General features: G+C 40.4%; 1 long non-coding RNA gene across 1 annotated transcript; it reads left to right on the forward strand.

Annotated features, from left to right (window-relative positions):
- The first annotated feature begins 24,655 nt into the window (after positions 1-24,655).
- LOC109552938 (uncharacterized) lies at positions 24,656-220,499 on the forward strand. Its single transcript, XR_002179859.3, has 3 exons — positions 24,656-24,780; positions 85,867-86,028; positions 220,430-220,499. It is a non-coding gene; the product is annotated as an uncharacterized lncRNA (long non-coding RNA).
- Positions 220,500-288,358: the final 67,859 nt, after the last annotated feature.

The raw sequence follows: 288,358 nt of genomic DNA on the forward strand, positions 1-288,358 counted from the left end.
TTTCTTCTCTTGTGTTTCCCACTTAGAGAAGTTCCTTTAGCATTTGTTGTAAAGCTGGTTTGGTGGTGCTGAATTCTCTTAACTTCTGCTTGTCTGTAAAGGTTTTCATTTCTCTGTTGAATCTGAATGAGATCCTTGCTGGGTAGAGTAATCTTTTTTTTTTTTTTTTTTGCGGTACGCGGGCCTCTCACTGTTGTGGCCTCTCCCGTTGCGGAGCACAGGCTCCAGATGCGCAGGCTCAGCGGCCATGGCTCATGGGCCTAGCCGCTCCGTGGCATGTGGGGTCTTCCTGGACCAGAGCACGAACCCATGTCCCCTGCATCAGCAGGCAGACTCTCAACCACTGTGCCACCAGGGAAGCCCTAGGTAGAGTAATCTTGGTTGTAGGTTCTTTTCTTTCATCACTTTAAGTATATCATGCCACTCCCTTCTGGTTTGTAGAGTTTCTGCTGAGAAATCAGCTGTTAACCTTATGGGGTTCCCTTGTATGTTATTTGTTGTTTTTCCCTTTCTGCTTTCAATAATTTTTCTTTGTCTTTAATTTTTGCCAATTTGATTACTATGTGTCTCGGTGTGTTTCTCCTTGGGTTTATCCTGTATGGGACTCTCTATGCTTCCTGGACTTGGGTGGCTATTTCCTTTCCCATGTTAGGGAAGTTTTCGACTATAATCTCTTCAAACATTTTCTCGTGTCCTTTCTCTCTCTCTTCTCCTTCTGGGACCCATATAATGCAAATGTTGTTGTGTTTAATGTTGTCCCAGAGGTCTCTTAGGCTGTCTTCATTTCTTTTCATTCTTTTTTCTTTATTTTGTTTTGCAGCAGTGAATTCCACCATTCTGTCTTCCAGGTCACTTATCCGTTCTTCTGCTTCAGTTATTCTGCTGTTGATTCCTTCTAGTGTATTTTTCATTTCAGTTATTGTATTGTTCATCTCTGTTTGTTTGTTCTTTAATTCTTCTAGGTCTTTGTTAAACATTTCTTGCATCTTCTCGATCTTTGACTCCATTCTTTTTCCGAGGTCCTGGATCATCTTCACTATCATTATCCTGAATTCTTTTTCTGGAAGGTTGCCTATCTCCACTTCACTTAGTTGTTTTTCTGGGGTTTTATCTTGTTCCTTCATCTGGTACATAGCCCTCTGCCTTTTCATCTTGTCTATCTTTCTGTGAATGTGGTTTTGTTCCACAGGCTGCAGGATTGTAGTTCTTCTTGCTTCTGCTGTCTGCCCTTTTGGCCCATATTTTAAGCATGTTGTTTGTTTTCTTATTGAGTTTTAAGAGGTCTTTGTGTATTTTGAATAATACTCCTTTATCAGATGTCTCTTTTGCAAACATTTTCTCCCATTCTGTGGCTTGTATTCTTCTTCTTCTTCTTTTTTGGCTGTGAGTGGCATGCGGGCTCTTAGTTCCCTGACCAGGGATTGAACCTGTGCTCCCTGCAGTGGAAGTGCTGAGTCTTAACCACTGGACGGCCAGGGAAGTCCTGTGGCTTGTCTTCTAGTTCTCTTGATGTCTTTCACAGAGCAGGGCGTTTTAAATTTTAATGAAGTCCAGCTGATCAGTGATTTCTCTCATGGTTCATGTCTTCAGTGTTGTATCTAAAAAGACACCACCATACCCAATGCCATTTAGGTTTTCTCTTGTGCTACCTTCTAAAAGTTTTATACCTTTGCATTTTACATTTAGGAACATGATCCATTTTTGAGTTAACTTTTGTGAAGGGTGTAAGATCTGTGTCTACATTAGTGTTTTGTTTTTGTTTTTACATATTTTGTATTCAGTTGTTTCAGCACCATTTGTTGAAGAGACTATCTCTGCTTTATTGTATTGCCTTCCCTCCTTTGTCAAAGATCAGTTGACTATATTTATGGGTCAGCTTGTTTTTCCAGTCAGTTTTTTTAACGATTCAGACTAATCTATGAGCAAAATATTCTGTAATCAACCTATTTAAAAATGTGTCCATCATCGTAATTATTATTTTAAATATTTGTAGATAGATTTATATAGAGGAGGCAAGGAATCAGGAGTGAGACAGGCTGGGTTCTAGTCCTTCTTTTGCTTTAACTTTGTGTAAATCCTTGTATAAGTCATTACCTTTTAGATTCTCCTTTCTTGTCTATAAAATAATGGATTTGCAATGATGGCAAAGACTTTGACTTCATAGCTTCCTCTCCTCCCCATGAGTCATTACTCAGAGTTGAAGGCATGGGGAGCACAGCATGTCTGGCTCACATCTCCTCAGAGTGAAGGTGTGTTGTAGTGACTTGCGAGAACCTGTCATGCTAGACCAAATTAGTTTTCTCTGTAAGGTAATGATCCCGTAATGTGAGTGTATAAGAAGAGTAGTTATTGAGTGCCAACAGAGTGCTGGACACTCTGCCATCTGCTTGTTATGGGTTGAGTTGTGTCTTCTCCCCAAATGTTGAAGTCCTAACCCTCAGTACTGATCAAAGTAACCTTATGTGGAAACAGGATCTTTGCAGATGATCAAGTTAAGATGAGGTCATTGGAGTAAGCCCTAATCCAGTGGAAATATGGACACAGAGACCAACACACACACGGGGAGAAGGCCACTGAAGGTGAAGGCAGAGACTGGGGGGATGTAGGTACAAGCCAAAGAACCCCAGCGATGGACAGAAAACCACTAGAAGCTGGGAGAGAGGCCTGTCACAGATTCTCCCTCACAGCCCCCAGAGCTGCCAACACCTTGGACTTCTAGGCTCTAGAACTGTGAAACAATACGTTTCAGTTGTTAAAACCTGGTTTGTCGTACTCTGTTATAGTAGCCTAGGAAACGAATATCAATACATCACTATAGACACGAGTCATTCAATCCTCATAATGACCCCATTCTTTTTTCTCAAGGTGCTAGTGCTGATGCAGAGAACAAAGTGAAAAAGTCCTGCTCTTGTGGGGTTTACATTCTAGTGAGAGAGGCCAGTTGCAAAACAAACAAATATATCAGATATCAGATATGAGACATGTAACAGAAGGAAGTTGGGCATGAAAAGGGAGACAGAGAGTGAGTGTGGAGGAGGGCCGCAGAGGTTTACGGTTTTATAATCTGCACATATTGTGTAGAAAGAGTCCTGAGACTACCCAACAACCAACAGGAAGGCAAACTCCTGGCATACTGTGCAAGCAAGTGCCTTTATTAGTTTAAGGTGTGGTGAAGCTTAGACACATGGAGGTGCTTGCTCAAGGTCCTACAGACAGCAAGTGGGGGAGTTGAGATTTGAACCCAGGAACTCTAACTGCAAGAGCTCACCCTCTCAATCACTAAAGGGCCTTTTGGTCACTCTTATCTCTTGATTTCAGTGTGATTTTATGTTCTCTTCAGCCAGATTCTATTTCCAGAGATACTACAATTAGGCAGGTAGGGTATTTACTTGACAATCCTCCCAGAAGCAGTTTCCAGTGATCTGGCATCAATGTGAAGGGCATATGTCAAGTGATCTTACTACCCTTAGAGTCATTGATATCTTTTAAAAAAATATCCACAAAAAATTGTTTTCTTTTTTAAAAGATTTATTTTATTGATGTATAGTTAATTTACAATGTTGTATTTATTTCTACTGTACAGCAAAGTGATTCAGTTATACAGATATGTAACATTCTTTTTCATATTCTTTTCCATTATGTTTTATCACAGGATATTGAGTATAGTTCCCTGTGCTATACAGTAGGACTTGTTGTTTATCCATTCTCTATATAATAGTTTGCATCTACTTATGCCTAACTCCCAGTCGTTGATGTCCTGATGATGGACATTGAGGATATGCTTATTTAGCTGCTAGGTGATGCTCCATCAAATAGACCAATGCAATATTATTCAATAGGAGCACAATCCTAGACAAACAGGATAAAAGACAGTTATACAAGGGTGAGAATAGGCACTTAGGAAACCAAAACTATAAAAATCACTACCAGATTGACTAGCTACAGTCATTATTTTAAAAGACCCGTGGGTCAGAGCTGATCATTATGTGAGTCAGCAACATCACGGTTGGAATAGAGCTGAGACAAACTGAGAATGAATTCTTCCTCTGTGCTCTGAGTACCTCAGACACTTACTAGTGTGTTACGAATAATATTGCCCCCCAAACCTTAAAAAGAAGATTCAAACATTAGTATTGTAGTTTAACCAATAAGATTAGAAAAGTTAAAAAATAAGACTCAGTGTTAACAGTTGTTTGAAAAAAAGGCTCATTTCGGGAATTCCCTGGTGATCCAGTGGTTGGAACTCCACAGTCTCACTGCCAAGGGCCTGGGTTCAATCCCAGGCTGGGGAACTAAGATCCCATAAGCTGTGTGGTGTGGCCAGAAACCTGATGGGATTCTGAAAGATACCACTTCTCTACAGGGAATTTGGCAACATGTATTAAAAGCCTTCAACTGTGAATATTATTGGAGCAATTCTAATTTCAGAATTTTTCCCCTAAAAAATTATTGAAGCTGAATGAAAAGATTTAGTTATAAATGTTTTTTACAGTATAATTTATAATAGCAAGATCGGTTAATATGGTGGAATATTATATGTCCATTAAAAATGCTGTGGCTAAATGAGAATTTTTAACTGTTTTTAGGTCGTACACCCTTTTGGGTGTATGATGAAAGCTGCCAACTCCCTTCGTGGGAAGAAAACACATATGTACCTACATAAAAATTTGTATATAATTTCACAGAATTCATTGACTGTATGAAGACCATGCACAGACTTGGGTTGAATACTACAACTCTATAGTAAAGAGCAATAATTAGTGACATGGGAAAATAGTCAGAAAAGCACATATGTACGTTGGCATATGAGACTGGAAAGATACATATCAAAATAGTTAGCTCTGAGAAATGAGATGTTAGATTTTTAAAAATTTCTTCTTTGGGCTTTTCAGTATTTTTCAAATTTTCCACCAGGAAAATGTATTATGTCAACATGATCTTAAAAAATTATTTTAATATGGAGTAAAAAATACACAGGAGCCTTAGAGAAGTCTCCAAGAAATATAGCAAAAGTGAAAAATGATGAAAAGTGCGAAGGAATAATGTTGCCTACAGTAAATAGGCACTCCTGTGAGGAGGGCACAAAATGGTTCTCTGTCCTCATGGAACATTCAAGGGAAATGGATTTAATTTAAACTAAATGTTATGCTTGGGCAGAAAATAGAATTTCTTTTCTGTGTGTGTAAAATACTTAGATGGGGCACCCAAAGGACAAGGTGGAACCACTGTCCATGGAAATGCAAAAGGTGTAGCAAAAAATTATCAGTCTTGTTGATTTAAGCATCCATTTCCCTGAAGGCATAAAATGGAATCAGGTGATTTATCCAGAGCCCTTCTGTTCAATTTGTTTATATTTTTGAAGCAGGGTGCGCTGGTACACAAGAGGAAGAAGCACTGTTGGTACTCAGCGATCCACTCTATCCCCATATAACCTCATTGATGCCTCTTCTCTCACAGCCATTAAGATGGTGGGGGTGGGTGATGAGTGCTGTTCTCCAATAAGGTGATTTCGGATCTCCTATTAATAAATATTGGCTACCAGGGAAATTGGTGATCTAATTGCAACAAAGCTGAAATTCATTTTTGTGCCTTGGTCTGATGCACGTCATTATGTGAAGTACAGAGCAGGGAAAGTCTGGTCAAGTAAAATAATTCTCCATGCTCATGATTATTAATATTCATGACTTCTTTGGAGGAAAGTATTCTAAGTATCAGGCAGACTGAATCCTCTGGAGACCTGCTGAATCTGTAGGGGAATTTCTCTAATTCACTCTGTAGGCTTGGCAATCCTTTGACCTTGTTATTTCTTTTTTCTTATCATACTTACTGTTCTTTTTATGACCTTGACGTATTGCTGCTAAAAGAATATTCCTTAGGACAATCCAGTTTCTATGACAGAATGCATGATTGAATATCAATGTAGTACACACACACATACACACACATATGTATGCACAAACATGTACACACATATGTACCACATGTAGAGACTGCAATGTAGTGTCATGGTTAAGAGCATGGGCTCTGTGGACAGACTTTCTGAGTTCAGCTCCTGGTACTACCACAGCTTTGTGAACTTGGGCAATTTATTTAACCTTGATAAAATTTAGTTTATCAGAGTGGGGATAATAATGGTTACCTTCCTGATAGGATAGTGATGAAGATTAAGTGCATTAATACAAGTACAATGATTATAATATTGCCTGCGCTATAATGCATGTTTGCTGGTAGTATCAACACTTTCTGAGTATCAGAAGGTTTGAGAGCGACTCTGATTTATTGTCCCTCCCACCCCCAGATCACGAAAGTCTTGCTTGTTCCTAAGGCCACAAGAACCAGAATCTGCGTTGTCCATTATACCCTTTCTGACACTAGCCGCTCTAGGGCAGATATGCCCAATTGCCCCTATTGGTGCTAGGTCATTATGTGGACAGGACTACCCAAAGGAGGTTCATGAAGTAGAAAGAGCTCTCCAAGCTTTGCACACCCATGGGAGTGGAGTCCTGCTAGTTAGCCCTAAGTTAACCTACTAGCCAAAGCTGCCTGTGGAAGAGGATCCAATCTTAGTCCCTTGTATTTTTACTGCTCTTCAAGCTTGAGTACCATAGGCTCAAGTCTATGGGAGTATTGAGTGTTGGGAGTATTGAGTGTCTTTTCTGGCCCATAACTTCATAGTCTAGTTGATTATTGCTTTACAAATTCTCTACCTTCCAACAGGAGACCTGAATAACTCAGAATCATGGATGGGTATGTCTCCTTTAATAGAGAAGTAAAATTTCTAAAGTTGTATGTAAATAAAATTTTTGTAACTCAAATATACTTACCTTGTTGAAACAGTTTGTTCTTTTTTTTTTTTTTTTGGTAAAGATTCTGCCATAGTCTCAGATAATGCATGAAATAAGTACAGGTAATAACATTCTTTATTGTACAAGGCACCGTGTGAAATATTGGGAGGAAGTTTTCAAAGAAGTAGAAATTATATTTGTCTCCACAGAATCTGTGTTTTAATGGAGAGTCACAGAAAAACATGAATTAGGGTTTGTTTGGTTTTTTCCCACTGCATGTGATCTGTTTTGATTGCTCTGTAGTTGTGGGGAGTAGAAATAGTGCCTACTGAAATCCACAGTTAGAACTCCACAGAGGCAACTCTGAAATATCTTTACCATTTTGATTTCCTAAACGTTGCGTATCCTGGATTTACTAGGACAGCATCTACTTGTTATTTCATTCTATTCAGTTAAAATGATTTATTAAATCCACAAATAGTGCAACTTAATTATTTAGGCTTCTAAAACTTTTAGTGCAAATCAAACAATAACAACAACAAACCCTAGATGGACTTCAAGTTCTAATATTGGTTCTGAATATACAGTCTTTTTGGACTCAGAGCCCTTTGGTTTCATGGGCTTCTCAAAAGTGTTACTCAGGAAAAGAGGCCAGCATAGCAGGGGAGTCCGACAGTCTCCTGTGAGGTGAGGACAATATGCTTTACTATTCCTGCAGGGCACCTTGCCTTTGGCACAGTTCCTCCTGGTGCATTGTGACCTCTGTACCATGATTGTTGACCTGGCGGCTTTTCCATCTGTCAGAGGGGACCAGGAACAAAGTCTGAGTGATGCTGCCATTGTTTATCCCTGGCTCCTGCTTCCTCTCTTCTCTGCTTCCCACAGCTGCTGCATTGTTCTCCGCCATTTAGCTTCCTCACCTGGGACACTTCGAACACTGGATGGTCCAGGAATAGAGCGAGTCGTTATTGAGTGTCTAGACAGCCTCTGCTCTTTTTTCTTTTAAAGGAGATTAGAAAGGACATTGCTGGGCCTTGTGTCACAATGTAGGTCTGGCCCAGTTGTCTAATCTGAGAAGCAGTGAGTTCATTGTTCATCTTTGTGTCTCTGGGCTGACAGTTCTTTAGCTGATTTTTTCCTTGAGCTAGAAAAGTAAATGTTACCCGTGAAGCTCAAAGGAGTTTTTCTGCTTAGGATTTAATAGTGCAAATAATAACTTTAATACTGGAAAGAAAGAAAGAGAGAAAGAGAGAAAGAGAAAGAAAAGAAAGAAAGAAAGAAAGAAAGAAAGGAAGGAAGAAACGAAGAAAGGAAGAAACGAAGAAAGAAAGAAAGGAAGGAAGAAAGGAAGGGAGGGAGGGAGGGAGGGAGGGACGGAGGGAGGGAGGGAGGGAGGGAGGAAGGAAGGAAGGAAGGAAGGAAGGAAGGAAGGAAGGAAGGAAGGAAACCTTTAGGGCCAACCTAATCCCTGAAGTTAGAAGAAGTGGGGAGATAGGGCTTAGCACAAAACATTCTCTAATAGGCTTCGGAGTCATCTCGAAATAATTTCCCTCAATTAGATATAATGGATTGTCTGGTGGACTGTATGACTCTGTGGCCTGGCAGAGCTAATTAGCCATGAACAATTGTACTTGGCCGTTTTTTATTATGCAAGTGTGAGAATTATGCTTTTATTTTTTACAGCTGCCATTTGATGAAACTAAAGACTTTATTCCAGTGAATACCAGATTGTTGTTTTTGTTTCTTTCAGAACGCCTATTTAAAGTCAGAACACCTTCATTTGAGGGCTGCCCGCCCAACACCCCACCCCAGCCCTCACTGGCCATAAGATCCTGACAAATCCCTCACACTGTGTGTTTTCTGAGCTATAAAAAGGGGTTAGTGATACTCACAGGATTAACTGAAACTGCATCACGATTGCTTTTAATAAATAATGCCATGTCATGTTGTCTATAAGAAATAATGAGACTTGCTGGACCCTTGAATAAGCAATGTTTTTCAAAGAGTGCGTTGCAATCCATTACCGGGTCCTGAAATCGATTTACTGGGTTGAGATGAATAGTTTAAAAAAAGGGAAATAGAATGGGATAGAAAACATGAGTGTGCTCACAGGTAGTAAGGTAGTAAGTGTTGTTTCACTGAAGTTTGTGAAGTATGTATACGGTTGTGCTGTTTATGATATTTTTTACCGTGGATCAAGGACACCAGTGTTTAAGAGCCGCTGGGGAAGATGTGCCTTATACAATGGAAGCAACGTCAATTTCTGAGCAATTTTATCCATGAGAAAAGTTTCTTGGGACTTCCCTGGTGACACAGTGGTTAAGAAGCCTCCTGCCAATGCAGGGGGCACGAGTTCGAGCCCTGGTCTGGGAAGATCCCACATGCCGTGGAGCAACTAAGCCCGTGCACCACAATTACTGAGCCTGTGCTTTAGAGCCCGCGAGCCACAACTACTGAGCGCATGTGCCACAACTACTGAAGCCTGCGTGCCTAGAGCCTGTGCTCTGCAACAGGAGAAGCCACTGCAATGAGAAGCCCACGCACTGCAATGAAGAGTAGCCCCTGCTCACCGCAACTAGAGAAAGCCTATGTGCAGCAATGAAGACCCAACACAGCCAAAATTAAATCAATAAATTTATTTTTTAAAAAAAGTTTTTTATAACTTTTCTAGCTGCCTTCTCTGAGTTCGTATTGAAGACAGAATAGTTTTTTGAAGTCTTAATCCCATAGAATCTTAATCAGATTCATTCAATAACAATTTTGAAAGCACAGTAAGTTCTGTCTTTAGCAGACACTGTTGCCCACCTCATTGCCAAACCTCTACATCTCTTTTCCCTTGTTGCTACCTCTGGAGCTCTCCCATAAAACTCAGGGAAGACTGGCCCTATCTTCAGTTCCAGGGATAAAAGCCCGACAGGTCTAAGCCAACCATAATGGTTTCATTTCCCTTGATGGTGATTGGTGTAGGAATGGACATGATATAATAATTCCGGCTGGCAAGATACGAAGGCCGCTTCTGAGAATGATTTCCTTGCTGATAAAAACAAGTCACAAGAAAAGGTTTCCCCTTCTCCTTCTTCCACCAGATGTGTCATCTGATAATGCCTGGGTCTGTGATAGGCAACTTTTCACTCTAGAGGAAACAGCTGAGGACATCTCAGGGGATGGCAGAGCTGAAAGAAGGAATTAACTTGGGTCGTTGACAATGGTGTTGAGTCCTAAACTTTACCTGTCATGGGAATTCCCTGGCCGTCCAGTGGTTAGGACTCTGTGCTTCCACTGCAGGGGGCCTGGGTTCGATCCCTGGTCGGGAAACTAAGATCCCACAAGCCCCCCCAAAAAATGTACCCATCCTGAAGCTGTTCTACCTCTACCTCTGGCTTCTTTCTGAGTTAATACATATTCTTTGTGGTTTAAGACATTTTGTGACAGGGTTTTCTGTTGTTTGCCACTGAAAATATAATAGCTAGCATACCCAGAATAACATCTTGATTATGTTCCTAAGAAATGTAACTAAACCCTGTCACTGCGTATCCTTAGACTGTATTGAGCTTTACCACATGACTGTTTAAGACCTGAGAGCCAGGTGTGAGTCAGAAGGTTCATATCATCTGCTTCTAAATCATTATATCTCATACCCTTTGGAGTCATCTCCCTACAGAGGTTGTTGGTATAGATGTGTGAGATTCTTAATGCCTCATGTAGATTTTGTGCTTTTTGAAGCAATTTTACATCTATTTTTATTGACCATTTATTAATTAAAAATTATATATTGAGCACCTACAAATTAGGTATTGGAGATACAGTGATGAGTATGATCAACATAGTTCGTCTTCACTGTGCGCCTCAAATCAAGTTATTCTCATTAACTTTGTGAAGTATGGCAGCTATTATGAAATTTATTAATTTTGTGCATTTATTCATTAATTCATGGTTTTTTTGTTTGGTTTTTTTTTTTTTTTTTTGCGGTACGTGGGCCTCTCACTGCTGTGGCCTCTCCCGTTGCGGAGCACAGGCTCCGGACGCGCAGGCTCAGCGGACATGGCTCACGGGCCCAGCCGCTCCGCGGCATGTGGGATCTTCCCGGACCGGGGCACGAACCTGTGTCACCTGCATCTGCAGGCGGACTCCCAACCACTGTGCCACCAGGGAAGCCCCCATTAATTCATGTTTTGATGAGATTCTGGTATGTACAAGGCACTGTGCCAGGGAATGCAGTGGTAAGCAAAACAGACACGGCTCTACTGGGAGCTTAAAACCGAGCTCTTAGTGATCATCTTACAAGGTAGTTAATATTATTAATTCATTCACTCAACAAATATTTATAAGACACTTTCTATGTGCTAAGTACAGATGAGAAAACTGAAGCCAGAGAGTTGAAATGACTTAATAAACATAATACTAATTAGTGAGAAGGTATGGTCTAGAACAGAGAAATCTTATGTGATTCAAGTGACCTCCTCAGCTTGATCACATTGTCTTTTAAACAATGCAAAGGACAATGAGAATTACTTCCTAAGCTCACCTTGTCAAATGTGTGAAAGAATCAGCATCAACACTGTCCTGTCAAACAAAGCACAGGAAGTGAAGCTGGAAAATTCCTCTGAACTTTAAATGTGACATTTACTTTTGTATCCCAGGGTGCAAAATGATCCCAAATATTTTCAGCTCAAAAGACTGGGGCTCCATCAAAATGTAAGGTTTGCAGATGAATAAATAGGATGATTAGGGTGCTTAGAGAAAAGCGAAAAATCGAGAATTTATGGAGAAAAGAACACAGATCAGTGCCTATGCAGCTGTTCACTTCAAGTAGATCTCTGTCTTATATGGTATTTCCCCAAAGAGTCCATGTACCCCATCTGTCTGTGTTGTTGGAGTTCCTGTGATTGTCTTGTTTGTACCTTTTTTTCTCCTCAAACCTCTCATCAGATTCCTCACTTTTTCTAATGTCATTCTTGACCTGGCTCTCTTCAACATCATTGACTCAGATTCTGATTCAGAAGGACAAGAAAGGATGCTTTAAGGCCATCGAATATAGAACTTTTAATGCTTAAGCGGTTTTAAGTTTCTAAGTACAGGAGTTCCCCCTTATCTGTGGCTCTGCTTTCTGTCATTTCAGTTACCGTGCTCAATCATGGTCTGAAAATATTAAATGGAAAATCCCAGAAATCCTAAGTATTAAATTGCAGCGCCGTTCTGAGTAGTGGGATGGAATCTCGCACCGTTGTGCTTTGTTCCGCCCAGGATCCGCAATCATGGACATCATCTGCTCCTGACGTGCAACCATCAGTGATCCAGGAACACGCAAAGCAGATAATCCTCCTTCTGACATATTGCCCGAAGGTCAATAGTAGCCTAAAGATATGTCAGAGTGCCTTTGTCATTCATCTCATTTCATCTCCACGCCAGGCATTTTATCAGCTCACATCATCAAAGAAGAAGAAGAAAGAGTAAAGTAAAAACTAGTTTGAGAGAGGGAGTCCATAGTCACATAATTTTTATTAAGTATATTGTGATAGTTTTATTTTTAGTTATTGTTAATTTCTTACTGTGCCTAATTTATAAATTAAACTCTATCATAAGTATGTATTTATAGGAAAAAACATAGTATGAATAGGGTTTGTTACCATCATGATTTCAGAATCCCCTGGGGGTCTTGGAACATATCACCCATGGATAAGGGGGAACTACTGTATCATAAATTCTCATGATTTGGAAACAGAGTTGGAAAATAACCACTTTCTGAAACGGTAACAAGCATTAAGACAATATGACATCAGTCACCTAGTGGAAATATTCCTAGGAAGTAGCATACCTTAAGAGAAGAAGGACAGTGATGAAAGAAGAAAGCAAAAAATGTTGAATAAATCAAAGAAAGAAAGAAACCAAGGGAAGGAGGTAGAGGATCAGTGAGAATATGGAATGAGAGGGTCACCTTTGTACCCTGAGATGAGTTGGTCCCAGGAAGTAAAGGTGGTCCCACGAGGTCTGGCCTTTCTGATTTGCACGTGGATTCCAGGTGGCTCTGCGAGTGAGTGAGCCCTTGGGAGAGAGTTGACAGGGAGGCTTCCTGTCAGATGACTGGTTCTACTGGAATCATCTCTCGCGGCTCAGAATACATGTACTATTTTGTCCCTCTATTCTGCCTGGCATGTAGTTAGTTATAAGTTGAATGAATGGACTGCCTGGAATCTTTTAGACTGTACTCTGAAAGGATTGGTTCATTCTAGTTCTATTCACGTATTTATAGCTCTAAAGATAATTCCTGGACATGGCAGAGAGTCAATGAATGTTCTTGAATGTTCAGTCAATGAAATGGGACATGGGTGTGGGTGTGACTAAAACTCAACTACAGAGGTGAAAAGTTGAAATGCATCATTCTGTTTTTATTGCATTTAACGTCCTAGTAGTTGTTGCTTCTGTTGTTGTGGTTATTACGTTTCAAGTTAGCAAACCATCAAATAGTGCAATATTGGAAAACTAGTTTTCTAATGGGGGCAGAGAAGGGTGAAAGCAACAAGATAGTGACAAAATCATCATCAATGGAAACTCACTCTGGTCCATGTGACCTGCTTGGGCAGGAGCATATGTGGGCAGGCCAGGCAGCATGAAGGATTTTTATTATTATTATTTTTGCTCGAATTAATTTATCGTTCTTTTCATGAAACAGTTATCATAGATTTCTTGGTTGTGTCCCTGGTCAAATGTAAGCCAGAGTATATATATACATTTCAGTTTGTACCCAGTTAGAAATATGCCCATTTTCATAGAATATGAAATCAACGTCAAGGTTATACATAATTTTCTGATCAAAAACAGTGGCACCAGTGTATTATTGCATAGCTGAGTTCTCAACTAATTGTGTCGAAATAAAGAGCTTGGCCTCTGGAACCAGAATGCCTGAGCTTGAATCTCAGCTCTGTGTCTTACTAGCTCTGTGATACATCACTTAGCCTCTCTGTGCCTTAGTTTCCTAATATATAAATTGGAAATGATAATAGCTCTGCCTCATAGTGTCATTGTGAGGGTTTAATGAATTAATATGTGTTAAGTTGTTAGAACGGTGTCTGACACATAATAACTGTTGGATACTATTATTAACAATCAAACATTACTAATATTAATGTCAAGATTTGATAAAATATTAATACTATTATATTAAAAATTTAGAATCACTACATATTGTAGCATTAGCAGATGTTGATCAAGAAAGCATACAATGATAAAGGCTTTTACAAATTAAGTCATGCTTTTAAATAAACCTACATTTTATTAATAGTATTTATATCTACATTTGAAACAGCAATACTGGAAATTTATGAATATACGTGGATATATCTGTGTATACATATGCATATATATGTATGTACATATATTGCATTGTTCATTCAGTCTTCACATGAAGCATGGTGAGTATATGAATTTGTAACCCTTGAGGTGTCCACGGAATATGCAGCCCTCAGTTTGGGAACCACTAGCTTTTTACACTTAAGTGCTTACTCTGTACATAAGTCATACAAATTAGTACAGATCCTTTCTGAAAGAAATTTCATTGAATCTGAAAGAAATCAGGCTGCAGTTTGTTAAGAATTGAATACACTTAAATATAGTTAAGAAACAACCAATAGAACTGGTATAGTATCTCCCTTAGGCCAGTGGGGTTCACTCCATGTGACCAGGGGTCTCTTGGATCTGACAGAAGTGAAGGGAGAAACAGGGGCAATTTTGTGAATGGAGGTAGTGTAGAGAGCAGAGTGGTTAAAAGCCCATGGCAACCCTTTGAGGAAGATGGTAATATTGTCCTCCTTTACAGATAAGAAAACAGACTCAGAGGGTTCAACAACTTGCTCAAAGTCTTTCAGTAGAGCTGAGATTCATATCTAAGACCAGCTGATGCCGGAGCACCATACTTTTAGGCTATAGTTCTTCCAATAATGGCTCTTATTTTAAGATAGCCTCAGGGTTGTGCAAGGTTTTTTGTTATATTTTTATTTTGCTCTATCCCCAGAGCACACCAAATCAATGTAATGCAGATGGAGACAACAGAAGAATAAATATAGCTATTCATTATAGCAGCCAGCAGCAAGGAAGGGTCTGGGATCTTCCATGAAATTCCTTACAAGCCAGAGACTAAAATCTAGGTTATTTGAATCAGTTACTTGGGCATCACTGGTCATTAAAGATTAGGCCTGCTTCAGTGCCTGCAGGCGGGGGATAAAACAGGCGAGGTGAACGTCAGTCTCCATTGCAAAGGTGGTGGTGGTGGAGCTGATGAAGTGGTAGGAAAGAGGCCATTCTAAGTGATAGGTTATCTTTCAAAGGAGGGAATAGTAGTAGATAAGGAAAGACCCTATCAAGATCAAGGAATGCTTGTCTAAAGGGGAAGAGAAGCAGGCTCCAGGAGCACAAGGAAAGCAAGGAGACTGAGGCTGAGAGCTGTTATCCATTAATTCCCTGGGGAGGCCTGTGATGTAGGGGAGTATGTGGAGGAAGGGTGGCTCTTAATAATGTGTCTATTCTTTTTTTTAATCTTTTTTTTTTATTAATTGAAGTATGGTTGATTTACAATGTTGTGTTAGTTTCAGGTGTAGAGCAAAGTGATTCAGTTATACATACATACATGTCTATTTTTTTTTCAGATTCTTTTCTCTTATAGGTTATTACAAAATACTGAGTATAGTTCAGTAAGCGTCTATTCTTTAGCTGCTCTATGCTCTAGGACGGCATTTGGGTGTCTGGTCTTAGGTCAGTACTCTCTAAATTTACCTCTTATAATTGGCATGTGGCCTGTGGTTTCCTCTCTCTTCTACTATTTCTCCCTCTCCCCAGCCTGTTTCAGGGTTTTCTTCCTTTGAGGATTCCAGAGGACACTCTCCTGTTGCCTTATTTTATCAAATATTATCCCTGTGAGTGAGGTTTGTTAAGCCCCTTCCCTTTGTCTCAAGTACCTGGTCTGAGCTCCTGATGACTGTAAAGAAGCAACAGTAAGTGAAGATGAACAATTATTCACTGAGCATCTACTATGTGTATGGCCCTGGGAAAGCCGTGATCAATGAAACATAGTCCTTCCCTTAAGGAGGCGACATCCCCTTATGGAGGTGACCTTTTAAGAGGGGAAAACACAATTACAAACAAATGTATCTAATACAGTGTAAGAATATACTGTTAAGAATATGTGCAGGGCTTCCCTGGTGGCACAGTGGTTGAGAGTCCGCCTGCCGATGCAGGGGACATGGGTTCGTGCCCCGGTCCGGGAGGATCCCACATGCCGCGGAGCGGCTGGGCCCGTGAGCAATGGCCGCTGAACCTGCGCGTCCAGAGCCTGTGCTCCGCAATGGGAGAGGCCACAAGAGTGAGAGGCCCGCATACCGCAAAAAAAAAAAAAAAAAAAAAAGAATATGTGCAATGCTGACTATGAACGGGTCTTTCTCAAGGGCTCCTCATTCCGTCTCAGGGGAATTATGCCTGCCTAAGAGGTCAGTGTGGGTCATTACCTGGCAGCTGGGCAGTGGTCAGAACATAGGAGTGGGGAGTGAGGGGATGAGTCAGGGACTGTGAGTTGATGCCACCTCTTCATTTTTTTCTTTTGGCTGCGCTGCGCGGCTCGTGGGATCTTAGTTCCCTGACCAGGGATTGAACCCGGGCCTTCGGCAGTGAAAGCGAGGAGTCCTAATCACTGAATCGCTAGGGAATTCCGTGATGCCACCTCTTCAAACAAAGGACTGTGTTGGCCCAGAGTTGGCCCCTGAGTCTCCCTAATCAGCCCTTTAGCTTTATGGAAGGGCAGAAGAAACAAAAGTTACAACATGTAAGATAATTATGCTTTCTCCTTGTAAAGGGAGCATTTCTTGATATTATCTCCTCTTCTTCCTCTTCTAATTTAGATTAAAAGTGGGTAGGTTAGTCTGTAAAACTTTTTTGAAGACGATTTAAGAAGAAACTGGATGGAAACCTGTCCGGCAGGGGATTATTTTGAAGAGATGATTGTTCCCAGAGCCTGGATCCTGAATGCTCAGGGAAGCATCTGAGAATAAGGAACAATAGGGATGGAAGAGACACTCGCCACAGGGTACATCGACGCGGAAGTTGCTCCAAGAGCCTGGACCCTCCGCACCCAGGAACACTTAAGGAGAAGATGATTTTGCAAACAGGAAGAACCACAACTTGGCACCAACCTTTGGAAATACAGGTTAACTGATGCCAATAGATAGCAGTGAGAATGCTTCAGAATAAGAACTTGGTAAACAATGGGAAGAATCGACCTACCTTTGAGAAATCGTCTGCCTAAACATCATGTATTAAAGTATCTCTGTGCATTGCAAAGTTAAAGGAGGAATATTAAAATACTGTGTAGATAGTCTCCTGTTTAGAGAAGGATGCCAATGTGAAAAATTACCAAAACATCGACAGAAAAGAAATAGTTCTGAAGACGATGTAGGGTCTTTTTTCCTTTAGCTGTATTTTTTATTTTCTGGGAGAGATAACTTCAAACAGAACTGGGATTTCCTGAAATGGGAACTTGCAAAAGTCTCTGAACTCCCCAAGGAAGAGAGCTGATTCAAGATCCAGAAATAGCAGGAAAGGGAAAGTGGCTTAAGAAAGCCCTTGGCACACTTGTGTATGGATGGGAGAGGTGCTTCTGGGCTGTCACAGTTAGAGGAACTATATAAAATAAGAATCAGCAAAGATACGACCAACTAGGCACTGTTTCTTTGCTTGTTCACCTAAAAGGAACTAGAAGAAACTGCGATTTAAAATTTTTGGTTGGTGGAGTTCCCAGAGTTGTGAATGGTGTCATTTGAAGTTAATAGATGTTTTTTGAACGTCTGTGCCCATCACCAGTGCTGTGGAGGTACACCAAGAACTCTATGATAGGACTCATATTCTTTGGCCAGAGCTGGGATATGATTCGTGAGTGGGATGAAAATGTGTTGGGATTTTTGAATAAATAAATAAAAAAAAAAACCTGTCAGATAGCGTGATCATAATGTTATTCACAGATAATTGATAATTGATCTGACGTTTTGAGAATCCAGACCTTGCTTGGTGGCAAACGGAACATATCTAAGGCCCCCAAAGCGGATCTCTGAGATGTTATGTATTTTTCTCCCTGCTGTTTATTAAATAGTGACTGGAATTTGGGGATGGGGTGGGGAAAGGGGGAAGCCGTGTATTAGGGAGAGAAGGCGTTTCCAAACTGAGACTTCTGCTTACTGAGTATCTGGCTTTTAAACGAGAGAGTAATTTAATTTAATCCAAAGTGAAATTGGTGGATTTCACAGATGTATTTATTCCTCTATAATTAAAAGATCAGTCTCATAGAGTTCTTTTCTTTAAAGATTATTCTACAATATGAATAAACCATTCTCAGAAATGGCAGCTTCTCTCTTCTGAACCCTTTCATCTCTTCCACAGCTGATTAAAAGGGCTGCTCGTGGTCTTTCTCAGCTGCTTATAAGGAATAAAAAGCAAAGCAGTGCAGCAGAAATGATGAATAAAGATTCCTTTGTTCCTGATCACATGCCTGAAGAGAGAACACCACTGCCCTTGAGGCGCTCTCTCGAGTGGGTTCAGGATCTTCCCCCTTCCTGTAGCGGTCGGTCCGCACCATTCTCTCACAGCCCTGCATGAAAAAGCAGCACTGTTCCCAGGCAGTGCCCCTGCCATCGGAGCTGCCACTGCCACCTCCAGTCCCCTTTTCCCAGACAACAGAGAGGAACTGCTAACAACACAGTGTATTTATTCCCTCTGCCCAGTGGAAACTGTTTCAAAGAAAGTAACAAGGATTACATGGCGTTAGAAGTTTCAAAAAATGGAAACACATTTAAAAACACAATTTGGCTGCATTATAGAAATGGAAATGGTGGCTATTTGGGGGAAGCAATCAGCATATTCGTCAGAGAGGGAAGGAGGCAGAGGAAAAGAGATCTCCGTATCTTCTCTCTCTGTGAGGCATCACCTGACCTTAGTTTGCGCATCACATCTGAGTTCTCTGCCCAGTCAACTGATGTGTTTGTTTGGATTTCCTAAGTTTTATGAATTTCCTGGAAAAATAGGGCATCTGGTCTTTGGAATCTTAAAATTCTAATTTCTGTGGTTTTTCACTCTTCTTTTAGAAATCTTCATCATCTAGTTTCCTGGGGGACTCTTTATGGTTCTTTGATATGTTGATGATTTATTATCATTTGTAGCCCTGGCCCTGATGCAGAGCCTTACATATACTAGATGCTCAGTAAATGTTTCCTGAAGAAGTCAATGAATAGAAAAATAAAGAGGTCAAATATTGAACTGTTTAGTGAAAATCTGATGAGTAATCCTTTCTCCTTAGGAATATTCTGGTCTTGATATTAGGCTCAGATATTAGGCTCCTCTGAAAAGGGGGCTTATTTCCACTGGACTTTTACTGAGGTGGACCCCTGAAACATAGACTTTGGGAAAACATTCAGCAGAATGGCCATGGGGGATAAGATTAGGGGAAAGATGGCCAGAGTAAATTTGGCCCCATTTTCCTCAGGAAAATCTTTGGCTATTTAACTGCCTACCTGGGATTTACTAGGCTATTAGTGTTTGAGTATAAAGAAAATAAAGGGAAACATTGGAGATCTAGTTTAAGCTACTGAAGAAGGTGCTTCTCTTGTGAAAGACCCAGATCTGTCCTTCTGCATCAGTGGGACTAGGCATGATGGGAAGGTGGTGAATATCATGTCAGCCACCAGTACTGTTCCTGTGTGCTAGAATGGGGCACACTAACCACCTGTCTCCTCCTAACAGTAGCACTGGGTATGGACGGACGAGTAGCAATATCATTTTCTCCTCCAGGTCATAACCGGGAGAGGGGCCTGCACTGGTTTTCCAGGGCTGCTATAGCAAAGTATTGATACTACAGCTTGAGTGGCTTAAACAACAAAAATTTGGTTTCTCACAGTCCTAGAACCTAGAAGTCTGAGATCAAGATATTGGCAGGGTTGGTTTCTTCTGAGGCCTCTCTCCTTGGTGTGTAGATGGCCATCTTCTCTGTGTGTGTCTGTGTCTAGATTTCCTTGTAGGAAGAGGAAATATTGAATAGGGCCCACCCAGTCATATTGAATAGGGCCCACCCTAATGCCCTCATTTAACCTTAATTATCCCTTTAAAGGCCCTATTTCTAAATATAGTTATATTCTGTGGTACTGGGGGCAGGGGGCTAGGGCTTCGACATATGAATTGTGGGGGGACATAATTCAGTTCATAACAAGGCAGTAGCAGCCAGAACCGTGTTTTACCATTGGATATAAGTTATTTTACCTCTGGAGGAAAATGAAGCTATGAAAATAGAGAATAGTTAACTCCTAATTAGAAGCAAAAGTAACCAGAAATAGTTGATGTTGAAATAAAGCTGAGAAAGAGGCAATAATCTAGCTGAGTGTGCTTAATTAAAGCAAGACAAAACAACCACATTTCCCTACATTGGGATGAAAAAGAGGTTCCTAGCATGCAGCAAGAACAAGGGAATTTTCCCCTTAAACAATATAAAGCAGGCTACCATCTTACTGGGCCACTGGAGGCTTTTAAGAAAAGAGTGGTTGAAAAGGTGAAGGAAATTATAAAAGTGTAGGAAAACAAACTATGGAGAAAAGACAAAAAGAATCAAAATTGTTTAGCTCAATGAAAGCTGAGAGGTGAAGACAGAAGCCTCCATGATTTGAAGAATAGTAGGTGTCTCAGCTTGGGCTGCTATAACAAGTTACCTTAGACTGGGTGGCTTGAACAATAGACATTTCTCAACGTTATGGAGGCTGAGAAGACTAAGATCTGGTGGGTAGCTCTGGTGTCTGGTGAGGACTTGCTTCCTGGTTTGCAGATGGCTGTTGTCTCCTTGTTTCGTCACATGGCAGAGAGAAGGGGGAGAGAGAGAGAGAGGAAGCTCTCATGTCTTCTTTTTTCAGGGCACTAATCCCATTTCTGAAGGTTCCACCATCATGACCTAATTACCTGTTAAAGGTCCCACCTCCTAATACCATCACATTAATCGTATGGTATTTGGGGGCAGGGACGCAAATATTCTATCCATAACAGTAGGGTTATATACTATGGGTTATTGGGTAGTGTGAGCAGAGAGAGTGTGCATTTTCACTGATGTCAAAAGGTTCCTCTAAGAAATTGTAAAAGAAATAAGTACTCATATGATTGGAGTTTTTGGTTGATATAAAACTTAAGGGACTTATCCTTAAGATGCCTTTAAAGTGAACTAATGATGCTGAATTTTGAGAGTCTTAAGTTGAAACACAGTAGAGAGATCAAAAGTTCAAGTCTAAAATCAAGAATAGGGAATCATTGCCTGTTAGGGCTAGAAGAGATCTGATCTTCTGGACCAACTCTCTCCTTTTATAGAGACCTGCAGAGGTTTAGACTCCAAGGTCACTCAGCTAGTATGCATAATTGCTGTTGCAGGTCTCATTTTCTCTCTTTTACTACTTAAATGATCTTAGGCAAGTTACTTAAACACATCATATTATGTACAGATAGGGTAGTGTATGAACTGCAGGAGGTGTAATGAGAATTTAATAATTTACAATATTGGGTCCTATGTGAATGAAAATGTACATAAGTCCCACGTGGCACAAAAATCCTAGCGTTTTGGGGCTTCCCTGGTGGCGCAGTGGTTGGGAGTCCGCCTGCCAATTCAGGGGACGCAGGTTCGTGCCCCGGTCCGGGAAGATCCCACATGCCGCGGAGCGGCTGGGCTGGTGAACCATGGTCGCTGAGCCTATGCATCCGGAGCTTGTGCTCTGCAACGGAAGAGGCCACAACGGTGAGAGGCCCGCGCACCGCAAAAAAAAAAAAAAAAAAAAAAAAAATCCTAGCGTTTTAAAGAGGTAATTAAATTGAAAATGTGAACGTGTGATACTTTATTTCATGTCCTTTTTGTAGAGCCAGAACTCAAGGGAAAAATCCGTGATTTGACTGCCCAGAGCACCCCGTGTAAATTGTGCTTTTATTGCAGTTCTCAGATTTTCTAGCATGGAAGCAGGAACCATAGGGTTATTTATTGCAAAAGGACCTCCTATTATTTCCTACTTCTTTTTCTTCCTAGATAGCTTTGTTTTCCCATTTTGAGAAAGTTTTATGATTAGAAAAGAATTCACATTTTTTTTCATGCATAGGGCCAGAATTTAAGATCTAGAAGAGAAACTTTTATGCCACAAAACATTGCCTGTTTTAATAATTCATCCTATCTTCATTCTCTTCTTCCTTAAATCTTGTTGAACAGCGATATTGTGCTCTGTGATCTACTAGATCTGTCTTAAAAATATAGAGTATTTTATCGGTACAGAATTTGAAAATACATAACATGCTTAGTCAATTAAACTTTTGAATCATAATTTTTAAAGTAAGCTTATTAACTTAGATGTAAGAGACGTTTTTGAAAGGCATATACTGAATTCTTTCGGTATTTCCTGAGGTTTGATAATAGTTCAAACTTTCCCACCTTAGAAATGATAGAATAAATCAAGTTAAATCTTTAAGAATGGTACCCCTGATTTTGGCAAAGCATAGTCTATTTAACACACATATTCATGCATTAAAAAAAAAATCCCTCAGCATCTGGGGGAGTTTCCTTTTCATCCATACTCTTTTTTTAAGTGGTTGGATTCTGAAGATTTTACCCCTTTTTTTTCTTCCAACCACTTAGTCACACCTTCTTATCATCTTTAACTACTTAATGAGGAAGACGGGGCTTCATGTTTCTAGCGAGGAAGCTGAGTATTTGAAATTCTGAGCTCAGTGTTCATTGAGGTGTTGCCTCCTGAATTTGGTGATGGCTTAGTGTGAGGTTGAGTGAAAGAATTTACTTTTTAAAAAATTCTATTTTCTCATTTGTGTAATGAGGTTCCCAGGGGAGGCCTAAGGCAGGAGGTATGGGCTCATCAGGAGTCTTATCACCGTGAAGACCTGATGGTTGGCCTGGGAGAGAACAGGAGGAAGATGGTGACTGAAATTTGGGCACCAGAACATTGGGGATGAGTCTCAAAGAATGAGCTACCTTAGCTTCTTGGGAAGTTTCTTTTAAAGGCAAGGAATTCAACTGGAGGGAAGAGATCTGAGGAACCCAGACTACATCCTAGGATGCTGGTTTACTGTCTTTGAGAGCAACTCTCCAAGTTGTGGCAACCTGGGAGACATCGTCCCATTTGTTTTTGTTTTTTTTTGCAAGAGAGGGAGAAAAACAGAGAGCAAGACCAACCTTTTTGAAAGTCTTATAAGAACCGTACTCTTAATGGGAAGAAGAGCCTCTTCCATCCTAGGCATGTCCATTTGTTCATTCATTCATTCTTTCATTCATTCATTCATACCTGAAGCTATATGGCAGTACTGAGATGCTAGAAAGCTTAGCAGAACAAAACTTCAGCCCTCGTAGAGCTTGCATTCTAATATTGGAGGTAGAAAAATCAATGTGTATCATATGGAAGAAAGGCTATAGACAAAAAGAAAGCAGGGTAAGGCGCTAGGAACTGTGGTGGGGGCAGTGGGAAGGAATTGTATTACCTTGGGGCTCAGGGTAGATCTCTTTATACGGTGACCTGAAAGAAGTGCGGGAATGAGCTACATAGACACGTGGGGAAGGGCATCTCAGGGAGTGAGAACAGGTGTGCACTTGGTGTAGGCAAGGAGTAATAAGGAAGCCAGGTTTGCTGAGTGATAATGACTATGGATGGTGGTGGTATAGGAAATGATCAAGGAAAGATGGAGTTGTGGGGCAGATTATGAAGGATCTTGTAGATTCTTGAAAGGAATTCTGCTTTGACTCTGAGATGGGAAGCCACTTGAGGGCTTTGATCAGAAGAGTGACATAATATGACTTTTAAAAGGACCATTCTGATGAAGGAGTGAGAGAATCACTAGAGGGTGAAGGCAGGAAGCCCAGTTGGGAGGCAACTGCAATAATCCAACAAGAGGTGATGGCATCTTGGGCCAGGGTGGAAATGGTGTGGGTGTGAGAAGTGGGGGCGTTTGGATTCCTTTGATGGTAGAGTAAAAAGATTAGCTGATGGGTTGGTTGACTGGTGGGAAGGAAAGAGAGGAGGCAAAGATGACTATGAAGTTTGGGACTTCCCATCATCGAGATAGGGAAATGGTCTGAGGAACAGGATCGGGTTGGTTTTAGGAAACGTAGTCTGACATGACTCTTAGATACCTAAGTGGCGGTGCTGAGATGGAAGTCAGATAGATCAGCGTAGGATTCTGGGGGAGAAGTTAGTGCTGAAAATCTTAATTTGGGAGTTGTCAGCGTATAATTGGTGTTTAAAGGCAAGGGGCAGTGATGAGAGGAACGACAGGGCATTTGGCAATAGCAAGGAAGTAGCAGCTTGGTGCGGGACCATAAACTGCTATGGATTAAGTCTTTTGGCAGCAGGTGGGGGGAGCACAGTCAGTAGCTGCTGAAGAAAAATGTTGATGAGTGTCAAGGAGACTGGGTGACCTTGCAAAGGGAGGGCACGCTAGTTGATTTGGGGGAGTAGGGGGGGGCCAAGGACACAGCTTGGCGAAGGCTCAGGTCCAAGATCCTTTTGGTTGCAATTGTGATTTTTACCCAAAACACATGCCTATGTGCCAGGCAGGTGTGGCTTGGTAAGGTAACAGGTACACCTTCACAGCCCTTGACTTACAAAGCCTCCTGTGTTTTAGATAATTAGCTTCAAGCTTTCTACTTCCTGAACGGTTATAAGTTCCTTAAGAGAAAAATATACCACGTTCTCATTCTTAATATGCATGGACATAAGACGCTTAGAACAGAAGGCTTTGTATATGATACGTGTTCAGCAAATATTTGTTGAATGAATTAATTAGAAAATTACCAAAAGTTTCAGAAATCTCAAGATGCTTGGGTGGAAAGCACTCATCATGACTGGGCTCTCCTGAACAAATGGCCTGCTCTCTTGGGAAATGCCCTGAGCCCGTGCATCTGGAATTGTGAAACTCGCGGAATCAATTACTGTGGAGGGTGGCTTCCTAGGTATGACCTTTATAAGACTAAAATTATTGCTTGTTTGGCTGCTTGTTTAAAAGTATTTGTCGCAAGTAAAAGTTTTGCTGTGTTATTGGCAGAATTACTCAAAAAAATATATGCTTAAGTTGAGATTTCTAAGTAGGCTCTTGTAAAAACAGGCAATTACTTGCTCAAGGCAGTTAATTGCACGCACAGATGGGTGCTTGTGCTACCAATTACTCATTTGCACTGGTGATTACCATTTGCATTAATTCATGAGATCTAGGGGAATTCTTAGGTACTAAGAAAGGTTTTAGGCATTTAAAAAACATATTAGTACCATAGGAGGAGACCGGAGGGGTGCAAAAGCTAAATATAAAACCCTATTCCAGTGGCTGTATTTAAAGAACAGTTTTTGAAGCTCACGGTTGCGGGAGGTTAGAGATTTACTTGACTATCTTTCTTAAGTTGTTTCCATTCACTCTGTCAGCTTAAAAAAAAAGGGAAAAGAAAACTGTTTCAGCATTTCTCATTTTACTTTGCTTTTCCTGTGGCTTTCTGTTAATGGCAGCCTCTGTCAAACTGTTTCTACTTGGATGGCTTCTAGTTTGCCAGAAGAGTTTTTTTTTTTTTTCCCTTTTCCTAAAATAGACACTCAAAGTTCTTTGAAATAACTTGAAATCATAGATCTGGGGGAAAAGTGGGTAAAAATCCCAAATCCTCCAGGGTTGAGGTGAAATGTCAAGGAGACTTGCTGTTTGAGGTCGTTATCCTGACAACCCAGTGCTATGATAAATGGACAGGGACTCCAAACAGAAAATGAAACGAGTTCCTCTCCTCATCAAAATAAGAGCACCAGCTTTAAGAAATATTTTTTCAAAATCATTATTGAATATTCTGCTGTGAACAGCCTGAAATAAATGTTTTGTGAGGAAAAATATCCTACGCTAAGATGTTCTCATGTGTATCAATTTTGAGTACTTGTCAAACTCTCTACCCTGTGGAAGCTACAAAGAAATTTTACTGTGAAGTTTCTCAAGGCGCTTTGCGGGATTTGTTGTTTTATTCTGGTAGTTGAATCTATTGGCTGGAACATTCTGGGGAAAGAAGACAGGGAGTAAAACATTCCAAGGAAGCAGCTTAATTAATGGGACAATGAGTTTAAAGCCTAGAGACCCCTGAATGTCCCTTGGGCTTAAGAGTACTGCTTAGGAGACTCACAGATATACAGAACAAGCTAGTGGTTACCCGTGGGAAGAGGGAAGGGGAAGGGGCAATATAGGGATAGGGCATTAAGAGGTACAAACTATTAGGTATAAAATAAGCTACAAGGATGTATTGTACAACATGGGGAATATAGCCAATATTTTATAATAACTATAAATGGAGTATTGGTTTTTTAAAAAAATATTTATTTATTATTTATTTATTTTGGCCACGCCGGGTCTTAGTTGCGGCATGCAGACTTCTTAGTTGTGGCAGGCATGCGGGATCTAGTTCCCCGACCGGGGGTCAAACCTGGGCCCCCTGCACTGGGAGCACAGAGTCTTACCCACTGTACCACCGGGGAAGTCCCTATAAATGGAGTATCGTTACTGAACACAAGTTCATGTGCCCGATGCACAGTGAGGCCAAACAAACTAAAACGTTGGGGTTTGGAGCAAAGAGAGATTTATTGCAGGGCCATGCAAGGAGAATGGGTAGGTCGTGCCCACCACTAACCCCAAACTCCCCGAAGGGTCTAAGCAAAGCATTTTTAAAGGCCAGGTGAGGGAGCGTCGCCCCAGGGTATGTGATCAGCTCGTGCACAATTCTCTGATTGGTTGATGTTGAAATAATAGGGCGGTTAACGCTATCAATCCTTAGGCACCGGAAGGTTCCAGGGACTGCGTGCTCATGATCATCAAGTAGTTAATTTCTTCCATTTGGTGGTGGCTCGTAGCACTGAAAAACTCAGAAAATATGCATGGGATACTGTTACCTGGGTACTTCAGAGAGGAGCTATAGCAGAGGATATGGGGGAGGAGGTCTGTTCCAGGAAGGCCCCATAGGGTCCTGCCTGGTTACAGTATAACTTTTAAAAAGTGTGAATCACTGTACTGTACACTTGTAACTTATATACTATTGTACATCAACTATACTTCAATAAAGAAAAAAAAAACAGGAAAAAAGAGTACTACTTAGGGATGTGGGGTTGAAGAATGAGGGTAGTCAGCCCAAAACCCTCTGAGAGATCTGGCATAATCCTTGATTTGGAGGATTTCCAGTGATGATTGGGTTGGTTCTTGGAGTCTCTTGTTGTAGTCCATTCTCATGCATACTCCTCCTGAACTGAGGGGATCTAAGTTGGGATAGGTGAAGTAATGCTGCAGCAACAAACAATCCCCAGATCTCAGCAGCCTAAAACAACAAAGGTTTCCTTCTCTCTTGTGCTGTATGTTCATTGTGTCTCCACACCTGGGGTGGAGGGCTTGTTCATCCTTGTCACTCTGGAACCTAGATAGATGAAGCAGTCTCCATCACTGATGCTTCTGACCACTGTGTCAGAGGAACAAGAGAGGTCTTAAAGGTCTTGAATCACCAGTGAAATGCTCTTTCTTGGAAGTGACTTATTTTCCTCTGTTCACAAGTTATTGACCATAACTAGTCACATGGCTTCACACACAATAAGGGAGCCAGAACAGGCAATTTATCTTGTGTCTGGGCAATAGGGTGAACTGGAAATATTTGGCAAACAGTACTAAGGACTATCCAAAGTGACTTTAGATTTAAGTGGACCCCATAGGATGTTCTCTAATTGGTTCCAGGAGCCGCAGAACTGTCATCTGTAGCTAGACTGGTGCCCAGGTACTACCTTCTTTTTAGATAACTTTTCTTTTGCCACATACTCTCCTGGTAGGATAATTGTACTATGGTACTTAATGTTACTTGGTGCACATTCTTTTTTTTTTTTTTAACTCCCATGAGGATGATAGGTTTTACATAGCTAGAGTACCACTTCTTAGGAATTTCTGAGACATTTGAGAAGAAATCCATTGTATTACTGTGGTTGTATATAAGATTATCAGAACTCTAAAGCACTGAATTAAAGCATTCAAAATTATTTGAACTCGAGTACCTGCACTATTTCTTTTTGGCAGGAGGCATCTTTTCCCATTCTATTCTAGTTTTGAGGCATTTGGGCTTTTTGTTTTGGGAAATATCAACAGATCAAAAATAGTGCTGAATCTGAAAACTCAGAGGAGAATTGAATTGTGAATTTGTTAGCCAAACCAGCTCACAAAATAGAAAAATTAAGGGGAAAATAGATGAGAGGAAAAAGGATAAATTAATATTCATCCTTTATAGCTTCTTGATTTTTAAAAAACTGCATTCTAGCCTTGGCAACAATGTTTATTGACCAAGGTAGATGAATAATGGTATAAAAAAGATTTGTGCTAATTCTAATCTTGATCTCTGGTTCCTTCTCAAAGAGGACCTAGTGATAATACCAACAGGTATGTCTAAGTTAATATGGTCCTTTTTATTCTTTGTGGTTGGTCTAAGAGATTCTCTTCTTGCTTTAGGATCTTTGTTGCTAAGTCTTAGTCTTTGCTCAGGTATTTCTCAAAGTGCATTTTGAATACTGGGTTTCCATCAATTAACTTCCACCTTTGCTCTCTTTCAAGGTGAATTGCAAATTCTGTCTGTGGATATGCAACGCTGTAGTTCTCTAGTTTCCCACTCTGAGCTCTGTTTCCCTTTCTAGCTCAGCTGCTGCTTGCTCTTTGGAATTCATATTCTATGTTCTCGGGGATCAGTGTTCTTTCCTATGCCTGTAATAATGGGTGGTAAGTATTTAGATACTTTTTCCTGGGAGGAATAAATGCTGAAATTTATTTCCACCCGGAATAAATGCTGAAATCTGGTTACTTATTTTCGTAAAGCCATGATACTTTCCTGTTTGGTTCTACAGGGAAGGCTTAAATATTCCTCTGGAGACAGTGGTTTTAGATGAGATCGTTTAATTGCTTATTGACTTGTTTGTGTTACAGTAGCGTTATCAAATTCGTTGTCCATTTTCATGTCTGCCTCTGCTACTTCATAGCTGTACCACATTGAAAGAATTATCAAGATTTCCCGTTTTCAAACTCAGTAAAATCACTTAGTCTCTCAAATTGAAAATGGAACTTGTCAACTTTGCTTGTGCTAATCAGTAACCTGTGTGGCATCGTGCATGAATGAATGCTTAGTAAGTTCATGTTTTTGATGGTAGAGGTGCTTATACTGGCGAAAAGCATCATGCATGAACCAGTTTCCCGTTTTGTACAGTGGTCTGCTTTCGTGAACACATGCATTGCAGGAAATCGAGGCTGTATTGTCAGCGAGAAAAGTCACAGAGTCATGGAAAGTGAGAACTGGGAAAGACAGATTTTTTTTTTCAAACTTACAAAGCTGTGAAACCCTTTCTCTAAGGAAAATCTGATGTGGAAATCCAATATATAAACAGATAAGAACTGACTTGTGGCTCAAGTGTGGTGGTGGGAATGGGGTCCTAGAGACGCATGTATTCTCCAATCTCTACACCCCAGACTTTCATGGTGCACAATTTGGAAACCACTGATGCTTAATCCCCTTACTGCAGACAGAAAACCTGAGCCCAGAGAAGGTCTGTGACTTCCCCAGAACTGCAGCAAAGCCAAACCACACCGAGGTCTTCTCACTTGCCTACTTTTGACCTTTTCCATTAAAATGTGGTCTCTTTGCAGTCGGAGAGTGTTTCTATAAACAAGAAGGTAACGGACGCTTTGTGTTATTACTATTGCTACTGGAAGAAAAATGTGTGAAAAAAAAATCTTTTGAGATTGTTAAATTAAGATTTTGTACCGAGAAGTTATCTCCATCATGAAAGAAGAGAAAGTGGGCTTCCTCCAAGTCCCTGGAAAAGCAAAGAGAGAGGGAGCTTTCAGTGCAATCAGCCTCAACCCTCTCGCTCTCCCCTCAGCCACGGGTATGTCTTTCTTCTGACTGTGTGTGACCCAGTGTGAAATTGAATGAGAATTTGTCAGAACAAGTCAGTGGAGCTTTCCTGCTCAGAAAGGGCTTGGCTCAGTTCTTGGGGGGAAAAGGAAAAAAGGAAAATTTAAAAATACAAAGGAAAACCACCCACCCCCAACCGTTGCCACACTTGAAACACGAAACCCTAGTCTGTTAATACATTTTAATAATTCCCAGACTAGAGAAAATTATGTGTATTCCGACTTAAACAGAAATCAGTAGTTGCTACTGTGGTTGAACTATACACTAGAGAACTGTACTCATATTCATGGCAGGCACCAAGGACAAATCCTCTGGGTTTTGAGTAGGTGTGAGACAGGAAGGAATTACCAGCCCAGTCATAGAAGATTAAAAAAAAAAATACAAAGCTTTTCTTTCAGAACAGTGGGTTTAATTACATATTCTTCATCTAACAAATAACAGTTCTCTGACCCTTGCTAAAATCATTGCATTTAAAAAATATGTGTCTGGAGGAAACAAGGCTGTAAGACAGTTTTATCCACATCTCTCTGGGTTTTCAGTTGTTTTACCTGCTCCTGGTTGGGAGTGAATTTTTTTTCTGCTGCTTAAAATTGATAAAATATGGGCACTAGTTTTAAAATTGTCATTGTTTCCTCTTCCTTCTATTAATGATAATTTAAAGAAGAACAATAAAATCTGTGATTCTGACATTGCAAATTAGGCTGTTCCCCTAAAGTGTTAAATTTCACATCACAGTTTGCTGGGGATGTTTTTTTTTTTTTTTTGTGGTACGCGGGCCTCTCACTGTTGTGGCCTCTCCGTTTTGCGGAGCACAGCCTCCGGACGCGCAGGCTCAGTGGCCATGGCTCACGGGCCCAGCCGCTCTGCGGCATGTGGGATCTTTCCGTTTCGGGACACGAACCCGTGTTCCTTGCATCGGTAGGCAGACTTTCAACCACTGCGCCACCAGGGAAGCCCCATCCTGGGGATGTTTTGAGGCCACTAGTTTATGACTGGACTGGGAACCTTTCCCTTTCTCTGTCATATGATAGAAAAATTGATTGCTCTGCTTTCATCCAAAAACCAGCGGAGTCAGGCACACAGTAGGTCGATTCTACGAATACAAAGGTGGATTAGATAGAGCCCCAGCTTTTGAGGGGCTCAGTCTACTGAGTGATTTTGGTAACAATTAACCCCTCACTTCTTAGCTCAGACTGTGTTCCTTACACACAAATAGGCCACCTCACTCCCTTCTCTGGCAGCCACGGAATTCTCTTTTCCTCCCTTGCTGTTGCTGAGAATTTCTCTGCCACTCTTGGTGTTCTCCACTCCTCCCATTACAACGCCAAGGATCCTGCCAGTGGATAGCGAACCTCACGGCCGGGGGTCGGGGTGGGGGAGGCTGGCTTCCCCACTTGCTCTGCCCAGCAAGTCAAGAGATGGAAGAAACATGTTCATATAGGTGTTGAGTTTTAAGATGAGAGTGTCAAGTACATTAGTGCCGAGTTTTCTGACCTGCGCATGAAGACCACAAGGACTGTTTTCTATGGGGAAGGAATTTAACAGAAGATTAACGGAGGCAGAAGTTTTTTCTAATTTGCTCTTTTCAGAGTTGGGTTTAGTTTTTACCAGCCTGTAAGGCAGAGGCTGAAACCCAGCTGAGTGTGGTTAGAAGCTGTTTTGTTTGGCTCACAGCTTATGGTGGTAGTTGTTTTTCTTTTGAGTTAGGGGGCCAGCTTTCTTTTATTTCTTATTTGAGTATAATTGCTTTACAATGTTGTGTTAGTTTCTGGTAACACAGTACAATATTGTGCAGTGAAGTGAATCAGCTATACGTATACATATATCCCCTCCCTCTTGGTCCTCCCTCCCCTGTAAGGGCCAGCTTTTTACACTTGAGGGATTTCTCATGAAATCTGAAGTCTGGCTTTTCTTGAAAATCAGAAGATCCGGTAATCTGGCATGGCAAAAGTCAGCTGATAGCAGCTGCCTGAGGGAAGGACAACATTTTCATTGTGCCGCCAGGGTCCTTTTGATTTGCATTACCTTTATGACACCTGAAGACTTTTCAGGTTCATCCTTTGTGGGTTAGGGGTAGTTTTATTTTAGTCAATAATCAATGGGGAGACTTCCCTGGCAGTCCAGTGGTTAAGACTTCGCGTTCCAATGCAGGGGGTGTGGGTTCCACCCCTGGTCGAGGAGCTAAGATCCCATATGCCTCGCGGGCAAAAAACCAAAACAGAAAACTGAAGCACTATTGTAACAAATGCAATAAAGACTTTAAAAATGGTTCACATTGGGCTTCCCTGGTGTCGCAGTGGTTGGGGGTCCGCCTGCCGATGCAGGGGACACGGGTTCGTGCCCCGGGCTGGGAGGATCCCGCATGCCACGGAGCGGCTGGGCCCGTGGGCCATGGCCGCTGAGCCTGCGCGTCCGGAGCCTGTGCTCCGCAGCGGGAGAGGCCACAGCAGTGAGAGGCCCGCGTACCGCAAAAAAAAAAAAAATGGTTCACATTAAAAAAAAAAATCTTTAGGGCTTCCCTGGTGGCGCAGTGGTGGAGAGTCCGCCTGCCGATACAGGGGACACGGGTTCGTGCCCCGGTCCGGGAAGATCCCACATGCCGCGGGGCGGCTGGGCCCGTGAGCCATGGCCGCTGAGCCTGCGCGTCCGGAACCTGTGCTCCGCAACGGGAGAGGCCACAACAGTGAGAGGCCCGCGTACCGCAAAAAAAAAAAAAAAAAAAAGAAAAAAATTCCTTAATAAAAAATAAATGTCCTAAAAATCTCAGATGTTACCGTTTTTTTTTTTTTTAAAAAAAAATCAGTGGGGAAATTTCATTGCTCCTGGAACCGATATTCTCTGGGAAGGTCTCGCTGGCATGTATGGCTCTCCTTGGGTGCTCATATTCTTTCATAAAGCTGCCGTGGTTTGTTCTACCTAACAGCGATTCAGAGCCATTGAGAAGGACTGCATATAAGCCCAAGTGCCCCCTGTCTTCCCACCCAGCTACCCTTGGCCACAGCTGCTCTTCTATGCTCATGGTCTGAAATGTCCACTAGAAAAAGAATACTATGCCTGGCAAGATGAGAGTTTAAAAGCAGAAGAATCATCCCTGGTGTTATAGTAAAGATAGCTAAAAGTTTTTTCATATTTTTTAGACAACTGATATTTATTGAGCCCCCCCTTACTCTGTGTCTGACCCTGAAGATAGAGTAGTGAGAATAAAAGGGATAAAAATATCTGCCCCCTCCAACCCGCTGAGTTTTACATTCTAGAGAGGGAATCAGATGATGAACAACATTATCTTAGATTACGTAATTATAGCAAGGGATTGTGTATAGTGTTGAAGAGGGTAGGAGAGTAAGGCAGGAAGGGGGAAAGGATGGATTGGGTGTGGGGAGTTGCAATTTTAGTAAAGTTATCATGGAAGGCCACACTCAGAAAGTAATGTTGGGGTAAGACCGGAAGACGGTGCGGGAAGGTGCCAGGCAGGTATCTGGGGGAGGAGCATGCAGGTAGCATTCGAAGGACAAAGTCCTGAAGAAGGAGCAGGTCTGGTGGTTGGAGGACTAGAAAGTTCCAGAAGGTCCTCGTGCTCATTGTCTGCATTGAGCTTTTGCTCTGCGTAGTTGGGCAGCCGTGGTGGGAGGAGGGCTGTAGTTAAGTAGAGGAAAACATCCTCTAACTTGTTTAATGGGGTCACTCTGGCTGCTCTGCTGGACGGAGACTGAAGGGGCAAAGGTGGGGGAAGAGAAACCAGTTAGGAGGCTGCTGTAGTGATTCAGGTGAAGGATGGGAGCCAGGAGGGCCAGGGTAGGGGTGTATTGGGGGATATATTTTGAGAGTCGTGCTGACAAAATTTGTTGGCAGATTGAATGTGAAGTATGAGAAGAAGAAGGAAGCCAAGGATGACCTCAAGATTTTGACCCAAGCAATTAAAAAAATGGAGTTGCCACTTACTGAGTTGGGGAAGCCTGCAGGAAGAGCCGGGTGGGGAGGGGTGAATAGTAGTAGTATTTGGGGGATATGTGAAATTTTTGATGTATATTAGACATCCAAGTGGTTGTGGAGGAGGCAGTAGTAAATCATGGCAATCTCTACTATGCTACAACTTCAAGTCTTTGCCTATACAAATGTGCTATAGAAAGTCTAAATTATAACCAAGTGTAACCTTATTCTCATGCAATTAAGGAAAGATGTGGTAAAAGAAAAAAGATCTTTTCAACATCCAGTTGCCTTGAAAGGAGGCCTATTTTAATAACCTTCAATTTAACATTAGATCCTTCTATTATTAATGCACATTTTAAAAATCATCATAAAAACTAAATAGGCATTAAAAATCACCTTGGGCTGAGAGCTGGGAGAATAGACCTAAAATAAATATTTAATACTGATAATAGAGACACATAGGAAGTCAGTGGGAAATATGCTTGACTCACAAGGAAGGCCTCAAGGGCTTCTTAATCAAGTTGAAACCTTTTATCATAAATTTTCATATGACTTTTTGAAGTCAAAGGGTTTCCTAGAAATAACCTCATTAAGCTCTAGTGAGACTAGCCAGGACACATAATATTATTTCTAATTTATAGATCTGGCTGTGGAAGAGGAGAGGCTGCACAATAGGGTTGCTATGTTCTTGGCAACTCAGTGGCTAAACAATGCTTGGAGCCTGCATTTTTTTCATTTCACATAAGTTATTTTCCAGCGTAACTAAATTGTATCCTTTCTTTTCTGTTCTTTATAAACAAACAAACAAACAAATCCTTCTTTTGCTTTCCTCAATGGCTTCCACCATTTTAACTCTAAGGGGTCACGTGCAAAAAAGGTTTTTCACATTAAAGGAAAGATTTGAGCTCTGGCCAAGTATAGCTTAATTTTCAGTTTCTAGGTTCAAGATGTGGACAGACTCATACATTCTCCCCTCAAGATGTGTGTGAAGGATGGTTGTTTCCTCCAAAATTTCAAATAAACGAAGTGAACACATCCCTGCTGTCAAATTGTAGCAAGATGCGTCATAACATCAAGTGTGGCCAGAGACGGCAGTTGTCTGTACTCAATTTGCAGTATCCCTTTAGAGATGAGGCACACCCAAACATGAGAGAGTCATTCAACAAACATTTGTTGAGCATCCGCTAAATGGGTAACTCCAGGCAGTGAGACAGTGGTCTTTGATAGAGGGAAGCTCAGTGCATTCTGAGAATATACTAGGATTCCGTAGTTAGAATTTAGTGGAGAATGTGATCTTTTTTTAACTTTTTATTTTATATTGGAGTATAGTTGATTAACAATGTTGTGTTAGTTTCAGGTGTACAACAAAGTGATTCAGTTATGCATATACATATATCTATTCTTTTTCAAATTCTTTTCCCAGTTAGGTTGTTACAGAATATTGAGCCGAGTTCCCTGTGCTGTACAGTAGGTCCTTGGAGAATGTGATTATAAATAACCCCTGTGCCACATCCTTCTAATTCCATGACCCCAGACATAGAAACCTTTCCTGCTAGCCCCATTTAGAACAATCCAAGGCAAAGTGTTTTTTTGTTTTGTTTTTTTATCATCTTTATTGGAGTATAATTGCTTTACAGTGGTGTGCAAGGCAAAGATTCTTATTGGCTAAGCTTGCGCCACATCTCCACTCCTTGGACCAACAACGAGGGCCATGGATTATTATTTAAATTTTGGATCTAGGTAATGTGGCTGGAGGACAGCAAACCATGATTACAGATACTGTAGACTCACACAGAATGGGTAGTGGGAGAGGAGCCATTCCCAAAGGAAAGAGGGGTGAGGTGAAGATATTATGAAGGGAAGGGATGCTGAGAGAGCTACAGTAATAGATGTTAGCTAATAAGTGACCGTAGGCAGGACACCGAAGAGGGAGTCAGGATGGTTTCCTGCAGGAGGTAATGCCTGACCTGAGTCATTTAAAAAATGTGAGCTAAGTATTGAAGAAAGAGTAGACATTCTCCAGGTGTTTATGTGTGTATTTTTTTGCAGACATAGGAGAGGTTAGGGTGGTCCAGGTAGAGGGAGTAGGGTGTATAAAGGGACAAAGGTGGGAAAAAAGAAAATGACCTATGGGTAAGTAATGAGGAGACAGGTAGAGGTTAAAGGGGGTAGATGAGATTGTCCAGAAAAAGTATATACAGAGAATAGGCTGGAGGATGGACTTGCAAGACAGGTGAGAGAAGCATTCCCATCAGAGAATGAGAGTGAGGGGCCACGCATAGAGGAGGAGAAACCAGAGAAAGTGTGTTCAGTAAAGTCAAAATTCCTAGGAGCAGCAGTAGGTGTGGTTTTCTGATTTTCTCCAACAGTGCTGAGCAGCCTGGCTCTACATGTGGAAAAGGTACGCAGACAGTGTGATGGATCCAAAACCTGCGGTTTGCCAGGTCAAAGTGGCTGACTGTAGGCAAGGAAGTTGAGGATAGTACAAGAGATGCTGCGTGATGGACCTGAGCCTTGGCAGGTAGGGCTGGAAGCGAGTATAGAGAGGCCTTAATTAAAAGACGTTGGTCAAGGATGGGAGGTCTTAATGAGTCAGAGAGAGGGTGTGGTGGGCATAAAGGACTCAAGGAGCTGAAGGGATAGGGAATTATGGTCAGAATGAGGTGCTGAATTTCAGGTCAAGCCATAAGGTCTAAAGGTGTAATCATGGCTCATGGGTGTGAGAGGCAAAACTGCAAGGGAAGTATACTAGTTAGGGTTCTTCTGCAAAAACAAAATCAATAGAATATATATATATCTTATGGTATTGGATATTATGTGTATTCCATACTCCATATCTATATATCCGTGTCTGTTTGTCTATCTACCTACCTACCTACCTATGTAAAGAGATTTATTCTAAGGAATTGGCTCATATGATTATGGAAGTGGGCAAGTCCCCAGATCCGCAGGGTGAGTCAGCAGCCTGGAGACTCAGGAAAACTGATGGCTTAGCTCCATCCCAGTCCAGAGGCATGAAGACCAGGAGAGCCCATGGAATAGTTCCAGTCCTGAGGCTGGCAAGCTTGAGACCTAGGAAGAGCCAATGTTTCGGTTTAAGTCGGAAGGTGGGAGAATTATGTGACTTCCCCCTCTTAAGTAGGGCAGGGTCCGTAGTTTTGCTCTATTTAGCCCTTCAATTGCTGGACGAGGCCCATCCACGTTAGGGAAGGCAATCTGCTTTACTCAGTCTACCGTTTTAAATGTTCATCTCATCCAAAAACACCTTCACAGAAACACCCAGAATAACGCTTGACTAAATATCTGGGCACCCTGCGGTCCAGTCAAGTTGACACATGAAATGAACCATCATAGAAAGTGATCCACTTATTCCAGATCCTCTGTGCTGGCTCTGGTCTTTCTGGCCTTGACCTTCTGGCTCCAAGTTCCCACTTCAGCTCCTGCCTTTGACCCTTGACCCCCAAAGCTGAGTCTCTCGTTACAACTGTGATGGGAAGTTTCTGTGCAGATGGGGGTTGACACCTGGGAGCTGGGACTGAGTTTTGACAGGGCTGTATGCAAAGATTGCTTGCTGGGAGCGTCCTGCTATGAAGAGAGCTATGTAGTAGTATGGCTGCAACCGTCTAATCTGTTCCCAGTACCCAATTCCTACAGGGAAAATCAAGGCTAAGTTGGTTCCTCAGAGCATTTGAGGGCCAAAGGAATGATTGCAGGCACATTACTATGTGCCACCGCTTAGGTGAGCTTAATGGAACAGGTAACAGATGCTGTCTACATCCAGCTACAAAAGGAACTGCCCTCACTGCAGATGAGGACTGTCGGAACACAAGTTCGCCTGCCAGGGGCTACCAGAGAAGAGATTATGATTAGGTCTCTTGTTTCCTGAGCAGAGCAGTGTTAATGGAAATCATGGAGATCATAATAAGCTGGTGGCTTCAGGGTAGTAGATGGATCATAAGGAAAAGACCTGCCTTTGTTGAGTGATTTTTGTTACCCCCAAAGGTAACAAGACTAGTAAGTAAACTATCTCTTTTAAGGTGCTCTTGTGGTATTAAAAAGTCTACTGCTTCTGAGCCTCCCAGGACTGGGGTTTTAAAGTGACCCGTGACAGAAAGTCTGAAAAATTGGACAACTTCTCTGGAATAGGCCTTGGGAGAGACAGATAATATTATCAATCTGTACTCTTGTTTCTTTCCTCATTGGGATCAGTTATATTCCCACCTATCCCTTCCACATGGGACAGTCTCCTGTTCTGTTTGAATTTCATGGAGTTGAAAGTCTTACATGTATTCCAGACTTCATTAATTCAAAAGGAACCTAATTCAAAAATTACCTTCAAAGCTGTTCACTTATTTCTCTGTTTCTTAACTCAGCTGTTAAATGATTGGATTTTTATCTTTTCATCTGTTTGGGATTGAATCCAGGCCCCATCTTTTACATAATGTGCAATCTTGGGAAAGTTATTGAACTTCTATGGATGTCAGTTTCCTTATCTATAAAATAGTGATAATAATAGAATCTACCTCCTGGGTTACCATGGAGATTCAATAAGCTATTCTATATACAGTTGACCCTTGAACAACACTGGGGTTAGGGGCACTGACCCACCACACAGCTGAAATCTGCCTCTGCCTCAAAAACAGTGGAATTGATAAATGATTCACCCAAGGACAGGAAGCTGAAACAGTTTGGGTAGAATCAGAGTTCAAACCCTACTTTGAGTCCACATACTGTGATCTCTAAACAAACACAAACTTTTCCCCACACTTAGTTCAAGGGTCAACTGTAGTTGCCACAATTTTAGCAAAGAGCAAACGCTCAATAGACATTAGCTCTAATTTTTATTTGTTATCCTGCACCTCAGATTCTTTCAGCTTGTCTTTATAGGTATATAGCTGATATATGTTTATCGAGCGACCAACAATGGGATTTTTACCCAGCTGTGACTCATGCTTTATTTACTATAGGTGACTATATTATATTTGAAAGTGGAAACAAGGAAATCTTGCTTTTCATAGTCTGTGCAAGTACCGAATTTTGCTTGATTGGGTGCATTTAAGGGGAGTGAGGTGAGGGAAGGAATATTTGGGTGGTAAATCTCTATTCCTAAATCTCATTTCTAGCTTTCAGCTGTGCAGGAAGCCAGTGATTACATTTCTGACACTAATAACCTTTTTGCTCATGACTCATCTCAGATGACGGCATAAGGAAACCATGGCTCTGGTCAATGGACATGTAATTTGTTTCTCAGATTTAATAGGGTATGAATTGGGATTCTCTCAGCACTAATCTCCCTAACAAGGACAATTCCTGATTGCAAATTATTTAGTCTATATACAACTTGGAAACTTAGGAATGTTTAGACATTCAGTATTTCACAAGCCAGACTATTCACGTTCAGAGAATGTCTACCAAATCCTCTGATTTGGTTCAGATAACATACAAGCTTACGTAAACCTTGTAGAAGGTATTGAACAACAAAGCAGCGAATCACATGGCTTGGTTAATTCTGCCTTAGGTTATTCAGTTATTCTTCAAACATGTGTACTCTGGACACACAAATGAATGCGATACCATCTCTGTTCTCTGGGGGCTCAATGGCAGGTAGTACTTTAGTCAGAAAAATATGGTGGTTACAGCAGGAAACAACCATTTATCCATCTATCCATCTATCCATCAATTCAATAAATATTAATGAAGCGTTTATAGGAGCCAGACACCAAGCTAGGTATAAGTGATTCAACAATGGTAATATAGATGCTTCCTGCCCTCTTAGACTTGTTAAAACTCATAGTAGAGATAAAAAATTAAACACATTAACAGTACATTGTGATAAATGCAAGATAAGGAAACCATTTATAGCCCATTGGGACACGCACGATCGATACAAGGAAAGGAGCTACAGTAATCAAAGTTAAAATGCTCAATTCGGAACTGATAGTTTTTCTTTTCTTTCTTTTTCCCTCTTTGCTTTTGTTTTCTCTTTTCTTTTCTTTCTTTTCCTCTTCTTTTCTCTTCTTTCTCTTCCGAAAGATCGGAAGTCATGAGCAGAATACAGTTCCATTCAAAAGAAGTTATATGGGAGGGTTGTACCTTTAAAAGTTTCTTTGGTTATATGAGTTTGTACAAAAGCAATTAGGAGTACAGATAGAAAGAGTGATAGTAATATAGGTGATGTCTTGCGTGGAAGAAAACCTGTATATTAGGCAATGGACTTTGAGTAATTACAGACACAAACAGCAAAGAGTTCTTTAAGATGAGCATGGTAGCACTGACAGCAGGAAACAACCGGAAAGGACCTGCCTGGATATAGAGACCATGATGAAAGAAGATGCAGATTTGTTTCATCATAGGGGGTTGTATTTCCTTAAACATTTTCCTCATCAGGTACTGAGTTATAAAATTTTTTTCTTTTACCATTAGGAAGTACCTGAATCAGATAGAAACAACCAACACGAGTGTTCTAGCACCCAAGCAGGTAGCTGAGTAAGAAGTCCTCACTTGTTTTTGGTAAAAAGTCCTAAACATTGAAGGCATCTGCAAAGTCAGAAGTTCCCAAGTCTCCTTGTGTATCAGAAATACCTGAGGAGCTTTGAAAAAATAGAGATAACCTTCCTATCCCGGGAGATTCTGATTTAGTAGGTTTGGGAGAGAGAGCTGGGGATATATTGTTAAAAAGGCTTCTCGGGTGATTCTAACATACCTAGTCTGCCATGGGTGGCTGTTTCTGACCATTGTACCAGGTTAACTGTAGATTTCTCATTTATTTCCCTTTTCAGGTGGATCACTCATTTTAAAACTTAAACATAGGTTTACATCAATGGCAATTTAAAATTCTTATTCCCTTCTTTTGTCCCATCCTCTCTTCTTTCATCTCCTCCACATTTTTCATCGAATCCTAAAATTTGTAGGTACAGTGTGAACACCTTGTCTAAATCCTGCTTTGAGATAAGAGAAGAAAAGTAAATAAACTATTAGGGAAATCCCTTGCCCAGTAAAATTTCCTGGAAGAGTCTCAGAGTCAGGTAGCAATTCACAAGTGGAACTACTTACAATCAACACAACTGGTTGAAAAAGATGTGGGGCGGAGCAGTTGACAATCTGTGGAAGTCAACACATTGTGCAGCTGGCTTTTTCAGACCTGCCTTCTTGCCTCTGGTAAGCTCTTTCCGTGTGTTCCATCCCGTATCATGACTCATGACTCAGCTTCAATGACCTGGCAGGCTTCTCACTGTGGCCCCTTGGTTTGGCAGTTTGGTGAAGGCTTTCCTTCCAGGGCTGGGCTCTACTCTGCCAACTGGGATTTAGCCTGTCTGTCTCCTTGGCCCTTTCCGGCTCCCTTGTACCTAGGCTCCTTCCCTAGGCAAATGGCCTTTTGGGGTCACAGTCCCCCCAGAACTTTTTCTTTCAGTGTTTGATCAACTTCATAACCAAATAATTTCTCCCTTATGTTCAGCTGAGCTCTCTTTTGTCATAATGTAACCATTATCTCCTTATCTAGTCTTTGGAGGACCAATATCCTCATAGGACCCAATTTCTGTTCCTCTACTATTCTCTCTTACCTCTAAGCTCTCGTGCTTTTTTCTTTTATGAATTAATAAGTATAACAGTGCTTGACATAGAGTAGACGTATGTAGGTGTTATTTCTATTATTGTTTTCTTTACATCCTTCTAGTACTGTGAACAGAGGTACACTTATTTCTCTAATAAATAAGTGATTTCTCGAATAAGAATCAGAGGAAGAAGGACAGGGGTACAATTACTGTCACGTTCCTTTCACTTCATTACACACTAACTTCCACTTTCCTCCTTCGTATCTCCCGACCCTCAACCTCACACACCTCAGCTAAACTGCTAACTTTGAATTTGTTTTCAAGGACAATGACCTCCAATTTTTTTTTTTCTCTTTTATTTGTCACTGCTGAGTACTTTTTCCTCATGTTAAATTAGGTATGTTTTGGCAGTAATTTGTGATAAGAGACACAGCAATGTAGTTTCCCTTTTCATTTTCCATAAAAATTGCTTATTGTGCCATATTTGTTTATGGTAGGAAGTTATGGTCACATAAACTCATATACATTTACATTGCCCAGAAGCATTGTTTGTAGAAGAGCAGACGTTTTCAGTTTCATTACCCCTGGTCTTTTTTCAGTTTGAGGTAAAATCTTCCTCCCTAAGATTCATTACATAAATAAAATGGGATCATTTTATTTGCCTTGAAATAATTTTTGAGGTGTGATACAAAGCATCTTCTGTTGACAAGAGACCTCTTACTGTAAGACTTGGTCTACGTAGGAAGACAGAGGACCTGCTGTAATTTTGGCAAGAGTCAAGGTAGGGACCAGATGTTGGTTGGTCAATTGAAAAAGTCTGCTAAAGCTAGGAATTAAAGATACATAGATATAGAGCTATAGATATCTAAATGTCTTAAACTTTTTAGTTTAAACTTAAAATGCATGGATTATTTTTTACTGTGAAGTCCGGCTTTTCCTTGCTATGAGTTCACTGTTCGGAGTTCCATGTCCTCATTCTTATATAAACCTCTCTTGTCATGCATCATTAACCACATCCAGTTGCAATTCCTTTAAAGTGGAGCAAGATCTTAAAAACACTTGCAAAGTAAACTGACTGTCGTCTCTGTCTAGACGGAAGTTTTCATATATTTTTCTTCCTGCCTTTTACAGTTGCCTTACCCGCACCTAGATGGACAGCAGTTTTTAAAGCAACTCACTTTTGAGTTTTTTGAGACATTCAACTAAATTTTTACAGAAACCTTTTCTGTTTACATTTATATTTTATCGGTTTACGTAGTATTTACTATAATTACGTAATTCTGATAACAAATACAATGGGTATAAACATGTCTGGGATTGTAGACAAGTGATTCTTTTTTGCGGTATGCGGGCCTCTCACTGTTGTGGCCTCTCCCGTTGCAGAACACAGGCTCCGGACGCACAGGCTCAGCGGCCATGGCTCACGGGCCCAGCCGCTCTGCGGCATGTGGGGTCCTCCCGGACCGGGGCACGAACCCATGTCCCCTGCATCAGCAGGCGGACTCGCAACCACTGCGCCACCAGGGAAGCCCAAGACAAGTAATTCTTTATAGCTCAGTTGATGGGCACCTGAAGTGCAGAGGCTGCTGGGAAACAGTCTGTGCTTGCCTATACGTCAGTGGGTTTAAAGAGGGACAGAGATGGCCCTGGTTTGTGCCTTTTGTCCTGGCTTAACTATTAAGAGCACTGTTTTCATTCTTCCAGAGGTCCTGGGTAATAAATTACACGGTCACCCCTAGTGTTGGTTAACCCAGTTAGTCTGGTTAAGTGGAGGTAAAAGTTGATTAAGAGAGTTTCTACTGAATTTGGTTAGAGTTTCATTGTAGCTGACTTGACAATGCCTATAAATCCTTGCTAACTGGTGGGAAAAATTGGAGTTGTTGAGAGGATAGGGTTTTTTTTTTTTTTTTTAATTGCAGTATAGTCAATTTACAGTGGTGTGTTAGTTTCAGGTATATAGCAAAGTGATTCAGTTATATGTATATATATATATATATTTTTTTTTTTTTAGATTCTTTTTCCTTGTAAGTTATTACAAAATATTGAGTATAGTTCCCTGTGCTATACAGTAGGTCCTTGTTGGTTATCTATTTTATATGTACTAGTGTGTTTATGTTAATCCCCAGTTCCTAATTTATCTCCCCGCTTTCCTCTTTGGTAACCATAACTTTGTTTTCTATGTCTGTGGGTCTATTTCTGTTTTGTAGATAAGTTCACTTGTATCAATTTTTTTTAGATTCCACATATAAGCAGTATTATATTTGTCTTTGTCTGGCTTACTTAGTATGGTAATCTCTAGGTCCATCCATGTTGCTGCCAATGGCATTATTTCATTCTTTTTTATGGCTGAATAATATTCCATTATATATATATGTATACACACACACACACACACACACCCCACATCTTTATCCATTCATCTGTTGATGGACAATTCGGTTGCTTCTATATCTTAGCTACTGTAAATAGTGCTGCAGTGAACATTGGGGTGCATGTATCTTTTCAAGTTATGGTTTTCTTTGGATATATGCCCAGGAGTGGGATTGCAGGATCATGTGGTAGAGAAAGTAGAATGCTTGTCTCAGGCTGGGAATGGGGCCAGAGGCACTGAGTAGCCCAGATGGCTGCTGAGAGGCTGTGTTGAGAGGCTCCCAGGTAAATGGTGCCGCAGGGGGCGTCTCCTCCGCTGCTGCTGCTACAGCGGCTCATTCAGGTAGGCAGGTATTAGAAACAGGTGATGATTGTGAGCACCAAAGATGACTTTCATTGACATGGGAATCAAAAGTGCACCAGTTTTCTGTGTGCGTGTGTGTGTGCATGTGTGTGTGTGTGTGTGTGTGTGTGTGTGTGTGTTTTAAGCATTGGTAAACGTGATTAACTGAAAATGATATTAAATAAAACCTTTTTGCTTTCTGGGCCTGAGTCTCCCCAACCACATCTATTTTCTCCATTTCTGTGGTTGCCTTCCTGTACTGTTCCTTCCTCAGTCCCTCCTTGTCTTGGTTCGCTCCCAACACTGCCTCTTCCGTATCTGGCTCAGGATCCTAGAGAGGATGCTGACTACCAGTGTGTTATATCTTGTGGAGAGACAACCCCGCTTCGCCCAGCAGGCTGATTCAAGGGGACCGCTGCTCACCACCTCCACCTCTTCTTTCTCCCCTCCTACACGCACCTACCTTTTTTGCCACGTGGACCTCTATGCTGGTTTCTGTGCCTGGAGGACAATTCCAAAGCTACAATCCTTAGAATGGATTAAGCCTGGAGTTGGCTCTAGACCCTGACATCCGGAGATCTGACCCTCCACTATGTAATCTATGTGGTCTGTAACTGAGCACTGAGCTTGAGTTGGGGCAGGAGGGTCATTGAAGAAACATCCATGGGGCCTGAATTCTGCTACTGCGTTAAAGCTTTTTCAGCACTTTGACTCAGTTTCAGATTAGCCAGTAATTGAGTATTTGCTATATACTAGTTCAGTGCTAGTTACTTTTATAAACACCATAACATTTAATCCTCACAACAGTCCTTTGAGCTAATGTTACACACACACACACACCACACCCATACACATGCCTGCATGCACACATTATTTTTAAACAAATGAAGACATAAAGATCAGAAGGAATGAAGAAATACGTTCCTGGTCACACAGATGGCAGGCATGGACCCTGGATTTGAACCTGATGCCTTTGACTCGGCATCTCCTTCCCAGCAGACCTTAGTTTTCCTCTTCTGTAAACAGTTGTTCAGAGAGTGTTGCTATTTACACACTGTAAGTAAAGAGATCAATGCCATGGTTTTCAAAATAAAATCATAAAAGCTGTTATTTAAGTGGAGTCTTGTGAGGGAGATCAATGGCTGAAGTACGAAGCGGGTCTAAGCAGGGGGTCTAAGCAGGTGGAGGGCGTCTGCAGTCGTCGCCGTCGCCATTGCTTCCCTGCCTTCCACCCCTGCAGCCCCTCAAAGCCGGCTGAGGAGCACACCCTAGCAGCACTGGTGAGGGTAATCATACATCTGCATCCGTTGAACTCAGAGGGCTCCGAAAGGGCAGGCAGCGGGGGATCGCCGTCGTCAGCCAGTGCTGGGTTCCCTCTCGGGAAGCAGTGAGACTACGCTTCCCTGTTCACCTTCTGGCCGTTCCTTATCTGTGGATAAGCAAATGCACATCTGTTCTTCTTTTTAAACTCTTTTTGGTGAACAGATTGATGGAATTTGCGTTTATGATCTTATTCACTTTCCCAGTCATCCTTGGAATCCCAAAGACCAAAGCAACATTTTGTTAAGGTACTTTGACAAGTGGTGGCTGTGCAGTAGGATGACCAAACAACCCGGTTTGCCTGGGACTCAGGCATTTCCTGGGACACTAGAGTTTTAGTGCTAAAACTGCAACAGTCCCAGGAAAACTGGGACAGTCGGCCATGAAGCCATGAGGTCACAAGAACTGGCCCTGAGGACCACTCTCCAGGGTACCCCAAACCACTACTCCCGTGACCTGGACAGTTGGTTCCTGGTCCTTTATTCCTGGCCCTGAACTTGATCTGAAAATCAACGACAAAGGAGGCCATTTCAAGGACATGGAAAAGCAATACTTTTTGTTTTTAAAGCTTAGTTAGGATATGGACACTATCTCTTTTTCTTCTATTCTCAAGCTATTTTTAAGGTAAATTAATAGCTACAGCTATTTTTAATGTTACCTAATAGAGAACTGTTTTTTAAATTTTTATTTTCTATGGATTTCAGTTATCCTTTACACTTTTCTTTGTTGGGCATAAATAAATAAGAGTTGGCTAAAACAGACACCCCCCCAAACCTCTCATTAGTTGCAAACTGTAGTAAGCTGTATTATCTGGCAGTGTGATTAAATGGAAGAAAAGGGCTCCCAAGTTGCTTATGGACTGTAAGACATTGGGAGGGTCCCTTAAACTCTCAGAGTCCAAGCTGCTTCTTTGCCCCAATGGAGATAATTACACCTGCCTAACAGGATTAGCATGATATGTCAAAGTGCTTGGCAAATTACATTTGCCTGATAAATGTTAGTTTCTTTTCTCCCTGGCATGGTCACGTATCGCTTAATCAAATATTCTCATTACAAACTGAAAACTTTCTACTAAAGAATAAAGTATGTTTACCATTAAAAATGTACCAAACAAGCATACAGGCATGAGGGAACTTTCTGGGTGATGAAAATATTCTATATTTTGATCTAGATAGTGGTAACATAGTGGTTCTCCAAGCAGTATACTTAAGACTTATGTATTTTACTGCATGTAAATTAATCTTCAGTTTTAAAAAGTACTCCAAACATAGAAGGTGTTTGTATTGATTTATATGCTTCTTCTAAAGCAGGAGAGGGGTCATAATCATAGGAATTTATTGGTACTTTACTCTTAGTAGGGAAAAAAAATACCATTTATTAGCGTGTTTAGTAATTAAAATACTCAGCCTATTACAATTCATACTAATATATATGTGTCTATATGTATATGTGTATATATACACACACTTATATTTAAATTTACAGAGTAATGGACACTGCTGTATTCTATGTGCAATGGGGAGAAATGATGCTTATTCAAGCTCTAAATCAGTTACATTTTGTATTCTCCATGGAATGTATGGTAAAATATTGCTTTTTTTGCATCTTGTTTTTTTGGCTTCCCTGGGAGCCTCAGCTAACCAAACTTTTGCAGTAGTTTAGTTATTATCTAATATTTGGATTTGAGGAAGGTGGTCACATTCTGTAGCCTCTGGAGCAATGGCCTAATAAATGATTTTGGAAAATGGGTTTGGAAAAAGCCTTTGGGCACTGGGCCTACACAGAACTCACTCATAGACCCCTGGTGACAACAGTTAGCACAAAGCAATTGGCTTAAAAAAGAGAAAAACACTGGCGTTTGCAACTCATTTTTACATTGCACCATTTATTATAATCTCTTTGTGGCATCCTGTGTTTAAGGAAATAATGTTATCATCCATTTCCAGAAACGGTTTGGATAACTTCTTCTCGGAAACCCTTCCCACGCGTTTGTATTTTGGTATCTCTCCATTATTTCCCACTTAGGCAGACTGACCACAGGGACACTGGGGGACTCTCTGGCTCTGGAATGCACCAGCCTCCCACTTTTGCATGCCGGAGACACACGTGGGATTGTCTGGAAAGAGAAGGAGGGAGTCATGATTTGGAGGGAAAGCTAAATATAGCATTTGGCTCAACGGAGGGAAAATGTAACCATCACCACCACCACCTGGTATCATGGGGAGGGGGGGAGATTCAAGGGAGCTGCCTGGGATCATCTCATGAGATACGGCGTCCAGTGTCACCCTGGTTGCTGATGACAGGTGATCTCAGAATGGTGGTGGGCAGCAAGCCCAGGGAGCAGTCTTTCTGTATTGGAGCAGAAGAGTGGAAGCGCTGGGGTGGCAAGGGTGTCTCTGAGAACATATAAAACGGAGAGATGTGTTCAGTCTATCAAAAGGAGAGTTTTTTTTGGGGGGGGGTGCGTAGAGAGCTTGCCGCTGAATTAGAGATTACTGAAAAACTAAGCAAGGGGATAAAATGATGACTAATTCTAAGAAAAACAAAGTTTACAAGAAAAGAAATACAGAAAACAACACGGTGCAGCTGTGAATAAATGTTACGTAATTATGATAATGTAATACTGAATACTGATTTAACCCAAAAAATTATATTGGGAAGATGAGTGGAAAAGCAGGAGTTGTGTGTGTGTGTGTGTGTATGTGAGTGCGTGCGCATATGGGTGTTGAATTATATGAAAGCTAATTTCTCATTTTCAATAGTATGGTGTCAATAGATAATATCTATTACTAAATTGAAAAATCAAGAACTAGCAGTATAAGCATACTATTTAGAAATATGGAGGTGAGAATGAGCTATAAGAATGGAAAGTAATTGCTCTCAGGAAACAGGGAATAAGAATGTAACTTTGATCATTGAAATTAAGTTAAAAATTATCCCAAATTTGTCTTTGGTCATTTCAGCTAATTTACCTTTTAAAACTAAAACCTTTCCTGAAGAAATTAAGGTAAGCGGAGAAGTAGGGCAGCCACCAAGCAAGAATTTTCAGTGAGAGTGGAAAACAGAGCCCAGAGTTACCGTACCGTTAACTAAAGCTGGTGGTGCACAGGCCTCTCAAAACGGGCTCTGGTAAGAATAGGAAGGGCTAGGAAGTGACTTTTGCACCATGTTACTTTTCTTCTGGAGGCTGTTCAAGATTTGAATCTGCAAAAAAAAGTATCTCACCAGATCCTGAGAGCTGGAGAATATAGTCCTAGTGTTAAAATAATGGTCAGAACATTTACTCTGTGGATCTGATCCCACCGTTAAACTGGAGCCACTCTGCGCTCTTCCCACCCGCATTGTGGAGTTATCCGTAGTGGATTATGACCTACTCCACGCATTTTCCCGAATTCCAGATTGTTGCAAGGCCCATCCCTGACTATGCCAGAGTTTCTCTGGGCAATGCGGAACCATTCCTGCTCCCTTCTGTGAGAGCCTCCTAGCTGGGAACTACATTTCCAGAATCCCTTGCCATAGGGTCCCAGTTAGATTCTGTCCCTGGCAGGCACTTGTGAGAGATCTGGAGGCAGAAGTGATACATATTGTTCATGCAGCAGTGGGGGTAGATGGAAAGGCTTTACTGGACTTGAGATTTTGCAGCAACCTCTAAGCAACGCCCTGGGAGTCATCTGTTGTGGAGTTGCTGGCAGCTGTAATCATTGGCAGTAGGTACCTTGGGATTCAGGCAACTTCTTGATTTTCTGAAAGCAAGGACAAACTTGAGAGCTAGTGATGTTTCCACTTAAACCTTAGCTTCACAAAGACCTAGATTTGAATCCTGACTCTTCCTTTTTAAAAACTATGTAACCCTGAGTTATGTTTTTTTAAAAATTCTTGATTTATGTTTTTTTCAACTGTAGAAAAAGGGTAACATCATTTGTCTCATAGATGACGAGGAATAAATATAATATATGTAAGAATGCCCAGCAGAAGACTTGTCACCAGAGTAGGTACTCAATAAATGGTAGCTATTGCTATTATTGGTATTATTTTTATCCTCTGTTTGCCACCTGCCGCTTTTGTTGTTTATGCTATAGCTGCTGTGCAGTCACCAGGCAAGAAACCTGTGTGCAGGGTGTCGGGTTGAACAGCTAGGATAGCTTGCCCACTCCTCCTTCCATAAACTGCTCCTTTTACATAAAGCTGGAACGTCCACATTTTCGCTTCTCCCTGCCTCAGAGCACAAGCCTGTGTCTACCAGATACCCAGGCCTGTCTGTGTGCAAGAAACCAGGACTGATCAAGTCGGCTGTGACCTTGGCACATGGGTTTTGCTTTTTCTGTTTTTCCTAGTTTGCTTCTTTCAATAACCCAGGGAGCGCGGTAGCCCCTACCTTTTTCTCCATGTGATGAGCTGACATTTGATTGACGTCTTTGGCTCTGCGGCTTTTGGGGGGCCAATCACTCGCTCCTACTAGGTCTCCATGCTTGACCTGGGCTCATTCTTACACATCTGGGGGCTCTCACAACAAATCTCATTGCAAGGCGGAACCCTTTTGAGGCGAAGTTGTAGAATTCCTGATTTGGAGAATTTCTTTCCCATCCCCCCTTTTATATGTGAAACACCAGATGTTCCAGCTGATGATCCCTATAAGTGATTTCTTCCCCCTCATTGATTTAAAAAATTGTACCCTTTCACTATATGGCACATGATCAAGCACTTTAAAATATATAATTAATTAAAGTGTTTACTGAAACTACAAGCAGGCAAAATACATGCAAATGAAGGAGGAAATCTACACAAATAGCCTAAGAATAGCCAACTCTTCATGGGCTGACTTAATCCTGAGGTCTAAGAAACAGGAGTCCTTGCGGATGGAGGAGGTAGCCAGTTCAGACGTGGAGGCCACCGCCCTTAGCGTGCAGTTTCTACTTCCCTCTTGCTTACAGCTACAGATTCCTAGCAGAAATTTTTAGCCTCTCTCTGTCTTCAAGAAATATGGACAAACAGGGAGAGAGGAAAAAAATAAATGAATCTATAGAGTGAAAGTTATCATATCATGATCTATTCCATTTCCCCCACTATTTCTATTTCTTCTCTCTCTGTTCTACATTTCCAAAAGGCTCACAATGAAACAGGTCCTCAGGGGAAGGCAAGATGCTATGGGAGAATTTTCCCTGTCCTTCATCAGAGACCCTAGCTCTAGGATGATTGCTTGTGATGCTGTGAGAAACAGGGTCTGCTTTCTTGCCTAGTGACCTATGACTAAAAATGAATTGAAACAAAACACCTTCATTAAGCATTGTTTTGTTTTCTTGAACGAAAAATATAAAATGTCCCTTACTTTAAAAGACAGGATTTGTGCATGAAACAAATTAAAATCCCAAATAATCAAACACATGCATCTTTTCCCTATTGTGATAAGAGCCAAAGAAAGGAAGAGACAGAGGGAAAGAGGAAGGAAAGTATAGGGTTTTCTATTCAGTGGTCATTGGGTTGGTCAAATTTGTCTCTGACAATTGACTTTAGCTGTTAATTTTGGATGTGGTTAGCAGCTTTACGGTAATTCACCACTGTTCACAGATTTTCTGCGACTTTAAAAAGCCTTTCATGATCCTCAGTGGGGCATCAGAACAGCAGACTGGGGTGAGTGAGGATGTCATTTTATTTTTTTTCCCCCAGGGATGGGAGTTGGGAGGGAGACAAACTATCGTCTGTGGGCCAAATCCAGCCTGCCACCTGTTGTTGTAGATAAAGTTTTATTGGAACCCAGCCATGTCCATTTGTTTACATGTTGTCTATGGCTTCTCTTCTGCAACAATGGCAATGTTGAGTCGTTGTGACAAACATCATCTGGCCCACAAAGCCAAACACTTTTACTATCTGACCCTTCACCGAAAAAGTTTTCCAAGCTCTGGTCCAGGATGAAGGGCTGTTGTAGCTAGAGTCCCATTAGCTGCTGGTTGAGTGGGACAGACTGGGTGAAATTAAGCCAAGAGCTAAATTTGACTCTTGAAGCGCTTCTGTAGTAACTGAAAACTGAAAACATTTTGTAGTAACTGAAAACTGCAAATTGCTTGTGAACTGTCGTATGGTTGGTTTCACATAGATACCATCATTCAGTTTTTCAGTCACGGTTTAAGCAAATGTTGACATTCACATCACCCTACATGGGTTTGATGAAGAGTGGGCTTCGAGTATTTGTTGAAGTGAATGAATTACCCTTGCTAGCACCTAGATGTCAAGTAAATGATTCTGAAAATTGAACTCCTTTTTCCTTCTGGGATGAGATGGAAATATTTTAAGAAGGCTTGTTGGATGAAGAACCTTTATGATTTGCGAGAAAGATGGACACTAGAATATAAGACTACTTATAATTTGGCAAATTTACATTATAAAATCAAAATACTATTTTTCAAAAGCATCTTCGTGCCCATGTCTCCCCAGTTCTTCCTCTAAGGACAGACATTATAAAGTACTGAGTAAGATAAGTGAAGGATCTAGTGCCATACACATTTGGGTTTGAATTCTGGCTCTGCCATTACTAGCTGTGTGGCCTTGGACAAGTTACTTAACCTCTCTGTGTTTCCTCATTTTTCATGTGGGAATGATAATAGTACCTATGTCATGGGGTTGTTATGAGGATTGATTGAGATGAGGCAGGCAAAGACTTAGTACTGTGATGGTGCCAAGTTAGCTATTATATTTATAGTCTCCTCTCAGAAAATTCAACCAGCTCTACCGGAATCTTAATTTCCTGTACTTGCTTCTCAAAATCTCCCCCTTAATTTGCCTTAGATGTCAAAGACAGGGCTGTTTGGCTGTGTCATATGAAAACCCTCCTCTGATTAGGGGAGGATGTGATCTCTACAGAAACGAGAGCCCCGGTGGCAGTACCCTGCAATGCTTTGAGCTAGCTCCTATTATCCTGGCCATCAGTCTTTCTGGGAGAGAACTATGTGAGTCACAGAGGGAAAGGGACCATCTCTGTGTTACCGAACCATGACCAATGGCTTGCCAATCACAAGAATGCGTCTTTCTCTTTGTTCAGTACAAGTTTTTACCTGTTCCATTGTTCTTCTGACTCGGGCCTTTAGTTCTCGCATCTGGAAAAATCTCTGACAAGAGGAGTTATTAAGCTGCTACCTTGGTTGGCATGAGGTTAATTCCACCAGACTTGTGATGTGTTGCTGTTATTGTTCATGTGTGAACCTGTGCCCACTGGTACATTTGCATCTGTGCTTCAATCATCTTCAGGTTTTCCTTGGGTTACCTTTTATCACCTCCTTTTACTAAAAGCACAGATCTTAGGATTCCGAAGAGTTTAGCCAGGTGTTGGTGAATCTGAATCATTGCTCTTGGTGGAAAAAATTCCTCTGGCAGGCTTGTGGTTGGTAGAGGATTCACCATCCATCCATCCTTCAATCTGTCCACCTGCTGTGATACTGTGAAATAATATTGAATTTGACTTTTGTTTTTACCTAAAATTCTCGTGTTAGCTATTCTCATCTCCTCTTTCAACCTCCTTTTCCTTATGTGTTAAATGAGAATAATAAAGGTTCGTCTAATTATCTTTGTCTGGACTCATTTCTTACCACCAGCTCTCCTCTCCACAGTCCCCTTCACACCCTCACACCATACATACATTTTCGGATAAATGGAAGTACTGTGATCATTGCAGGTTTGCTGTGAAGTTTATGTCAGGTCGCATATGTGAAAACACTTATTACCATGTCTGGTACAGCGCAGGTGTTTCTTGGACCCTCATGTCTGAATTCCACGTCCAGCTATGTGTCACATTCACGGAGTTGTGTTTCAGAAGACTTGTGGTAGAGCCCCAGCTCTGTCACTTAGTAGCTGTGACACCTCGAGCACATGATATCATTTACTTCTGCAAACTGCAGTTTTTCATCAATAACGTGAGGAAACCTGTGCTATGTTGTTAGGGAGATCAAGGGAAAATACACGAAAAGTGTTTTCTAAACTGTAAAGGATGATACAAATGTATAGTGTTACATAGACGGTTGTGGCAGTTGCAGCTGCTTTCAGTTGGGAATGATAAGAAAAAGTTAAGTTTAATGATTTTTTTTTTGCTTTAATTCAGCTTTGCTCAGTGGCCCCAGGACACGCATGTAAGTATTAATAAAACAGGAGAGCGGTTGACCTTGCTTTATAATCAAAGCAAACACACACACAGGTGTATCACATCCATCAAATGTACTCCAGGCTTTCAGACTTCAGCTGGGGAGAAGTGGGTGTGGCAGCCACAACAGGGAAGCGTAGGAGCCAGTTCACCCCATTAATGCCCTGGGGCCAAGTGCTGATGGTGAAAAGCCGAAGGGGAGACAGGACACCCGTTTAACCCAGAGGAGACAAGTTGCTTAAGCACCTGACCTGGCCAGTCTTTCCTTTTTGCCTCAGTTCAAAAGGGGTTAATTGCTCACGTCACCCAGCTGTTTGCCCTGAGTCTCTGATTCGCTCTGCAGTGGGGGAGGGAGGGGTGAGTAGGTAGGGGGTGTGTTGCTGCTTCTCTTGTTCCTCTTCTTCAATCCAGGGAAGTTGGAGGGAGAGAATGGAAGGCTGCGTGAGTCACCTCTAAGAGACAGTTGCTTTCCCCAGGGCTTGCTTTCCCTGAACATAGAGGAGACCCTTCCAATGCCATGAACTCTGGAGAAAACAGATGAATCAACGTCATCCTCATCTCACACATCACACTTACTTGACCTCATTTTCTAGCTGACGGTTTGGAGGCCTGAGGTCAGCACAGGACTCGACAGAGAGAGGAGAGAAGACAGAGAATGTACATGAGAGAATGTAGTATGCTAAGAAGGGTACCTGTCCAGGCGGGCTAGGTGTCTTAGAAGTAAGAAGACTCCCTGGAAGGTAGGTACCTGGTGGTTTTGGCAAAGCCAAGCCTTGTGTGGGACCAGGTAAAACAGCTGAATCATGGATTCGTACAAGAAACTGGGCAAAAAAAAGTCACTCTGGATGTTTCAGAGATGCAGTGGATGCAGGGAAAAGCATCTAGGATTTTTTTTTTTTTTTTTTTTTTTTTTTTTGCGCTACGCGGGCCTCTCACTGTTGTGGCCTCTCCCGTTGCGGAGCACAGGCTCCGGACGCGCAGGCCCAGCGGCCATGACTCACGGGCCCGGCCGCTCCGCGGCATGTGGGATCTTCCCGGACCGGGGCACAAACCCGTGTCCCCTGCATCGGCAGGCGGACCCTCAACCACTGTGCCACCAGGGAAGCCCTCTAGGACATTTTTAGACACTGTTGAGGCTACTTTGCAAATGTAATTTTACTCAATCCCCATAGAAATATTATGAGGAAAGTTACAGATGAAAAAACATAGATTCAGAGGAGCCTAAAGCTATTAGCTTAAATGGAGGGGATTGATCTGATTCGGAAGTCCCTGTTCTTTCTTTAGTTTCGTGTATAGACCGTCAAGCTAAACTATGTCCTTTGTGGATAGGACTTTTGTCCCTATAAATCCACGGGACCACTGTTGCTTCAGTTGTGGTGAGAATTTTGTTATCCTTACCCAAAAGCACTGTGGCAGCAAAGGGTCCTGCTCATTGATATTCTGGTACTTCTCCTGCCACATAGGTTTGTACTGCCCACTTCCTTGAAGATAGCCATGGCCAGGTGACTTATTTTGAGCAACAGAGCATGAGTGAAAGTGACTTGTGTCACTTCTAGGTGGAAGAATGTAAGAGCCAATGAGAAATTCACCATGTTTTCTTCTAATGGCCACTGTTAGCCCTCCAGTTGGTAAAGTGTCTGAGACTAGTGAGGAAACATGGAGTGGAACCCCTGTTTATTTAGCATAAGAAATAATCAAACTTAATTGTTAAAAAACCCCTAAGATTTTAGGATTGTTTGTTACTGCAGCATGACCTAACCTGTCCTGACTGATACCAGCAGGAAATAATTTTCCTATCATTCATGATTTCAAAAGGTGTGTTCTTAGGGAAGAGAAAGAATGGAGAAATGGGCTGACAGGAGTAAGGAAAAAAATGTAAAAACTAAATAAGTCATCTCTTTTGTTTGTATTTATAATCACTGAACATGTTTTAAATTGTGGACACATTTTAGGTGGTGGATAATTTCTGAAGAATCGGAGATAATAACTACTAGTTTGCTTGGGCTGCCATAGCAAACTACGATAGTCTGGGCAGTTTAAGCAACAGAAACTTATTTTCTTGGGGTCCTGGAGGCTAGAAGTCCAAGATCAAGGTGTTAGAAGGGTTGGTTTCTTCCGAGGTCTCTCTTCTTGGTTTGTAGATGGTCATCTTCACAATGTCTTCCCTCTTCCCTCTGTCTGTGTCCTAATGTCTTTTTTTTTTATAAAGACACCAGTTATATAAGATTAGGGCCCATCCTAGTGATCTCATTGAACCTTATGTACTTCCTTAAAGACTCACTCTTCAAGTACAGTCACATTCTGGGGTGCTGGGGGTTAGGACTTAAACGTATGAATTCGGTGCGGGGGAGCATTTCCGCCTATGACAACTATGGAATAGTACCTGCTACATAATATATACTCAAAAAATGACTTGAATATCTTTGGCCTCAGCCACACATTTCCTACATATTTTGCTCTGGCCAGCCACCCCAACAGACTATCTCACAGCAACTGCAGTGTTTCACTGATCTCTTCATTGTTCTTTTAACCCCACACCAAAATCATCTGGATGGGAAAGATTTCTAAAGGAATTGTGAGGAGGGTGCTTCCAGTCCCAGTTTTTATAGCTAACGAAACTGGAGCTCAGAGATGTTAAGTGACTTATCCTAGGTCACACAGCCAATTTATGAATTCTGAGCACCTGGAATCGTCTTTCCACTAGGTCAGAGCTAATGCAGTTTACACTAAGAGAGTTTGGGCTTTAAATGAAGGAGAGTGTATGAGAAGTTCTCAGAGAAGATTTGCAGCCTGGGAGGAGAAGAGCAAAGAGATCATTCCAAGTGATTGGAGTGACATAAGCAAAGGTAGAATCAGGAAGGGTAAAGGGGCTCCTTATTTTTAGCCACTGTCCGTCCACTCTCTAATCTGTAAGATGGTACATATGATGGTACATATGAGGATTCACGATGAGTCCTCACGTTGACGTTGGGCTGACGGTGCCTCTCTAGATAATCCAGGAAAGAATGAGACATCTTGGATGTGTCATCGATTTATTTACTGGTTCATTGGGAAAGCCATAATGATTATTCACCAGCCAGTTTATATTTGCAAAATGGTTTGCCCTAATTTTGATATGATTTCTCTCTAGCAAACTAGTCCAGGGTGGTCACCACAAGTGACTCAGCTCGCCAAGGGAACATTTAAATATATAAAGATATTTAAATAAGTTCACCCAGAGCAGCTCAGAGCAAGAGCTGGGATTAAGAATTGGAAACTTCAGAGACCTCCTCTGTTTTTGCCTCTGGGACCGGCTTTTTCCACAAATAGGCTTCTTGGAATGATGAGGGGATTCCATGAAGAACGTGGCATTTTCTATAACCATTTATTAAAAGTGAAAGTCATCAGGGCTTCTCTGGTGGCGCAGTGCTTGAGAGTCCGCCTGCCGATGCAGGGGACGCGGGTTCGTGCCCGGGTCCGGGAAGATCCCACATGCCGTGGAGCGGCTGGGCCCGTGAGCCATGGCCGCTGAGCCTGCGCGTCCGGAGCCTGTGCTCCGCAACGGGAGAGGCCACAACAGCGAGAGGCCCGCGTACCGCTAAAAAAAAAAAAATGCAAGTCATCAAATTAGAAGAAAGGCATACCAGGGAAGCGGGGAGGCCCACACTCTGGGCCAGGGTTTTAGAGCAAGGGTCCTGGACTGGGCTCCCTGTTACATATTCGTACTGACGGCCGTGAAAGGCTTCAGCGTCTTGAATGAGACAGCTGCTTGTACAGAGGCGTTTTTTTATGAGCTGACAAGTTAGCCAGGAACAAAGCATGTTTGTAGGAAGTAAATCGTTGCCAGTTTTAATCTGAGCTTTTCATTCAGTTGTGGCCGGAGACAATCGAGTTTTTCATGTTCCGCATGAAGTTCCTTGTTTCAGATTTTGGTCAGAATAAGGCCCGGGATTTGGTTTGGCTTAGGTGCTCCATTTTCAAAATGTCACTGAAATCAATGAAAACAAAAGCACTGCTGGATTTTTGCATTTCCTGCCGATCATAACTTTTCCAGGCGACAGGGTCTGGACAAAAAAGCTGCCTCCATGTAGGATGTTTATGTTTCTCGCTCCAAGGCTGAGCTTAAAGAGGGGAGGCAGATAAACAGTTGACATGTTATGATGTGAAAATGATTTAAGGTCCACAATGAGCTGAGAATTAAGCTGAGGTCCCGGGAAGAACCCACTGGGGTCTTGAGGAGTCCTAGGAAGTTGTGCTGAGTCACACTGATGTGAGTGAAGAATTGCCTCTGATCTAGCTTCTCTGGGAGAGATGATTTTCCCAAGAAAAGTTTCCAGGTAACTGAAGAGAATTTCTTAAAAAAAAAAAAAAAACTTTACGGACTTCCCTGGTGGTGCAGTGGTTAAGAATTCTCCTGCCAATGCAGGGGACATGGGTTCGAGCCCTGGTCCAGGAAGATCCCACATGCCGCGGAGCAGCTAAGCCCATGCGCCACAACTACTGAGCCTGCACTCTAGATCCTGTGAGCCACAACTACTGAGCCTGTGTGCCACAACTACTGAAGCCCACTTGCCTAGAACCCATGCTCCACAACAAGAGACGCTACCTCAATGAGAAGCCCGTGCACCGCAACGAAGACCCAACACAGCCAAAAATAAACAAAATATATAAATTTATTTTAAAAAAAGAACTTTTAGAAAGGACTTTTGTCGAAATTCTTTAACAATGTATATTATACGCTTCCTTGCCTTATCAGAAAGGGTGTAGACCATAACAGGCCGTGTTCTTCATGATTGAGGGTAATCATTGTCTGCACCGGCTCTACTGTAGTGATCCCTGAGGGCTCCTGAGCTGTCCGTCACTGAACCAGTTCACTGGGGGAAGCTGCAGATTGGCTGCATGATGGTTGCCTCTGAGGATTTGTAGTTTTATTCTAGACCATGAATGGAATTTTCATTAGAATCTTAAAATAAAGGCAGTATCTGAGAATACTCAAATCCTGCTACAGGGGAATAATAACTATTTACCAAGTCAACTAAGTTAGCATTTCAACAGGTCAACGAGATTGGTTTGACCAGCGATACCTTCTCATTAGAAAGTTGATCCTGGAACTCAGAGTTTCTGTCACCTGACACTTTTCACTGTTTGTCTCTTCATATACATGTAGCAGGGCCTTAAAAATCACCTTTGTGTTTGAATAATGTCTAGTTATTGTAATACAACTCAGTCCAGGACAACTCAACTCTAAAAACTAGAACTTCACTGCTTTTCACCATACTCACTGAATGATCATTTGTCTCTTTTAAACCGTCTTCAAACTATTCAGTCTCCTTCGGAATTCTACCTTCTGATGGATGAAGCTTCCATTTCCCTAGGGATTTTACCCTAGCTTCCTGAACTCACAGTCAGTAACCCCGGTGGTTGAGGTAGTCTCTGCCGATTCTGGGATCCAGTCTGCACTGAACACAGTCAGCCTGTGGTCAGCCTGACCTTAATTGTCTAAACACTTTAATAATAAAGAGAATGGATATTTATTTCCATCTGCAGTTTTGGGTGGGAAAAGACTGGTTTTGTGGCTGAATGCCACTAGGAAAACTTTCTTCCCCAGGAAAAAAATGAACCTGAATTCATGGTGTTTCCAGCAATTCTATTTTGAAATAATCTTTTGATCCTATGGGATCACAAATAATACCAATACTTTTGACTTATTTCAAACTATTTCTTTTCTAGTAGTTAATCCTTTTGGCAATTTTTAACTGTATAATATTTCTTCTACTGGTAGGTTGTGATGATCTGTTTTGCATTGTTTTCTGCTTCTTGTCTATTTGCTGAAGTCCCTGGATGAGAGGGAGAATATTCTTCGTGATTTTAATTGATTTTATTTGTTTGCTACAGCTTTATCAAATCAAAGGGCCTTAATCTAAGGGTGTGGTAGGCTGAATAAGGGCCCTTAAAGACATTGACCCCAGTCCTTGGAATCTGTAAATGTTACCTTACATGGAAAAAGGGTCTTATTAGATGTGACTAAGTTAAGGGGCTTGAGATATGGAGGTTACCCTGGATTATCTGGGAGCACCTTAAATGCAATGATAAGTGTCTTTACAAGAGAGAGGCAGAGGGAGATTTGACACAGGTACAAGAAGGCAATGTGACCACAGCAACTGAGATTGGATGATGTGGCCATAAAGCAAGGATGGAGCCACCAGGAAGGAAGAGGCAAGTAACAGACTCTCCCCTGGAGTCTCCAGAGGGAGCATGGCCCTGTTGACCCCTTGGATTTAGCCCAGTGATATTGATTGCAGACTTCTGGCTTTCACAACTAAGAAAGAAGACATTCTGGTTGTTGTTTTTTTGTGGTACGCGGGCCTCTGACTGTTGTGGCCTCTCCCGTTGCGGAGCACAGGCTCCGGATGCGCAGGCTCAGCGGCCATGGCTCACGGACCCAGCTGCTCCACGGCAAGTGGGATCTTCCCGGACCGGGGCACGAACCCGTGTCGCCTTCATCGGCAGGCGGACTCTCAACCACTGTGCCACCAGGGAAGCCCCATTCTGGTTATTTTAAGTCACCAAGTTTGTGGTAATTTGTTATAGAGGCCATAGGAAACTAATACAAAGAGTAAATGAACTACTCTTAAATTTGGTTTGGAACGATGCTGTCATCTGCAATACATTCTTAAAATGTACTGAGTTCTGTGTTAGACCACATGGAAGGCAGAGGTGAAACAAAAATGTAGTTCTTTCCTTCAAGAGCTTTGTGTCCTAGCTGGGAAGATAAGGTGGCATTCACGAGACAAGAGCAGGTGATACAGGGAGGGCAGTGTATCATTAAATGCTGTGTTACTTTCACAGGTTCATAAGAGCTGATGAGGTTCAGAGGAGAGGTTGATGAATCAACCTCTCATTCGTATAGAGAAAAGTTTTCCCAGAAGATGAGGGACGTGGAGAATTTTCAGGCAGGGAGCAGGAAGGTGGGCGTTCCTATAGAAGTGAGTGTGAGTGAGGTAGAAGTGGAACCACACCTGGTAAGCATTGTGAGGCCAGGGACCACGTTCACGTCATTCACTGTTGATCCCCACTACCTGGTATAGTGCCTGCACGGAAAAGGTACTCTCTAAATACCTGATAAATGAACAGATGGTGTTTTGTGGGGTATCACCAATGTAGGGCAGCTGGCGTGTAGAGCAAAGGACATACTTTGGGAAAAACGGGGAATTAGTTTGGGTTTGTAGGGTGTAGTCAGTCCTGAAGGGCCTTGGGGGCCAGGGAGAAGAAAGTCACAGTATCAGAGTACTGTCATATTAAAGACAAATTATTCTTTCAGAGTGTTTGGAAAGGCATTTAGGAACCATGCCTTCCTGGCACATTTCTTTCCTTTTTTTTGAAAAATAAACAAAAAGTCTCTCCAGATCTCCAGTCTTCCTGTGACACTGGGATGGAAAATACATAAAATTAATTTGATAATCTCTTCACCCTGTTTAAATTGCCTTAGTTTCATCTGGAAGGTGGAGATATTGATGGACTCTTCAGAACCCAGTATCAGCCATCTGCCTGAGAATTGTATCCCACACATCCTGGCTTCTGAAATCTACAGGCTGTCCATGGCTCTCTGTTACGTCCCCTCTCCTTCCCTGAGCCGAGCTGGACAACAAATGCTGGCCGTTTTAGCAGGACAACTGGACAAATGCTGGCATTTTTTGGGGGTGTGGACAGGGGTGTGATGATGCACTGAAGGTGTTAACCAGCTTCCAAATGATAAGAAACTTAGGAAATTTAAATGCCAAACCAAAGTTCCTTTTCCCAGAAGGGGCTTTCCATTCTTGGAAAGGCAGGGTTCTAGCTGTTCAGTGACATGGTCTATGGTGACAGTCCCCATTGCCATATCACAAAGGAACTGTTGTTTCAATAATGAAATTATCCTGGCTGCTAGTGGGGCCTCTTTTACCTGTAGGGTTGTCCATCTCCTATAGAAACTACCTCTTTACAAAATAAGATGACAACAGCATGTATCGTACAGCTGTCACTTCTGGTTAATCGCTTAATTCTGAATTGTACTTAACAAAGATCTTTCTTTCCCTGATGGTTATTTATCAAAATAAAGTATACTAAAATCCAACAACATAAAATGATTGTTTTAGGCTGTACTGCCTTACATGCAACTTCACATCTCCTGCTGTTGATTGTCAGGCTGTCTTCCTGTCAGCCAATAAAAATGCTTAGTTCTTCAAAAATCCTGAAACAAACAAGCAAATAAGCAAACACTACTCAATTCTGCTAACCTGTCATATAACCATTATACTTTCCTCATTCTTTCATTGCCAGACTTAATGAAAGCATAGTGGATTCAGAAGGTCTTACACTCTTAGGCAGTGAGCTGGCTTCTGCCTGTTTTGTTGGCTCATATCATGTTTTTATTCCCCCTGACATTTAAAAATTGTGAAATTTCCATAAAAATTTGTATTTCTCTTTCACTTAACACACTGCAGAATTGGCAACACGGGGTCCATATTTGCACATGACAGTAGTCTCTTAGAGTTGAATTTCTGTTTCTGTTTTTAGACAGGGTATGCATGCTCCAGTAATCCACAGACCCCACCACTCCCTATTGTCTCCAAGTCTGAGATCAAGTGTCAGTTACCTTTTATCATTGCCTTGCAGTCTTGTTTTCCTTAGATACAGAAACCTTTGTACTGATGCCTCTGTCACATATGAGAAGTAGGAGGTAGAGCCAGAGGGCTGCATGATCTTGTACTTAGCTTTTTTTACTCTTGTATGTTCTCTGCCTGGCTCCTTTGGCATCTGGGTTTGCAATCCCTAACTTGTATCACACATTGTCAGCCTCTGTGATTCTTCAGCTCGTTGTTAGCTCTTCTTTGCATCCACTGTCACCCGTCTTAACGATCACTGATGGTCAGATGGCTTTTTGTTGGTTCTGTTTCTCAAAGCCCTGTCTGCTGCCCTTTCCCCTCACTTTCGCTTCATCCTAAACTGCCTTTTGCTCATTGACTTCATTAACACCCCCTGGGATCCCTGATGCATCCTCTTACCTCCAACACTGTTTCTTTTTTCCCATTTATTTATTTGAAGTATAGTTGATTTACATGGTTGTGTTAGTTTCAGGTATATAGCAAAGTGATTCAGTTATACATATATATATATCCTCTTCCAGATTCTTTTCTTATAGGTTATTATAAAATATTGAGTATAGTTCCCTGTGCTATACAGTAGGTCCATTTTGGTTATCTATTTCATATATAGTAATGTGTATATGTAAATCCCAACCTCCTAATTTATCCCCCCAGCCCCTTTCCCCTTTGGTAACCATAAGTTTGTTTTCTATGTCTATGTCTGTGGGTCTATTTCTCTTTTGTATGTAAGTTCATTTGTATCATTTATTTTTTAGATTACACATATAAATGATATTGTATGATATTTGTCTTTGTCTGGCTTACTTCACTTAGTATGATAATCTCTAGGTCATCCATGTTGCTGCAAATGGCACTATTTCATTTTTTTTATGGCCGAGTAGTATTCCATTGTGTATATACACCACATCTTCTTTATCCATTCATCTGTTGATGGACATTTAGGTTGCTTCCATTGTAAATAGTGCTGCTGTGGACATTGGGGTGCCTATATCTTTTTGAATTACAGTTTTCTCTGAATATATGCCAAGGAGTGGGATTGTAGCATCATATGGTAGTTCTATTTTTAGTTTTTTAAGGAACTTTCCATACTGTTCTCTCTAGTGGTTGTTACCAATTTACATTCCCACCAATGGTGTAGGAGGGTTCCCTTTTCTCCACACCTTCTCCAGTATTTATTGTGTGTAGAATTTTTGATGATGGCTGTTCTGACCGGTGTGAGGTGATACTTCATTGTACTTTTAAATTTTTTTTTTGCGGTACGCGGGCCTCTCACTGTTGTGGCCTCTCCCGCTGCGGAGCACAGGCTCCGGACGCGCAGGCTCAGCGGCCATGGCTCACAGGCCCAGCCGCTCCACGGCATGTGGGATCTTCCCGGACCGGGGCATGAACCCGTGTCCCCTGCATCTGCAAGTGGACTCCCAACCACTGCGCCACCAGGGAAGCCTTCATTGTACTTTTGATTTGCATTTCTCTGATCATTAGCAATGTTGAGCATCTTTTCATGTGCCGTTTGGCCATCTGAACACTGTATTTCTTAATGTTACGTTTAAGATCTTTTTATTTTTATATACTTGGTCTGGGCAGTTTCCTTCATGTCATGGTTTTGATGGTTTTCTCTATGTGGATGACTCCCAATTCCATCCTTTCCTCTGACCTCCCTTCTGAGTCCTCATCCTGCAGAACAGCTCCGTTGTGGGGGGGGGGGGGGGCGGTCCTGCTAGCCCCTGAATCTCCTGCCCACACACCTACAGTATTTATTTCATTGCTTCTTTCTCTGAATGACATGATTGTCCTTCCAGTTTCTCAGGTACATGACATTATTCCATGTCTGCTCAGTCTCCATGTTTGCTCTTTCTTTTCTCTCCCATGATCACTGTCTAGTTAAGTCCCTGTTACCTCTTTCTAAACATTATTTATTGGTTTCATTATTTCAGTCTCTCTCTCCTTCAATCTGTTATATATACTACTGCTTGGCTAATCTAACCTACAAAGTTCATTCATTGATTCATTTATTACTACATACAATATCTACTTAAAGCCTGTAAAATGTGTCATATTTTTTATTCTAAGTCATCCGTTGCTCTGTACTGCTAACAGAATCAAGATCACGCTACTTATCGTGGCTTGGGAGTCCTCTGCCATCTGCCCCGCAGCCTCTCTTTCTGGTCTCATCCTTTGGTACTCCCACGTTCAAATCTTTGCTCCTTGAGTTAGTGTCTGGGAGCATATAAGCATAAAGCCCTACAGTCTGCCTTGATTGAATCTCAGCTCTGCCAATTTCTGGTTGTGTGACCTTGGGCAATTCACATAATTTCTAAACCTTGTTTGCTTAACCCATGGAGTTATTTGAAGATTTAGAAAAATAATAAGCCATGTAATATTATCTAATGCCTGGTGTATAGTAAGAGCACAAGAAATGTTAGATGTCATTATCCAGCCAAATCATAGTTTGCTGTACATTCTCATGTTATTTCTTCATCCTGGAATGCCTGCCTCTGTCTCTCTACATGTCTAAATCCTGGTCACCTTTAAGGCCCAGGTCAGAGATGGTATGGCCTCCCATGCAGCCGTTTCTGATCCCTACAGGTAGAAATACTCTCTCTTCTTGCACCCTTAATAGAGACATTAACATTTTATAATTTGCAAGATTGTATTTATATACCAGTCTCATCTAGCATACAGTGCAGTAAGCTCTTTGATTCCTGGGATCTTAATCATGTCTTTGTTTCCCGTGTCAGCCAAGGTGCCTTGTATAAAATAGATGCTCGATAACTATTTGTTGAACGAGTAAACATTCATCTGAGTGGCTGTTTCCTTATAGTTCTCTATTTTGATTCATTCAAGAAAACATGAAGAAGTATCAGTCATTAGATTTGAGAAGTGTGATATATTTTTCCGTAAATTTTCCCCCTTACCCCTATGCTATAGGTATAACCCAGATGTCTTTTGAGAAACTTACATATCTGTTGATTTATTCAAAATGTATACCACACCTTCTTTTAAAAGGATTTGAAACAGCATGGAAATTAAACCTAATGTAAAATAGGACAGTTATGGCTAAAAAGAGAACAGAGACCATCTCAAAGAAACAGGGAGCAGATGTTACCAGGCACCTGGGATGAGTTAATTACTATACTTGGTAACAGGGTTTGGCTTTGAGTTTCTTGGCAGCTAAAGCTGAAAGGAAACACATTGGGTTATTCATTCAGCAAACATTTGTTGAATATCTTTGATAAACGGGGCACTGTGCTAACAGTGGAGATACTAAAGTGAATAAGCCTGGGTCCCTGGCTTTAGCACATCACTTAGACATGAGTTAAGTGATTGGAGGTGGATACAGGGGGCAATAGACTCAGGGAAAGGGCACCAGTGATGTTTGTAAGGGGGAGAGTCGGACAGTTCGCTGAAGCAGAGAGGCTTTCACCAGACCACTCCTTGGGGGAAGTACCTTCTTGGTATAAGGCACAGCATACAGAGAGACTGTGAGGCCTCAAAGGACATGTTTGCCGAGTGAAGCAGAGGGTGCAGGAGTGGCAGAAGGTGAGGTGGGAGAAATTGGTAGAAGGCAGAATATGCTGGATTTCATGCGACATGAAGGAGTTTGGATGTTATTCTCTTGGCCAGTGTTTTCCAATGTGACTGCATGTAAGAATCACTGGGGGGCTTCCCTGGTGGCTCAGTGGTTGAGAGTCCGCCTGCTGATGCAGGGGACGCGGGTTCGTGTCCCGGTCCGGGAAGATCCCACATGCCGCGGAGCGGCTGGGCCCGTGAGCCATGGCCGCTGAGCCTGCGCGTCTGGAGCCTGTGCTCCGCAAGGGGAGGGGCCACAGCAGTGAGAGGCCCGCGTACCGCAAAAAAAAAAAAAAAAAAAAAGACTCACTGGGGAGCTTTGAGAATATATATAGACTTACTGAATCAGATTCTCCAGACGTGAAGCTGGAGCATCTGTATGCAGTGCTCCCTGTCTGAGTTTCATACCACCAGCCTTGACACTGGTCACTGGACCAGGTTGGTGAATCACCATGGTGCAGGGGAGGGAGACACCCCCGAAAGAGTTTAATCAGGGGAGTATCTGAGAGATGTGGATTTTCAAAAACTAACCGGGGTGCAGAAAAGGGAGGGTGAACGAGGGTGGCTGTGAGCTTGGAAGAAAGGAGCAGATGTGAGTTTATTTTCCTCACTAGTATGAGGGCTTAGCACAATGCCTGGCATACAGTGGTGCTCAAAAAGTACTTGTTAAACATGAAAGCTGATTTTATTTACAGTGGTTGTGAGGTTTCTGGGCTACAGGATGTGGCTGAATGTGGACACTTGAGCCGGAATGAGATGTGGCAGAAAGGTCTATGGAGGCAAACAGTCCCAGGTGCAGATTTCCGCTTCATCCCTGGGCAAGTTGTTTTAAATCCCCCAGAGCTTCAGTTTCCTCACCTAAGTGATGGGAATACTAACTCCTAACCCACAGGACTTCTGTGCGGTTTAAATGAGGTCACATCTGAAGCATGGGGCAGTGGAGAACTAATTCTCTTTCTCCTTCTCATTACATTCCTTAAAAATAGTCAGGGATGCTTTCACTATCTTATTAATTCTGTTCTGGTTATCTGCTGCTGTATAATAAATCACACCAAAATTAGAAGTAGAAAACAATAGCCATTTTATTCCACCCAGAGAGTCTGTGGGTCAGGAATTCAAACAGGGCAGAGTAACAATGGCTTTGTCTCTGCCCTACAGTGTCTGGGGCTCGGCTGGAAAGACAGGACTGCCTGGGAGTGGCTGGGAGCTAGAACTCTCTAGAAACTCTTCACTCACATGTCTGGTATCCGGGCAGGGATGACTTGAAGGCTGGGTTCAGACAGGACTGTCACCTGGAGAACCTGTTTATGGCCCCTACCTGTGGCTTGGGCTTCCTCATAGCATCGAGGCTTCGAATCATGGAGACCTCTTACAAGGTGGGATAGGGCTTCAAGAGTAAGGGTACCTACAAATAAGGCAGATGCTACATGGTCTTTTATAATCTAGCCTCCCAAGTCATCTGGCATCACTTTTGTCACACTCTGTTAGTTGAAGCAGCCTGCCCATATTCAAAGTGACAACACGTAGGAATTACCTCACTACCGAAGAAATACCAAAGAATCTGCCACCATATTTTATTTTTTTTAATATTATTTATTTATTTATTTTGACTGCACCAGATCTTAGTTGCGGAACGTGGGATCTTCTTTGCAGCATGTGGGATCTTTAGTTGCGGCCTGCGGGCTTCCTAGTTGCAGCATTTGGACTCTTAGTTGTGGCATGCATGTAGGATCTAGTTCCCTGACCAGGGATCAAACCTGGGCCCCCTGCATTGGGAACGCGGAGTCTTACCCACTGGACCACCAGGGAAGTCCCTGCCACCGTATTTTAAAAGCACTGTCCATGTATCTGAGCTTTTTTGTTTTTAGTGCACCTAATTTTTAGTGCTTAGTAATGGTCCTTGTAAAAAAGAAGATATGATTCTTTCTTGTCTGTGTTCTCTGTTGTTCCAGTGTCATCTGCTCCAAGTAGTTGGCCTAGCTCACCCTTGTTTTTCTACTTTTCTTATGTATATTTAATGCAAACCCAATCTTTATGTTGTATCAGGCACTGTTTACAAACCTTCACTCCTTCTGGGATTCTTTATGAAGAAAATGTAAAACATATTTTAAAAAGAACAGACTGGCCAAAGTACATGAATGGAACCCTTTCTGGGATTGACCAGGAACCATGGCAGGAAGACTCCTGATTTATTTGCCCTCAGTTTCTCCAAGTGCTGGAGAGAGTTAGAGACATTGAGATAAAATGGGAACATCATTGTGCCTGCTTAGAGCTCATCACAGAAAAGTGATGCATAGTTAATGACCTTTTGTGACAACCTTATTCTTACAATCTAGTGGGGCCATATGTGCCCTGCGGTGACAGATGGTCCCAATCTGCTGTTGCCAGATAATGGCTTGTTTAGAGGCTTGGGGTGACAGTGTGACAAGTCTGGGCTGGACCAGCTGTTTCCCCTGCAACTAAAGCATGGTCTGGCTGAATGAGTGCAGACAACAGACTTTAAAAGACGTGCTTCTACTGCATGGAAGTATCCATAATTTCTCTGGCAGGAGAACCGACTAACGTATTTCTTCAAACGCATGTACACCATTCTTCTTCTTTTTCTCCCTAAAAGAACTGGTCTAGGGGTCAAGGAGCCTGGGTTTTAATCTCATCTCATTGCTAACTAGCTGTGTAACCATGGATACATCACATAAATCCTCTGAGCTCCTATTTCCTAAAATGGATCTGAATTAAGTCATCTTTGAGATCTAAAATTTTGCTCTTTGAATCTTTGAATCCAAATTGTGGGCCATAGTGATTAATATTCATCAACTTACCAAGTGTTAGGCCCTCTGCTAAGCCCAAACTAAGATTACTTTTTTTAAACAACAACAATGGCCCTAGGTGGCCATTATCACTATTAGTCATCATTTTAAAGATGGGGAAACTCAGTAACAGACAGACAAGTAACTTGCCTACAGTCAAATGGCTGGGACAAGGTAAAGCTGGACCTGGCCCATGTGCTTTATCCCCATGCTATACAGCACATCTGTGTGAGTTGAAAAATAGGCAAGGCAAGAACCAAGATGGAAACAAATCAACACACTGATTTTGTGGCATCTCTGTTTCCTCTCCTTGCAAGTTATTGTCTGTGTTCCTATATTTGTGATAACTTGGGATAAGTGCCCTAATCCATTCCAGAACCCCACCATGTGGGTACTTGCCTCCCCTCTGGTACCAGACAAGTCCTGAAGAGCCAGGCTGCTGGGGTTCCCATGTTGTGTGTTTGGAAGCGCCCCATTCATGTGCAGCACTGGGGGCGCTTCGGTATGGGGTTGCACTAAGTATGAGAAGATGGCCTTTTCCTGGAAGAAAAGCAAAGATTCCACAGTATGCTGTCAGTATACCTCTGTGTGCTTAAGTCACACGTACAGGTTTGTCATCTCTTAAGCCCACTTTATTTTAGTTCTCATTTCTGAAACGTCTCATTCTATTAGCCTTGTGTTTCCCGGTCATATGAATTTTGAGACAGTGATCCCTTTCTGTGAAGAATGACCTCATTCTCCTCATAGAAAAATTCCTTTGGCCTTTGAGCAAATGAGAATTATATTGAAACCCAAGCCGTTTCTCTGATTATGGTCAGCTTCTCCACTCAGCAGCTCTGCAGTGTTTTGCTGTTGAAGGTTGTTATATTTTTTCTCTAGGCTCAGGTTTATTTTAAGAATATAATATGGGGCTTCCCTGGTGGTGCAGTGGTTGAGAGTCCACCTGCCGATGCAGGGGACACGGGTTCGTGTCCCGGTCCGGGAAGATCCCACATGCTGTGGAGCGGCTGGGCCCGTGAGCCATGGCCGCTGAGCCTGCACGTCTGGAGCCTGTGCTCCGCAACGCGAGAGGCCACAACAGCGAGAGGCCCGCGTACCGCAAAAAAAAAAAAAAAAAAAAAAGAATATAATATGAATATCGTTTAAATACGTCCTTCCCCAACAAGTACAGGATAAAAGGCTTGGTCATACTGTGGAAAGAAGACTAGATATTTAGTTGACCCTGAGGTTAGAGAATACACTCTTTACTAAATTTAGGTCAGTTTGACTTTTGACTGGCATTTGAGTCTCAAGAGGCATTTTTTTGAAGAAAGTTTGTGGGTTTTGCCAAATACAGCCACTGATGGGTCCTGGAAGGAAGTAGGTATTACAGCTCCTGTAAGATATTGCCAGACCTTTTGTGTATTAGTTGATCATTTAACTTTGGTCACTTGTCCTCTCATCTGGCATTGTTAGGGTTAGTCCCTCCTCTGCCTGGCATGGGGAGGATAGAAGACTCATTAGAGGCCTGCTAGAGGGTTGGTGGTATTTAATTGGTGGTGAGATCTTTAATACTAAAGTCAGCCCCGGGGCGTGCAGGTAATAACGGAAGGCCATCTGAATTAGAAAAGAGAAAACTGAGTCCACAGGCAAGGCTGGTAGCTCCATTTCATGAGGTTTGAGGGAAGCTAGACTAGAATGAGATATATTAAGTTGACATTTTAAATTTAGAAAATGATTTTCTGTAGACACCAGCTAACACAGGTAGCTGTGTAAATTAGCGAAGTGTATCATTGCCTGTGTCTCACACCCACAGTTCGTAGCAGACCAGTGATTACATTATAGATCAGTTATATTGACAGATCTGACCAGGTCAGTAAAGTTGCTGTACCATGTGAACTGTCTATGGAATATTCCTTCAGGTTGGTGCTCTCTGCCCTTCCATCATGATGTGAGGGCTCCTCAACCTCAACAGTCCTGACGTTTGGGGTCAGTAAATGCTCTGTTGTGGAGGAGGCTGCCCTATGTGTTATAGAATGTTCGGCAGCGTCCTCAGTCTCCACCCCCTAGGTGCCAGTTGCATCCTCCAATATGACAGCCAAAAATGTCTCCAGATGTTGCCAAATGTCCCCTGGGGGACAAAATTATCCTCTTTCCCAGTTGAGAACCACTGCATCAGATTCACACTGACCTATACAGGATTAAAAGTGTCTGTGAGTTTGTACGTGCGTATGTGCACACAGGCACACTCATAAACATACACTTCTTTCTTTTTCCAAGGCATGAAACTAATAGCAATCCCTTACACATAGCAAACTTTGCATAAATGGAATGTTATCAATAACTCTTACTTAGTAAAATGATGCTACCTCCCCTCCACTTGAAAAGCTGGTTCATCTCCAAGAGTGATATGAAACCAGGAATGAATGGTCTATGGTAGATTATAACTGGAGCTGAAGAGAGCTTGGTAGACCAGACCTCCAACGCCTACTGTTGAGTGAGGTAATTCATGGAGTGAAATCTGAGAAAACAACGTAAACACTTGGTTCCACCAAGGCATTCCTATGGCACTTAGAAGAATTGTTGCTGAATTTTTGGAAAACCTAGGGATAAGTTTCACGGATTGCACCATTTCATTTTGTTTACCTGTCCTTCAGGTAAAATTGCTATTTGTTTTGAATTAGTTGGGAAAGTGAGGACAGCAAAAAGAGTCCCCAAGAGAAGCTTTGGGGGTAAGTGAAGGAGAAGGTATTTATAGCCTGGCGCAGGTCATCAAAATCATAGAACCCAAAGATGGGAAGACTTCAGAAGCCCAATGGCCTGTGTCCCCCAACTCTACTGCAACAGTTCACATCAGGGTCACCAGGACTACGTATGTATTGATAAACCCATGGCCAGTTATCTGCCCTTCTCTTATACTGAAGCACTTGACGCCGTTGACTGTGTCCTCCTCAGAGCACAGTCTTGTCTAGGGCTCCTTATCATCATACTCAAAGAAACCTTTCCATTTGTCTCTTTTGCAGGCTCTTCTCTACAAGCCTGTAAATATTGGATTTTCCCAGAGCTATTTCTTTTCTTTCTTCTCTCTTGAACTGATTTTACCAGGTCCCAGTGACTCACGGCCTATATACTTCCAACCCAGAATTCTTCCTTAAGTCTGCCTCATATGTTCATTGGTCTTCCTGACATCTCCTCTTGGATGTCTGACAGACACCTCAAATTTAATATGGCCAAAAGCCAGGTGATTTCACCCCCACCCCTGGCCCACACCTCTCAAGTCTTCTCCGTGGTGGTCAATAGCCGCATTGTTTATTCAGGCCCCACATCTAGGAGTCATCTCTCCTTTCCCTCTTTTTCTCACACTCGCATCAAATTTGTCAGAATCTCCCATCACTACCACCTCTTAAATATATCCTGAATTGTATCACTTTTCATCAACTCTAAGCTCCAAGCTGTGGTCCAAGCTACCAGTTGATCTTGCTTCTGCTTCTGCCCACCCACAGGTGCTTTTCACAGCATCAAGAGTGATCACATGTACATCATACCAAGCTACTTCCTGGTCGAACCCTTCAGTGTCTTCCCGTTACACCAAGAATAACATCGAAACTCTTTCACATTGTCCACAAGTCTTACAAGATCCAGTTCCTGGCTCCCTCTCCTTATCACCCTGCATTCCCTCTCATTCCTGTCTCTCTAGCCGATTTTGGCCTTTTTTTTCCCCACCTCTTGAAAAGACATCAAGCTCATGCCCGTCTCCAGATCTGCTATATCCTTCTGCCTGACTGTTCTTCTCCTGATCTTCATATTGCTGTCAACCTCTCATCATGCATACAGTAACTAAGGGCCCCTCTTTATCATAATATCCTATTTCTCTTCCTCCTAGTGCTTATCAGTATCATAAAATATCTTGTTTGCTTACATGCTTATTGTCCATCTCTCCTTCACCAGAAGGGAGGCTCCCGGAGAGGCTCTGTCTGTTTTCTTACTGCCTGGCAAATAACAGGTGTTTAATAAATACATATGCATTGCCTGGCCAACATTCCACAACACAGTGAGATACAGCGACATTCTGACTACCGGCTCGGCTGGCTAAAGGGAAGTAGCAAAAGGAATGTTGGCTGGTTCAGAAGAAGTTTATTCATATATGTTGTGGGTGTAGACAGGGAAACAATTTGTCTGAATCTCAGTTGTCCTTTAAGAAAATTTTCCTTTGACACTTGAGGGGAGGAGTCATCCCCTAAATTGGGCTGACATATTGAATAGACTCTTCAAGCAGCTGTGTGTTATGCCCTAAGAGTTCTTTTTTCAATATTTCCGATTAATGTAACTAAAAGAGTAAATCAGTCCTTATTGGCCTAGATTTCCAGAAGAGACCCTCCCACCACATTTTTTTAAAACAGAAAACCCCCAAATCCAAAAATGGTTCTATTCCACACTCATCATATTGCCATAGAGAGACAGGAAATTCCCTCTAGGCTCTAGGAAGGCAGATCTTGGGAGGGATTCTTCCAGGTTCTCTCAGCCTCTTCACTCATGCTCATCAGAGTGGGACTTAGTTGATTGATCAGTTTGAGAGGAAGAACTGAGCATGCTAACCTCCTGCATGTCTCTCTTATTCCATCCATCTGTCCACAAAAAGGTGCAGTCTCATCTGCTGTCTGCCACATGGTGAGCTGTCTGCTCTGGCACGGCCTGTGGCTATCGAATGATGCCCGTGACTGGGGTGGATAAGGCCGTTTAATGGGGCAGCACATAAGGAGTCAAACACACCCTTTGGTCCCACTCTATAGTAAGTGCGTTGTGACCTCTATTGGTCTCTAGTCTGTGTCTGTCTCCCTGTTGGTTCTGAGCTTGTGCAGGGCAGAGTGCTGTCATTTATGGCCCCTCTTAAACTCTAAATAAAAGGACTGATTCAGTCTCAAAAACTCCAGTTTGAAAGGTACCAATAGATTATAAGAAATATTCAAAGTTTTTCTGCATCCTGACAGATGCAGAATAAGTTCCAATTTCTAGATAATTTTGTACAGTGACAGTTGATGTTCCATGAAGGCAGCAGAATGTTGATGAAAATATCATATGTTTCAAAATCAATAAGACATGACACCAGTTCACAGCTTGGCCCTGTACAAATAGCTTTGGATAATTCACTCAACTGCTTAACACTCATTTTCCTCATTTGTAAAGTTAACATGATAGCATCTGCACTTCCCAGGGCTGGTGGGAGACTTAAGTGAGATTGTGTACATAAATTGCTTCCACAGTGCCTGGCACTGAGTGGTCGATCTATAGAACCTAGTTTCCATCTGTCTTCCCATGCTGCATGACTAGAAGTTAGCCAGAGTGTTAAGTCTTGCATAATGTCTGTCCATTATAGTCATTAACATTTGTGTTATTCTTTACACCTATTAAATGTATTCACATATACATTATAATCTTTCTAAATCACTACGTGAACTATGAGATAGATGCATGGGTAGGGGTGATCCTATGTCACAGATGAGAAAAGGTAGCTCAGATGGTCAGTTGATTTGCCCAAGGTCAGTAGAGTCAGGTCTCAAACTCAAGTTGGTCTCTAAATCTGATACTCTTCCCACCATGCCTTGCAGCCCTGTGCTATTCTGTTTGAGAAGCATGTTATTTACTGGCTATTCCAACAGATAGGAGAACTGGGAGAGGGCAGTTTGAGTATCTCAAATCTAAGGTAAGTGTTAGAATAATTCTTGGATATGTTTCCTCACATTATTGATGCCCACAGCTCGACCTCTGTGCACTGGTGCTGAATTGAATCTCAGAGACAGAGTTTTGGGTGAAGTAGAAAAGAATAGCTTTATTGCTTTGCCAGGCAAAGGTGGACACAGTGGGCTTGTGCCCTGAAAACTGTGCATCCCAACCTGGGAGGATTTGGTGAGGAGTTTTATAACAATGGTTCAAGGGTGGGGTTGCTGATAAGGATTAGCGTGTGTGCAGGGCCTGCACTCCTTTAATCTGATCTCAGGCAGTCTCTTGATGAGCTTCTCTGGTTCCTTTAATCTGGCCTCAGGTGGTCTTTTCTGCAATGAAGAATGCTAGCATCTTCCATTTTTGGGGGGGTTTAGTTCTGTAAAGAGCTCGAAGATATTGTTATGTGTATCCCTTGAGGTGGAACCAGGACCCTGCCCCAAGGCTGCACTATTGTTTCTTGACTGCTCCTCCCTTGTCTCTGCATCCCCTCCCTTCCCTGATTAGCAACTGTTTGAAAGGCTTCTGTGCCCAGGAGCCCCACAGGGTCCTGCTCGGCTTCATTATTCCAGTATTCCTTCACTGTTCGGTCCTTTTCCAAGGATGCTTCATTTTTTTAAATGTTGATCTTTTCCATCCATTCGTTCACGCATACATTCATAAGCATTTCTTGAGTCCCTACTGCGCATTATCAAGCAGCATAACACATGCTGTGAATACAAAAGCGCAAGACAGTGTTGTTGCCCTCTAGGAGCTCAGTGTTGCTGGGGATACAGATGTACAGACAAATAATTATTATACGGTGTGTGGTAGGTACCACGGAGGAGGAATATGCTGGGTGTAGTGCAGCTTCAGGGAGGGAGTGATCAAGGAAGCCTGGAGGGGGCAAGGCCATAAGCAGAAAGGCTTCTCAGAGAAGATACTTGAATCAGGCACTGATGGGGAGGAGGAATTGGCTTCTCTCTCTGAGCCCCAGCCTCTCACTTGTGAAATGGTGGTAACATGAGTAACTACCTCATATGTTTGCTGATGTATATAGTGTTTAGCTTTGTGCCTGGCAAGTAGTAAGCACTTGATAGATGGTGGCTGTTATTACTGTTACCATTTCATTCACGAAAAAGCCATTTTGTTTTATGTCGACTTCACACAAGACAGTAGAATAAAATGAATACTCTAATATTCTTTAGATGTTGGTTCCAGAGATGTGCTTAAAAGGGCACACATATATCCAAATTTTAGATAACACTAGGGAGAATCATCTTTACATTTTATTTATAAAGGCTTGAAAGATACATGCTACCTGACCTCTTCCTACCCCGGCCCTTTCTCCTCATTCTTTTGCTCATGGCAGGCAGTATTAAAATGTAGGTTTTCTAATTTCCTGTCCAGAAACTGCTGTTCTGCCCAGAGTGTTTCTGATGTGTCTGCAAGAGTTAATTTCAGTGTGATTTTTTTCCCCTAACCTTGGGGATCTGGCTGACCCTTGTTAAATTCTGTTCATCCACCATGGACGATGACATGTTTAATTGCAACACGTGAAGACTTGGGAGTCATGGAGAATCCTGACTCAAGAGGGTCGTTCTTTAAAGATGCGAGCTTGATCCACAGGCTGAATGCTTTCTCAGGGCAGCTCTCTTCTGAAGGTCCAGAAACTACTCTAACCCTTTACGAAACGAAGCTTCCTATCAACCATACTCACCTATTCATCATATCATTTTTTTCTTTTTTTCTCAAATCGCCTCCACAAAGCAGATGGTTGGGCACTGAAGATGCCTGTATATGCTGTAGAAGAAACTGCAGGGAATTTTACGGATTTTATGTTGCTTAGTAGCCAAGAAGGGATAAAATGACACACTCAAGTAAGAATCCTGAGAACAGTGGAGAGTAGGATTGCCTTGTGCTGCCTTGTCTGGGAATAGGGATTCAGATAAGTCAGTGGCCTAAAGTGAACTTAGCCCAGTGTTTTATCTTACTTCCTACTTGATAACAGTTCACATATCCAAAGCCCAGTCTGGAGAGCATGGCTCAGTTGGAATTTGGAAAATCTACAGAGTGAGTTGGAATGCCAACTATATCACATTTCTCCTCTTGAGAGAGCAAATGCTGGGCTGCCAATAGCAATAGTGTTTAGCATTAGTGGGACCAAAAGATAGAGCAGTTGAGGAAAAACCCCAAAGCTCTGTGACTGAACTGTACCCTGATAGAGGGGTCTGTGTAACCCTCTCTCAGGCCCCTAATTGAAATATATTCTTCTTCTTTGTTATTTCCGAGGCTTATCTGATGATATCTTTGACATGAAATATGAACAATTAGATGTGCATTTATGAATGTGGTTGAGAAATATAAGTTTGCCCTATTAAAGCAGTTACATTTTTAAAATTTATTTTTATTTTTATAAATTTATTTTATTTATTTATTTATTTTTGACTGCTTTGGGTCTTCATTGCTGCATCGTGGGCTTTTTCTAGTTGTGGCCAGTGGAGGCTACTCTCCGTTGCGGTGCGCAGGCTTCTCGTTGCGCTGGCTTCTCTTGTTGCAGAGCAAGGGCTCTAGGGTGCACAGGCTTCAGTAGTTGTGGCGCGTGGGCTCAGTAGCTGTGGCTCGTAGGCTCTAGAGTGCAGGCTCAGTAGTTGTGGCACATGGGCTTAGTTGCTCCGTGGCATGTGGGATCTTCCCAGACCAGGGCTTGAACCCGTGTCCCCAGCATTGGCAGGCAGATTCTTAACCACTGCGCCACCAGGGAAGCCCCAAAAGCAGTTACATTTTTAATAACTACATATTTTACTGGTGATGTTAACCTGATATTTCACATTTTAATATTATATGTTGTTATTTTTACTTACATAATTTTCAATATTGTTAACGAAACTAAAGCTGCACCAGAGGCAATAAAGGTTGATTTGCAAAGGAATTAGGTATTTTCGCAATTACCATGCAATATGTCAGCTACTGGAATAGCAGAAAAATGCCTGTATTATTTTATTGCATGCCATATCACATTATTTACACTTTCCAACAGTGAACCTATAAAATATATGATACTTTTAGGTGTGAAGATTAATGAAATGTTATTTTTATTATGATTACTGTCAATGACGTTTATGAAATTCTTTCAATTCCCAATGAATAACCATTGTTTTTGCTTATTCAGAGATACTTAACTGTGTGCTCCAAATATGCTGAAACTAAGTTATACAAATGGCTAAAGGCAATAGAAATAGAGATCAGCAAAAATATTTTACAAATTGGGAAAGAGTGGTATCTTCTATTGAGTTAAAACACTTGAACTTTATGATTTGACATTTATTTTAGAATTTAGCTCATTATTTGAACATTGAAAAATTATCTTAAGTTCATTGCCTCATGGCAGCAGAAAGAGTATTTTAAACGCCTCCATTTAGAAGGAGGAGCAAGAAGTTGTGGGCAGAAAAACTCTCTTGTATGTAAGATAGGTACATTTGAGGAGGCAAAATATGCATTGTTATTAAAAACTCCAATTTCAGCTCTGAAATTAGACAGGCTTCAGTTCAAGTTCAGCCCTACCAATTAATAACTGTGTGAAATTAGACAAGTATTTGATTTCTCTAAACTCATTTCCTCTTCTATAAAGATGAAAATAAAACCTTCTCATGTGGTTGTTATAAGAATAACTAAGATGCTTAACAGATTACTTAATAATCAGGCAATTAATGACAGCTTTTACTGATCTTTTTTTGGATGAAGAGATTTAAGTGTACCAAGGAACAGCAAAAGCTCATGAATCAATTCAAAGATTACTAAATGTTCTAAAGAAAGATTATGTCTTTTTAATAAAGGAACATTCTACTCTGCATATGATATTTGTGGAATTCGCTAAAGCCAGGAATATAATCAAAAGAATCTACACACAATCCGTGTTTTTCATGTCATAACACAGGATAAACTGTTAGACATTTTTGTATTTTTATTTATGAGAATAATTACAAATTAAGGGGTGAGGATTTAGGGAAGTTAACTCAAGGTTTTTCCTTTTCCTTCTAAGTTTGGTGCTTAACAAAAAGCACCCAGAGCTCGGTTGAGTTGGGTAATAGTAAAACTGTCACAACCTCAGAAATCATAAAATAGTCAATGTATCTGTTTATAGAAAATGTGTGATACCGGTCCAGTTGGCATGAGAGAGTAAAAATGACAGCAGTAAATTAAACATATGGCCAAATTTTTGCTTTTAAAACAGAAACTATCTATGTTCATGAGAAATACTGCACTGCAGTTTTCCATTTCTTGTAATGTCTTTGTCTGGTTTTGGTATTATGGTAATTCTTGCTTCATAGAACAAACTGGGAAGTATTCCTTTCTTTTCAATTTTCTGGAAGAGTTTGCATAAAATTGGTATTATTTCTTCCTTACATGTTTGGAAGAATTCACCAGTGAAGCCATATGGGCCTGGAGCTTTCTTTGTGGGAAGATTTTGAACAACACTTCAATTTCTTTAGTAGATATATGGCTATACAGGTTATCTGTTTCTTTAAGTGAGCTTTGGTAGGTTTTATCTTCAAGGACTCTTCCCATTTTGTTTAAGTTGTCAAAATTATTGATATACAGTTCTTTTTTTTTTTTTTTTTTTTTTTTTGTGGTTCGCGGGCCTCTCACTGTTGTGGTCTCTCCTGCTGCGGAGCACAGACTCCGGACGCGCAGGCTCAGCGGCCGTGGCTCACGGGCCCAGCCGCTCTGCGACGTGTGGGATCTTCCCGGACCGGGGCACGAACCCGTGTCCCCTGCATCGGCAGGCGGACTGTCAACCACTGCGCCACCAGGGAAGCCCTGATATAAAGTTCTTGATAACATATTAACTCCTTTAAAAAATCAGTAGAATCTGTAATGATGTCACATCTCTTATTCCTGAGATTGGCAATTTACGTCTTCTCTCTCTCTCTGTTGTTGTTGATGTTCTTCTCCTTCTCCAGTCTGTGTAGAGGTTTATCAATTTCATTGTTCTTCTCAAGAGCCAAGTTTTTATTTCATTGATTTTCTTTGTTTTCTGTTTTCTATTTCACTGATTTCCTTTCTGATCTTTATTATTTTCTTTCTTCTGCTTACTTTGGGTGTATTTTTCACTTCATATATCTAGTTTCTTAAGATATATGAAGTTTCTTAAGGTGAAAGTTACGGTCATTGATTTGAGATCTTCTTTTCTTATATAGAAGATTAATGTTGTACATTTTCCCCCAAGTAATGCTTTAGTAGAACTCCACAAATGTTGATATGCTCTGTTTTCATTTTCATTTAGTTCAAAATACTTTATCATTTCTTTTTCAGGTTCTTCTTTGACACATGGGTTGTAGAAATGTAGTAAAAAAGGGTTAAGAGGATGTGAGCTAGAGGATCAGTTTGAGATAAGAGTTTGAGATATAGTCTCTGGACTGGGTAGAAAGGAGGTAAGGGAAGGTGCTGATGAAGAAATGGTTGTGTGAGTGGAGTGAGGAGAGGATTGGAAGGTGAGGTAATTCCTACCTGATCCCTCTGTGTCCTTGGTGAAGACAGAGGTAAGGGTGTCCCCTGGGAATAAGAGGATAGGTAACTGAGTGCGGTAGAGAGTGGAAGCAATCTTTGTGGGGAATGATAGTGAGAGAGAACTATCTAGAAACATATTGAGGCAGTAGCTAAGGATGAAGGTCATGGATTTGTAGAAGCATGCTGTACAGTTTTTATTCTGCCTTGCCTGGATGCTTGAGTACAGGTTCAAGCTGAGGATTTTAGAGGAAGCGCAATGGAATGAGAAAATCAAAGTTATTGATAAGAGAATGTTTGAAGAGCTTATTTAGGCTGAAGGGAAGTGAAGACAGAAAGAAACTTACTGATCAGAGAAAATGGGTGCATGGGGAAGTGGGTCAAAGGACTAGCATTCTTTTTTATGAAATTGAAAAACAAGTTTAAAGGAATTGACAGAGCAGGAAGTTTAAGTAGGTTGCGTGGTCAGGCTGCAGAATATTGGTGATTAAGTTTTCATCAGTGAAGCAATTCTGTGGGACAAGTTTCCAGGTGTGGTTATACAGGCAGGTGACAGAATTAGAGTAGAATCGAAGGTTATTGAATTGAGAAAGCTTAGGAATTGGGAGTAAAGGCATTTTAAGGGGCCTGCACATAGATTGTGAAACCACCGTGGGTGACGGTAAGGCTAGGGGTGGAGAGGAGAATATGAATCAGCTGCTGTTTCAGGTTTGGGGATGAATGTGAGGGGGTTGGTTGATGACAATAAGAAAAAGGCATTTAGGATTGTGTAACTAGAAGACACAAGCCTGAAGAGAATGCTGGCCCACCTCTAAGTCTCGTGTCAAGTGAGGCTTGAGAGACCAAAAGCCACCCCTAGTGAGGACTGTGGAAGAGAAGAGTACCCATGGGGAGGACCAGGCTTGGGTTCAGTAAAGATGTGGTGAAAGATTCACTTTCGGAGGATGAAAATGCACTGGACTTTGATGATCAGGAAATGGGGTTCTAGAAGAAACAGCAGAAAGATTTGGGAGTGAACAGGAGATGTGGGCATTTGGTTCTGCCTGATCCAAGTGTTAGTCTGGTATTAAGGGTTAAGGGCAGGATTGCTGACTGGAGGGGCTTATCTTTGGGACAGTGATTGAAGATGTCAGGGATGTGAGGCATGGTATTGACCTCAAGCTTCCAAAGGGAATTGTAATGTGAGGTTGTTTTCATTTGAAACTGATGTTCCAAATGGTACTGGAAGCAATCTGTGAACTTGCCTGCTTACCACCTCTTTCAGCTCAGGGGAGTGTAACAGCATTCATTTCAAATATCAGTGTATAATGTATTTTTCCTTCCTGATGACTGAGTTGTCTTTAGAGATTGTCTCATGGGTTGTAGTTCCCATGCTTCCTACAAAGGCAAGGACAGTCCACTTGACCTGTGATAAGGCCCATGTAGAAAGCATTGGTCCAGGGAAATGTGGGCAACCACAGGGCTCCAGCTGAACCCCCGTGGCAATTCCCTGTGGAATCCCTGTGTCCCATGATTGTGCATCTTTCTATCCCTTTAACCATCTCCCTTCAACTGCCAAAGTAACCCTTGGACCCATCCAAGGTCACAATATTGAGTATATGACGGGCAGTTTTACGCCTTCCTTTCCTCAAGTATATCATTATAAACATTTTCTTTCTTCATTTATGAGACTTTTTCTCTGAATTGAGTTCACTGTTTCCAGAAGAGCGAAGATTTCAAATTATACATCTATGATTCCCATCTATTCTGTTTGCATGTGAAAATAACAAGATGCAGTGGCCATCCCAGGGTTGTGGCTTACCTGGCAGGAGGACCTTGTGTCAATTGTTTTGCCTTCTTATGCCTCAGTCTCCTCTTCAGTGAGACACAATTAATAACACAGGACTCACCTTGCAGGGTTGTTTTGACCTCTATAGTTGATGTGCATGAAGTTCTCGGTCCAGAGCCTGGCATATAGCAGGTGTTTAATAAATGGCCACTGTTACTTTTATTCAGAACATCATGCCAGAATCATACAGAGGTTTAACACAAACTCACATCTTCACAACCATTCTGTGAAATGACTCTTAATGATGAACTTGACAGATAAGGAAATTGAAGTTCAGTGTGATGTCAAAGGTCAAAGTCTAGTAAATTGCAGAGCTCAGATGTGGCTTCAGGTCTCTTTGATTCTAAACCCAATGTTCTTCCCAATGTATTGGGAAGATGTATTAGATTATCCTAGGAAAATTATTTAGAATTTAAGAAGAAAATTTCAAAATGTTCTGTTGTTGCCGTGGCATATTGTAATCCCAACTATCAAGTAATTTTCTTGGGTCAGAAGCCCCTTATGCAAGAACTGTAAACTCTTTTCATCTTATTCAGTTTTCAGGGGCATAAAGAGAGATATGCCTATGCAAGCTGATTTCCTAGGCGAGGAGAATTGTACTCAGAGCACTTGGGTGGTTTCTCACAGGGAGCTCAGCAATTAGGCTCAAATTAGATCATCAAAGCTGAGCTGAGGGAAGCGGTAGTTGATTTGAAATATCAAGGGAAGAATAGGAACACTAAAAGTCAGAAATATCATACAATCACATTTCTCCTGATCCAAGCACATCAGAATTCATTTAGTTAGCAGAGAACAGAGGCTACCCACTGGGCTTCTTAATTATAACACCAGGGCCCTCTATAAAAACATGAGAGGAATGCCACTTCTGGCAATTCATAAATCAGGCAATTTCACTTCCCCTCTGGGATGGACATTTTATTGCAGACCAGGTAGGGATTTGCTGGACATGCAAACCCCCTCCATTCACTTAATCGTGGTACATGACAAGCTCCATAATGCCCGGGGGGAGTGATTTTTAATAATCCGCAGTCCTTCAGTAGTTAACGCTCTTTCCCATCCCAAGCCTGAAGCATTGCTGTATTTTTCCTGTCACCTTGTGGAGTCACAGCTCTGAACTGAAGTTATAGAGAAGCTCTTGGAGATCATGGAGTTCCATCCCTTTACAGTATAAATGAATAAACTGGAGCCTCAAGAAGTTTAATGCCTTTTTTGACACTACATGGCCGGATAATAGAAACGTTAGAACTGGAGGCCGTATCTTGATGAGGCAAACTAGTGTCATGCAATGGGGCAGACTTTGGAGACAGAGACAGGGCTTTTTTTTTTTTTTTGATGTGGAGAGGAGAAATTTCTTAACCTTTTTGAGCTTCATTGCCTTGTCTGTAAAGTGTCTTAATATCTGTCTGGTGGGATGGTTGGATAATTGAATAAAGTCATGCACTTTGCAGAATGTCTGGTAAGTGCTTAAAAAAAATGATAGATTTTACAAATCTGCCTTTGAATTCTACATTATCATATTTAAACTAAACGAGACACTTGCTCCACTTTCTTGGTATTTCCAGCTGAACTCATCGTCCTTCACTCACCAACTCAACCCAAACCAGTTTGGAATCAACCTAGATTATGGTCATAAGCACTCACAGCTCTAGTGCAGTAGATTTAGGAAGCCTGGAGAGAGTCTTGCTTTCATCTTCACGTCTGTTTCACCCTTGCTCTTCCCTTCAGTCTGTGCCTTACTCATGCCTGCCATACTCCGTGCCATGCTGTCGGGCGCCATTCTTGAGAGGTTGATACATCCAGCTTTGTGCCTCATTCTCCTCTGAGCTTTCCTGTTCCCCCTGGTATTCCTGTTTATCTCTCACCTCAGCATCTTTGGCTGGAGCCATAACCTGATTGTGTTGAAACCAGTGTATCTCTCCAGTCCCAGTGAGGTCTAGCTGGAATGGTTGCTGATTAGCTGTAGCCAATCCTAGTAGTCCCAAATGTACCCTCAGGTGCTTACATGTTTTTCTGCGTCTCTTCTAGGCCCAGGTAGAACTAGGTACCTAGAAAAGTAGAGTGCTAGAGGGATGCGGAATTTCATGATCACACTTGGCCCATGACAACCACAAGAAGTTACTCTGTTCTGTCCAAGAATGTGAAGGAGCCAGGTTCCTTTCTACCTGGATCATCTAGGCACCTGACTTTTCTCTCTTATGATTCAGGGTTTGATGTCCGGTGGGAATCTCTTTAAACAACTGCAGACAATCTGACTGGGATATGTTCCCGTTCCTGTCTTCCCCAGTCCTAGACATGGAGTAGGGGCTGCCATGAGATCTTGTTTCCTTTAGTGGCTGGCTTTAACAGAGAATCCAGACCACCGCATTTGGTGACTGACACTCACTGTACCTTTATGGGATGGTTATGGGGCTGCACCTTGCTTGACTCCCCAAATGAGATCACCTCTTAATCTCACATGTGCTTTAACCTTAGAGGAATGAACTGATTCTGTGCCCTTCCTACTCACTCTTTGGGACTTGATCTTAAGTAGTCAGCTGCTGAGGTTAAAAAGAAGGTTATTTTCATACTGTCAGCCTGGAGATTTGACAAAATGTCTACATGACACCAAGCATCCAATACATAGAGCTTTCATGACTTTGGCTCAATATATATACAAGGCAGTAAATTATATAAACCATTACAAAACTACCCTACTTTGCTTGTATCAAAAAATAAAAATTTTTACAGGTTAACTTTTTTCCTTTATTCAAAATGGCAATAGTTTTAACGAGTCCCATAGTGGGGTGTGGGTATTGGCAATTGAAAATACCTACTTTGTTGAATAAAAGAAAGTCAGTAGGAAAATGTGTGTTGCTTTTCAACGACTAATGTTAGTCTCCAGGCACATTTGAGAAGCAGCAACATGGAGCTGCCTTCTTAGCTTTCACTGATTGTAACTCTCAGGCTGAATCACTTGAATCCTGAAGATCAGGGTTGCCTATCACTGCTGGAGGTTCTTGTCTTTCCCCACCTTACTCTCTCTTGCCAGGATGATGGAGAAGACTGGAACTGCTCTGCTGAAATTCCAAGGAAGCAATATCTTATAAAAATGATCATGCCAGGTATAAGACTGATTAGTAAAAGGACAGGGTTACAGGCTTTTAAAAACGACAGCAATTCATAGTTCTCCCTTAGTGCTGGTCTCTCCCCTTCCTTTTTCTTTCTAATTGGAGCGAGTATTGAGACTGGGACTTCAAAACCATCATTGGCCTGGGGTAGCCAGTAAGGCAATAAGATGCAGCTGTTCTACAGGGCAGCCAAAAACGTAAGGGTAAGAGACAACCACGTGTTTTCCTGGTTTTGATTGGAGCACATAGTTCAAACTTGCTTTTCCAAAGCCCCATTAATCCTTGCTATTGGTTCATCTTCTGCTTCCAAACATGACCTCACCCCACGCGCTGCCCAGTGGTTAGTAACTCTAGAGCATATTCTTTTCTCAATGCAAGAGAATCGGAATGGAAGATCCCTGAATTGGTGCTAGTTTAGGAGCTTTTCAAAATGAATCATTAGTGTGCAGGGATTTGGTGTGGGTGACTCATCCAGTAATTATCTGAAGTTATTTAGTTATCAGGTCTTTGCATAGAATTCAAGCCCAGGCCCTGACACAAAAGCCTGTCATTTGGGAGTGATCAAAATTATGTCGCCTTGTTCTCTCTTCTTAATCCTTTTGGAATGTCTCACTCCCCAGCTAACATTCCCTGTTATTCCAAAGGTGATTTGGAGGTAAGATGGAAAGCCATTAGCTGGGGACTGAATACAGAGCCACGTTTTCATCCAGGATCTGAACACCCATCTTTAATCTCTTTTCTCTCAAATGACAAGGACGTTGATCTGGTTAGCCCCGAGGTTAAGTGATTTGTCCAGGTAGACACGTGAGTCACTTCCAGACCACGCACTGTACATTGTATTCCAACAGAAGTCTCTAAAGATTGAGCATCTATTTTTTTTCTAGGAGATACGGGTGATACCTTTAGTTTTAGGATTTTTTTTTTTTTTTAAGAGATGCTACAGTTCATTGAGTCCTTGGTGAGTTCAAGCTGTCACCCCCTGTTAGGCTGACAGTAGTGCCTTGTGTTCAATAACTTTCATGTCTGAATGGCCCCAGAGAGAAACATCAGCACTGGAACTGTTTCCTAGTTTGAAAAAATTAACTTGTCTGATTAAATTTATACTGGCTGAATTAAAGAGTTTATGGAGAGTCGTCTAAGAGAACCAAATGAGGGCATTTCTCCCAAATGTTATGACCATTAAAGGAGAGAGGAGAGAAATCAATACAGAATTTATCTGGAAGTGAGTTGAGCTGAGGGAGAGAGAAAGCAGCTGAAAGAAAGGAAGTGGCAAGAGCTGGTTTCCCCTGTGATTTGAGTGTTCATGCTTTATTTGTATATGGTTGTACTTTTTCAGATATGCCAGAGGGACATAAAAATAAGCAAAAGAAATGCTTCTCACCTGCAGGATGAGACCATAGGACAACGAACAAACATCTTCCTTTCTTCATCTCCCAAACAAGCAGAGGGTTACCTTCCGTTGGAGAACCACCACCAATGCTTCTCCAGCTCTTTTTAGGTAAGTGCTAAACGCTTCACATGTTTCATTTAATTCTCTCTGCGTCCCTATGAGGAAAGTGGATTAATATCCCCATTTTGAAGACACAGAAACTAAGCTTGATAGAAGTTAAATCACCCGAGGTCCCACGCCCAAGGAAAAGCTGGGCTTTGAACTCGTTCTGCCTGATTCCAGCCTTTATGCTCATACGCGTGTCTGATGCTGTCTACATTCTTGGTAAAGGATGTCAGTCCTGTGCTCCTTTGGCGGCTGGTGCCTGTCCAGTGACCAAAAAGTGACAGGTTAGCTCTGGGTCAGCAAGGAGACAGGGACATCCCCCTGTAATACATCATTCACCCGGCCGGTTCTTTTACTAGGGTGTAGGAAACTTACATTTTCCTTCACATGTTTTTTGTACGGGGTTAAAGAAAAGTTATCAACATAAATAGGATTATAGAAGAGAATAGTATTTTAGTATCAGCTGGTAAATCAAGTAGCTCAATATCACACTCTGTTCTTAAAGTTGTATAAGGTGCACAGGGCAGGAGCGGTGTTTCTTTTTTTTTTTTTAATTTATTAAATTTATTTATTTTTGGCTGCATTGGGACTTCATTGCTGCGTGCAGGCTTTCTCTAGTTGCGGCGAGCAGGGGCTACTCTTCCTTGAGTTGCGTGGGCTTCTCATTGTGGTGGCTTCTCTTGTTGTGGAGCACGGGCTCTAGGCACGCGGGCTCAGTAGTTGTGGCACGCGGGCTCTAGAGTGCAGGCTCAGTAGTTGTGGTGCATGGGCTTAGTTGCTCCGCAGCATGTGGGATCTTCCCCAACCAGGGATCGAACCCGTGTCCCCTGCATTGGCAGGCGGATTCTTAACTACTGTGCCACCAGGGAAATCCTGGAACGGTGTTTCAATGGCATGTGTAGGCCCTTGACAAAGAACTTACAAGCTCCACAGGGCGACATCAGACTATTAAGGGTCCAGAGGCATGTATTTAAGTTCTAAGTGCTTTAATTCTGAATGTTAAGGATGCTTGGGGAAGCGGATGGTTTGTGTGGGTCTTTAACGTGCTGTTTTGGAGAACGTAGAACTGCCGTGTCTTAGAGAATTGAAATTATTTAGAAAGCAGAAGGAAATGAGGCACTGAAGAGAAAAGCTGTTGTTGTTATTTATTACATGCTGATTGCAACCGCAGTGGTGACAAAGGTATAAAAGGAGGGGACTTCTGGAAACGTCAGGGTGGGTTTTACTGCATATAACAATGTGCGCCGAATCAGTTCATTATCTTCGTGTCAATATCAGGAAGCGGGGTGGAGTGCATCATATTCAGTTTCATGTGTTGTTTGCAAAACGTTTGAGTTTAAATTCTTAGATAGGAATGTCTAGTGTGTTAACCCATTGCATTATCGTGAACTGATTTTACTGCATGACACTTCTGACAAAAAATGTGGGTTTTGGGACTTCCCTGGTGGTGTGGTGGTGAATTCAATCTCCAGCTCCTCTTCCGTCCCCAGAGGTCTGGGGGTGAGACTGAAAGTTCAAGCTTCTAATCAAAAGTTGGTCTTTCTTGGGCTTCCCTGGTGGCACAGTGGTTGAGAGTCCGCCTGCCGATGCAGGGGACGCAGGTTCGTGCCCCGGTCCGGGAGGATCCCACATGCCGCGGAGCGGCTGGGCCCGTGAGCCATGGCTGCTGAGCCTGCGCGTCCGGAGCCCCTGTGCTCCACAATGGGAGAGGCCACAGCAGTGAGAGGCCCGCGTACCGCAAAAAAAAAAAAAAAAAAAAAAAAAAACTTGGTCTTTCTGGTAACCAGTCCCCATCCTTCCTTTCTAGGAACCCCTCAGCCGAGAGTCATCTCATTAGTATACTAAAGGCACTCTTATCATTCAGGGAATTCCTAAGGTTTTAGGAACTCTGAGACCAAATATTAGAAGATACTTGTATCAGCCCCCATCACTCAGGAAATTCCAAGGGTTTTAAAAGCTCTGTGTCAGGAACTTGAGAAAAAAGACCAAATATATATTTCTTATTATATCATAACATCACAATTATTAAGCCATGTGACTAAGTTTTCTTAAAACACAATTACAGATAATAGTTATTATCTGGGGAAAGGTCAGGCAGGCGTCTGCTTGTTCAGCAGAGTCATGTAAGCCTGTGGCAGCTTCCTTACTAGTCGAGGTGGCAAATAAGGGTCCTCAGGGATCTCTTAGTGAAGCTCTACTCAGGTTCTTTTCTCTTAAGTGTGCTCCTACTGCATTTTATGCATAGCTGTTTCTTATCCTCTAAGCGAGCAATCCAAGAGACAAGGTAAAAGTTTCGATACCTTTTATGACCTCACCTTGACCCTTGTCTAAAATGTTCTATGTACAATATTACTTTTACATTCAATCAATTGCAAAGCAAGAGTATGAGAGCCATATGCATAGGCTTCATGAAGTGAGGATTAATTGAACACTGAGTCAGGAGAGTAGAAATTGAGAGCTAGTGAGAGGTCCGGATGCCAGAAGAAGGTACAGCACTTGTGGGACACCCACTTTTCAGAAAACTGGTCAGAACCAGCAGACAAATAGCCTTGTTTTCAAATAGTGACTGTTTGTACCATCTGGACTTAACCAATCATATAGCTCAGTTGACACTCCAAGGCTATTATGGTCTTAGAGACGATTTGTAGTTTTTGATTTAAGCTCCATTTCAAAGATCCAGCCTCTCTGTGTAGGATCAGATTTCCCTGCCTTGCACTGAACTTGGCTAGTCTTTGTCCATCCTAAATCTTTATGTTACTTATCCTTGCTGATTATTTAGGACAAGAGACATAGTCAGGGAAGGAGGAGCCCTGGCCCTGGTACTCAGTAATTATACATCTTTTGATGATTCATTGACTTACTGTGTAAACCTAAGTCCCTTCTCCTTTCCAGTCCTCAGTTTCCGTATGTGTAGAATGAGAGACTGAGGCTAAATTATCTCTAAGTTCTTTTCTGGCTTTCAAGTTCTCTCAAACCTTCCCTGCCTAAAATCTTTAAAGTGTGAATTAAACTTGCAGATCAAGATAAATTACTAGAGGAGCTGGGTGCGTTACAGAATTGAATTCTTCAGAGCCCCAGCAAGCCTGCGTTTTGGAGCATGCTTTCTTTTTACAGCTGTGAAGAGAGGAATCAGCACACTAGTTATAACTTCATATGACTAATGGTTACCATGGCGACCACTAAATATTCCTTCTAGACCTTGCATCTGCACAGCTCACTGAAGCCGAGGAAATAAACGTTGCTGCTTTGAAAAATGATAAAAATAATCTGAACCAGCGACAGGCTTAGAAGGAAAGGAGAGATCTCACATCTGAAGGTCAAGCCATTTCATCTCATTATCTCTCAGGCCTTTGTTTAATCTCACAAGGCATTTGATGCCAACTGAATGGATGGGTCACAGGCCTGAGGGATTTAGCGTGAGGCTTCTGAAGCACTTGACTAATTTTTAAAGAAGCTTCTGGGGTTCTGACAATATTTGCTAGGTTAGTGTGATGACCCCTATGTTGAAATGCTGAAAGTGAACATCAGGACACTAGGAGAGGACCCCTGGGCTTCTGGTAGTTCTTAATATCAGGTCATCTTAGTGGTTTAAGGAAAGAGCGACTAGAAGACTGGCCAAGGTCAGACCACACTCAGCAGGAACATGGGCAAGAGAACCGGGCCTCATGAAGCCTGCAGATGAGACAAGAACGGATGACAGGTTGACATCACCTTGGTAAAACGTGGGCAGTCACCAGGAAGACTAATGCTGTGGTGCAGCCCAGGAGAGTCACCCAGGAAACGTAAATGAGTGGATTAGTGGAGAGGGGGTGGGGTCTGTGCAAAACTGGAGAGCACATGGCCTGTCTCAAGAGGTCAGCCTATTGTTGCCATGGGAGATTACAGATCCAGCGCTCCCATTTTTCAAGAGAGGCTATAAATCTGGATTTTTAAAAATATGAAATTTCTTAATTATTTCGTTGACATGATATGGGCTGCCATTTTGAATTCTCTGAAATTACAGTGCCATTTTGAAAGTGAAAACAGGAAATGCCAGAGAAGTGGGATTCTGTATAATGACCTGTACAATGACCATGAGACAAGGAACACTCCAAATCCAATCAAGTTGAACTGGGTCAGTAATGTCAGGGAGGCACAACTGTGTGTGATGGTTTTGGAAGAAGTTGGCATTTCAGTAACTACATTGTGCTTGGTTTGGAGAAAGACTATGTCAATAGATAGAAGATGATCTGCATGGAAGGTTTAAAAGGGGTCCAGAGTGACACACATTGCAGTCTGTCTCCAGCACCAGAGGCTGGGAATACCTTTCCAAGTGGCTAGTCAGTCTTCCTGAAGCCGTCTCCCACAGCTCCCCTCCCCCCACTATTTTCACCTGAATTCCAATAGACACACTAGCACCAGGAACCCAGCCTTGAGCCAGTCCTATGCTTTAGGCTACTCTGGGGTCTGCACATAAGTCATAAACACCTGACTAGGGTGGGGAGTGAGGGGACAGAGAGAGCAAGTGGACAGTGTCTGACAGAGGAGAGAAGCCAACGTATGTAGAATTGCCCACTATCCTATCCACTCCGTTACCCCACTGGGGACTAGTCCGGTTATTGCCTAATAAAACTTAGCACCTGGGCTTCAGTAGGGAGCAGCGGATCACTTTACCCCTTTGAAAAGCATAATTACTTACCAGATTACAGAATTATTATAGGAAAATCTGAAAATTGGGAAAAAAAGGAAGAATAACTTATAATCATATCATGAAATAGAGATGAAGAGACAGTTCACAGAAAACAAGTGAGACCAGCCAGCAAAATGTTGTCTTGTGGGAAATTACTTTGATGTATGGTAGCCTCCAAGTACCATTCCAGACAAGTCATTACAGAAGTTATGGAACAGAAAGGCTTATAGACTGAATTAATATGCTGGAATCATGTAGCTTATTGAATCCATTTAAAACACAGAGTGAGAAACAATTGGAAGAAACAGCATACTCAGGGCAGGTGCATGTGGGCAGAAGGACCACACTATCTGAATCCTGCGCTACACAGCGTTCATATGTCCTGACTCTCTGCCACACCAGCCTTCCTTCCTGGCCACGGAGATATGAGGCCCAGAGTTGAAGGGAAGAAAAGGGGGTTCAGGCAGCTGGAAGATGCTTGGGAGAGATGCAAGGGCAAGTATACTGAACACAGCTGCAGCTCCCTTATTAACCTGATGAGGTTAACTTGTCTATTTGGTGTGCATTTGCTAGGCAGAGGACATGTGGGCCAAAACGGGGTCATAATGGGCGTCACCAATGTGTGGATAATATAGGAGTGGCATAGCCATCAATCTGGAAGTGACATTTTTACTTTACTAATATTTAAGGTTTACTTGTGTAGCTTTTGAGCCTTTGCCACTGGTGGTGGTGGTGGTGGTGGTGGGCATCCTCCTCAGGTTTTGGAGACCCCTAACCCTTTACCAGACAGAGAATGACAGGTGGAAATGTATTCACTGCTGCCTTTTGTGTGAAGAGAGTGTGGTGTTTCCTCATGAAATTCGGAATGGGCTCATCTAAAAAAGTAATCAGGATCAGAAAGGGTCTAATATGAGTTTCTCTTTAAGAGCTAAACCGGCGCTATTTTCATGGGGATATTTAGGTCTGTGAATGCCCCAGACCTGCAGACAAGAGAGTAAGTGTACGCAGTAAGATGAGTGGAGGACAGAAGTCCAGAGAGAAGATCCACAGCTAAAGGGCAGATGGAGAAAAGTGAGCACGTGAAGGCGATGGAGCTTGAAGGACCAGGAGATGATGCTGTCCCAGAAGCCAGGGCGCTACATAAATCCCACTTAAGTTAAAGGGGCTGGTCGTGAACTAAAGATGAGAATGTCTCAGTGAGCACACCCATCTAGAAGGGGGAGGGGAGAGAGCCAGAGGGAGGGAGCTCCTGCCAGACAAGATGGAGGGTAAAGGAGAGAGACTGTCTAATCCAGAGTGCTTCGTCCTGCACAGGGGGAAGAGTGCTGATGGTGTCAGGAAGTCAAAGTGCCATTTTGGGTTCCCCTCCTTGAAATCACATCACTCCACAGTGGGGTTTATAGCATCCCACTACCTGCCCCTTTCTTTCATTCCACACTTCTGAAGGGTTTGCCTATGTGCACATTCTTTTTCAGATGTCTAATTCTGACTCAGAAAATTGCTGGTTTCAACTCTTTTGCCAGATGGCTGAGGAAAGAGCAATTGACTGTTAGTGCTAAATGCCTGTGTCAGAACCCAAAGCAGCCGATTCCAATTAACATAAAAAGCAGAACAGAGCTCCTAAAGTGCAAGTGTAAAACGATGGGATGAAAAAAAAAATACAAAAAAAAACCCCGATGGGATGATGAAACCTCATCCTGGCTGAGAAAAGAAAACACACAGCATCCTTTATCCTCTCAGATGCTGGCCACACTGCTGGGTTGAGAGGCGGATGTATTCACGAATGAGAGGGGACTGCAGATCAGTACCCCTAGAACAGCCCCCTTGGTTCCTTTCTGTTTAGCAAGATGGGAGTGGTCCTCAAAGTCACATGGCAGAAATCTTTTATTTGTTTGGGTGGATGGAGTACAACATTGTTGTTTTCAACACAACTTCCTGTTTTCTCAAATGAGACTTATTTCATAGAAGTGAGTGGTACTGATCTTTTAAGTGGATGATATAGATAAAGAGCTCTTGATTTTTCACATTTAGAGAGGCCAAAATAAAAATAAAATAAAAAGATCTAAATGGAGATATTTTGTTCCCATCCCATTTCCATCAATCCTATTTCTTTCTGCCCTTAAGAAGTAGTCATTTTAGGGATTTCCCTGGCAGTCCAGTGGTTAGGACTCTGAGCTCTCACTGCCAAGGGCCCGGGGTTCGATCCCCGGTCGGGAAACTAAGATCCCTCAAAAGAAGCAGTCATTTAAATTATTCTCTTGCTTATTCTTCCAATATTTCTTTATGCATATGAAGCATATGTGAATTTATGTATTTGTATTTATATATGTGTATATATGTACATTTTTATTTCCTTTTTCTCCCCATAAAAGATGGCATATTATATAAATTATGTCTTGTTTTTTTGTTACTGAATAATATATTTGGAGATCTTTCCATATTAATACACAGAGTTTCTTCATTTTTCTTTTACTTCTATATCATATTCCACGGTATGTCTGTACCATAGTTCATTTAACCAGTCCCCTGTTTTTGGACACATGGATTGTTTCTAGTTTTTTGCTATAACAGACAGTTCTCAGTGGGTGGTCTTGTACATAGATCCTGTGATATGTGTATGAGAGGAATCATAGGAGAGGTTCCCAGAAGCAGCATTTTAGTTCAGATGCATCTGTAATTTTGGTAGATGTTGCCAGATGGCCTTCCATGGAGCTTGACCATTTTGCATTGCATCTGGTACAGTATGAGAATGCCCATTCCCTGCAACTTAAGTAACTGAGTATTGCCAAATTTCTGCTTTTGTTAGTTTGTTTTTGTTTAGTAGGTAATGAAATGGTAGCTCAGGGTAGTTTTCACTTGTATTTCTCTTATTATTCTTTCTTCAGGGAATAGAATATTCTTATTTTACTTTGTTTTCATTATTGCTCAGAGAAGGATTATGACATGATGATGCGGGGAAAAAGCTCTTTCTAGGTGCTCCACTCTTCAGCTGTAAGGACTTCATAAGACTCTGGGCTCTTTGCCATGTCCTTGTGTGTTAGTTAATTACTTCACATTTCCTTTTAGTGGTTAGTAATCATAATGATAACCAACATTTTCTGAGTACTTACTGTACACCAGGCATGATCCTAAGCACTTTATGTATTAACTCATTTACTCTCCAAAACAAACAAAAAAACAGCTTTATGCAGGAGGGTTGCTCTAACCTTTGTATTCAGATGTGGAAACTGAGGCACTGAAAGGTTAGTAACTTGCCTAAGGTCACAAAGGCAGTCTGTCCTAGGGTAAACAACGGTCCCGTTTTTCCTGGGAGCATCTCGATTTTAGCACTGAAAGTCCCATGTCTTTAGAAACCCCTCATTCCTGGTACAGTTGGCCACCCTGGTCTAGCCCAGAGTCTTTGCTTATCACTGTTAGGCTCCTCTGAAGGTCAGAGGGCCTACCTGCTTGTAAGCAGAGGAATGGGGGAGGTGATGTTCCTGTAGCAGCGTGTGTGAGACTTAATTTGCAGGTTCTTAGTTTTAGTCAATTAGCCTGATGCCAAGGGAGTAGGAAAAAAGAGAGTAGGGCCACTCCCTCTAATCAGGTAGCAGCATAATGGCCATAAGGAGAAGGTGGCTAATGCAACCACTGTCATGAGAAAGCCATGTGGAGATCTAGTAAAAAAAAAAAAAATTGTCTACCCCTGTGGTAAGTGAAAAATGTTTATGTGTTATCTCAATTACTCATCGGAGTAGCCCTGTGAGATGGGCACTGATATCATACCCATTTTACAGAGGAGAGGTTAAGAAACTTCCTGAAGGAAGGTTGATTGACACTCAAGTCTTCCTGCAAAGCCCATGGTTTCAAGCATTCTATTTTACCTAAATATAAGCACATATTTGATTTCTGACTGGACCCTTAATGCCTGTCAGCAGGAAAGACTCTCAGACGAGGAAAGTCTGAATCTTTGGGCTGCTGCAAGAGATGTTGGTTTGTGCTTGAATAGAGGAGCTCAGCAGCTAAGCGATTCAAAATGCCTGTGAGGATTTCCAACAGCTCTGGGGAGTATCTGAGAGAACAAGGCCTCGTGTAAACATGCTGATGCTGTGAAGAACAGCGAGAAAGTGTCTGCTCTCTTTCTGCTACCTGGAGCCGTGTGGGACTGAGCATGTCTCACTTCATCTCCGTGGATTTAGGCACCTTCAGTATAAAATGAAGATAACTGTTTCTTACTTGCTTCAAAGATAATCTTTTGAAGACCCTTCTGGTTCTAAGATTCATGACTATCCATGTAGCCCTGATTTCGCAAGCTACATTATCCTTGAGGAACATCAAGGCCTCATTATAGAAAAGTTTATACCAAGTGCATTGTATATATAAATTGGTATAATTCAAGAGTGAATTTGGTTAGAGTCCTGTGGTAGACAGAATTTCTAAAATGGTCTCCCAAAGATGCCCTGTTCTCATCCCGAGAACCCATGAATGTGATAAGATTTCTCTGGTTATGTTATGTTATATTGCACAGTTGGTCTTAAAATAAGGAGATTGTCCCGGATTATCTGCTAGGCCCATTGTAATCTCATGAGCCCTTAAAAGCAAAGAGCTTTCTTTGGCTGGTAGCAGATGAGGCCAAAGTGGAAGACAGGGTGATGGGAGAGATTTGAAGCACAAGAGGGCATTGGACACAGCATTGTTGGCTTGGAGGATGGAAGGATACTTGTGCCAAGGAATGTGGGCAGCCTTTAGGAGCTGAGAACAGCTTCCGGCCGACAGCTGGTAAGGGACTGGGGACTTCAGTCCTACAAGTGCAAGGAAATGAATTCAGCCAATAGCCTGAATAAGGAAATGAATTCTTCCCTAGAGCCACCAGATAACCTCCCAGCCTGAACACGCCTTGATTTCAGTTTCTTGAGACCCTAATCAGAGAACCAGTGAAGCTCAACTTGGATTTGTAACCTGCAGAATTGTGATATAATAAATGGCTGTTGTTTTAAGTTGCTAACTTTGTGGTCTTTTGTTAGATCAACAGATAACCAATAGATGTCCCAATCCTTATTTCCTAGAATCCTCATTTTCTACCTGATACCCCTGTAAATTAGAACCCAGCATGACCTGGGCTTACTTACGGGGTGTTCCACTTATGTGCTATCTTAACACCTGATCATGTCACATTGTATTGTCTTTGGCTGTTTATTATTTGTCTCTTCTATTGGGTTATAAAGTCATCAAGGGGAACAGTGTGTCTTGGTCATTGTTGAAAATTCAGTACATATCTGAGGGCCTGATATATAGTAGTTCTCAACCAACACTTGAATGAAAATGAGATATTACTTCATGCCCAACATGGTAGTTAGGTAACAGTTTCCATGGATACTTTTTTGGTACGTGGATTATATCAGAGAGTTTTAATGGTTTTTCTAAAAAAAAAATCTCGTAATCAGAAACATTGCCATCAAGGAAAACCATTGGTTGAAATGTAAAAGAGCAAGTATAAGCTCTGACTACCTCTAGCAAGTAGAGAATTTATGGTATATTGATCAATTAATATTTTCTTCAAAGTGCTATAGGTTCATGAAGCACAATAAAAGTGCCCATTAAATACTAAAAACCAACCTGCAGTGCTAGGATAGCTGGATAATTTTTCAGGAGCAGCCATTCTTAACCAATTTTTATGTCTTCAATGCAGTGAATTCAGTTATTATATTTTCTGGTTCCCAGTAACCAAAAATTTTTTGACTCCATTTTTAAGTTTCAAAATAGTTTTAAATGTGTCTTTTGGATGAAAGGAGAATATAGGACTTATGAGAAATCCAGATAGTTTTTGCTGGCCTAGTGTTGATGGGAAGACATGGGGACAGAGTTGAAGCAATAGAAGTGGAGTCCTAAGTGACAGGAGACTAAGATTAGAACTGAAATCATTGTTGTGAAGAGTCAAAATTATACCAGATGCTGGAGTTGAAAGAGTGAAGTAGAAATGGGAAAGAAATATCAAGGTCAGTAGCTAAAAATAGAACAGGGCTAAGGCTCTGAATGGCAGGACGGTGCTTGCTGTGTATTACAAGGGTGAGTATTCTGTCTGTCTGGACATATAAAGCATATTAGTATGTCCTTAGGAAGTTCAAGTCCTAAACATGTATTAGCTGGTCCTAAAGCACTCTGTGTGTGTGTGTGTGTGTGTGTGTGTGTGGAGAGTGAAAGACAGGCAATTCATGGAAAGGTGTCCATATAAGATGGAGCTGAGTGGGACGTTGTTTTTGAATGAAAAAACAAATTGTATATGGATACAAGTTGATTTCTTCTTCTTATAGTGAGTTTTACTGCTTTTATCTCAACAAAATACTCTTTACAAATTTGGTGGCTAGGAAAAGGAATCTTTCTGGTATGAAGTGCTATTTTAGCTGTGAAAAAAAGGTCTTTGGTAAATTAGCTATGTAACCCTTGGGCCCAATTCATGAAAATGTATACACCAGCAACATAGCTCTCTGTAGCTGTTACTCTGTCTCAAGTACCTGCTCAGTTAGTGATTCAGAGTATTCTGTTATCCCAGTTGTATTCTACACTGCTTCAGAGCTGATGTTAGAAGTTTTTTGAGATTATCTCTGTAAATAATAAAGTCCCCATACTGTGGGCTTCACCTCAATGTGTGTTACATCTCGTTGGAAAATTTACTGACATTATACAACTTTCTTCTCTCCCTTTGGGTTTCTTCCGACACTAACTCTGGCCCATTTCTCTCTTAAAATTTTTTAAGCTGGAAGGAGCTGAGTTTAGTTTTAACTGCTGAAATTGGTGCCTTGGTGGGTAAACTTCACCAATATTATTGATCAGATGAAATGGTTTTGTAGACATCAAAAGAATTTAAGTTGGATTAGGAGCCAGTAGCTTGAGAGTTTTAGCTGGAACTTTGAAATCTCTTAGGTCCTAGGAATAGGCTTAGGGAGCCAAATATTGGTCCTTTTCTCTGTGGGTGCAGGGTTTATTTTTTATTTGGGCAAAAAGTTGTTGTTCTGTCTTTTAAATTCATGCTGTTGTGCGTTGATTACAGTAAAAGCTTCATTGCCATTAATTATTGATGGAGATGATGATGGCTATGTAATCTTATGAGACCAGGTGGCCTTAACGGGTTTTAAGCTTGGTTCCTCGTTCCTACTCAGTCCAGCATGACTTTCTCCTGGTATTTTCCATGTTATCAAGGCCTTGGATCATTAAAGAGAAATGCAAATTAAAAAAAAATCTCACCAGAAATTGTAAAATATCTTAATTCGTGAAGTAACTATTTTGTGTGAGCCTGGGGCACCATACTTTATTTGATCACACACTTTCATTGGAAACAAATCTGTCAGATAAAATTAGTATTTTCATGGTTGGTAACTGAAAGAATTGCTAGGCAATCTTAATACCTTGCTTTTGGGTTATTATCTACTGTAATATGTAAAATTTAACCACTTCAATGTCTGAACTAAAGGGGAATACTCAGGGAGTATCATTCATTTCCTCTTTATTTCACTTATTTATTTAGTCAAATATTTATTGAGTATCCACCATTTGCCAGATACTGTGTTAGATGCTGAAAATATATCAGTAAAGAAAACAAACTCTCATAGCAATTACATTTTAATCAGAAAGACAGACAGTAATTAAATAAAGCAAGAGATAAGTACTATCAAGATAAAAAGAGACCACTGTGGAGGAGAGGGGTTTGTCATTAAAGCAATGTGAATTCCTAAGAAGGCGGGTAATAATATATCTATAATAATCATAATAAAACAAGGCACATGGATGGACCTAGAGTCTGTCATACAGATTGAAGTAAGTCAGAAAGAGAAAAACAAATACCGTATGCTAACACATATATATGGAATCTAAAAAAAAAAAAGGTTCTGAAGAACCTAGGGGCAGGACAGAAATAAAGACGCAGATGTAGAGAATGGACTTGAGGACATGGGGAGGGGAAGGGTAAGCTGGGATGAAGTGAGAGAGTGGCATGGACATATATATGCTACCAAATGTAAAATAGATAGCTTGTGGGAAGCAGCCGCATAGCACAGGGAGATCAGCTCGGCGCTTTGTGACCATCTAGAGGGGTGGGATAGGGAGGGCGGGAGGGAGACGCAAGAGGGAGGAGATATGGGGATATATGTATATGTATAGCTGATTCACTTTGTTATAAAGCAGAAACTATCACACCATTGTAAAGAAATTATACTCCAATAAAGATGTTAAAAAAAAAAAAGAAAAACAAGGCACAGTAGTATAGCATATAGCTACTGATCATCTGGGTAATTGCTGTTTAGTACAATGACTTTCTTTTTCCTTGAGCTTTTGATTTCTATTTTTATTTATTTTTTTTAGGTTTCCTATTTTATAAAACATTAAGGTGAGGGGGCGGGGAGACACAATTGCAGAATTTTTATCTTAGAGTTGATCCAGTCTAATTTCCTTCACTCTGTAGGTGATGAAATTGAGGCTCAGAGAAGTTACCTTACTGTGGGTTTCACAGCTAGTTACAGCTAATTATAAGTAGCTCGTCCCTGTGGATTTCCAGTGAGTGATGCATCTCTGGGTTTTTAATTTATAAAACCCCAGACCTGAACATTTATGGTCTCACACGTGATTAACCCTGAGATATCCCAAGATCTCCAGGCTCCAGGAATTTCCTGTTATTTAATACCTAATAACAACATAGAAGCCCCCTTTCCACTCCCAAATTAGCAAGAAATCTAGCCTTTAATGGGCTCTCGTGTGCCTCCTCTCTGTCTGGCTTAGTGTTCCAGGTTTTTCTGTGGGTGGACTCTGGAAGTTTCCTGACTGCTGGGAATTTCCTCAGTGTGGACACAGTTCATTTTCTAAGCCCTTCTAAGACCAGGCTATCTAGTTTACAAAATTTTACCAATGGTTTGGGGATGACAGAAGAGAATTACTCTGCAAAAAAGGAAAAGGAACTTGAATGCTAGCTATGACTAGAGTTCATTGGTCAAGCCACTCAGAAGAGGTCCCTTATTGTTGTCTTAATCTTTCAACCTTCCTCTGAGCCCATCCCTGCCACCATATTGCAGGGACCAGTTTAACACACCACAGCCGTTGACAGTGTCCCTCCTTCCTGGAGTCCAGGCCATTAGGTCTTCACTGGCTCTAGACAGTTAAAAAAAGTCCTTTCGTCTCCCAGAGAGGCACTGCAGTCCACATTGATGACAACCTTTGACAAAATCATAGAGAGCAGTTTAGTCTTCATGGTCTCATGTTTTCCATTCCAGACTTGAAGTTGGGCTCTCTTTTCCCCATAATCAAAATGCTCTAAGTAAGAATTTTTCCCAAGATAAAAGAGAACCCCTCCCCTCCCCACTATGAATAATGCCTCCACTTCCAGCTAAATTTTAAAAATATAAAACAAACAGAAAAAACCTGTTTGCGGGCTTTGAAATAACTATCTCACATAACAGCCAGCTATCAAAATTTCAATCTTACTGGCTCAAGTTTCTGAACAGCTCCTTATACGACCTGTAGAAATTCTCCACTTCTTCTTGGCTGGTTGCCTTCCATCACCATCTTCAAAACTTATTTCAAAACCCAACCTTTTTTGGAAGCCTGGTTAGCCTCAAGTCCTTCTAATTAACACTTTATTCTTAGCACTTATGTGTTCAGTTTGTGTGATGCCATTTTGCCATATTTCATCATTTGTACGTGTGTATTCTCCTCCCAGTCAGACGGAACACAAACACTTTAAAGACAGGTACTTTGTTTTAAGAACCCCTCGCTCCCTGTTTGACAACAATGCCTATTTAGTACTCAACAAAATAATGTAACATAGTCTTGTCAGACTGAAGTCTATTGTTTACCCCCCAAACACTGCCAAAGGCCTTAGACTTACTGCATTGCTCTATTTTGAAAATGTCTTTCATTTCACCTTCCTCCTGAATTTGTCCCAAGTTCAGTTGCCACTGCTTGTCATATGGATTTGGGCACGCCATCCAGTGAAATTCCCATTCGAGAGCATTGTTTAATCTCATTTGACATGAGAGAGTTTAATCTTTAAATTTCATACTGTGATTTTCTATTGCATAACCCAATGGGAAAATAGTATGCTGAGTTGCCAGAGACTGAACTGAAGCCAGGGTGTCACATTGGCACTGCTTTTTCTATGCAGGAGGATGCTGGTGATATAACTGGGCAGAAGGAACTGTAATCAGAGCTTGAAAAGGTGGTGGAGGGGAGTATATGTGCAAAGGGAGCACACCTACTGGTACATCTTCTTGAGAGCAGGAAATGACGTAAGGAAGGGAAGTTGAGAGGCCTGGGCCACTACACCTCAGACCCAACTGTGTCCTGAAAATACCCAACATGTGAGGAGGAGATATAGAGATGGGGTCAAGGAGGGAGGACTAAATTTTGCAGGTCCACACTGAGATGTAGAAGTAGCTGAACTCAGTGTCTGTGTTATTTAACAATTTTAGGTCAATAAAATAAAATGGAAACATATCTAATAAACATCATTACCCACCCCTGTGCCTAGCCCCACCCCATCTTCTTTTAATGTTTAGTACCATGTGAAAGTTTAGGAAACTTTGATTTTCCAGTGTTTGAATTCAAAAATATGCTTAAAAATGCTATTTGATAGTTTGGTTACTTGCTTATTCTAATTATGTTTTTCTTATAAGAAGGAAGTATATCTCTGAGTAGGAATAAACAAAATTAATTCATGATAGAAATCTAAGCCCTACACATCTGCAGTGGTTTTAATATTATGCAAAACTACTTCTCTGGGTGTCAAAACATGTACTATACATATCTGATGGAATTGACATATAGCTAACAGAATCCAGAGGGGATCTATTTAGAGCCAAATATCTTAGGTTCCAACCCCACCTCTACTCTTAATTAGCTTGGTGATCTGAGCAAGTTACTTGGCCTCTTCAAGTCTCGTTTCCCCTGCTAAATGAGACTGGTGATAATAGTATTTATCTTATAGGGGTGTTGAGAGTTTAAAATGAGTCAATATGTATAAAGTTCATAGAAGAATGCCTGGTACACAGTGCCAAATAAGTGTTCACTATTATTATGATTATACTCCCATGGTCTACTTCTGCGTGAGTTCATGCTTAAGGTGCTTGGAGGTGAAGATTTTATTGTTAATCAACTTTACAAATATTGAAAGTTGAATTTTCTTTTTTCTTCTGAAGAATATGTGTGTATGTGACATATATATGCATACGTGTATATGTATTTGTGTATATGTATATGGTGATTTTTAAGTGTGTGCTTGTTTATTTCCATAATACTCAATAATGGATTGAATTTTTTTTTATGGTAATTCTGAAAATATTCTACTCATGGGGCAAGTTCTTTCTCATCTTAACCACCAGGGATAGAATGTAATTCAAAGGCGGGAGCAATTTCAGTGAAGGTGTGAGCCCACAGAGTTCCCTTTATATTAGGGCCAAAGGAACAGTTTAATTTTCTCCTTGTTATATTTCAAATGCATCTCAAGCTGTACTGGGAATATCACTGTAAAATAAAGAGGCTCTTGCAATTCAGCACCTCCTACACACAGCTAATTAAATAGAACGAGAGACAAGGAGCAGACAAGAATCAAGCTCATAAATATTATACCTTTTTATTAATAATATACAAATGATCTTAATTAAACCTGCATTTTCCATGAGTAACAATCTCACACATAGTTTGTTCCCTTGTCCAAGGGGTGGAAGTGTCCTGGAGTTTTAATATGAGGAGACTGCTTCCTGGCTTAACAGACTTCCCTACTCTCTGTTTTGCAGTCTTTCAGAAAAAGTGTAGTTTTTCCCAGTTTTTAGGATTCAAGTGACTAAATGAAAGACCTGCTTTTCCTCTGAGCTCTAGGTGAGCCTGGGATCCTCGAGATAAGCCTTGCCAATTAAAAAAGATTTCAGGGCTTCCCTGGTGGTGCAGTGGTTGAGAGTCCACCTGCCGATGCAGCGGACACGGGTTCGTGCCCAGGTCCGGGAAGATCCCACATGCCGCAGAGCGGCTGGGCCCGTGAGCCATGGCCGCTGAGCCTGCGCGTCCGGAGCCTGTGCTCCGCAACGGGAGAGGCCACAACAGTGAGAGGCCCGCGTACCGCAAAAAAAACAAAAACAAAAACGATTTCAAACCAAACCCATATAGTCCACAAAGGTCTCAGTTAGGTCTCTTTATATTGTTTATTCTCATTGACTCCTTCATTGTACTTACTCAAATTTGTGATTATATATTTTCCTGTGATTATTTTTAAAAAGTCTGTTTCCCTCTCTAGATACAAGCTCCTGAGATCAGGGACTCTATGTATCTTGTTCACGTTCCATTTCCAGTGCTAAGCTCCCCTCTGATCTATGGTTGGTTCTTTGTGATTTGTGGGGGGGGTGTGTGTGTGTGTGTGTGTGTTAGAGGGAGGTGAAAGCCAGGGATTTTATAACTGCTTCTTCTTTTTCTAGCTGTAAAATAATTTACACACAATACAGTTTACACTTTGAAGTGTATACTTTCATGTGTTTTGACAAATATAGGGAGTCATGTAATTTTCACCATAATCAAGATGAAGAACAGTTACATCATTCCTTAAAGTTCCCTCCTTCCCCTTTGCCGTCAGTCCCCTACTTTGCTTTCATCTCCAGCTCCTGGCAACCACCAATTTGTTTTCTGTCCCTCTAGCGTTGCCTTTTCTAGAATATCATATAAATGGCCTCAAACAGTGGGTAGTCTTTTGTGTCTGGCTTCTTTCATTTAGCATAATGCTTTTGAAATCCATCCATGTTGTTTTGTCTGTTAGTAATTTGTTGCTTTTTAAAACTGAGAAGAAAGAGAGTAGATTCTTAATAATTATTTATTGAATATATAAAAAGGAATACAGACCTAGAAGAGCATCTACTAATGGATTAATTGAGAAAATGTAAACATCTTTATCCATAAGTACTTGCTGATTGCCTGGATAATATGTTAATTATCCTTTCATGGTAATTGTAGATTTGAATACCAGATCTTGTTTTTATCTTCAGATTTTTTAATGGAGTAGTTTTTCAGGATAATTGGAATATTTAAGCACCATCTCTAGTGGAAAGGAAGTCATTTTTTGTTTCTGTGTTACCTAGGAGTTAGCATCTGGATACTGTCCCATGAAATCTTCAGTGGAGACCCTGCAATAAGTTTGAGGGAGGCTGATATTTTCAGCATAGATTAACCCCATTGGGAGAGTAGGCATTGCACTTTTCAAGTAAAAATTTCACTTTTCAGCTAAAAAGGTGTGAAAATTATCTTATTTGTATGTTTAAAAGGAGAATTTAAAATATATTACTTGCCCAACCTTAGAAAAATAAAAATTAATATTGGATACTTCCTGAAAATTTTATCTTGGATCCTTGGAGAGTACTTTCTCCAGTGCTTACTTGGACCATGACAAGGAGAACTTTGATATTTTGAAGAGTGCTAACATTAAGTCATTGAGATGAAAGGAAAATCAGGTCTGTCTTTTCTTCTTTTTCTTTCTTTCTTTTTTTCTTTTAAAATTTATTTTGGCTGCACTGGGTCTTCACTGCGGCATGAGGGCTTAGTTGCAGCATGTGGGATCTTAGTTCCCCGACCAGGGATCAAACCCGGGCCGCCAGCAATGGGAGCACAGAGTCTTAACCACTGGACCACCAGGGAAGTCCCAGGTCTGTCTTTTCTAATGACATGAAAGATCAAGGAGAGGCAAAATGTAGAAGGAAAGAAGACTAGATTAAGAATGAGGTGTGGAATCTATATATTAACCAAGTGATTTAACCACTTGTGACAGTGTATTCTCTGGTAAAATTGGGATAAGTAGTTAAATTCTGCCTATCTCTCAGGTTGCTGTTTTTTTTAAATTTTCAAATGTTACCACAAATGCAGTTAGCAACTACATTCTCTTTGGATTGGCTGTTCTTTTCCTAGAGACAGTCCTGTATGATATTTGAACATGTTGCCCTCTCCTCTAACACAGCAGTGGAGATCACTGTGGGGAAAACTCTTTCTTCATTCACTCCTTTGCATAAATGTCTCCATCAGCACATAGGAATCTTGTTATTAAAAAAAACAAAACAAAAACCCTTAGGTTTTAATTCAAAAAGGATATATGGCAATATACAAGATATTTTGTAGAATTGTCTACATTTGCTATGGAAAATTACTAAATGCACAGCAATTTTCCTAGTATCTTTCTTATTTATTTACTATATAGCAGGCACTAAGAGTATGACATGTATTATCTCATTTAACCATCACAACAGTTCTCTAAGAAAGGTAAAGTATTGGCCATATTTCATAGATGAGGAAACCGGGACTACATTTTTTTGTTGGTTTTCTGTCTGGTTGTTCTAGTTTTAGCTGGTTTTCATGGCTACCATTATTGTGAGGCTATTGATTTTCAAAGCTACTCTAGAGCTGTGGAAGGTAGAATGGGAATAGGGCAAGTTAAAACTCCACAAAGCTAGCTGTTCTTTTCAAGATTCAGCTATTCTGTTGTTGTTGAATAAATGCTCTCTTCAGACGGTTGTAAACCTTTGGCTCATTTCCAGAGTTCTAAAAAAAAATTGACCTTGATAAAATTTTTCTCATTAGAACAGATTTTTGGGGTTCTTACTTCACCGTTCCCACTGATGTCCTAGGGAGTGATAGTTTTTTAGCATGGGAGGTGATAGCTAATCTGAGCCATTTCTTTAAAAAAAAATTTCACAAATATTGCAATACATTATAAATATATAAATACATTGTGGATAAGACTGTATTGATCAAAATATGGTTGAGGACCATCTCCATCAGAATCACCTGGAAATTTATTAAGGATGCAAATTACTGAGCCGCCTCAGTCCTATTAAATCAGCTTCTCTAGAGAGAGAACCCTGATCCTATATTTTTCACAAACTCCCAGGTGACTGATATTGGAAGTTTTCCACAAACTCCCAATTAAAATTGAAAAATCACTTCCATATGGTATTCTACAATCGACATAATTCAGTGCTTACCTACTAGATATTGGGTTGTAGGATTAATTTTGAACATCTTAAAATTCAGCAATAGGAATTTTGGTAGACAATCACTTTCCTGTGGGTTTACATTTATCAATGATATTTCAGCATTGCCTCCACATAAGTATATCATGAAAATATCTAAGAGTTGGGTTATTAAGCACCTGCCATCTGCTAGGGGTTCAGGGCTTTCACTATATCATTTAATTCTCAAAGATCTGACCTTTTATCCTTATTTTAAAGGTGAAGCATCTCTCCAGGGTCATATGGCTAACAAAATGGAAGAATTGGTATTTAAAGGAAGTATCCCTGACCCTAAATTCCATACTTTTTCTGCTTTACTTTCTTGGTTCGCTTAAGCTACAACTCTGTTAGACATTTCTCACTTGAGTGTAATGATTATTTTGCCAGTAGATTCACAACCTTATTCATTTCAGTTCTTTTTTAAAAACTTCAGGACATTGGATGTCTTTCTTATCTCATTAATGCAATCCAACATGTCTCTGTCTGAAAGTTATGGAATAATTGGCAAATAAAGTGACTTGTTTGGCGCAGACATGAAATGTGGTGTGCATGAGCAAGGAGCTAAGATGATTTGGAACCTCTGCGTGGGCTGAGGGCTGAGTTTCACAGCGGCTCTAAAATGAAGGTGAAAGAAAGGAATTGAGGCCCTTAAGCAAACCAAATCAAATTAGTTCAAAGAAAAGGAAATGACTTTGCAGATTAATAGAGATGAGCTGGCCTGTACATGCTGAACACCCTCATATTTTTCAATGACTATATGTTATTTTCTCAAGGCTGTGGGCAATGGGTGTATATTTAAAAAGGATTTCAGAAGAACGAGTTTTTCTCAATGAGCTGGTCAGCATTTTCTGATGTCATTGTTCTCTTTCTCAGAATTCTGGATTCGGTTCATTATGTGTGAAAAAAGAGAGAACATGGCACAGAGGGGTGTCCTGTAGCCCCAGACGAGACCTAGAAAATTGGCTGACCTGACAGTTTATTTTTGATCTCACTGTATCTGTGTCTGTGCAGAATTCCTTAGGTCATTTCTACAGCATAGAGGACTCGAGAGAAATCCAGCTTGTGCTGAATTAATTTTGTGTTCTGAATTTTTTTTTTTTTTTTTTTTCCGGTACGCGGGCCTCTCAGTGTTGTGGCCTCTCCCGTTGCGGAGCACAGGCTCCGGATGCGCAGGCTCAGCAGCCATGGCTCACGAGCCCAGCCGCTCTGCGACATGTGGGATCTTCCCAGACCGGGGCACGAACCCGTGTCCCCTGCATCGGCAGGCGGACTCTCAACCACTGCGCCACCAGGGAAGCCCTGTGTTCTGAATTTTTTCAGCTTGGTTCATGTACGGGTATATATTTCTTAGTAGATGTTAATTTTTAGATAGCTCAGATCTCTTTGAAAGCAAGGACTGTTTCTCGTTCCGCCTTGTACTATCAAAATCGAACACAGAGCTTTCACACTTAGTAGGCTCTCAGGATGTTTGAGGAATGAATAAAAAGTTGGAATCAGTGAGATGCAGATTAGTAGATTATATTTGTCTCATCTGTTCTCAACATACTGCTTTATTTGAAAGTAGATTAAAATATAGATAATAATTCAGTAAGTATAAGGGTAACGAATAACAATAAAACAAAAATCCATGTACCCGTCTAGTGTAAGAAAAGGAATGTTGTAATTAACTTCGAAGCCTCTTGAGTCTCCAAACTCTTTCTCCTTCACTGTGTACCCCACCTCCAGGGGTGGTGACTACTGTCCTAAACTTTGAGGGTATCATCATGGTTGCTTTTATCTTAGAAATAAGTGTGCCTGTTGTCTTTATTAAAACATGGCTCTATCTTTGTGGAGAGGATACGATTAATTTCTGTTTAAAGCAACAGTAATCCTTATCGATAGGCTAAAAGTCCGTAAGGGGTGACATGTAAAGGCTCATCCGCTCAAAATATATTCAAATCTTAATAAGAGTTTTCCTAGCCTTCCCTCACAGGAGTAAATAACATGGGAATTTCAGGTTCCTTAGTGGGGTGAGTGAAGGAGAGATTTTTGGCGGGGGCTGTTCCTAGTGTCCCTGTGTATTCCCACTGGACCGCACATGCTGCTGTTGTTAATAAGACTCTTCAGTGGCTGGTGACGTGTTGCCTCTGAGAAGTGAGGACCTGCGGTGCGGAGGAGAAATGTGGTCACGATTCCTGTTATTTAAATGTCTGCTCCTTGCGGCTTCATTGATTGTGACAGCAGCTTTACCACCTTGTAGATTTAAAAGGCATGAGCCATGTTAAATGCCAGGCTTGATAAATCAAAGCTGTTTTCCCACAGAAGAAGATGAAAGAAGTGATTTATAGTTTATTCACAGTGAAGAGTTTGTGTGAGATCACGAGAGAAAAAGTCCTCTCTTATAAGAACCTGATTGACTACTCTGGGGACTCTCCAGAAGAAGGAAGATTTGCTCTTGTTTTTCTTTCCTACAGGGCTGGATTTCCTACTTTTTCATGGCTCTTTTTTTCTCTGAAGAGGCCAAGTTTTTTTCTTTGCTCATCAAGGGGTTGGGGGCGGAACAAAGGTAATCTTTTGAATACCCTCCAAAGGGGGTCTGTCAGTTTTGTTTGCCATTGACTGAATATAATTCAATTTTGCAATCCCTGGATATTGGAAATGGGGTGTCGGTGTTCTGGTTATTATATTGACAGCATTTATACATTTGTTTTCTTCACGTTTTTTTCATGTAGCTCATGTAGTACATTCGTGAGTATCTAATGTGTGCTGGATGCTGGAAGCAAGCAGGCTATAGAACAGATACAGTCTCTGCCTTTAAGAAGTTTATAGTCTGTCATGGGAGGCAGACCATTAATCCCAATTCAGTAAGTGCCCTGAAGGAAAAGTGTACTTCATTTTGCCAAGTGTTAAGGAGATGAACCTTCTTTCCATCTGCTTCACATTTCCTTGTAGAGGGACATCAGTTAAAGTAGTGCTCCTGGCTTCTCTGAGCTGGGCTTGTCTAGCTTAGCCTTTCGCTTCCCTCTGCTTTGGGGATGAGCCTGTCTGCTCTGAGCCTCTGCCTCTGAGTGGGAGGGGGGGTAATTTGGGGCCTTCCAGGTTTCCAGCACTGCTGTGACACTGCTCATGTCTGTCCAAGTCTGCAGTTCAGATTAGGAGAACCACTGCCGCCTCGTACCTCTGCCACATTCCTGACACAGCCTTTATTAGTGTTATGCTGATACTTGATCCCCATCTGCTTGACTCCATTGTCTCTAAATTAATTCAGAATTTGGGTGGGAGAGAAGATGCTGTTATTGGTTCCTTCAAACCTCAACTCTAAGCATCAAACTTGATGCATATACTAGGGTGCATATACTGATGAAGTCTAATTTCTGGACCAGGGGTTTTCAAATTCTGCTTCTCAGAGGAAGAAGGTTGGAGTGAACTGGCAGGGCTGAATCCTTCCTCTATGCACAATGCCTTCAGTGAGAGCAGATTTGCTTGGGTCTGTTTTATATATTAGGCTTCCACACAAAAATTCTGAGGTTAAAAGGAGTTTACAGACTAGTGCCTTAGACTTAGAGCTTTCAAACACTTTAGATCACGATCCACACTGTGTATAATTACATTTTGTATCATACATATGCATACGTATTAAATATATGTGTATACAGACCTTACCATCTGCTTTCCATTCCATTCTAATCCAATCCATTCAATTTCTTTCAGTTTTATGCCATTAGAAAGAAAAGTTTGGTTAAAACTCACTAAATTGATTCCGCCACGCATATGACATGCAATTTGGAAAATTCTGCATCAGACTGTGTTCGTTTTGCCAGAAGGCTGTACTCTGATCTCTTGTCTACCAAGGATCTGACCTTCTCCTGATGACATCTTTTTGCTTTATGTGCCTCATTCCTTTTGAAGCTTAATATATTATTTGTTACCCGAGTGCATATAAATTAGGGTTAAACTTATTATGAAATTATTGTCCCTTCTGAGAAAGTATTTTTTTCACCATTGTTATTATTGCTGAGACTTTCACTAATACCAAAATGATGTATTACATTCCAAATCTGGCAAACATTACTAAATATTTCTCCGGAGGCTCATTTTAAACCATATTATTATGACTGGCCTTTTTGGTTTTGTTTTGATAATGGGGTAATTTTCTATCAAATCTCAGTAGTAAACAAAGCTGACAAAAATTCTCAAGTTCATAGAATCTATGCTCACCTGGAGTGTTTCTTTTACATAAAAATATTCATAGGACTCCGATTTTAGACTGAATTATTTATGTGAACTTATTCATCACCACCGCCCCATTCTTGACAGTATGACTTCCAGAAAATGGCAACGTGAGGGGTATGAAGAGAGCAGTATCATTTTTGTGCTTGAGCTGAAGCCCAGACATTTCGGGTTTGGCTGGAGCATGAGAAAGGGCAGCTCAGTGACCCTGGGCACAGGAAGGGTGAGGCGTCCACAGGGATGTGAAGTGCTCTGGAAGGAAAGTAAGAGGGCATCAGAGCAAACAGGGCCTCCCTGATGTAACATCACACCAGCCTGTCCCCTAGCCCGTGAAGCTGACTTCAAAGCAGTAAACACTGAGAAGTCAACCCATTACTTAACTTTTGTCTCCATGATTGGACATCTAGTTAAGAGAGCTTCTGATGAGGGGCAGATTGTTCATCCCCAGATGGAGGAGGAAGAATGCGCTTGCCCAGCAAAGCTTGGCCTCTCCCTGGTTGCCCGGTTAAGAGCCCTCTTTCCTGCCTGCCTCCAGTCACTGCTTGTTTGCTTGCAGTGGGCGGTAGAAATAGGCAAACACGGGTGCTGTCTGCATCGGCAGCAAGGCCTCTCCTCCAGAGGCAGGCTCTCCCTGGATGGCACTGGCTGGTAACAAGAATGAAGATCGAATCAAGTGAATCCTGGCTCTCTGCCCACCACTGACTGGTTTATTCAGCTTCCCCATTGTTGATGATAAAACACAATTGAGCTTTCAGTTTCTTCCTTCTGCTTCCCAAACCAGCCTTTTCTGCAGGCTCTCTGACTTGCCACTTTTGTGGTGTCATGGAAAGAACACTTGCCTAGATCAGCACACCTGGCTTCTTCTCCAGATTTTGTCTCTAATGTACTGTGCACATCACTTAACCTCCCCGTGCCTTCTTTCAAATGGAGATCTAATCCCTAATAATGGCCAAGCTTTGTGGTTCTTATCTCAGGGATTTATCAGGGTGGAAAGCAGAAAATGCTTAAGTGAAATTCAGGGCTCTGTCTTAAAATTCTAAACAGTTGAAGAGTGTCCTGGAGGGGGTAAGGGGTGAAGAGAGGCAGTTAGGCTGCAAGGAGAGATTTCTGGAAACTGGGAGGGAGGGAGGGTAAGAGAGAGAGAGAGAGAGAGAGAGAGGGAGAGAGAGGGATCAATCCTGCCTTCAGAATTTGTGTTCTGCTCAGGAGGTGATAAGGCCTCAGGAGGGAGGTGTGACAAAGCAGTGCAGGCACCCTTAGAAGGCTTGGGTTCTACGACTCGTGTTTCCAACTCACGTAGATTTCCAGCCTCAGCAAAGAAGCAGCAGAGCCTGGGACAACGGGTGACTCGGCTATAGGCAGTGTGGACTCTGACAACCTACGGTATTCCCCACCTTGGAGAGGGGTAAGACCCCAGGGCTTTCTACCTTTACAGGAGGGAGCCCCAAGAAGGCCTAGGGCTTAACTTCTTCAAAGTCCAATAGGAATGGGACTTGGAGTCAGAATTAAACTGACTTTTAAAAGCATAAAAATAGCTAATGCGTAATTTTTTTACACACCCAAGTGAAGGGACTGTGGCTCACGCTCTGTTCTGTGTCCCTGTATTTACTGAGTGAAATCTCTCGGAAAACCCTGTCCTTTCATTCTGTACACGTGGAGCTTCTCTGCCAGGCACCTTCAGAGGCCACCGGAGCTCCAGGCCAGGCCAGGCTGGCCTCGGTGCAGTGTGGGCAAAGCCTGGGGTGAGAAGCAGAATGAGCAATTCGAGGCTTGGAGTCCTTCCCGTGGTGGGGTGAGCGGCACGGGCAGGCCCAGGCAGGGCTCTGAAAGCCCATCACTGAGGAATCACCCCCCCGGAGCTAGCGTCAGGGTAGCACTCAGCAGTGCTTCATTAGCCGGGGCTCCTGGCACACGAGCTGAAGCCATTAGGGGCTGATAGGTTCTCAGGGCTTCCTCAACCCCAAGTTTATTTCTACTTTCCTGCCTAGGGCCAATAGACTTCCCTCCTCTAACATAGAGACAGGAACCCAGAAGGCTTCTAGGCCAACACTTCTCTCCTGCTGAAAGTGTGGAGACTTTGCGTTGGCTCCTAGACCCCGTTCTCCTTCCGCACTTCACAGTTCCCAGGCAGTCACAGAAAGAGGAACGTGCCTGAAAAGAACCACCAGCTGGGCCCACAGAGTTCAGCAGGGGGCATCCACAGCTAATGGAGAAGGTTTGAAGCCTGCCCCCGTGGTTCTGGAAACTCAGCTGTGGCACGCTTGCCAGAAGAGCCCTTCAAGTCATCTTATTCTTAGTGCCTCTCAGGGCAGCCTTTACGAAGGCAAGTTCTCCTTGCCTGCAACTTACTGAGGTCAGCCAAGGAGAGCAGCTATGGGAGAAATAGGAAGAAGAAGAAGACATGTATTCTTAGTGCATTTTCTCCTGACTTTCTGTTGCCCCTCTTTTCCTGCCTCCTTCCTCAGTCTCCCCAGAAGCCTCCCAGCACCCCAACATTAGCCAGGTCACTTCTGTGCCTGCACTGTCTGGATCCCTGGAGACATTCATGGTTCCCTGAGCCGCCTTTCCTCATAGCCCCTTGTCTGGGATCTCACTCTCTCTTCTTCACCAAAATGGACATATCTGTCCTTCAGGGAAGGAAGTTAATCGGATAAATGAACTCACAATGAAGTACAAAGGAGGATGGTTTAAAATGACATGTTATACAGAGTATGGAGCATTGTTTCAAATTGTGAGTTAAAAAACACATTTCATGAAATTTACCATCTTAACCTTTTTTTTTTTTTTTTTTTTTTTTTTTTGGTGGTACGCGGGCCTCTTACTGTTGTGGACTCTCCCGCTGCGGAGCACAGGCTGCAGACGCTCAGGCTCAGCGGCCATGGCTCACGGGCCCAGCCGCTCGCGGCATGTGGGATCTTCCCAGACCGGGGCACGAACCCGTGTCTCCTGCATCAGCAGGCGGACTCTCAACCACTGCGCCACCAGGGAAGCCCTTAACCATTTTTTAAGTACACAGTTTTGTACTGTTAAGTATGTTCACATTATTGTGAGGCAGATCTCCAGAACTTTTTTATCTTGCAGAATTGAAACTCTGTGTCCATTAAACAACTCCCCATTTCCTTCTTCTTCCAACCCCTAATAACCACCATTCTACTTTCTATATCTATGAATCTGACTAGATACTTTGTGTAAATAGAATCATAATGTATTTGTCCTTATGTGACTGGCTTAGGGTTCATCTATGTTGTAGCGTATGTCAGGATTTCCTTCCTTTTTAAGGCTGCATACTATTCCATTGTATGTACATACCACATTTTGTTTATTCATCCTTTGACGAGTATTTGGGTTGCTTCCACATTTTGGCTATTGTGAATAGTGCTACTATAAATATGGATGTGTGAATATCTCTTTGAGGCCCTGCTTTCAGTTCTTTTGAATGTGTATCCAGAAATAGGATTGCTTGATCGCATGGTAGTTCTGTTTTGAATTTTTTGAGGAACTGCAATATTGTTTTTGACAGCAGTTGCACCATCTTACTAATTCTACCAATAGTGCACAAGGGTTCCAACTTCTCTGCATCCCCACCAACACTAGTTATTTTCTGTGGGTTTTTTTGTTGTTGTTATTGTTGTTGTTAGTAGCCATCCTAATGAGTGTGGGAGTATGGTTGAATTTTAACAGAATATTTTAATGCTTCAGCCTAAAGGAATAATGATGGTGTTGATTTCAGACTCTGGCACAGGCACTGGGGAGTTATTAGATGTTTTGGTTAGGAGATTCTTACAGCATCCTTTAAATCACATGACATACACTTCAGCAGTCATTATATCACCTGAGTGACAGGTAGCTCACCTTCCCTGAAATCTAGATAAGAATACCTCTTTTTTATTAGTAAATCTTATTTTTTTACTTCTATAAAATAGATCAGGCATACCAAAAGGACAGAGTAACATTCTGAGATAGTGACAAAATGTTTATCTTTTCTATGAAAATTTTCAAAATAAGATTGCCATTAAATGCAGTCCCTCAAAAATATATTCCTGACTATACGGCCCAGGATTAGAAAAGAAGAACTCCCCTACATTCTAGAATTATCAGTGAAAAGCCATGGTGAGTATTTGATATATTTTAAAAATTCTTCCATCATGCGAATACATTTATCTTTATAAAACAGGTCAAGGATAATCTTGACACATCAAAAACTCAAGTGCAAACTATATCCTCAACTGTTTTGAAACTCAGAATATGAGCTTTTGAATGGGTTCTAAACTTGCAAACTATAACTTCCCACCCTTACTAGTACATTTGATAAAAGTGATACTAGGGCTTCCCTGGTGGCACAGTGGTTGAGAGTCTGCCTGCCGATGCAGGGTACACGGGCTCGTGCCCCAGTCCGGGAGGATCCCACATGCCGCGGAGCGGCTGGGCCCGTGAGCCATGGCCGCTGAGCCTGCGCGTCCAGAGCCTGTGCTCCGCAACGGGAGAGGCCACAACAGTGAGAGGCCCGCGTACCGCAAAAAAAAAAAAGTGATACTAAATTTTCTTCTTTCATTTATGTATTTGATCAATTTTATTGACTTCCCATATGTGCCAGAACCTGTGATAGGTGCTCAGAGGTCAGTGATTTGGCCATGACATCTGCCCTTATACTGCTCACTAGTGTGTTTCTCCATCCATCAGAACAGCAGACTTCCTCTTAGTGAAGCAATATATTGAACTGAATTACAGAATTATTTCTCATCCTTAACATGGAGATAATAGGAACTACCTTACAGCATTATTGTGAAATTTAGGCGTGATAATATATGTAAAGTGTTAGAAGTTTAGTTCATGGCACATAATAGGAGCTCAATAAACTTGAGCTAAAAAATAAATAAATTAAAAAAAATCATAGAACGCTCTAGTTGTAGGAGACCTTACAGTTTGTTTAACAATCCAAACTCCTCAGTTTAAGGTTGGAGAATATGACTCTCAGTGAGGTTAAGTAGCCTACTCAAGGTTGCAACTTGATTGTTAGCAGGAGAAACAATGGGACCCAAGATCTCTTGATTTCTACCTCATTGAAATTTTTACTATTAATAGCTGTCAGAGAAGTTGTGGGTGGGAGAAGAACAGTGTAATAGTTCCAAGCATGGGGCAGATACTCAATAAATGCATCACTATTCAACAAAGTCACGACCTCAAGGAAAAACTCTAACAGTGTAAGAGCTTCCAAAAGTCTGATGACATGCAATTGGATGTTTTACTCTAGTTGAGCGTAGTCTGATTCCTTAAAGATATCACGTTGGCTGGTGGTTTATGTATGAGGTGATTCGCTTGGGTTGAGACCATGGAAAACAGGCGCCATGCAAACAAGCCCACCATTGTTTACTGATCAGGTGCGGTCTCCTACCTGCTTACCAGGCGTTGGCCACAAAACATGTTCACTTTGGCAGTAGTTTCCAGGATTACCAAAGGCATTCTCTTGGTTATGGAGATTTGAAAATCTGAGAAAAAAATCTTCCTTATTTTCAACTCAATCTATTTCATCTCCGAAAATATTGAAGAGGTATGATCAAGTGGCAAGTTCTCAGTACATTCCTGCAGACAGCATCCAGGGAGAGCCTGAGCTAGACCGTGTGAGCACATAAACATTTAGAGTCCTATGAACCACACAACGTTTTAATCCACTATTTAGGGAACAAAGCAGCAGTAACCTGCAGAGGGTCCAGCGAGGAAAGTAACTGTCCTTTCTGAAAGGAAATGAAGTTGTTTGTGCTTGCCTCTCCTCACACCTTCAAGATCATGAAAGGCTTTTTTTCTGGAGATCAGCCACAGTTACTGCCTGAAAAGACGCACACCTCCTTCAAGGCTTCAGTCACAGACTTGAAGGGAAGCATGAAGTCATCAGCTAAGCAGCCTGTGGGCTTTAGATGAGCAATTATCCAACTTAGGAAGAGGAAAGAGAAGAAGGAACAAGAAAAGGAATCAGGGTCAATATCAATTACATTTGGGTGAAGATCCATTTGATTAATGATAATTTTAATCCTTGAATTTCAGGGACAAGCCTCTTAACTTTTCTTCTGTAACTATAAGTGTAGTTATGCTTTGCCTGTTTTGTGCAGTGACAGTTTAGTATAGGGCAGTGATTCCTAGTGAGTAGTGGTGGTAGGGGGTGTGATTTGACCTCCTCTCCACCACGGGACTTTAGCAGTGTCTGGGGACATTTTTGATTTTTACAACCCCGCGGGTGGTGTGGCGGGGGTGGTGCTATTGGCATCTAGTAGGTAGAGACCAGAGAGGCTGCTAAACATCTTATGATGCACAGGATAGCCCCCACAATAAAGAATTATCCTCTTTAAAGTGCCCATTGTGCCAGGATTGAGAAACTCTGGTATAGGAGCTAAAACTTCATTTATGGAGCCAGATGGGCTGAGTTTCACTTGACCTTGTACAAGTGACTGAACCTCTGTCTCTCAATTCCCCATCTGTAAAATGAAATAATAGTAGTATTTTCCTTATAAGATTTTTATGTGGATTAAATGAGTGTATGTATATGGTTCTCAGAACAGTGCCCAGTATATAGTCAACACCATGTAAATATTAGTTGTTACTCTTATGCAAAACAGCACAGGGTAGATATCAGAACCATCAGAACAATAATCTCTGCACAAGTATGTTTTTATTTTTTTAAGTAAATTTATTTATTTATTTTTGGCTGTTTTGGGTCTTCGTTGTTGTGCACAGGCTTTCTCTAGTTGTGGCAAGCGGGGGCTACTCTTCGTTGTAGTGTGCGGGCTTCTCATTGTTGTGGCTTCTCTTGTTGCAGAGCATGGGCTCTAGGCGTGCAGGCTTCAGTAGCTGTGGCATGTGGGCTCAGTAGTTGTGGCTCACAGGCTCTAGAGCTCAGACTCAGTAGTTGTGGCATACAGGCTTAGTTGCTCTGCGGCATGTGGGATCTTCCCAGGCCAGGGCTCGAACCTGTGCCCCTTGCATTGACAGGCAGATTCTTAACCACTGTGTCACCAGGGAAGCCCAGCACAAGTATGTTTTTGAAGGGAACTTCATTAGAAATCACTTTATAAGGTAATGATCAGTACAGACTGACTCATTTGATGTGACCTATGAGATATTGGAATCTGAGTGGTAATGAACTGTGTGACACTGTCATTACTCTGCTAGTTTCCTACAGCCACTTGAGTGCTGTGGTGTTGAAATGGAAAAGATGTCCAGGGTGGTGTTTGAGTTTAGTTAGTAATCATGTTTTCAAGATTCTTAAAAGATCAAAGATGTGAGATGGGGGAAAAGAAGAGACTAAAGGACATAGAACTGAAAATTAACCACTCACTTGACAGTGCTGTTGGTGTTCGTAAGTGGCGGCACTTGACCTTTAAGATAACAGAGATAAAACTGTAAAAGGCCAGAGTCTGATGAAAGACCTTGAAAACTAAAGGTGGTGATATTTGTGGACAGAGCCAACGCATTAACATTATGATTTATTCTCCCAATAATTGTAGAGATGAAGACGCCAAAAAGGGAACAGTTAAGTACATATGACAAATTATAGGTGTTCAGCAGGGGAAGGAGGCTTGAATTGGCTGAACTGGACTGTCTGAATACTATGCCCAGAATTATATTTAATCTAGTGGTTTTGATTTGCATGAGAGTCTGAAAATATCTCTACTAAGCTCGCTTAAATAGTCCTTGACCTTGAGGCTCTTGTTTTATGCTCTAGATAACTTCAGCAGCCAGGGGACCCACTCTGACTTTTCCCCATTCTAGATTCTATCTCTCAGAATGAAAGTTTTAATTAAGAAGATATTTAAGGTTAGGGGCTATAGGAAATTTCACAAAGCCTCAGGAGACCAACTTTAAAGTCAACAGTTTCAGGCCATTCTGTGATAACTGCCCATCTACTTTAAGTATTTGTGAACCTAGAAGAAGACATTTACAGTAATACTGAGATCCTCCAGGCCTCCATAAAATGTGCCTTTATGGTATATACTCACTTGTAAGCTCAAAGGGCTGAAATTCACCTGGTTCTGGTATATTCTTTTACCAGTAAAATGGAAGAGATCACAGACAACAAGGGTAATAACTACCCTTTTTAAATACCTAGTATAAGCATGATCAGGTACTGTGCAAGGTATTTTAGCTATTAAAAACATATTTAAAAAACTCTGCCCATTTTTCAGAAAGTAAAGCCAAGGTTCAAAGTCAGGTAATTGGCTCAAGATCATAGAGCTGGTAAATTATGGTGCCAGGAGTTAGATGCAGGTCTGTCTCTCCCTAAGGCCTTTTCTGCTTTATCTCGTTATCCCTTGAGTAATTAGCATAGAAAATCCAGCTCTCAGGCACTACCAGCATCCTAGGAGTCTCTGAAAGATGAGGGATTTGAGGTGGGTCATGTCTGGGGCTGGGGATCTGTTCATTTGGAATTAACCAAAAACTTATGTCCTCTTCTGATATTTTAAAATGTGGGGATCCCAAATTTTGAGCAGTTATCACTACTGCCTTGTCACTTAATGGAATGCAGGTATCATCAGAAGGACATAAGAAATATCTCTTAGTCACAGAAAAACAGGGTGCCTACACGTATCCTGTAGATCCTACCTCCGAGATATATTCAGAGCCTGTTTCTTCCCATCTCCTATACTACCACCCGTGTTTAAGTCTGCATCATACTACAACTCGCTAACTGGTTTTCCTGTTCCTACTCTCAGGCCCCTACAGGACACTCTTCATAGTCGCTGGTGTGATCCTTTAAAAAGGTAAATCTGATTATGTCACTCTTTGCTCAACATCCTCCAATGGCCCCATAATATATTCAGAATAAAATCCAAACAAGTTTGCATTATCTACAAGTTCCAGCGTTCACTCTTCCTACCTTCCAAGCTCTTCTCTGCCCCAGGCTCTTTGTACTTGCCATACTTTGTAACGCTTAAAGTAGTCTTCCCATAGCTCTTTGTCTGGCAGCCTTTCTCTCGTCATCCAGGTGCCAGTCCAAATGCCAATACCGTGGAGATGACTTTGCTCCTGACCAACCTAAATAAAAGTATCACGTCCCAACCCCCATCCTCCTGTCAGGCATACAACTCTCCTTCATGACAATTTTTTCTTTTTTTGGTTTTCTTGAGAGCAATTATCACCAACTCATATTTCCTCCTTTATATAATGTCCATCCTCTTAGAAGTTAAAAGATTTTGTCCTCATCGCTGCTGTATCCCCTGAGTCTAGAAACAGTACGTGGGTCACAGTAAGCACTTAATAAATATTCATTAATATTGAAAAGAATGCTGGGTTGGGGGTCATGAGACCTGTATTTAATCCTGGCTTCACTACTGGTTTACGGAGTATGTTGGACAAGTCACCCTTCTTGGGTCTCAGTTTGTTTCTTCCTCTACGGATTGGATCAAATGACCTCTATGACCCCAGTCTAATTCTAAAACACTGATTCTGATAACACCCCGACTCACTCTGCAAGCTGTGGAATGAGTTCCCTGACTCTTCTCTTTGTAGACCCCAAAGGGTTTGTTGTAGTATTAATAAATGAGAAATGCTGCAAGCCTGGGTCATCTTTAGTGGCAAGGAGAATTTGTTCAGTGATGTTGATAATGAGCTTTTTGGTGCTGAAAGTGAGTTTTATACATAGAAAAAGCTAATTTGATTTTACTTTGGTCATAGAAATTAGTATTCAATTTAATAAAGTTGTAAATAAAAAAATCTAGTTCTGATAACCTCTAATTCAATTCGAAAATCTTAATCTAGTGAATTTTAGCAACTGCTTTGATGGGGTCTCTGAATAATATTATATTTGGTCCCATTAATATTTAGTCATTTAACACTTTTAAACATTTTAAATTACCTTTTATAGATTTGAACGCTTCTAAAAGACATTAGCTGTCTGTCAAAGCTCTCTATATACTTAAGTACTTCTTATAAATCTAAGAAGTACATTTCTAAATATTGCAAACTTGAGTCATCTTAAAAGTTCTAATACTGTACATAAACTTAACAAGGTTTCAACTTAAATTCACAAGTTTAAATCAGTTTCTCATATGTGTATTTTAAACTGCAATAAACAGGCTGAACTGTTATTCTAATATGATAAATTTTATAAAACATTACAAGAACAAATCCAGTTATGCACAACTTTCTTCACACAATAATATTCTTTTGTTTTGATGCACAATTTTATGCTTAATTTTAAATCTTCTTGAGATTAAAATATACTGATCAGCAGCAAAGAAATGATTACATCATGCCCCTCCTTCCCCATTTTGAGATATAAGTGTGTTTGTGTGGGTGTTAGTTTAAGCTGAATTGCGGGGATAATCAGGAGCACTGATCAAGAATTCACATTCCAAGTGCTGTCAGTTCACATGTGGTCAGAAAGATCTATTTCCACAGGCAGCTTCTGTAAAAGCTTCAGCTATCTTTCTCTCTGATTGAGACCAGACATTTTGTCTAATTCACATAATAGAGAGATTTGAAACAGTGGCTTGTTAGCATAGTAGTTGATAGAAATATACTCTCGTATGCGGAATTAGATCTATTAAAGATATGTGGTTTGGCTAGCCCTTAACCTTTACCTCTCAATGTACCTGCATGTGTGGTAGAATTTGGTTTGAGTCTTACTGTCTTAATAGCATAGTGGTGAGGTTGTGTGTGAGTAGCTACTGTTATTTACCAAGAAGAACCTAATGGTTGTTCCTAACTAATTTGGCTTAGCCCCTTGGAAACATCTTTCCATGTAATTTTGCTATTAATTTATGGTGGCATAATAAGAAGTGATTCTTTTTGGCAACCTTGATGGAACCCTATTATAGTTGTTATGTCACTGAATTCATAACTGCAGGGGAGGTGGTGGTTTCATAGGTCAGGATCTTTAATTTTCTACTCAGGGGAATCTACAATCTCCACATTGTTTGATTAGATGTTGTAATTCTTGAGCTTTTAACTATGTGAAGGTTTTTCCCACTGAAGTTTAAAGACCATTGAACTTGATGGAATCCTGTGTTTTATACCTTATATTCATAAAATCACATCACATGACTCTATGCTTTTTAAAATAATACTGGATTAAATTTTAACATTCTCTCTCTCTCTCTCTCTCTCTCTCTCTCTCTCTCTCTCTCTGGTAACTGTTCAAGTCAACTCCCAAAAGTCATTTTGCTGAAGTAGGAGAAGTGAACTGTGTGGCAAATCTTTAAAAAGCTAGCTCTGGAAATACCTTTTATACCAACTAATTGGTGGATCAGTGGTTTTTATTTTCCAGGGAAATGTTTCAGAAGTGTAGGTTCCCTCATAGGGCGCATGGCACGTGCCCAAATGTCAACTAGAGTAGCTATCTCCATTTGAAAACAAAGGGAAGCATGTGGAGAAAAGGGGTAAGGAGAAGGATGTTGAGTGGGAAAATAGGGGAGAAAATTGCTTCCACTAGTATTTTTCTACTATCAGGATTCTAGTCAAGATGTACTTAGCCAGGAATGGGGGGAGGAGAGCAGTCGGAGGGAAGCCATTTCAAATTTTTACTATTAGGGAGTCCTTTAAAAGAGAGTTTCTGTGTAGACACACGTTTTGATAGATTTTTCTCTACTAAGCAAATTTATTACATAATAACTTATTTTCCCACTTTTATTAATGAAAGACCTGTGTCTGATAGTTAGAAATTCTGAGCAGCATGTGCTAAGTTGACTTGATCCTTTCGGCTAAAGCAGAGAAAATTGGGATGCTACTCAGGGATATTTTAATTAGTCTTATCACAAATGAGTTTTCTCAAAATCACCTAGTGTTTGAAAACAAATACAGATTTCCAGGCCTTACACCCAACACTTTGAAATATAATCTCTTGGGTTGGGACCTAGGAATCCTCATTTTCAAATAGTATTCTTATTGAAATAAGCATTCTGTCATTCTTCAGATCTCATTGTTCCTTGAACCATGCTTTGAGAGGCTTTGCACTTGAAATTTTGAAATATTGAACAGAGCTTCCAGACCTCTGAATTCACAGATCTGGTAACTTCAGGCTGGGAACCTCTGGAAGGGTGGATAATTGCAAACTCAATTCAGCTGTTCAGCCTTAGGCACTACTTCAAGAAGCTGTGACTAAGTTGACCTTTTGTCATATCTCTTTTCCTCCCTGTTTATTTAAGTTACCATCTTAACTGGCTCTAAAAGTCAAAGGTACTTTTGTTCTCTGCATGAATGGTTTGATTCACATCACACCAATATAGCTTCAAAGGAAGAAAAGTCTCTTACCTTTGGACAATCTCTCCCTCCCCCTCCAAATGCCACAACCCAGCTAAAGGATTTTTAAAGGTTTTTTGTTTTAAATAAAGTCAGATTCTTCAGATTACTGCTCTTTTCTTTCTCCTTGGAAGAAACAAGGCCAAAAGAAATAATACCCACTTAGAGCATTTTTAACAAAGGTGATTTCTTCCACATAATATTGTACTTAAGGCAGTGATTCACAAACTGGGAGCTGAAAACGCACAGCTTACTGGGGCCACCTCCAGAGTGTCTGATTCAGGAGGCATGGGAGGGGGCCTGGGAAATTGTATTTTGATTCAACAATTAGCCGGTCTCTGAATTAACATTTTAATGAATGAACCCCAATGGCTCACTTGCCCAAGGTTGAATTACCAAGAAGTGACAAATTTTGACTAGGGTGCCTGTGTTCTTTCTACTGTCTCCTGCTGATGGAAATAAAAAGGACAGGAAAGAAACAAAGGCAGTCTGAGCTACTTGCTGTTTGTTGGACCTCATTCCTTCATTCATCTCTCTCCCTCTACCCCTCCATTCACTCCACGTTTCAGCAGCACTGAATGGCTTATGGCACCTGACCATGCATGCTTGTTTTTGTCTTCCTGCTTTTGTACATGTTCTTTCCGCCTGGAATTCTTGTACTCAACTCTCTTCTCCCTGCTGAACTTCAAGACTCCATTCAAATATCACCTTCTTATGAAGCCTCTCTAACACCTCAGGCTGAATGAATCCCTCCCTTCTTTATAGCCAATAGGATTTTTGTACATACTTAGAAACCAGTGTATGTTCTATTGCCTGTAATTTATTTAAAATACTTCCTCACAGGCAGTGTGATATGTATATGAGTAATTTAGTGATGAACTCTACATCCTAGGGCCAGTTCGGTGTATTATCCTAATCAGCGACCAGCTCAGGAAGTGGCAACAGGCAGATTCGAGCAACAGATCCTTTCATTTTTAGAGCCTGCTCATTTAGGCAGCTTGGAGCAAAAAATTACAAGTACTAGTTTTCAGTGAAGCCACCACTTCAGGTGAAATAAATTTGTAAATATATTAAATATAATGCTGATATATAGGCTATCGTTACTCAGTAAGGGCTCATATGAGCAGAAAGCCAAACTGAGACAGTGGATGTTTGCAGCAGAGTAAGGGTTTAATTGCAGGACACCAAGCAGGAGAATGGGCAGCTCATGCTCAAAAGACCCAAACTCCCCCATGGCTTTCAGGCAAGAGTTTTTAAAGACAGTGTTAGGAGAGAGAGTCATAGGATGTGTGATCAGCTCATAGACCTTTTTTCTGATTGGTTGGTGGTGAGGTAACAGGGTGATGTTTCAGGAATATCAACCGTCTGGTTCCAACCAGTCTGGGGTCTACGTGCTTCTGGTCAGCATGTAGCCTCCACCCTCCTCTCGAGTGGGGGGGTCTTAGTTCCTGCAGAACAACTCAAAGATATGCATCAGATGGTTATCTATATCCCTTCAGGAGGAACTAGGAGCCCTGTCACTTGTCCTGATCATTAAGTGCTTGGGCCTGCTCTTTGGAACTGGGGAAAGGCCTAGGAGACTAAAGCCTTTTTTCCTGCAAATAAGAAACGGGGAACGTGGAGGGGCTTTTGAACCTGGGAAGGCCCCACAGGGTCCTGCCTGGCTTCCGTCCTCCCTTTTCTTTGATATTCCTCATCCTGAGGGGAACAGGGGTGGGACAAGAAAGGGAATAAAATTTTGGATAGAGAAGTTAATCATAAATTCAGCAGGGGAACTCAGTTTAGGCAGACTCGGTCACACTTTATGGATTTTTTTATACCTCCCCCCCACACCCCCGGCCAGACCACTCCCCCCACTATGCAGTTGATTTATCATCCCTTTTTGTACAATCTGAACAAAGGCAGCGTTAAGAATAGCTGCTGGGAATACATGATACACTCATTTGCAAACAGTGATGTTCATTTTTCAACCCTGTCAAGAAAATTCATTTAAAGAAACGATAAGCCTAAAGAGTTTCTACATTAGCCATTTGTCATTAGAAGCATTCCACACAATGAATAGGCATTACAGGTTGTTAAGCATCTCCAGGAACATTGCTCATTGAAATCTGTTGGAAAGATGATTGAATGTTATTTAAGTAGAACTTACATGCAATAAATAGTACATTTGCCGACTGCTGAGAAAATTGATGAAAAGGATAATATTCCATTTTGGACTCTAAAGAAAAGGCAATCAATTAGTAGGACCAGTCTGAATAATGTGAAAGAAATGGTGCCTAGAAACTCTCCTGCTGAAAGATTGGACCTCTGGCTGAAATAACTGCTTTTGCATTAAAAAGATGTATAGCTTGGCATAAACACAACGCAAAAGGATATTATGAACAGAATCCACTTCCCTCCCCAGAGCTTGATTTCTCTTGAGTCCACTTTCTTTGCTCTGCCTCCCTTTTATTATGGGCTGCATTTCAACTTCCTTCTGAGCTCATAACTGCACTCTGGCCAACATTTAAGGTGTCCTCCCCAGCAAAGATTTTAAGTGATTTAAAGAGGGATCACTAACAGGAAGGTCAGAGGGTTATTATTGACTTTTGGGACTAGCCCGCCAATGCCACAGTGCGGGGTTGTGGGTAGGACTGTGCATTTTGCTGGTAATGGGGATGAGTAAGCTTTGATGATGGTTTCTTTGAATCAGAAAAATCAGAAGTCGACAATTTTTTTTTTCTGTAAATGTCCAAAGAGTAATTATTTTAGTATCTGTGGGCCATATGGTTTCTGTCATGACTCAACTCTGCCATAAATAGCCCGAAAGCAGCCATTGACAATACAGAAATGAAAGAGCATGGTTGTGTTCCAATAAAACTGTGTTTACAAAAATGGGCATCTGGTCCCTGCTCTACATCAAGGGACTAAAATCACGACTGAACAAGTCCCACACAGCACAGTCTTCGATCATGCATACATATTAACAAAAAAATAACTAAACTCTTATCTCGTGGATGATGATTTCTAATTTCATATTACTTGTATATTATCTTTGCATCATAGATTGAACTTGAAGCTCCCTCATTTTTCCTTTCGTGCCTTCCCCTCTAGCCTTCTGTGTCTGTCAATACTTCCTAACCTTTAATATTGGATCAGATTAGATGGGTCCCCCTAGGAAATGGAGGCTTTGGAATGTGCCTGTGAACTGTTGTATAATTGCTGTGGCAAAGCCAAGAAGAAATTTCTAACTAGCTTAATGGATATCAGGTATTGGTACCTTTCAAATATTTTGGTTTTCTCCCCTTTCTCTAAGCCCCAGGATTTTTATACAGGTGAAATCAGAAGTCTTAGAAAGGAAGCCAATTAAACAACAAAACAATAAAACACCCTCAAACACATTGAACCTGAGGGATGTCAGGTAGGAAAATGACATCCACTGATTCTATGCATAGCAGTTCCCTTAACTGACTTCGATGGGCAGATGTCCTCCCCGCGTTACTGACTCTCTCCATGGTGTAAAAGAGTACACCTGATCCTCATGCCGCATGAATACTCCCTCTACGTTCTAGTGTATTACAATCATCTAGCAAGGTTTTAAACATTCTGTTTCCAAGCCCCCACTCCAGACCACTTAAAGCAAAATCATCAAGGATGGGACTCAGGTAATCCTAACGTGCCGCTGAGGCGGGGGACCTCAGTTTCTAGCTACTCAAAGTTTGGTCCATTGCCAACAGCAGCAGGACCTGGGAACTTAGAATTTACAGATTCTGCCCCACCCCAGACCTACTAAAGCAGAATCTGCATTTTAACAGGATGTCTAGGTGATCCTTATGCGCACTGAAGTCAAGAAGCCCTGCTCTGGCAGGTCCATGCTCTTTTATCACCACCTGCTAAATAGCGTGCATACTAAGGGTCAGTTGTGTTTGTTCTAAATCTGCCTATCCAGCTGTAATTATGTAAACATTATATGACTGATGAATTACAATTTCAAAAAGAGAGTTGATTTCCGGAAAACGTAATGAATATTTTGAAAGATAATAAAGCTGAGTATAAAATTGGCTTTCAAATGAGGTTTGAGATAAACTGTAAACATTGGCGGGGGGGATTTATAAAATTCTAGATTGATTGTGCAGTCATCTTGCTTCACAATTGTCTTTAAATTGTTGTGCCACTTTAAAAAAAAAAAACTGGGCTTCCCTGGTGACGCAGTGGTTGAGAGTCCGCCTGCCGATGCAGGGGACACGGGTTCGTGCCCCGGTCTGGGAAGATCCCACATGCCGCGGAGCGGCTAGGCCCGTTAGCCATGGCCGCTGAGCCTGCGCGTCCGGAGCCTGTGCTCTGCAACGGGAGAGGCCACAACAGTGAGAGGCCCGCGTACCGCAAAACAAAACAAAACAAACAAAAAAACTAAAAGAGTACATTCTGGACCCTGGGTTTTGGATGTGGTTCATGCAAGAAGGATTACTTGAAACTCCAATCATCGGCAGGTCCAGTGAAAAGAAATCAAAGAAAAGACCCTCCACATAGGTGAGCATAGGTGAATAAATATTTTAAGTTAAAATAGAAAAGATGCAAAATACGTATTTTTTAAATGATGTCCCATCTTAATTGATGTTTTGATTAATTCATTAATTACTGCTCTTCTGGATCACATTGGATAAGAAGGCTTCTATTGTTAACACTCAACTAACTGATGAATCATCCAGCTTGTCTACTTCCTCTTCATGGTCCAACAGGTTTTGCTCCATCAGAGTGGTTTCTGGACTTTTGGATTTCACTGACAAGGAAAACTTCAGAAGTATTTTGGAGAACTCACATAGAGTTGCCTACTACTTATTAGACCAATTATGGAGGGGAAAAAAAAAGGCCCTATCATGTATTATCCATGATTTCAGAAAAGAAAGGCCATAAAAAAGTTAAAAGAACACAATCTTAGGATGAAAGAAATCCTCAAATGGCATAAAATTAGCTTTAGGGAAATAAATTGATTTTTAATAATTTATCTCATTTTACTACGAAGTGGCGAAAACCACTATAGTTCTGCTGACAGTCCTTTGGGAACCACTCTTTTATATGCCGCTAGGCAATGATAGAAGCATGGGATTACTGAAGTTTACTCTCCACCAGAGTTCTGCCCTGATGGCACCTCCTGACACAGTTAAGTGTGTTTTGCTTTGTGTCGTGGGTACTAACCTCACTCTGTTGAGTATTAGTTTTCTGTTTGTCTTCATCCCTGGATTGTGAACTGGACCATCCTCATTATGTATTTCTTATACATAATACAGTACTTGATGAACTGTGGTGAGGCAATGCATTTTTGTCGTTTGAATGAATGTAGTTGGTCTGCTTCATATATATGTCAAAGGGAAAATGGAACTCATTGCAAGAAATACGCTATTCTGCCCCTCTAGAATTCTGGTTGAATATTTTTGCTGAACTGTCAATAATGTGGTAATATAGGTCAGTAATTAAGCACTGTAGAATTGGCCATAGTTGGTTGCATTTTTTGATTACTTCTCTTTTATGAACCCATTTATTGTAGTATATTTTATTAATATTGATTTTTCAGACTGAGAGAGTTTTAGGATAATAAAAACATATTTACTGTTATTATTACATTGTATTTTCATTATGTAGTAACTTTTGTAGCAAGGCTCTGTTGCTTTTTTTATTAATACAACAAAAAGAGATTTTATTATATTGGTACCAGTCATTCCAGGAGACTAAAAATTGAAAGTGTACCATAAGATTTTCCTTTTGCAGAACTAATGAAGGAAATAAGAGTTGTAAGAAAATGAAAGTGCTCTTTTCTTTTGAAAATAAGATATTAAAGGAATAATTAATATCTCAAGTTGATTCTTGGAGAATCAATTCCCCCCGTATTTGAAATTATGTAGTTATCATTTGTCTTTTCATTAAATCTTTTGTATTTTCATTATCTTTTTTTTTCATTTTGTCTTTTCATTAATGTCTTTTTCATGATCTTTTGTCTTTTCATATGTCAGTAACCGAGTGACAGTAATGCCCTTATACTGATGTTCCACTTATAAATTTGAATTTTAGACACCATGTATATGGGATTTTATTTAAGAAATAGGAGAACATACTTAGGACTGGTACTCCTACTACCCTTCTATTCATCTTCCTGTGGTCCAATAAGAATGGAATTTGGATCACTTATTAACATTTTTATCTTATTGGTAATACTGTTAACCTATTAGCTGACAGGCTGTCCTTCATACATGAAAATTACTCTTCCGGTTTGTTGTGAACCAAATGTAAGAGCTAAGATGTTTTTCTTCTGCTGATATGCTATCTTCCCATATTCTCTGACTGGGTTTCCTTTGTGACCCTTTGAGTAAGAGTGGCCACCAAGTAAGTGATGCAGCTGTGGCTGAAGCAGAAGCAGCCAACTGGTCCTCGTCGGGATGCAACCCAGGCTTGGCCTGTTTAGCACTATGATTTGAGTCTCTGGCTGATGCCTTAGTTAGATCACTAGTATGGCTTCATGCTTTGAACAATAGGGACTTTCCCACATGAAGACACCTGGTAATGAACTTCTTGGTATTTGAATATTCTCCTTTTTATTTGAAATACTTGGTTTTAATTCAGAGTTACCTTTATTTAGATTAGAAAAACAATTCTGAAAATGCAAGGCCAGACTTTTTGTTCTCTTCCTTTTAAGACCTTTACAGATCATGTCTTCCAGGCAGGAAACCAGGATCCTTCACACATAGAATATGAGGGACGAATGGGAACATTCTTTCTGTTGTCATCAAAGCATTCATTATGGAAATATGATCTGGCGAACCAAGCTGCCATGATGTAGGGGATCAGCTGAGTCAGGACCTGGCTGTTGTGCAACATTAGTGAAGACAGAGATATCCACCACGTAAACCAATCTGTCTGGTCCATGCCATCGAGGAGGGGCTGATGGGATGAGGATAGGAATCCTGGACCAAGAGTGTTTGATGCATGAGGGACATTTGGAGTTACAGCTGCTTAAAAAAAAAAAAAAAAGATTCTGCATATTGAAGTCTTATAATGATCTAATTCAAGCTTATTGCAGATTTATTCCCCCTGAAGGGAAACAGTATTTTATTTTTTGGTTTCATTTCATTTTTTTTTTGATAACTGGGAGTCTACTGGATTGAGGATTCCGCATATGAGGGAAGAGTTACATCACCTACTTGAATTATTCATTTATTCAGCACCCAAGCACAGTGCTAGGCATTGCGCTTAATGCTCAAGAGATGAAATAAAAGGCAGAAGAGATACCTGCTCCCGTGGAGCTAACTATTACTCTGCTCTGGTTTGAGTGTGCAGGGCTATGATAGACAACAAACAGATACACAAATAAGTAAAAGATGATTTCTGTAATTACAGGCTGTGATTATTCCTGAGGAGGAAATAGAAACCAATGGCGGGATTAGAGCTCTGTGTTGACATGAGTGCAAATCTTTCCCAGCACTGAACACCCCAGGGAAAGATCAGGCTCTGGGGTCCCCAGTGCTGCCTCTAAGACACTGGAAAAGCAGCATCACCTTGGTCATCCAGTTGCTACAGTTCAGAGAGATGTCCAGAAGGCAAGCTGAACTTTCAAAATGTTCTTCCTTTGTCATCCGCTTAAAGAAGCAAATTTAACTTTTCTAAGCCATTCACTCTCTCGAAGCTTTTTCCAATAACTCTTTCAAATGGCCCAAGGGTAAAGTTTCTGTCAGCATTCTTACTACAGCCATAACAGTGCTCGACTGTCACCTTAATGACTTTATGTACTACAAAGTTTAATGGGAAATGTGCCACTTCGATGAAAGCAAAGAAACCTGAAAATGGGATATAGAAAATTACACTGTTACTATGGTGATGGCATCTCTTTGGCAGTTGAAGAAAATTGTTTAATAAAGTTATAAAACCCTAGTAAATATTAGACAGCTTTATGGAAATGTAATAACTGATGTCATATATCAAAAAGCACTAAAACTCATTTTGTGTTTATGGCACACAGCAAAGTTATAATGCAGGTGAGGACTAAACGACCTATCAATGTTCAACACATATTTAAACATGGGATAAGTCAGGCAGAGTCTCTGTGGTTTTTCTGTGCAATATGTTCCAGTTAAATGCAATTGTGAGGAGAAATAGCTGCCTTCTTCTAAGGCTGTGTATGTTTGGGGGCCTTTTCTGAGCCAGAAGGTAGAACAAAAATCATATCCATTTGCTTGCAGATAGTCAGGGAAGATATCTAGAGAAATGAGCCATCCTGTGTCCTTGGATATGAATTTAACAAGGTAAACACTGATAACATTGTTAGCCTGGTACCAGTACTGCTCAGCCTTATTCAAGACATAATCGCATTTTGTGTTGCATGCACGTCCTCTAGTTTGTGAGGAAACCACTGATTTTATTTACAGTACATAGCTATTGTTTTGTATTTTTCTATACACCACTGTCAGAAGCTGAGCCTGGAGGTGTTTTGAATAATGCATCCTGGGACATAAAAGCTTTTCAAATTGGAGGGAGCATTTTATCCTATAAAGAAACAGGTTTCTCCCCAGCAGCTGGTCTAGATTACCTGCAGAAGGAAAGGGAGAGGGTCTTCCTAGGACACAAAGAGGAGGCATTTCCAGCTAAGAAACTGAAGGTGCATGTGCATATTTTTTTCCTATGGAATTCAACCAATTGCTCCGGGATAATTGGAGGAGATACATTGCGTATTCATAAATGGCCGAATAACCAAGTGAAACAGTCCGTCAAGTATCACATTCTCAAAATGCAAAACCACAGAACTGACTGATGCTTTTCATTGAGTCAGCCAATGAGCTAAAGTAAAGCCATCCATCTAGGAACTCTGTGTAGTCAAACCTTGGGCATGAGTTTTGTTTTTCATGATTTGTCCTCCTAGGTTTGGTACAAGTATCTCGCAAGTGGCTCTGAAGGGTTCCACGCCCTGTTTCTTTGGTTCCTGAGCTTGAGGAGTTCTCAATTACTCTGGCTTCAATTTCTCAAGCTGGTTCTCACACACTCTCTGCTTTCTCCTCTTTCCAGCTCTCCAGGGATATTGCTCAGAGCATATTCCTAGCCTCCTTTTAGGACTCTCTTGGATTCTGTACTTGCTTAAAGGGATCAATTGCACAGAAGAATTGAGAGCAGCGTTCTTGAAGAGCATTCTTAGGCAAAGTTGTTGGTTTGGCAGGGAAGGAATAAAGACAAAGGACTATAATAAAATTAAGTGTAAAATGTTCTGCGTAAGTGTTTTACATTCTATTAGAATGTAAAATTTGAAGTGAGAGGTGGTGGTACGTGAGGTTGCACAAATAGAGTGAGAATGGGAGTGCTGGTGGAGCAAGCCTTACGTGCTAGGCATGAAGTGTTTTACGTGGATCATCCCATTTCATCTTTTTAAAAAACTTCTTAAAATTGAAATGTCGGCTTCCCTGGTGGCACAGTGGTTGAGAGTCCACCTGCCGATGCAGGGGACACAGGTTCGTGCCCCGGTCCTGGAAGATCCCATATGCCATGGAGTGGCTGGGCCCGTGAGCCATGGCCGCTGAGCCTGCGCGTCCGGAGCCTGTGCTCCGCAACGCGAGAGGCCACAACAGTGAGAGGCCCGCGTACTGCAAAAAAAAAAAAAAAAGAAATGTAATTGACATATAGCATTGTATTGGTTTTAGGTATGTAGCATAATGATTTGATATATGTATGTATTGCAAAATGATTATCACAATAAGTTAACATCAATTACCACACATAGTTACAATTTTTTTCTTGTGGTGAGAACTTTTAAGATCTCTCTTAGCAACTTTTCAAATATACAATACTGTACTGTTAGCCATAGTCACCGGGCTGTGTTTTACACCCCCAGGACTTATTTACCTTATAAAACTGGAAGTTTGTACCTTTTGACCACCTTTATCCCATTTAATTTTTATGTTTTAAGGTGGGTATCATTATTACCTGTATTTTTAGGAGACAAATGACATAAAGCAAATAAGTAACTTGCTCAAGGTCATATAACAACTAAGTGGTAAGACTAAGATTCAAACTCAAGTCTCTTTGAATCCAAGTCCTGTGCTTGTAACTATTATATCATATTAAGGTAAATCGGGTCCAGGTGTAGCTCTGTCTAGCAATCTCTTCTAATGGAAACAAAGCATGCTATAATTAGCACCTATCATTAGAACCGAAACTTAGGGACTTCCCTGGCAGTCCAGAGGTTAGGACTCCGCACTTTCACTGCCCAGGGCCCGGGGTTCGATCCTTGGTCAGGGTACTAAGATCCCACAAACTGCGGGGCGTGGCCAAATAAATAAAATAAATCACTGTTGAGGGAAAAAAAAAGAACTGAAACTTAGAACGTCTTTGTATCCCTAAGTCCGAGGAAGGCCGTGCAATGCACAGCGGGGTTCTCCTTGGGGATACTTTAGGAGAGCTGATGCAGGGGCCACAACAGGGATGTCAGAAAATTGATGGTCAGCCCAGCTCAACACCAAGTTCAGAAAGTGAAAATGAACAGTGAGTCTGGGAAATAAAACTATGTATCAGAGGCTGGAATGTAGGTGTAAATCAAGACAGAGCTAATGCTAATGAAAAAAGGTTGATTCAGACTGAATATTGCAAAGTCAGAATTCTGGCTTATATATAGCTTAGTCTACTCCTGTTGGGTCAGGATCAGTAGTTTGAAGAACCTTGACTAAATGGAAGAGAGAGACAGAGAGAGAGAGAGAGGAAGGAAGGAAGGAAAGAAGGAAGGAAGGAAGGGGGGAAGGAAATTACATGTGATATATTCTCAGTATAAAAAATTTAAAATATTCAGGGAAATTTTTAAAAAGAGAGAAAAAGAAAATTTACTATCGCTCCCACCTTCTAAAGAAAATCACAGTTAACATTTTAGTATATTTCCCTCTAGTCTTTTTCTCCTTTATGTGAAAGATTTATATACTTTTATGCAGATGTGCCAAAAATATATATAGTTTAGTGTCCAGCTTATTGCTTTGAATATAATATAAGCATATTCTATATTATCAAAATTCTTTATAAACATTGTTTTATTTTCTATCTGATGATCTATCACTTGTATACAGTTATTTATTTTTTCCTTTTATTAGACTTAAGAAGATTAGCGTTTAAAAATTTTTAGTTGTCATTCTCTGACATTTATTGCTTTTTCCTCTCTAGTTTAGGGCTCTTTCCTCATAGATACCCCCAAGGTGTAATCCGTGGGTTAAAGGTTAAAGACCTCTTTTGATCCTTGACACATATTGCTAAATTGTTTTCACTTCCTGCAGCAGTGTTTGAGGTACACTTTTCACCACATTATCCTCAGCATTGAGTACTGTCATAAAAATAAAAGACAAAAATAAAAATTGGGCAGAAAATGGCACTGTATTGTTTGAAAAATTGCATGTCTTTGATTCCCATAAGCCAGATATTTTCTTGTAAGATGATTAGTCATTCGCATATCCTCTTTTTGTGGTTTTTCTATGCACATCCTTTGTCCATTCATCTTTTGAGATCCTTTCCCTTTCTTATTGTGAAACATGTATTGTACATATGGAAGAGCATGTAAAACATATGAACAGTTTAAAGAATAATTGTACAGTGAGCTCCCATGCAACCATGGCTCAAGTTAAAAATGGCGTGTAGGGCTTCCCTGGTGGCGCAGTGGTTGAGAGTCCGCCTGCCGATGCAGGGGACACAGGTTTGTGCCCCGGTCCGGGAAGATCCCACATGCCGCGGAGCGGCTGGGCCCGTGAGCCATGGCCGCTGAGCCTGCGCATCCGGAGCCTGTGTTCCGCAACGCGAGAGGCCACAACAGTGAGAGGCCCGCGTACCGCAAAAAAAAAAAAAAAAAAAAAATGGCGTGTAAAACATTGCCCCCAAGGCCCATATGTCCCCCTTGACCATCACATTCTTCTCCACTGTGTCCTACGCACCCCCACCCTTGGTAAACACGATCCTGACTTTTGATTAACCATCCTCTTGCTTTTCTTAATATTTTTATTACCTATGTGGACATTCATGAACAATTGATTGCAGTTGTGCCTGCTTTTGAACTTTACGTAAATGGAATCCTGCTCTAAACTCTTGTGACTGGCTTGCTTTTTTCAGCATTTTGTTTGTAGAATTCATTCATGTTGCTGTGTGGGGCTGTTGTGGATCACAGCATTACTTCCATTCATTTCAGTAATTTCAAATACAATAGAAAGTTTTGTTTCTATCACATTTGAGGCAAATATGTTTATTCAGTTTTTAAAAAGTCTTTGTAATTTTGGCTATATTTCAACATCAGACACTTCAGACAGGTTTACCTAGTAAAATCCATTGATGTTTTCCTTTATGATGCCTTTCATCCCTTTGAGACTTCTTAGATGGTCCTTCCCCTCCATGGTATTGATAAATATTTGGTTTTATTTTAGCTCTTTCACACTTTGACTTCTTTTTCTTTTCTTTTTAATAAAAACAAAACAAAACTTTAATGCTTTAATCCACATGTATTTATTTTGGTTTATGGTCTGATAAGACATCTAGATTGATTTTTCCTCCAAATAGGTAACTGATTATTGAATAATCCTTTCCAACACCAATTTGTGCTGCTTTCTTTGTGTAGCAGGGATGAGGCAGAGTTGGATTTATGGGTAAAAAAGCAAGTGTCTCCAGATACAGTGTTGGTCAGAGGGGGAGTGATTTAGCATCCAAGGGAATTAAGGAGGGCTTCTCAGAAGAGGTGGTAATTGGGGCTTCTCTTATAGGGCCAGTAGGAGCCTATAAAAAGAATGCAGGAGGGGAAGGAAGGTGGGTGAACAGAGGAAACTGACAGTGCAAGGGAGTTTGTGGTTATAAGCTTGAGCAACTCTAGAATCAGACGAATCCAACTGTTCAACTGATGAGCTCTGTGATCTGCTGCAACTTACTTAAACTTTCTGTGCCTTAGTTTATTCACCTATAAAATGGGGATACGTAGGTTCTTTATCATAAGATTATTATAAGCAATTATAATGCAATATGTGTAAAGTACTTAACATAGTACTCAGTATATCCTGAACACACAATAAACATTTGCTGCTAATATTATTTAGATATTAGCCACCACTCTATCCCTGCTGCTTGCTACTATGTTTGAGGACACATGTCAGACAATCAGTATGTATTTGCTGATTGAATGGATGAAGAGTAGAAGCTTGAAACATCATGTTATCTTCAGGAATATGGAAGTAGTTTGGTGTGTCTTGAATAAAATTTGTGAGGAAGTAAGTGGCACGGGGACCACATAATATAGGAAGGGCTTAGAATAATCGTTCTGGGGGTCTTGCTTTTTATCTTGTGGACAATATGGAGACACTAGATGGTTTTAAGTAAAAGAGTGATGGGGGCATAACTAAGAGAAAACAATGACCTTAGGGTAATAGAGACTCAGTGGAGACTTTCAAGACACTAAACCCACATCCTCTGCCTTTATAAAACTCTAGGAAGAAGAGGTTTTAACTTTATCTTTTCTTAGAAATAGTCAAAGATGGAGACATTATGTCCTTAAATAAACGACTCCAGCCTTCAGTAGACCTTATCAGCTAAGGTCTTATGTAGTCTGTTCTTTATTTCTAAGAAAATTCCCTGTGTGTCTGAGGCCAAGTTTGCTAGCTGCCCCCTAATATCTGTTTCTCCTCTTCTTCTGTAACAGAGACCACAGTTTTTCAGCGAGGCATTTGGCTATCTGGAATTAGGACTGGCTTCCCTTTTGGCCTGCTGTGATCATGTGACTGGCCAATGGAATGTTAGCTGAAGTGTTCCCTGCGATTTCTAGGATCTATTCTTAAAGGGAAGGGACGTGCCTTCTTCTTTGCTCCAGCTTTTTTTGCTGCTGTATAAACTGTAGACATGATGACTGGAGCTTAAGCAGCTATGTTGGAAACTGAAGTGTAGGCCAGACACTGCTTGCTAGCTATGGCTTGTCTTCCTCCAGACTGTTCACGTGAGAAGTACGCTTCTGTCTTTGTGATTTTGTCATTGCTGCCATTTGCAGCTGCAACTAATTTACACAAAAACTGATTCACACCTATGTGCTCTGAATCATTAGACAAGAAATGCAGCGTTTCCCTCTCTGTATTTATATTGAAAAAAATCCTTCTCCAGTAGTAGGCCAGAATTATTAAATTTCTCCTCTACCTGTAGTGTTAAATTCTACAAATCACTTTTTTTTTTTTGCGATACGCGGGCCTCTCACTGCTGCGGCCTCTCCTGCTGCAGAGCACAGGCTCCGGACACGCAGGCTCAGCGGCCATGGCTCACGGGCCCAGCCGCTCCGCGGCATGTGGGATCTTCCCGGACCGGGACACGAACCCGTGTCCCCTGCATCGGCAGGCGGACTCTCAACCACTGTGCCACCAGGGAAGCCCTACAAATCACTTTTTTAAGGCTTTTCACACAGGTCGCTTATTTTCTGATTTGCAGTGTTTTCCTCTGACTTCCTAAAATGTTTCAATGTTCCTGCCCTGGGTTAATGGGAGGATGGGATTAATGCTGTGGAGAGTGGAGAATTGGTTGGTACTGTTCTTAATGTAGATTAATTTTATTTCTTAATTCCAGAATGGTGTTGGCATCTTTCAGTTATTTCTCAAGTGAGCATTATAATTGTTAAGAAAATACGATTAGGTTTTCCCATGGCTAATTTTTTCATTTCTGACTTGTGTGCATTCCAAGTCAGTAAATCACGTCCTGGTCTGGAGAATCACCCCAAACTTCGTTCCTTGTGTACACAAGAAACAGAGCATAATCATAATAATATTGTGGGGAGGGCTGGGGAAGACCGCAAAGGCTGGACAGGAAACAGTGATAGTTCTGATCATTAGCTCTGGGTGTCTAACTCAATAAAGTGATTTTTAAAAAAGTATGTGTAAGTTGATGCTTTATTGTTCTGAGCAACAGATAATTATGCTTTCATTTCAGTAGGAATTGTGGTCCAGAGATGGGTTTGGGAAATAAATATCAAATGGCAAATGAATAGTAGCTCAGAGAAGTAACCATTCATTGCTTCTCAGGGAATGTGAGAGGAATCACAGGATCTATTTAAATGGACTGTCTTGGAGGATGAAAAGGAATGTTGTGCTTTGCTTGCTGATTTTCTGCTCTTTTTTTGGGGGGGGGGGATTAAGTTGTTTATTTGGTTTATATGCCCACTGGACAGGATTTTTTTTTAAGCATCAGAGTAAATACTGGGTTATTTTTTAAGCATCAGAGTAAATACTGGTTCACATCAATAGATAAGTGAAAAGGGATGGAAAAGTCAGAGTGGTGTAACAGTAAGAACATAGACTTTGGAATGAGGAACACCTGATCCAAAGCCCACTTCTGTGACTTATGAGCCACTTGATCTCGAGTAATCTATTTGACGTCTCTGAATCTTAGTTTCCTCATCTATAAAATGGAAAAAGTGGTGTCTTCTCCCCAGTGTTGTTCTGGATAATTTGTCTTTACTTCAGGGTTACTAAGATTACTAAAGACTACGAGTAGCCCACAAAACAACGGCCATATAGTACCTACTGATCCTGTGGTGCCTGGAGCACAGTAAACACTCTCCAACTGTTGAGTAAAGGAGTGGAAAATATGTGTACACATCTGTGTACATTCTGTTTACTTTCCTGAAGGCTTCGGTTCCCACAAAACAGATGTAGTGGGCTGAATGGCTGTGCTGGAAAGGGAGGAGACCAAGGGACTGGGTATGAGACAGGATGTGTGTGTGTGTATGGAAAAATCCCAAGCTCATCAAAGACTTCTTGTTTGCTTTGGTATCTCACTCACATAAGGAAATGTAAACAGAGGGCTCTGTTTGGGTTATGACTTTTAAAAGCTATCCGCCTATTTCAGGTATCAGGTGGTTTATAGTTTTGACATTGGCTCTCTCCCAGGGAGATATAGAGCCTCTCAGGTGCAACACCATAGTGTTTAGATTTTTACTCATGATTCTGAGCCAGGACAAACAAACCAGGGGAGTTAAATGGTGCGGGAGATTGTATACGGGATGGCTTCATTCATGGAAAGAGAAGGCAGGGCGCTCCCTCTCTCCCGTCGATGGATTGATGTTCCCCCCATATTTCACCCTTACATGAGAATTTGTATGAATTGCTTCAGAAGGTTACTTTACATAAACCCTGCGTTAAGGTGATTGCACATCTGCTAAATCCAGCATCTGCAAAACACAAGCTCTAGGTCATTGGGATATTCAAAGCATACAGATTTCACTTAGGTACAGATTGATTGGAATTTATAGCGTTGCTTCAGCTGCATACCAACAAGTGTTATTAGGCAGCTTGATTATATGTGTAACCATTTTCCAGTCCTCTGTCTTCCGTCCTGGGCTCTGTTTAACAAAGTGAGATAAGGTAAGGTATAGGAAAGAAAATTTTATTTAAAGGTAAAGTGCTAGGCACATGTCAGAGTAATAATGTACTGATTTACTTAGCTGCCTATAGTAACCTACAACTTGGTGCCAGAGGCAAAAGCCACCTGGCAGAAAGGTCTTTAGAGTCAAAACTTTTTTCCCCCCTTTTTAAACTTTATCTTGACAGTCCAGCTCACTAAGAGCACGTGCCTCGTCTGTTTTGATACTTGATTCCTTCAGGTTTGGTGCAGGTTTCTGTACCAAATTGCACTCTCTCACCTCTGATTTTATAGAATTTCTATTTTCACTGCATCTATAGCCTGGCTCAGAGTCAGAGTTCTGAAGTGTGAGACTACCATCCTATCTGCGCTGTGGATGAGTGTGTCTAAGAAAGGAAATAACATTCACTCTATTTTCATGGCTTTCCATGAATCATTGGTTACAGTTCATTTGTTGTTTTAGTCACTGAAGAAAACGTTGAATAAATCTATGTGTTCCGCTGTGGGCTTTCGTGGCTCAGGGAAAGGAGGTTATTTCTTAATTTATTATTTCTCATAATTAAAATGCAAAAATTTTAAAGATAAAACAGATGAAAAGGTGAAGTTTTAATGAATCTCTTGGAGCAGAGACCCTAGATGTTTGATTGAATTATTGAGTTATGATTCGATATCCATGAATGATATTCAACCATCATTCAAAAGGATTGAATTTTGACTCAAACCTAAGTGTATTGCAAATTAGTCGGGATCCACCCGACACAGCTCCAGCTTGGGTAGGCTTCTGAGAACACTAATCTAGGTTCAGAATTTGTGGTCCATTTTTAATCGATCCATGTGTGGGTCCCATACAAGAGTTGTAATATAAACTGGATTAGCAGTTTCTCTAAAACACTGAGGCACAGGTAGCCCTGCTTTGGGGATCCTTTCGAATGGAGTGATGCAAAGAGGAAAGACGTGCTCTTCTCAGATCTCTGGAGACCACGACTGTCGCACACGAGGGTGTCAGTGTGCTGGTGGCAGCTCCAGAAGGTGACGGCAGATCCTACAGAGCAGCAGCCACACCCCATGGGGAAGGAGACTTGTGGACCACCCTTCTTCTTCTTCTTCTTCTTCTTCTTTTTTTAATATTCATTCATTCATTCATTTATTCATTCATTTATGCTGCACCGGGTCTTAGTTGTGGCATGCGGGATCTTTTAGTTGCAGCACGCGGATTTCTTCTTAGTTGCGGCATGCAGACTCTTAGTTGTGGCATGCGGTCCCTTAGTTGCGGCATGCCAACTCTTTAGTTGCGGCATGCATGCAGGATCTAGTTCCCCGACCAGGGATTGAACCCGGGCCCCCTGCATTGGAGTGCAGAGTCTTACTCACTGGACCACCAGGGAAGTCCCCCCACCCTTCTTGATGGGGGTGGTGATGGGGGTCAAGGAGACTTTCTGAGGTCATTGTGTGGGCAAGAACCAGTGAAAATTGTGTCTTTATCATTACTGTGACCATAGATTGGTGGAATGCTGGGAAATTTAGGTTATATATAAAACTCGAAATTAGAAGGGGAAGAAAAAAGAAGATAAATAATGAAAGAATAAAGAATGGAACTATCTTCTGTCCAAATCTTTCTTTCTTGCTCTAATCAAATGTTTTCAACTGCCCTTGAAACACGGCCATCTGAATAGTTCATAGGCGTCTAAGTTTACCATGTCACAAACCAGATTCATTGTTGCTCCTCTTTTCCCCCAGACATCCCCAAGTTGGTTTTGTTCTTTAGTTCTGTAAATGGTATCTTTATTCTTCAAGCCATCCAGATTTGAAAGCGAGTACATTTTGACTTTTCCCTTTCTTTTATTCCTAACATCCAGTCAGTTGATGAATCTCATAGATATTACCTCTGAACTCTTATTTACATGAATCTGTTCTCCCCTATTACAATGGCACTGCTTGAGATGAAGCCTTCATTTTCACTTGCATGTCCATTGTAAATAGTTTCCTATTTTGTCTCTGACTTCTGTTCTTCGACCCTTGTCCTGTCACTCTCCTGCTTGACAACCTTCAGGAAGGTGTCATTCAATGAATTAAACACAGACTCCTTTCATCCAAAGCCCACAAAAATAGGTTTCAATCTGCCTTTCTGAGTATATCTCCAGTCACTGCTACTGACAACCTCTGCTCCAGTCATGCCACGAATATGCCCTAAGCTCTTCTCTCTTAGAGTTACTTTTCAAAATTTTATTTATCCTTTCCAGATCCACTTCCAATACCATCTCATTCATGAAATCTCTTCCAATCCCCTTATCCCAACCAGATATGAGCCTTCTGACTCCTAGTTTATCTTGAGATTATAGAGCCTGTATCTGTACTAGGATTATTGCTATTTGTATACTTGTCTTTGCGAATATGTTGTACACCTGTGATGTTCCTGGCATTATGCTAGGCATCCTGTTTACATTATCTCATTTAAATGTTCAGGCTTCACATCAGTTCTATGAACTACATAGAAACTCCCTCTTACAATTAAGGAAATTGAGTTTGAATAACTTGCTCAAGGACAAGCGCTAGATTCAATCCAGACTCAATTTTACACCAAAGCACATGTTTTCTCTATTAGACCATGCTGCCTTTGTATGATCAAGGGCTCTCTTTTACTTATATGTGTGCCTCCTGTAGTCCCTAAAACAATGGTAATGATGCGTATGTTGTGGACATAGAAGGATGTAGGTTGGGAGCTGCTGGCAATTATTTTGTACCATGTGAAGACTGAGGTTGAAGCCGAGAACGTCACTGAACTGAGATCACGTTTTGGTGACATTACTGGAATATCTGCATCAACTCAGTTCTATCTTTGAACTATTTAGGACTATGAGCTGGTCCAGTTGAGTATGACTTAGATTTTCTGTTTAGTAACTGAAAATTACTAAAATGACATAGCAGGAGAATATTGTTGGCCTTGATTTCAGCAAGGTATTTGACAACATTTATTAAAATAGGCTCATGGGCAAGAGGGTGAATTAGAGTGAGTATATAGTGCTCAAATTATCTTTATGAAGATACATAAGACTGGAAATAATTCTGTAAGTTTTATAGTTAGGAGAAAATATAAATGAGCAAATATGAACTCTTACAGATCTTCAAGATAATGCTCATATGTTGGAGATGCAGATTCTAGATAAGTGGAAAGCACTGCCTCTAGCATGACTGTGGATGGTGCAAAGGAAAAAAGTGGGAGCATCTAGGTCAGTGTTGTACATCAGAGAATAGGTGACAGTGTCTATCTGAGACCAGAGAGGCAAAGGTAAGGGCAGGCAGCCAAGGTCAATAAATACCCAGAGACAGCACTAGCATTAAATCCACACAGATGGGGGCTTCCCTGGTGGCGCAGTGGTTGGGGGTCCGCCTGCCGATGCAGGGGACGCGGGTTCGTGCCCCGGTCCGGGAGGATCCCACATGCTGCGGAGCAGCTGGGCCCGTGAGCCATGGCCGCTGAGCCTGCACGTCCGGAGCCTGTGCTCCGTAACGGGAGAGGCCACGAGAGTGAGAGGCCTGCATACCGCAAAAAAAAAAAAAAAAAAAAAACCCCACACAGATGTAGGTTCAAATCCTACCCTTGTCAATGAGTAACTGTGTGACCTGAGGAAAATTTCCTTCATCTCAGATCTTCTGTTTCTCCACATTGAGAATGGAGATGATGGTACCTACCAACTGGACTGTTTTGAGGAATAAGTGGGAGAACTTCTGTGAAAGCGTTAGGCACAGAGTAGACGTTCAATGCCTATGATTTGTTTTAAAGTGTATTATTTATTTACTAGGAATTGGGTAATAATTTACTGGGAACAGGATGGGAAGGCCAAGGACCTGCAAGGCAGGGGAGTGGAAATAGTCATGAGGAGAAATGAGTGATTCTGGACAACATGGTCTTTCTCATTCAGGGATGATTTATCCCCTACAACATCTTAAATACTCTGCTTCACACCTGATAGGAGGAAGAAACCAAGACCATACAATCAAACTTACCAAAGATAAATGTAAAGTTCCACATTAAAAATTTATTCACATAACTATAGGACACAGTAAACATGCTGGTTTAGTTCAGGATCAATTTCATTACAGTCCACAGAGTGATACAGCTTCTAAACCTTGGCATCCTTAGGAGACTTTAATAGAAACAGAGGGTGCACTGCATAGGAATGACAAAGTAGCATAAAATTTGACCAAGAGCAGTTGGGCTCTAAACAATTTGATCGGAAGTACCTTGGTTGACATAATGATGTGGTTGAAATTGGTATTTCCTAATCATGGATTTTTGGAACATTGGTCATTTTGGTGCTTAATTTTCAGCCAATTAATCTTACTCTGCCTTGATTTTTTTTTTTTTTTGATGTAGACCATTTTTAAAGTCTTTATTGAATTTGTTACAGTATTGCTTCTGGGTTTTTTTTGTTTGTTTGTTTTGTTTTTTATGTTTTTTGTTTTTTTTGGCCATGAAGCATGTGGGATCTTTGCTCCCCGACCAGGGATTGAATACTCACCCCCTGCATTGGAAGGCAAAGTCTTAACCACTGGACCACCAGGGAATTCCCTCTGCCTTGATTTTTAAAAGTTTGGAACAATCTCAATGTTAGTATTTGAATTCTTTACAGTTTTTAAGTACTTATTTTTTTTCTTATTGTAAAAAATGGAAACATTATAGAAAAGTTAGAAAATATAGAGAAGCAAAAGCAGAACAACAACAAACTCCATAATATTGCCATCTGTAGGTAACCACTGTTATTACCGTGACTTACCTCATTCCAGGTCCTTTCCTCTGAGATATATCATCTTACCAAGGAAGGGGAGCTACAAAGTAGTGAGCTCTCCATTACCAGAAGTTTTGAAGCAGAGGTATGAAAATCTGTCAGAGCTATGTGTTGTAGAAAGAGTTATTGTATGGAGGAAGACTGAATTTTACAATGTCTAATTTTTTTTCTACTTTAGGATTCTAAGAAAGAAATATAGTAAATGTCATTAGAATGCACACTTGTGTATTGCTCATTTTATATTGCATTTGTAGGATTCAGCTGAAAAAGAACTTCTGGAAATTCCAGCTCTGATTTATAAGCCATTCTGTTGTTTTCTAAAGTATTGGCTGCAATGCCGATATTTGATTTCTGTGCTTGAGTAAACCCACCCACATGCCAGACTGAACCCCAGTGTGTTTGACATTTTCCCTTTTGAACAGCATCCGGCATAATGTAGCTTTACTGGAAAAAATCTACACAGTATGACTCAACCAGTCATGCAAGTCTTTTTCTTTTTCTGTGGAATTCATTATTTTTTTTCTCAAAATGAAAATTGACCACATTATTTAAGGATAAACAAATCTGAAAGTGTTTCCAGTAACATCTTGTTATGCACTGGCTGCTGACGATTAACTAAAAATTCTTGGTTAAGATCTTGCTTCCTACCTAAATGTTTGAATAAACACACTTTTATTGAAACAGAATTCAACTTTTCAAATACCCTAACTGGAAACAGAAACTGAAGCCCCATTTCCCAAGAGGAGAAATGCTTTCCCATGCTTTCCTTTTCCTTAAGATGTCCCTAATTATCCAACATAGTGCCAGCCACACAGTTTACATTTAACACTCTCTAAATCAAACTATGTAAGGTAGAATCACTGCTTACAAATAGTCATGTAAGCTACGTGGCCTAACAAGATCTGGATTCTTCTTCCTTCATTTTCTGATAAATTCCAGGGAAACTTCCCAAATGAGTCCATGTATTCTTTTTTTTTTTTTTCTGCGGTATGCGGGCCTCTCACTGCCGTGGCCTCCCCCGTCGCGGAGCACAGGCTTCGGACGCTCAGGCCCAGCGGCCATGGCTCACGGGCCCAGCCGCTCCGCGGCACGCGGGATCCTCCCGGACCAGGGCACGAACCCGTGTCCCCTGCATCGGCAGGTGGATTCCCAACCACTGCGCCACCAGGGAAGCCCGAGTTCATGTATTCTTAATCCTCATCATTGGAAATCTGCTATTTTTCAGGAGTTGTATTTTCGATGTGTTTTTAGAATTTTCAGTGGAGTTCCACTAGATGAACTTTCACGTTTTAGAAGCTTTTTAGGTGGGTAGCTTTGGCAACTAGGCAAGCACTTCAGCAATCTATTGACTGTTATCGTAATGTTAACTATATAAAAGGAAGGGCTGACAGGACTATAAAGCTTGAAATAGAAACTGAGAAAATGGAAGTGGAGAAAGAAGAAAGCTAGAGTAAATAATAGAAAAAGAAGAAAGAGTAAATAGTAGCAGCAGTAGCTGAAGGTATTGAGTGTTCACTTGTATGTGTTGGATTCTAGGTAAGGCGGTTTATATTCACTGCCTTTTATAGCAACCCTACAAATAAGCCTTATCATCTCCATTTTACAGATGAATAAACTGAGGCTCAGAAGAGTGAAGGGTCTTATAACCGTTGGCAGAGCTGAGATTTATGGTTTGTTCCGCAATAAAGCTTACTTGCTTCCTGCTACCCCGTATTGTCTCAGATGTGGTGTAAATATAACTGGGAAAAGACAAAGAATCAAAGAGGTGAAAAATATTAAATAGAAATAAAATGTACTTCTTATTTATTTGAATGGATTTATTTGAACTTGTGTATGAAATTTGTGATAGCAAAAAAAGGAATTGGGTTGAACAGGCAAAATGGAGCTGGGGTAGGACTGAAAAAACACTTCCTGCCTTAGTGAATGACAAAGTGCTAGGGCCAAACATGGCAATGACCGCCGATTCTCTCCCTCTAATTCCTGTAGCTGATCAGCTCTGGAATATGCTTGTCTTGGATGGGGTCTTCAACACTGCCTGTACATATGGTGACATTGTGAGAATAACAGAATGGTACCTTTGATAACAAAATGTCTGGCTGATGCATAAGAAAGGGCTCCGTTCCTCCCCCCGGGCTGGCCCACAATACTTGGCCCGCAGACTACAGTCTGATTTTCAGCAACTTCTCACCTTTTGGAAAAGTGTATTGTGCAGGGTATATCCTGCACAGCCATATGTGGTGGCCTTGGCCTTGTTCTTTTCCACCTTCATTATCTTCCCCGTGGTTCAAGTCACCATCATTTCTTCCCTGCAGCGCTCTCTTAACTGTGATCACGCTGACTCCACCAACAACACTACCATACGTCCCCTTTGTCTTCCTTATGGAGTCCGGACTTTCTGGAATAGCAAACACATTGCTCTTTACCTGACTCCGTGGCCTTTCTCCTTTCTTCTTTTACCCCTTCCCTTGTGCCTTTTACTCTCCTGCAGTTGAAATGGATCACACTGCCTCATCTTTGATATCTTTGTGCCTTGAATACCGTTTTTACTCCTAACCTTGGGCCCTTTATCTGGCAGGTTTCTTCTAGTTCTTCAGAGCTCAGCTCAGACATTGTCTCTGGGAAGCCTTTCTGACCCCATGATTCTGAGCTAAGTGTCCCTCCGGGCTCACATGGTTCCTTTACTCACTCTGGACTATAGCACTTAAGAGGCTGTGTTGCGATTGTCTACCTCTGCATCTGTCTTTTCCACAAGGCAGTCAACTTCTCCAGGACAGGAGCAATATTTTATTCACTCTCGTAGCCCAGGGATCTACTCTAGTACTTGACTCAGCTGTCAGCTGGTAGCATAATTTGCTATTGGGGACGTGCAAAATCATTTGTTTAGCTGTTGCAGAAAACGAGAATATAAGGATGGGGTCAGAAGAATGAAAAGGCAACCACTCTGGCTTTAAGCTGTTCAGTGCTTCTGTGACAACTTCTCTGGAAGGTTCCTGATCCATGAACTTCCCCTTTTTTCTCATTCTGGAATGGAATTGGAATTCGAACTATTTTCTTACACCTGCTTCTTTAACGGTGTAAAGTGACTCTGAAGGAATGTACCAATTAAGCAAAGAGCAAGCCACTAGAAATAGCTCTGACAGTGTTATTCCAAAAGGGTCTGCATTTGGAAGATGAATGAAATCTGAACTGATGTTTTCAATCTCTCATAGGGCCATAAAATCAGAGAATGTGGCTAGGGGAAGGCCTGCAGGTGGGGTGTTGTTGATATTTAAAAACACCGAATTTTGGAATTTTCAAACATTCCTTTTAGTGGAAGAATTACTGCCCATGGCAGAGTACTGGGTCCCTTCGGTGATTTGTTTAGCTCTCCAGAGCCAGAAGATGCCTTTTGTTTTGGCCTTAGGAATAAGGACCTAAGTGGAAACAGTCCACTTAAATCCCTCATGATTCCCTCTTCATATCAGAACCCCCAGGATAATCCTTCATATCAGAACCCCCAGGATAAAGCTCTCATCTTGTTTAAAACCTACTCTCTATCCTTCTAAGGGAAGAAATCAGCAAGCCATGAAACTGAACAAAAGTAACAGAATCTTCCTCCATTCTTCAAAGACTATACCAACAACGTGACACGTGGGATGATAAAAGGGCATTTGCACCTGTTATGGGTACCCAGGAGAGAAAGCATTTATTCAGGCCTTTCTTTTTTCCTTCATATCTCATAACTTGCAGTTCTTTTTCTTTTTTACCATGTGTGTTTTCTTCCTAGAACAAGGCTCAACAAACTTTTTCTGTAAAGGGCCAAATAGTAAATATTTTAGGATTCGTTGGCTATAACAGTCTCTGTTGTAGCTACTCAACTCTGCCATCCTAGTGCAAAAGCAGCCAAAGACAGTATGTAAATGAATGGGCACAGTGTGTTCCAATAAAATTGTATTTATGGACCTTGAAATTTGAATTTCATATCATTTTTCTGTGTTGTGAAATATTCTTCTTTTAATTTTTTCATTTAGAAAAGTAAAAACCATCCTTACTTCACAAACCATACAAAAACAGGTGGTAAGCCAGATGAGGCCTGTGGGCTGTAATCTGTTGGTCCCTGTAATAGAGTGTCAACTGGGATGACAGGATCAGATTTGCATTTTCAGCCAGTGAGCCTGGAATTCAAATGTGCATATGAATCATCTGGGGATTCTGTTAAAATGCAGATTCTGTTGTGAGATTCTGTGTATCTAACCAGCTCCCAGGTGATACTTCGGCAGCAAGGTTGGATCTGTGAATCACACCTCGAGTATCAAGGCTTTCAAAGATCCCAGGTTGGATCCATCCATGGAAGAGAGCCCGGATTGGAGAGCGAGGGTGAGGATGGAGGGGAGAGTTGTACCATCAGTTAGGAGTCTTTGGGGAGGTTGGCTCAGCAGGCCTTGGTTGCTGGGAGGAAGTGAGAACTGGGAGAGAGGGAGAAGTTGAAGATGACAACAAGGTTTTGTTGGTTAGTGGTGCCTTAAGCAGAGATCCCAGTGATCCGTACAAAACTGGGTACAGAGTAGTGCTAAAGAAGTTTTTGTCGAATAAATAGAAAGACAGGGAGAAGAGCAGATGGGGTTGGAAAGGGATGGGAGAAGGGAAGATAATGACCTCAATCTGGGTATTTGAGTTTGGTTTTGCAGAAACCCAGAGAAGGTAGCAAAAGCAGGTAATGTTTTGAAGGCAGAATGTTGTGTGACACCTGCTGGCCTGGGAATGGGTTGCTCTCCATCAGCTGAGAGCTAGACCTGGACCAGTAGCACGCCTGGCCAGGAACAGCGTCAACGGCACTGAACATGTATTTTCCTTAATCGCCAAAAAGGGGCTGGAAGCATTTGTCACCTTGCAAGTGTTCTCACGTAAATGGTTAACTTTATTCTTATTTTACGATAGGACTTTTATTACAAAAGCCATTGAGGAATCAGAATTTGCTTGCAGACATTTTAAAGCTCTGGCCTAAAATTCCACTTAGTGTGAAAATTATACCATAAGGCCTGTTGTCTCAGGTTTTACCCTCCCTCATGGCTAATTTAGTTTGTTCTTCTGCTGAAGACACCAAGTGTCTTTCATACATCAAAGGAATTGGTTCCTTACATGAGAGCATGTAGTGCTTTCTCTGCTGAACAGGTTTTCTTTCCTGGCTTCTTTTTAAAAACCCACTTTTACCTTTGTAAACTCTGATGAAAATGGATCTATCTGAATTTTCTGGTGATCTGTTTTGTCATTGGCCAAAAAACCCTAACATACCCAGTAATATTTAATCAACAACCTCCTAAGACTGTCTCTAGTCTCTCCCTCTCTTAATCCATTTTACACACTGTTGCCCAATTAATATTTGTGAATATTAATATTTGTGAAGCATATCCTCTATCTTATTACCTCCTTCAATCAACTTAAATTACTCTCTATGGTCTACAAGTGATGTCCAGACTTTTCAGTCTGCTTTTCAATATCATGTGGTTTCCACCATCTGATTTCCATATACGATTCTGAAAGATTGCCTATTACTCACTTTCACCCACCCTACCCGATGACCAAATCAAACTCACTGCTTCCTCCCAGGTCCTGCCTTTTCTTGCCTTTGGGCTATTGAATACGAAGTTCCACCCACCCCTGCTCTCACCACACATCTCTGAACCCTGTGGTCCTTTGAGGTCTAGGTTAGACTTTCCCTTCTCCATGAAGCTTTTCTGATTTCTAAGTTGGAAGTAATACTCTTTTTATTTTTTTAATTTCCAAAGCTCTTTATTTGTGCATCAAGGTGTAGCAGAAAGGATATGGATCTCTAGAATATAAGATCAACCCAGTCTGAGTCCATTTTTATTCATTCATTCATTCAGGGCCTTGGCAAGTGCCTAGAACACAGCAGGTGCTGAATAAATATTTATTGAATGAATAAATGAATGAATGAGTGAATAAATATAGGTGTGTGTTTACTTAAATTCAGTGGTATCATCACATGCGAATGCCTAGGACAACTTAGGTATTCAATATGTTAGCTTCCTTTCCCTTTATTCTCTTTTTTTAATGGAAGTTATACATTTCAAATATATCTGTTTCTATAGTGCCTGGAACCTAGTGGGAGAGGGAAGAGAAGTAAACTTACTGAGCATCTACTGTCTGTCAGGGACTGTACTGGGTGCCTTATATTCACTTTCATTTTAATTCTCCACAAGAATTCTATAAGGTATGTGTTACTCTTTCCATTTTTTAGGTGGAGAAACTAAAGCTCAGCGAATCTTTTCTAAGGTCACAGATATAATAAGTGGGCAGAGCTGAATTTTAAAGCCAAGTCTGTCTGACTCCAGAACTAATGCCCTTAGCATCCACTTATACCAGTGTGTGTTATTAGCTAGTAAATTATAAAGCAGGATGCAAAGCTATGTTTACCTGACTTGAAAAATCCATTCTTGCCACTGTATCATGATGCCTCTCACTATACCATTAGATAGCAAGTGCTTGATGAATGAATTTTAAATTAATTAATTAATTTAAAAATAAATCAATGAATTACTAATGGAAAAAAACTGATGAATTATAGAACTAATGTACTAAGAATAAGTCACTTTCCTACTAGAGAGCTTGGGATCATGCCACTTGGCACAGAAAAACCAACTGCTTTTGCTCAAAGAACAAGATTAGCTGCACAATGGAAATAAGCCCCAATTGACAAACAGCCTCGTGCTGCCATGGTGGGATCGAGAAGTTCTGCCACCATCACTGAAACCTACACTCTTAATTACAATGCCTGCCATGCCGTTTTAGAGTCTCTATTCTATGACTGCAGGCCTGAAAAAGCAGCAGCTAAAACCTTGTTGTTTCCAGCTGTCATCCATAGCAGATCCCAGACCATGTGTAATGCCAGTTCCAGTGGAAAGTTTGAAGTCAGAAGCCTCTCTGAGCCCCTGCTTCAGGCTATTCAAATCGCGAAATTAACCAAGTTAGCGATAGAGGAACTTTCAGATGAGAAATTTTTAAGTTATTCACAAGCCGTCAATGTGAGTTGTCACACTATGAAAGATAAATAACGAAGTGAGTCTGCTGTCAAAAGGATCTTCTGAAATCTCTCTTTTTTAAAATATTTATTTGTTTATTTTTGGCTGCGTTGGGTCTTTGTTGCTGCACGTGGGCTTTCTCTAGTTGCGGCAAGCAGGGGCTACTCTTCGTTGCGGTGCACGATCTTCTCATTGCAGTGGCTTCTTTTGTTGTGGAGCACGGGCTCTAGGCACGTGGGCTTCAGTAGTTGTGGCACATGGGCTCAGTAGTTGTGACTTGCGGGCTGTAGAGCACAGGCTCAGTAGTTGTGGCGCACGGGCTTAGTTGCTCCGCCACATGTGGCATCTTCCCGGACCAGGGTTTGAACCCGTGTCCCCTGCATTGGCAGGCGGATCTTCTGAAATCTTGGAGGCTGTATCCTACTCAATCTGTGATCTTGGAAAGTTGCTTAACCTAAGGCTCAACTGTCAAATAGGGGCAACAGTGAGTGCCTTATCAGTTGGTTTTAAAGATTAAGTAAAAAGGAAAAAAATAAAGGCATATGTAGCATTTAGCACTATGCTCAGTAAGGGTTTTAGTTAGTAATATTAATTTGTAATTAATTAGCAACATTATTTTACATTGACCACCCTACTTTCAGCACATGTGGGAATTTCTCCCATAGTGACACTGACTGAAAGCTTAACCAAATAACTTGAAATTAATTGGGCTTTTGAAAAGACTCCGATGTATATTTTATTTGCAGGAACTAGTATCCTGAGAGCCTCCCTCAGGTGTGTGCAGCCATTCTCAGATACTTGAGCGAGACCTCAGAATCTCTTTCAGGTACTTGTAGCATATTGTCTATGAGTTACGATTGACTTTGATCTGATTTATATAGGAATAAGTTCTGATTTTCATCATTAATATGATAATACTAAAAGCTACCTTTAATCAGACCCTGGGAAGTGTTTGATATGTACTAGCTAAGTTAATTCTTACAACATATCTGCAGGGTAAGGATTATCCTCCTCACTTGCAGATGTACCACTTGGATTTAAATGAGTTTATGTAATTTGTTGCCCCACGTCGTGGACAGCAAGTGGCTGAGCTGTGATTTAAGCCTAGATGTGCCTGAGTCCAAAGCGTGTGTCCTTTCCATCGAACTACAGAGCCGTGGCGCTCTCAAGCACATGGTCACTGTGCCACATACTTGTCTCTGATGGATATTGAGTGGCGTACCAGTGTAAACCCCTCTGCTAGGGGCTGGCGGTACAAGAATGAACAAAACATGGTTCCTTAAGGATTTAAGAGTTCAGAAGAAAAGACAAATGAATACGTGGGACTTACAATGTGAAGAGGGTCTGACTGATGTGTAATTGGGAGGGTCTGGATTAGGTAAGACATTGGAGGAGGTGTTGCCTTAGGTGAATTCTGAAGAATGAGTAGGCATGAGTCAAGTAATGGGTGGGGCAGAGGTGGGAGAGAAAGATGTCCTAGGGAAAAGGCACAGCATATGGCAAGATCTGCAAGGAGAGAGATAGAGGCATATTTGGGGACCTGTAAGCAATTCAGTATGTTTGGGGCATGTAGAGAGGAGAGAGTGGAGAACATGCAGCTTTGGGGTGAAGGTAAGGAAGTTGGGCTTTATCATAGTGGATATTTATATTGATTAAGGATGGGACTGAGTTTAGAGAGGGACAAGGGAGCTAGAGAGAAGTAGAAGTCATGGACCAGGGACGCCAGGCTGGATGGAAAAGCAGAGGAGTCTGGAGGAGGCCGATAATTTGAAACTGGTTCAGAAGAGACTGGCACATACCTTGCCAGACTTCTCATTGTCCCATGTGTCACATCCTGACCTGCAGTGGATATGAAACTGTAGGATCAAAAATTGGACATTGGGGACTTCCTGGTGGTGCAGTGGTTAAGAATCTGCCTGCCAGTTCAGGGGACACGGCTTCTATCCCTGGTCCAGGAAGATCACACATGCTGCAGAGCAGCTAAGCCCGTGTGCCACAATTACTGAGCCTGCTCTCTAGAGCCCGCGAGTTACAACTACTGAGCCTACGTGCCACAACTACTGAAGCCCGTGCACCTAGAGCCTGTGTTCCGCAACAAGAGGAGCCACCGCAGTGAGAAGCCTGCGCGCCTCAACGAAGAGTAGCCCCCTATTGCCGCAACTAGAGAAAGCCTGTGCGCAGCAACGAAGACCCAACGCAACCAAAAATAAATAAATAAATTTATTTTAAAAATTGGACATCGTTCACTGGCTTATTATATTTCTCTCTCCATCCAGTCTGAACCAAGGACTTACAAGAACAGTTTCTGAACCCTGTTTATTCAGAATCTTCTCCACCCATTTTTCTCAAGAGTTAGTCATTGCCAGAAACTGTGGAGTTGTGCTTACTTCAGCAGCACGTACACTAAAATTTAAACCGTGGAGCTGAGCCAGCATGAATCCTGACAGTATGAGTGAGGTTGGAACACCTGAGTCACGTAAGGTCCAGGGGGCAGGTAGGCAACCAGGATATCTCTGTGTTAGCCAGGGCATCTTGACAAGACAAGAGCTGAATGAAGAATCATTTTTCCTTCAGAGGCATATGGTATTTATATGGGGAGGACAATGCCCGGGGATTCACTAGAACTTTAGGGAGAGCTCTGAAGTTTTGGTTACAGATAAAGGGGAATTACTTGGTGCTGCCATGTCTTCTAGGGCAGCAAGGGACAGCTTCACAAAAGGTTGTCTTTTGCCAATAAAAGCAAAATACAACACAACGAAGGACCCGCAAACCATAAGCTAAAGGGAATGATGTGAGTCCAACTTGTGTTTTTACTCCTCATAACTCATTGTTAATATTGTGTTCCTGTTGAGCTCCTGTACTTACCGGATGTAGTAGTATGGAGCCTGGTTGACTTAGTTATGCCTGTTGCGTTTGTATAGGTAGCACTTATATCGTGCGCATCGCAGCTCTGATGACTTTCTATGTAACTCATTCTTTTATAATCCTATGAGCTATAATCCAACTTGTGTTTTTACTCCTCATAACTCATTGTTAATATTGTGTTCCTGTTGAGCTCCTGTACTTACCGGATGTAGTAGTATGGAGCCTGGTTGACTTAGTTATGCCTGTTGCGTTTGTATAGGTAGCACTTATATCGTGCGCATCGCAGCTCTGATGACTTTCTATGTAACTCATTCTTTTATAATCCTATGAGCTAGGTACTGTTATCATCACCTCCAGTTGGCTGATGAAGAAACTGATGCAGAATAATATGCCTATTTAGTAGAGTTGAATTTTGAACCCAGGAAGTCTGGCTCCAGAGTCTATGCTTGAAACCTGGAGTTCCTAAGTTTTAATGTGAAGAAGGAATACTAGGGAAGTGGGTTAAAATGCAGAATCCCGGGCTGCACTCTTGGAGATTCTGATTTAATATGTACAGAGGGGCCTGGGTATTTGCATATTTAACAAGCGCTCAATATGCTTATGATGGGAGTGCTCCTCAGACCATACTTAGAGAAACACCGCTCTAAATCAAACATTACCCTGTCTCTTGCTGCTGTTGTTGAGACTCTGCGTGTCCCCTGATGTTTCCTACTATCCCAATATACTTTTAAATGCAAAGAAGAAAATAATGTGAAAATAATGGCATTTTGAGGATTATCTATGTATCTATCCATCTATAATTTATCTATATATCTTACAGCATTGGTTCTGTCTACATATATAAATCAGTTTGAATGAAACTAGTTTCAAATCAAGTTTTAAAAATTCTGTATGATACCAAGTACCTTTTTGGACTAAATTTTTAGCCGTTTGTTTCTATGCCCCATAGTCCCTTTCAGAAATAAATTTGTGATGGCTCCAGGAGGAAAAAATCCTCTGTACTTTTTTACCGGATGCTTTTGTGATCAAAAGGTGCCATTCTTTTATAGTTCCAGTGTTGCAATCAGAACTAATGTTTGCTGTGTGTTAGTCATTTTATTATGACCTTTTAATGCGTGGAGCTGGGTTTTGAGAATGTGATCTGACCTATGGCATCTTTCCATTAATTCAAGAATGTCTCGTGTTTCGTCTGAGTTTTACTCTACTTCTGTTAACTCTCTGTCATAAGTTTTACACAATTGTGATAAAAGACGTGGTGTCAGAGTAGAGTGAATATTGAAGTCAGTGCAAAACTGATCAGTTGAAAGACACTATTTGGAATCTCATTTTTCTACCTGACATAAGTAAGGTATTATCTGTTTTTCAGTCTTACCTTTATCTAAATGTGGGTACTTAGAAGGCACATGTTTTTATTTTTTTATATTCTTTTAAAAAACTTTATATTGGAATATAGTTGACTTACAATGTTGTGTTAGTTTCAGGTGTACAGCAAAGTGATTTAGTTATACATGTACATGTATCTATTCTTTTTCAGATTCTTTTCCCATATAGGTTATTTCAGAATATTGAATAGAGTTCCCTGTGCTATATAGTAGGTCCTTATTATCTATTTTTTTTATATCTTTATTGGAGTATAATTGCTTTACAATGATGTGTTAGTTTCTGCTTTATAACAAAGTAAATCAGTTATACATATACATATGTTGATTATCTATTTTATATATAGTAGTGTGTCTATGTTAATCCCAACCTCCTAATTTATCCATCCCAGAAGGCACATGTTTCTAGGTTAACACTAAAATTCACATCCACTTGACAAAAAAAAAAAAAAAAATCAGAAAATCATCACTAAGCCCTCTAAATTGCTAAAGGTCCTGGACAGTCTTGTCCTCTCCCTCAAGGTTGATGCCCTTTGACCTATAATGGAGGGCAGCTTTCCTGGAACAACTCCTGCCCACCTCTTTAATTGAGTAAGAGAAATGATGTGAGAGACAAGAGGTTTGGCTTGGAAAAAAATGGGAGAAGGGCATGAGATTAGCTAGAGATTAGAGCAAAGGCACATTAACAAGGGCAGGAGAGGCTCAGACTGCTCAGTGCACCAAAGGAAGCTGCAGTTAGAGAGTGAGAAGAAGAGGGAGGAGCTTTAAATGAATGAAATGTGAATTCCTTTCCATATTCTCCTTTTATTCTCCAGTGGACTCACAATCCCATGGACTAACAATCTCTCCTCAGAAGCAGCTTTTTCTCTGACTGTCTTTCTCTATGTGACCCTGTTCCAGAAAGTTGTGCACCTCTGGGTCTAAACATTGTAGAAGGACCAGTCAGTTTCTCCCATTTTCCTCCTGAAGCTTTGTTCTGTCTAGGTAGCCAGGGTAGACCTAACCTAACTCATAAACTTTCCTGTAAGGACACAATTATTTTTTGTTTGTTTCTCCTCCTCATATTGAGGGTGTGTGGTAGAAGTAAATAATTTTCAAAAAGAAATAATGGACTTGTGCTTCTGGTCAAGATAGAGAAACTGGGACCAAGTTTACCCTTCACCCTGAAACAATGAGGAAAAAAAAAAACAGGAAAAATATATGAAACAAAGGTTATTAAGACATTGGAGCTGAGGCAAATTAAGGAAAGTGATACCTGCAAGGTGGGGATCAAACAAGGTAAGCTCTAAAATTGCCCCAGCTTACTGCTCTGAATGAGTTGTCAGGTTGCTGTGTAGGGAGGGGTAACCCAGGTTGGTCCAGTGGACCCCGTGAGTTGGGGAGATGGAACTGACAGGCTGGAGAGACAAAGGCAGAGTTTGCAGGGCAGAGTTCTGGAGAGGAGAAACTGCAAAGGAAAGAAGCTCAGAGGCCTACAGAGCTTTAAGTTTTAAGCAGAATGTTGATGAGCACATGTGTGTGAGAAAACTACTCTTGGCTGTGGAAAGAACTTCCAAAAAGATTAGGAAGAAATTTCCAGGAGCTCACATAGGACTGGGAATAGTACTGTTCCCATCAGCCAGATTGGAAAACAGAATTCACGGCACACTGGATAGAGTACTCAGAAAGATTTTGCCTCAGTAGTGGGGAATAATTAACCCAAGACTAAATGTGCTGCTCTAGTCTTGCCCAATAAATCTCAAAAATATGACTTGAAAGTATCAAATTGTTTTCAAGTAATGTAACTGTGTCTCAGAACAAAACTCAAAGATATTTATAAGAATGCAAAAATATCCAGCACACACCACAGGAAAATTCAAAATGTGTGGCATCTATTAAGAAGTTACCAGGCATGCAAAGAAGTGGGAGGATATGACCCATATTGAGGACAGCAAAATAGAATTGGCCTAGATATTAGAATTAGCAGACAAGGACATTAAAACAGTTATTATAATTATATTTCATAGTCTAAGAGCTAGAGGAAAGACTATTTCATAGTCCAAGAGCTAGAGGAAAGCTGGAAGATAAAAGAAGGCCCAAACTGAACTTGCATAGATGAAAACTGTGTCTCAGATGAAAAACACACGGTAGTGGGATTAGCAGTAGATTAGATACTGCAAAAGAAAAGACTAGTGAACTGGAAGACATTGCAATAGAAAGTGTCCAAAATGAAAGATAAAGACAAAAAGGAATAAAAAGTAAATAAACAAAGCATCAGTGAACCATCATTTACCTATTAGAACAGCTAAAATTTAAAAAAATTGAGTATGCTGAATGTTGGCAATTTCTTAAAGAACTGTATGATCCAGTGATTCCACTCCCAGGTATTTGCCCAAGGGAAATGAAGCCTTGTGTTCATACAAAGACTTGTTCATAAATGTTCATAGAAGGTTTATCTGTAATAGCCCAAACTGGAAACAACCCAAATGTCCATCAACAAATGAATGGATAATAAATTGATCCATTTTATGGTATATCCTAAAATAAACACTACTTATTAATAAAAAGGAAAGAAGCTAGAGAAAAATATAGTGCATACTGTATGAGCCCATTTATTTAAAATTCTAGAAAATGCAAAGTAATCTCTAGTGACAGTAAGCAGATCAGTGATTGCCTGAGTCCAGGACAAAGGGCGGCAGGTAAGTGTGATAGTGAAGGATTAAAGAGGGGCATAGGAAACTTTTGAGGGTAATGGATATACTCATTTTCTTGGTTGTATTGATGGGTTTTGGGTGTATACGTATGTCAAAATTTAACAAATTGTACACTTCAAATATGTGTCATTTATTGCAGGTCAGTTATACATATAATAAAGCTATTTTAAAAAATCACTTTTTCCAAACTATGAACCATATACCTTATAGGAGACTCTAGAATCACTTAAAAATAAGATAAAATGGGAAATTATTTGTTCTTAAATAATTGGTAAGAGAGGCCTTTCCTTCCAATCAAAACCCATTCTCTGGATTCTGGACCTTGGAGAGCTGAGAAGAGGCCAGAGGCGTGGCCTCTAGGCTGTGCTAGCTTAAGCTGCCCACTGGGTCAGTACCCAGGAGAAAATCTCAGGGCCATCTTAAAGGGTATAGTCAGAGTGTACAGAACTGAGCAGATGTGCCAAGAGTGGGGAGATGACAGAATAGAGAAGAAATGGAGAGGGTTGTGGTCCCAAGAAGAGCATCAGTCTGGAAGCCACATGGGCAGGGCTAGAATATAGTCTGAAGGTCCGTGAGAGGAAACCAAGGGGATGAACAGGATTAAACAGAGGTGAAAAGAGGCAAATGCAGGCACAGGCCAAAGTGGGAGCTTCTGGTGAGTCACCCCTTTGGACTTCCTCTGGTCAATGTTTAATGAGTTTTGCAGGTGTGAGGCAAAGCTTAGAAGCAAAAGAAATGCACTCATTCAACCGTTGTAAGACATTACATAATTAATAGAAATCATTTTTTTGCATAGGTTATGGCAACATACAGGCTGAAACTCTTGATTAATGCACTAGGAAAGAAAAGGAATCTAAAATTTGTTTATTTAAATGTCAGTGGAAGAAGGTGCTCAGAAAGTGTGTTTTCAGGACTACCACAGGGTTCCATTAAGGAATTTCCATTGGTCTGGGCTATGAAATAGAAGAATTTTTAGTCTGTATATACCAGCTGGCACTCGGCAAAGGCGCGCAGTTAGGTGTGATAGTTTATTAGTAATGCTTTATATTTGTGTAGTATTTTAGAATTCATAAAATTCTTTCACATATGTTTTATCTTGCTCATGTAGGGATTCCATTTTTTATTAGAATGATTAATTACTCCACTGATAAAGATTAGTTATTAATATATACCAAATAATTTAAGAAGTAAATTTCAGGGTGGGCAAAATAACAAGAAAGATTCATTGTGGGCCATTAGCTAGGTTTAGAAATCATCAAATTAGAAATTATTGAACCTGCATTGTCCAATATAGCAACCACTGACCATGTGTTTTTTTTAATTTAAAATGATTAAAATTAAATAAAATTAAAAATTCATTCCTCAGTCATAGTACCCACATTTCATGTGCTGCTCAATATGGCTAGTGGCTACCATCTTGGATAGCACATTTCCTTCTTTGCAGGAAGTTCTACTGGACAGTACTGATCTAGACAAATTCCCTCCTGTTTTCAGTGGCTGAAAACACATTTATTGTCTTGAGTTTAATTTTAGGGTTGAGGAATTTGAGGCCCAGAGAGGTTAAATGATTTACACAAAGTCACACAAGAAAAGCCTGAAAATGAACCCACATCTCCTAACTTCTGTGCAAGTGATCATTTCAGTACCCAAATTTTAACTTGTATTGTTACCAAATAGGGTCCTGTTGCTCGCTACTTACAAAATCAAAACTCAGAAATGTTGATAGACTGGAAAGTCACCTTTAATCAGAATGCCAGCAATCTGGGGAGATGGTGGACTCAGCGTCCCCCAAAAACCACCTCCCAAGATTCCACTCGGCCATGAAAGTTTTGAAGGGAAGAAGGGAAGTAATCTCAGTTAATCATTGAGATGGAGGGTCAGAGTCGTTGCCATCCCCCACCGCTTGCAGGCTGGTATGATCTTCCGCTAGATGTTATCTTGTTCACACAGTTTGGTCGCACAATTTGTTCAGGAGATTACTGAAGGGGAAGCTAGGGAAGAGACCTAGTCATCTCTTACTTACCTATTCTTCATTTCTACTTCTTTGATTCTTTCATTTCTTCTTCTTGTCAGAAAGAACCGACAAGTTAGGCAAGGTATTGTGTGATTAAAAGATTTGAAAAGTGTGCTTGGACCGGAGATGAGTAGAGCGTGGGGCTGCCTGGTTTAAAAATTAGTTACGTGAGCTTCCCTGGTGGCGCAGTGGTTGAGAGTCCGCCTGCCCATGCAGGGGATGCGGGTTCATGCCCCGGTCCGGGAAGATCCCACATGCCGCGGAGCGGCTGGGCCCGTGAGTCATGGCCGCTGAGCCTGCGCGTCCGGAGCCTGTGCTCCGCAACGGGAGAGGCCCACAACAGTGAGAGGCCCGCGTAACGCAAAAAAAAAAAAAAGTTTGTTACGATACAGCTTTGCTACAGTGACAAGCAAAGGGGCTTCATGCTGAGGGCGGTTTCCTGCAAAGAGCTACTTACAGTATGTCTGCTCATAAATAAGAGAGGGTTGGATATATTCAAACTGGCAAGTAATCAAGCAATCATTTAAATTTTTTTTTGTATTCTACACTTATATTTGAAGTTAGGCAGAGCTAAAGTCCAGAAATTTTACTTCAAACAGAACAATGATGTCACACTATGAAGACATGATCTGGAGGAGCTTGGGAGCGTTCCAGTTTCTCTGCTCTGTCCCTTTATACAAGCTCTGGTCAATCTTCTGTACTCCATGCTGGGACCAGACAGTTTGTTCTTAGGTTAACAGCAAAATAGGCAGAGCTGCCCCCTCTCAAGACACCCTTGGAGCGCCAGGTGGTAAAGGGCCTGGATTTTCAAAGGTTGCTCAGCAGGGCTTTGAAAATTAAAGAGAGCCCAGATGCGATGTGGGGAAAGCATGCTATTACATTTGAGAAGGTACAGCCTTTCACCTGGATGAATTCTTGAAACAGCAAAGCGAGTCATTAACCAGTAGGCTGTCGATGAAGTTGAGACCCAGATTTTCCTGGGATCAGCTGCAATGCCAATAATTTAACCACCCGAAGAAACTATGGGTGGACCCTTGGTAAACCCTTGGACCCATTTTTATTATAGTCTTAGAAACCCTTTTTTTTGGAGGGGGGGTACTTCCCTGGTGGTCCAGTGGTTAAGAATCCGTCTTGCAATGCAAGGGGTGCCAGTTCGATCCCTGGTCAGGGAACTAAGATCCCACATGCCGCGGGGCAACTAAGTCAACATGCCGCAACTACTGAGCATGTGAGCCACAACTAGAGAGCCCGCATGCTGCAACTATAGAGCCCACATGCTCTGGAGCCCACGCACCACAACTAGAGAGAAGACCGCGCACTGCAACGAAGAGCCCGCACGCCGCAATGAAAGATCCTGCGTGCCGCAACTGAGACCTGTTGCAGCCAAAAAATAAATAAATATATTTTTTTAAAAAAACAACAAATGTTTTTTTATTTTTTTCCTGAAAATAGGTAGAGAAAGGAGTAGATGCATATTGAAGAGTTCCTGATGAAATTTAAGGGCACTTTAAAAAACAACAACCCATTATGCAGGGTCGTTTGGGAAGGTCAATGCTCTATAGCCCCTTTATTGGTCTCAGGGAAAAGTGATCACTTCCACATTTGAATTTTGGTAAAAGTTGTTTTTCCTGGACCACTGTTAAATTTCATCCAGCTTTTGGCAGGAATTGCCTTCCTGGACCCTGCTGGAGTGCTGGCTGACATGTTACATCTTCCACGGAGCAACAACTGTTCTATCAAATTCTGGGAGAGCAGCCTATTTTTGTTACCAGACGCTAGAGGATGCGTGACATGTCATTAACTTTCAAAACTGGCTCTACACATGAGTATTGTCAACAGATGGTGACTCTGATTCTCCCTCTCTCCTCTCCCTGTCTTCTTCCCTCATCTCCATGATATCTTCTGGCACAGAATGCTCATTGGTTTCAAAGGGAAATTTGTGTGTGTGTGAAACAGACATTGTGGAATGTGGAACAAGGACTGGAGCAAGGTTTCTTATATTTATAATTGAGGATTATAGAAATCAAATGGCAGAATAAACCACCAATACTGTTCATATGCAAAGACAGGCCAATAGCGATGAAATGAACACCTCTACTGAGCGTCAGGCTGTTGAGTACCAGGGAAGATGGCTGGGGCGCTGGATGGAAGAACTGAAAGCCAGCATTGGACTTAGATTTACGTCTAACCAGTTAACTTTCAAAGCTCTCATTTTGCCTTTTTCATTTTTATCAATGGAAATCAGTAGTAATTAGGACATTAATTATCAACCAACCCAAAACATATCCTTGAAAAGAGGAAGTTAATTGATTCATTCAGCAAATGTGTATAGCATGTTTGCAATATACCAAGCACTATGCTAGGCTCTAGCGATAATACAAGAAAGAAACCAAAGTGCCTGTCTGGAGGAGGAAGACCAGTAAACAGAGGGCTATAATATAGCTCTAATAACTTCCCATGGAAATACAGATGAGGAAAGGCAGAAGTCCACAGCTAATGACACAAGGGTGCCATGGGGTGCAGTTCCAGAGGGCATAAAACAAAATGTGGTAAATGTGTCACATCTTCCCAAAGCATCCATTTTTTTTGTTTGTTTTTGGTTTTTTTGCGGTACGCGGGCCTCTCACTGTTGTGGCCTCTCCCGTTGCAGAGCACAGGCTCCGGACGCGCAGGCTCAGCGGCCATGGCTCACGGGCCCAGCCGCTCCGTAGCATGTGGGATCCTCCCGGACCGGGACACGAACCCGTGTCCCCTGCATCGGCAGGCGGACTCTCAACCGCTGCACCACCAGGGAAGCCCCCAAAGCATCCATTTTCTCTCACTGGAAATTTAAACTCTCTTAAAATAAAACATGGGTTAAAAAGTAGAAATAAATTTTCAAATAAATTTCTTTCATTTAGCCCAGATACTGGTTCATTCTCTATTCTCCTAATGAAGACTTTTAGGGAAAAAAAAAATTGAGATCATGGGCCTAGGACATGATTATCAGCTTTCTGTCCAGGAGTCACTGAAGCCCTATAAGCCCTTTAGTGCCACTTTGCCCTCAGGGTTAGAGGTATCCAGCATCACACTCTTTTACATTCATATAACACTAAAAGTGCATTTAAAAAGTGCATTCAGTGGATTTTGCAAATCACAGTGAACCAGTGTGCCATACCCACACTGGTAAGAGATGGGGGAAGTGAAGCTCTGTAAGATTAATTCACTTCAGTGACTTTTTTCAAAGTCACAGATCTGTAAAGTGACAGAACCAGACTTCATCTTGGGTTTACTGACACCAAATCTATTATTCTTTCTACTAAATCATACTGCCTCTCTTTGCAATAATTAAAAAACAGGAAGACCTAGGTCAAGGAGCTCTAGCCTTTTTTGTGGCTCATATCCATTTCCTTGCTATATCACTTTGTGAATGGAGAGTGAAAAGAGGAGGAGTAGACCTTGGGCGATGCTAAAATGAGGGTCTTGAGAGTCTGGGTGAGACAGAACACTCCACTTAATATCCGGGAACCCTTAGGAAAAGCAGCATGGAAGGTAATGAAGGGGGAGCTTGGTTAAGTAGGGAGTGTAGTGGTGACAGTTTAGGGATCTATCATGAAAGATTTCAAGATCTGTTGCTAGATTTTGAATCACTGGTTAGGTGACCTTGATGCACATTTTAGTCCTTGTTCTCCTGTTAATGCCTCATGACCTTGGGCTTGCTGTTTTGACTTTTCCATTCATCAAAACTGAAGTACAGTACTATATAAACTAGCTAACACTGGTGAAACTTTGGAAGGATATTTCATCAGGAAAATGTTTAAGATTCGCATCTTAAATTAGGTTATCTGAAAGTATCATGAGCCACATTGATGCTTATTAAAAAGCAAATGAGGCTAAGATACATATTATCAATACCTGGCAATTTCTGAATTGCTTAAATATTTCACATGTATCTCTGTCAACAGATGAAACAAGGCATTTGCTTATAATAATTGCAGATTGATTAAGATCATAAACTCTTATGATTTAAGATTTAAATTTTTAAGGCTGACACTAAGAAGTGATGAACTGAAGGAAGCCACAGTATGCCTGCCAATTATTGTTGGCAGGAAATGGAATGACTCATCCTGAACATGTGCTTTCATTGCCTGGGACAATGGGGCATGATGAAAATGTTCAACTTCTTGAATATTGTGGACATTTTTGTCATTCAGTTTGTAGGAGACGGTTGAAATGCAACCACAGACTAATAAGAATGCCAAAGTGCCCCAATGCTTTTGTGTGAGAAAACTGATGATAAACATTGGGAAAAAGACATGGATTGTTTCAAAATAGTCAACAGATGTGCTATGGACTAAAAGAGACTATGTGTGATGGGTCCCAGAAAAGTAGAGGTGGAGAAATTCCAGAATTTAGGAAGGAAGTGTAATATTGCTGATGGAAGGCGTGACCCATAACCAAGAGGGAGGGAGTAGGATTAGTTGCTGGGGAGAAGTAAACAAATGTATTTTGGTTGCAGGAGAATGGGAACATTTGTGAAGTTCTTCCTAATGCAACTCTGATAGGATATCATCTCCTGTCTGGTATCTCATTCTGTAAAAATATCTGACAAATATAGAGGAAAAAAGGTATTAACTTGGTTTAACCTCCATGGAATGGTCCAGAGTTACTGGGCAACTTACAAGGACTTGGAGGCGTGTGTGGGACAGGGCAGTATATGGGAAATCTCTGTACCTTCCACTCAATGTTGCTGCAGATATAAAACTGCACTAAAAAATTGCCTATTAAAGAAAACAAAAAAAAAAGAAAAGGACTGAGAGTTGTTGACCAAGTCTGATCGAGGCCATACTGGTTTGGCGAAAGGATAGTAACTGAAGCTCAGGTTTTATTCTTAACTGGTTCTATAACCTGAAGTAGGTTTGCTTTCTGGCCTTGTGTTTCTGTATCTATTAACGAGAAGTTTCCCTAGATTATCTTCAAGGTCTTTTCCAGCTGGAAAATGCTGTGATTCATGTGAGGAGAAATATCTGTGTACACACAACAGTCTCAGAAGGAAGCACAGTTTTGCCGACAGATAAATACCTTGAGTCATTTTACCATTTCCCCAGGAAAATCTACCCTCTGTTATTATAGGTTTGCACTAACAGGTGTGCTGTTGATGGGTGGGGCATGAACTGAAGGACATGATTATTGTGAGTGGGGAAAGAGGATATAGATGAAGAGGATTAGTCATGAAAGTTGTGCCAGGGATCACTTTTCACTGTAACCTTAGCCATACTGTCCACAGGGAGATCCTAGATTTGCATTTTCTCATTCGATTTGCAGCCCAGAAAACGTTTGTTCAGTTGGGGCCCGTTGTATAAAAAGTGTGCTACACACGTCCAGAACTGTAAAAGGAAAACGCAAGAGGTGGGTAACCGGAGTCTTGTGGTTTGTTCCACAGTGGAGTGGATGTTATGTATTCTCCCATAGTCTGCAGAGATGCAGGCAGACGATGCCCTTGAAGGCAAGCTCGCCTTTTCCTGCATACATCCCTAATAACACCGCAGTGAATGTTGCAAGAAAATGATGCAGTGTAAAGTCATGCTAAAGCCAAAGGAGCCTTGTGTAAACAAATCCTTGCAGAGATCTTGGATGATCTCTAAATACTCTCCCGATTCATTCACTCAAACATTAGAGCATCTGTTTGTGAGCCAGAGAGTTTTTCATTTGGAATCATGACACTCTGCAGGCAGTAACACGGAAGAAAGTCTTTTTATCTCAGCTTTCAAAAAGCTCCATTAGGCAGATCCTTTTTCTTCTTTTCCAAACAGACCCCTGATTATTTGGGAGGAGGTAGGTTCTTGACAAGTGCTCTTCCCAATGGCACTGCATTGTAATTCAACCCCCAGTAACTTGACCAGCTTTTGACGTTATCAGATTGGAAGAGAGGAGCAGTGCAGCCTGAGGCTCTGGCCACAAGGTGACTGTTAAGAGCAGAGCCCTGCTGCAGCCTCTCTGTGGGTCCTCACCTCCCAATGGCTCATTTCAATTTTTATGTTAGAGCTGCATGTAGAGACCTATCAGATAGCACAAGAAACAGATGTTGGTTGCTTGACTCAAAGCTCTAAGGTTTCAGAATATATGAAAACTGGTATTTATGTGGCATTTATCTCACAGCTTCTGGGATGGTTTTGATTTCAGATTATTTTTCTTGGTCTTCAATATTGAAAATGTGCTTTTTTTATATCAGTGGTTCTCAAACTTCAATGTACATTATAATCATCCGAGGGTGCTTATTAAAAATGAAGATTCACATGCCCTTTGCCCAGAGATTCTGATTCAAAACATCTGAGATAGGGCCAGACCTTTTTATTTGATGCTTAAATCTTTTTATTGAGTTGTCAAATACCCATGGTAAAGTGCTCTCAAGTTCACAGTTCAATGAAGTTTTAAAAGACTTCATAGTTTTTGAACCGTTTTAGGTTTACAACAAAATTGAGAGGGACGTATAGAGATTCCCCTTAACCCTCCTACCCCAACACATGCCTCCTGTATCACCAACATCGTTCACCAGAATGGTACATGTTTTACCAAGGTTGAACTCACATGGACTCATCGTAATCACCCAAAGTTTATAGGTTACTTCAGAGTTCACTCTTGGTGGTGTACATTCTGTGGGTTTGAACGAATGTATAATGACATATATCCGTCATTCTAATATTATACAGAGTATTTCCACTGCTGTAAAAATCCTCTGTGCTCTGCCTATTCATCTCTCCAACCCCCCAACCCCTGATCTTTTGTCTCCATAGTTTTACATTTTCCAGAATGTCATATAGTTGGAATCATATAGTACGTAGCCTTTTCAGATTGGCTTTTTTCAATTAGTAATATACACTTAAGACTCCTCCATTACCACGTAGCTTGATGGCTCATTTCTTTCTAGCCCTGAATAATATTCCGTTGTCTGGGTGTAGGAAAGTTTATTCATCCATTCACCTGCTGAAGGGCATCTTGTTTGCTTCCAAGGTTTGGCAGCTATGAATAAAGCTGCCATAAATATCCATGTGCAGGTTTTTGTGTAAACATAAGTTTTCAGTTCTTTTGAATAAATGCCTAGGTTCTTTTTTTTTTTTTTTTTGCCGTACGCGGGCCTCTCACTGTTGTGGCCTCTCCCGTTGCGGAGCACAGGCTCCGGACGCGCAGGCTCAGCGGCCATGGCTCACGGGCCCAGCCGCTCCGTGGCATGTGGGATCTTCCCGGACCGGGGCACAAACCCGCATCCCCTGCATCGGCAGGCGGACTCCCAACCACTGCGCCACCAGGGAAGCCCAATGCCTAGGTTCTTGATTGCTGAAACATATGGTAAGATTATGTTTAGTTTTATGAGAACCACCAAACTGTCTTCCAGAGTGGCTGTACTATTTTGTATTTCTACCAGCAATGAATGAGAGCTCCGTTGCTCCCCATCCTTGCCAGCATTTAGTGTTGTCAGTGTTCTGGATTTTGACCATTCTGACTGGTGTGTAGTGATATCTCGTTGTTGCTTTAATTTGCATTTCTCTGATGACAAATGATGTGGAGCATCTTTTCATATACTCATTTACCGTCTGTATATCTTCTTTGATAAGGTGTCTGTTAAGGTGTTTGGCCCGTGTTTTAATTAGATTTTTGTTTTGTTATGATTGAGTTTCACGAGTTCTTTGTGTATTTTGGATAACAGTCCTTTATCAGATATGTCTTTTGCAAATATTTTCTCCCAGTAAGTGGCTTGTCTTCTAATTCTTTTGATACTGTCTTTAGCAGAGCAAAAGCTTTTAATTTTAATGAAATCCAGCTTATCAATTATTTCTTTCATGGATCTTGTCTTTGATGTTGTATTTAAAAAGGGCATCCCCATACCTGGGGCGGTTTCCTTTCAGGAGTCTCTGCTCCAGTAAGCTGTGACTCCCTTTATTCTCCTACCTGTCTCTCCAGTCTTGAGGGCAGCAGTTTGCCCTGTGTCCTCCCCTCTCTTATGGATCCAAGAAGAGTTATTGCTTTTTCAGTCTGTTCAGCTTTTTACCTGTTTTTAGTAAAAACAAAAGGATGGAGTGGCAAATTCCAAGCTCCTGACATGAAGAACCAGGAGCGAGAAGCCTTCCAGTTCACTGAATTTTCACATACGTCTATATCTGTGTATACACAGCCACCACCAAGATAAAGCTGTGGAATGTTCCAACACCCCAGAATGTTTGCTCATGCCCCTTCCCAGGCCAAACTTACCCCACCCTGTCCTGAGATAACCACCATTTTAACGATTCCAAGAGTTTGCAATTTTAACCAGTAGCTCAAGTGATCTGGACTTATATGTCTTTCTTCATCTTTTGAAAATAAGTGGAATTAGTACCATGGTCAGGAAAAACTCACCTGTAGTTCTGAGGCTGAAACTATTCGATAGTAGAAATAGTCACATAATTAATAAACTTAACACCCCTATCAAAATAACCTTCCCTGGAGATCTAGGAAACCCTAAATCCAGAGGAGGCGGCCACGCACAGAAAGTCATGCCTAGAATGTGACTGGTGAAAAGAAGACTGATGAAAAAGTAATGCTAGGGTGTTTGGTGGTGTCCTGTGAAAACAACCTTGAAAGTAGGAAGTTTGAATATCTGTCAAGCGCTGCTATCCAGGTGGAGGGTATTTTGATCCCGTAAAACCTATTTCTCTAGCTAGAAACAGTACTAGTTAATATTGTTAGAGCATCTTAATTCTCACAACAACCCTATTAAAATAAACCTTTCCCAGAAAACCAATATCAATTCTTTAGTTAGAAATATAACGCTGAACATTTTTGGACTGTTTCCTGTAGGTCTGTTGTGCTTAGTGCTTTAGATGGATTGTCTTTTTTTCATTATTTCCATATTCAGAAGAGAGAAATAAGCACTAGTGAGCTTTCCCGAAGTCACTAATAGGTGGTAGATGAGCTTTGAATCCAACCCTAGTCTCAGCCGTATCCTAATCACTTAGCTTCTGTGCTGGACTCTTTCCCTAGAGAAAGACAACCCATTAATTTCTTCGCTTGATGGAACTCTGATGTCTTAAGACTATGCAGTTGATTTCATTTTAATATAAGTCTTTTGATGGCAAATTTGGAGGTCTGAGTATTCGTGACCATCAGAAGGCATAAACTCCTACTAGGAGATAACTTCCAACATCGGTTCATAAACTGGCATTCTGGTTTTACACATCAGAATCTTGTGAGTTTGAGCAACGTGTAAGTGGGCCCCTAAAGGGCTGAACAGCTCTGTGTACCATGATTAAAATTAAGTTTCAAAACTTGAAAACCTGAGGATAATAGCTGACCTCAGGTAATCCATGGTATTATCAGCAAACTAAGTTCCATCTCCTAATTAATTCCCTGCTCCAGGTCCACAAGGGTTTCTTTCTGTACTAAAGGATTTATACACTTAGTTTTTCTTACTTCACTTGAAAATTCCAAAGAAGGAATATAGATTCAAGAGAAAAATGTATTCTTTCTTTGCTTTCGTCATTAAAATATACATACAAGGATGGTGAATATTAGTATTTAAAGATCTGGTCCCACTGTTTTATTGGTTGTACCATAAAATTTAGTGAAAAAAATAAATCACCTCAAGGATTCTTAGGCAGGCCTATTTTCTTTTGGAAACAAGAGTTACAGATTCCATAGTCTCCCCTCATGAATAACTCCAATTCTTTTTGCTTAAGCAAAATCCAAGTGTATTCTCATAAACAGCTGACCAATACGTCTTTTTTTTTTTTTTTTGCTTTCAATCACATTTTAGCTCAGAGCACACATGCTCCTTTTTACGTAGGTCTTTTATCACTCACAGAGAAGGAACAAATGCCCTTTTCACTGTAACATCTTCCCTTAGCTTTAACCTTGAACTCCATCTATGGGATCTGGCATTCATCAGTATAAAGGGCAGTTTCATCGCATTGTCAGCAGTAACTCTATAGCATCAGGCTACTAATCCTTTTGGGTCTATACACGTTAAGGTAAATGCACTCTTATGGCCTGTGAAGCAATATGATAGGGACTTAGGAGCTCCCATATCCATTTAGAATTTATTCAGACATCTAGTTGTTATTCCACTAGAATGTATGCTCCATGAGTACAGGGATTTTTATCTGTTTTTGATCACTGTGTTTACTAGTATCTGGTACATAATAAGTACTCAATAAATATTTATTGAATGAATTGATTTATCCGTCCATCCTTCCAATGATTACCACCCCTCAGGTAAGGTACATGCATCTTTAGGAGCATAGAAGGAAAAATATTGGTTTCCTCTAAGATGACTAAAAAGCAGCTCCCCTGCTCTGCCATTTCACACAGCTCGAACAAGTACTAAAGTCTATCAGACTACTGCATTTTTCTCTTTATTTAGCCATCCTGCTGCCAAAAACAAAAAAAAAAGTTATTCTTCTGATGCAGATCATTTAAGCAACTGTATATTTGCCAAACAGCAGTTTTGGTAAATTTTCACTCAGCAGCACCGGTTTGTTCTTTTTTTATAAATTTATTTATTTATTTATTTATTTATTTTTGGCTGTGTTGGGTCTTTGTTGCTGCAGGTGGGCTTTCTCTAGTTACGGCGAGCGGGGGCTACTCTTCGTTGCGGTGCACGGGCCTCTCATTGCGGTGGCTTCTCCTGTTGCGGAGCACAGGCTCTAGGCGCGCGGGCTTCAGTAGTTGTGGCACGCTGTCTTCAGTAGTTGTGGCTCGAGGGCTCCAGAGCACAGGCTCAGTAGTTGTGGCGCACGGGCTTATTTGCTCCTTGGCACATGGGATCTTTCCGGACTGGGGCTTGAACCCGTGTCCCCTGCATTGGCAGGCAGATTTTTAACCACTGTGCCACCAGGGAAGCCCTGGTTTATTCTTTTTTAATTCCAGCTTTCATTCATGGAAATACCAATTCATCTATTATTATTCAATAATCAAGGGAGTTATTTACCCCTGAAATGAGTTTGATTTACTAGTAAGATAGGTAAGTCATGAACAGAGGAATTACTCTTTAAAAGGGCACTTTTCCATTGAATGGATATTTAAAATCTGTTGGATTAAAGGAAGGATGGGAAGATAATGGCAGAGAGGACTTTGATGCAGCTCAGGTCCCACCCAGCTTCCCCTGTTCCACCAAGTAGCGATGTTGGTGATCACATCCCGTCTCTATCGAGCACTGCTATTAGGTCATAAGCAAATAGAGATAGATGGCTAGCTGTGTCTGGGTCTCCATGGGTCATTTTTGATTGTTAACTGTTGCAACTCTCACCACCTAACTTCAACCCCATCACTTCCTCTCTGGTGTATCCTTTATCAAGTTTCATTGCCTGGGAGCTCTAGGATACCACTCTAATACATGCCACCTTGTGTTGTTGAATCCTGCACAGACCTGGAAGATGAGCATATTCTTAGATGTACTAAACAATTCTGCTTGGAGCGAAGGAGGTGCCCAAGGCTAGACAAGGGGAACAGGAGTTCAGTAACTCCATGCCCTGACTGGTTGTCATTGAGGCCACTGTTGCCACAGAAATGGGGAAATGCTTAAATTCCAAGTCTTATTTGCAAATCCCAAGGCTTTTCCTTCACTGACAGTGGAAGTAATTATGCCAATAGCTCAAAGACATATTCTTATGGAATCTTATATGTCAAACTCCTTGCAAAGCCAAATCTTCATGGATCATTGAAGTTAATTAATATTGAGTGGTAATTGCTGCTGAAAATTCAGGGCTTCGTGTATGGCAGGATTTCATTTGATCATTACTGTGGGTTAGGTTAGTAGATTAGCGCAGGCTGGGACGTGTTGTTCACAATGATGAAGTGAATGCAATGAAATGGAAGATAGGAACATTATTACCGTAGAATGCTATGTTAGCCTGCCAGTAAACAAAGTCGACCTCAGCTTCACTTTACTGACTCTGTGGGGATTCTGCTCTTGGTGTGTGCAGATAAAGCAGCTCCTATGGGACCAGGTCTTTTTGGATTTTGAACTCAGATTCCATCATTCATAGGAAAGAACCCTGTGCCAGGCCCACAGTCATATTCACAGACTGCAGTGTCACGGTTAAGAACTCAGATGCCACAGTAAGGCTGCCCAGGGCTCTAAACTAGTTCCTCATTTAAACTAGCTGTATGACCTCAGATAAGTGCCTCAAGCTCTCTGAATCTCTGTAATGTCAGGGGAATGACAGGACTTATTCCATAGGATTGTTAAATAACAAAAATTCAACTGAGTAAATTTAAGGATCAAGTTGTTTATTAAACAATCATGAATTGGGCAGCATCCATCTGGCGACTAGACAAGAGCTTCACTGGGCTGTAGAAAAGGAAAGGTTTTGTGGAAAGCGGGAGGAAAAGGAAACTATTAGCAAAGAATGGATTGTTTCAGGCAAGGTTGCCCTCCTAAGGGGAACAGAAGGGCCCATGGGCCGGATTACCGCTTTTAGTGCTGACCAGGTAATTCCAGCTTGACTGGTTAAAGGTTACATTCTTGGGGGGTTGAGACTGCAATTAGGTTAGGTATTAAGCACAAGGGACTCCATTTTGGATCTGCTGTCTGCTTTTTAACAGGATTAAATGAGACAATGCATTTGTCATGCTGGCCATTGTACCTGGAATTTGGGAAGTACTCAATAAATCTTAGCCATTATATTATTATTGTTCATTGAGGAAAAGAGTTTGAAAGTGAAATGAGGCTAGAGAAAAGTGGGAGATGGGAGGAATTTTGAGAAAGACAAATTATCTTTATATTTATTCATTTTTAACCAATATTTATTGAGTAATCACTCTGCCATGCTCTATTCTATGCATTTGGAATATGGTAGTGGAAAAAATAAATATTTCTGCCCTTGTGGAGCTTACCATCTACTGAGGAGACAGTTAATAAGCAGTAAACACATAACTAAATAAAGTATATCGTATGTTAGAATTTGATGTGTCATACAAAAAGAAAAAAGTGAAGTACAGTAAGAGGAATCAGGAGTGCTGAGGGGAGAGGAGTGGGGCTAGGTTAAATCTCGGATTCTGCTCATAACCAAAGTGGGGTAACCCTGCTGTTCAGACTGTGAGCCCTTAATGTGACTGGATTTGTTTCTATCAAGAGCCCAAACAAACGTCGACTGAAAATTCACTCTGTGCCCCACACTGTTCTAAGAGCATCACAGAGGATACTTTTTAAAATTCCAACAACAGACAGACATTGTTATTACCTACATTTTATAGAAGAGAGATCTGAGGAACAGAGAAGTTAAGTAAATTGACAAAGATGACAGAGTTCATTAGTATCAGAACTATGATTCTAGCGCCAGCATTCTGTGCAACTAAGCTCTACCATACCCACAAAGCAGTGAGTTGATGTCAAAATGTAGAGACCCTGACATAATTTCAGGCCGCTGGGACAACTTGGCCTTTCAAAATAACAAAGTAAGCCTCAAATCCAATCATATCTGAACAGATATTCATATGATGACTTTACTTTAGTCATCCATTGATAGAGAAAATACAAAATGGTTAAAAGGGACTAAGTGACTATGAATTTAGTACGTGTTTTAAATCCATTTGTATTATTATTCATCTCAACAGTCCCTACTTAGGTTTTTTTATTCAGAGAACAGATATGTACTATACTTGGTGTACGTATGGATTTGGGAATTCAAAGGTTTATGACCCATAGGTAAGGTCTTGAAATAAACTTTTGGTTAGATTTTTGAGGTTGTATTTAATTGGGGATGGATGACACAGATCAATAGGAGGGGAAAGGCAGACTTTGTTTTCGTCTATATCCATTTTCTTAGATGGAATATTGTTTCTCTAAAGAAAGGATCCCAGTTGAGAATTCTCTGATTTGAAACTGCATAAGCCTAGAAGCCCTCCTACTGGCAAACTTGTATGAAATATATAGTATATAGAGTTAGGACTGAGTGTCAGTCAAGACTGATCTGTGATTGTATCCTTAGCCACATAACAGCTGGATAACCTCTCTGAGCTTCAGATTCTTTTTCTATGAAATAGGAATCATCATCATCATCATCTCTTGGGACTGTGATAAGTAAATGAGATACTACAAGTAAAGTACTCATCATAATACCGGGCACACAGGCAACATTCAATGAGTGTTATCAATCATTATTATTTAACAAAAAAGCCATTGTTGTTCTTAGCAGTTGTATGAGAGATGAACTTGTAGACTAAGGGCAAATGATCGAAGTGAGTAGCTAGCTGGCTTATAACTTTTTGCATTCAACACAGCAAAACCTCAGGCAACTAGTGATCAGATGTGTTTTCACCCTCAAGCATTCTGAACAGAAAAAGAAATAGAGTCATTTGTAGTAGGAAGAAAGCGCTTTTAAACAGCTAGCATGAAAATAGTGCAGAAGAACCAAAGGCCAATGTGCCATGATTGGTCTATTTTCTGACTAGAAGGAAGAGAAGGTAAAGCATATGCTAATTAGTGATGTCTATCTGCAGAGAAGTCAAGGAAAACAGGAGACAGAAGCAAAAGAAAGAAGGAAAGGGGAAAAAGAAATACAGGTTCCTTCTGTTACCTGCAAGTAGAAAATTCCTGTGAAACCTTTCGTGAACCAAAATGGTGTGAATCGAAACAGCAATTACCTTAGGACACATCTTGCTAACGGATGCACAAAATAAATCGAGATATAGCACAGATGCTCACAGACACAGTTCAAAGCTATGGCAGCCTGATGCTGAGATGCTGAGTGTAGTTCCTGGGGAGGGAGTTTTGTGGTGCTACTCTCACTGCATTGCCTCTCTAACGGCTCCCTGCAAAACAAACACTGAATGCTCCTCTCGATTTTCACCTTGTTGTGTTAAAGGGAAAATCCTCTTCAGATTTCTTTTGGTTAGGAAAACGGGTACTAAAGTAGGTCTTTCGTAAAAGTGAAGTGGTATAAAACAAACTTTTTTTCTTTTTTTTGCGGTACGCGGGCCTCTCACTGTTGTGGCTTCTCCCTTTGCGGAGCACGGGCTCTGGACGCGCAGGCTCAGCGGCCACGGCTCACGGGGCTCACGGGGCTCACGGGGCTCACGGGGCTCACGGGGCTCACGGGCTCAGCCACTCCGCGGCATGTGGGATCTTCCCAGACCGGGGCACGAACCCGCGTCCCCTGCATCGGTAGGCGGACTCTCAACCACTGCGCCACCAGGGAAGCCCCTAAAGCAACCTTTTGAAAAGCGGGAATACCTGTAGGAGGGAATAGAAGCTGTGGCCCTGATGGTAGCTCAGAGGCAGCTGGGTGACAGGTGGGAGATATCTGATGGGGTGTAGGTTAGGGGGAGAATGGAGCCAGCAGAGAAGACAAAGATGGCAGAACAGTGCTCCTGTTTGGCTGGTGTTTCATCAACCCTTAAAGGAACAGGCAGTGTGCATTTTCTACTCCCTGGGTCCGGTAGTATCTGGAAATGATGGCCTAAAACACCTTTGTAATAATTACGGTTGTCTAATGAGTGTTTTTTATGTGCCAGGCATGTTTTTCATATCTCATAAAGTAGATTATCCCTATTTTATAGATGCAGAAATGAAAGCTTAAAGAGGTTAAGGCCACTCAACAAATAAGCAGAAAATACGCTAGAGTCTCCTGCATATTTCATCCCTTCATGGCTCTTAGATTAAAACCAAAAAAAATGCTGCTCTTTTGTTTTTTCTGTTTGCCAGAGTAAACAACCAACTTCTTGAAACGAAGTCAAAAAGATAGCTATCAGCTGCTACAGATCTGGTATTTGATAATTTTCAGTTAATTATGAATGACATTTGTTTAACATTTAGGCAATTTGAAAAGGGGTTATTGTATATTAGCAGCATTAGCAGCAAGGCTTATTTTTAAGGCTTATTTTTTCTAAACCCCTGGAACTATGAGTCAAGGTAAATAAAGGTCCCTTGGTTAGAAAAGGGCACCAAAAGAGCCTTTGAAAAGTAGTTCAACTTGACTTTGACTTATTGTGTCCTTGGGAACTTGCCCAGTTTCAAGGTGAGACTATTGAGACAGGAAGTACAGATGACAGTATAGATTACGGGGTTGCAGTTAAATCCTCATATAGAAAGGCTGAAACTATAAGGGAAGTTAGCCATGAGCTCCAAAGATAAATTAAGCAAAAGTTAGAATTGAACTGTGACTTGAAATTCTCCAGTCTTTCCTTTACCAGAAAATGAGTGACCAAATAATAAATGTATTTCCTCTGAACACTCCCTAGCAAGTTGTCTTGTAGACACCTAAAAAGACCCTGAAGTATCGATACCATATTAATTAATTCTGTCCAAATTCCACTGATGTTAAAAAGAAAATAAAAACCATCCACTGATGTTAAAAAATAAAACCAGTTGCCTGTTACCTGGTTAATTGATGACATTTGTCTGCCTATAACAATCAGCGTTTTGAGAAGCTGGTATATTGTCATATAATACAAAGAACTATGGCATGAGGGGGAAAATGCTGCATGTGAAGAAGGACAAATAGACAAGTTCTAAGGTTCAACTTTCAACTCCCCTTTGTTTTCAGTTTTCGTTTTCAGGTCCTAATCTTAGCATTGGCTGCTATTTTTGTTGACCAGACAAAAGAAACTGGGGAGCTTGGTGGAAAATCAGAGTCAAGATGGGAGGTCATTTGAAAATATAGGTAGGAAGTACTTGCCTCTAGACAATCCAGCTCATGTTTTCCTTCTGAGCAGAGCATGCGTCAGCCCATCCTCCCTAAGTCATTTCAAAGTGACATTCTGGGGGCTTCCCTGGTGGCGCAATGGTTGAGAGTCCGCCTGCCGATGCAGGGGACACGGGTTCGTGCCCCGGTCCGGGAAGATCCCACGTGCCGCGGAGCGGCTGGGCCTGCGAGCCATGGCCGCTGAGCCTGCGGGTCCGGAGCCTGTGCTCCACAACGGGAGAGGCCACAACAGTGAGAGGCCCACGTACCGCCTAAAAAAAAAAAAAAAAAAAAGTGACGTTCTGGACATTCAGTTTTGCAGAGAATACCTTTCCTTTTCTCTGCTGGAATAAGATGTGTCTGAGTTGCCTGGAGCAGAGGGTCCTTTTCTCCCTCCACGTGGCTAGAAGAGCAAGAGTTTTTTGTAAGCAGATAATTCAGCTCTAGTGGTTGGTTTGATTCAATTAGTGATGGAGCTAACTTCAATTTCCACATTCCAGAAGGAGGGGTTGCCCTTTTCACACTGAGGCAACAGACCGTGATCCTGACTAGTTTGATCATTTCCTTGTAATTAAAGTGAAGGCTCAGACAGTGATCCTTGAGGAAGGAGCCAGTGCCCATATACACAAATACATTTGTCCAGCTGACCTCTAGCCAGCAGAGAGCATCTGAGCCAGGAAATATTTAGCACGTATAGATGTGCCAAGCACTAAAGTAGGGTGTGTTTCTTGAATAAGTAGGTGACTGATTCACTGGACTCAGTGTCTAATGTCCACAGACATGTTTCCCATGTACTTTGAGACATTTTAAGGCATTGCTAGACCAAACCATTGGCAGTTTGGAGATTTGTGGTGCCTTCTCTCCTTTGTTTACACATGAGCTCATTCTTGCGGATATATATAGAATTGATGATTCTTTCCACCATTATTAGATATTGTGGTTTGGATAGCAGCTCAGGGTAGGGAAAGACAGCCAGAGCATTGAATACACCCATGCCACAGTAGTAGGCAGACCAGAGACAGAAAGTTAGGATGTGCAGTTCCCATCAGCATTTGGAATGTTTATCCAGATAACCAAGCCCTTTGGAGAAAGTAGAGATCAACTCCTGGCTGCCAGTGGGCATGTGCAAATATATGTATTAAGATGGAAAGGCAGGAAGCAAGGGCCGTGTCTATTAGTTTATAGGACCTAAGGGCTAAAACAACCCTGATTCCCAGAGCAGGTAACTAATACTTATTTTTAGAAAACTGGCCTCACATGCACTGGGTGTGAAAAAGTACCCAAGACTCTCCTAGGCCCCCGCTGCCAGGACATCTAACCGAGGGAGCCAGTCATTCTTTCTCAGAGACCAGCCTTTTTTAGGGCAGAAGAATGAGTCAGTATAATCGCAGTCACCTGGAAATAAAGTGCACACAGAGCTGCTTTTGTTCTCCCAGTGAAATCTTCCAAAGGGGATGCATTACTTTCCTAGCTCTCCTCCCTAAAAGGAAAACAGTTTTATGTAATATTTCCTGCACTATTTTGTTGTAACTTTCTAAAAAAAGTCACTTGTGATTTTTATGAACATGTAAAAATAAAGGCTAGTACCTCGCTGTACCCTCTGTTCCACAAAGACACTCATCTGTGTCTTGACCTCTTTTCGTTAAATAGTATAAGAGCTGCACAGAGAACGGACGCTTTCAATCTGATAGAGGTTCTACTAGACTTAAAACCTTAGCTCTTTTTTCTTTTTTAAAAAAGTACTTTTCTGAAGTAACTCATCATTAAAAAATTTGGTCTGAATTAGGAGTATGGGATTAACAGATACAAACTACTATACATAAAATAGGTGAGCAACAAGGATTTACTGTACAGCACAGGGAATTAGAGTCAATATCTTGTAATAACCTATAATGGAATATAATCGGAAAAAAATAACTAAATCACTATGCAGTACACCTGAAACTAACACAGTATTGTAAATCAACTACACTTCATTAAGAAAATTTTGACCTGAACTCCTAGTTTTTGAAGAAAAGGACTGATCACTTTTAGTGCTGCTGTAATATTATGGTTCAGTGGCCCAGTGTTCTATTGTGTATCTCCAGCTGGATCAAGTTCACATCCCAGAGAGCTCTGTGCCCCCATGGTGAGAGGAGGGGAAGGTGGGGGGAAACAGGAATCCCTGGAGGGGCAGCACCAAGGAGTGTGTTCTTTGTAGGCTCTGGGGGTCCTATTACATATCCTAGAGCTTTGCATGTGATAGAATCCACAGATGAAGCTCATGTTGTTTGTTCCTCTGCTCAATATAGAAGGCTCTCCTTGGATTATAATACGAAACTAGTGGCTCTGACCTACTGGCTATAGGGCATATGCTCAAACTTTGTTTTTCTGGCAGTGTTACTAGTGTACTGACTTGTACTCTCTCCCTGGTCCTACTTGTGACCAACAGGGTAAGTTTCTGAGTTGACTGTGGAGGGGGAACTTTGCAGTTTGGCTTTAGAACAGAGAAAAGTCCCAACTCAACTACTCAAGGCTGTACAGATACAGAATAACAAATGTTCTGAAATCTGCTATTTTCTTTCACATGTTGAACTCATTCTTGTCCAGCATGAAGATTCAGATGCCACATTCCTTCCTGACTTTCTTTTAGTTTCTCTCTTTATCCCTGGTTTAAAAAAGATAGGTAACTGTTCTGCTATACAGTGGAAAGAACATGGGACTCTAAAGTTAGAAAAACCCAAGTTTGAATTTCAGCTTTGCCATATATTAGCTATGTGATATTAGGCAAACTTTTTAACCTCTTAGAGTCCCTGTTGACTCACGTGTAAAACTGGAACAAATGGTGTGGCATGGAGGAGAGACAATTCTTTTTAGAAGCAGAGGAAAGGAGTTTAAATCCTAGTTCCTCAGCCTCTTGGAGCTTGTTAGTATTCACTTCATATGGCCATAATGAGGATTAAGCACTGTCTCTGGCTTGAGAGTGTGTAAGCGTTAGATGGGGTAGATGTGTGAAAGTTGCTGGAGCTATGCCTATAGGACAGCAAGGACTACACGAGTTTAATTTCCTTGTTCATTATTTGGGCAGCTTTGTAGAGGTCAAACCTCCTTTCTCTTTCAGGAGCTAAGGACCCTGCCCATATTGTCAGTAAGCGTTCTGAACTGGAGGCCCAGAACAGGTCCGGACACGTTTATCGCCATGCCTGGATTCTCCAGTGTCTTAATCTACGTGGGCTACTATAACAAAATGCCGTAGACTGGGTGGCTTATAAATGACAGCAATTTATTTCTCACAGTTCTGGAGGCTGGCAGGTCCAAGATCAAGATGCTGGCGGATTCAGTGTCTGGCAAGAGCCTACTTTCGGTTCACAGTTGATCCTCACAGGGAGGAAAAGGCAAGGGACCTCTTCTCTAAGGTCACAAATCCCATTCATGAAGGTTACACTCTTATAAACTAGTTACCCTGAAGGCCTCCACCTGTTTATACCCTCACATTGGGGATTAGGATTTCAGCACGTGGATTTTGGGGAGACACAAACATTCAGTCTATAGCATACAAGGTGAGGGTAAGATCTTAGAAACATAGGAAAATACACATGATAAGTAGTTTATGGATATTACCATAAAATATGTGGTACGTCACTATGTCATCCCTCACTCACAATGTATAGTTGACCGTGCTGTGCAAAGCCGCAGTGGCCATGGTGCATCACACAGCTTTTGCATCAGTCTCTAACCAGACTTCCAACCCTACCACTTTGTCACAGTGGGGTGGTGCGCCATCCTGATATAATCACTCTGGACGCCCATCAGCTACAGGCATTATTTAGTCACTTAAATGGGGCAAACGTGTACCTGTGTTTCCAGACTCCATGGCCATCCTATGGTGAAGTTTCAGCATTTGAATAAGATGAAGGGCATTTGCTCTGCTTTCTATGCTGCAGAAGTAACAAAAGCATGGTAGCAGCTTGTTTTTCTGGAGACTTGAGGGTACAGAGTCCACCCATGACTGGTATTTCAGAGGCAGTTGCTGAGAGGACCCCCTGCTAAGAGATGTTTTCCCTGTACACCCCATTTATATATATTTAGTGATTTTCTTTTTGTTTGTTTTGCCTTAAGCTGATGAATTACTGAGATCCCGTACAATGAATTATAGAGAACTCTTACCAAATTCACTTCAGTGTTTAGAGGCTGATCAGATGGAGAAAGATAGAGGGACAATAAGAAGGACTAGCCATTGAGGCAGGAGAAGAAGCAAGAGCGTGTGATGTTCCACATCTGAGTAAAGAAAGTGTTTCAAGGAGGGAGTGACCAACTATGCCAAATACTGCTCGTAGGTCAAGTAAGATGAAGATTAAGAGCTGGGCGTGGATTTGGCCGCATGACTACCAGAGCCCGTGATAAGGGCAGTTGTTAGTGTTGGGGCCAAAGACTTACCGGAGTGGATTAGAGAGGATGGGAGAAGAGGATATTGATTACGGACAACTCTTTTAGAGTGTTGCCATTCTTTTATTTGTGTTGCTGCACTCAGTGTAAGATAGTTTATAAAATCATCATGTCTATAGACATTCTATTAGTGATGTAGAATCAGTGCTATCTCTGATCTCTATTTGCTCTGATCATTGCTTTACACAGAACACAGTGCTCAAGCCAACCTATGGAAGCTAAGGGCCTAGATGGCTTCTAAGGTTTCTCCCCATTGAACCGCTGTGGAGTGTTACATTTCCCAGCACTTCCTGCCAGATGTTCCTTGGGACTGCACTTATTTCTTGTGTGCTTGTGAATGTGAGGCATAGTTTTTACAAAATTACGTAGGTATATGCTATTAGGATCCAACAGAGGAAAGGGAGGGCTAAGTGAATTGACACAGTCACAGCCGGAAGAGGAACCTTATCCAGGACAGGTATGTCTAGGTGCCACTCTATTCCCTACCCTAAACCCCATCATATTAGGCCGGATGGAAGTGGGTAATCTTAGGGGCTATACCTCATAATAGCCTTGCTTTCCACATGGGAAACCTACTTTAGAGGAACCTTTTAAGGTGAATCCTTGCATACTTACCCAGGAGGTAGTGCCACTTACATGATTTCCCTGCTATGAAAATTCTTTCTTCAATTTTCTGGAAAACACGATTGAGGAGACTGTCATTATTGAAAAAGAGCATATTTCCCCATCCATACTGTACCTGCTTGTGTGTATTTTTCCAAGCATTTCAATCTTTCTCCCCGCTGCATTTTTCTTTTTTTTAAGATCAGCTTTTCTCATTATAGTTCATGGCATTCTGTTTTATGTCATGGTAACCCTGACTGCTATGTAAAAGTGGGTCCTGGAGTGTAGGAAGCCTGATTATAATCAACAGATAAATCTGTTTTCTGGGAACTGTGCATTCCACAGCAGCCCTAGCATATATGATTCTGAAATAATCTCTTTGCTTTTTTCCCCAAACAGAAAGCAGTCAAGTCAACCAGTTTATTCTTCCAGTATTGCAAGAGAACTCCCATGCATTTCCCAATCTTTTTTTTAAGCTGCTGTTGTAAAGTTTAGTGTGCTTTGGGATGTGTCATCTCTTATTTCTTAAGGGTCAACTGTGCTGAGAGAGAGAAGGTCAACCTAAATAGTTCTCAGATTTCATTCCGGGAAATTCCAGGCCCTAGCTCAGCTTGTTCTGTGCATGTCCAACTACCAAGGCTAGGCCCTCTGTTGTTGCAGCTGTTGCTGAGTACAGGGCCCATTTATTCCCTTCCTGTGAGTGTTACCCAGATGCTTTTTCCTATTCCTACTCAATTTTTACAAATTTACCAAACAGTTTGAACCTCACAGGGCTTTGGAATACATACCTCTAATGTCTAATGGCTTTTCAAAACTCAGATGCAATCCTAGCAGCAAACTATCAGGGATCAATTATCTTACGTAGTTCAACCCCTGCCATTTTGTAGGTGCCTCCATGCAGAATGGGGGAAATGGAGTGAGGAGGTAGAATGAGCACCTGGAAGGTTTCTTTCATTGAACCGCTCTCTCCCCAACCATGCTGTGGCAGAGACCTAGACAGTCTTAGGACTGAAGGAGAACTCAGCGTCAGAGCCTTGACTCAGTTCCTTTGTCCTAAGATAAGAAGAATTGTAGTGACTTGCCCAAGGTCATCTGGCTAATTTTGTCATTATCCTCTTGTAATATTTGATACAGTTGATCTTGGAAAAAGAATCTCAAGGTGATAAACAAGGAGTTCCTTTGTACAAAGAAGTTTTTGTCCTTGTTATTATTTACTATGGAACATTGTGTTTGTTGGTGATAGTTTGAAGATAGCCTGTTCTTTCTTACTTGTCAGAAGTCTGTATTTTGATAAGATAGAAATATATATTTATACTATATCTATATAAACACTCATACACATGCAGGTGTGTTTTGCTCCTATTAATAGTTCCTTTCTCTGCAATGACAGGAGGCAAATGCATCTGAATTTGTACAAAATGAAAACATCAAAGTTGTAAAATAAATTAATCCAATATATACTATATGAGGCATTTAAGTTCTGACAAGTCATGTGTGATGTAAGAATATGAAATGGTACATGAGTCTCCTTTTTTTCATAAAGCTAGAGCAAAAATAAAGTGTTCTAAAATAAAGGAGAACGTTACTTAAAAATTCAGGCCTCACCTTTTATTCTTTCTTTTCCCTTTGCCTGAAAAACTGCAGCACTCTCCTTAATCTTCTTGAGTTTTAATCCTGTGATTTAAAAATGCCTCTGCTTGTTTCTTGGGACAGTAATCACACCATTTTGTTTTCATCATCTTTTAGAGACATTGGGTTTCTGGGCAGATTTGGGCCAGAATTCATCAGCTGAATCTTTTACTTGCTGGCTAATACTGACTCTAAGGAAGGAGATCGAACTTTGCTGACATTTCCCCTGGCTCTCTACAGTGCATTAATCAATTTACTTGTCAGTAGTTAATAACGGGCACCCTGGAGTCAGATTGCATGGGTTGGAATCCAGGCTCTACCTCTTTGTTAGCAAGGCAATCTTGGGTTAGTCATTCAAACTATCTGAGCCTCACTTTTCCATTTTTAAAAACTGTGGATAATAATATCAACTCCCGTACAGGATTTTTGGAAAGGTCAAATGATATAATCCATATGAAGCAATTATTCTCTGGTGCAAATTGAAAGCTCTATAAAGGATTGCTATTATTATGATTATATACGAAATTAAGTGTTCTTAATTTAGAGAGATGGAGAAGGTCAGATTACCTAGATTTTCCAAAAGGTGCACCTGAATGGAACTGTGGCCCTTAATGGCCAGCCCACACAGGTGTTCACAGCTTTTCTACAGACCTGTCAGTCATGGAGCTGTTATTCTCTCTGCTCTCTTGACTTTGAAAGGACGAAGAGGAAGGCTCATTGTTAGCCACTGAAGGATATCCATTGGCCAGAGTACATCTGACCATGGCCTCTTATGGAACAAAAAAAATCATTCTTTATTCATGTTCTAACTTCCTCTCCAGGAAGTAAAACAATGCAGCAGACAACAACCTTCTGTCTAAGGTGAGTTCAGGCTAGATAAACAGATAAATAGAGCTGTGCCCAGTTTTCTTCCTTTCTCGCATTCTTATGAATGTATGGTAAGGTTGTTGGTCTAAAGTTCCTGTCTCTCAGGGTGAATGCCCTGTGTATACATTTAAAATTCACTCATGTTCCTTCTCAGTAAACCACTCACCATCCCCCAAGGGGCTACTCTGATTTGTTCCATTTTGTATTAGTTTTCTAGAACTTCATATTCATTAAATCATAAAGTATGTTCTATTCTTTAGTGTCTACCCTTCTTCAGACTGTTGGGGGAGTTTGGTGGCATGTCTTATGCAGAGATACCAAGTTTGTAAGTCACTAGTGTATCTTTCTTTTTTTTCCTGTCCTCAAATGTCACTGCTGGGTAGAACTACCATTATTGAAAGGCTGGAATATGTGTAAGTGGGTACTCAAAATATATTCTCCGGTAGACAGAATGATACATTTGAGTCCGCTGTGGTTGAAATGCATCATTTTGTATCATTCAGGTAACTTTGGGGTTTTAAATTTCAATGAAACAGTCTAGAAATCGAATAGCCATATAAGTATCCGTCTTTGTATTTAAAAGAGGTTGTAGGGGGCTTCCCTGGTGGCTCAGTGGTTGAGAGTCCGCCTACCGATGCAGGGGACGCAGGTTCGTGCCCCGGTCCGGGAAGATCCCACATGCCGCGGAGCGGCTGGGCCCGTGAGTCATGGCCGCTGAGCCTGCGCGTCCGGAGCCTGTGCTCCGCAACGGGAGAGGCCACAGCAGTGAGAGGCCCGCGTACTGCAAAGAGGAAAAAAAAAAAAAAAAGAGGGTGTAGGGAGTGCCAGTTAATCTAGTAAACCTGGGAAGTGGTGAGGAATGTTCTGGTGCACCCTGGTATCAGTTGAGTTGTTGAGTTGTTTGCTTACCAAGGGTTAGTTACTTGAGTTTGTCTTGGTTCCCAAACTTGTATATGCCAGGTATGCTATTATTTTACTAACATACTTTAAAAATTATATAAATTGGTGAAATGTGAAGGCAAAAAAGAAAGAGGCATATTGATTTTATGGCAACTAAATTTTTACGTTATGGAAAGGCACAATGCATTTAGGTGACTAAAAAGTCTGTCCAGTTAAGTATGGATGAGACAATTGTTAAAGGGAAAAACTGTATGTAGGAAAAATCAGAACGATCTAGAATTACACACAATGATGGCTTTACATGTGTCTGTCTTAAGGCAAAACAACTAGAAATGTATGGGGCAGTTTATGCAACAAAGACAAAGAAAACCAGGGGAGGACCCGTGATCAAAGACAAGGCCAGTTCCGAAAAATTGGTGCGTTTATGTTCATCTCTGTATGTGTTATTTTTCAGCTTTTCATTGCAGAAATATTAACCACATACAAAGTAAACACAACAACAAAATGAACCTCCATATACCCGTCATGCAGCTTCAATAATTACCAACTTTCTGCCTTGCCTGTATTGTTACGCATGCTTCCACCTACTCTCAACTCAATCGCATTATTTTTCCTTGGTTCCTTTTATTTATTTACTTTTCTGGAGGTAAAATTTACATGCTTTGAAATGCACAGATCTTAGCCGTGCAATTTTGACAAACAGATAGACTTTTGTAATACACACCCTTACCACAATCTAGAACATTTCCATCTCCTTCAAAACTTCCCTCATGCCCCTTCCCAGGGAATCCGCAGATGTGACCACTTTTCTAATTATTTTTTTTCATTTAGTTTCGTTTTCTAGAACTTCATAGAAATGAAATCGTGTAGTATGTACTCTTTTGTGTCTGGCCTTCTTTGGCTCAGCATAACGTTGGCTGAGACTCACCCGGCTGTGAGCGAGCTGAAACCAGGTTGTGAGAGTCAGTGGTATGCATCTCTTCCCAACTCTGCAATCACTGTCAACTCGAAATGGGAATATTCAAGTGGGAATGTTTACATCATGGAAATTGGCAAACAATACAAATCAGGGTTTTCTCTACCCTGAAGAGTCACTTGTCAGCACATCACTGGATTCACTCATGTGGTCAGGTGAATCAGTAAAATAATCCTTTATATTGCAGACTAGTATTTTTTTTTTTTTTTTTTTTTTTTTTTTTTTCTGTACGTGGGGCTCTCACTGTTGTGGCCTCTCCCGTTGCGGAGCACAGGCTCCGGACGCGCAGGCTCAGTGGCCATGACTCACGGGCCCAGCTGCTCTGCGGCATGTGGGATCCTCCTGGACCGGGGCACGAACCCGTGTCCCCTGCATCGGCAGGCGGACTCTCAACCACTGCGCCACCAGGGAAGCCCTAGTATTTCTTTATAGAGACACACCAGAAATAAGTTATCAGTATATTGTATAGATATATTGCAGATTGTGTTGATGCATATTTGTATTGTCTCCAGTTTGGGGCTATTGTGAATAAAGTGGCTATGAATGTTCTTGTATAAGTCTTTCTATGGACATATGTTTTTCTTTATTTTAGATAAATACCTAGGAGTCGAATTGCATATAATTTTAACTGAAAATTAAATGTTCAGGGTATGGAGGCATCTTTATTTAAATGATTTTTATATTAATGAACTTTAAATTGACTGATCCACTGACCTAGTCCAGATCATATCAGGTAAGGCTACACATTCTCATGAAGGTGTTTATTTTAAAAAATAATAAAATAAGGCACACATACAGAAACAGAATAAAATGCAAAACAGACAAAAATGTACAACCCAGTGAATTATTACAAAGTGATCATCTGTATCAAGGAATAGAACATTTTCAGCATCTCAAAAGTTCCCTTTTCCTCCCATCCAGTTATTACCTCCTTTATCCCTCCTTCACAAAGATTATCATTATCCTGACTTTATAGTGTCACTTCCTTGCTTTTCTTTAGAGTTTTATCACCTGCATATGTGTTTCTAAATGCAATAATTTAGTAATGATGGCTTTCAAATGAAATCACTCATTCTTTTGTGTCTGGTACCTTTTGCTAAAAATTATATTTGTAAAAATGTGTGCGTTTTTTTATGTTGTTGCATGTAACAACTTGTTAATTTTAATTGCTTTATAATATTCTGTTGTACGAGTGTTCTTTTTTTTTCTAATGCCATAAAAATTTGGGAGTCCTCAGTTTGGGGAAATGATAAATAATGCTACTGTGAACATTCTTGTATGTGAATCCTGATGCATATGTATATAATTTTCTGCATCCATATGTGGATTTGTTGGGTCATAGAGTATTACCTTAGTCAGTTTGAGCCACTATAACAAATTACCATAAACTGGGTGGCTTGAATGACAAACATTTATTTCTCATAGTTCTGGAGGCTGGGAAGTCCAAGATCAAGGCGCCGGCATATCCAGTGTCTGGTCAGAGCTCACTTCCTGGTTTGCCAGTGGCCGTCTTCTTGCTGTGTCCTCACAGGGCAGAGAGCAGAGAGAGGAAGCAAGCTCTCATGTGTCTCTTCTTACAAGGGGCATTAATCCCATTACGAGGACTTCACTCTCCTGACCTTGTTATCTCCCAAAGGCCCCACCTCCTAATACCATCCCATTTGGGTTAGGACTTCAACATATGAATTTTAGGGGAAAATAAATATACAGTCCATAGCAGGTATGTACCTCTTCATCTTTAGTAAGTGATACCAGAATGTCTTCCAAGTGTACTTATTTATGCTCACTCGGAATGCATGAGAATTTTCAATTTGCAATATTCTCTTTTGCTTTCCTCCTTGATTTTAGTCATTTTATGGATATATGGTTGCTGGTCAACAGAAAAAATATGTTCCTCTTTATCTCTTACAATGCTTTTTGCCTTAAAATCTGCTCAGTTTGACATTAAGATGGCTATTTTTTTCTTGTTTAATGTTTGCAAATTCTATCTTTTTCATCCTTTAATTCTTTGTCTACGTCTCTCTTATATATAGCATATAGCATTAAAAAATTCAATCTAATAAGCCACCTTTTAATTGGAGCATTTAACATTTATCTTTAATATAATTTCTGATCTACTTGGATTTAAATCTACCATTTTATTATGTTCATTTCTATTTGTGCTTATAGCCCTGCATTTCTTTTCTCTTTCTTTTGGGTTAATACTTTTTAAAGTTTTCCCATTTTACATACTCTTTAGTGTTATCCTAGGGGTTGCAACATGTATCCTTAACTTATCAAAGTATAATATTAATTGTTACTTTTAACCTATTTCCAGAAAGTAAAATAATCTTAGAGCATTTTAATGCCATTTACCCTTCCAACTAAATGCTACTTGTGTTGTTAGTTTTAATTATTATTTTATATAGTCAATATTCAAATATATTTACTCACACATTTACCATTTTATTTGCTATTTCTTCTTCTAATTTTCTTTTTGTTTGTTTTTTACATTTCATCTGGTTTCATTCTTTTCCCACCTAAAGAATGCTCATGGATATTTCTTTTAATATTGGTCTGTTGGTAATGAACTCTCTCAATTCTTATCTAAAAATGTTTCTATTTCACCTTCCTTAGAATTATAAATTAGCACTTGTTTTCTTTCAGCACTGTAAATATATCATTATCTCTCACTTTTATTGTGGGTTTTATTTTTTTTTATTGTTTGTTTGTTTTGAGAAGTCAACACTTAGTGTAATTGTTGCTCCTTTTAAGGTAATTTGTGTTTTTTCTCTCCTGTTTTGTTCTTGACCATAATCAGTTTTACTAAGAAGTGCTTAAACATGTATTTCTTTTTATTTAAACTTCTTGAGTTTTTTGGGTTTCTTGAATCTGTGTCTTAGAATATTCAGTTTTGGACTATTTTCTACCATTGCTCAAATGTTACTTCTGACCCATATTCTCCTCCCCCCCCACCCCCCTTTATCTGGGACTATGATTTACACCCAGTTTAGACCTTCTCATTCTATTCTCCAGTCCACTTAACCTTTCTTCTGTATTTTTTTTCTCTTTTTTTCTCTTTGTCCTTCTTTCTAAATTGTTTCTTCTGATTTATATATCACTTAACTAATTTTTCTCTTCATTACTTCTAAGCTTGTGTTAAACCCATCCTTGGGTTCTTAATGTTGTTGACTGTATTTTTGATTTCTAGAATTTCTGTGTGTGTTTAAGAATGTACCATGTCCTTTTTTATGGTTTCCAGCTATATTGAAATTCTCAATTGTATCTTTATAGCCTTAATTATAGTAATCATAGTTATTTTAAAGTCTGTGTTTGATGACACCAACATCTGCAGCCCCTGTAGGCCTTTTAAATTGCCTGTTGTTTCTGCTGGTTCTCATTTATTTTATCTTGCACTGTCACATGTGTGAATGTATTTGATTTCAACACAGACATTGTACTTAAAAATTGTAGAAATTGAGACCTAGTATAGTGTCTTTCTCTAGAGATTATTTCTTTTGCTTCAACAGTGGCCTCTGGACACTAGCCATCTGGGATCACCTCCATTTAATTTCTGGGACTGAGAGGATTGAAAGCTTGGCTATAGTTTCAATGAAGGACCACTTTTGGTTCACTCTTACTCCTAAGGGACAACTCTTCAGAGTTCTAACCCAAAGTACGTGGAATAGATCAGCACCTCCCTGTACTCCCATGTGGGTCCTGGAGTCCAGCTGTTGTCCACCTATTCCTGGGATGTTGTCCGGAACACTTTCAGCCTCTTGGTCCCTTAGCAGCCCCAGGGGAAAAGTGAGCCAAATCCTGACCTTGTATCTCTTGATTTCTCTCTTCTTCTGGATGATGGATTGGTAATTACTTACTATCTTGTTGAGTCTCCAGTGCCTTAAAGCGAATGCTTGTTTACATCTTGTACAAGGTTGTCTGAATTATGGACTCTCGTTACTACAAATGTAAGTCTGGAGCTCTTTTAGCATCTAACTCTGCATTACATACAATTGAAGAAGTATCTATCCTTGAAAAGCTCCCAGTATGTTTAGGAATACAAAGTGTGTGATGTAGATTTAAAGGAAGAATACATATGGAAAATCTCTAAAGCTAAAGTGAAGGGAATTAAGGGTGGGCTGGAGTCACTAAGGACCTGATCCTGCTTTTTCTGTGTGACTGTGGTCTTCTCCTTTCATTCCACATTCTATATTTGCCTGGTCTCATTCACTAGTCATGGCTTTAGCCTTATTGCTAAACATGCAGTCTGACCGCTTTACCTCTTTTGAGCTTAACAGGTACAACCCTCACTGTCTATGTATATATTACCACAAGATTTTCACAGGTACCTCACGTGCAATGTGTCTAAACCTATAGTCTTTCTAGATTTTTGCCACCCCATTTAATAGTAAGGTATTGTTTTTCTTATCTATATGAGAAACTTAATTTTCTTTATTAAGAAACTTATAGTGTAAAAAACTTTATTAAAAAACTTTATAAATTTTATTAACTTCACTAGATTCTGATTACTTTGCAAATTTTCTAAACCACTTTATATGATCATAGCTTTAAAGTACTGAACATTTCTGTCAACTGTTTTACCTGAAAACTGGATAAGAAATGTTTAATGATACTAACCTTACTTCATATTAAACGATTATTTGGTTATGAGCATATACAAGTGCTTTGGATTAATTTTTGTATTATACAGTATTGTGGTAAACATTTAATAATTTTTTCTTTCATTTGGTGGCTTATAATTTATTAAAATATTTTATTAAATATTCTGGAAATAACCTTAATAATAAATGATTACTTTTCTATTTTATGAAATACCTATTTGATGAACTGTAAGCAATTATGAAAAGTTATCCTTTTGAGGAATTTTAGCAAAATAGGTAAATATCCTTTATTGTAATACTAAGTGAAAAAGGACAAAACTCTATATCACTATAATTGTATCCCTCTGTATGTATATGTGTGTGTGTGTATGCATGTGCACATTTATCTTTCTTAGGGGAACCTTTCACTCTTAAATTTACTTGAAAGTGAGGATATATTCTTCCCTTTTTTTTTTTCGTCGCGGTACGCGGGCCTCTCACTGTTGCGCCCCCTCCCGTTGCGGAGCACAGGCTCCGGACGCGCAGGCTCAGCGGCCATGGCTCACGGGCCCAGCCGCTCAGCGGCATGTGGGATCTTCCCGGACCGGGTCATGAACCCGCGTTCCCTACATTGGCAGGCGGACTCTCAACCACTGCACCACCAGGGAAGCCCTATTTTTCCCTTTTGCATTCAGAGATTAATTGAGAAAACTGTAAAATACTTGGCACAATTATTTCACTTGGGACATTTTTGTAAAGAAAGAAAAAAGCTGAGTGGTAGGCCAGAAAAGCAGATAATTCTGTAATGAATTTCATTGACTGTACACTAATGGATTCCAGGGTACAGTCTGAAAATTGGATGTAGAGGAAAATGGATTTAAACTGCAGGATGAGACCCATTATTAGATCAACTAATCAGTTTATGAAAATTAGCATTAAAAATAAAATAGCAAATATCAAAATACATCATATGTGTTAGGGTGCGTATTATGTGTCAAACATTTGTTCAGTTATACTCACGCATGTGTAGTTTTATTACGTCATGGTAAAATGTACATCATGTGCTGACTATAAAAATTAAACCTTGTTCATCGTGTACGTGTGTGTGTGTTTGTAACCCATTGGAGTTCAACAGTAATCCAATGGATGATGTAGCAGAACAGTAAAGACCTGGAGTGTGAATTAAGTGTACAGAAGGCTGGACTTGAAGATGAGAGAGAATGAACTGAAATACATAGAGTGTATGTGAATTATACTTTATTGCATTTAGCTTAAAGTGTATAGCTCTCAATGAAGCCTACAAGATAACATCAATGAGGGGCTGCTCCATGAGTACAACTTCTCAGTTTTCTCTGGTTCTTTCAAGAAAGACATGCTTGACCCTTGGCTACTGTCTTTAGTTTCATGAGGGAGGTCATCCTGCAAGGTTGAAGGAAGTTCCAAATAGGATTTTGCTGAGCTTTTTAGGCCCCAGTCATGTCACTCTAAAATTAAAGAATAATTATTTAAGTGATTGAAAAAATTGCTTTTGACAAATCTTGTCACTTAGATTTAATATTCAAATTTTACTTTCATTTTTTTTTCTATATCACCAGTGCATATTGTGTCTTTGGTCTCAAGTTATATGGTAGTGACTAAGTAACACATAGGCAATATTCACTATACTATCTTTTTTTTCTTTTCCATTATGGTTTATTACAGGATATTGAATATAGTTCCCTGTGCTATACAGTAGGACCTTGTTGTTTATCCATTCTATAGATAATAGTTTGCATCTGCTAATCCCAAACTCCCAATCCATTTCTCCCCCATTTCCCCTCCGCCTTGGCAACCACAAGTCTGTTTTCTATGTCTGTGAGTCTGTTTCTGTTTCATAAACAAGTTCATTTGTGTCATATTTTAGATTCCACATATAAGTGATATCATATGGTATTTGTCTTTCTGACTTACTTCACTTAGTATGATAATCTCTAGGTCCATCCATGTTGCTGCAAATGGCATCATTTTGTTCTTTTTTATGGCTGAGTAGTATTTCATTGTATATATGTACCACATCTTTATCCATTCACCTATTGATGGACATTTAGGTTACTTCCATGTCTTGGCTATTGTGAATAGTGCTGCTATGAATGTAGGGGTGCATGTATCTTTTGAATTATAGTTTTGTTTTTTTTTTTGTAATTTTATTTATTTATTTATTTTTGGGTCTTTGTTTCTGCATGTGGGTTTTCTCTAGTTGCGGCGAGTGGGGGCCACTCTTCATCGCGGTGCGCGGGCCTCTCACTGTCGCAGCCTCTCTTGTTGTGGAGCACAAGCTCCAGACACGCAGGCTCAGTTGTTGTGGTTCATGGGCCTAGTTGTTCCGCGGCATGTGGGATCTTCCCAGACCAGGGCTCGAACCCGTGTCCCCTGCATTGGCAGGCAGATTCTCAACCACTGCGCCACCAGGGAAGCCCCTGAATTATAGTTTTGTCTGGATACATGCCCAGCAGTGGGATTGCTGGATCATATCACAACTCTATTTTTAGTTTTTTGAGGAACCTCCATATTGTTTTCCATAGTGGCTGCACCAACTTACTTTCCCACCAGTAGTCATTACACTATCTTTGATATGCCATGTCAAAAGTCCTAGAAGCCTGGTAAGCTTGACCATGGCCCACCTCAGAGGATAAACCTTACATTGAACTGAAGCCTTCTACCTGTTGTCCTTGTATTATTCTATTCAGCATAGCTCAGACTTTGGAAATGTCTAGGATATTGTATTCTATGGATTGCCTAGGAAAGGAGAGAGATGGAGTCTAACACACATCTCCAGATAAGGAAGGATAGCATTTTAAATTGTACTTCAAATCCCTGAAGTACAAGAGTTGGGGCAAGTCCTTGCTTGCCTGGATTGAGGACAGTATTGCTCTAGCCCTGCCTTCATTAATCCCATTCTCAGTTGTAGGAAAGAGGTCTTTGCAACAGATATGTTGCATAACAATCGTAAAATAACTTTGCCTAAAGCATGGAGCCATGGATATACAATGATCCAAAGCAAGGTGGGAAAATATGATACAAAATTATCAAAAGAGATACTTAAAAACTGGGTTTGTGATATTGAATTCCTTACCATATTAGAGGGTTACTGATGTGTCAGATTTGACCTGTTTGGACTGAATGCTTCTATTCTCACCAAATTCATATATTGAAGCCTTAACCCCCCCAATGTGATGACATTTGAAGGTGGGGTCTTTGGGAGGTAATTAGGTTTAGATGAGATCATACAGGTGGAACCCCCATAACGGAATTAGTAGCTTTTTCAGAAGAGAAAGAGATCAGAGTGCAGTTTCTCTCTCTCTCTCTCTCTCTCTCTCTCTCTCTCTCTCTTTCTCTCCATCTCCCATGTGAGGATATAGCAAGAAATCAGCTATTTGCAAGTCAGAAAGAAGGCCCTCACCAACAACCAAATCTGCTGGCACCATCTTAGACTTCCTAACTTCCAGAAAAGTGAGAACTAAATGTCTGTTGTTGAAGTCACCCAGCCCATGGTATTTTGTTGTAGCAGTTCAAGCTGAGCTGCTTAGTATTCCATTGTATATATGTACCACATCTTTATCCATTCATCTGTTGATGGACATTTAGGTTACTTCCATGTCTTGGCTATTGTGGATAATGCTGCTATGAACATAGGGATGCATGTATCTTTTGAATTATAGTTTTGTCTTATAAGCAGTAAGGAATGTTTTCTCTTCTCTGTCTGTTGGAGAGCTGGAGTATGAGCTGAACTAGCCTGAGTCTGACCTGAAATGGGGAGGACACGGTACACTGTAATTGTTCCTGGCATTTGTTTAGCTAGTGCTCATTAAATTCTGCAGTTTCTCCAGCAGCCGTTACCATAGCTATTGGAACAGGGTTAGAGCAGAGTGACAGACACTGAGTAGTATCTATGAAGCTAATATTAAGCATATTTAAAATAACCTCTGGGGACTTCTGGAATTTGTTAGGAGGAATTTTAAGAAATGCTCTACATTTTATAACAGTTGATAAAATAAATGCTATGATGCTGATGATAACAATGATGACCCTGATATAACCTGGGAAATTTGGCTTTTCTTGTTTATTCTTTTATATCTAGTCCTGAATTCCTACTTAGATGTCCTTTTTAAAATTTTATTATTAATTTTAGCACAGAGACAATTATTTACACATTTTTATTCTTGGGGCCTGGAACATTCATTATATGTCTGATGGTGGTATTGGTGATGATCACACCAAAGAGCAGAGAGGTAGGCATCTTTTCAGGTAGGAAAAACAGATGGCCTGCCTTCTTTTAGAATTTTTCATGATGCTCAAAGCTGAAGTTTTCCCCTTGTATAGCTAATTATAAACTTCCTGTTACATGAGTTTCTAAGGGGTGGACCATCTTGACCTTTTAATTATTAATGTCTTTTCTCAAATTACAATTATATTCTTTTTTTTTTTTTTTTTGGTGGTACGCGGGCCTCTCACTGTTGTGGCCTCTCCCGTTGTGGAGCACAGGCTCCGGACGCGCAGGCTCAGCGGCCATGGCTCGCGGGCCCAGCCGCTCCGCGACATGTGGGATCTTCCCGGACCGGGGCATGAACCTGTGTCCTCTGCATCGGCAGGTGGACTCTCAACCACTGCGCCACCAGGGAAGCCCTAGAATTATATTCTTAATCCTCGTCCTGCTAACTGGCAATTTTCTGATAGACTGAGTTTTCATTATTCCTTATTTCATTAATTGCAACTTGTATAATAATAGAATCTTCAGAACAGCACTTTACCAACTGCAAAAGTTATCAGGTGCTAATGAGCCCTTTTAAATGGCTTGTTAATTCACTGCAAGGCGTTCTAAGGTTCCATATTTACTTTATTATTTCCCTATTTTTCTACACATTCTTTTTTAACAAGTATTCTTTGAGATAATTTTAAATGTTCTTGGAAAAATTAATATATTTGATGGCCTTCAAGAGCGAGGGGGTATGGGGGCAAATGGATGCATATGGGTGATTCACTTTATTGTACTTTATTGTACAACAGAAACTAACACAGTACTGTGAAGCAATTATACTCCAATAAAGATCTATTAAAATATATATATATATATATGTATATATATATATATATATATATATATATATATATATATATTTGGTGACTGTCCAGGTCACCGAATATATATTTGATGGTCTTCTATATGTCAAGTGTGCTCACATGGTCATCTTAGTTATTCTTTCAACAAGACCTGTGAGTAAGTGCTTCCTACTCCTCTCTAGCAAAGGGAAACGAGGACAAAAACTGCTAAGTGATGTGCTCAGCATGGGGTAAGGATTTGAGTTCAAGTTTTCTGTCTTTAAATCTTGTGTTCTTCATTCTAGGGAACTCAAGGCGCTATGTTAAATGTTTACTGTAAAGACAAAATAAATGTGGGGAAAAAAAGTGGCCACTAAATAAATAACAATGGAAGGACTTTCCCCCATCAGATGCCCTCATTGGCTTTCCTCATCTGACTTCACTTTTCTTCATTATTCTACTCATTTCTTGCCTTTAATCTGACATAACTTTTCTTTTTTTCATCTTTTTCTTTTCCAGTTTTCCAGCTAATATCCTGGAGTTATGTAGGAATAATTCAATTACCCAGATAATTGATCTATGTCCATATTTACCTATTAGCATTCTATTTCCACTAGATTACATAAAATTTGAATTTAAGATAATGAAAAACACCACTTTAGAATGGTTTTTGTGTAACTGGTACAAACCTGATCACCTACCTGGGGTACAAATATAATCATGCCTTATTTTTTTAATTAATTGCTCAAGACGCTGCTTCTGCCCTTCAGAAGAATATCCTATGCCTTCTTATTGAGACCTCCGTTGCACTCCTCCTTGAAATTGCCAAAGGATTCTGGGGTTTCCTGAATTCTTAGGGATTGAGTCTGTAAATGGAAGGCAGAATGAGAACTAAAGTCTAATCTGGCCACTAAAGGCCACAGCATTTGCCTCTGTCTCAGTTGTTGTAAACTGTTTCCACAAATCAGGTGGACTTTTGTCCACTGCTGTGGACTGGTGCTGCTCGCCCAGATCTTGGATCTTCTACATTTAAATTACAGTCCTTTCAGTGCACTTTCTCATGCTCGACTATTGCTACTTAAGTGAACCATTCATGTAAGAGGGGTTGGGTGGGGGTGAGCTTGCAGCCTCAGTTGTCTATTCTGTTAGAATCTGCTTTCTGTATAAGTCTCCAGATGAGAAACTGTCCAGGTCACCAACTAGACCTTTCCTTCTCACCTCTGATGCCTTTGGTGATCTTTTCTGCCATTGAGATTAATAGGAGAGTTTCTATGAATAAATGTGGTTTAAAACCTTAGAATATTATTTTTCATGATTTTTTATTAGAAAGGCTAGTTGTTTCACATTGTTAAGAATTTTATAGAGTACTTTTTGAAATAGGTTTTTAATTCCTTGGTTCACTCTTTGGAGCAAGATTGTGGATTTGCCCATAATTAGAATCCATCATCCAGAAAACAGGTATAATTTAGGGTCATAAACGTTTCCTCTAGTTTAGCTGTGATACCTTGGTCATGTCTTATAGCCTGTTTATGTGTAGGACCCTCATTTGTGAAATGAAGGGATTGGATTAAAATAGAATCTACCTTAGATATCCATTTTTTGGCTCATAAACTCCTTCTATAGTAATGTATGATCTCACTAACTTCCTTAGGTTTTTAAAAATCATTTCATCATCTTTTGTGTTATATGATAAATAAATATAAATTTAAAAAATTAATATATTATTACAGATAATAAGCTTAGCATTATTACTTGAAGTCCTGGTTTCTTCAGGATAGCCCTAGATTTTTTATATTATCCTGGTGATTATTAGTAGCACTTACCATTCTCAAACTTTTCCAGTTTGGATGACAAACTCTTTAATTATTTGCTTTAAATACAATCTTAATAATAGTTATAAAAAATACATTTAAGCTTTTTCTAATTTAACAAGTAATACCAGCTATTCAATTTTAAAAAATTAATTATGTGGGCTTCCCTGGTGGCGCAGTGGTTGAGAGTCCGCCTGCTGATGCAGGGGACGCGGGTTCGTGCCCCAGTCCAGGAAGATCCCACATGCTGCGGAGCGGCTGGGCCCGTGAGTCATGGCCGCTGAGCCTGAGCGTCCGGAGCCTGTGCTCCGCAATGGGAGAGGCCACAACAGTGGGAGGCCCGCGTACCGCAAAAAAAAAAAAAAAAAAAAATTAATTATGTAACTGAACACATTATTAAGGGGCCAGAAATGTAAAGTGATATCTATCATGTTTAGTTGGGAACCAATTGCACATTAAAATGAAGATATAAATTTAACTCTACATGGCAACATCAACAAAACTGCTTATTTTATAAGATTGAACTTCTTGTATTTTGCTCTTAAAATTGTGAAGTGTTTTATTTACAAAATTATATTTTGTTCCTAAAAGATGAATTGAGAGAAAGGATTTGTGTTGCTATTTGCCAGCCTTTGCTCTCAAATGCAATAAAAAAAAACCCTCCGTATTATTGGTAAACTGTTTTCTTTTTTAACAGTTTTTTTTTCGTGTGTGTGTAACTAGAGATACCTTGATGTGCTGTATAAATATTTTGGTCAGTTAACAACCTGTGGATTTGGTAAAGAAAATCTTAAGGAAACGTATAGAATATCATTATTTTATTTTATTTTTTTAACATCTTTCTTGGAGTATAATGGCTTTACAGTGTATTAGTTTCTGCTGTATAACAAAGTGCATCAGCTATACGTATACATATATCCCCATATCTCCTCCCTCTTGTGTCTCCCTCCCACTCTCCCTGTCCCACCCCTCTAGGTGGTCACAAAGCACCGAGCTGATCTCCCTGTGCTATGCGGCTGCTTCCCACTAGCTATCCATTTCACATTTGGTAGTGTATATATGTCCATGCCACTCTCTCACTTCGTCCCAGCTTACCCTTCCCCCTCCCCGTGTCCTCAAGTCCATTCTCTAGTAGGTCTGTGTCTTTATTCCCATCTTGCCCCTAGGTTCTTCAGAACCACTTTTTTTTTTTTCCCTTGTGGAACTAGAGACACCTTGATATGCTGTATAAATATTTTAATCAGTTAACAACCTGTGGATTTGGTAAAGAAAATCTGAAGGAGACGTATGGAATATCTTTTTTTTTTTTTTTTTTGCGTTACGCGGGCCTCTCACTATTGTGGCCTCTCCTGTTGCGGAGCGCAGGCTCCGGACGCGCAGGCTCAGCGGCCATGGCTCACGGGCCTAGCCGCTCCATGGCATGTGGGATCTTCCTGGACCTGGGCACGAACCCATATCCCCTGCATCGGCAGGTGGACTCTCAACCACTGCACCACCAGGGAAGCCCTGGAATGTCTTTTTAATGTTCCTTGTGAATTTGTATTTCAACATCAGTCTTCTTTAGCTGTCTGTCTTTAACTGATGATACAACACAGATACAAATTAAACAATGAACATGAACAAAAACTATTGAGAACTGCATAATGGTCAAAACTGCCTGTGGATGGTATTCTGATGATGATACACTGGGTGAGGTCTGGCTTGTGAACCATTACGCATGCTCACTCAACATTCTCAACAAGGCATCCAGCTTGTTCGTGCTGCTGGTGAAGCAGGGGCCCTCTGCAGGCCCTCGTGGCAGGGCAGCCACAATCACGGCTCACATGCCGGTTGCTCTGGTATCTACAGCTGGTCTTTGCTGCTGCACTACCTCTGTGAGAGCATCACTCTGTGGGCATAGCTTTCTTCCACCGTGATTACTGCTGCCATTGCCATTGGTCTTGGGAAAAGCTTGACTACTCTATTGGACCAGCGCACTCCAACTGTGAGTGCTATTCTTTGTCTTAATTTCCCTTAGTAAAACATAGGCCAGGAAGTACATTTCATCATTTTAAGATTTTGAGCATTTTTTAAAAAATTAACTTATTTTATTTATTTATCTTTGGCTGCATTGGGTCTTTGTTGCTGTGCGCGGGCTTTCTCTAGTTGCAGCGAGCTGGGGCTACTCTTTGTTGCAGTGCGCGGGCTTCTCATTGCGGTGGCCTCTCTTGTTGTGGAGCACGGGCTCGAGGTGTGTGGGCTCAGTAGTTGTGGCGCACAGGCTCAGTAGTTGTGGCTCATGGCCTTAGTTGCTCCATGGCATGTGGGATCTTCCCAGACTGGGACTCGAATCCGTGTCTCCTGCATTGGCAGGTGGATTCTTAGCCACTGAGCCACCAGGGAAGCCCAGATTTTGAGCATTTTAAGGATTTATTTTGAGGATAAAGAAAGGGAAGTACAGCCTATATAGAACATTTTGAAGTTACTGCCTCTGTTGTTCTTGGAGTTTCTTATGTGAGCAGGTTCTTGCTTCATTCCTGGTAGCCAGGAACAGCTCAGCCCCTACCCAGTCACTAGAATTGTTGTTAATGTATTTAGGCTTCAGTGTTTGCTAAGGTAAGTCCCAAATCTAAAAAATGGAAAGGTTTCCTGTGTTCTTGGGGACTGTGATATTATCTCCCAAGCCCTCCTTTCTTGTTTTAGGATTGACTTCTCTGTGGGATGATTGACAGTGGGCACATCAATTTTCTTTTTCCCCCAGGGAAACATCACTGTCACCCATTGCAGTGTATTAAGACCCTGAGACTATGTTCAACACATGCATTTCCCAATGTCAGAGTAATGTCATAAATAACACCATTTGGGGATGCTAAAAGTTCAGTCCAGGTGGGACTTGTTCAGACTTAGTTTTTTTTCAGTTTCTCTTCATCAAAGAGTCAAGGTGTATTGGGATCTAGTTTTAACCACAAAACCTTTAACAATACCCAGAACATGAGTTAATCAGCCCCAAACACTGCAGTTTTTTTCCATTGTTATATTGCTAAAAATCATTCTGATTATCAAAAGTAAAAAGCTATTTTCATGTCCTTTATGGTAGAATGTGAATTTGGTTAAAATCAGGCAAATTTACATTCATAATCTTCAAAGTAGGATAACTTTTACTGTGGAATGTGTGGTCTGATGGATTTTTAGGAAACAACGCTCCAGCGGAGAGCACAGGATCTTAGAGCTCATCCACTTCATTTTCCTTCTGACACTTAACTTCCTTCTAGAATATTCCTGCCAACATGAGCTCTGAGACCAGCTGTGCTGCTCAAGGCTGTTGCTATGTGGATACAGAGCAAGAGACTCTCCAGGGGGCACAGAGGGTACCTGTGAGCCCAAGAGAAGAGAATAAACTTGCAGACCTAAGTTCAAGGAGCAATTTTAAATATATTGCACCAACAAGCTCGTGAACAGTAACTCCTTTGTTAATGAAGAGAATGCACATCTCTGTCAAGCTTCCTTTTCAGAAAGCAGAGGTCAAAATAATGAGTCCAGTGGAAAAGGGCCCTATGTCAAGAAATGGGCAGAAAACAGGGCTGAAAGTGAAGAAAACTCCCCCGGCACATCATCTTCAGACTAATGGCATTCAAGGGAGTGGGCTTCTGCCCCTTAAATACCTCTGCATTTGCTTGATTATGTCTTAAATTTTTCGACAGGGAATAAATCCTCCACAGCAGGAGATAAATAATGTAAAATCAAAGTGTGGAATTGAAGCTACTGAGTTCTGTCCTACTAGTCAAACTGTCTGTACAGCTATTTTTAGGGCACGGTTATCTCTCACCTGGGTTACAGTAACAACCTCCTAACTGTCCCCTAACTGGCCTGAGTGATTTTTTTCTGAAACTCGTATCTATTCACGTCTTCCCTAATTAAACCCTTTCATTGTCCTCCAGTTGCCCTTAAGCCTTTGACACTCAGAGAGCCTCCCAATCTAATCCCATCTGTTGTTACTATTTCCCCTGCTCCTCTTTCACCATCTTCTTTCAGTTCTTTTAACAGGAAACCCTTTGTTCCCACCCCTTTATACCTCTTGCCCCTTCAAACAAGCTTTCCCCTCATTCCCCACCCTGCTTGATTTTAGGTTTCAGCTTAGAGTAATTTTCTCCAGGGGCTTTTTTGCTGACCTCCCCAATAGGGGTTAGAGACAGCCTAGGCCTGCTGGGTTCTCATCACAGCCCTTAGTGCCCTGTATTGTACAAGCTGTTTTGTTGTCTATGTCTTCCACTGGGTTGGAGTTTCTGGGCATGTCTTGTTGTCCATGGTATCCCCCACCCCTCCCATAGTACTAGCTTGGAATAGGTGCTCAATAAACAGCTGTGAATGGACGATCAGATGGACAGATGAATGAATGAATAAATGAATGAAGCCTTTCCTTTTCTAATAAGAGAAAGTGATGAAGAGAATAGTTGGAAAAAAGTGTACTGGCTGAAGATGAAGGGAGCAATCTTTTCCTTACTTGAATCACTGTACTTTCCTTAAAACAGTCAGGACAAAAAAAAATTAAGTTGTTGGTTGGTTGGTTTTAAATCTTGCTACCTGTGAAATCTTGCTGCTGTGCGCCTCTGTTGTGTTTTCTATCATGGCCTTCTTTACAAGGAATTTGTTATAAAAGAACATTATTCCAAGGTATCACTGTACAGAATTCAGTGTCACAAATATTTGTACTTGGTAATGTTCAGTGGGCACAGTCATTTAATCTCCAGTGTAGCTCTCACATGAATGTTATAAGTATTTCTGTTTACCTGGGACATCTGAGCCGGTAGGAAGAATATAGGACCGGAAAGCTGGAGGCTTGGGGTTCGTTCTTATTTGAATCATTACCTATGTATCTAATATTAGGACACTAAACTTTCTATAACTAATTGCATTTAAGTAAATGCACCATCTTTGAAATGCACTGGTGCTTTTTCTTACATCTTACACTGTATGAAGATATAATGAAATAGCATATATGACAATACTGTAAGCTACTCTACAAAATATGCATGCTGGGCTTCCCTGGTGGCGCAGTGGTTGAGAATCTGCCTGCCAATGCAGGGGACACAGGTTCGATCCCTGGTCCGCGGAGCAACTGGGCCCGTGAGCCACAACTACTGCGCCTGCGCGCCTGGAGCCTGTGCTCCGCAACAAGAGAGGCCGCGACAGTGAGAGGCTCGCGCACTGCGATGAAGAGTGGCCCCCGCTTGCCACAACTAGAGAAAGCCCTTGCACAGAAACAAAGACCCAACACAACCAAAAATAAATATACATAAATAAATAAATTTATATAAAAAATATATGCATGCTAAGAAATATGATAGGAAGGGTAATAGCCAAGGAGTTTGGAGACCTGTAGCTAGCCTTATTTGTACTATTCATTATCCACTGTTTCTCTGCTGCTCTCTTATCAAACAAAATAAAACATAAAATAAGAAAGTTAGGCAGAGTGTTATTCTGAGATTCCTTTTAGCACTTATGTTCAATCTAAGAAACGTGAGTATCTTATACTCATTAAATTTCTTAAAGATTCCCATTGCTCTTTAATCCTTTCTTCAATTTCATGGGTTGCTGTAGTTCAGTGGCTGTCACAGGCAGTGTTGTCTTTCCTTCTTGTTCCATTGCAGTTATTTTCTGAATGTTCCAGATGTGCACCTTCTACTTTGATATATCTACACAATTCCCTAGAATGAAATGTTTAAAATCTACCCAGGAACCAGTACTTGCTAAAAGCTCTTTGTGTTTCCCTCCACAGCTATCCAAGATGACTTCAGTAATTGTATTCTGTAGAGCCCAGCAGGGATTATGTTACCCAAAATATTCTTCTTGCTTCTTGGCTTTTAAATTGATGTTCAGAACACCTATTCCCCAGTGTTCAGCCTGAAGGAAAGACAGTTCTCTGTTTCCCTGCTAATGCTAAACCAAAAAGGCCAATTCCAATTAAACAGTCTAGGAGATTCTAGTTGAATGGTGAATATTAGCATCTTTCAAAGCTAGACCACCTGCCTTTAGGTGGTTTGTGGCTTTCTATTCTTGTGCAATACAAGGGACAGATGCCTCACAGGTCAAAAAAGAATGTGGAAAATAGAGATGAAACATGATTTCTTTTCAGGGGAAAAATCACTTCATTCTAGTACCTGCTTAGTTTTGCTGTTGCAAGTGAGTAGCAGCTTATTCTCAATTGTACTCTCCATTATTAGTTTAAGTGGGCTCTTCGTGCATGTGTGCAATTTTCATTCAGACCCCTTAATCACTGTGTGGAATATTTGTTCTTGGTTTCTTACAAATTGATAAGCATAGCTACAGGGAAATCTGTGTGGAAATTCTATTTTCCAGGCGTTTGGTGGTTTCTCCTTAATTAGGTCTTGGGGTATCTCGGGCTTCACTAATTTGTGTTTAATTGGATGGGAAAAATTCTGGCAGCAGCAGGAACCTTCCTCTGCCCCGTAAATTAGAGAATGCCATCATTCAGGCACTCAGGTAAATCTTTTTGAAAAACCTGCAATAACCTGTAAATCTTTTTGAAAAACCTGAAAAATTCTGGTGGCAGCAGGAACCTTCCTCTGCCCCATAAATTAGAGAACGCCATCATTCAGGCACTCAGGTAAATCTTTTTTAAAAACCTGCAATAAGACTTTTACAGAGATGGTTATGAGAACCATACAGTATTATCCAAACATAGGAACAAAAGTTGTTCTTAATGGGATATGAGTTGCTATCTGTGGATTTGTTCTTTCTTGCTGCTTTGCAGCTGCTATCGTAGGCAAGAACAAGGGAAGAAATGATGCTCTGAGCTGATGAAAACAGACGCTAGAAGCAATTATTACCAAGTTGTGGTTAGAGAAACAATCTGAGAAATAATTTTACAAAGTTTCCAGAAGGGTTTGTGCAGGCTACACACAACCAGGAACAATGTAACACACTACAGGAGGATTCAGTGATAAAAGTGACGCTCTTCAGACAGACTTTAGTATTTACAAAGAGCTGCAGGGTTGAAAGGCTCTGAACTTTTGAGATGAGCAATTTCCTATAAAGAGGTAGTACACCCTCAGGGTTAAGAAGCTGAACTCCAGAATCAGACAGACCTGGCTGATATCAGACCTTAGGCAAGTTACTTGACTCTTTTGGGCCGCAATTTTCTTGTTGGTAAAAAGGGGGTAATGATAAGCTCTTTCTGTTGTTTTGAGAATGGAATTAGATAGTGCTTTCCAGGCACATAAGTATTTAATAGTATGTGTCAATAAATGGTGTCTGTTATTGCTATTGTTACTAACAGGTTGTACCTTGGTGTGGACTTCATTGATACAGAGTATTTGGTCACAGACTGAGCATATCCAAATACTGGGTAGTACATTATAGCCTAGGACTGACTCAGAAATTGCATTTTGCAAAGAATTTTAAAGACTGTAGGTTTCACCTTCCAAATGGCTGCAACAATATTTCCCCAGCCCATTTGTTTGATAATATGACCTTGCCACTCCTCCCAAGAGATGGGGTCTATGTTTTCTTCCTTTGCTTCTGAATGGATTTGTGAGTGTTTTAACTTGGACTTGTGAGTGTTTTAACCAATAGAGTATGGAGGGAGGGACACCACGTGACTTCAGAAACTAGATCAGAAACAGCAATACAGCTTTCATGTGTTGGCTGGTCACGTTGGGAGCCTGACTCCCCTGAGGCTGCCATGCTGTGAAGAAGCCAAATCATGTGGAGAAGACATAGATAGGTACTCTGGTTGGCAGGCTTAATCTCTGAGTCATTCTCACCCAGTCACCAGACGTGTAATTGAGTCTTCAAATGATTCCATCCCCCAGTCATTGAATTATCCCCAGCCTTAGGGTCTTCCCAGCTGAGACCTCAGACATCATGGAACACAGAGAAGCCAGCCCCACTGTGCTCTTTCCAAATTCCTGACCAATAGAAATTTTGAGTGTAATAAAATGGTTGTTTAAGCCACTGAGTTTTGGGGTAATTTGTTACATAGCAAAGATAACTGAGATAGAAATTTATCCTAGTTTGGCCAGTTCTGCCGTCTGTGGATTTTCCAACTTTTCCCAATCAATTAGTCATCATTTACCATGTCCCTTTTTATACAAGACACTGTGCTGGAACAGGAATAAGCCAACACAGTCAAATAGAAAATAAACACAGAATAAAGAGTGTTATAGGAATCATATAATTAGAGCTGCATAGCATAGAGTAATTCAGACATGGCCATAGTATAAATTCAAAAGAATAAGACTTTACCTTGGACTGAGGCAATCTTGGAAGGCTTCATGTGAAGAAAAGGCTTATATAGGGCCTTGAATTATAGGTGGGAATTGAATAAATAGAAAAGGGAGAAGAGAGAATTCCTGACAAAAATGTGAAAAAAAATTAAGATTTTGGAAGAAATGAGATGTGTGCACTGTATCTTAAAATTAATCTGCTACAGCAGTATTTATTGTATTTACAAAATAATATTTATAAGGAGGAGTGCTTTTAGTTATGTTCCTAATTCTAAGAGAATTACTTAGCACTTTATATAGACTGAATTAACTGGAAATATATTGATATTAGTGATATCTTAGTTGGGCTAATTTCCACAAGATTGATAAGCAAACTGTACCTCCTATAAAAATATAATTTACAAGTTACTAGAACACACTGAATTTTCTACAAACTGCAACAAATGTGTTATAACTGATGTAAAATCTCAAAGTTACATATCAATAGTCCTTAGAACTGTTAAATCAAATCATGTAATCTAATAGAACAGTGCTTTGCTCTTTTGGGCACACATATTTAAATAGAACCTAAAATTTTGATGACAAGACATAGAATAGATATGGATATAACTTAAATTTTATGGTAACTGACATATAAGTATTCACTAAACATCCTCATTTTTTTAAACAAAAAGGAATGGCTAACCCAGGCCTTTGCATTCTCAAGGCCCCTGTGACAACTTCTCATTAAGTTCTTTTGAGAGGTATGGACTCTATGTTAACTATAATTTTAAATTTTGGAATTAAAAAGTTTCCAGAATCTGCTTCAACATAATTAGTGGCTGGAGTGCATCACTTCGTAAATAGCAGATTCTCCTGCTGAACAGCTCAGCTTCCTGCTTTTGCTGATATTGGGGCCACCTGATCGCTCCTTAAATTCTTCTGTGTGACCTTAGTTCTACCCTGTGGAAGAGAGCAGAATAATATGAGGCCTCCTCCTACATGACAAGCATTCAGTTGCTTGAGGGCGGCACCCATACAAGCTCGGCATCTTCTCTTTTCTTGGCTAATAACCCCCATGTTCTCTCATATGACCATCTTTCCAGACCCTTCTTCATCCTGTTGTCCTCAGGATCGTTTTCACAATGTCTTTCTTAAAATGTTGCCCAGAATGATTATAATGTTCTAGCTGTTGGGAGAAATGCCTTGATTTTCGGACAGTAAATGGTTACGTTGATCTGAGTCTAACCACTGGGAAGTGAGGGTTTATTTTTTCAATGCTGAGGAAGGTATTTTATGACAATGAATTTGGTGGTGTAAAAACATTCTTCGGCTTGAACATCCCCAAATTTATAGAAACTTTTTAATCCAAAGGAACCTTTGAAGCTTCAGCATTAACTCAGACTTTAGGTAGATTTCATTGGGAGATTTTCTGGCTCAAATGAGTCACCAAGCTCTTCCTTGATCCAGAGCTTTCTCCTTCAGGTAACCTAGAGTCTCCATTATGGCCCATGATACCTAGTATACCTGGCTCTGCCAATGACAGGCAGGTCAAGATACGCCTGCAGTATTAATTTTGACTATTCCAATGTTGTGCCACTAGCCACATATGTCCATTTAAAATTGAAGCTATGTAATTAAAAACAGGGGCTTCCCTGGCGGCGCAGTGGTTGAGAGTCCGCCTGCCGATGCAGGGGACGCGGGTTCGTGCCCCGGTCCAGGAGGATCCCACATGCCGCGGAGCAGCTGGGCCCGTGAGCCATGACCGCTGAGCCTGCGCGTCCGGAGCCCCGCAACAGGAGAGGCCACAACAGTGAGGGGCCCGCGTACCGCAAAAAAATAAAAAACAGAAAAAAACAAAAAGAACCCAAATTAAATTAAAAATTCTGTTCCTCAATTGCATTTAAGTCACACTTAAGTGCTTGACAGTCACACGTGGCTGGTGACTACTGTATGGGACAGCACAGCTACAGAGCATTTCTTACATTGCAGAAAATTCTTTTGGACAGTGCTGCCTTTTAACTTCACTCATGCAACTTAGATAAAAACATGGAATATGTGAGAATTTTTTAATATATAAATGGAAAATAATATGATAAAATGGATCTGGGCATAGACATTTCTGACATTAACTATTTCGTTATATAATATCTAGTCCAGTGTTTTACCAGAGATGCCTAGTAATTAAGAATTTGGGCTTTGGAGACAAGCCGTCTGAGTTCAGGTCCCGCCTTCACCATTTTCTAGCTGTGTGATCTTGGGCAAGTTATTTAACTAAGGCCCTAGTTTCCTTAACTGTAAAACAGACTGAATGAGTTTCTTTCTTTTTTTTTTAAATTTATTTATTTATTTTTGGCTGTGTTGGGTCTGCGTTTCTGTGCGAGGGCTTTCTCCAGCTGCAGCGAGCGGGGCCCACTCTTCATCGCGGTGCGCGGGCCTCTCACTGTCACGGCCTCTCTTGTTGCGGAGCACAGGCTCCAGACGCGCAGGCTCAATGGTTGTGGCTCACGGGCCTAGCCGCTCCGCGGCATGTGGGATCTTCCCGGACTGGGGCACGAACCCGTGTCCCCTGCATTGGCAGGCGGATTCTTAACCACTGCGCCACCAGGGAAGCCCTGAATGAGTTTCTTAATGTGATTGCTAAGATCAAAGGAGATAAGGCTTGTAAAAATACTTGTATATTTTTATAGCACAATGTCTGACACTTATAAGCTATCAACATAGACATAAGGCATCATTGTTATTATTATTTATAGAAATGTAATTTTTAGCCCAAAGTACTCATCACAGAATGTGTGCATAAACAAGAGGTAGCACTTTATTAAATGAATTGGATTTGATAGGAAGCAAGCGGAAAGCAAATGCATTCTTTCCCATTCCTGTCCCTTTAATCCCATTCTGCTGAATTGTTCTTCCCTTCCCTTGAGTGAAATTGAGGCTGATTCCATAGCTTTTCATGTGATGTAAGTATCATTCCCAGGGAATTAAACAGTCTAGTTCAGTTCAATACATAAGCTTTAATTTCTCATCTCATTCAGCTTATCTCAGTTGCGGCTAAAACTCTGAAATGGAAAGGTGGGTTTGGGTGGTCTCTTTCCCCCTTCTTCCCCATCCTTCCTCATTTACTAGGCTGCCTCAGGATTCTCTGGAGTTGGGAAGGGGGAGGATGGGTGGGAAAAATATACACACTGGAAAGGTCTTCCCGAGCTCTCTCGGCTCTCCACTATCTCTGCTGTGGCAGACATGCCAATACCGGCTCATGGTGAGGTTTTATGAGTAACTAGGAGTGCCCCACAGCTGTGGCTTGTCCATCTGCAGGTCCCTGACACAGTGGTGTCTCCAGCAGTCAGTCATTTACAGTTTCCTCCCCAGCCTCTGACTTCCAGAGGCTCCTCGGATTCTCCCTGGGGGTGTCACGGCACCCTTGCAGGCGAGCTTTATATTCAGGGTTCATATAAAGAGGATTAAAGCTCAGCTCTCTTCGACAGAATCCATATTTGGTCTTCAGAATACATACACTTTTGTCCCACCATTGAGGAGAGAACAGTTAACTCCATTATAGTCTTCTTTCCTCACGCTGCTCTCAGGGGAATCAAGAGTTCATGTTTAAATTTTTTCCGGTGCGAGTCAGATACAACAGCCCATGTCACCTAACTTTCAGGAGACACCGGGATAGCTCTCCTGGTGTGACTCTGAAGCCTCCTCATTTAGTCTGGTTGGTGGGGGGTAGAAGCACTTCCTTCCTCTACACCTTTGTGTGTTGGGCCAGAGGGACGCATAACCTGCTGACAAGCCCTTTGGAGGAAATCTTCACCACCCACATTCTTTAAGTAGAGGTGGTGAGCCCAGACTCCACCGTCGTGTGTGTCGGGAGCTCACACACCAAGTTTTACAGTGTCTTAGCCTTGAGTTAATAATCTCCACTCAACTGGTTTTGGCCTAATTATACTCAGCATTTGGGCTGCCACTAAAATTCTAGGACAATAGGAAAATTGATTTAACATTCTGTTCTAATTGTGCTCATGGAGGTTGTAAGATCGATACTTAGGCAAAGTAGAAAGCAGTCGGTTTTCAGGGATTCAGAAGTCATCACTTAGCGCTCAGGATATAGCTGCTGACTAGTACTTCAGTGTATTTAGACAAGGAACCAGGGCAAAAACGATTTCAAGAGGGTCATACACATTGCATGGTGATCAATGGAAGGCTACAGTTTTCTTGGTAAAGACCTTTTCTTCTTTATAACTTTTTTTCTTTACTGTGGCAATCTGTCTTTTAAAGAAGCTGCCCCTGAACTGTGACTTTTCATTGATAGATTGGTCTGGGCATTCATCTCTGTTTCACTGACCACACTGGGTGGTAAAAGAAATATTGATCTAGTGACAAAGAAAAATGACCTGTACTATTCCTTGGCCATACATAGCTTCTGAATGTAATAGTTCTGTTAGACTTGACTCCTTCCCTGTCTATGACAGGGATACCATGCTCCACTGTCCTTTATTAACCATTTTCTTATTTCCCAGAGATACAGCCTGGGAGTTAGGTGACCCTCCCAATTAATGATCATTCTGGTCACATAAAAAGAACATAAAAATGGTGACATAGTATATCATATAATGTATAAGATAATATTTATAATATATAAATAATATTTAAAGTGCAAAGTGACAGTGTTAGTAATGATAGTCATATTAAGCCAGAGATATTTTAATATATACAGAATGAGTAAACAATAATAGTAAATCTCCACTGATTTGGATAAAATGAATATAGTAACCAAATTAATAAAACCAGTGATACCTTCTACTTACAGTATAGTTATATTACTTTTATGTAAATTATTCTATGGTATTTGGAAACAGTTTGCTCTTTTAAATAGGTAACCATTTGCTTTGCGACATTCCACTTTTTTTGTTTAAAATGCCAGCATTCTTTCATAAGAAAAAAGATACACTTCAACTAATTTTCAAATTGTTTTGTTAAATCTGTGAAGATTTTCTGTACTTGGTACTCATCATGGGGTTAAAAAATGCATTTAGGGACTTCCCTGGTGGCGCAGTGGTTCAGAATCCGCCTGCCAATGCAGGGGACATGAGTTCGAGCCCTGGTCCGGGAAGATCCCACATGCCGTGGAGCAACTAAGCCCGTGCGCCACAGCTACTGAGTCTGTGCTCTAGAGCCCGCAAGCCACAACAACTGAGCCCTGTGCCACAACTACTGAAGCCCGCGCGCCTAGAGCCCATGCTCCGCAACGAGAGAAGCCCCTGCAATGAGAAGCCCGCGCACCACAATGAAGAGCAGCCCCCACTCGCTGCAACTAGAGAAAGCCCACGGGCAGCAAAGAAGACCCAACACAGCCAAAAATAAATAAATAAATAAACGCATTTAAAATCATCTCATCAACTCTTAAGCAAATGAAATTGGATTTTTATTTATCCATTCTTTTTGGGTGTGTGGGGCGGTTCAGCTAAGCTCCATGGTTGTGCACGGTTGTGCACAATTACGGAGACTCTCGTCAGGGCTCAGTGATGTACTCCACAAGCTTCCACTCCCTATGGCTGAACTTCAGCAGGGGGCACTTATGCCCCATGAGATCCTGTGCCAGAGCCCTAGAATTTCATCATTGAAAAGACTTTCAAATCTGGAACTAAATCCACATGAAACCAGGCTACTGGAACAATCACTGGTTTTGTGTGTCTTCTCTGTAGGGATTCCTGCTGACTTCGTAGGTCGTCACCTTCGGGGGCTTTCCTTCCTGACCAAACATATCATTTGTACAGAGTAATGTCAAGGCTTAGAAGCCATGGATATTTGGAAGCAACTACCTGATACTAGACTCTTGACTAACAGTACATAATGGATCATTATGCAATCTTCAACCCAACCTAGGGTATGAAAGATAATTTGAGCTTTTAAAATAAAAATTAGCTATACATGTTTTCTAGAGAGAAAATTTAAGACTTAATGGCAGAGATGAATATCAGAGATGAATCCAACCGTCTGATGAGTGTGCCGATCTCCGTTGTGTTTCTTTGGCATTTTTCTCACGTGTTTCTTCTGACGTGCAAACCAAGCAGTAAAAGCATAATATTGATCTCAATCTTTTATACCCTTAGGAGAGGACCCTTCCATTCTTTTATTGTTTTTGCAAGCCTGTGATTACAAGGCTTTGACATTTGGGTAAAAGTAAATGCTACAGCAGAAATTGTTATGTTAATGATTTTCCAAGATCTAAATATTTAATATTCTGGCTATGTTTTCCATGCTTGAATGAGATTGTGTGAGAATATTATATTACTTTTTAAAAAATCTTCATATAATGGTGTAAAATTCTTTTCTTCTTTTTCTAGGCTGTTAGTTAATTTCTCATATATTTAACAGAGCCACATTTTAAGAATGGGACTTTTTTTTTTCTAAATTTATTTACTTATTTATTTTTGGCTGCGTTGGGTCTTCATTGCTGCGAGTGGGCTTTCTCTAGTTGCGGTGAGCGGGGGGCTAATCTTTGTTGTGGTGCCCGGGCTTCTCATTGAGGTGGCTTCTCTTGTTGCAGAGGACGGGCTCTAGGCACGGGGGCTTCAGTAGTTGTGGCTCGCGGGCTCTAGAGCCCAAGCTCAGTAGTTGTGGCACACAGGCTTAGTTGCTCCGTGGCATGTGGGATCCTCCCAGACGAGGGATTGAAAGAATGGGACTTTTCAATGCCTATCTTTTATTGCTAAGAGAGGCAGAATTGCGTAGTAATTAAGAATGTAAACTCCAGAGTTCTCCACTTGCCTTTGGATCTTGGCTTTCCCACTTAGTAATGATGTGATCTCATCAGTAAAATGAGGAAAATGATAATATTCACTTTCCAGAATTCATTCATTCTACAAATACTTGTTGAACGTCATCTATGTGCCAGAAAGTTTGCTAACCACCCAGAATACAAAAGTTAGCAACACCACAGGGTTATTGCCTTTCTGGAATTTACAATTTCGTATAGAAATGTTGTCTTCTGATGATCAGTCCACTTGGTTTTATTCTAAATTTAGTAATGAGTTTAGATTTGCTTAATTGTTTAGACTCTGGTCATCGATAACAGATTAAACTGTTTAGAGTGAATGGATATGAATACACTAACTCATTTAGCAATAGGTTGGGTGGAATAATATATAAAAACTTAAACTTTCAGCTGTAAAGTAAGTCACAGGGATGTAATGTACACATAAGGAATATAGTCAATAATATTGTAGCGTTGTATGGTGACGGATGGTAACTGGACTTATTGTGGTGATTATTTCATAATGTATAAAAATATTGAATCACTGTGTCGTACACCTGAAACTAGTATAACATCGTATGTTAAGTATAACTTTAAAAAAAAGATTACTGGGGCTTCCCTGGTGGCACAGTGGTTAAGAATCCACCTGCCAATGCAGGGGACACAGATTCGAGCCCTGGTCCGGGAAGATCCCACATGCCACGGAGCAGCTGAGACCCGTGCGCCACAACTACTGAGCCCATGCACCACAACTACTGAAGCCCGCGCACCTAGAGTCCGTGCTTCGCAACAAGAGAAGCCACCACAATGAGAAGCCCGTACACCGCAATGAAGAGTAGCCCCCGCTCGCTGCAACTAGAGAAAGCCCGCTCTCAGCAACAAAGACCCAACGCAGCCAAAAATAGATAAATAAAATAAATAAATTTAAAAAAAGATTACTTACACCTACATCTGACACCTACTAGTTGACATCTAGTAGGATGTCAACTAAAGAGTAAATATGGGTGTATAATCTAAAACAAAACAAAAAATCCCCAGTATACTCCTGAGCCTTATTACATGTTTTGGTTTGAGCATTACCAGGTTGCAAACTGTTTTTGGTGTGTGCACAATAAACTTTTAGTAATCACTAAAACAAAACTGAAACCAAACCAATACCACCCCCCACCAGAAAAAAAAACAAGGAAAAAAAGGATAGAAAGTGAGTGTTATGGGTAGAAGAGTAAATAAGATATTAGGAGGAACGCATATGGATATTATGAGTGAATTTTCAATTTATTATACAGAGAAGTTATGAGGGAAGCATTCGAGAGATATGAGGTCTATATTGTCATGGCAAAAATGAAAACAAATATTCTTTTGATCTTCGCAGGCTGAAATTAAATGAGAATTACAGTAGTCAAGATCACAGAGTGTCTAGGAGAATATTTTTTATTTTAAGCAGTACATTTGGAAACAAAAAATAGAAATCTATGTGTAAAGAAGGAGAAGATTATTAAAAAAGTAAGCTTTTCATGAAATCAATTGCTTGATAAGTTGGAAAAAATTAAAGAATATTAGTGATTTCTTAAAAATTCATATAATTCTGAGTTATATTGCATTTCACATTCAAAAACTTCTTTCTGCTTCTTTCCCAAGCCAGGTCTCCACCAAATAACTTAAATGATATAAAGCTATTCCCTGAACCATTCAGACATTGTATCATAATTATTAAGTATGTGCAAAATTTAAAATATAGGAGTATAAATCATAATTTTAAAAATCAAATTACACTCCTTAAATTAACTTATTATTAAAAATAATTCCAATATAATTTAAAGTAATTTTAAGAGAATCAAGGAACTTACTATTTAAACATAAAACGAATCCTATTAGAGATTCAAAATAATTTTAAGTGAATAAACTTGTTTTATATACTCAATATTTAGAGGAGTAAACCACTAGTATTCTTTTGAACAGTAATTGGAGAATTGTAAACGCACTTGACTGCAAATACTGTGTTTGAAGAGCTTTTCTTTTCTAGAAGCACTCTGCTTCTGTTGCTTCTATGGAAGTATTTTGCTGGGGAAAGAGCCCTGCAATTCCAAGCTCCCTCCCCTCCTTTTCCCTTCCCCTCCCCCTCCTCCCTTACACAAACAGGCAGCCCTGGCTAATTACACTGCCTCTCAAGAAGGAAAAGGCTACAGCCTCCCAGATATCAATTACAAACCCTGGTTAGGACTGTGGCCTCTGCTGAACCCCATTAATTCTCCAGACTGCTTAAACATCATCAATCCAAAAAAAAAATCAAATTGTGACACTGAACAGTAAACTGTTCTTAGCTGGGAAAGTATAGGGATGGTAATATGGTCGTTGGACAGTTGCTGCTGTAGGATTATGTGTGCTACGATGCATAATTGAGAGACAGGGTCCGAATCACTATTCGTTGGTACTTTGAAAGCCTGGGGAATACTTGGTTATGTGTTGTTTGGGACATTTAAATATATATTGGCGTATGAATACAGAGGATTGCAAGAAACTTTTACTGTTGGGGGGCAAGGTGGTAAGTGTGTGCTATTTTCTAAAACAATATATGAAAGATTAGAAAATGAGCCACATCCTGCTGTGTAAGAGGAAAGCTTTTGAAACACCTTGGGGACCTCTGCAAAGAATTCTGTAGCTAGCAGAGATGATGTAGAGAGAGCCTCCAGTGAGGATTTGGGATGGATTTTCTGGGATGGATTTTCGAAGTGATTACATGCTGGTGAATGTACAAGTAAAATTTGGCTGTTCAAGCACCATTTCAGCTACCTTCAATTAAATTACAAGCAAAAACTGTGTATATAGTAGACATAAATACATATTTTGCAACCATGTGGCCTGTCTCCAAACCCTGATGAATAAATGAGAATACTTAAAATAAGTGACATTGGAGGGAAAAAATAGTTGGAAGAGTTTTTTCTATACTATAAACAAATAAAGACATTGACCAAAAACATTCACATATAGTAAAAATGCATACAACACTTTATAGATGATGATAATTTCTCAATTTCAATGATACTCAGGTCTTCAAATTGTATCATAAAATGCAGTGAGCCATTCATTTCAGAGAGACTCAATGGATAAAGAATCTTCAGTGAGATGGGACACGATAAAATACAAGGAAGTTTTTACTTTTGGCCCAATATTTTAAAGTATTAGCTATGGAATGAGGAAGGTTTCATAAAGGATATTGGAACTGTATTGTTCTTGGCAATGGAGTTTGAACAAATGTTCCAAAAAGGTACCAATTTTTAGCCCTTCACTCAGTGTTCAAGGAACTTCACAATATGGTCCTAGCCTACTTCTCCAGTGCTGTTTACATGCATGTCCCTGTAGCCTAAGTGTGTCCTATTCTGTGACCAAGAGGAATTGTTTATTGTCTGTTGTACATACCCCATAATCCTCACCTTGATGTATTTGCTCATATGCAGTCCATTGCCTTTCCCTGCATGCCCAACCTGCTATTTAAGATCCAGCTCAAATGTTCCTCCACCAGGAGTCCTTGGTGGATCTCTCCAGCTATTCCTGGTGACTTAGCACTTTCCACATTGTTTTACAGTTATTTGTGAGCACACCTTACCTACTGGCACTAGACTTCTTGAGGGTAGGATCTCTCTCTGATTCATCTTTCCAGGCTTTATAGGAACTGTAACAGTAATTGCATAAAAAAGACTCCTCATAAATATGTATTCAGTGAATGCTTAAATTAAAAGATCTGTTACAAATAAGATTTGGGGGAAAATGCAGATGTTTTATTTGTCCTTCATGAAACTAGTTATTTGTTGCTGTATAACAAATTACCCCAAAATTTAGCAGCTTAAAGCAACACACATTTATTATTTCTCAGTTTCTGTGGATAAGGAACTCTGGCATGGCATAGTGGGGCTCTCTGAGTGAGGGAATTAAAGTGTCACTGAGGACTGAGACCTCATCTGAAGGCTTGACTGGGGAATGCTGTTGGATGAGACCCTCAGGTCCTTGCTGTCTGTTGGCTGGACGCTTCTGCAGTTTCCTGCCACATTGGCTTCTCCAGCATGAAAGCATTTTTTATGGAAACATATAAGCTGAGAAGTCAAGAGAGAGAATCTACTAGTAAGGCAGAAGTCACAATCTCATGTAACCTAATTACAAAACTGACACCCACTCGCTTTTGCCATATTCTATTGGCTAGAAGTGAGTCATTGGTCCCATTCACATTCAAGTGGAGAGGATTACACAATGGCATAAATACCAGGAGGTAGGGGTCCCAGGGGTCATCTTAGAAGTCTGCCTACCACATTTAGTGAAATGGGTACTATGCACTTTAAGAGTTCTTTGCCCTTCCTAGTAAGTAAACTCAGACTTCTGAGTTTACAAAGCTTGTCAATTCTTTGAGGTCCAGATCAAATACTACCTTCTTACTAATGTCTTCTTGGATTCCTCCTTTTGTTATAAACCCATAATAGTTTGTGTCCTTTCTCATGGCTCACATTTAATTCTGAATTCACCAGGTTAAGCATGGTCAATCCACCTTTGCCTGCCATGATTATTTTCCTATCGACAAGGGGAAAAGCATAAAACATCAAGATCAGAAGACTTATTTTCTAAAGGCTATGTCTCTTGCAGGAAAATAGTACTATACCTGAGTGAAAAAATAATAGATAATGGGAGATAAGTTTTGGACGACCTATTAGAGCTGAGTGAATATTGTCATGTGTCTTACAAAATTTACGTTTAAAAGTAATAACCCAGAAGAGACATCTAACACAGTGCTTGGCATAGAAAGGGAGTTCAATCAATGGTTGGTGCCTTCCTTTTTTCTTTTCCCCCTTCCCAATATTCCCCCTCCCAACACATACACTATTTGAAAATGCTGCTTGAATTATAATATCAGGATGTGTTAAGTCATTTATTGAATCATTCAAGAAGTTTTCAAACAATTATTGAGCATCTCCTAGTACCAGACAGTACTCTAGACATTAGGGATATATAAGTGAGCAAATGGAAAAAAAAATCTTTTCTTGCAGTGGAGCTCGCGTTTTAATAAAGGGAGCCAGACATTAACCAATTGTGGCAGCCGGTGACAAGTCCTATAAAGAAAAATAAAGTGAGGAAGGAGATAGAATGATGAGGTGGATACTATTTTATACAGGATGATGCAGTGATTTTTAAGTATAAACCCGAAGGAAGTGAGGGAATTAAACCATGTGAATATTTGGTGGAAGACAGTTCCAGGAGGAGGGAAGAGCAATTACAAAAACCTTACAGTAGGAGCATGATTGCTGCTGGAGGAACAGGAAGGAAGCCAGCAGAGCTAGAATAGAATAAACCAGGGGAAACGATAAGAGATAAGGTTAGATAGGTAGCTTGGGGGTAAAGAGTTAGGTAATGTAGCAGGTCACATATGATCCTGTACCTCATAGCAAGACTAGGGCTTTTAGCCTCAGTAAGATAGGGAATCATTGGAGGGTTCTCAGTGGAATATTATGGTCTGATGAATATTTCTAAAGGATCTCTCTAGCTGTCATATAATGAGTAAAATTTAGGAGGCGGGGATGGAAAGAGACCGGTAAGCAAGTAGGCTATTGCAACATCCCAGCGAAAGGTGATGCAAGTTTGAAGTAGAACCAACAGGATTTTCTGATTGATTTGATAATGGGCTGTAAGAGAACAGGAGTAGTAAAAGATGACCCTGAGATTTTTGGCCTAGATGACTAGAAGAATGGTGTCACCATTGTCTGAGACGGAGAAGACTCTGGGAGGAACTGGTTCAGCAGCAGGAAGAATCAATAGTTTCATGTTGGACCTGCTAAGGTTGAGGTGTCTACTGAACATTTAAAATGAGATTTCAAACGGGAGTTTAGCTTTATGGAGTTCAGGAGAGAAGTTGTGTTCTAAAGATGCAGATTTGGGAGTCATCAGCCTGTAGATGGTATTTAAGAGGTCAAGCAGGGACTAGATGTGGACAGAGAGGAGAAGAGGTCGTAGGGCTCAGTCCTGGAGCTATCCAGTGCCAAGAAGACCTCGTGTATCCAGAATGCTGTGTCCTGTTTCATCGATTCCTTGGCAGAACGTCAAGCTTTTGGTTCTCCAGAGGAAAAGGGATCACTGCCCGCTCAGTCTGCTGACGGGAGGTCCTTTCTCATGGGAGAGTGGAATCAGAGTATGGTGAGAAAGAGCCGGAGGTAAAACCCTTAGCGGAGGGAACCAGTAAAGGGGGATTATGCTGGGTCGCTGTAAGATTTGTGTAAAGATCAGCTTCAGGGGCTGAAGTGGAAACAAATACCCATCAGCCTCTTAGGGAGAAAGGGCCATCTTCCCAGCTGAACCCCTACACCTACGTTTTATTCTGGCAGTATTCCAGAGAACTAAAAGTTGTAGACAATAAAAAGGTTAAAAATTAGTAATAAAATAGAAAAAAAAATAAGATTGGGCAGTTCAGTAAAGACTAAATGATATTGGAAACTAGGTTAAATAATTGACCCCTTTTCTGCAGACCACCTTCCCCCACCCCCGCCCACCAAAGAACACAAGATAAAAGAAAGGGGAAGGCAGCGAGCAAACCATGAGGTAAGAACAATTAAGATAAAATAAAATTTAAAACTAAGAGTCAGAGAGAATAAAAGAATAGCCCAAACAAGCTAAAGTGATAAAAAAAGAAAGTAAACAATGATTTCAAAGCCCAAGAGGTTAGCCAAATTCAGCTAACCAGCTGAATTCACTAAGCAGTAGCACAAGTTCCAAAGATCAACCCGATTTCCTTAAGCGACAGCCGAAAAGCCTGTAACACATTTCTTCTTTAATGGCCTGGCCTCCACAGGCAGCTGCCCGCTGGGCAGAAGAGGGGCCCTGACTCTTTTCCTCATACCTCTTCTCTCTAATTCCTGGCAAATTTTTTCTTTGATTCTGTAGCTCCTTGTCTCCCTGCTCTTCCACAGGAATGTGTATCGGGTAGCCATCTCTCTCTATTGTGACTCCACCCTCTGGCTCTACCTGGTGGAGTAGAGGTAAGCACCTGACCCAAGTTGGATCATTCAGAGTCTCTTTCCTAGAAATCTGGATTTGTGACTGAGACCCACTCAGTTAGGGCTGGCTTCTTTAATAATAATAATAATGACAGTAGTAATAAATAATATTTATTGAAGATATATATGCTAGACATGGATCTTTAAATATGGTTTCTTGGTTAAATTTCTTAATAACCTTAGGAGGTAAGTGCTATTTTTGAAGACACTGAGATCAGAGAGGTTGACTTTTCCGATGTCACACAGCCTAAATGGCAGAATTAGGATTTAGACTCACATCTGTCTGACCCTGGAGCTCATGATCTTAACTTTCATGCAGTACGGTCTCTTTTAAACAGAGAAGATAGAAACTTGGGAACCATGGGATGGCTGTGTTTTGCCCGTGTGAGCAGAGAACAAAGAATGAACTGATGCTTAAGTGCATATAGGAGCCAACATGAGAGAGGGAGATCCCCGAGCTTCTCTTTTGAGTCTAGGCTCTATTCTATGACCACGTGTCACAAACCACCCCTGCTTCCCCATAATAAATGTTTCTTCTGGGGGCTTAAGCTGTCAGTTGAATTTCTGGAACTTGCAACCAAGAATTCTAACTAATTCTAGTGCCATTCCTTGATGTGGGCAAGGGAGGACCTCAAAGGTCCAAGCTTCCCCTGTTTGCCGTGCTTCTCCGGCTTGCTAAGGAGAAGTGGCCTCTCCTCTTTGGCTCTCAGTCCCCTTTCTCTGTCACTCTTTTCCCAAACTGTGGGCCTTTGAGTAAGACGATTAATAGTCGTGTGTGTGTGTGTGTGTGTGTGTGTGTGTGTGTGTGTGTGTAAAGTGCTCCTAAAGCACTTTACATATTTTGCAAATGATGGATCTTAAAAAACTGCTTGTTTAGGTAAATTGATATGATAATGTTTATATATTTCCTTATATAAATGTGCTTTCTTCCTAAAGTATGTACTTGGGAATGATTAAAAGTGTATCTTCCCAGAATCAAAAGGTCATATATTACATGATTTTATTTATATGAAATATCCAGAACAGGTAAAACTATAGAGACAGAAAACAGACTGGTAGTTCCCAGGGTCTGGGGGAAGCGGCAGAATGGTGAATGTACTGAATTCCCTCATATGTTCACTTCGTCATGGTTAATTTTATGTTATGTGAATTTTAACGCTATAGTTTAAAAAATTAACAATAAAAAATCCTAAGTTCTGGAAGGAAAAAAAAAAGGCTATCTTCCATTTAGACGGTACCTATTTGAGCCTGAAGTCATCATGTTGAGAACTCTTTCTGGGCATGGAGGCAGGGGCTTCCTGACCACTGTCTTTTACAATGCTTTCTTCATCTGAAATAAAGGAGTCAGAACTCTCATCAGGAGAGCATGGCACAGCAAGACTTACTTTGTCCCATTCCCACGAGATAATCTATGTGAATTATAACCAAAGACTTGAAGAGAATGAGGCTGGTCTCTAGTCTTTATAAATGCATCTCACATGTTGTCTTGAGGAGTTCTGTGGGGTCTCCACTTGGTCATCTCTATTGCCTAATAGAGGAGCGCATCTCTTAGTTCACTAAGTGGAAAAGGAAAAGTACATGTTTTTGCCCCCGCTGTAAATAATCTGAGATATAAAATGGAAGGTATGTAGACCTCAAGGGAGGGTCAGATAGTGTCATCACTGCTTGAAAATGGTAATCTTTCTATTGGTCCTTCTAGGGTAAAGGCAGTCTGAGATCTCTGCCTAGAACTTGAACAACAGTGAAGAAGAGCACCTTTATCATCAAAGGTAAGAAGCCAATGCTGGCGACTACTTAATGTCATCTTATGTATAAAACAAAGAAATGTTACTAGAAAACCCGACTTCTGGGTGCCTGTCTCTTAGAGTTCAATTTTGTACCCATTAAATTATAAAAGGAATGGTTTACTACTTTTTGACCCTGGCCGGGAAAAAGAATCTTCCTTTATTTTTGTATAAACATACTCCTGAAGTTATTCCTTTGTCAGTGTTCTTGGAAGTTCCTTATTTACACAGTTCAGGTGGCTTCTAATTCTTGGCCAAGTTCATGTTTATCAAAATAATCAAGATGAATCACAGACTTTCAGAACTAGAAAGGTTGCAACTTCCTCCTTTTTAGGGAAGGATCCAGAAAATGAGATTCAGAGAGATTGACAGGCTTTTGCTGGGACAGAAGAAATAGTGGCAAGAAACATCCACTACCTGATGCTACGATGTCCCCATTAGATGATGGAGCCCAGCACTTTGGGGGTCTTGAGATTAGATTTTTTTTTCCTACTTTAATTGGGAGGAAATGAAGATATTTGCGTGACCTAATGTCCTCTTTACTTCTTAAAAAGAAGCACTGTCTTGTATTACCACAATTCAACAATATATTTAGAGGGTCATAGACCCATGGAACTTTCAAATATTTTCGGAGTTCTCCCTGCCCACCCCTTTCCCTGACACATCACTTCTTGAATGCCATTCCTTCTAAGAGGTTGTCTAGTCTCTGCTTCAACATTTGAAGTGACAGGAAACACTACTTCATGAAGCAACAGATTTCATTTTTGTGTGCCTGTACTTATATGCTCTTCTCTCATAAATACAGAGTTGGGATCACAGCATATATGCAGATATTCTGTAGTCTCCTTTTTGCAATTGACATGCCATAGATATTTTTCATATTGATACAAAGCTCCCATTATGGCAATTATAAATAGTTTCATATACTGTATAATTTCCTTAACCAAAATGTGTATAACCATGCCTTAAATTTTTACTTTTATAAATAGAATTCAATCCTATTTTGGCTTGGACAGTTTGGTTATTAGACCATAAACAGGTCAAGATTAAATTTTCGCTCCTTGGTTCTAATTGTATCTTCTAGAACAGCACTGGAGAAATCTAATCCCTCTTCCATGAGACAGGTTCTTTTCAGTGTCTTTTAAAAAACTATCACGTTCCTCTTAAAATTTGCCTTTTCCAAAGTAAACATCCTCAGCAATTTCAATCGTTCCTCACAAGTTGTTGTTTCCAGACCCTTCACAAGATTGTTTGTTCTCCTCTGGATAAGCTCCAATTTGTTCATGTCCTTAGTAAAGCACGGCGCCAGAATTAGCTGCCGTAACAGCAATACCATAATAATAATAACCAGCATTTAGTAAGTGTGCACAGTGTTCTAGAAACTGGGCTGAAGGCTTAGCTCATTCAATCTTTACAAAACCCTCTATGGTGTGTGTTATTATCCTTATTTTTTAAATGATGAAACCAGTTTTAGTATGTTAACTAGCGTGTCCAAGGTCACACAGATATGAAGTGCACAGCTAAGATTAAAATATGCTCTGCATTCTGAACCACTTTATAATGCTCCAGAATTTTCTGGCCTTGTAAAATTGAGGAGCTAGATATTAAACTTTTGTGAGAACATCTTAAGACTTCATTATCTTGTTTGATGATTTCATGTTTATGGAAAGTATAGCAGAGCTCGCTTCTTCCAGGATAGGCTTAAAAAGACTAATTCGTTCATTTGTCAGGCACTTATTGAGTGCCTACTTCCTGCCAGACCCTATTTTAGAAGGCGGCAGTACAGAGATAAGCAAGGTAGACAAGTGTCCTTCTTTCATGGGGCTGACATTCTGTTGGGGAGACATTCTATAAGTAAACAAATAAATAAACGTGGTAACTTCAGATGGTGATAAGCGATATAAAGAAAATAAGACAAAGTAATGTGCTAGAGAGTAACTGTGTTGGGACCTGGGGGGAAGACAGGATGAGGTTTGGCGATCAGAGGAGGCCTCTTGGTGACGTCTGGCCTTAGACCTGAATGATGAGAAGGAACCAGCCATGTGAAGAGCTGAGGATCTGAGGGAAGAACATTCAAGCCTCAAGAAATGGCAAGGGCAAAGGTCCTGGGATCAAAATAAGCTTAGTGAATTCCAGAAACATAAAAAGGCCCATGTGGCTAAAAGCAGAGTGAACAATGGAAGAGCAGAGGGGGATAACTTCAGAGTCAGGCAGGGGTAGATCACATAAGGTCCTACAGGCCATGTGAAGGATTTTGGATTTTTTCTAAGTGTAATGGGAAACCCATGTTGAGTTTTATGTCAAGAGGACTGATCTAATTCATCTTTTAAAAAGATGACATCTCTACTGTGTAGAGAACGGATTTTAAGGGGCAAAAATGAAAGCAGGGAGATGAGTCAGGAGGCAGGCTATAACCCTGTCTTGGTAAGAAAACGTTGTGGTTCAGATCAGGTGGTAGCTGATCCAACTGTGACTCAAATCACTGGAGAGAAATGGATGAGTTCAGAAAAAACGGAGGAAGAGTAGGCAGAAATTTCTGGTAAATTGAATGTGGTAAGAGAGAGAAATTGATTTAACTCTTAGATCTGGGGGCTGGTGGGAGTGTTGCACATACTTGTACCAGATGTGGTATATACAGGTATCTAGAGGTGTGTATGTAGACCTCTATATACTTTGTACAGGCCATTTACACATTAATTATTTCTCGCCAGAGTCCTATGATGTAGCTAATATTTCCCAAAGCTATTTCTGACAAAGAAACTGAGATTTAGAGAGGCTAAATAACTTGCCTCAGGTCATGTAGGTAGTAAATAGGGAAGCCAAGATTTGCACCCAGGTGTGCCAGACATCAAAAGCAGTGCACTTTCTCCTATGCGACAGCGCCACCCCTGGAGCTCTGATCAAGATTGCAGCTTGCCCGTAAGGGGAGAGGTAAAGAATACATACATACAGAGTCACACGTGAGGGGCTCTATATTGCCACAAGGCAATACCAAGGGGCTCCATATTGCCACAATTCCCTCTGGTTCCTTGAAGGGCTCTTTTCCATGTTTGGAATCTTACGTCTAAGAGATGTGAGCACGTTGGATGGAGTCAGAAGTAAATGAAATGATTCAGCAGATGGAGAAAATGACTTCTGAGAAATGAAAAGATTGCAGCTCTGCTGGGTGATGACTAAAGACGACATCAGACTATAACTATCTCATTGGTGGAAGCAGCAGGAAGAGGGGAATAGTTTTTTTTTTTTCTTCAGAAAGTAGAGAGGAATTGCATGAAGGGACAGGCAAAGAATAGAGTTCCTGAATCTGCTCTTAACTTTATGACGTTGGTGGCGTATCATGACTTTGCGTCTGAATATTCTCGTCTCAAAGGAATGAGCTATGATTGAGGTAGTCTCTCTAGAAAGGCATCAGAATCCACAGAAAACATTTCTTCTTCCTTGTATTTATTCACTGATCACTATTTATTAGTTCTCTACTTTGCAAGAAAAGGATTTGGGGCCAAAATATGGGTGTCCGTTTTGAATATTCTTATTTTACAATGAAACCTTCTTTTAAACGAGGCAGATATTATCATGACAATTCGTCCAAGTAATCGTCTCTCTGCGATCAGAATTAATCACACACTGAAACATATTAACTATCATCATGTGACAGAGTCTTAAAGGAGTCTGGAGAGAAAGGATGATGCTGGTACCATGGATCCCTATTGTCTAAATCATGCTACACTCTAAGGAATGGAGAGGCTAAAGTTTCAAACACAGGCTAGTGATTTCCTTGCATTTGCCATAATGTACGTTTATCTGCACATTTGTTAGTGAAATGAGAGAACACGGCTGCTTGATAACAGGGACAACTATCTGATACATTGCATGAATTATCTCCTGATATACAGTATGAAAATTATATCTATCAGGCTGCAAAGTTGGAGAACTTCAGTATATCAGTTACTTCTGGGCTGCTTGCAAAAGCTAAAGCCACTGAGGGAAAGGCTTCTTGAAAAACACACCTGTCCATTTCAGACATTTTTGAAATATATTCTTTTTCTGATGTTTTTGGCCCTCTGCCCTTGCTTCTAAATCATGGTTGGGAGGCCATCCTGCGACCCGAAGGTTAAAGAGAAATCCAAGTGGATGTGCTGTCTTAATGGGTTTTGAATAAGCTCCGAAATGACACTTTTTTTCAGGGTTGCTTATACAAGTTACACCTGCAAAAATGGGACTGAGTCCAGTAAGAAAGGACCTGACATTTTCCTGAATATGCAAAAAATGAGTGGGGTGTAGTCTGTATTCCTGTAGGCACTTGGCAGCCTCGTGGGTAAATGAGCATTTGTTTCCTGTGTACCATCTTTGAGTTGAAAGTGAGTCACACACTCATGAAAAGAGTGGTGCTATCTTCTTTTGTCTAGCTCTGTATGCTTTTGCAGTTACTGAATTTGTCTTAATGGGAATCTTGATCGTTTCTCTTTTGAGACAAGTTATTAGAATTTATTTTTAATCTGGAACAGGATTCATTTAAATATATTGTCCTTGATTCATAACTTGATTCATGGCCAGTATATAAAATTACAGGAATTTTCTATGGGGGAACAATCTTTCAGGTTCATATAATCATCTAGAAGCATAGGTTGGTTTCCAAGTGTTTCAACTAGTTTGCTTTGAAAATAGTAAGTATAATGTGTTGACTGTCTACTGTGTACCAGCCACTGTGCTATGTTTTTTATAGATTATTTCTAATCCATGCAACATGCCCATATGCAAGTAGCAAGAGCCCCTTCTTATAGCAAAGGAAAACAAGGGTTGGAGAGATGAAGTCACTTGCCGAAAGTCACAGAGCTGGTCATTGAATGAACTTGCATTTGTACCCATTTCTGTCCAACTTCAGGGTCTATACTGCCTCCATATGACACTTTGCCTCTTTGATAAGGTCATGTGATGACAAGTTTGCCCCAAATTCTTATTAGAAAAAGGCAGGTCAAAAAGTAAAAGAATGAACAATAATATCCCCCCATTTTTATATTTTGTTGATTAGAAATCACTTCTGGTCTTCCCCAGATGTGCAAAGAGGCTCCTTTGAGTACTGGAATAGCCTCCATGATTGAGGGGACTCTGGCTCTAGTCTTGGTTCAGCCAGCTCTGCCTGGCTTTGGCCTTGAAACTCCCAGGCCTCAGATAACTGAGAGTATTCTGGGGTACACACAGGGATGAATTCTTGCCCCCTTCCAGGTTCTTGGCGAGGGGGGAGAATAGCATATGGATCAGATGCTGATGTAGGCTTGCAGGAGAATTTTCAGACTCCTGGAAGAAGGAGAAGAGACACCAGAGCAGTAAACTTAATAGGAAAAAAAGGAACTTATCACAAGGAAAACATCTGAAAAGTATCAGCAGAGGCTGTGGTACCTAAAATTACTGCTAGACTGTCTGCAATTGTAAATCATTATTTCAGGAAAACTAGCTGAACAGCTAGCACTTTAGGACCAGGAACAAATAGTTGCACAGTTTGTAGTATTAAGGGCAGTTCCGACACTTTTCCCTTATTTCCTCTTGAAAATTGGACGGGGCATGCTTCTGAGGAGTTTACCATTTAAGTTCCCGATTTTTGCTGTGTATTCATTTTGCTTTTCCCTTTGCTCCATTAGCTCTATTTCTATGTACTCGCAACAGTGGAGCCACCGAGGGTGTGGGGCAAATGCCCGGTTGTGGAATTGTGGAAGAGTAACATCTCCAGTCTGAGGGTATCACACAGCTCTGATTTTGATTGGTTTCTTATGTACATTGACTTGGATTCTAGACATTTTTTAAACTGATTACAGAATGTCAACCCCCCCCCCAAAAATCACATTTGTTAGTCAAGGCAAATTTTCCAAAGAAGTTTGTTCATGGCTATGTAATAACCTATGCCTGATGTGTGGATTACTTAGCAATTAGGCTTATTCACATCTATCTCCCCTGTATTTCTTCAGGTGCACATTGGAGAGAACTTCCCATTACCCGTTTTCTATTTTTACAACTTGGCATTCACTTCCTCTAGCTACCATATCTGATTACGAGTGCTGGGGACAGAGCGGGCAAAGGATGATCTATAGGATAGACGCCAGGCTCTGTACAAATCGTATTGTTGCCTTTTTACAAAACATTGCTGTACTGTGTGTTCTCTTTGAGGGCTTTTATATGCAACTGAATGAGGGCTGAAGTTTTCATTAGAATGCACTCACACTGCAATTGTACTTCTCGATGAAAACCCGCTTTTGGATCATTAGACCCATCAAGGCTTCCTTTTCTGTTCACAGAATTATGCCGACTTTGTCAAGTTACCTTGGCAGGGATCCCCTGCAGTCAAAAAGACTGGTACCGGGGGCTTCCCTGGTGATGCAGTGGTTGAGAGTCCGCCTGCCGATGCAGGGGACACAGGTTCGTGCCCCGGTCCGGGAAGGTCCCACATGCCGCCGAGCGGCTGGGCCCGTGAGCCATGGCCGCTGAGCCTGCGCGTCCGGAGCCTGTGCTCCGCAGCAGGAGAGGCCACAGCAGTGAGAGGCCCGCGTACCGCAAAAAAAAAAAAAAAAAAGACTGGTAGCGAGTTTTGGTTCAAAGGGTTTTTTTTAGGAGGGTGGGGGGGGTTGGTACGCGGGCCTCTCACTGTTGTGGCCTCTCCCGTTGCGGAGCACAGGCTCCGGACGCGCAGGCTCAGCGGCCATGGCTCACGGGCCCAGCCGCTCGGCGGCATGTGGGACCTTCCCGGACCGGGGCACGAACCCGTGTTCCCTGCATCGGCAGGCGGACTTTCAACCACTGCGCCACTAGGGAAGCCCCTGGTTCAAAGTTTTTAAATATTACGTAACCTATTAATGTTTTTTTTTTTTGTAAATAACACTTTGTTATGAAGACCTTACAAACCTCTCCTTAAGACATTCTTACTCCAGATCCAGGCAAAAACACTTCAAGGTTTGTAAATGACTATTTCCTGACGTAAATTCTTTTTTATTAAAATGCAAAATGATCTTCAGGATAAAAAAAAAAAAAAATTACGAGCAGACTCCAGGCTGGCACAGCAAGCTGATGCAACGGGCAGAGCCTCTGCCTCTGCTCACCAGGAAATGAATGAATTCCTTTCCATGACTGTCAGACGGGGAAAGGGCAGGGTCATGCTCAGCAGGTCCTAGCTCATTCCTCCCCAGCCAGCCACGCCTTCCTTGTAGATGACAAGGCCTGTTCTTTTCCTCATTTATCACATCTACTTTTCCTTCAACGGCACTTCTGCTGAAAGACACTTGTGTCATTTTTATCAGCTACTCCAGCCCTCTCTGAGTTTTCACTTCTTTGGTTTCTGTGGCATGTTTACCCAGGTTCCCCTCTCAATGAACACCTATTTTGATCACACTGAAGGTTGTCTCAGTTATAATGTATTCAGTCACTGATATCAGAAAACACAGTTCAAACTGTCTTAAGCCATAAAGTAGAGTTACTGGCTCACAGAACTGGAAGTCCAGAACTATGTACGTATCAGGATTGGTTTGATCCAGGCGCACAACTGCATCACCAAGGAACTGTTTTGTTTCCTTGTCTCTAACATTCAATATTATCATCTTCAGGTTGAGGCTGCTGAGCTGTTATGGTCCCGATACAGATGCTGATAACTCCTAGTTCTACATACTTCCACTTCCCAAAGAGTAAATTACTATTTACTCCAAAGCTCCAGCAAACCCTCCCTGCTGTCTTGCTGGCCCAAACATGTATCTGGGGCCAGGTGGTAGGAGTAATCTGATTTTCTCAGCCCCTAAGAATATGCTGTATCCTTAGAGTCAGAATTGGTGTCAGCATCCCCAAAGCTTGTGGGCTGCTGCCAATGACAAAAATATGGGTAACAGGGGCTAGACGTTGGAGAGGCAAGCATTTCATCAGTCAAGCGCAACCATTTGCCTCCCCTGTCCTGTAAGTTCAAAACTCTTCATCTCCAGGCTTAATTTCAGCCCTCTCTAGATATATAAGATTTGTCTTTATATTGTCTTGGTCTACTTAAAGTGGTTGCTTTCTGTGGCCACATACTGATTCTCACACTAATATCTGCTGGCTGATGACCCTCGTGTCTCATCTGCTTATCTTAGTGTCCTAGACTTTTCCACGATGGGACTCTGATTACCTACTATCTGGATCTCCTGAAGGTCCTGGGGACAGAGTTTTAAAATACAGGATTCAGTCCTTGATTTAAAGAGACAAGATTTTTTACAATCCACCCTTTTCTAGGAATGGTTAGAAATTGTGAGTGCATTCCAAGTGACCGTGGGCTGACAGAGGTATGCTGCAGCCAGCTAGCTCATTGTCTCATCAAAGCTAATTATTAAATTTTCAGAAACTTTGCGAGCTGGTTGTTAAACATAGCCATTAAAAATTAAATTTACAATTTAAGTAAATAAATTTACAATTAAATAACGTTTACAATAAAGTTAATAAACACTCCAAGCTCGTCATTTCCTAATCATTTTACTATTTTGCTGTTACATATGCTCTTGAAGCTATTTCCATCTATTGTGCATGTAAATATTGTATATACTATACTAACTACGTATGTATACTGTATATATACTGAATCATTCTACACAATAGTGTGCTATTTGCAACTCTCCCCAACTCTGCATTCAGTGATGTAATGACGGTAGCTTAAAATTGGCCAATATGGGAGTATTTATACCATAGAAATTGGCAAACACTATAAATTAGGGATTTTTTAGTTATTAAACATTTACCAGCACAATGGATGGTTTTCCAAATGTAAAACAAGAATGATAACAGTATCCACATTACTAGCTCGATAAGAGTTTGCAATGATGTAAGTTGTATAAATAATCCAGCTCACGGTAAACCAGCTGATGGATCTTGGCGATGACGATCTCTTTCCCTGCCTTGTTAATAACAGTATATTTAACATCATATGATATTTAAGGGCTGACTCAGGGCGATCCTTAGGAGTATGAAATAATATTACACTGTGAGATTGGTAGAGTTATAGGAAGAGATAAAGCCCTATGCAGTATGGGATAGAATGATGTTGCCATCTGACTCCTGTGTGATAAGTGGGTCCCACCCTTCAGCCCACACTCTAGTCCTGGTACCACATTAACTCCCTCAGGGGTTTCTTCATCTGCTTCCACCTCTCTGCTCTTTTCCTCTTCTACTTGCTATACTTCCTAGAAATGGCCTGTGCCTTGGTCTTTGAAGGCCACTGAAGTACCACACTGGCTGTTAACATTCGTCTCTTATCTTACCTTCCTGAGAGTCAACTGGTACCTCTCTGTTACTACCGAGGTTGCTGCCATTCATCTCTGAAATATCCCTTTCTCTGATTCATTTTTTTCCTGTCTTTTCTGTCCTCTATTGACACCTCTTGGTTTTGGCACAAAATGAAAACAGTTTTGAGACACTAATTACCATTCTCCTTTTGCTTGGTAATTCATTCATTTGAAAACTATTAACCCCCTACTCTATGCAGAGCACGTGTACCTGATACATAACCAGATTGAAAAAGTACTTTGTGCGAAGTTCTTGGCAAAAGTTACAAATATAGAGATGTAGGAGCTATAGCAGAAAGAGAAAAGAGGTCACATTTCACAAGGAGGTGGGAAGGGGGAGGCACAGAAAGTCGAGAATACCTTCCCCCTTACTTGTGGTTTTGGAAATTTTCTGGATACTTGGCAATGTTGATGGACAGATAGCTGAGATTTTAGTTCATATAATGCCTCATGTGTTCCTAATTATTTCTTGAATGTCTTATCTCTCTAACTGCATTGTATTGTAATTTCATTAAGGACAGAGGTTTTTGGGGTTTTTTTTGCGGTACACAGGCCTCTCACTGTTGTGGCCTCTCTCATTGCGGAGCACAGGCCCATGGATTACTGCTGCTGAGCCTGTTCATCTGGAGCCTGTGTGAGATGCTGTGGAGGTATAGAGGGCAATAAGAATAACTAGGAAGACTTGACCTATTTCGAGACTTAAGAGCTGGCTTCCCTGAAGAAGTGATAATTAAGCTGAGAATTATTTAAGATTATAGCATGTGTCAAGGCCCTGTGGCAGGGATGGTGGGTACTAAAGAGAGACTTGTATGTTGTACCTCAGAGAAAAGTAGAAATGTGGCACATGATGAGGCTGTTGAGAAGAATGAGCCTGCAAATGAGACAGAGGATCTGGGAAACCTGAGACAGGGCTGCTGCATAGGAGCCAAGGGGAAGCAGAATTCGCAAAAGAGGAGCTGATCAAATATATCACATGCCTGTGGGTCAAATAAAATGAGGTCTTACAAATACCTGCTGGATTTAGGGTTGTGAGGTCATTGACAACCTACACATCTAGAGCTGTTTTGATGGTGTAGAGAAGATAAAAGTCAGACTGAAGTAGGCTACAGGATGAATGGGTAGGAGAACATAAAAAGAGAAAGAAAACACTCTTTATATGCTTAACTATATAAAGGAGAGGAGAAAAAGAAAGGGATAGTTGAGGGATTTTTTTTTTATTGTGGTAAAACATAAATAACATAAAATTTACCATTTTAACCATTTTTAAGTTCTGTAGCATTAAGTATGTTCATATTGTTGTACAGCTGTCAGCCTCATCCTCTAAGAACTTTTAAATCTTCTCAAACTGGAACCCTGTACCCGTTAAACAATAACTCCCCATCCCCCTCTTCTCCTAGTCCCTGGTGGCCACCATTCTCTTTCCTGTCTCTATGAATTTGACTGCTTGAAGTACCTCAATATTTGTCCTCTTGTGTCTGGCTCATTTCACTTGGCATAATGTCTTCAACACATCCATGTTGTAGCATGTGTCAGAATTTCCTTCCCTCTTAAGACAATAATATTCCGTTGTATATATATATACACCACATTTTGTTTATCCATTCATCCATCAGTGGACACATGGGTTGCTTCCACCTTTTAGCCATTGTGAATAATGCTGCTATGAACATGGACGTGTGTACAAATATCTGTTTGAGTCCTGGATTTCAGTTCTTTTCGATATATATTCAGAAGTGGAATTGCAATAGAATGGTAATTCTATGTTTAATTTTTTGAGGAACCACCATGCTGTTTTCCACAGCAGTTGCACCATTTTACATTCCCATCAGCAACGTGCAAGTGTTCCAATTTTTCCAGATCTGCAGCTCTCACTATTTGTTATTTTTGGTGTGAGGTGATATCTCACTGTGGTTTTGATTTTCATTTTCCTGATGATTAGTGATGTTGAGCGTCTTTTGTGTGCTTATTAAACATTTGTATGTCTTGTTTGGTGAAATGCCTATTCAAGTTCTTCGCCCATTTTTTTTAACCAGGCTGTTTTTCCACTCTTGAGTTTTAGGAGCTCTTTATATATTCTGGTTATGGATCTCTTATCAGATATATGATTTGCAAATATTTTCTCCCATCCCATAAGTTGCCTTTTCATCTGTTGCTTGCTTCCTTTGATATGCAGAAGTTTTTAAGTTTGATATAGTCCCACTTGTCTATTTTTGCTTTTGTTGCCTTTGCTTTTGGTGTCATATCTAAGAAATCATTACCAAATCTAATGTCATTAAGCTTTTCCCCTATGTTTTATTCTAAGAGTTTCATAGTTTTAGCTCTTACTTTTAGGTCTTTGATCCATTTTGAGTTAATTTTTGTATGCCTATTCCCAAAAGGAAGAAACCTCTTCAATTCTGTTTATTTTAATACAATTTATCTTTCCTAGTTTACCCACCTTATAGAGTTGCTGTAGTGATAAGACAAATATCTAAAATGATATCCATGGCATATCACTTCCAGTTTTAATGACATAATAAAATTATTTTGCCACATTATCCTCTCATAAATTACCCTGAAACAACAAGAAAAATGATAAAGAGAATCAAAAACTCCATTTTTAATAAAATTAAGAGATAGCTATTACCCTGAACCATAATATATAAAAGTAAAAAGCAGATAGAAAAGTGATGCTATAGTGTCTGATTCACTTTCGTCATCTGCGTTCTGGTAAATAATGACCTCACAGTTCTTTTCTAGGCTGTGGATCTGTATTTTATTTATATCAGCAAAACTGAAAGGCCCATTCAAGTGGTTTTTCCAAAAGAAGAGTTGGTCTGTCCAGATGTAAAGCTAAACTTTCGTCTCTTAAGAGCTAGAAAATCTCTTGCTTATCTAGGGTTAGTCTCAAAAAGGATCTCATTTTCTCTAAATACACTGGATAATACCCACTGTAGAAAGTGTAATCCATAGATTAAAACCCATTCTTTGGTTTATCTCTTCCTGTGGAAATGGAGGAATTCCTGTTACCAAATATGGCATCCATAGACCTTCAAATACTACATGTTTACATTTTGGTTTAAGTGAAACAGAATTCAAAGAAAGCATGGCTTTGAAAACCCCCAAATTCTGCCTTACTTTTTCTTCATTGGTGCCATTAGGCATTTCATCGAGCCCAGGTATGTATTTTCGTGGGGCTTCTCACTGCCCACACCGCAGTTGCGGAAGTGCCAAGCTGGCTTAGTCTATAGGACATTTGGGAATTGTCTTTATGGAAGGAATTTAATTGGTCTTCCCCTGGGTGGTACAAGTCAGGGCAAGATGTACTTACTCCCATATAATGAATACTGATACAGCAAAATAAATGACAAGTGGTTCCAGCCCTCACCCTCCAGCCTAGTTCTTTCCATAAAAAGATAAACAGTTGGCCAGATACTCAGAATAGGGAAAGCCACAGAGTCGGCTCTTCTTTTGCTTTGTTTCTATATTAACAGTAATAAAAGAAGTTGAAGTTGAGGAATAGTTTCCCCGCACAGAGCTCCCTCCGGTGCAATAAACATGTAGGTGAATCCTTTCTGATCTGTACCAAGCCTCTCTGACTACCCTCAGAGGGAGTAACACATGGGAACATTGCAGACTATTCGATAACTCGCTGTGCTGTAGTTTGCAGATATGCGGTGCATATCCAAGAAAGAAAATTTAGCCTTTGCACTCTGGGAACTCACTGGCCTAATTATTCTATTCAGACCTTCTGTCATGAGAAAACAATTTAGTCCTCTCTCAGCCCCGCTCATGGTTAATGGAACAAATGACAAAAGAGGAAATTGCAGCAAAGAGGCCAAACGAATTGCACTGGGGTGTAAACTTCAGTCACCACTTTGGACTAATTAAGGGATAAGGCTGATTATAAAGCGTGAACATTCTGATTAAGGAACATTTTAAAAGAAATGTAACCTCACTTCTAAACATGAATGATTACCACCAGTAGTGGTTAGAAATAGGCAGAGGTAGATCCAGGCCTACTGGGAGGAACAGGAAAGACTGTTTGTCAATCTGCACCTTGCTTGCAGAAGCCGTTGCTGAAGTGCTTGTACAGCTTTGCGTCTTTATAAGGATAAAGCTCCTCTCTCCAAAAGCAATAATAGCAACATGGGCTCTCTCCCTGGCGCCCAGAAGCCAGCTTCTTTATTCCACTCATTCATTCATTCATCTGACAAATATTTTTTGGGAACCTTCTATGTGTCAGGCACTGTTCTTGGTGATGAGGACTCAGCACTAAATAAAAAAGAAAAAAATCCTGTCCCTCGTGGAGCTTTGGAGAAACAGGCAATAGACGAGTAAATAACTAAAGTGTATAGTCTGTCAGATGTGTTGAGTGATTGAGAGGAAGAAGAGAAAGGAATTGAGTGAGAAGGGTAAAGAGAGGGCAGGGTTGCAGTTTTCAGTGAGGTGGCCAGAATAGGCCCTTTGAGAAGGTGATAGGTGAACAAAGACCTGAAGATAGATGGTCAGGCAGCAAGCCATGTGTACATCTGGGAGATGACTATTTCAAGCAGAGGGAAGAGCCAGTGCAATGGTCCTGAGGCATGAGCATGTTGGACCAGTTCCAAAAGCAGCTAGAAAACTGATGTGGTTGGAGAAAGGGAGAGAGTAGTAGGAGATTCGATGAGAGAGGAAATGGGTGGGTATGAGAATGGGAATAGGGCCCAGATTGCATAGGACCCCCTAGGTGATTGTAAAGACTCCACTGGTATCTTGGACCATGAGGTGTATGCAGTAAGAAGTGGAGCTTTTGGAATTCTGTAAATTGAAAATTATATTTGGTCAAAATCTCTGGCCATAGGGTACTTAAGCATATGTATGCTTGACAGTATACATATGACAGTATGACAGTATGGCCAGAGATAGGTAGGTAACTCCTCAAATAATAAGCATCTAAATGGCAGATGGTGAGAATTGCCCTGGATGTTTAAAGTTGTAGATCTCACTGCCAGTTAAAATTACTAGTCAAGGGACTTCCCTGGTGGCGCAGTGGTTAAGAATATGCCTGTCAGTGCCGGGAACACAGGTTTGAGCCCTGGTCGGGGAAGATCCCACATGCCGCAGGCCAACTAAGCCCGTGCGCCAGAACTACTGAGCCTGTGCTCTAGAGCCCTCGAGGCACAACTTCTGAGCCCGCGTGACATGACTATGGAAGCCCGCACGCCCTAGAGCCCGTGCTCGGAAACAAGAGAAGCCACCACAAAGAGAAGCCCGCGCACTGCAACAAAGGGTAGCCCCCGCTCGCTGTAACTAGAGAAAGCCCGTGTGTAACAACGAAGACCCAACGTAGCCAAAAAAGAAAAAAAGAAAAGAAAAAATTACTAGTCAAAAGTTACCTAAGTTAACTGAGAATGCAGTGGTTTCCTGAGACAGAAGCATCTTTTAACTATGGGAATATTTAGGATTAGTATAAAAATGTTTAAGAGTCAGAACCATAGTATTAATATTGTTATGTAGGAATGTGTGCATAATTTGAATTTTATATGTTTGAGGAAATCTGGAATCTTTGAGTGACAATCTTATAATTTCAATTTCAAATGTGTATTGAATAATTGATTTTGGTGAGTACTACTAAGGTTACATACAGTATTTGAATATTAATCATAGTCATAAAGTTAATTTGATATATCTGGATTACTTAAATATTTGGAAGGGTTTGCCAATCAGACATTTTTAACTTAAAAGAAAATAGAATATATTAAATTTATAAATAATGTTTACAATATTTGAAGGTGTTTAGGTCACCAAGGGTATAAGTGGCAATTAACCAGCATTATTCCAATCTCCTTAACAGGTGGTTGTAAATATTTGCTAGGTTTTTAAATAGAATAATAAGTGGAAGGTAAAAGCTTAAGGAAGAATTAGGCTTCAGCATCTATAACTTTAATAAAAGGATATTAATGAATAATTTTTCTGTACCGACAAGTACCCTTAACTTTGCCAGAACGTTCATATTTATCAGCAGTTGTTTACCATATGGTTTCTAGAACTCCATTTTTGGCCACTTTTTACTACTCATTTTCCCACTCACATCTTCGTTTGCAGCATGTATTTTAATGAAATTACTACTTAGAAGGGGAAAAAAGAGACTTCTTGTGGGGTCTTGACAAAATTCTGGGCTATGGGAGGGGGAGTGTAGCAGGATGTGAACTCTTTTTTTCCTGCCATTTGGTAGCTTTCCTTTGCTAATAATAGTTCTAGAATACTGGAATGTAGCCCAGGCAGAATTAATTTACAAGATTATACGTTATGCACATCTCTTCTGGAACAATGAACTTTCCATTATGCACCGTATTTCCTAAAATTTATCATCTTATAGCAAGAAATGTACCTGTGTGACAAAGAACAGTGTGCTCCAGCTTGTGTCAAGCTAATGAGATATCCATTAAAGGATAATATTTATTCACCTGACATTTATTGAATAACTATGTAGTTCCATGGTAGGGAGGGAAGGGGTTCTTAAATAGTCTTGAAAATTATACTACAATCTACACCTTGAATTTCTGTTTTTGGTGCATTTTAAAGTAAAGCTACTATATGTGATAAATCACTTAGTCTGTATCCTTCTGGCTTCACAGCCACGATGAGGTCAAATTTAAGAGCTTCTCAGACCTGACTTTAAGAATGGGAACAGGCTCCGAGAGGTTTTTGTTTGTTTGTATATACATATTTATTTATTTCTGAATATATTAAGCAAGAGGAAAAATTGTGAAAATCTAAAAAGGTGAGTTTAATACTGCTTGAAGATTTATAAATTTAAGTCATATTCATCTTATGTTTTGCTGTAGCTCCTTCTGAATTTTGATGTGTTACAGATTTTATAGCTTTTTGTTTTTGTGTGTGTGTGTGTGTGTGTGTGTGTGTGTGTGTGTGTGTGTGTGTGTGTGTGTGTGTGTGTGTGTGTGTATTTCCTAATAGAAGCATATGTTTTTGTTGATATTTGCGAAGGAAGTGACAGTAAATGGAAAAGGCCACCTTAATGCATGCCAGTGAAATAGAACTTGAGGGAACTATGCGTACAGTAATTATCAAGTACTGTCAAGAACTTGGGAGAGTTTTTTTTTTTGTAAAGAAAAAAGTGTTCGATAAAACTGAATGCATTTTGTAATTGGAGACAAAAACGTTGGCCTTTCATAAGTTTTGACTTAGGTTTTTTTCAGGAGAGATTCACCTGGGATAAGGGCATTTCTTCATCACAAAGCCCTCCTAACTCTGTCCCTGACCCCAGCCTCCTCTCCCAGCCCGGTATGAGTTGTTCTCTGTTTTATATTTCCATGGAAACTTGTGCCTATCTGTGTCACCCAGTATTGAAATATTTATGTAGATTTGTTACTTCATTGTATCAGAGGATCCCTGATGTCTAGATCTATTTAAACATATAGCAGGAAGAAAATTATCAACAAGGAGAGAAAATAATCAAGAGACAAATGGCAGGGATTAGAGAGTAAGAATGAGAGAGGGATCTACTTGGGCAAAGTGTAAGATGTTCCCAGAAGCTTCAGGGTGCCTGAATATTGCAAAGGACCAAGAGTAATTAAAATTCTCCTCAGCAGGTTGCTCAACGTCATTAATCATTAGAGAAATGCAAATCAAAACTACAATGAGATATCATCTCACACCAGTCAGAATGGCCATCATCAAAAAATCTACAAACAATAAATGCTGGAGAGGGTGTGGAGAAAAGGGAACCCTCTTGCATTGTTGGTGGGAATGTAAATTGATACAGCCACTATGGAGAACAGTATGGTGGTTCCTTAAAAAACTACAAATAGAACTACCATACGACCCAGCAATCCCACTACTGGGCATATACCCTGAGAAAACCAGAATTCAAAAAGAGTCATGTACCACAATGTTCATTGCAGCTCTATTTACAATAGCCAGGACATGGAAGCAACCTAAGTGTCCATCAAGAGATGAATGGATAAACAAGACGTGGCACATATATACAATGGAATATTACTCAGCCATAAAAAGAAACGAAATTGAGTTATTTATAGTGAGGTGGATGGACCTACAGTCTGTCATACAGAGTCAAGTAAGTCAGAAAGAGAAAAACAAATACCGTATGCTAACACATATATATGGAATCTAAGGGGAAAAAAAGGTCATGAAGAACCTAGGGCCAAGACGGGAAAAAAGACACAGACCTACTAGGGAATGGACTTGAGGATATGGGGAGGGGGAAGGGTAAGCTGTGACAAAGTGAGAGAGTGGCATGGACATATATACACTACCGAACATAAAATAGCTAGCTAGTGGGAAGCAGCTGCATAGCACAGGGAGATCAGCTCGGTGCTTTGTGACCACCTAGAGGGGTGGGATAGGGAGGGTGGGAGGGAGGGAGATGCAAGAGGGAAGAGATATGGGAACATATGTATATGTATAACTGATTCACTTTGTTATACAGCAGAAACTAACACACCATTGTAAAGCAATCATACTCCAATAAAGAGGTTAAAAAAATAATAAAATAAAATAAAATTCTCCTGAATCACATATTACAACAGTCAAGAACTTCTGTGAGTAACAGAAGAAAAGATCAAAGTTTAAATGCAACACAATCTCAAGACTAGACCACTAGGGAATTATATCTTTGTATGCCCCTTGGAGAGATTTTTGTTCCTACTCTGGGAATTCTTAGTGCCTCATGCAATGTGGTTTACAGTAGGTGCTCAATTCATACTACTGATTGAACGCTGAGCTGAACAGCTTTACACGTGCCATTCTCTGCTTTGCATGGGCTTGTTTTCATCCCTTGGAATGGACGTTTTCAGATGATTCCCTCCGTTATATTTTGTATATTCTGGCTCCATAATAGATATTAGGTGCTGATTAACTCTTATTAACTATCTGTTTGAGAAATTTGTACAAATAATACTGGAGTTGCTTAACAAGCAAATTTTTACTTGACATTTTTAAGAGGCATTGAATGTTTACATCTGTGTTAGTAGTCCTAAGAGTTAGAAGTACTGCAAAAACTTTTATTATTAGATTAAATGATTGATAATCAGGAGCCCATGTGGTGAATTTCTGGATGTTAATTTTGTATTATTTTTCTTTTTCGTGTCTACACATAATCTTACATTTAGCTACATGATTCTCCTTCCTATATGATAGCAAATATTTCAGTGCTAGGAGGCAGGAGGAAAATAAGTGATGCAGGCAGGTTGACTGAAGGTCTGTATAGTCCAGAGAGAGTCTTTAGGGTTCCAGATAATTCGGAGGAGTGTGGACTCTCTGAAATCGTTTCTGGAGGTTTCCTTTAATTTGAGGCAAATGGGGTCATTTATCCTTCTTTACCAGCTCTGACTGTGTCAGCTACTCTGATATCTCAGCCAGAATAGTTCAGTGGGATAAGGAGGTAGTGATGAGGGCAGTGAAAGTGATACAGAAGGAAGAGATTGTGGCAGGGGGTGAGGATTGGGGACTGGGTTAGATGGAGGAGAGACAGGGAGAATAAACATGACCCTCTAACCACGTGAGCCCTCAGCCCTATAATTATAAGAATTAGCATCAACACGAACGCTCAACTCTATATTTACCCACTATTGGTCTTCTGTAATGACCTCCAACCCTCCACTTTGGGAGTTGAGATTAGGCAGTTGACATTAGGGTAGAGCCAGATTGATTGCAGAGAATTTGTGTCAAAGGCAAGTGATTTGGGAATTTTCTTTTGCTTTATTAAGTTTGCCTTTTTTCCTTCTTTAGGTATAGTTAACTAAACATTGGCTCCATGTTCCTGTAATAATAGTGAATTGTTTACCTACTATCGTTGCTTAGACTTTTCTAATTCACAATCTCTCTAATACTTAAAGCTGAGTCTTGCAAAAAGACTTCTGGCTTATTTTTTTCCTAGCAACTGCTGGCATATGGCATTTGGTAGTCCATCTGGAACTTGCAAATAATACTATAATAAAAGTCTATTATAGGAGATGTTTGACTTTACTAACATTCATTTTGTGTTCGTACATAACTTTTTATATACAGTTATTTTGAAAAAAGTATTTCATGGCTTAAAAACTTGAAGAGCCCCTAATGTAAATGACTGGAATTGCTTGAATAATAATGTGCCGAATCTATTTACTTGAGTTGTTCAATGATCTGTTAACATTCTCTGGTATTCTAATAGCTACAGGATCAAAACTGGACACATTTTGCTTTATGGGTTCGATTTTATTCTAAGTACTTGGAGACTGTGCTTTCTTTTCAAAATGTTCAAAATAATTTGTGTCTATAGGCTAATAATAGCAACACCTAGAAGAGCTTTTCTTCCTAGATCCTTGTGGGAATGATTTGAATATGCTGTAAATATCTTAATAATTATATCAGATAGATATCTTAGATAATTATAGATATCTTAATAATTATATCAATCGGGATGTTTTCAATTGCAAATGGTTAAAACAATTGAACCTTAACTGGCCTAGGGGATTTATTATTGGTTCACATGCCTAAACAGGCCAGAAGTAAAGCTAGTTTTCACATAAATTCAGAGCTTCAAATGATTTTGGTGATTCATCTAGTCAGTTGGCCCCATTCTCCAGTGGGTTCATCTCTAATAATTAGACTATGGTTTTTGAAGGTTTCAGGTGTATATTCTAGCTTTTTCAACAACTCTGGTAGAAAAGAGAATTTCCCAACAGTTAGGAACAAATGCCAGTGCTAATTCTCATTGACCCTGAACATACATCTTTCTGAGGCAGCAAGAATGACGGTATTCTAAAAAGAAACAGGTGAAATTAATTGTATTAATACAGTTGATCCTTGAACAACAGGGTTTGAACTGTGCAGGTCCACTTATACAGGGAGTGTTTTCAATAAGAGCAGTACTACACAATGTGTGGTTGGTTAAATCCGTGGGTGAGGAACCACGGATTCAGAGGGCTGACCTGGGACTTGATCTCATCGCTGGATTTTGGTATCCACGGCGGGTCCTGGAATCAATGCTCCAGGATACTGAGGGAGGACTATATGTAGATTTTCTATTGTGCAGCAGGGGTAGGTGCCCCTAACCCCCGAGTTGTTCAAGGGCCAACTGTGTGTTTTATTTAACTAATATGTTAAAAATATACAATTTCAGCACATAATTGATATAAAACTTATTAACGAGGGTTTTTTGGTTTTGTTTTTTCCTGTACCAAGTTTTCAAAGTCTGACGTGTCTTTTCACCCTTAGAGCCAAGCTCATTTTGGTCCCCCCAGCCTTCAGGTACTCCATAGCCACATGTTGCCAATGGCAATGTTTAGTTTCTACTCTCAGACATTTATCCTAAAGAGAAAATACACAGATATTCTTACATCTCAGATGCAGAAATCTTTAGCATGTCTTGCTTAGGAACAATGGTCATAAATTCTTCTGTTCTCAAAGAAGTCATTAAATGTCAGGTTGATGTTCAGGCCTCAAAGGTGGTATGTGTGGGGAGAACAGATATTCCCATAGCTCTCCCGTAATATCTCTCTGGACTTCGTTCATACATGTTTTTTCTGGTTTTTCTTTTTTTCTTTTGAGCTTTAAACCATTTCATATCAAAACCACTACCTGTTTTCTTTTTTAATGAGACAGACTGACCTGATTTCAACCAGTTTTAAAGATGGACTCTATCTTTTTAAGACTTCTGCTCTCATTTTCTGCATGTCATTAAAGAAACTACTAAGGGAGAAGAAAAAGAACATGTCTCTTCCTAGTCTAGGATAACTTCTTCTTAACCTCAGGTAGACTGTATAAAACCATGTGATTTGATACATTTATATCATTGTTCCTCAATCAGAAAGTTGATTGGCCTCCTTATTAATTTGTTCATCTTCCCTCTTTTTCTTACACTCCTCCTTCAAAGTAAATATTTTCATTGTGGGTTTTATAAAAACAAACTTGTGTAATTTTTACCATAATAATAAAATCTTAGGATATTGAAGATAATACATTCTAATACAAAAACTTATTGTTAAGTAACTGTTTTCTTTTATTTCTAAATCTGTTTATACCAGAGAGTAAACTTTTAACAACAGCTAAACAGCATTTAACAGTGGTTTTAAATCAAAATATAAATTAGGTTTACTACAATTATTTTGCCTTTTAGAAATGTATAACAAGATTATTAAGAATCTACCACCCCGATGTTGATACATGATACCTGTGGGAGATACCTGTCATTTGTAGCTGCCTGTATTAATTTCATATGTGCATAACAAAATGCCAGAAAGCTGGTAGCTTAAAACAGCACCCATTTATTATCTCATCATTTTATCTGTCAGGAGTCTGGGCAGGTGTAACTGGGTTCTCTGCTCAGGGTCTCACAAGGCTGAAATTAAAGTGTCGGCTGAGGTCTGCATCTCATCTGAGGCTTAGGATCCTCTTCCAAGCTACTGTGGTCATTGGCGGAATTCATTTCCTTGCAGATGTCAAACTCATGGACCCTGTGTCTTCAAGAACAGCAGAAAAACCCCTCTCATGCTTCAAACCACCTCTCAGAAAGGACACATTTCCTTTTAAGGGTTCACCTGGTTAGGTCAGGCCCACCATTTTGGTTAACTCACAGTCAACTGTTTAGGACTCTTAATTACATCTGCAGATCCCTTTTGCTGTGTAAGCAATCATGGGTATAATGCCAGGGTGTGGCAATCATAAGGGCCATCTTAGAACTCTGCCTACCAGACTTCCCAGAGGGTCTTGAACACCCTCTGTCTGTTGATAGTTCTCCACACTGTGAACTCCATCTTCTCAGGGCAATTTCCAAAAAACTTGCATTCTCAGACTCCCCTGTGGTTAAGCTGAAGGCATGTGACCTTGGTCTGAGGAGTCAGATGCCCGTAAGTAGGACTTAACTGGGAGATGAACTGCAGGAGGAAGCAGGTTGGGGATGCTGATGTGGAGGTGGTAGTGACCATGGTGACACGCTGCTCAGGCCGGTTCTGTGGCGTGGTTCTAGGATTTCTTCCTAGAGGCTAGTCCTGAGCCTGTTTCTCCAGCCCGACCAACAATTCCCTGAGCGATCTAAGAAATTTAAGATTTATTAGAATATATTAGCTCTCCATAAATTCATTTTCTACCTACACTAACTTCAGTAGATTGTGTTGCTTACAACTTATAGCCCCAATTGATACAATTCCTAATATTCTCTATGTACACCCTGCGACTCTAGAGGAAATAATGTCTTTCTGATACAGTGAGATTCCATTAAGGTATTTTTCCCTGCTGGAAAAAAAGTCTCTGATTTACTAGAGAAGTATTTTATGTCTATTATTTCTTTACTATTACCTTATTTACATTTTCTGGGACATGATTACTTTATTAGAAGGGACCTATGAGCTTTTATAAAACCAACATGAAAATAATTATGCCGCATTATATGCATGACTTAAATCTCATCTCGATATCCCTTCATTTCATGTCACCCCCCTTCCCTCAATCACACCAATACCTTTAAAAGATACAAATAAATCATTATCACTCAATTCTGTGCTATCTTCTCCAGGCATTAAAAAATAATCAAACCGACTAGAATTTGCCTGGAAATGTTCCTCCTGTTAAAGTATTTGCATTTGTTTAATGTTGACTGGCAACGACCTAATTGTCCCTGCCGAATTCTTGCGTAAAACTTTTCTTTACAGTTTTCAAAATTCTAGATAAGTTGAACTTTTACTACACTCACAGTTTTTCTCTTCAGGTTTATGGTGTATGATTAATTACATTCTAAATTACAGGAGAAGAGGTATGAATAGCTGCAGGTGTTTTGTAAACAAACTTGAATTAGGCAAAAATGCTGCATTTTCTTTCATATACTTTAAACCTGATTGGAATTTACTGGTCTATTTTATGTCTACCATAATAATATTTTTAATCAGTGTCATATGCTGAAACTTCAGTTTTATGAAAAGTGTCCTGTCCTTAATGATAAATAATCTCATCACTACACACACACACATACACACAGAGATACACACACAAGACACATTCATTATTAAATATTTTGCACCTGAAATAATTTCAATTTGTTATTCAATTCTTATTCAAATCATTTAATAAATGATAAATATTTTTGCAGATTGGCCTCAATGTAAGGTGAAAAATAATTTTCAATTTTTTTTTCTTTTGCTCAGATGTAGACCTCTTTCCTTCATAGCCCCAAACTCACACTTCTCTTCATACCTAGACGCTTACCTTGTTGATGTTCAGTTTTCTCATCTCTAAAATGAGGCAGTAGACTCTGGGATTCTAAAATTCACCTCTAGATGGCTATTATGTATCTAAAGTAGTATTCATATTATTAAAGACATCATTCTCATCATGCTATCATTTATCATCATCATTTTTGCAAATGTAATGTTTACTGAGAGTCTATGCTATTCTACTTTTTCTTCTGTCCCATTTTATATTCTGAAAACATTTTAGCTGGTAGATTTTTTTTTTCTTTTTCTTTTTCAAGTGCTTTTCTCATGGAGTTGTGTGGAAGAAATCATCAAGAGGATCTTGGAGTTAATGACGATTGTTTAATGAAATTACTGTATTTAAATAGTGATGCGTTTCATTAACAAAATGCTAGTAATCCATTTGCACCATTTTTTAACCAGCTCCAGTCACTAGCCAATCTGCGCAAGTAAGAGTGGATCTCAGAAATGGAAAGAGAAAAACTCATTTTACCTAAATGTTCCGTTGGGTGAATATTTCCATTTCGAATAAATGTATTTTGGATACTTCAACAAAACTGCCAAATATTCTCTTAAAATTTCTGTTCCAAATTGTTGCTGGGATACTTCATGCACAGGGCTAAGTGCCCAATGGATTCTGAACTGTAAAAAGAGTAATATTCCTAAGCTTGATTCTTCCTGGACCTTTAAACACCAGAATCCTTTATTAGGTGATATCAGTTAGGGTTTGTTGGTGGCAAACAACATAAATTAACTCTTAAAGAGTAAGATAGTAAAGGGAATTTATTGAAAAAATAACAGCTCAGAGAAGTAAAAGAGAAACTTTAAGAGCCAAGTTGAAGAAATAACAACAGAACAGCTCAGGATCCCTGGGTGTTATAGGTGCAGGAACAAACACCTTTAAGAGTTAAAGATTTATAGGGGATGAATCAGCTCCAAAGATTCCAGTTGTGCAAACAGACAGGTGTTCACTCAGCACCCATTCCAATCCCTTCTCCTTTCTTCCACCATTGGAAGTTAGGAAATGAAAGTACATAATTTCCTCGTCTCCCAGTTAGGCGGGTCTATGTGACACAATTCAAGCCCTGGGCAGAATTTTTCAACCCTCTACTTCTTTCTATCTGGAAGGTAAGAGTGATGCCTGAAAGTGCAGTAGCCAATCTATGACCATGAGAATCTCCACTGCATACTAAGGACGGTGGTGCAAGAAAATAAAAGAGGCTTGGCTTCCTGATCCTTTCAGTGAGCTGGCATACCTGCCATGGCCTGCCATCCCCAAACTTCTTATTTTGAATCTAAGATCCCTTACTCAATTATGCCGCTGAATTGTGGGTTTTGGCTCCTGTAACTGAATACATTTTAGCTGAGAGTCATTCAGGATTTATTTTCTGATTGACTTAACTTAGGTCGCAAGCATAGTCCTTGGCCGTGAGAATCCTGGGCACTGTTATTTAATATTCTCACTGTGGCTGAAATGGCTGGATGATTTTCTTACCCATTTCCTTGTCTTCCTGGGCATGGCTGGACCACAATTCCAGTCTCCTTTCTCATTAGGGTTAGTCACAAGACTGACATCTAGTCCTTAGAATGTGAGCAAATGTGATGTATGCCACTTCCTGATGTGGCCTGTAGAAACCTCTCCTGAGTGCTCAAGCTCATTTCCATTTCCAGCTGAATGGATTGAAGAGGATTCCTGCATGATATTGGCACTTATGAGTTGCAGATGGTGAAGTCACAAGATGGAAGGAATCTGGGTCTCTGAGTCCTCTGAACCACTAGAAAGACAGAAGTCAAACCAGAAATATTCACTGGACATTTATGTGAGCAAGAAATAATTATTTTTTGAGGCAACTAAAACTTGGGGCATTCTGTGTTACAGCAAGTAGCATTACTTTAACTCATATACCCACTAAGACAGTATGAAATGGGAGGAAGAAGAAGGAGCTGCCCTGGAAATATGAAGGTGCCATTGCCAGAAGAAAGAGAACAAACGCTGGGCAGGCAAGAACACTAGTCATCCACTACAGCAACCACCGTAAGGATCCACTGGACACCTTATCTGTGTATCCATTTATGAACCATTTACTGCAGGCTGTGGTAGGCTGAATAATAGCCCCCTCACCCTGCCCTCAAGGTGTCCATATCCTAATCCCTGAAACCTATGAATATGTTACCTTACATGACAAAGAGGAATTATGTTTGCAGATGGAATTAAGGTTGCTAACCTTAAAATCAGGAAGTTGTCCCAGATTATCCAGGCGTTTTGTAATTATAAATGTCCTTAGAAGTGGAAGAGGGAGGCAGAAGAGGAGTGAGAAGGACCTCCCTTGCCTTTTCTAGCTTTGAGGATAGAAGGAAAGGACCACAAGGCAGGGAATGTGGATGGTCTTTAGAAGTTGGAAAAGATAAGGAAACAGATCCTCTTAAGGGCTTACAGAAAGGAATGCAGCCCTGCTGGCATCGTAATTTTAGCCTCATGAAACCTGTCAGACTCCTGACCTACAGAACTGTAAGATAATAAATTTGGATTGTTTTAAGCCACTGTGTTTGTGATAATTTGTTACAACAGCTATAGGAAACAAATATGGAGGCCTCCTATGTGCTAGGCATTTCGTTTTAGTTACTGGGAATATAACAATGAATAAAGATATGTCCCCTTCCTTCAAGGGGAGAGAATACAAAAATTAATTTCAAAGTGTACTCAATTGACAGGTGGAAGTTTGGGGGAAAAGTGTGAGAAGTGAGAAATGCAAGGGCAGCAAAAATCTTTGCAGGAGGAGAGTGGCCCCTGTAAAAGCCCAGAAGTGACAGCGAGTGCTAAAAGTATTGAAAACTGCAAGTTGTTCTGATTGAAAGGAAGAGAGTATTTGAGAGCTGAGGATAAGATCACAAAGGTCCTGGTAAATCTCACTGGGAGCTTAGACTTTCTATAGATGGCAATGGGGAGTCATGAAAGGGTAAGAAAGTAAAGGGATGTGATCAGAATCCATTCTAGAAGTAGTCTGTGGTTTCAGAGTAAAGTATGTATTAAAAGGGGATGGATTTATACATAGGAAGGCCAGTCAGTAGATTACCACAGATTATTCATGTGTTCACTGCTTCTCAAGGGGAAGGACATTACTCTGGACTGAATGTCTGTGTCCCCCCAAATTCATATGTTGAAACCTAGTCCCCCGAGTGATGGTGTTTGGAGGTGGTGACTTTGGGAGGTGATTAGGTCATGAGGGTGGAGCCTTCATGAATGGGATTAGTGCCCTTATAAAAAAGGCCTCAGAGAGATCCTTTGTCCCTTCTGCCATGTGAGGACACAGTGAGAAGACAACCATCTCTGAATCAGGAAGCAGACTCTCACCAGAAACTGAATATGCTGGTACCTTGATCTTGGACTTCCTAGCCTCCAGAACTGTGAGAAATAATGTCTGTTGTACATAAGCCACCCAGTCTATGGTACTTTGTTATAACAGCCCTAATGGACTAAGACAGACATCATCTTATTCACCAGAACTTGTGGAACATACACCCAAGTTCCTCAACGCAGCAAAATTACAGATTCTTTTCTACACCCCAGTACAACTAAGACCTCTCTGAGAACTGCCTCCTGGTCAGCAGGGGCAGGGAGAGTCTCATGACACTCTGGAGGGAGGAGAAGGTCATCCTTGTGGTCATAAGTTAGTAATCCTCAAAGAGGTGATTTGAAAAGGGTACTGATAAATTACATTATGAAAGAATTATAGTATGTATCCAGTAAACACTAAGGAGATGCTTTGTTGATTTAATTTCCTTTCTCTATGATTGGTATTCAAGCAGTATTTATTTATTTTTGTACATGCCAGGCACTGTTGTAAGGATAAATTCTTATAACAGCCCTATTCAGACAGTTCAGTTATCCTGATTTTAGGGATGAGAAAACAGGGTAACAAATCTTAAGATTCAAACTGAGATCGGTCTGACTACAAAGCCCATTATTTCAATCATTCTATTAGATTGCATTTGTGGGACCTGTGAATTACCCATTGATAATATCCAGCAGATAATTGAAAGTAAGTGACTGAAGTTTAAGAGAAAAATCTGGCATACAGATAAACATTTCACAATAATTGGCATTTAAGTTACAATTGAAGATAAAGGATTGGAACAGCATAACTAAGCAGTGACTTTCAAACCTTTTGACGACAGAAATTGATTTTTTAATAGTGACCCACTACACACACACACACACACACACACACACACACACACTCTTTCTCTCTCTCTCTCTCTCTCTCTCTCTCTCTCACAGATGCATGTGCGTCTCCTGTAATAACACCTATCTTTATTAAATGTGATATATTCTCTTATTTTTGATATTCCTCAGTGCAATTCAATTTCATTTAAAAATGCTACTTGCGATCCATTAGGCTGATTACATGATCTAATAGTGGGCTGTGCTCTACAGTTTGAAAACGACTGCCTGTAGTAATCTGTAGTGAAGAAGCCGACGACTGCCGACGACTGGCGACCCACTGATCATACCTGCCACGGAGATGTGTTCTCTTTGGCCCACTATTTCTGGCAGACAGATGTGTTAGGCTCGAGCAAAATTTTATTTTATTTATTTTTTTATTATTTTTAATTTAATTTAATTATTTTTAAATTTATTTTTATTATTTTTTAATTTTATTTATTATTTATTTTATTATTATTTAATTTTATTTATTATTTTTTTAATTTTTAAATTTTATATTGGAGTATAGTTGATTAACAATGTTGTATTAGTTTCAGGTGTACAGCAAAGTGATTCAGTTATACATATACATGTATCTATTCTTTTTTAAATATTGGAGATTTCATATAAAAGTCTGAATTTCCAGATTCTTTTGAAAAATGAAAAATTTTGCTAATGGTTATTTTACCTAGTGGAAGACATTGACTGAAGCTGAGAAATAGCTGCTTCCTGGTTCCCCGCAGACTCAGCCATTCCACTGACTCATTACCTCACTGACACTGAATATCAGCGGCCATTTAAGATTGTGCTTGTGATGGATTTTTGTTTTCTTATATGAGAAAAGATAGTTCTTTGCTGTATCAAAAAATAAGAGAGCATTATTTGTCTCCCATACGACCTGCTTCCTCTATTTATGTTCAGAGCCCTGTATGCACTTGGGTTTGTGATCCGTAGTCCTGTAGAGTGTTCAGGGCAGAGCACCAAGATGGAAGTCTGGGCAATACCCACAATAAAAGAAAGAGGACAAAGAGCCCTAGAGAGATACTGAAAAGGAATAACCAGAGGGTTTGGAGCAAACCCACAAGAATAGGATATTAAGGACATTGGGGGTCAAGAGCATCCAATTCAACCTGTAAGGTCTTTTAAAATTTTTTTTTAATTTATTATTTTTTTTTTTTTGGCCATGCTGCATACCTTGTGGGATCTCAGTTCCCCAACCAGGGATTGAACCTGTGCCCTTGACAGTGAAAGTGAGGAGTCCTAGCCACTGGACCGCCAGGGAATTCCCTATAAGGTCTTTTTTAAGTCAAAGATGTTTGTGAATTTAATTGGCAAAAACTGCCAAAGAAGATTCTGCTCTCTTTAGGTGATTCATCTCAGTATCTGAGTGTCACTGTCAGGAAGAAACATAAATAAAGGATTTCATAGAGAGGACCTGTCTTAACATGCCAGGATTTAGGGGGAGGAGGATACTGAATGCAGTAGTCAGGGATTATTTTGGTGGTGGTACTTTTTGGATTCAACAAGAATGTGGCTCCCACACGTGTCCTGTCCTCCCCCGTGAGAAAGAGATGGTAATGGAAGCCCCATGTCTCAGTGTGGATTGGAACTGAGCACACTAGCATAACCTTACCCAACAATTGGAGGGTCTCACATCACCTCCCACTGATGGGTCTAACAGCCTGGCACAATTATAATGTCAGAAGCATGGCATGATAATATTCTTATTAAGCGTTGAGTCCATCCCAGTGGCAGCTTACCATCATGGCACAACATTGGGATGAACATACAAGATGAGTTGAAGTCCTAGGAATAAGGCTTTGAGAGGGTTTTAGGTCACATGAGGAGGTCATTTACAATCAGCATTAACTGAGGGTACTCCCTATAGTGCCTGGAATAATAGATCATTTGAAAAAGATCAGAGGTCTTAAATTTCAATTATATCAGGAAACAATCAGAAGTCCCTTGGAAATTAACAACTGGATATTGCATTAGACAATTGGAAGGAGGGAAACAAAATAAGTTCTGCTGTGATTTTCAAAAGAAGTACTAAACTCTTACCCCGAAACAAAAATAATTTTTAAAAGGATTTCTACGTTACCACTTATCTTTTTGTTTAATAGTAAAGGAAGAAGGAGAAACAAAAAGAAAAGATAGACTATTCTTGCCTGAATGTCATTCTTGGAAACAGAGGAGTGTTTACTTTTCTTTTGTTCTTTCAAATCCCAGGGGAGCAATGCAGGCTGGAGCTTCTCTTTGCCTTTTCATCCACAGGGAAACAGCACACAAAGGCAAGGCTTCTCTGTGCAGGACAGAGACATTTGTGTTTTCTTTTTTTCTATTCCCTGTTGAGCTGAGCCTTTAAAAAATCTGCCCACTGTGCTTTTCTTGTGTTGTAAGCACTGTGACTTGTGTTTATTCTTTATGTATCACATTGTGTTTACAAGTGGCAAGTCTATATGTCTTTGATTATGAATAAAGGCAGAGCTGCCAAAATACTGTAAGGGTAAATTTGCCTAGAATTAATATACATGAAATACTCCAGGTGTTATATAGCCGGCCATAGGATAAACTAATCAAATTTCCAAGACCTAAGATTTTACAATGAGTGATATAGTGCATATAGATAGTAAACATTATAAAGAGAATTTCATTCCCTGCATAGGTATTGTCAAGTATAAGACAAAATGGCCAATATGATTATAAGGCAAAAATGACTTATTAGTACTTATTAGTCTAAGGAAGGTCACTTTCTTACCTTAAACTCTTTAATCAAATAAACACCTTCTCCCTGGGGAGGGAGACCATGAGTATAGATGGTTTAGCTGAAATCTCTCCATATGAAGCATGAGTCCAAGAGGGAAGGAAAGGGCCCTTGAGAGGATCTGTTAGATCTGGTAGATATCTAATAGAGATGCTTGTACTCAGGCAGGTGGCAGGAGAAAAGAGAATGAGAGAATAAGGGGTTAGGCATGCTTGGAGGACATAGCAAGCGCTAAATAAATGGTAGTTCTTGTGATTAGGATAGACGTGGTCTCCAATTGCAATAGAGTCTTGCTACTTATATAATAATAATATTGATACTTTACATGTATTGTGCATATCTTTCATTCTTTGAGGCATACTCATGTATTGTCCTATGTGATACTCAGAAAAACTTGGTGAGGCAGTAATAGAAGACTATTATATTTTATTAATATTTTCATTTTGTAAGTAAAGAAACCAAGGCTCAGAGACCTGCCCATAGTCACTCAGGGAGGGTGTGCAGCATCTGGATCTAGAGTCCAAATCTTCTACCTCTATTGTGACAGCACATGGTTATGTACTCTTGGCCTTGCAGTGGAGGTAGGTCTTTTCATCAGCCTTTCAAAGCTCCCTAGAGATACATGAGATCATTAAGATTGTGTAGGGCTCTTTATATTTTATAGGGTTAATTATAAACAATCTTGAAATTGTAGCCATTCATTGAGTCAGTCACTATTTATTACAAAAGGAAATAGAAGATACTTGATATATGACTACTGAATAAATTGACAGATCTACCATGGGCATAGTGAGATCAATGAATTTCCATGTCATGTCTAATCGTAAACTATAAAAAGCAATGATTTGCTTTTCACATTTTATGATTTTATGGTGACAAAATCTACCCTCTACTACAAAAGCTATAAAGGCCAGAAATTGTTCTTCTCATAACTTAAACTTACCTAGGGTTATAGACATGTGGCTAAGATTACTGCTGCAAGGAAATGTAAGCGTGGAGGTAGAAGGAAGTAAAGAACCTTGGGCAATGAGAGTTTAGTCTGATGTTGCTGAGAGAGCAGCCACCAGCATCCAGTAGCAGTGATGGCAGGGGCACCAGTCGTAGAGTGTCCATGGCCACACCTAGCAGGACTGAGGGCAGTATCCTTCTGGTTTCATTGCAGTTATGATTCTGACCCTGTAGCCTTGGCTCCTGCCTATTTTCTAAGCCTATTCCTCCAGCTATCCTGGCTCTTCTGTGAGCTACTTGATATCTTTCCAACAACCTTTCTGCTTACATTGGCTACGGTTAGTTTCTGTTGCTTGCAAATAAAAAATCCCAGTTGATGAGTTGCACAGCTGAATTTATTTGTTCATGTTACAAATCCCCCTGAACTGAGTAATGTGTGCTAGTCACTGTCCTGGATGTTAAGGATACAGCAGTGAACACGATCAACAAGATACTTGCTTTTATAGAGGTCAAATTTTAGTTAGGAGTAAAAAGACGATAAACAAGAAAATAAATACATGAATAAAATAATGTCAGCCAGTGATAAGTGCTAAGGAAGAAAACAAAGCAGGCTTATGGGAAAGCAGCCACGAAGCAGGGCTGTTCCACTTTGGATTGAGAGTTTAGAAGGTCTCTCTGAAGAGGTAATATTTGAGCTGAGACCTGAGGGCAAAAAAAGAAGGCAGTCATGGTAAATTCTCAGGGCGAGACATTCCAGGAGGAGGGAACGGAAGGAGCAAGGATTCTAAGGTGGGAATGCACTTGGTGTGAACAACAGTAAAAATAACAATATGGGTAGAGCCCAGGGAGGAAGGGGAGGGGGTAGTGCAAGATGAAATCAGACAGAGGCCAGAGCTTGTAGAGTCTTGTATAAACCGTGGTATGGGGTACAGATTATATTCTAAGCACAATAAGCAGTCATTTGAGAGGTTTAGGTAAGGAAGTGAGAGAAATTGATTCACATTTTTAAAAGATGGTTTTGGTGCTCAGTGGAGAATGGATCATTAAAAAGACAAGGGTAGAAGCCAGAAAACACCTGTTGAGCCCCTATTGCAGGAGTCCAGGTGAGTTAGGATGGGTCCAAAGGATTTTTCCTTGAGGACCTCTAAGTGGTAGATGGAGGAGATGGAGAAAGACAGAGACAAAGTAGAGAAACCATATGCCTCTAGCTGCTTATCTTACACCTCTGGAAAATAGTTTATATTAATCAAGGGCACCGGGAGCCAGGGCCAACATGTCAATGCTTGAATAAACACTTCCATTTCCAAGCAATTGAGAAGGACAAGGCAGTTTCTTTTTTCACTTTTTGTGTAATTTTCCATGTCATTCATCTGAAAAGAGCAGGCAGGCAAACATCACTGCTCAATTCTTTGGCTTTGTGACAGAAAGAAACAGAATATAATGCCCCCCAAACCAAAATTCATTTTCCTCACACTGAGATGTTTCCTTGGTTAATTCAAGGTTTCATGACCTTGCTTGAATGTTTGCTTGAGATTGTAAAAATATAGGCCAAAGTCCTTGTACAAACAGTTGTCTTAATCTGGAATATTTATATACAAATGTATAATACTGTTTTGTGTATGTTTAAATAAGCCAGGTATTTTAGAAACATGATACCTGGTGTACCCTCAAGTTCTTTATCAACTGAGTAAAACCAATTTAAAAAATTATCAACAGCAAATATTGATTATATATCACTATTTATTGATTCTATTAATGTTTCTCTGAAACTATTCATAATCTTAAATAAAATAAGGACATACAAGGCCAGTCTATGAAATAATTCAACAAAATATGTTCTTATTTTTCTCTTCACAAAAGTATGGAGTTTTTTGGTCCTTTTAGAAATTCCTGATAGAGAAGAAGATGGGTAATTAGGGTATTATCTAATTAATAAATTGACTCACTTTATTCGTCTCCATGTGCAACTGGTTTGACTTCTGAATAAAATTAGTAAGATCAGTGAAATAATTGTCAATTCGAGTAACATGTATTTTAGTCCCCTTTGAATGAACTATGTCCTCCCTTAATTAGCTATGCCTGAAGGAGATGTATTTTTATATTCAGCTGTGCCATATGTCATTTTAAATTTACCTAACACGGATAGGGCCTTACTGAACCAAGTTTTAGTTGGTCATGGCGGAAATAGTGACAACATCAAATTGATCTTAGGCAAAAGATCAAAACTAAGAGATCAAAAGATAAGATTCAGGTATTAGTAAGGGAACAGAATCTAACTTTTATGGAAAACCTACTCGGTATTAAACTTCATGCTAGGCACATCGAATATGTAAGCTCATCTATTTCAGACCAGGAAGAGTTTGTAGCCTATAGATAAGGAAGCTCCAAATAGGACACATCTAAAGAGTGGCTGAACCAAGATTAAAATCTATGTCTATCCAGCTCCATTTTGTGCTGTCTACGTATTCTTGTTAATTCTCCTGCAACCTTTCCTAAAGTGGTAAGTCCGTGTTTTTCCATTAGTTTTACTCATCCTTATTCTAATTAGAACCTTTCACACCCTAAATAAGTTCATCTGATCCCTTAAAATTCTTTTGTTTTTCTTCTGGTTGTGAAAGTTGATGTATAGTTGCAGAAGACTTGGGAACCACAGAGGAATTAAAAAAATAAATATCATATATTCTTAGCAACATAAAACTAACCTCTGTAAATATTTTGATGTCTTTAATGTCTTTCTCTTCAGTATTTTTCACATGAAGTTGAGATTGTTTTATCTCCAGTTTTGTACTCTGCTGTGGTAATATATTATTGAATTATCTTTTTCTATTTCACTAAATATTCTTTGAAAAGGTATTATTTGTATGGTGCAAACCACATTTTTGAATGGATGTACTAGAATATATTTAATCATTCTCTAATATCTGAATATTATAATGTTAATCAACTTTCCCTCTTTTTAGTCATATAATAAGCATATCTCTTTGCCCACATTTCTGATTATTTGCTAGAAATACATTCCTATAAGTAGAATCACTGTATTAAAAACACACAGCACACAGTTTTAAAAGGCTTTTGATACGTCTTGCCAAATTTTGCTGGTTGCTCTCCATAAAAGTTGTAACAATTTGTTCTCTTACCAGTCTTCAACGCCCTACATCCACAAAATAACTGCAAATTTGAGAAGCAAAAATGGCATCTAATTACGGTTTTAATTTGAATTTTAGCTTACTAGTGCAATTGGATCTTTTTTAATATGTTGGTTTGTTCTTTGCATGTATTCTGTAACTTGGCCCCCCATATTCTTTGGCTTTTTCCTACTGATTTGTGTTGGGCAATGTTTGTTCCCTCTTTATTTTCTTGAAGGCTTTGTGTAAGATTGAAATGATCTGGGTTTTGAATGTTTGCTAGAACTCACTTGTAAATCCACTTCAGCTGATTTATGTTTTGTGAGTAGATTTTAAAATGTTTATTCAATTTGTTTAGTGGCTAGAACACAGAAAATATTTTTTGAGTTAGTTTTGGTAAGTTATGTTTTTCTAGGACTATATTAATTTCATCAAAAGTTTACATTTTTTTGTCACAAACTTGATTTTTAAGATTTATTTAGAGGGGACTTCCCTGGTGGTCCAGTGGTTAAGACTCAACACTCCAACTTCATTGGGCATGGGTTCGATCCCTGGTCAGGGAACTAAGATCCCACATGCTGCGCGGCAGGGCACAGCCAAAAGTAAATAAATAAATAAATACATACATAAATAAGATTTACTTGGAGATTAAATAATTTTCCTATTTTATTTGGCTTTTAGTTTTGCTTAGAATTTTTTATAATAGACATTAGATTTTTGGTGGTTGTTTTGTTTTAGGTAGTTAAGCTTACCAATCTTTTTTTTTCTTTTGACAACATAAAAATAAAAGATATTCTAACCAAGTTTCTCTTAAGTTTTTCTCTTCTTTTTCCTTTTTTTCTTTTTTTTATGTAATACATATTCTACAAGCCTGCTGTGGAATTTGAGGAAAGAGCCTGTTCCATGCATTGATAGAGTATACTGAGGCAAGCAGCTCCCCATCTGTGATGGTTTCCTGGAGCTGCCATAACAAAATGCCTTAGACTGGGGGGCTTACACAGCAGACTTTTTTTTATCGCAGTTCTGGATGCTGGAAGTCCAAAATCAAGGTGTCACCAGGTTTGGTTTCTTCTGAGGCATCTCTCCTCTCCTTGCGGATGGCTGCACAAGGTCATCCTTCTTTGCACATGCACCTGTGATGTCTCTGTGTGTGTCTTAATTTCTTCTTATGAGGACACCAGTCAGGTTGGATAAGGGCCCGCCCAAATAGCCTCGCTTTAACTTAATCACCCCCTTTAAAGTCCCTGTCTCCAAATACAGTCACTTCTGTGGTTAGAGCTTCAACATATGAATGGAAGGGGCACAATACAGCCCATAATACCATTTTTGAGGGACCTGGTCCTGAGGACTTGTGGACTATTACCCTGGAACCCTCTCAGAAAAAGCTCCAAGAGAGGTTAAAAACTTGGACCTTAAATGGAAATGCAAAAAAAAAAAAGTATTTTCATCATTATATTATTCAAAACCTCTATGTTAAAACAAACAACCCAATCAAAAAATGGGCAGAAGACCTAAGTAGACATTACTCCAGAGAAGACATACAGATGGCCAAGAGGCTCAACCTCACTTATTATTAGAGAAATGCAAATCAAAACTACAATGAGGTATCATCTCACACCAGTTAGAATGGGCATCATCAGAAAATCTACAAACAACAAATGCTGGAGAGGGTGTGGAGAAAAGGGAACCCTCTTGCACTGTTGGTAGGAATGTAAATTGATACAGCCACTATGGAGAACAGTATGGATGTTCCTTAAAAAACTAAAAATAGAACTACCATATGACCCCACAATCCCACTACTGGGCATATACCCAGAGAAAACCATAATTCAAAAAGACACATGCACCACAGTGTTCATTGCAGCACTATTTACAATAGCCAGGTCATGGAAGCAACCTAAATGTCCATCGACAGACGAATGGATAAAGAAGATGTGGTACATATATACAATGGAATATTACTCAGCCATAAAAAGGAACGAAATTGGGTCACTTGTAGAGACGTGGATGGACCTAGAGGCTGTCATACAGAGTGAAGTAAGTCAGAAAAACAAATATCGTATATTAATGCATATATGTGGAATCTAGAAAAATGGTACAGATGAATTGGTTTGCAAGGCAGAAATAGAGACACAGATGTAGAGAACAAACGTATGGACACCAATGGGGGAAGTGGGGGAGGTTGGTGTGATGAATTGGGAGATTGGGATTGACATATATACACTAATATGTATAAAATAGATAACTAATGAGGACCTGCTGTATAAAAAATAAATTAAATTAAAAAAAACCCTCTATGTTGTCTGTTTTTACTGCTCCCTCTAAAATGGACCAATAATAGAATGAAGTCTCTCACTACAGTTATTTTTTGGTTTCTGTATGAATTCCTAATTGTTTCATTTATCTCTAATAGGAGGATGCTATATGAATAAGCTCTTAAAAGTGCGTGATGACTAATTTCAGTTTAGGGGTAAGAATATGTTGTGAAATGCAAGGACTTACCTTTTGATCCAACAGTGATACAATTAAAAGAAATTCTCTTGAACTTTGATTCATTGTCTTCTCATATCTTTGCTCTTCACTGCTCTTGCCAATTTTAAACTCTTATTGCATTTTTTTCATAGGAATTTTAGTGGGTAGCTTGTAGGCATAGTCAGGCATGCCTGGTCTGCTTCTTTGTTTAGCCACAAATCCTTTTTCTGTTACCTATTAAAGGGATCAATGCCATCTGGATATACACTGAGTACTTTTGCTATCTCATTACCCATCACCATATTATCCCCTGATTTTTATTGTAACTATTCTCTCCTTTTTTCCCTGACTCAGAGGATTACTAAAACTAAACTCTCTACCTATGTTCTTTTTGCTGTTTCCTCCCTTCTCCCAGAGCACTATTCTCCTCTGTAGGGTTTAGGTTTTCTAGGAGGTGCCAGTGAACATTCTTTTGGGGAGCAGAGAAAAATTAGAACTACTAATTATATTTATTTTTATGTCACCTATGTTTTTGTTTATGTTCTATAATTATATTCTATGATAATCTTATAATGTATAATTACATAGTACAGGTATTATTTACCAATAAATATACACATGTGTAAATGGTTTATTGAATGAATGGAAGCCATCAGGGTGTGCCACAGATTTGATGATTTGAGTGCGGGAAGTTTTATCAGGGAATGCTTTCAGGCTCAACCCCTGTGGGGGTTGAAGGGGACAGGATTGTACCATGGTTCTCCCCTGGGAAAGATTTTGCACCCCAGGATGTATTTCGCAGCATCTGGAGATGTGTGGGCATCTAGTGGGTAGAGACCAAGGATGCTGCTAAATATTCTGTAATAGAGAGGGTAGCCCTCAAAACAAAGAATTGTCCAGCTCAAAATGTCAGTAGTGCCGAGTTTGAGAAGCCCTGAGGTAGAAGAAGCTGGGTGGCTGACACAGTCAAGTCTTCGTTTCATTCAGTGGAGAGCTCTGCAGTGGGCAGGGTCCTTCCCAGTGTCCTGCGTGGAACAGTCATTGGTTACAGGCTACCTCCCGGAGCGGGGAAGGGCCTTAGCAAAGGTTTGTCTTTGAAAGCTGTACAAATGCCTACAGGAGGTACTCTTTTGTGTATGGCTTCTTTTGCTCAACTTTATATTTGTGAGGTTCATGTTGTTGTTGTGTGTACCTGTGGTTAATTCCTTTTTTTGCTGCATACTGTCCTGCTACATGGTTATATCACATATGATTTATCCATTCTACCATAGGTGAACATTTGAGATGTTTCTAATTTTTGCCTATTACAAAGAGTGCTGCTGTGAATTTTCTTATGTACATTTCTGGCTTCAGATGTGCATCTATTTATATCGGGTATGTATCTAGAAGTAGAAGTGCTTAGTAATTGGTTTTGCATATTTTCAACTTTAGTAGATAATGGCAAATGGTCTTTCAAAGTGCTGGTACCAGTTTACACTCTCACCAGGAGTGTATGAATGTTTCCATTGTTCCATGTCCTTGTGAACACCTAGTCTTAGCAATCTTTTTAGTGCTACCATTTTGATGGGTTTATAGTGGTATCACAATGTGATACTGATTGCATTTTTCTGGTTACTGATGAGGTCATCGTGTGTTTATGGGTCATTTGGATATCTTATTTTGTGAAAACCTGTTTAAGTCTCTAGGTATTTTTCTGTGTTGCCTATTCTTTTTCCTATTGATTTAGAGTTCTTAATTATTCTGGCTACAACCCCTTAGTAGTAATATGTTTCACAGGTATCCTCTCTAATTTTCATGTCCTCAAGGTCTTTTGTAGAAAAGAAGTTATTAATTTTAACGTAATCCAAAATGTTCATTTATTTCTACATGGTTAGTATTGTTGCCTGTTTAAAAAATAGCCTAAGAAATTAAGACGTACAGACTTCCAGGTACAAAATAAGTGAGTCACAAAGATGAAATATACAGTGTAAGGGATATAATCAATATTAATGTAATATCTTTGTATGATGACAGGTGGTAACTAGACTTATGGTGATGATCATTTTGTAACATATAGAAACATTGAACCACTGTGTTGTGCACTAGGAACTAATATAGTGTTGAAGGACAATTATACTTCAAAAACAAACGAACAAACTCATGGAAGAAAAGAGACCAGATTTGTGGTTACCAGAGGCAAAGCGTTGGGGGGAGGGGGAATTGGATGAAGGTGGTCAAAAAGTACAGACTCCAGTTATAAGATAAATAAGCATTAGGGATGTAATGTACAACATTATTAGTATAAGTAACACTGCTGTATGTTATATTTGAAAGTTGCTAAGAGAATAAACCCTGAGAGTTCTCATCACAAGGAAAAAAATATTTTTTTTCTTTTTCTTTTCTTTTGTATCGATATTAAATGATGGCTGTTCACTATGTGGTGATCATTTCATGATGTATGTAAGTAAGATCATTATGCTGTATGCCTTAAATTTATACAGTGCTGTATGTCAATTGTATCTTAATGAAACTGGAAGAAAAAGTAATTAATTTTTAAAAGAAATAAACAGCCTAGATCATGAAAATATTCTCCTATATTATCCTCTAGATACTTTATTGTTGTATCTGTTGTGTTTAGATCTACAGTCTTCTTGGAACTGATGTTTATGCATGGTGGGGGACAGAGAGTTAAGATTCTATTTTGTTTCTAAATAGATGTCCAAGTTAGCCAGAATCATTCATTCAAAATGTCGACTTTTCTTTACTGTTCTTCATGCCTATTTTATTGAGTATCATGTACGTAAATGCAAGGATCTTTTCCTTTTCTATTATGCTTCATTAGTATATTTGTCCTTTTTTTTTTTCTTTATTACTGTAGCTTTATAGTAAGTCTTGTTACCCAGTAGAGTAAATCATCCATTTTTTGGGCCATGGCCATTCTCATTAAAATTTTAGAATCAGCTTGTCAAGTTTCACAAAAGTTCCTGTTTGTGTCTTGATTGAAGAAAGCAGATATCTTTGTAGTGCTGAAACTTGCAGTCATGCACAATCTGTATCTCTCCATTTATATCATTTTAAATTTATCTCAATATTTTGTAATTTTCTTTAAAAAAAATTCTCATGTTATTCCAAGGGAATTGCTATTGTTCATTTTTTAAATGTTATAAATTAAAATTTTAAACGTTTTTAAACTTTTTACTGCTGGTACATAGAAATGCAATTAATTTTTGTATAGTGACTTTATATTCAGCAAAATTGTTAAATTTACTGATTAATTCTAAGTAATTTATAAATATTTTGGATTTTTTTATTTACACAGTCATACCCACAAATAGTAAACTTTTATTTTTTTAATCCATTGCTAATGCCTTTTATTTCTTTTGATTTAAATTTTTTTGTCTTATTAAACTCACTAGGACTTCCAGAACAGTGTGGAATAAAATTAATGGCAGTGGGAAACCTTGTCTTATGCTCTGTCTCAAAAGGAAAGCTCTAAAATAATCACCATTAAATAGATTTTGCTATAGATTGTGTGAGCATGTCTGTAACTTATTTCAGTTTAAGAGAGTCCCCTTATATTCCTAGTTTTCTAAGAGTTTTATAATAAATAGGTTTTGCATTTTTAAAATGTTTTTCTGCAACTATTAAGTTGAATTGCTTTATTTTTCTTATTCTGTTAATTGGGCATTATATTGATTGACTTTTAAATGTTTTCCAACATTTTTTTTCCAACAGCTTAAACATGCAGAGAAGTTAGAAAATGTTGTCATGAACTGCCGCTAACATTTCACTAACTTGCTTTATTAGATCCATCGTTATCCATTCATCAATCCATCTTGTCGATCTATCAGTTTCAAAGTAACTTTCAGATACTTTCAGATTCACAGACTTCCTCCTAAAGACTTTAGTTTGCGTATCCATAACTAGAATTTAATGCTTTTTTACAGTTTTCTTTGGTTCAACATATAATTAAATGCACAAATCTTAAATATATCATTTAATGAGCTTTGAAAAATGTATTCACCTGAGTAACCCAAAGTCTTATCAAGATATAAAACATTAACATAACCTCAAAAAGTTGCCTTATGTCCCTGAATCATTAATCTCTGCCTTTACACTTCCAGAAGGAACACTGTTCTGATTTTTTCCCACAATATATTAGTTCTAAATCGTCTAGAACTTCCTATAAATGAAGTCACATAGTATGTACTCTCTTGCCTGAGGTTTCTTTCTTTTAGCATAACTTTGAAATTTATACATACTATTGCTTGTATTAGTAGTTTTTTTTGTTTTTTTTTTGTTTTTTTTCCTGCGGTACGCGGGCCTCTCACTGTTGTGGCCTCTTCCATTGCGGAGCACAGGCTCCAGACGCTCAGGCTCACCGGCCATGGCTCACGGGCCTAGCTGCTCCGTGGCATGTGGGATCTTCCCAGACCGGGGCACGAACCCGTGTCCCCTGCATCAGTAGGTGGACTCTCAACCACTGTGCCACCAGGGAAGCCCTTTCAGTAGTTTTTATTCCTTTTTTATTGCTGAGTAATATCCCACGAATATATTACGTTTCGTTTATCCTTTCTCCTTTTGATGGACACCTGGGCTGTTCCCAGTTTTGCAGTGTTATGAATGCTCTTATGAACATTCTTACATGTCTTTATGTAGACAATACTTTTCATTTCTTTTGGGTAATACCTAGGAGTGGTATTGCTAGGTTATAGCGTAAGTATGTGTATTTTATAAGAACTGCCAGACCGTTTTCAATGGGTATACCATTTACATCCCCACCAACCTATGAGTTGTTTCCCATCCTCGTTGACATTTGCTGTTCTCAGTTTTTAAAATGTTTGCCATTCTGGTGGTCATATAATGAAATCTCATTGTGGCTTTAATTTGCATTTCTCTAATGAATAATTAAGAGCATGTTCATGTTTATTGACTGTTTGTATATCTTGTTTTATGAATTGTCTGTCTAAATCTTTTGTCTATTTTTCTACTGGAGTTTTATGTCTTCTTATCACTGAAACCACCTTTTATATAGCTTAGATACTAGTTTTGCAAGTATTTTTTCCCCAATCCATAGGTTGCCTATTTATTTCTTAATAGTGTCTTTTGATAAGCAGAAATTTTGGATACAGTATAATTTATCAATTTTATTTGTTTGATATTGCATTCTGTGGCTTACTTAGAATTCTCCTATCTTTTCTTTTAAAAGCTCTATGATTTTAGGTTTTACATTTAGGTTTATGATATACCTCAAATTAATATTTGGGTATGGCATGAAATAGGGAATGATGGCCAGTATTTTCTATATAGACATTCAGTTCTAACACCACTTGGTGAAAAATGTTTCATCACCCAATGCATTTCTTTAATGTTTAATGTAATTATTGACATGGTTGGATTTAGGTCTGCCATTTTATCTTCTGTTTTCTATGTGTTGCCTCTGTTCTCCTTTCCTGCTTTCCCTGAGCTTATTTGAATAAATTTTAGACTTCCATTTTAATTTACTTATTGATTTTTTTGGGTATACCTCTTTTCATTAATTTTTTTATTGGTTTCTGTAGGAATTAAAATATACATCCTTAACTTTTCATAGCATACTTATAAAGTAAATATTATACCATTTCACATTACATAGCAATTTTGTAACAATATCATATATTTCCATTTATCTCCACTTCACTCAATCCTTTATGCTGTAGTTTTCATTTGTACTACATATATTTTTTTGCTAAACCTCATAAGACAATGCTTTAACTTTTGGTTAAACAATTATACGTATTTTAAAGAAATTAAAAGAAAAAATGTTTTATATTTACCTACGTATTTACATAATGGCCAATTAGTAAGTTTTTTCAAGTCTTTCTTTGTAAATGTATTTTATAACATTATTTTTCTCTTTATTCTATTGTTCTATTTGTCCCTGCAATACCTTATGAATAGATGATGCCTCCTAACTAATTACCTTTCCTCCAGACTCTGTGTTCTCAAATCTTCTCTCCCAAACACTGTAATGAGAAATGGGGTGGCAATGAGGAGTCCTTTGCTTTTCTTTGAGGTAGAGAATGAGAGTTAACATGTAAAACGTAACTCAGTGAATTGCCTCCAAGTAGAGCCTGTCTTAGACAATTTTATATTCTATGCATTGCCTTGTATTCAGCCTTGCACAAAGAAAGCACTCAATGAATATTTATTAGATTGTTGGATGAACAAAGAAGCTCCTTTTTTTCTTACCCACAGTGAAGGAGAACCTGTGTTACTTATCACTCTGAAAACTTATAAGGACAACTAACAAGAGATGCAGTTATATTATTGCGTCTCAGTGAAAATAATCAAGTAACAGACAAACAAATCTATTTCACTTTGTACATAAAATGAAAAATGACTATAGCCAGTTAAGAAAATCCTATTGGAAAGGGGATGAAAAGTTATAAACCTTCCAGAAATCTGTCTGTCCTATATCATAGCATGTATCATGTCATGTCCTGTCATATCATATCATCACAAGGCAGTTTAATTTCAGGATGAAGAAAGCCAAAAGTTGATTTTTTAAGGACATTAAATTATCACCTAGCATTATTGTCATAAACATGGGGTCAGCTTATGAATAAAACAGTACCTGTTTTATTTTCTAAAAAACGAGAATTGAGATGCTTATCTTTTCTTTCTTTCCTTTTTATTTTTTGTTTTCTTTTTTGTGGACGCAGGTATATTTTATGCTCATTCAGCTCAGTAAAATGCTGAACTTATAAACTGAGAGACGATTCTTTGAAATGACAGGAGGGGACTGGGTCTCAGTTGAACCCAACAGCTGGATTTCTACCACTGTGACCTGTTAAGAAGGATGAGCTATGGGGAGCTAAGGAGAAAAGGAGGACAGTTTAATTAAAACTGGCTCAGGATGGAAACCTTAATAAATTGCAGTCCAGGGGCAGAGGAGATCTCAAGACCCCCAAATCCTAAGGGAACCGGCAATAATAAAGATGCAATTATCTGAAGGGATTGCTCACCGAGGTTCAACTTGTTTCTGCTAGTGCCACATGTTGTTTCCCAGGGCGTAATGATTTGGCAGAGAAATAACCCCGGCAGAGCATGCTGAAAATAGCTGCTTTATAATTACGTTGCTACTTCCTGTAAATCTGTTAATGAGGTAATACCTGATCTGCAAAAATTAATCATGCACTCAGAGAATTCTATATTAAATGTCACATGAATGAAATTTCCACTCAGTAGTCACAAAAACCTCTGGGAAACTGACAAAAAACCAATTATGGATCAAAGAAACTATATTTGCCTTCAAGTCTACAATGTCATTCTCATTATATCAGAGGGGAAAATTTCAATCTACTGAAAGGACACAGCCTCATGCTGCCCCTGCAGTGTCCTGAATGGATTTGAGGGGTGGCTGGAGGGTGAGTGATCCTTTGGGAAGCCTTGTAAGAGTTCAGTATGCTAATATTGTCGTTAATTAAAAGCCCCTGGGTTAGTTTGCTACTGCTTCTGTAACAAATTTTCACGAACTAAGTGTTATCATGATAAAAGTTTATTATTTTACAATTCTGGAGGTCAGGTGTCTAAAAATGGGTCCACAGGGGGACATTACTTCCGGGGGGGGGGTTGGTTAGGGGAGAATCCATTTTCTTGCCTTTTCCAGTCTTTAAGGGTTGTCTGCATTCCTTGACTCATGGCCCCTTCCTCCATCTTCAAAGCCAGTGGCATAACGTCTTCTTTCCTCTCTGACCTCTGCTTCCATCCTCACATCTCTCTGACCCTGACCCTCCTACCTCCCTCTTATAAAAACTCTTGTAACTACATTGGGCCCACCTGGATAATCCAGGATCACCTTAGCATCTCCAGGTCCTTAACCTAATCACACCTGCAAGATCTCTTTTACCAGGTAGGGTATCATATTCACAGATATCCTATTCACAAGTTCTGGAGATAGAATGTGAACATCTTTGAGGGACCAGTATTCAGCCTTCTGTGCCCCCCAAAAGGGTAACATGATTTGCAGTAAAAGTTGGCGACCTTTAGGTACCAAGGTACGGACTTGTAGTATTTTCTACTTCCTTGATGTTCTGATGGCTACATCTATTGGGTTGTATCAGCTGTGAGGCGAAGAAAAATCCTGCAGAGTGGCTTCAATAAGGTGCAGAGTTTATCTGTCTCAGACAACAGGAAGTTCAGTCATGGGCAGTCCATGGTTTCTCATCTTCTTCCTCATTTCTTGCTCTGTCATCCTTAGACATGACAGAGACCTCAGGTATCCTCCCAGCTTTCCAGGCAGGAAAAAGAAAAGCAAAAGTGGCAGCACTAATGGACTTCTACTTATGTCCTGTTCGCTAGAACCAAATAGCAAGGCCCCCCTTTAAGGGAGGCTGGGAAGATGAGTTTTCACCTTTTGATCTCTGTGTTGGAGGAAAGCAAACATGAAGGGGATTGAGTCAGCAACTTTAGTATTGTCTACAATAACCAAGGGGAATTCCAAGCCTCTAAGTTCCCCACCGCCACCTTACCAGTGACTGGATAAAACCAGCTGTCTTGTGTTATTTTAAATATGTCCCCCTGCTCACTCAATTTTCCACCAGAGTTCCCCAGTAGGCAACTAAATATAACCAGTGTGTTTTCACATGCCCAGAAAACAAAAATTTTTTTGAAGACAAATATTTTAAAATAAAATTATTTAAACAGACCCAAATGATAGTTATGGTGGTAGTTGTCTTCTAAGCAAATTAGCTGATTTAAAAAAAAAAAAAGATTTAAGTGACGGAATCAACGGTTATCTCAACACTTTGTAAGAAGAGTCTCTCGTAGCACACACTTTTCATTTCCTCTTCCCCGTCACAATGGCTGGAGATTCTGGGCAGTTATTTTGTCCAGTATGCCCATGGCTCCTGTCCGCAATTGATAGGCTGGGCCAAAAAATCCCATTCTCCTCTCTGGACCCCACTCTAACCAGAGTTGATTCATTTAAGAATGGATAGCTGATGAAAACTAGCCAATCTTTTGCTTCAGAATTTTAAAATTGGAACTGGGAGAGAGAGCATCAGTCTCTCCCTGGATGGCTGAATTATAACACATAAATCAGAGAGCTTATTGGTCCCCATGTGTCATATGTTGACTGAGGAGCAGAAGAAGCTAGTCCTCAGAGGAAAACTATGAAGTAGAAGAGCAGGCAGAGCACAGACAAAGCCCTGGTTCTAGATCATTCTCAGAGGCCAGCTGTATTCCTGTGTTTCATTTGGTACCTGGCCTTTAGTTATTACGAGAATACTGGGGTTAGCTCAATGTTGTGTTCTATTATTTACATCCAGAAATAGCTCTGTAAAATGCAGAGTTATTACTGGTCCATGAAAAATTATGTCTGTAAAAGACCTACTTGTGTTACAACAAAAGAAATTACTTTGATTAATCGAAAGGCAGAATTATAACTGCTGGACTATAATTAATCACACTGTACTCTTATTTCTTCACTAACTCCTAATACGTCATAGAGTATAGCAAAATATGATAAAGTATTTGAAATGACAATAATAAAATTCAAAACGTATGCATAAAATCTGGATGAGTGCTATATATTAAAAAAGAAATGAAGTATTTTACAGAAGTGAAACAAGTGTTAATTTCAGACTTTACTTCCAACTTCTGGGTTAGACTAGAGGGGACTTCAGTGAAATATAAAAAGATTTATTATCATGAAAAGGTTTGGTTTGGGATTTGCTAAATCTGGACATTAAGAAAGTGCCCTATTTCCATTTCTCACAGGAATCCATCTCTTAATATTTGAGATGAAAATAACTTTATCAATCTTACTTTTAATGCTAACTTTAAGATGCTGAAATATGACAGTTCAGAAACCAATTACATTTCATGTAAAATATAGCTATAATATAAGGCACTGAAACCTGGGTCGGCAGTGGTGAGAGAGTGTGCTATATTACGTATTACATTGCTAATTCGTCAAGTTTCTTCATAAAGCTGCAGGCAGAGCCATCTCACACACCTTGTTAATGAGCCTTATTCTGCCCCTTCTGGGAATGCACATGGGGTTTAGCTTCTGGCCCTTCTGGAGGCAAATAAGGAAATGGGACTGACTAGGTTATAAATCCAGAGGAAACCCTCATACGAAGAGAGTCTCATTTGTGCCATCTGTTCAGGCTGAGCTGGAGATGAAATATAAGGTGTCATTGGCACAATCCCTGGAGGATTGTCACCAAATGATCTTCCTTCAATTTTGCCTTCAACTTATCACAATCTGCTTTAATTCCTCTCTACTGTGTTCATCATCCTCTCATCTGCCTTAGATTTCTCCATCACGGACATAACTGATCAGCCCTTTCCTTGAAATGCGCTTCTCTGACACAGAACTTTCTGGGCACACTTTCAGAATTTTGTCTGTCTTCTCAGACGCCTGTTTTCCCTCCCCTATCTGTTAACTGTGGGTATTTTGAAAACATTTATCCTTAGCCACTTCTTCCTTAATCCCTGTATTTTCTTCCTGGAAGAACACATCTACTCCTTCATGTCCACTGACATCTTTGTGCAAATTCCCAAACCCCCGTCTTGAGTTTTATTTCTATTCCTCTACGTGCAAACGGGACACTTGCGACTGGATTGGCCCTTCAAATTTAATAAATCACAGACCTCACACATCTTTGAACCTCCAAATATTTATCCTCCTGACTTTGCTAGTGCTATTAATGGCACTGCTGTATTCAGTCTCCCAAGTTTTAAAAATGGAAGTAGCTTTTTATTTTGCCTTCTCTTTCCCTTTCCATTTTAAAAATGGACAAGGTTTCACTAGTCTTTCTTAGCAATTCTGTCCCCATCTGTTCCATCCTTCTTATGTCAGTTTTTACCACCATAGTTTTGGCCCTTGTTAGCTTACATTTAGACTATGGTGATTGCTAGGGGGATGTTTGCTGCTGCTGTGGAGGCTAAGACTGACATTTCACCTTGATTGCCATGGCTCTCAGCTCCAAGATTCAGCCACTGAAGATGCACTAAGGCTTTCCAGGTCCAAGAAATAAATGTCAGGAGACTTTGAACTTGACAAAATTCCATGCCTACTTTGTCATAACATCTCAGAGGCCAGACTCAATGGGAAAACAGCAGAAGGGATTTCTTGGTGCGGCTGGTATTCTTCAAGGCAGAGGTTCTGCTGGCTTCTTGTGATTTGGCCATGTCAGTATCAATGTTTTGCAATGTAGAGTTGGGAGTTTTTAATGGACCTAAGACACCAGTTACTTGAGAGCCTTCAGAGATGTCCCATTAGCATCCTTTTAGTGCGGAGTGTTGCTTTGAGCTCTCCTGTCTACCTATGTTATCTAATAATACTTCTCAGAGGGCTTTGGAGAGTAAATAATGATTGTTTATATGATGAGTAGCCCGCAGTAAGGAAACTACTGCACTTCCTTCCACCTCTCTGCTTTGTCCTCTCTGTGTAAGGTAGGAAGAACCTGTCAGATGGTTTCTAACCCACCAAATAAAATAGGTACCGGAACATATTATGGATAGAAACAGTCCATTTTGGAGTGTATTCTAGGGCTATCCATGTGGAACATGGCCTTCTGAAATCAAACAGCCAAAAAATTTCTGGTATTAACTCTGTTTACAGACCTGTAGCCTTCTGTGTGAGAAACCTGTTTCTGCGCCTCCTGACTAATTCTGTGGTTAGTCTGGGAAAAGGAGTTTAGGCCTCGATTGCTAATTAGCTTATGCTTTTTTTAATTGGGAAAAAGCACATTTACTAAGGACATGCTAATTATTTACGTATACTGGTATGTGTGATATAAAAAAGGAGCTCCATTAATTCAAAAATTGTACTATTTCTTTTATGCAATAGTAGAATTTCTTGTTTTAAAAAATCCTATGTAGGACCCAATTTCCCTGTTTGGATAAATCTGCCTAATCATTTTAATATTCTTGAATAATATATTGATTAGCAATGCAAAACTTAGACTTAAAATATTAATTTTTTATTGTAAAATAACTTTTATCATGTTTGATTTCTTCTAAAATCTGAACGTATCTTATAATTCATGACAAATGAAAATTTCCAGCCAGCCACCAGGGAGAAGATGAGTTGATAAGTAGTTGTCAACAACTAGACACAGACAAATTTAACATGTAGACAAGCAGTTGTCACCTCAATTAACAGCTTTGCATTAGTAACATCACACTCTGATGAATTTTAAATTAAACTCAAATCCCTGTCACTTAAAATTTCCTGTAAAATTGATATTATTATGCAGTCTTGAAATAAAAATTATTTCCTATCCAGAAGATCATCTGTTCTGCCCCAAGGGATATATTAAAAGGCAGTAGAAAGTGCCAAAATCTGGAGAAGAGTTAGAGAATTTTCTAAGATAGCAAAGGTTGGTGTAGCCAATGTAAGCATAATGAAAGTCTAGTACCACAGCAGTAAACATTCATCTGTTGAAAGGTCCCAGCTGGCTTATGAAACAAGCTGTTCAACTCCCAGTGGTACATCGTTGAAATTACGAAAAGCAAAACTACAAATTTAGCTAAATGGAAAGTTCATATCCATCCCTGGTACTATTTAGGATGTCTCCTCAGATCATGATCAAGCCTATGAAAAACAGTGTGTCATTATGATGGTCCACATGGCTGCTGAGGTCCAAGAGTGATTTAGAAAAATCTTTATATTCTAAAAGGGAAGAAAGCTTAGACCAGTCTTTTTCAATGCGTGTTCGTGGACCACTGGCATCTGAATTCACTGAGATGCCTGCCTAGAATTGATTGCATTCCTGCACTCTACTGCTCATCCTCAAAAAGTTATAATAGAAAGGAGAGGGATGGAAATAAAATGCATTTTAACAGGCTCCCATGATACTTCTGATGTACCTTACCATTTGAAGACTATCCTTAGACTCACAGTTTGAGTGCAATCCTGAGAAATAAAGTGGAATGCAAATATATGTAGCATTGCGGTTAATTAAAGACTTGTGAACATCTAATGTAATGTATTTTAAGTAAGAAGAAAGCTATAATGGTGAATCCTACAACCAATGGTATTTTACAGTGAAAGAACTATATGATATTTTAACAACAGTGAGCTTATAAGTCATACAGCAAAAAGATACATTTGAGTTGCTTTATGAGTGTTCTTGATGGAATTCTGCAGTCATGATCCATATGTACCCTCTGAGCTAAGTCACTCTTGTCACCAAGGTGGGAGGTTCAAGACACAGCTTATGGTTAGGACTGGAAAAAGTCAGTTTGTTCAAAAAGCGGGGCTTCCCTGGTGGTGCAGTGGCTGAGAGTCCGCCTGCCGATGCAGGGGACGCGGGTTCGTGCCCCGGTCCGGGAGGATCCCACATGCCGCAGAGCGGCTGGGCCCGTGAGCCATGGCCGCTGAGCCTGCGCGTCCGGAGCCTGTGTTCCACAATGGGAGAGGCCACAGCAGTGAGAGGCTCGCGTATCGCAAAAAAAAAAAGTGGTCCAAGTCACCTAAGTTGGAGCAAAATATTTAAATGCTGTTTAGAAAAAACGCCTCATGGTGAAGTCAAGAGTAACATAGATGTCAATCAATTAGTCGAGTGCCTGGCAGATACTCTCATCCAGGATGGTTTTAACCCCCAGGAGACATTTTTGGTAATGACACTGGGGCGGGGGAGAGGAGAGGTACTGTCAGCAGAAATGCGGCTAAACATCTTTCAATGCACAAGGCAGACCCCACAACAAAGAACTACCCAACCCACAACGTCAGGAGTGCTAAGCTTGAAAACTCTGCTCTCGAGAATAACCCTCTGCAACCTCCAGTTTTTAGGCTGATTCTGGACTTAGGAAAGAAAAGCAAGAATAAAACACCTATTCGTCTTCGACAATAAAACAAAACCATCACTTTAAAATATGGCAGAGAAGAAGCAAAGTCCTGACACACCTGCCTGAAACATTCTTTTCCTTCACAAAATGAAAGACATTCTCAGATTGGCCAGTGATATCTATAAAAGACCAACATGTAATTCTGAAAATTGAGATTCATTAAGGAAAACGAGATGGGAGACAGAAGAGAAAATAAAGGGGACAAAAAGTGATGAAATGACAAGATGAGAGGGAATAGAAACCCATGATGGAAATAGCAACAATTAGAATCAGAATAAAGGCATACATAGCTACTTTGCTTGTCCTAAAGAACTTGTGTCCTGAGGACTCAAAGTAGGAATGAAAACAACATAAAGCACAGCTACTGTCATATTCTCTATTGCCTAACTTAATCCTGACAGTAGCACTATTGTGGATGGATACCAAAGTACCCACTTTCAAGATGAGAAAACCAAGGTGTAGGCATATTGGATTTGGCCGACTGGATTCCTTGGTTTCTACCAAGGAATCTGAAGCTGTAGGGAGGCATACAAAGATAAAAGGATATTGAGAGATCATTCTTGGAAGCAGTGGTGGTAGAGTGAGTTGGGAATCCAGTGGCCAACACCCACTGACAGTAGAGCCAGCAGTGTGGATCAAGGAGCAGCAGTGCCTGGCTTGGTGTCCTAAGCAGATGCTCCTGTCAGAGCCTTGGCTCTGTTCTCTGCTGGCTAGGACCCTTGTTGTCTGTCAGCTTTCTAAGCTGATTCTCCTGCATTTTCACCGGGTGAATAAAATCCTGATATCCTTCTCATCACTTATTTTCATCTTAAGTCAGCCAGGTCAGTGTCAGTGGTTTGCAAGCAAGAAGCTGCACAGATTCAGGGCCGGAAGGGGAAGATAGAGAGCTCTTTAGAATTATTTAAATAGGAAGGGGGGAATGGCATTTGAAATAAAAATAAAGAACTCTATCTCACCTCCCCCATTTCAAAGACTTGCTCCTCTGACCTTGAAGTGTTGTTTTTAAAGAGAGACAAGCAGTGATTCTGTGGGTGGTGCGGTGGAGGGGTAGGTGGGGGGAGCAGAATTTCTACAGAAGCCTAGATGGTGCTCATCACTGTCACTCAAGGGATTGACATTTCCTTAAAGTGGGATATTTGAACCCTATCCTTTAAAACTTTATCTTACTGACCTCAGCACATTCTTACGCAATTCTTCTCATGCCTGCTTCCTTCTTGTCTCAGTCTAAATGCACCTTCGTCAGAGATACCTTCTCTGACCATATATGATGTAGGTTCTTTCATGTTCCCATCTCTTGGAACAAGCTCCTTTCCATTTTCTTGGTAGCACTTACCACCTCCAAATCTTTTTGATTATTTGTTGGCTTACATGTTTATCTCCCCGAACCCTGCACTCCATTGTGGTCTTTTCTGTCTTGTTTCTGTCTCCTCAATGCCTAAAACAGCTGTGGCCTGGACTGAATATTTTTTGGATGAGTGAATCAGTGGATTAAGTCTATCCTTAGCCTGTCATATATGTTCTAGACTTTTAAAATAACTAAAACTCGGGCTTCCCTGGTGGCGCAGTGGTTGAGAGTCTGCCTGCCGATGCAGGGGACACGGGTTCGTGCCCCGGTCCGGGAGGATCCCACGTGCCGCGGAGCGGCTGGGCCTGTGAGCCATGGCCACTGAACCTGTGCGTCTGGAGCCTGTGCTCCGCAACGGGAGAGGCCACAACAGTGAGAGGCCCGTGTACCGCAAAAACAAACAAACAAAAAAACCCTGAAACTCATGAGTTTTGGTATTCTTGCTATATGGAAATTAATGCCATGTTAGTTGGATAACAATCTCAAAGGTTCTAAAAGCAGTTTTAAAAATTAAAGAGATATAAATCTTACTATCTATAATTTCTTTTACAAATATCAAGGTATTTTTTAAAGATGTTGAATTGTACAGAAAACCTAGTATTTGACAGAGGTCCCCCTTGCTCACAAAACCTATTTTAATTTGATGTAGCAAAGTATCACTATATAAGCAATACAAAAATTGTTTACTGAGCCCATATAGGTGTCAGTGACTGTGTTAGTCGCTGGAGAATTACTTGTCAACAAGGTAAACACAGTCTTTTCCCTTAGGAAACCTACAGTTTTGCAGAGGAACTGTTCAAAACATATAAGTGCCATGACAGGTCTGTCCAGAGTTCCATGGGTTGTGCCTACCTTAGGCTGGGGTGAAGGGTGGGTGATGGGCAATAAAGCCTAAGCTAAGATCTGCAGGTGAGCAAGCAAGCGAAGGCGGGGTGGGGCATGAGGCAAAGGCATCAGCAGGTATGAAAAGCCTTCCATGAAGGAGTCCCATGAAGAGGTCAGGCCAGAGTGATGCACACTGACCACACCACACAGGACCGAGATCAGTGAGTGAGCGGGTTCTGGGCCACCGGAGTCAGAAGCAGCCTATTTCCTCTAGCTAAATTCCTCTCACCATCATTCCAACATTTGTGGAAAGGATTTACCTTTCCATCAATGCACGGCTTAAACATCACCTCTTCCAGGAAGTCTTTCCTGATGTTCCAGGTGGAAGAAACTTCTCTCTCCTTGGAACTCCCATTGTCCATCACTTTATTTACAGGTCGCCTAGACGACCGTGCAGCTTGTGCACTGCACAACTTAGCCAACCACATGTGGCAGCTCTGCCAATGCATATGCAGATATGAATGTACCACGTATTTCCCACTAGTCCTTAAGCAACTCGAGGACACAATTCTCATTGGTTCCATCTATGTATTTCCTTTTGCGACAAAAACATGTCACTGGATTGATAATCTAATTGTATTAGTATGAATTTGGAATGTCAATGATCTATTCAGGGAAAAAAATTAAGAAAAGCTATATATATATATATTTAGAAAATAGGTGAGAACTTGTTAGCAGTGTGTTCTGAACACTGTTCAGATATGGCAAGAGTGAGAGACTGACCCAGGTATATGCTGTGAACCTCAGTTCATTAGGCCGTTTTCTTTTTAAAATTTCAGAGTTTGCTTTATGTTGTCTCGGGACTTCATGACTTCAAAGGAGTCACAAAAACCCAATCTATTGCAGTTACTATTGAGTTTATTGTTTGTGGTAATTCCTCAAGTGTGTTGTGTCTTCCCATTAAGAAGTTGTTCCAGTAATGTGTGTTTAAAACATTGAATTACCAGTGCCATTTACATGGAGATGTTCTAGATCACAGGAGATACCCCATCGTTTTTCCCTTCCCTTCCCTTCCCTTCTCTCTTTTTTTTTTTTAACAACATTTAACAGTTGTTTGAACTGTACATCTGTTAACCATAAGGCCAACCTGACCTCAGTTCTTAAATGCTGTCGGGATGGCTGTATCTGGTGTTGTTACCTCTGAAGTCTTTTTAGGCACTTTGTGCTCAAGATTGTGTTGTGTGTGTGTTGAAATATATTCTCAAGGGAATTTTTTCTTGAAATTGTGTTTAGTAACTCAGAAAAGTTTAATATGTACCCCCACCCTTATTCTATTAAATGTTAGTGAGAGCATCAGGGTTACAACTGTTGGGGACGGCATCTATACTCTATGGAATTCAACTTTTCTCTCATGGCTTTTTCACACACATACAGTTTGTTTCCTCAAAAAACAAAGGTCTTCTCCATTTATCTCTCTTGGTGGATGTGAGAGGCTCCAGGAAACACTTTCCTGAGTGATTTCGTGTTTGTGCGGGTAATTCCCTCTCCTGATTAATCATTGAGTTTGCAGCACTGAGAGCAACTGTTAAAACACAAGTGTAATCTAGGAGTGGCATCACGTTAAGCCCTGAGACCTTAAATTAGTTCATTAAGGGGGCACATGGCTCAGGACATGAGAAGCAGTACAATTTAGCACCGAGTGAAAGAAGGGAGAGGAAATGAATGTTGCCAGATGCCTCAATGAAAGCCCCAGACATATAATTAAAATGTGTAGAAAAACGTACATACAGTATTAGAAACATAACAGTCATCTACACTATATTTTGCAGTTTACAATAGACTATATAATATTTATCAACTAAAATTTTTTTCGAAAGCTGGCAAATTTTAAAAAATCAACAAATTTCCTTTCCTACTGCCTCAAGGCTTAACCTGCTGAATTCATAGAGACATGGGCTACTCAGGTTGCAATAAATCCTCTTCATTCCAGCAGTTGCCCTCAAACTGACACAGGATATTGGAGAGGTAGTAACTTTGCTGGGGGTGGGAGCGGGCAAGGGGGAAACATCTGATGAATTATCAAGATATGCTCCTACTTCAAGGGAAGTGAACATTTCATACAAGGAAACACATATCTAGCAAAGGACAAAATCATCCAGGTTTGGTTGTGGGCTCCTGGAGGGCGTACTTATATACTTAAGTATGGAGACAATGCTTGACTAAATTCGAAGCACTGAGGAGAGGTGATGTATTCTGTGCGTCTGGCCAAGAGTCGTAATTCATCATATTTCTCAGAATGAGCCCAAATCAGAACATTACAAGGGAATTTTCAATAGGAAAATTCTCTGGATATTTGAAGACCTCTATACATTCAGCATTTCAGAGGTAAATATTTTATCATTCTGAGGCACTTGGTCAGTGAAATGTAGATAAAACTGTGAATCAACCCACCTCGTTGCCTGTAGCCCTGCACATCTAGGGGGTGAATAAGTTTACAGAATCTCCCCCCAAAAGTGGTGACACTGACGGGTAAGGAAGAAGGAGAGAAATCTAAGCAGAGGTCTGGAAGAAGCAAAAGGTAAATATGGGTGACTTCACACATTTAGCTGGGTTTGGCCTTGAATCCATTCTTTTTCTTTCTTTTTTTTGGATATTTGTATATTTATTTCTTTATTTTGGCGGCGCTGGGTCCTAGCTGCAGCACGCAGGATCTTTGTTGCAACATGTGGGCTTCGCAGTTGCGGCATGTATGCAGGATCTAGTTTCCCAACCAGGGATGGAACCCAGGCCCCTTGCATTGGGAGCACAGAGTCTTACCCACTGGACCACCAGGGAAGTCCCTTGATTTCATTCTTAATACCCTTCAATCATTGAATAGTTCAGGAAAATCCTAAGTGTGTAGAGGGAACAAACTTGCATTTGGCTATAAACACAGGGTTGTGAAAGGAGAGCAATGGCTGGAAAAATAATTTGGTATCTTAACAGAAGGTCTCTGAGTAGCCTATCCAGTTTTGGACCACATTCGTTTATTCACTCAATGAATATTTATGGAGCATCCACCGTGTGTCAGGTGTTGTTCCAGGCAATGGGAGTTCAGTGGGAAGCAAGATGGAGGAGGGCCCCATCTTCTGTTTTACTGGAGGTGGATAGGGATTAAAAATCAGTAAGAAAACAAACAAGGAAATATCAGGTGATGATAAGTGCTATGAAGAAAATGCAGTGGACAGTGAGAGGTGACAGAATGGATGGGAAAGCCATTAGGTGGTCCAGGAGGACCTCTCTAAGGAGGTGACATGAAGGCTGAGACAAGAAGGAAGCATCCACGAGAAGATCATAGAGAAGAATTGCCCAGCAAAGGGGAACAGGCTCTCAGGTGGGAATCAGTTGTATGGCTGGAAAGTAATGATCAAGGGGCAAGAGCAGGAGGGGATGATGAGGTCAAGTGAGGTGAGCAGGGGGCCAGCTTGTAGAGGGCTCTCTAGGTCATGATAAGGAGTTTCTGTATTTCCCTAAGTGCAATGGAAGGTAAGAAAATGTTTTAATTAGAGATGTGATGAAGTATGAATGGACAGTTTTTTTATTTTTTTAAGTCCATTTTAGGGGCTTCCCTGGTAGCACAGTGGTTAAGAATCCACCTGCCATTGCAGGGGACACGGCTTCGAGCCCTGGTCTGGGAATGATCCCACATGCCGCGGAGCAACTAGGCACATGCGCCACAACTACTGAGCCTGCACTCTAGAGCCTGCAAGCCACAACTACTGAGCCCGCGCGCCTAGAGCCTATGCTCCTTAACAAGAGAAGCCACCGCAATGAGAAGCCCGTGCACCACAATGAAGAGTAGCCCCCGCTTGCTGCAACTAGAGAAAGCCCGCGCACAGCAACGAAGACCCAATGCAGCCAAAAATAAATAAATAAAATACCCTTATTTTTTTTAAAAGTCCATTTTATTGCTCTTTTATGTGAAAGGTGGATTAGAGATGGGCAAGGCTGGGAACAGGGAGCCTAGTTTCTGTAATTAACAAGAAGGCTATTTCAAAAGTTGAGTGAAGGGTGCTGGCACCTGAGATGAGGAAAGTAACAGAGGATGTAGACAGATTTTAGGTATATTTTGAAGGCAGATCTGATAGGACTTTATCATGAATGATAGGAGGGAAAGAGAGGAATCAAGAATGACTCCTAAGTTTTGGTTTATGTAATGTGGTGAAGATGGAGAAGACTGGGGATGAGCAGACTTTAAGGGGAGCCCAGAGTTCTCCAGGTGATGGGGAGCAATTTATTTGTTTTATTTTTTTTTAATTAAAAAAACTGTTTTTGTGTGTGCAGGAAAATGGCATGATTAGAGTTACACTTCAGGGAGACAATCGTATGTTCGAAGTTGTGTGTGAAAGAATTAGGGATGTGGGTTCTCAGTTCTAACATTATTACTCAGCCATATAACAGTATATGTATAAAGTAAAAGTACTTAAGTTCTTTTTGGATTATTTTTATTCATAATTGTTTATTAAAGCTTCCCAAGTACCAAAAATTAAGCTAGGAGTTGTGAATACCAAGATGGATGAGACATACTCCCTAGTGGAGGAGTTTACACTATACCGGAGGTATAGCAAGAACCCATCTATCTCTAATGTTGAGTTTTAATTTTCACCGTTGTGGTGTTTTTGGTGCAAAACCAAAATGTGTGGGAGTTCCAAAACTGGGGTGATTTTGTCTGCCTGGGGTGGTTGCAGTGGGCTGGGGAAGTTGTTTGGTGAAGTTCTGAGGCTTTAGGTAGAAGAGGGATTTGGTCATTGTTACAGAGTCCTTCTGCCTGATAATCAGATGTGGTCAGTGTGCTCTCTACCATGTTTGCATACATTTAAATTTTCCCCGTCATCTTCTCCACAGTGACTAATGGCTTAAAAAAATTTTTTTTTTTAGGTCTTCAGCTATTATTAGGAGGAGGTATTGTAAGAAATAATCAACAGATGACACACTCTCATGTGTAGGGATGTTGAGTCACTTTATGGGCAGAGGAAATACTCTGAATAAGGCCATAGGGCACAGTGAGAGACTGAGAGCATCAGATGTGGAAACTACTTTGGGTAAAGCCAACTTCATTTCTTCCTGTGACTCAACAGTTTGCATTTTAAAAGACCTGAAGCTCTGCCATCAGAGATCCTGAATTATTCATCTCTCCAGGGTCTAACACAGTAATGAACCGGCACTCAAGAAGGTTTGCTCTTTGTTTCTCTGGGTTGGCAAGTCCTGTGTTGTCGCTGCTGTTGTTTTTGTTTAATTGTGCCACTGAGGCTGTGACAACTTGATGGAAAGCAAAAACTGGAGGTGAGGTGGGGATCTTTGGTTTTTCTCGTATTGAAAATAGCTGTTGAGTAGCTTTCTTTACTTTTCAGCCCTTCACATTGTTACCCCTTTTGATGGCAACAGATTCCTCAGGGCATAATCAAAAGCTGGCAGATGTCGACCCCTCTTGGATAGATGAGAAGGAGCAAGGAGGAAAAGAGCAGGGGGCATCTTCCAGGCAGAGGAGCTGCTCTATGCAAAGACGAAGAGGTTGCCCATGGGCCATGTCCCATCTTGCCCAGTGGAAGAGGGGGTTTTTAATGGGGTTATTAGATCTACCCAACCTGGATAGAAACTGCATATGATTATTCACTATACAACTCCATTTTCCACAGATTATATTCCTCCTTCTTTCCCCCAGAAAAACCTTTATTTTCTGCTTAAATAGAAATCATAGATGAGCTGAGAGTGGAAGCGCTCACTTGCAGAAAAGAATAAAGGAAAGAGGAAGTGTACCATCACATTATCTTGCTGGGTCATCGTGTCCCTGCTTTTATAAGTGACCCTGTACTCTTTTACCTTTTTCTCTCTGTTCTCAAGTTAGCACACTAAAATGAGCATAATTTGTTTTTCTTTTCTTACCAGTTTTTTAAAAAAAGCACATATTAAAAATATTTATAAGCGTAAGGATTCCTTGTTCAAGGGGGAAAATCAGAGATACAGATAAATGCTAATTATGTAACACTATTACTACTCACAGATCAGTGTGTCTCTGTGTGGTATGCAACTCCCACTGTACCATATTGCCTAGGGATTATGTTTTCCTTGTACACTGCAATAAACATAAAGTGTAATGTAAATATGTTAGAGACTCATTAAGATTGCACAATGATTTATCACTTAACAAAATGAAAGACAAAGGTTTTTTCTTTTAAAGGCAAAGATAAATAGAATCACAATGTCACTTTTCAAAATAACTCCTATGAATATATTGTAAATAAATTTCCTGTCCTTTCTAACACATACATGCACATAGGAGCATGAATTTATACATGCTCACCTACAAACTGCTTTCTTCTCTTAGCAATACATCAGTTAATGTTTTTAAGTGTGATTAGAAAATCTTGAAACAAAGTTATGAACGTAAGTTTTGAGCTTTTCTTAAAAATTTCCCAAATAATTCAGAAAGTTTCCTGGAGTATCTTGTGTGGACTCTAAAAATAATCTTCTTGGGTATTTTTCTCTCTCTAAAGCACCAAGTTCTTTTCTCCTTCATTGCTTTTTCTTAGTGCTGTTAAGAGCACAGGTATAACTATGTTCTCCTCCCCTTCCCCTTCCCAGAGACAGCATCTTTGCTGCCAGTGGTAGCATCTAATGTCTGGGAGAAAGCCCTCAGATATAGCTATCTGCACTAAGTTTGCCATGTCCTACGCCTGTGAATGTAATTGAAACTAATGGAGATGTTGATTTTTTGTTCTCAACATATCTGGTATTTTATTCTTTCTTCTCTGTTTTTATCAAATCCCCCCTTTCCCCTAGTACTAATAATTCACATTCATCTGTGAATTCATTCAGTAAGTACATGGGCTGAGTAATAGGGGGACAGGAAACAAAACAGACATGATCCTGGGCTTCATGGAGCCTCCAGTCAAGTAGAAAAAAACAGACAGTAAGCTCGTAAAGATACCAACAAATATGTAATTTTATTAGGAAGAAGACTACAGATTCTGTGCGGGAGAATGATAGAGGCAGCACAGTTTTTTTGTTTGTTTTTTGCAGTACGCGGGCCTCTCACTGTTGTGGCCTCTCCCGCTGCGGAGCACAGGCTCTGGACGCACAGGCTCAGCGGCCATGGCTCACGGGCCCAGCCGCTCCGCGGCATGTGGGATCTTCCCGGACCGGGGCACGAACCCGTGTCCCCTGCATCGGCAGGCGGACTCTCAACCACTGCGCCACCAGGGAAGCCCAAGTTGTTTTTTTTTTAACATCTTTATTAGAGTATAATTGCTTTACAATGGTGTGTTAGTTTCTGCTTTATGACAAAGTGAATCAGCTATACATATACATATATCCCCATATCTCCTCCCTCTTGCGTCTCCCTCCCACCCTCCCTATCCCACCCCTCTAGGTGGTCACAGAGCACTGAGCTGATCTCCCTGGCAGCACAGTTTTGCTGTGGACTCAAGAAAGCTGCTTTCAGGAAGAGAGTCAATGGGTGGTGGGAAAATGATAAGCTGAATATCCAGCACCATCTTTCCCTGGATCATCTTCACCCTGATGTTCTGGCCCATTTTCCTGGAAGTCACCTACTTGTCCCAGCCTCTCTTCCTAGAATGAGCTCTTCCTCCAAGATTCCTCTATCCTTTGACAGAAGGATTCTGCCAGGCTGTCCCTGAGATCTCTACATTTATAAAGTCCTGGAATAAGCAGTTTCAAATCTACCTATTTTCATACATTCCTGTGCGATGAGGGTTAGAAACAGCTTCTCAGTAAAGAAGATCTAATTATCCAATCTAGATAATTTTTATAATTGAAGTGACTACTTGATGAAATATTTGTTAGAGAGCTAAGACTAGTCAGTGGTGTTCTGTGGTACAAGGATGACATAATAGCTTTCACAGTTATAGAAGAATAATGGATTGGAAGAAAAGAGAAGTTCTATTATTTTTCCTCAAGCAGGTTTGCTTTTGTCCTCTGAATAATAGGGTTTTCAAATGAGGGATAGAGGAAGACTGAGAGAGATGGAGGGAGGGAGGGAGAGGAGAGAGGGAATGGGAGAGAGAGAAGGAGAGAGAGAGAGAGAATTAAATGGTTATGGTATTTTAGTGCCAAGGTCCTCAGTGCTCCTCTGTGTCCTGTCCCCTGGTTTAATGACCTAATATGAATGAGATACAGTTATACCCCACTACCTTTGATTTATAGAGCTAGGCAAATGTCTTTCGCCTCGTCTTTTTGAACCTATTTCATTTTTCTTTAATGACATTTCTCTGGGCTCGCCTTCTCTATGCACAGACTGGTGACAGAGGCTGATAATAGATAATGGGTTGTTTCATAGCAGAAGTTTATGATAACCTTGGCCTCATAGAGACTTCCCCATGCATAGGAGTCATTTATGAAAATATATGAAGAAATTATAGATCTGCTGTGTCTTAGGAGAACAGCGGCTGGGAGCATGGCCTTTTTAAACAGCGTGTGGGCTTCTGAGCATGACTTCTGTGTGGAAATATAAAGCTATACCTACATAGCTCAGCGAGCTGTCAATGGGGATGTTGGGAATCAGAGCAGAGCTCAAGAGGGTCACAAAAATTAGAAGGCATTTCTCTGCTCGTTACTAAATCTGGGATCGTTTTTTTACCTTGACACTTGATCATCTAAAATGATCAACTTATCTAAAAATATCTTATAGGAATATTTTGTGTCAAACTCCTTAGGTTTTGATTTCCTTTTTTTCAAGAGACATTTCTTATGGTTTAAGTTGCCTGAAAAGTCACCTTGTTGTATCACTGAATTCTGCTTTGTTGTTGCATTTTTCATATGCTTTCCTAGACTTGCTCCCGGGGTGGTCACTGAAGTGAGAAGTCAGGAAAAGGGGGGCAGGAAAGGCAGATGTAAATGCATGTGCTGACCTTGAAGCAGCCCTTCAGCTCTGGATGCTGTCAGGTGGAGATGCTATGAGGGCTTATATGCCTTCTGTTGGGCAAGATGTTGCAGATCCTATGGCTTCAAGAACACTCCCCTATCCTTGCTATAAAATCTCTCTCTTCTCCGTTACTCAGAAAATATAACTGCCTGTATTTAGAGCAACAATTCTGCGGACTGTCAGGCTTTCAGCAATGAGAGAGATGATAGCAAAACTTCTACCCCAGGCTCTGGAAAACCTTGTTAGAAAGACTGTTCACAGCTCAAGAAAAATTTTGCCTTTCATAAAAAAAGATTCCTCTGATTGTTCAATCAGTTGGTATTGTAGAAACCTGGAACCTCTTTATGAAATGCAGTATGCCTAAATGGATTTAGAGTTTACCATTTTGTTGATATAATTGCAAGTGTATTTCATCAGAAATAATATCAATCCCATGGATTGATCATTTACTCTCTACCACTATGCTCAGTGCCTTCTACGTGATCTTACTTAATCCTTACAATAACCTTTTGAGCACAGATGTTGTTATTATTCTTTTTTTTTTTTCTTTTTTTGCGGTATGCGGGCCTCTCACTATCGTGGCCTCTCCCATTGCGGAGCACAGGCTCCGGATGCGCAGGCTCAGCGGCCATGGCTCACGGGCCCAGCCGCTCCGCGGCACGTGGGATCTTCCCACACCGGGGCACGAACCCGTGTCCCCTGCGTCGGCAGGCGGACTCTCAACCACTGCGCCACCAGGGAAGCCCTTGTTATTATTCTTGTATCACAGGTGGAGAAGCTGAGGTTTAGAGAGATGCAATAACACGTTTGGTTTTCTATGGCTAGGAAGTGGTAGGGCCAGAATGTAACTGTGATCTGGGCCCTAATTACAAATTTCATCCTCACAGAATTAACATTAAATGAAAGATTTGGGGAAATCATTTGGTTGTCTCCGAGAGGAAGATATTTTTGAAGTAAGAATGTTACCGAACACAAGTTCATGTGGCCGATGCACAGTGAGGCCAAACAAACCAAAACGCCAGAGTTTGGAACAGAGAAAGGTTTATGTCAGGGCCATGCCAGGAGATTGGATGGCCCATGCTGAAAAACCCCGGACTCCCCCATGGTTTTCACGGAAAAGTTTTTATAGGCAGAATTTGCAGTGTGGGCTACAGGGTGTGTGACTTTCTTCTGATGGCTTGGTGGTGAGGTCACGGGGCATGTTCCAAGAGTCTTGTGCTCAGCCTGAATTTACTATCCTCCACCTGGATGGGGGCCTTCGTTCCTGCAGAAAATCTCAAAAATACTGTTATATATACATCCCTTGAGGAGGAACCAGGACCTTGCTTTATTCGGGCACTGTTTTTGTTGACTGGTCCTCCTTTGTTTCTGCATTCCCTCCCCTCCCTGATTAGTAACTGTTTGAATCTGCTCTTCGGAACTCAGGGAAGATTCAGGAGGCTGAAGCCTTTTCTCCTGCAAGCAAGAAATGGGGGACACAGAGAAGATTTGTACCTGGGAGGGCCCCACAGGGTTCTGCTCGGTTTCAAGAATATTCTAGAATTTTCTTTCTGAAGCATTAAGGGAAAATACTGATGCTCGTTAATTTTATGCCTGATGTGTAGACATTGAGTACAGTATGCAGTTCATGTCATGCCAGTTTTGTAACAAGCACATATTGCAGGATTCTCAAACTGGAAAAATAAACTGGCTTGGGATGAGTGAGAATCCAGGTCACTTTAAAAATACCTCAGTACTTTTAAGCTATTTTTAAGTTAAGATATTTTTGTTCTGATATAATGATGTAAGTAGAACATATTCAATGGCCGTAAGAGTTTAAAAAAAAAAACCCTCACAATGCTTTCAGGAGAAAGCTTTCATTATTACTCCCATTTTATGTACTAAAGGACAGACATATTGAAATATGTCAGTACTTAACTGTAAAATAATGGCTAACATTTATTGAGCACTTAATATGTGCCAGGCACTCATTAAATTCTCACAATAACTCTATGAAGTAAATACTCCCATGTTAAAGATGATAAAGCTGAGACAGAGTTACATAACTTTCCCAAGGTCCTACAAAGTATCAGAGCCAGAACAAAAGCCTGGCACCGGTCTCTAGAATCTGTGCTCCCAGTCACTCTGTATCATGGCCTCTCCTTCTACACATGCTACTGTATTTACATATTAACCATACTATATGTTGCTATTATGTTTATGTTCTTCCTTTTTTTTTTTTTTTTTTTTTTTTGTGGTACGTGGGTCTCTCACTGTTGTGGCCTCTCCTGTTGCGGAGCAGAGGCTCCGGACGCGCAGGCTCAGCAGCCATGGCTCATGGGCCCAGCCGCTCCGCAGCATGTGGGATCTTCCCAGACCAGGGCACGAACCCGTGTCCCCTGCATCGGCAGGCGGACTCTCAACCACTGCGCCACCAGGGAAGCCCGCTATTATGTTTAAATGAGGTATTACATTTATTTTCTGGAGATGCTTTCAATGGTGACCAAAATTCATAACCCTGGCATTAATTTCTTTCATTAGTCAATTAGTTTAGTAGCATTTTTGGTTTTTGTTGCTTTTAGAACAGAATTATCATGGTGTTATGCATTCATTAATTTACTCAGTCATTTTTCAGTTCATTCATTAATTTACTCAGTCAATAAATATCATTCAGCACACACTGCAATGTACTATCTATAATCCACTTTGCTAGGCATTTGCGTGAGTTACAAAGACTCTATTAATGCATTCAAAACCCCACAACTTAAGGGAGGGTCAGTGTAATGGAGTAAAGCAAACAAATTACACAGCTAACTTGACCACGGTTCAGGATAAGGTATACTGTAACATAGTTGAGAATTCAGCACTGTACTATGTTAAAAGAAGGGACACATTTTTATCAGGATAGAGGTCAGGAAAGATTTACGAAGGAAATGGAATTGAGATGGAATTAAGTCTCTCCTAAAGGATGAATATTTGCTATGGAAGATGTTGCATTCAGAAGAGACCTTAGAGACATTGTACCTAATTCTCTCATCTTAAAGGAGAGAACACTGAGAATCAGAAAGGTTAATTGATTTCCCAAGGTCACACTCTCCCAGCTGTAACCCATTCTTCAGTTCCAAATCTGAATGCTTGCTTAGTACTTTTTTTTTGCTTTGCTTGGTACTATTTTTACAAATAGTTTTGACAGATTGTCTTGAATTCAGTATTGGTTACCTTGTTCACATCTTAAATACTCTCAAGAGGCAAATAAAGTAAAACAGACCTTTAGTAATTAGCAAAACCATTAAGAAAAAGTAATGCTGACTAGGCAAACCTGAAGTAGAGTCTGACAGATTTACTGCCAAGTCAGGCTTGGAAGAGAAGAGAAAGTAGCAGATGGAGTTTTATGCTAGTAATGACAGCAGGTGGGAAACAGGTAATAGCAAACAGATGGGACCCATAATATAGAAGACCACCAGCATCACGTTTTCCACAGCTTTGTTCCCAGATAGTAGTGAGATTCAATAGATAGTTCATTGCAAAAATCTTATTGAGCACAAACTCTTACAGGGATAATGCTGGGTACCATTTAAGAGGAAAGTATAAAAATAAAGCTGTTTACATATTCAGGCTCTGTACTGAGGCTCAAGAAAAGTAGGAAATATAAAACAAGTACAAAAAGAGAGCAATATAATGCAAAAAAAGGATAAATAAATGCTAAAAGAGAAATACAAATAAAGCATTCATGGAGAAGGTGGCACTCAAGGTGAGTCTGGTCTATGCAGCCAGAAAAGCAAAAGGAAGTATTCAAGATAAACAAAAAGCTCAGAGTTAGATAAATGCTGGAGAGGATTTGCTTAATTGCAAATGGCACATATGGTTACAGATAAGCAAATACACGAATTGTGGGGAGATATACTGTAGGGAGGTAGAGGCCCCTAGTCATCACTGTGTGGCTGGAAACAAGTCACTTAAACCTCTCTCTCCTTCCATTTATTCATTGCTAAAATGAGCTAGTTTCTACAATCCCTTCCGGGTTTAGGAGTAAGTAATCTCTAATCTAGAATCTTCTTAAATGTTTTAGACTAATATTTCCCCAAATATAGGACAGTATGTGCTACCAGTGGAATGCAGGTTTCAAGTGGTATATATGTAATATTTATGTTAATAATTATATAATTTTTAGGGCTTCCTTCTGTTTGAAGCAAGTGATGCTGATTTCCATTTTTTCTGGTAGTGTTAGAGGTTTTTCTTTAAAATTTCTGTTTAAGTGAAAAATGTACGCCAAGTTGTATAAAGGATTGTTGTGCAAATGATTTCTCTCCCAAAGAAAAGATAATCCCAAAGGTTATGCTCTGATTGTCATGCAGTATATTAACCAGTTTTGAATCTAACTCAGCCAATCATATTCCAGAATTCTTTCTTTTACTCACATCAATGTTTTGTATCTTTCTTTGAACTATGTATGCCACCTTGCCGGTGTCTTCATAAATCAATCTTTCCCATGCTCACTATGTATATTTGTATTGAGCTACGTTTGCAGCTTTTCAAAACTTATGCTTTGGCATACAGTGTGTCAGTTAGGGTTTAAGCAAAACCATATATACATTTATTTATACATGTTTATTATTATACATATAATTACAAAGATTTAAACTTACTGTACTGTGGGAGCTGGTTATGAGGTCTGAGTAAGGATGTACAGTTGTTTCTGTGTCTGGCGCTGGCACCTGAGCCCACAGGCAGTTGGGAAAAGAAGATGGATGTGAAGCAGGGCAAACAAAGACAGGCTGGATGAAGGTGAAGCTGGTGCCTTCCATCATGGAGCTAAATATGTACCTAGTCCAGGAGTCAGGGAAGCTGATCCAGCAGAAAGATCTGGCAGGGGCCCAGCTGCTGTCCCAGGCCAGCAAGGTGAGCCTGTGGATAAGTAACAACATGCGTGAGTCCCCACAGGGCTTGGTGCCCCGAACCCGCCTTTCAAGCATAAAAAAACAAGATGGCCACTGCTGTTCTTCCACTTTCTTAATGTCATGCAAAATATCTCTCGAGGCCTCACTCTCTGGGCAAAGGAAATTCTGGAAAACATAGTTGCAATGTAGCCAAGTTGACATGATACAGAACCATCATACTCTAGTTATCAGAAAATTTGGTGGGATGAGGGTGTTCAAAGACCCCTGAAAGACCATTGATAGATAGCCTAGGGGCTATAAAACCCCTGGGTTATTACAAATCTTTTCCCTAGTTGTACATTTTAAGAGGAATGGTACCAATGACTCAAGAAAACACTGCCATCCAGGTTTAGGCTTATCAGTGTCAGTAAGTTTTAATTACTGAAAGGATCTATCATATTTGTTGCCTTTCTAATTTTCTCTTTACCCCAGAGCAAGAATTTTAATAAACTTGTTAGTCTTTTCTAGATACTAAGGAGTCAAATTCTTGAAAAAAAATTTTTTTTCAAGTGTAAGCTTAGTTTTCCAATTTTTCAAGCACATGAACATATTGTTACAGATTTATTATATATGCCACTGACTTTAGTTATAATTAATTATATAAAATAAGTGAATGTTTTTTTCTTTGACATCTAATGTTTCAGATATTTTTAAGTGATAGAATTGTTGAAGATACTGCTATTCATTTTGGATTTTTCAACTTCTTGAATACTGGGTGCCCCTTCATGCCTACCCTTGCATCTTAGTTTTGAGTCAATAGGAAACATTTCCATTAGATTGTCTCTTGATCTTTTGACCAGTCTTCAGCTCCACAGAAAGGAAGCAGCCCCTGCTCCTCTGCTCGCTGCACAGTGGAAATGCTCTCTATTACAGAGCTAGATAATAACAGCAAGGTATTGGAGCTTTTTATGCAGTGCTGCTTTGCTACGGGAACTTGGATAACTCTCCTTTCTGAGAGTTGTTTTCATAAAGAAATTGCTTCATGGGATTTCACTGAACATTTCCATTTTCATCGTCAGATGGTTCTGAAAATCTCACATCTTATAGTGGAC

The sequence above is a fragment of the Tursiops truncatus genome, chromosome 11 (genome assembly GCF_011762595.2).
Source record: "Tursiops truncatus isolate mTurTru1 chromosome 11, mTurTru1.mat.Y, whole genome shotgun sequence".
In the NCBI taxonomy this organism is placed as follows: Eukaryota; Metazoa; Chordata; class Mammalia; order Artiodactyla; family Delphinidae; genus Tursiops; species Tursiops truncatus.